The 240803-nt window shown below is 40.3% G+C and overlaps 5 protein-coding genes, 1 long non-coding RNA gene and 3 pseudogenes across 18 annotated transcripts; 1 reads left to right on the forward strand and 8 right to left on the reverse strand.

Moving 5' to 3' along the window:
• Nucleotides 1–3807: 3807 nt before the first annotated feature.
• Nucleotides 3808–34217, reverse strand: SKIL (SKI like proto-oncogene). Of its 3 annotated transcripts, none has more exons than XM_078389667.1 (7): nucleotides 34073–34217; nucleotides 23980–25820; nucleotides 16451–16548; nucleotides 14300–14547; nucleotides 13959–14197; nucleotides 10331–10555; nucleotides 3808–8212 (listed from the first exon to the last, which is right to left on the reverse strand). In XM_078389667.1, the coding sequence occupies exons 2-7, from the start codon at nucleotides 25081–25083 to the stop codon at nucleotides 8051–8053; spliced, it is 2076 nt and encodes a 691-aa protein (XP_078245793.1). In that variant the 5' UTR covers nucleotides 25084–25820; nucleotides 34073–34217; the 3' UTR covers nucleotides 3808–8050. The 3 variants fall into 3 exon arrangements, with proteins under 3 accessions (XP_078245793.1, XP_078245794.1, XP_078245795.1); XM_078389668.1 differs by lacking the exon at nucleotides 34073–34217 and adding an exon at nucleotides 30748–30887; XM_078389669.1 differs by having other exon boundaries at nucleotides 5898–8212; nucleotides 10400–10555.
• Nucleotides 6897–6998, reverse strand: LOC140706227 (U2 spliceosomal RNA; annotated as a pseudogene).
• Nucleotides 34218–54848: 20631 nt separating the features above from the next.
• PRKCI (protein kinase C iota) lies at nucleotides 54849–111544 on the reverse strand. Its single transcript, XM_020793818.3, has 18 exons — nucleotides 111268–111544; nucleotides 92930–93051; nucleotides 82016–82105; nucleotides 78654–78704; nucleotides 74488–74573; nucleotides 72756–72896; nucleotides 71480–71525; nucleotides 70605–70663; nucleotides 70224–70394; nucleotides 69337–69434; nucleotides 66699–66785; nucleotides 65729–65864; nucleotides 63962–64049; nucleotides 61771–61896; nucleotides 60687–60766; nucleotides 59870–59959; nucleotides 58959–59074; nucleotides 54849–57385 (listed from the first exon to the last, which is right to left on the reverse strand). The coding sequence occupies exons 1-18, from the start codon at nucleotides 111432–111434 to the stop codon at nucleotides 57298–57300; spliced, it is 1842 nt and encodes a 613-aa protein (XP_020649477.3). The 5' UTR covers nucleotides 111435–111544; the 3' UTR covers nucleotides 54849–57297.
• LOC144588512 (U1 spliceosomal RNA) lies at nucleotides 104753–104906 on the reverse strand (annotated as a pseudogene).
• A 2863-nt stretch (nucleotides 111545–114407) lies between the features above and the next one.
• Nucleotides 114408–173642, forward strand: PHC3 (polyhomeotic homolog 3). Of its 9 annotated transcripts, none has more exons than XM_020793797.3 (15): nucleotides 114408–114497; nucleotides 116412–116562; nucleotides 120242–120400; nucleotides 121831–121908; nucleotides 123058–123216; nucleotides 126713–126811; nucleotides 152289–152529; nucleotides 158186–159045; nucleotides 160242–160392; nucleotides 162612–162865; nucleotides 164372–164528; nucleotides 167289–167403; nucleotides 169566–169716; nucleotides 169812–170043; nucleotides 171575–173642. In XM_020793797.3, the coding sequence occupies exons 2-15, from the start codon at nucleotides 116434–116436 to the stop codon at nucleotides 171727–171729; spliced, it is 2940 nt and encodes a 979-aa protein (XP_020649456.2). In that variant the 5' UTR covers nucleotides 114408–114497; nucleotides 116412–116433; the 3' UTR covers nucleotides 171730–173642. The 9 variants fall into 9 exon arrangements, 8 of the variants coding, with proteins under 8 accessions (XP_020649456.2, XP_078245788.1, XP_078245790.1 ...); XM_078389662.1 differs by having other exon boundaries at nucleotides 114411–114497; nucleotides 123091–123216; XM_020793796.3 differs by lacking the exon at nucleotides 114408–114497 and adding an exon at nucleotides 115324–115359 and having other exon boundaries at nucleotides 123091–123216.
• LOC110079047 (A-kinase anchor protein 4 pseudogene) lies at nucleotides 127106–131951 on the reverse strand (annotated as a pseudogene). Its single transcript, XR_013543204.1, has one exon. The product of XR_013543204.1 is annotated as an A-kinase anchor protein 4 pseudogene (transcript).
• Nucleotides 139716–145668, reverse strand: LOC110079048 (A-kinase anchor protein 4). Its single transcript, XM_020793800.3, has one exon. The coding sequence runs from the start codon at nucleotides 143315–143317 to the stop codon at nucleotides 141266–141268; it is 2052 nt and encodes a 683-aa protein (XP_020649459.1). The 5' UTR covers nucleotides 143318–145668; the 3' UTR covers nucleotides 139716–141265.
• An 8495-nt stretch (nucleotides 173643–182137) lies between the features above and the next one.
• GPR160 (G protein-coupled receptor 160) lies at nucleotides 182138–201187 on the reverse strand. The gene is made up of 2 exons (XM_020793832.3): nucleotides 201048–201187; nucleotides 182138–183418 (listed from the first exon to the last, which is right to left on the reverse strand). Exon 2 carries the CDS (start codon nucleotides 183380–183382, stop codon nucleotides 182360–182362), a length of 1023 nt encoding a protein of 340 aa, XP_020649491.3. The 5' UTR covers nucleotides 183383–183418; nucleotides 201048–201187; the 3' UTR covers nucleotides 182138–182359.
• A 16274-nt stretch (nucleotides 201188–217461) lies between these two features.
• Nucleotides 217462–230864, reverse strand: LOC140706066 (uncharacterized). 2 transcript variants are annotated; one of them, XR_013543205.1, is made up of 4 exons: nucleotides 226620–230864; nucleotides 225441–225542; nucleotides 222845–222993; nucleotides 217462–221618 (listed from the first exon to the last, which is right to left on the reverse strand). It is a non-coding gene; the product is annotated as an uncharacterized LOC140706066 (long non-coding RNA). The 2 variants fall into 2 exon arrangements; XR_012085789.2 differs by having other exon boundaries at nucleotides 225441–230864.
• Nucleotides 230865–240803: the final 9939 nt, after the last annotated feature.

Raw genomic sequence — 240803 nt, forward strand, 5'->3', positions numbered from 1 at the left:
TGATTTTCTGAATAATTTGGTCCTGTCATCGTAAAAAGGCAGAGCGTGTCTTACGTCAAGTGTATGGAGCATGTGCTCGAGGGGTGTTGACAGAAACACATCAAAATAAAGAATGATCTTATCTGGATGGAATTGAAGAAAGGGTGGATGGGATTGGAGGGGTACAAGTTCACTAGCCCACTTAGCAGATGTTATTGCCACGAGGAAAGATGCTTTCAAGGAAAGTAGTTAAAGATCACCGGTAGCCATCAGTTCAAAGGGTGGTCGAGTAAGTGTATTAAGGACAAGTTATAATGATCACTAAAGGACAGGAAGTTGACGTGGGGGACGAATATTGTTGAGTCCCTTGAGAAATTTTTTCAAAGTTGGATGAGAAAAGAGTCTGGCCAATTCAGAATTAGGAGGTTGATGAGTTACATTAGCAGAGATACAAACTTTCAAGGTGGAATGAGATAGTGCAAAATTGAAGAGAAGAAGGAGAAAGGTAAGTAAAGTCTTCAAAGAGACTGGTGTTGCAAATAATTTCTGAGAATCAGTAAAGGAAAGAAATGCTTTCCATTTGTTTTGGTATAGGAGCCGGGTAGAGGGCTTTCAAGCTCGATCAAGTACATCCTTTATGGTGGGAATATCCTCCACGCTGTCAGGTTCAGAGAGGGTATGTCTGGATGGTAAATCATCCCATCGTCTTGAGTAAGAAGGTTGGGGATCGGCAGGAGTCGGAATGAGTCGGTTGACATCGACCTCAGGTGGGTGAACCATGGTTGTCTCGGTCACCATGGGGTGAGAAGGATTGCATCCAACTGGAACTGTCGAAGTCGAATGAGGGTTCTTTGTAGGAGCAGTATTGTAGGGAATAGACAGAGGAGGTCCTTGTCCCATTCTCTCATGAAGACATATCCGATCGACTTGTCAATACCTGCTCGAGAGCAGTAATGTTGGCACTTGGCATTTGCTCGAGAACCAAAGATGTCGATGGAAGGGGTGCCCCAACGGTTGCAGAGGAGATAGAAGATTGTGTCATTTAGGGACCATTCGTGTGTCCACATGAGGCAACTGAGATAGTCCACGAGGGAGTTTTCGTCTGTGGCTATGTGGGCTGCTACTGGAAAGATGTGATGTAGGTCAATGGTTCTTAATCTTGGGTCACTCAGGTATTTTTGAACTGCAACTCCCAGAAACCCCAACCAGCACAGCTGGTGGTGAAGGCTTCTGGGAGTTGCAGTCCAAAAACACCTGAGTAACCCAAGGTTAAGAACCAATGATGTAGGTAACACCTTTCCCGGAGCATCCAGGATGGAAGATGGAAGAGTTGGCTGTGAGGGGTCAAGCTAAGTGGACTTTGAAGATTTTTTTTCAATTTCTTAGAGGTCATCTTGTCTTTTTTCTTCTAAGAACAGTCTAGAGACCGAGATGAGGCCTTTGATGTTGACACAGATTTTGAAGTGGACTTTGACTTCTTATGATGGGGAGGAGGAGTCACTGGGCTGGAAGCAGGCATGGGTGGATTTTGCCGATCTGGTTGAGGGTCTGGAGATCGTGCAGAGTCCATAGTGGCTGGAGGTGAATTCAGAGATTTTCCCCAGAGGTAAGACCTCAATCTTTGTAAACGCAGTTTTAGCGCTGGTTTAGTTAGCCTTTTACACTCGGAGCAGGAGTGTGTAGGATGTTGTTCCCAAAGACAGAAAAGGCAACGGCCGTGGCCGTTGGAGAGTGGGATTTTATTTGCACACTGAACGCACCCCTTGAAAGACCTGGGGGGGCGGCGATGAAAGATCAGGGAAAACAGAAGGGAAAAAATGGTCTTGTGGGGGAGAATCGGCAAAACGCAGGCAGAGAAAAAATGGAATAAACTCACAGGGGAAACGTCCAATAAAGAAAGATGCTTGAATAGAATTTGAAGTAAAAAACTGATGATTCAATGGGAAGTATTAATTCAATAAATTGGTCTAGTCTCCAAAACAGGTCTAGCCAACATGACGGAAAAAAGGACCTTTTTTCCGTTATGGACGGAAGGATCAGTGATGGGCGGAGCATGCGCTCCACCAGGAAATGTCCCACTAATCATGTGTCTCTAAGCTCTGGAAACCTCTGAGAGGTTCAGCGCAGGCTCAAAACAACCCAACTGTGTGCATTCACAGAGCCCACAAAGAAGAAAGTAAAATTAAGAGACCAAGCTGCCTATGCAGGTATTTTACAGCTGCAGCATAAATTGCAATAACTGAAGTATAGGATTACAATTGTTTAAAACTATTTGTCTGCATTGTATTATCAGTTTTCTTTGAGAAAAATAATGATATTTCCTTGTGGGCAGAAATAAAAATAAAAACTTTGGGAAGCTGACTTGGCATTTTGAGGCCAGCTACAGTCCTATGGAAACAGCTGTAAAGTGACACAGTTCTTACAACTAAACATTATTCATTTTTAAAATGAAGCCAAGGGAAATGTGAAAGCATAGTCAATAGTGTTCCAAGAAGGTGGGACTAAACAGCATGGAAGAGAGGTTGTTTTGTACTAATACTCCCCACAGCAGAGCCTACTGCATTATGGACTATGTACAAATCATTTTACAACTACCAATATATTAAATATATAATAAAATTAATCCAAGAATGTAACCTATACGCCGTAGCTACCATATTTATATCAAATATTCATGCTAGGTGATGCAGTTCCTACCAAAATAGATAAGTACAATTTGCCTGAAACACATTTTAAAATTTTGCTAAAGCTTTTAGCGTTAAAACATTTATCTCCTTACGGCGGTCACAATCTAATAGTTCACTTTTCAATTTTTTTGTGAAGTCTATTGTACTCTGTATAAAACAGGCTGAATTCAGGCCCTACACTGGCATAAGTAGTTGTTTTAAAGGGTAGTTTCAGCCTACTCAATCCCTATCATTTTCGGATCACAATGCCTTCTAGTTGTTTTCCTTTACCAAAAACAAGTTTAAAAATTAATGAGGAGTCTTAGAACATCTTAAAAGACTAACAATTTTATTATGGCACAAAATGTTGTGGATTACAATCCATTTCATCAAGTATATCTGATAAGTTGGCATCCATTACATGAAAGCATATGCCATAATAAATGTGTTATATCAAACTCACCTAATTTCTCTGAAAGTGAGAACATTCAATTTCACAAGAGTACTATATCTGTAAAATGTCTAGAACGTTTTCTAAAAAAAAGATTAGAAAACATTACAAATTTTACAAATAAGTAACTTTTCAACATATTGCATATATGTGTGTGATGTATCTTCTGAATAGTATTTCTATTCAGCCTATGCTTGTCTTTTTTTTGGACTGAGCACATTTCTAGTTGTTCATGCTTTCAGCACATTGTATCAGTCTGAATCATAGTAGTGACCTCATTGAAGGGAGAATACGTTGAAGGACCTTTCTTCTTGAATTTCACCCCTCGCAAAACCTCAGTAATTCATGTTGATGTCAAGAAGCAATTTTCATTTTTCAAAGCATGTTCTTAGCAGACTCTCTCTTAGGCACTTCTTGACCAGTTTCAAAAGACCCTTCCTCAGTGGAGGACAATTTAGAGAATAATTTTGCTATCTAAAATATCAGATTATAAATGATATTTTTCTTTTTAATAAGTCTTCTCTATTAACTGATACACCATGTGAGCATGCTAATGCTAAAAGAGCAAATTCAAATGGGCAGGATCATTTGCTATAGATCTCTGTAAATAGGGATACAAAGTCTTGTATACCATTCAAGCTATTTAGGTAGTGGAGTTAATCACAATAAAGTACACTATGTCAAGATATCAACATAAGAAACTACCAGATGTGAAACATAGAATATTTACAATTTACTAGAAAACTATTTCTTGGTGACTATAGACATCTATAGCACAGTTTTACATATTAATTACATATTAATGAAATTCTTGTATAAAGGAAGCTGAAATGAATTGTTTTATAAAAAAGCTACAATACTTAATTAAAAGTGGTGTGGGTTTTAGTTTTACAAATGTTCGAAAATAATAAATAATCTGGAAGTGGCATCTTCTGGCATACCAACTCATTATTACTACAAGTAATTTTCCCCCAATTTATCAAAGGTGCCACCACTGGTTCAGTTTGAATATGTGCAGTAAATCTAGGGACACTTACGACAAATTCTGATATTTACTATACTATGCATAAACAAAAACATGACACACTGATTACTGGTTCTGACTAAATTCTAAAATATGAAACCATTCCTCCATAACCAACAGGGGAAAATTGGAGGAGAAAGAATCATACCATTGTACTGCAGTCACACTGAAAAATGATTCTCTGTTCAAACACTTTCAAACACTGCGGAAGCTCAACAACTTCTGGATTTTGCCTGGACTTGTGCACAGGCAAGTAGATACTTGCTGACAGTTGAGATCATATCTACCAAATGTTTACTACTCTTTACACATTCTTATGTTCAAACACTGCATTTATTATTCTTCATGAAAGCTCAGGCCCACTTCCAAAATCACAGGAGCATTTTCTCAGCTGCTGCAACCAATGATTGCTGCTGGCCAAAAAAGCAGCATCTTTTTGCTTCCCATCTCAGTGCCCCTGGATAACTACAATGATTTGTATGAGAAATAAAATGTGATGTTTTAATTGACTTCCAGCTTCTAGGCAAAGAATTAGACTTCCTACTACCAGGATAAAATATTCAAACTCAGAATCAAATGGTACTTTCTGTCTCTAACATCCAGTTAAAAACCAGTAATAACAATGCACTACCACTAGAGGTGTTTAAAAACTCACAGATTTCAATAGCTTTGACCATGTCAAGCCCAACTGCATTTTCCTACAAAATAACAGTTTGTAGTTCTTAGGGCAAGGTATGTGCATGTGATGAACACAAACAATCCACATTCAATTTTTTTGATGGTTTCAGTGTTTTAGTTATATGCCTAAGCAACTCATCAGTAATACTCTCCCTGTTTCTGTTTACATGATTCCAGATACCAGCATAAAAGCAAGAAGTGAGCAAAGAACTCATTCTACTCTCAATTCATCTTATCAGAGATTTCAGAGTGATAGTGTAAAACTGTCCGGTATGTTTTAAATAGGAAAACCAATTTAAAATGTAAACAAACATTTCCAGAACAGGTATTTTTTTCATACCCAATTCTCTGTCAAATGAAATCTGCATATTGCCTGCCAAGTTTAAAAAGAATGGTGAACAAACTGTATCAGCAGGTTTTGGGCTCTATCCACAAACTTCAGCAGTTAAGTTGTAGAGTCCCATTAATTTCCATTCTTCTTCCCATGCTGTTTAACACACACATGAAACAGGTGGGAATATCTCCCAGGGCTTTGTGGTAAAGTGCCATCAATGACACTCAGTTGTACTTTTTTTACATCAGATCTGGGTGTAGTGATTAGTGATTCCATGAAGACTGAATAAACAAACTCAATCCAGATAAAATGGTTGCTATCGCTGGAAAGCTGATCAGCCAGAAATCTGTCTTTGTAGTGGTCAGACTTTCCCACAAACATGAAGATTAAAAGCCTGAAAATGTTTCTGGATCTAAATGTGAAGAACAATTTTAATGCAAAAATGCTGTTAACCAGCTGCATTCCTTTCTGGACAATAAGGACATTGGCAACATTTTGCATGGACAATGTCATCGAAGCTACCAACATGAATTTGACCAACCTCCGGGAGGCAGTGGAAGACAGGAGGGCCTGGTGTGCTCTGGTCCATGGGGTCATGAAGAGTTGGACACGACTAAACAACAACTACAAATGAAGAGCTGTCCTTGAAGAAAACTTATACATCTAAAAAGTAGAGACTCGGGTAGTTTAATTGTTTGAGATCACAAATATGTGACAAACTACATTACTGTGGTTCTGAAAAGAATCCACTAGCTTCCACTGACATCCTAGCCAAAGTAATATTGCCCACTTTGTCATCAAAACCCGAAGTGTCCTGAAACCAGTGTAAATGGAGGAACGTCTCCTGTGCAAATCATAATATGACACCAAAATCAAGCATCACGTGCTGTGTTAGAAGAACATGCCAATATCTACAGAAATAGCTGGTAGCTCTTGATTGTGGAATTCCCTACCGGAGACTCTCAGCAGATTCTATGTTCTTAGTCCTTTTGTCAGAACAGTCAACTATTTTTTATTTTTCTAAGTCCTTCCATTGTTTTAGTACTTGTATATTTTATAAATTTTATTATTTGATTTTTCTATTACACAGATGTAAGACACTATGCGGACTGGAGAACAGAAGAGAATCATATATAACTGGCAGTAACTGATGTATTTTAAAAACAGATTTGCTTCTTTGAAATGTGCTAACACAACAGTGAAAATTATTAAGTGCTCCATGTCCACATATAAAGCAAGCTTCCACAACAAGGCAATCAGAGAAGAGTATGAATGCTTACACAATGAGTATGCAGAGGAGCATTACCATCTGCATCGTAAGTTATCTGTGGATATGCACTTTTCTATCCACATTGCAAAGTTTAAATTCCCATACCATGCAACATGTCTAGAGCCAGCAGGGCAAAGTTAGGTATTTTGTGTGAAATATATGGGCCAAATTGCTATTTAGTGATCTGAACAGGTGACCTGCCTTTGGGAAGCAATATTTTTTCTCCTTTCCTCACCTCTAGTTGCTAGCATATATTTAATATGGTAATGCTCAGTGATTAAACCACTGTCTATCTGTATTAAAATAATAAATTACAAGTAACCTTTTTTCTATCTGTATAATTATAACTGCTTTCTTCTTCCCTGATAAACAGCACTAGAGAACCAAAATTCTACAGTTTTTTTCTATATGTCACCTGTTTTACTTCTGATGAGTAAAAACTCTGGAACCGAACTGCTTGTTAAGAAGTACAAGAATATTACCATACTAACATTTTTATGTCCCAATACAAACCTTAGCATTTTAAAACAAGTTCAGTATTAAACTGGCAAGTACAGATACTACACTTGATCTTAGCCAAAAGGCCAAGAAATAAGTATTTAATAACAGTGCTTAAAAAAATAAGCATCACTTCCACAATGTCAGACTCCATTTGTTCCCCATTAACTATCCAATACTTCAAAATGCCAAGATTACTCACTTCCATGCACTCAAAGAAACTCCCTGCATGAAAACCTTATTGCTATTGAAGAAGCTCACCTGCCTGATGGTTAAAATAGTCACTACAAAATAAGCCTGACATTTTAAAACTATTAGTGTTTCAGAATGCTCAAAGAACTATGTTAAATATGAAATTTCTGTCTCCTAGTTACACAAAGGAATTAAGAATGCGTAAACACTTTTGAAACATAAAGTGTCTCAGATTGCTTCCTCAACTCCTTTTCTTATCAGCAATCAACAGGCTACCAAAAGAATTGGCACTTGGTATTTAAAAATTAGTAACTGGCATTTAAAAGTTGTCAGTTAACAGTGTGAAAATCTGCATTTAGGAAAAAGGTTTCCTTGCCTAATAATGTCCAATTAGCAGTTCACTCTGATGCAACATTAACTATCAAATTAAATATCACAGTAAAGCAATATCAGGGACTAAACTCTCTGCAATATTTTTTCTGTATTAAATTCTTGGAACTACAGCACTATTTTATGTAAATGAATGCATGCAAATGAAAGAAAGTATGTGGATGCTGCATATTTTGAATAAAGTTGCATTCAGTAAAAGGTAGAGAGCCCTCGAGACAGATTGTAAAAAGAATATACATTGAGCACTATAAAAACAGAAGGTTGCAACATTGCTTTTAACTGTAAAAAAAGCAGCACAAATACAGATTTTGTCAGTCTGGAAGTTGTACACTTGTATATCATTACAGATTTATATGCATACATTGGGCACAGTCCTCTGAGAACTCATCTTGTGCAAATATCATTGATATCATTGGGAAATGGAAAACTCTGCTTCACTGATGCTGCTTGCATAAGAGAAGTTCCCCAAGATGTCCCAAATACCTTTGCTTCTCCATGGCTTTGCTTCTCCTTGACAGGTAATGTGTTAGCCCTGCTAGAAAAATGCAGATACATTCCTTTTGGCACTTTATTTCCCTTTGCTGTTTTTTGAAGACTTCTGAATCTGAAGCTTTAGTTCCTTGATCATCATCTCCAACTTTTGTCTTGCTTCTCTTTCCTGTCTCAATTCATCTTGAAGTTCTTGCCTATCAGCTTCTGCATGATCCAGCCTCTGTCTCAGCTCTGCCAACTGCAAATTTTTAATGGAACATTAAAACATTTGAATCTATCCACCCAACCATACAACTCCAGAAGTAAGCTGTTTCATTCTGTAACAATATTATGTGAGGAATTCACAATAATCACTGTGTTCTCTTATTCTCACTACTTTCAATTTGTATGAGAGGGATATCACCATGGCTACATAGACTGGAAAAACTATGTGCAAATATGTATGGAAAAGTTATTAAACATTTAGAACATAAATTCTGGATGCTTTTCCTTTTGGTGCTTTTATTGATAAACTAATATCTAGAGGTGGGGAGAAACTCTTTCCCTTTTTGTGTGCTGCACAAAGGTTTCTGCATCTATGATTCTCAGACTGAATGTGCTGAGACACCACAGTCTAACAGGCCATTAAGGTCATACTTCAGCTACTGTAGCTTTGTCAAAAATGAACAGCAAATATATTAAGGATAACTCCAAAGGATGATGGAACAAATGTAAAGAACCAGATGTGCCTATATCCCGATCCCAGCTGCAGTGACTCAACAGCAATTTTTTTACTGTTAAAGGCTTCTCACCTGTCCCAAGGCTCTGAAAGACTTCCCCAGCACAAGAGAGAGCTCTAGCCTGCCTCAGAACCAGAAATGCATTTAAATTAAAGATTATGATGTCATCTGTCTTGCATTACATAGCTTTAAGAGGATTTTATCTACTATTAAACTGTGTTTTAAAATTATCCTCCCCACCCTTCTGAAATCTTCTTCCATTATGCCAGAAATGATAAAATGGTTCATCTTAGCAGTTGCCAGCCAGATATCGTGACAGAGGCCTTGTTTCAATTTCCTATGTGAGACACACTTTTAATCAAAACAAATGCTTCCAAGATAACTTATAAAAACAGGAAGTCCGCTGTAATTTTCCCTGAGTATGAAACTCACAGCAGATAATGGTGTAGCCATAATAACACGGCTGAAATCCTGCTGCTTAGCATTGTAACTCTCATTAAGAGCAGGCCCACTAAATCAGTGAAGATTTCTCCATTAGTTTCATTGATTTAAATAGGTTTACTGTAGTTATCATGTGCTCTACTAAAGTAAGCTGTAACTAAAATAAGCCAATTTGACTCAATAGAGTTTACGAAACAGCTGAGTCACCAGATCCCTACTGATTCAATGGGCTTATGCTAGTGTGACTTACTATGCTAAGCAACAGGATTTCAATCAGTGAATAAGTAAAATACTGTATCTACTAATCATATCAAAACTATGATTCTTTTGATCTGACAACTTGAATTGCAGTAAATCTTCAAGGTGATTAATCAGTATCCAAGACTGACAAATACACCCAGCTGGACAACAATATTTCTGATCAATTTATTAGAAACATAACAGAGGTATTTTGCATAAACAGATTAGCAGTTTGGTTTGAAAGCACTTAATTGCAATTCTGTATGCCATTTTTTCAGAAGACTATCGGTCCCAGTTCAGTTACATAAGAGATGAGTGTAAAGGATTAATGAAGTAAGGATTGTAAAGTTTCTTCAAGAGTGAATGAGCTATATGAGGAAGTAATAAATGAAAAGATAATTAGATTAATGGAAGAGGAGGAAATGCATTTAGTTGGAAGTTCCAAAAATTAAGATTTCTGCTTCTGAATCAACAATCCAGATTTACCCAAGAGTCAACCCTAAAGGGGCACATGGAAATATGAGTAAAGATTCATTGGATTGTGGTGGGGGAACATTTAGAGCAGACTTCCTGAGGTGGAGGGATGGGGAAGTCTAATTGTAGAAATGTGCTTACTTTCATGACTTTAAGATGTAGTCAGCTTTATACAAGTTGGCTACCATTTGTACAGAATTCTTGTCATATATAATTCAGACTTTGAAAATTTATGGCTGGAATCCTACCAGTCACCAGGCATGTGACCAAGTTGTGCTCTAGCATCTTGGCAATTAGCCATACCAAGTTATGAAAATCTTATGTGAACACTAATAAGATTCTGTCCTATGTCTTCAAATATATGTTTTCTAGTTTGGTTTAGCAATACAGTACTGTAGTTTACAAATGTTGCCCTATATTTTAGCCACAATTCATGGGAAATTAATCAGGAAAGACATTCCGTTACTCAGTGTTCTGCTCACCTGGGCTGCATACTCTGCTTCTTTGTCCTTTTCCAAGTTAGAATCACAGGTACATTTTTGCTTTATTACCTGCTCTAACTTTTTCTCCAGGTCTCTCTGCTCAATGTAAAACTCTTGCATTCTCTGAGCATGTTCAGTTTGCAAAGATTCAAGTTCTTTTTGTAAATTCTGTTGCTCTTCTGTCAACTCCTTCATGGCCTTTGAACTACTTAACATTTCTACTTCCTGTAAACAAAACGACAATAATGCACATTGTGTCCAAATTCACAAAAGTGCCAACAAGCTATCTTTACTTGGTAAACTTTATTATTACTATGATTTTTTAATATAAATATACCCCCACACTCCAAAAGTATATATAGCACAAATTCCATACACATAGTAAATCAAAGGTTGCCTTATTTTAGAAAAATGTGAGAACTATCAGGCTTTTCCAGTCTCAATAGTTGTGTTCAGTTTTTGTATGCCGAAATCTTTGTAAGACATATGCGCACAACTATATATGTTTTGGTTCTGTGGACCATTTCATTTTATTTATTTATTTATTTATTTGATTTATACCCCGCCTATCTGGACTTCAGAAACACAGACAAAAAATACTACTTCAGCTAACTTTGCATTCTTGTTGAATTAATATAAACTGCACATCACTTCATGAACTTGGCAGGTATCAAATTATTACTGGATTTCAGCCAGTTTGCAAGTCACAATTAAAGCAGGCCCATTAAATCAATGGAATTTATATACTGACTCAACAAATCCCCATTAATTCAATGGGCGTACTCTGGTTGTGATTTAGATTTCAGCCACTATGTTCCATTATTGTTTGCCAATACAGTACAATAATTAAGTCTTCAAAGCCCCTGGCATATGTGTTTTGAAATCTGGAATACTGAGGTGGGACCCCTTTATTTATCCCAAAGAGTCCCACTTTCTAATCCTTTGGAAACTTTGTTATTTTTAAACTTACTTCTGTAACATTAATTCATTTATTTTGAAGTATTATGATTCTATTCTCTAATAAAAATACTTCAGAGTATCTTGCAGATTAATTTTAAAACTCTGAATTCAACTTTACCTTCAGAAAGACATATAAAGACACAAATGGTAAAGAGAATAGAAGGAAGATGACAAAAACATATAACAGTTCTTAAAATTATAATTCTTGTACCTACCAACTAGGAAATAGTTAATGCAACCCGATGAAACGCCTGCTGCCCATTAACAGATCAGGAGAATGATGAACACATTAAATCTTAGCAATAACAAGGTACACAAGAGTGCTTGAGCAATGAAGCTAGAGTAAGCAAGGGTTACTCTAGCTTTTTTCAGTAGCTAATTTATTTGCCAAATGACAACCCAGTCCTTGTTATCATGATCATCAAATCCAAGGCATAAGAGTGAAATGAAAAATTTTACAGGCTTTGCAAGTATAGCAATTTGCAGTATGACACATGCATTTAGCCCTGAAGAGTTTTCAGATGCATGTATACATGTGAGTGCATACATATGCATGTATTATTTTACAATAAATCCAAGAGTGATATACTAATATTATATGAGTGGGGTTTTTTTATTTTATTCTTTACCTATTCACACTCAGTGCCAAACTGTGTTACAAGGAGCAAACCTTAATGCTCTCAATGCTCTCCTTCCTGATATACAGAAATTACAATTTCCAATGCCAGCTCTCCAGTATTTATTCTTGCAGTGCCAAGCAATAATTTGGTACCACTGCTGACACACCATCCGAAAATACATTCTGGGAAGCAACTGCAAAGCAGCCAAAGATATATATCTGTGTAATAATGTTCGGATGCAATAAATGCAGAAAACCCTACTGGATTCCAGTTTACAAATATATGTATTCCTGGCTATTTTCCGGTGACTTTCCAACATGTTTTCAAAAATCTAGGAAAAGTATCAACATTTGAAGGAGCCCTAAAGGAACAGTCACTCTGACTTCATCCAAGTCTTCCTCACAATCTTCTTTCACTCAGTTATTGCATGCCCTCTTGGGTGCCTAATATTATTTATACAGCCACATCTATCTTGCACTACAAAAAAGGTTCAAAGCTATATTCTATTATGTACAATTGGGGAACTACAGCTTAATCTCAGGACTGTCAGTTTCTAAGTATATAGCATATTGTTATCTGTGCATTTTAAAATATGCATGAAATTTCTGGTTAAGGTATCTAGAATTTTGGTGATGGGTCTCATGCCTGAACAAATGCTGAGGTTGCTCTTCATGCTTCTCTGGATCACAGTACATGATATATTAATTTTTTATGCATAGATAGTTCTCTCGTTCGAGGCATATTCTAAAATCATAATTTAGCTTTCGTTTTTCATACTTGGCATTGATTATATTTACTATTATTTGAGTGAAGCTTCTCACAAATGTCAGCACACAAATCTAGAAATACTTAGCAAATTTCTAGAAAGAAAGCATCATCTTCAGTAGACAATCAAGCAGTCTAAGGGCCCTTTTGTTTATGATTTCATACTAAAAGTAAAAACAAATGTTGACAGAGAGCTTATAGGGCACTAATTAAGCCCTTCATCTTTTGCAGAACAGTGAATTTCATCCTCATATAACATACTAACGTGGCACATTAACCAAAAAAAATGAGAAAACACTAACAGATCTCACTCTTCTTCCTGAAATCCCTTTTATTGCAGTTTTCCTGGATCATCTGTACAGTCTCACCTATACCCAACTGTTTACTCTTTACCTATTTATTCAACCAAGGAAAACTTTCATTACTTTTCAGTATGCTTTCAAATATTCCACCACTTCTCTTATCAAGATTGCAAATCCATTCTTCTAATTTTGGACAAGGCTGCAAGTCAAGTTATTAGACAGAAGCAGAATACAGTACTATATGAAATGATGGCAGATTCTCCCACAGAGTAATAAACTCCATTACAATTTAAAATTAAAATGGAGGGTTTCACATTAAGATTAACAGCTTGACAACTTGAAGGTAATCAGCCTTGTAAAACAAGTCAGCAATATAAATTTACAATAATTTACTCAAGTACGCTTGTTAGTTGTTTTGTGGCCCAAAGTGGAGTGTGGCCAGGAGTTCTAAATTTCTCTTTCTGATTTCCTATAGACAATTCCTAGTTGCTATCACACAGTCCAAGTTAGACAGCTGACAATATCCTAAGTACTTTTCTTCTAGGTTTTCAATCCTTTTTTACATCTTGTAAGGAATTCTGAAAAAAATCAGGTGTGAACTTCTGGACAGCAATTTGTACCCGAAACACAATTTCTCTCCATTTGTACTCTAGCACAGACATAGCAAACATCACTGCAATGTAAGAATGTATAATTAAGCAGTCTTTGCATTTAGGAATCTAAGAATAAAATAATGCAGCACTACACTATGAGTTTCTACACTGAAAATAACTTCAGTAGTATCTGAAGCTTGCCAGGCAAGCCAACAATTCAGGATAGTATCCATTTATGATACACTACGAGAACATAGTGTAAAATGCAAAATCAAACACCTCTACTTATTCTGCTCATCTCTGTATTATTTCTAGTAAGAATACATATCTATTTAGATTCAGAACCATTATGAATAGTTGTGTGAAAAGAAGCTTTTGGAAGACATACCATTTGAAGATGCTGCTTCTTTTGCAAAATTGTATGGAGCTTTTCTTGCTGTTTTATGTATGTTTTCATGACTGCTTCCATCATTTTTCCTTTGTCATCATCACAAGCAGTACCACCAACAGGAACATAGGAAGAGGATTGTGTACCACTGCTGACTGCTTCATTATCTTCCATAGTCACTTTGGAAGGGACCTGTTCAGTTTTCCTTCTGTTTGCAGACTTAATGGATACAGATTGCTCTACAAGGGTTTTTTAAAAATAGGAAAATAATATTGGTTCAAGTTATACACATAAAGCAACTAGAAGGATACAAAATTAAGAAGTTTCACATTCCTACTCACCTATACTAGCACATACTTCTGTGTTAAATTTTAAATCAACATTTTTTTGCACATCAAGTGAGATATCAGGGTAGAGAACAGCTTTTTTGCGTTTGCCACTGCTATGTTGTTTCACCAACTGCCCAGGTAGAGATTTAATAACTTCTGAGATTTTCTCTACCGATTTGGTGCTTTCTTTACACTGTGGTACTGAAGAGGTAAGGGACACATTGGGTGCAACCATTTTATCACACATATAAAAGTAGTAGCTGAGGGAAAAAACAAAATTGAAAGATTAACAGAAATTTAAATAAAATCAACTGACAGTATATGAAACATGAACTAACATGTCTTAAGCTTCCAATCCTGTGAAATTGAATTAATTTGAGTTCAGTTACACAAGAATAGATTTAAAAGGGGAAAATTGCCTCCCTAATCCTCAGACTGACTTAAAGCACTTGTGCATATTCATTATTTAGTGTAATGTAAGAACCAGCAAATTAACTAGGGTAAGCATAGAAAGCCTAGATACTATCAAGAGACTTGAGTGTCTTACTGGCAAGGATTATTAAACAGACCAGTTGTTACTCTAAAGTCTATAATCTTACTGAAACTTTTAACCTTGAAGATGTATGTCAATGACTTTTTGAAAGCCGCTGGTTTTACCTTATCATTTTAAGGTTGTTTTTATTTTACTGTTTCATAACGCAAATATCACTACAGTTATAAAGTCTGAATGCTCAAATTGTACAAGAGATGGATCAAATTTTATACATAATTTGCATTGCAGTAATTACAGGTTAGCTCTCCCATAATCTTAGTATCAACAGCAGCTTGTAATTACAATAATGAGTTAGTTTAAAGGCAAAGAAAAAAATGCAATTTAATTCACTGCAAAACCAGTTCCTCCCCTAATTAAGCATGGAAGAACTCCACTTATGATTCCTATGGGGACTGTATATTTTGTCAGGTACCAACGGCTCCAAAGGTATTTTTCTGTCCCAGTACTTATATCTATAAACCATTCTCTTGTGTATTTGAGGTGTATTCACTAGACCTAGAGACTGACAATTTACTAACTGTGCCTTGAAACTGAAGAATGGGACAAAAATATTTTAAATACATGAATGGCCACAGCAAGATCTTGAAGAACTCTGTCAGCACAACTGGAAGAACATTGTCAGCAGTGGTAAACTGTTCCTAACTAGTATTCCTTTTTTATTTCAGGATGTGAACAATTTTGTATACACACCAAAAAATGGGAGGGGAAAAAAGGAGTTCTTTATTTAGTAGCAATCTCCCATTGCTGGTAACATCAAACTTGCAATGCCAGCGGTGCTCTGCAATAAGATATTGGCCAAAAAAATTCTTTTTTGAATGTAGATGAGATACATTTTGAAAGCTATTGTACACAGTTGGGATGGTTGGGGCAGGAGAGTTTGTGTGCTTGGTAAATGTAAAGCAACCACTTCCACAGTAAGGCAATGTGCTCAGTTTGTGAAATTAGCTGAGGAATAGCACAAGTGATAATTCAACTGCTACATCAGCATTAAAGGGGCACGCCATCAGCACAGCAAGCCTCACATGTTTTCACTGAGCTGTAAAACGTGTCAACTCCCTTCACAAGGTTGAAAGAACGCTGCATTTTCAGTTGCGATGCTGACAGACAACTACATTTTACCATGCAAATGCCAAATTATGTTGCTTTTTTCAATGCAGAAATATCTACAATCGGAATCAGCAACCAAATCCAGCCCTCCCCAAAAGGCTACTACTTGATTCCTTGACAGATGTCATCCCTCAGAGTTCTAAAAATCTGCTGCTCAGAAGTATAACTATTGTTGCTGTAATATTTATTTTAAGCTTTATACTGGTCTTTTGTATTATGAAGGCAGCCCTGAGAGACAGAAAACTAAGGAATCTATGTTACAAGCAAGTGGGGAACCATAGACTCTCCTGTGGGAATAGTGTCCTTTCAGTAGTTCTTTTCAGATAGTTATATGGATACACAACAAATTTCTAAAATCAAAGATAATATGGTACCAAAACACAGAAAATCTGATTATGTTTATATGCATAGCGTGAAATACAATTCAAAACATCAGCTAATAGAAGAACAATAAAAATGAAGTTGCAAGATCACTGATCACATTTCTGGACAGCCTTTATTACCTGGGATGCATGAATGAATGTGTCTGATTAACAGAGTCTGTTTCTTGCTTTATAACTGGATACCACTGTTGAAGTTCTAGGTTATACGGAGAATCTTCCTGAGAAGGGAAAACAGTGTTTATGTATTGTTATACATCATTCTAAACTGGAAAAGACCTATTCTGAAGGATATCAATATTCTCCTCCATTCTTACTAAATTCCATAGGGGAACAGAATAAATGACAAGGTAACAAAACAGAAACAACAGCAGAAAAGCAGTATTACTTCAGTTTTGCCCATATTAACAAAACAGAAACAACAGACAGCTTTCTTGAAGACTGCTCATCTTCCCACGTTTTCACTGAAGTAAATTATGATGGTACATATAGTTTGTAAACAGATCAACAGGATAATACAGCATCATTATACCACACTCAGGATCTTCTTTACTTGGGTAGCATTTTATACAGTTATAATGTATATTTAATCTACCCTAAAGCAAGAGGGACATGGTGGCGCTGCGGGTTAAATCGCAGAAGCCTCTGTGCTGTAAGGTCTGTAGATCTTTAGCTGTAAGATCGAATCCACGTGACGGAGTGAGCGCCAGTTGCTTGTCCCATCTCCCGCCAACCTAGCGGTTCGAAAGCATGCAAATGCAAGTAGATAAATAGGGACCACCTCGATGGGAAGGCAACAGCGTTCCATGTCTAAGTCACACTGGCCATGTGACTATGGAAGATTGTCTTTGGACAAACACTGGTTCTATGGCTTGGAAACCCTAGAGTCGAACAAGACTGGACAAAAATTGTCAAGGGGAACCTTTACCTTTAAAGGAAGTTATCAATTAATGCTTCTAGACCAGGGGTGTCCAACCTTTCACCTTCCCTGGGCCACATTAGAGGATGAAAATTTGGTCTGGGCTGCACATAAATTTGGTTTGGGCCGCATGGAGGGGGGAAGCCCTACCCATCCTCTACAGCCCTGCTCCAAGCTCGCTTACCGGCAGCTGCGATCTCAGACAGCAGAGGCTGCTAGCTTCAACTCCAGTGGCATTATGGGGCCGGGAGGGGATCCACCTACTGACGGGGACTGCGCAATGCAGTCACGCAACTCCCTTCCCGCTCCTTCCTTCCTTCCCTCTCCCCCCCACTGTTGTGACGTGCCCCAGCCGCATTCCGGCTGCAAGTGCCGGCAGTGTAACTTGAAACTTTGAAATTTCTTTTAAAATATACAATTGCACTGGGCCGCATTATGGGCCGACCTGGACCACATGCGGCCCTCGGGCCGCAGATTGGACAAGCCTGTTCTAGACTGTGATTCATTCAACCCCATGGGCACACCCTGGATACTTCATCCAAATATAGAACTAAATATGGTGTATGCATAATTCGGTAGATGCACATATGCATTTACTGTTTGGAAGGAAAGAATGAAGGGCAATAACTCAGTCCACAGAGTATGAGGCAGTACCCTGTTTCCCCGAAAATAAGACCTAACCTGAAAAGAAGCCCTAGTAGGATTTTTCAGGATGCTCGTAAAATAATCCCTACCCCAAAAACTAAGTCCCAGTTAAGTGAAACCCCACCCTCTACCATTGTGCAGCATTGTGCAACAACTAGAAGATGACATGACTGTAAAACATCCACTGAAAATAAGCGTTTTTTGGAGAATGCGTTTTTTGGAGAGAAAATTAATTTCCTGTCTTATTTTCAGGGAAACACAGTAGAGATGCACAAATGTTGGGAGGGTGCATGAATCTCTATATATGGTTTGGAATTAGCATTCTAGCAATGCACAAGAGATCCAGGTGCTTGCAAATAGGCTATCAGGGACTCTCTTTTTAGACTGACTCCTTATGACTGGGTTTTTTACTGAAGTATTATAAGCACATTCACAAACTATCCTGCTACAGAGGTATTAGCTCATATTCCCACTCTGGCAGGAGTAGAATGAACCTCGCCCCATGGCCAGCACAGAGACTAAACAAGGTAAAGGGGAACATATCACTTTGCACTTCGGCAGTCCACTCACTATTAGATTGCATTTATTGTCATCTAAGGCAACTTGGTAAATTCTTAAATGACCTTGTTTTTTTAAATCACATTGTTAAAATGTTTTTCGTTAGAATGTAACATCCACTTTGATAATCAGGCAAGCTAAGCAGGCTAACATTAAAATAAAATAAATTCCAAAATAGATTTCAGATTATTATTATCATTATCTTTTATTATTATCATTATCATTATCATTATCATTATCATTATCATTATCATTATCATTATTATTATTATTAAAAATGGAGAAAACATGCAAAATAATTGACAAGCCTTTATATTTTGCATGCTTCTAAAATCCATATGGCTTTGCCGTTCCAAATGGCCTTACAGAGGTGTATGTCTAAATTAAGGATGTAATGAGTACAGTAGTTTCAAGTGTTCTTCACCAAATAAAAGATGCCTCAACACATTAAGATATCATCAACCAAAAAAAGTCATAGAATCATAGAATAATTTAAAAGAACCCATCAAGTCCAACCCCCTGCTCAATGCAGAAATCAAAATCAAAGTAGATTTGTCAGATGATTGTCCAATTTTCTTTTGAATGGCTCAGCATTGGAGCACTCACTATTTCCCAAGGTTACTGCTTTCATTGTCATACTGTTCTAACAGTGAAGATATTTTTCCTGATATTTAACCTAAATCTGGCTTCCTGTAACTTGACTCCACTATTAAACACCCTGTACTCTGGGAGGATCGAGAATAGATCCTGCCCCTCTTGAAAGGTAGTCATATTTTCTTTCAGTCTTCTCTTCTCAAGGCTAAACATGTCCAGTTCTTTCAGTCTTTCTTCATAGGGTTTGAATTCCAGTCTCCTGATCATCCTTGTTGCCTTCCTCTGAATTTGCTTCCGTTTGCTGGCATCCTTGTTAAACTGTGGTGTCCAGAACCTGACACAGCACTCTAGATGAAGCCTAACCAGTGCTGAAAAGAGGAGAACTAGTCCCTCACAAGATTTGGAGACTATACTAGTGTTAATACATCCAAAATAGCATTTGGCTTTTTTTCCAGCCACATCGTGCTGTTGGCTCATATTCAGCTTTTGGTCTATAACAACTCCAAGATCCTTCTCACTTGTAATATTACTGAGCCAAGTATCCCCTATCTACAATCCCAATTTTACTGAAAAATACAATCTTAGTCCTCAAGGTTTCTGAGAAGCAGCAATTCACCCTTTTTTGCTAGGAAAACTTTTTTTGTGTGTGGATAAGGATGTCTGTTTTATCAGGGGTCCATAAAAACACCCTTGGCAGGAATGCACACAGTCTCAGGACCACATTTTGCCCAACTGCTACATATAAAGGAAGTCAACAAACAACATAAGACCTAATACAGAAGATACAGAAATCTACCAGAAGACCTATGAAGAGTAGCTCCTTATTAAAATTATATATTTTCAAAAACATTTGTTTCTTCCTAACACAATGACACAGCTCTAAGAGATGAAGGAGAATGTGACCACTATAATGAGGTTACTAAAAATGATGACTCATCAAAATTCCATATAATCAACGATTTATGACCTTCTGAGACACCACTGTGTATCCTGGTTTGTTGTATACGATCGTCTTTTAAATCCCTTGAAATTAAAAACAAAACAAAACTTAAAAGCTATCCTGACACATCTAGGCACTTTATGAACACCAAATAAATATTCATCACAGAATCAAGAATTTAGAATGGTGCAAATACAAGTTTTAGCAGCATTCCTATTTTAAGTTAATATTTCTCTAGTTCTCAGTCACATTTTCCTTCTCATTTTTAAAATGCACGGCTTCCCCCATTCTTGCCTCCTAAGCTGCTACACTGTATTTACTGTTATCTTCCTTCCTTCCTTAAATTATGTGAACAGCTTCTAGCTTTGAAAGCTAGAAGGTGTTCACATGATTTAGAAGGGCATTCATCCTCTACTCTACCTCCCTCACTAAACAGCCTGGTTTGTTTCTTTCTGTTCTTAAAAATGTGAAGGTGCCTACAATCTCTGTGCATTTTAATTAAATGTGCTGCTTCACTTTTCACATCTCTGAAGTGTTAAAAGCTTTGCTTAAGCAGCAGAGAGTTTGTGCGATTTTCTATTAATGCAGGTATCAGGGATGCTCGTCTTCATGTGCATATATTTTCCTTGCAAAGACTTTAAGGAGTATTTTACATTCTATTTATAGATCCTCTTTAGTTGTTGGAGAAGAAAGGAATCTTACAGACAGGATACAGAGTAACATACAAAAGATGAGCATTTATTATTTTAATGAAACTAGTGCTGGGGAGGTAATCTTGTGGGGTTAAGAGTTTTATACTCTTTACCCAGATTCACAATCACTAGTGAGAGAATAACATTGTCTTATATAGTGGTGCCCTGCTTAACGATTACCCCGTTTAACGATGAAATTGCTTCACGATGTGTTTTTTGCTATCGCTCTTGCAATCGCAAAACGATGACTGAATGGGTTTTTTTAGTTTCATGATGATCAGTTCCCTGCTTCGGGAACCGATTTTTCACTTTACAACAATCAGAAAACAGCTGATCATTGGGTTTCAAAATGGCCACCTGCTGTTCAAAATGGCTCCCCGCTGTGCTTAGAACGGATTTCTCGCATTACAGGCACCAGAAAATGGCCGCCCTATGGAGGATCTTTGCTGGACACTGAGGTATTTCATCCACTGGAACACACTGAGCGGTTTTCAATGCGTTTCAATGGGCTTTTTACTTTCACTTGACGACAATTTCATTCTACAGCGATTTCGCTGGAACGGATAAACGTCATCAAGCGAGCCACCACTGTATTTTACAGAGGGCATCTTGTCTAAGTCCAGTGGTTGCCTATGCAAAAAGGGGAGATCACCTCGATTCATGCACAAATGCTGTCATCAGAGACTCCTCCTTGCTGTCATCAAAGACTCCTCAGAAACAAGATCACTTTATATAAAATGCTAATCCTACTGTTACCTCTCTCCCCTATTTTTTAATTGCATAGTTTATTTTATGATTGTTTCATCAGAAACACATCCACTAACTTTCCTACCTCCTGTATCAAGCAGGAAGACAGACAGATGAATAAACATGACCTTTCAAGGGATCTATGGTGAGCCCAGGACACTGAGAGATAAGACTCTTAACTTTACATTACTGCTTTATTTTGAGGTCATTACCACTTACAAACCAAGTACCATTCAACGCTTAAAATGACATGTGTGTAATTTCCTGTAATGTAATTTAATATACTAATGATGAAACAGCAGAAACTCCTTAGGTATTCAAGTAAAAACTCTTAAAATACTGAATAACTAATATTAGCGCATCACCAAAACTGGCCTTATAACAGATTCTCTGTCCTTATCTAAATGTCCTCTCTTCCTGAAAATTCACTCATTAAAACTCCCATTCTGCAGTCTTCTGAAAAGGTCATCTGTATTTGTTCAGCAATATAAAAAATGCAGTACAATATCTGATAGTACATAGCCCTTCATGTGCCATATCACAAGACTGAAACAGAATGATAATAATGTTGTTTAAAAGCCTTAGGCGACAATATAACTATTATTTTCATCAAAGGAAGATAAAATATATATTGTTTATTGGTATACACTCCAACAGCTACATTACCTTAACCAAGTAATACACTGTAGCTCAGTGAACAGCAGGAGAATTGACATCATTAATGAGTAAAAAAAAACTTGATGAAACTGGGGAATTTTGTTTCAGCTACTCTTAACAAGATTAGCTTCCTCCTGTACTGTTTACGTATAGCTGAACAGGCGAGCTCCCAATTTGTGGTCAAACACTAATTTAAAATCATATTATTGCAAATCAATAGGCAATCAATGGTTGGAACTGTTTATGTATTCAAGAACCCATGAACTCTTCTTACTGGTTTCTTACATTCCACTGCTCCCACTGAGTAGACAGAGTAAGAAACAGGTTGTATAGGTTATTTTATAAAAGGCAGAGAAGTTGATTCACCAAAAAGGTTACTACTTTACATTTTGCATCACTGGTAGAAAACGGTGATTTATAGACAATACTGTATACCGTATTTTTCCATGTATATGACCCCCCCAAATGTATAGGATGACCCCCAATTTTTACCCTTGCTGGAGGTGAAGCAGCAGTCAATGAGCAGCCACAAAGAGCGGCCCAGCACGGCTGCTCCTCTGCCTCCCTCTCCTGCTGCCTTCGCTGCCCGACTGCCCCTCCAGTGCAACTGCCGGGGCTTACCTCCAGCTCATGTCACCGCCTTGTCCCCTGCCTGACAGAGACAATCGCTGGAGGAGGCGATCCGGAGGTGGCACTCAATGGGCCCCAATTAGAGGTGGCCGAGCATGGCTGCTCCTTTACCTCAGTCTCCGCCTCCCGCTGCTGCCTTCCATTTATAAAACAACCCTCAATTTTTCCTCTAAATTTTTTAGGAAAAAGTGTTGTTTAATACACGGAAAAATATGATACACAGAGAAAGGAATTATTAGTTAGCTACACTACACCAAATGTTGCCTCTCAAATAATATAATCTTTTAAATGAAAAAAGGTGGAGACAGAGCTGAGTTATATCTCTGCAATAGTGGCCAATTATAAATTTGGAATCACTATCCTCAGCACCCTATGAGTTCCAAAAAGCAGTACATAACCACATGTGCCCCTGGAAGGAAGAGGCAGAATACAGTATGATCAGGGCTCATGGGGTGGGGTGAGCTTTTAAATCTCTATGGAAATCTCTTCAGTTATTAAAGATAGAGAAAATAAATTCTATGTTTCTATAATTAGTGGTGATATTAATGTATCATTAGTTTTTATAATTAGTAGTGATATTAATATACCAGGAAAGACAACATTTACTGTGTTTTAATACTTTACAGTTCAATAGTATCATAATACACTAAAACTTTACCACTCTTTCTACTATTTCTTATTCATTTAGGCTCTTCTCTCAAAACAATAATACAATTTCTGTTCTTTATCTCAATCCACATTTTAACAATTCTCCCCCACCTATCTTTCTCATGACTCACTAAACTATACTTGAGAATTGCCTCTATACATCTATTTTGCTCAAGGACTCTGTGACAAGAGTCCTTTCCTTCTTTTCTTTCGCAAATATCGACCAGGATCAAGGGGTAATGTGTGTACAACTGTGCCACTCTCAATGGAAAATTGCCATTAATTAACACAGTACCATTTCCATTCCTGATTGCATGCCTGTTCATTACTGGCAATTTGCTACTTCAAGTTGCACAATTTCACTTATAAATCTATAACTCACCAATAGGATTCTTGTCTTTGTTTCATGTGATATACAGGACAACCATGGTTACATTTTTACTTTCAATACACTGGCTAGTTATTTATGGGTATTTAAATATTGCATATTTAAAAGAAAGAAAATCAAACGGGCATATTCTTTACAAACAATCCTGCTCAACAGTGTTAGTTGATGTGCCATAGTTATGTCAGTTAGGAAAAAAAGAAATAAGGCTTATTTTATAAGCATAAACAAACTTACTTTAGATTGGGTTATTTTCTGATTTTTCACACTAAACTTTTCTTTCATTTCTTCCAAAAGATGTTTCAAATCTCTCTCTTCTGGGGTTCCTAGATATTTTTGGTTAATATGCAGATAACAATGCCATTTGGCTGATTCAAAGCCCCAATGACATGTTCTCTTGTCAGGAGAGCGATGAGAATGCATCACAAATGTTTGGGGTGAAAACATCCCATAGCATTCTGAACACTGAATACATTGGGAATCTGGCTGAAGATAAAAATGTGGAGCAAATAAACCCTGACACTTGCCCAAACATTCATGCTCTACTTCAAAGGCACCACCAATTTCCTTTAGTTGATCCAGTGAACCTTTAGCATGACGTATGCTACCATTCTGAGGAAAAGTACGAGGGCGCAGCAGAGCATTGCACAGTCTCTGAGCATCTGTCAGTGTGATCAGCCCACAAGATGGAGCATTAAATGGAAGGATTCCCAAAACCTTTAAAATATGAAGCTGGTCAGAAGTGCATCTAGAACAGTAGATGTAAAGTTCATCACAAACTGTGTTAATCTGCTGCAGAGAAAAGTCACGGAGCACAGAATTCAAGACTTGAGGCAGACAGAGTCTCTTTTCTCCTCCGACTTTAAAGCAAGATATACTCTCTCCCTCCAATAAAGTCTGAGTCAGCTCTGTAGAGCTATCTGAAGGAACAAGCAGTGGGCCAGGAAGGATCTGAGGTGATGGGAGAGGTATGAAGACAGAAGACGTGCTTTCTTGGGAATGGCGAGCAGAAAATGCTGCTGGTCCACCCAGTGAACTCTGGCTGCTTAAATGGAACTGTGCCAGTGTATGTTTCAACCCAGGATTTAAGTTCAAAGGCTCAGGCATTGCAGCAATGTTTGGTCTGGCACCTTCCTGTCTGTCCTCCAAAACATTTTCTTCACATTCATCCAAGTGTTCCTTTTTAATTGTCGACAATTTATTTACCATTGTTTGTATTTTATCTTTTACATGTACTTCTGTCATTGCTTTTTTTGTTGGAGGACTGCCATCTTCTTGTGCTACAGTCCCCTTTTGTTTTGACTGATGACCTAAGGAGAATTTTTTTTGTGCAGCTTCCATAACTTAATTTTAAACGGAAGAAAGTGAAATGTGATTACTGATAGTTCTTTCAAATCTCAATTTCTTGGTTTGTCAGCTGCACATCTAGCATGTCTGTTTTCATCACAGTAAACATTTAATAACACACTAAACTGGCATTTTAAACAATTTGCATTTAGTATAGCCTCTAAAATTGAAGGAACAATCTAAGAATTTATGTTATTTCAAAACGGTTTTTCAGTTTGACTAATATAAAATGCACAACTGCTCAAACTGCTGTCAGTGGTCTTTAAAGCAAATGAATGTTTTAATCCAACAGAAAACTGATTTAGTACAAAGTCTAATTCTGAATGAGACTTTCATTTTTACAGATATATAGGCTCTTCATTTTTCCCTTCTAATTGAACATAAAGACACACAGTTGCTGATATATCCACAACCTGAGACATGCTGATTTGAAAATGACTGTTCTAGATATTAGAGGGAGTAGTTTCATGTAGAGGATTCTTGCTATTCCCAGTATTAGAGACGCAGTTCCAGATTTATTGTGCAACAATCTTTTCCACATTCAGTTGCATCAGTGTTAGTTTGCCAACAAACCCACAGCTGGATCCTAGGGTGCTGGTTGCAAGTATATGTAGACAGATGAACATTGTGGATGCAAATTTTCCAGTCATGAGATTTAATAATGAAACCAGGTTCCCAGACATCAGGAAAATTAACTTCTTTGGAAATTCACATATACGTCCATCCTTAATCTAAAAAGAGGGGAGAAAAACAGACAAATGTTTTACAGTCAGAAGTGTACTAAATTAAGCTGTTTCAGGTTAGCCTCATACAATCTAAAGGGAAATGTTGCCATACTGATACAGAGATTAAAATACACAACATACTTAAAAGGGCAATATTGTTCACAGGACTGAAACCTCTTGGCTGATGAAAAATGGTTTTAGGCTTTATCTTGCTGAAATATTTTGGGTGTTATTTGCAGGTAGTGTTAATTGAGAACAATCTACTAAAATATGTGGCCCTCTCTATTTTGTCTCAAACTAATCATTATGCAAGAGATACATTATTTGATCTCTCTACTTGTTATTTCTTTTGAGTTGAACAGCATCCACATGAATTTTCATGGAAGAAGCAGTTTTAATTCTTTGCCACATGCTATTTTCCCATGCTGAAATCAACTCTCCTTCCAGTTAGTATTAGTCCCACAGGAAGGAAAAACATGTTTCATTACATTTTTCCTATCTTCTCTATACTATACTCTATATTGATCCACCAGTATTTGTACAAAAATGAAGACAATGTACATTCCTGATGTCTTGGTATTTTCTATGTGTTCTCCAACTGTTCAGGTTTAATACAGAATGACAGTTTGACTAACATGCAATTGTTCCTAGGTTTAGCTGGGTGTTGCATGTGACATGGGGATTCTCTTCAGCTTTTCTTCTCACTGCACATGCTGACACTGGAGTCAATAATTATCCTGTCCTAAATACCTACTTTGAAGACAAACAGTATATGAGGGGAACATGACCATTCTACAGTGGTGCCCCGCTTGACGATTACCCCATTAGACACGGAAATCGCTTGACGATGATCGCAATACAATGTCTGTATGGGTTTTTTCGCGTAATGACGATTGGTTCCCTGCTTCGGGAACTGATTTTTCGCTTAACGACGATTTTAAAACAGCTGATCGGCAGCTCTCAAAATGGCTCCCCGCTGTTTTGCTGACCTCATTTCGTAAGACAGGGAGTGGAAAATGACCGCCCTTTGGAGGATCTTCGCTGCACGATCAGGTATTCCCCCACTGGACCGCATCGACCGGTTTTCCCCCCGCTTGACGACGATTTCGCTTAACAGTGATTTTGCTGGAACGCATTATCGGCCTCAAGCGGGGCACCACTGTACTCAGTTTTACTCCACCAGTCAGTGCCACTGCCTGCAGATAGCTTTCAACTGTCTTTCTTGATCTAAGAATTCTCCACACATATTAGTGGCCCCACATTTTTGCCTCACTGCCTTTTCTAAAAGGATCTAAAACATAACAAAAAAAGCTAATATAGTGGTGCCTTGACTTACAAACGCCCTGACCTACGAACAATTTGACTTACAAACAGCTCCAGCCGCAAAATTTTACTTTAATTTGCATCCGGAGCTTTTACTTACAAATGGAAAAAGACAGGGGGAAAAGGCAGGAAATTCAAACTGTTCGTGACAAAGATATTGCAGGCTAAAGCAGGCGGTTAGAGCAGGCAGTTAGGGAACATTTTTACTCCTGGGGCGCAGGAGGAGGAAGGAGAGGCGGGGCAGCTCCAGATCGCCGCTGGGTGCGGGAAGCCGGTGCGCTCCCTGCCCATCCCTGGCATGGGTCTACTCACAAGTAAGCGCCGCTGAAGCCATGGGGCTACTCGTGAGTAAGCACCACCAACAGTGTGGTCCACTCATGAGTAAGCGCCACCGAAGCGGCGGGTCGGAGGGGTTTTGTGGACGGGGCATGTGGCAGTGGCACAGGCGGAGGAAAGAGAAGTGGCCGGGTGCTGGTGCTTCGGAAGCCTGCGAAGCCTCCGCAGAGGCTTCGAACTGGTAAGGGGCTGCTTTTTCCTTTTAAAAAAGTTGTTCTGGGTGGGTTTTGGAGGGTAGGTTTGGGCTGGGGGGGGGATTACATTTCTGTGTTTTGTTTTTTGGTGATTTTTGTTGGCAGTCCCACCATGGACTTGTTTCAGTGTTTATTTTTGGATTTGTTTGTTTTTTGTTTCTTTGCACTCCCAGCATGGGACTTGCAGTGTTTTAGTTTTTATTTTTATTGGTATTTTTTTTCCTTCGGCCAGAATGGATTAATCCGCTTTCAATGCATTCCTATGGGAAATGGTGCTTTGACTTACAAACATTTTGACTTACAGCCACCGTTCCAATACGGATTAAATCAAGGCACCACTGTAATGCATTTAAGTGCCCAACTCCACAACTGTACAATTATTTGATCCACCTTCCTGCATAATCACTGGAGACCCACTTCTGTCTTGGAACTCAATAGATCTGCATATGGTGTAGTCTGGTTGAAAACATGGGGGAATGTCTATTGCTTATGAAAATAAATACTTTCATATATAAGTAATATTCTTGGAACCTGTATGGTCAAAAAGTCAAACTTGTCTCCAATATATGGCAAATTCAGACTAGAACAGAGGAAAGACTAACCATACTTATTTTATGATCTGTTTCTGTTTCTTATGATCAACACAGAACTGAAATCAGATGAGACTTCATTTATGGAAGCCCTATTCCTATACCAGCTGCTAAAAAACCAACAATATCCGTGTTCTTTTGTACAGTACAAAGCACTACCAAAACCAAACCTTTTCGTACAATACACGTATTGCCTATTTTTCTTCCCTTCTGTGTTCTATTAACATATTTCTGGATACATTTTCAGCATTAGAGTTTCTCTCTTACCAACAAAGGTGGAGAGGAAAATGTGCTACCTATATGCTGCCCTGTAGCGCGTAAAGTACACTGGGGAGTTTACACTTTAAATACGGAGGCTACACTTCCCACCCCCACCCCCACGAGCTGGGTACTCAATTTGCCAACCTCAGAAGGATGGAAAGTTGAGTCAATCTTGAGCCAACTATCTGAATCCATTGAGATTGAACATGGGTCATGAGCAAAATATTTGACTGCAGTACTGCAGTTCACCACTGTACCACAAGTTTAGTCATGCGGTCTTGTAAAGCACTGGTTCTTAACCTTGGGTTACTCAGGAGTTTTGGACTGCAACTCCCAGAAGCCTTCACCACCAGCTGTCCTGACTGGAGTTTCTGGGAGTTGCAGTTCAAAAGCATCCGAGTAACAAAGGTTAAGAACCACTGTTGTAAAGTAAGACCCCCATATCCACCATGAACCCATTGTAGGAGCTACTGAGAATACCTGTAACTGCAGATAGCAGTGAACTCTATACACAGCATAGAAGGAGCTTGTACAAAAGCCACAATGGGGCAAGATAAAGCCCACAAGGCCCCATGTATGTTGTATACAGTGCTGTGATAAACTGTGGACAACTGAAACTGAAGATACTATCCTGTGGATTTGGGGGTCTTACTGTACATGCTCCAAACACCTGAGTTAGTGATCTGTATGTCAGACTATTAAAAATAATAAATAAATGCTAGCTTTCAGCCCATACAGGCCTTCATCAGGTGGGGCACTAATTTATGCATGGTGCTGGAAAAATAGAAGTGTTCCAAAAATTATGGCTAGATGTCTGTGCTAGTTTCAAAATGAGGGATGCAAAGTCAATCCAGGACTGCTGGTTTTAAATTTTACCTCTGGTAATGTTGACTGAATTGTCTCAAACTCATCAGAAAGAAAGCTGCCAGCCACTTGGCATCACCCAACCACCCATACTTTACATTTAAACAAAAGTGTTCCTTTTCTTTGGCTGAGGAGTGGGATGACAAAGAAATGCAGCAAATGTCTTATTGGAGAACTTGGGATAAAATTTAGTTTACTACTAGTTAAGCCAAATTAATTCTATTAAATAATGGTTGGAGAAAAAGTTGTCTTGTCTAAGAGAAGGGGGAGTGATTTGTGAGCCACAACACACTTGTACATTTTACTTGTGTGAGTGCACATATGCTCTAAGCCTATTCATAATACTGTACTTAAAAGCCTTAAGACAGTGAGAGGGTAATTCTCAGAACCCGGGATCTGACAGTAATAATGAAGAATGTAAGAAATATTGTGGACTCCAACGAAGATTTGTTTGAAGTGGGAGATTTTAAAAATAAATAAAGACAAAGACAGCAAAAACATGAACAAACACAGTACTGTACTCAATAATGTATCAGGTATTGACATCTTTGCAAGTCTTCCCAGGAAAGGAGACCCAGAGCTCTACAATGATCTCAATCTTGAAAATACAGGCAAACACAGTGAAGATAACAGCAAAGAGGTCTTCACATACTATCTTTGACTAGGAAGGAGAAAGTGAAACGGCTACCCTTGATTAGGATTGGAGGGGTTCTACAGGGGTCTAGATGGGTCATTTCATTTTTCACATTGTTTTCAACATCTTTTTTTAATTTCAGGTAACACAAAGTGTTGTTTGCATACCTTGAATAATAATTGGTTTTTAATCGATTTTTAAAGAAGTGCATATTTCACATATGAAAAATTAAATAGTTTAGGAGAACAGACCTAGTTCAATGTTTGTATTAAAATAACTATGTTTATGGTTTTGGGGGGTTGCCCCTCAGTGACGCCTATGCTCCTAAAAAATTAATGATTTTTGTAAGTGGTCGTTCGACTAGATAGGTGGGGTATAAATAAATAAATAAATAAATAAATAAATAAATAAATAAATAAATAAATAAATGCAGCTTATTAACCAACTTCTATTTCTCATTACTAAACCTTTGAACGTTCAACATATTCTTTCACCAAACGTATCAAAACCACATTCTACATTATGCTCCAAAGATAACCTGAATTTTTCAATTCCCACTATCATGTCTTCTAAAACTATCCTAACCTGTGAAAAATCAGGGGGAATGATTTCCACTAAAAACTATAGACGCCCTCAACATACTAATACCCACTCGAATTCCAATTATGTAGTAGTTCCAATGCAATAGACATCACAAAATTCCTTCTCAAACCTCATTTCACTGTAATTACCTTACACGAAACCGGGCCTTCTCGGCGGTGATTCCTCGCCTCTGGAACAATCTCCCTCCTGAGATTTGCGCGGCCCCCAATCTGGGCACTTTTAAAAGTCAATTTAAAACATGGCTCTATATTCAGGCCTTCCCTCCAGCTAATATCTGATTTTTATTTTAATTTTTCCTTTACTTATTTTCTATTCTATCTTTGTATTGTATCTGCTATAGTATGCTTTATGTAATATTTTGTATTATTTTATTGTTTTATTATATTGGAAGCCGCCTAGAGTGGTCTTATAGGCCAGATGGGCAGAGTATAAATAAATAAAATAAATAAATAATTCGCCTTTGGAACGTTTAAATAAATACATATGAGTGTGTGTAGTGTGCCATCAAGTCAAACTGACTTACAGTGACCCCAATAGGGCTTTCAACATAAATGAGATATTCAAAAAATGGTTTTACCAGTTCCAACCCCACAGTGAGTTTCCACGGCCAAGTGGGGATCTGAACCCTGTTTTCCAGAGTCCAACCTTTTTAACACTGCGGACCGGTTTGGGGAAGGCTGGGCACCCCCTGGCACTCACGTGCATGCGCAAAGGGTGCTCGGAGGCACTCATGCGCATGTGCGAAGGGGTGGGGGTGCTGGCGCAGGCACTCATGCACATGCACAAAGGGGCTGTGCGGGGGGGAGATCTGTCTCCACGGCCCGGTCTGACCCAAGCCACAGACCTGCACCAGGCTGCGGAGTGGGGACCCCTGCACTACACCACACTGGATATATGCATAACAATATAAAAATTCCTAATTTAAGGTTTCCTGTGACAGTCTGCTTTTCAAACTATTCTCTTAATGCAGTGATTCTGAAACTATTTCAGGGAATTCTGAAACATATAAGGAGATCCTCAATTAGAAGGCAGCAGACACAGTGCCATAAATCTCAACAAAACCAATTTTTCTTTGTATAACATAATCAGAGGTCTAATATACTCAAAGGTTCACTCATTTGAGGATATTGCTGCACTATCAGCAAGACCACTTGGGAATGATTTGACCATTCACACAGAAATTGATCCTGCCAATACATTAGTGAAGTGGCTAAATAAGCAAGTAACTTCAGTATACTACCAAATTAATCACTTCCCCTACTTCACAGGGGGCAGGGGAATTAAGAACATTTTTAAAAATTGGATATAGACTATTGCTGATATGCTGCATCAGTTATTTAATAAATACCAAAAATCTTTTCTTTGCCTTCTCTTAAAGGGAAAGACTACCTGCAGCCAAAGCCACAGCTGTGGATTTGACTGTGGGAGGTTTCTCGAGGAGTCTTTTAGGGGGGGGGGGGAGACAAAGAAAAATATTTTAATTTTTTTAAAAATATGACTATTGTAGTGCATCAGTGATAATCTACATACAATCTACATAAACTTTTCTTTTTTTCTTCTTTCTTTTACTTCCCCTCTGCCAAGCAAGGGAAGTGATTAATTTGCCGGTACCCTGAAGTGGCTTTCTTATTAAGTTGCTTCACGATGCTGGCAAATTGAAAGAGGAAGGCTTGCTTTGGGTCAGTTCCAGCAATCATGCAGTGGAACTGATCCAAACCAAAGCAATCCTATCTGCACCAGAAAAGCAGACACCCCTAACCGGGGCCATAAAAGTGCAGGCAGGAATGCTGTGGGGGTAAAGCTGGTGCACTCTAGCAAAACTGTTGTCTGATTACTGTCTTTACGAACACACCAGCCAGTCCCTGCAGCACTCCAAACAACGGGCAAAACAGCCTGTGTAGTCAGCCTCACAGCTTACCACAAAACAAAATCAAGGCCCAACAAACTGCACAAATCATACATGTAATCCAGAATATTTCCTAGAATTTTCTGTCAAATACAAGAATAACAAGGCTATGTTACCAGAGTTCTTTATGAAACAATTTGTTACTAAAAAGAGTTCCTTGAAGTTAGTTTTAAAGCCACAGTCTAAGGCTTCCTTGTCTATGAACTCTTGAAGCCTCCCAAACCTCAGAAGAAAACAATTTAAAAACCATAGCCAAAGAAGCCAAAACAAAATTAAAAAGCAAAATACAAAAACATGGTGGTGCCTTCAAGACTAATTTTCATACTCCAGTGTGAGCTTCTGTAGATTCATCCACTTCATCAGACTCCCTAATATGTCTGACTAAGTGGATTAAGTCATAAAAGCTTACACTGGAAAACAGAAGTTAGTCTTTAAGGTAATCACTACATTTTGCATTTTTAAAACGCTGTTTTGGTTTCGTCTGGTTATGCTTACACAGATCAACACGGCTACTACCATTTTAAAAGCCGCTTTGCATACCGTGGTTTAAAACAAGGGGATTCAGCCTGCTTTTGACCCACTGGTTAGGGCTACGAGCACCCCCAAATTATATCTAGCAATCCCTATGAACAGGAGACTCCTCTGTCTTGGAAACTACTGGGAATCTTCTCTTCTCTCCTTCTGGCAGCTGAAGCCCCAGAACTCAAGGAACCTTCCTCTTCTTCCTCCTCCTCTGGTGGAATTTCCCTTCTTTGCCAAGTCCTCCTTTCTCTTTCCCTTCCAGCCTCAGACTAACCTGCTGTTACAGACATTCCTCCCCCAAAGGAGGGGAAGAAGGTTAAGTCTAGCAGCGGGGGGGGTGAGGGGGGAGAGAGGGAAGGGAGACAGACAGACAGGCAGGCAGACAGACAGGGAAGGTTAGGCCCTGTGTGGGGCGGGGAGTCTCCAAAGCCTGACTATAGACGACCGCAGACCGACCGATCAACCCCCCCCCTCTCCTCCTCCTGACTGCTTCCTCTCCTCATGCATATTTATTTCTCTACAGACCTACAGCTCTTATTTTTCTAAAGCTGTTACAGATTTCGTAAAAAGGAACCCGCCGCCTTCCGCCGCCACGGATTATTATTCTCACTCACAGCCACACGCAGGCGATTCCTCCCCTCCCCCCTCCCAACCCCGCGCAAAGAGACAGCAAGTTACAATACAGCCACTCGCCCGTCTGCCCGCCGCCGCCTCCCCCCCCACAACCGCGTTCCCATCCTCCACCCGGACAGGACACCTCTTTTCCCTTCGAATAATCTCACACAGACACGCGTACACACCACAGATCTCGGCTAACCCACAGCTATTCCCTTCCTTCCCCCCCCCCCGAGTCCCTGGGACTATTCCCTTTCTCTCTCCCTGCCCCCACCGGATTACCTCAGAATAACCCTCTTTCATTCCCTTCCCTTCCCCTCCCCTCCCTTCTGGCTTTTCCTCTCTGGGGTCGAGGGTGTCCCTTAGGCCTCCCCCCAGGCGGCTTTCCACAGGAAACGTCCTTTGCTTACCGTGCATCCCAGTCAGTCTCTCTCTCTCTCTTTCTCTCTCTTTCCTTCCCCGGCTGTCCCCAGCCGAAGAGCAGGAGCCGCCGCCGTCGCCGCCGCCGCTGACGCACCGCCCACCCGTGACCTCACTGCAGAGACTGAGCCGGAGGAGGAGGAGGACGACGACGTGATGGTGGAGAAACCACCACCGTGACTGAGAAGGAGACGGCGGCGGCGGCGGCGGCGACAGTGGCGGCGGCGCGCGGGCACGAACCCGCCAGGAGCGCGCGCCCCGCCAAGCCCCGCCCACTGTCTGGGCCGGCTGCCGGCTGGCGCTGCTGGCTCGGAGGGAGGGAGAGGGAGAATGTCTGTGTACTCGAGGCGAGGAGACTCGTGAGGCAGTTAGCTCCCTGTCTGTTGGCGGCGGGAAAACCAGACGGCCTCCGACGCGTCGCCTGACAACAGAGGCGCAGGGCTGAGCTGGTTCTCTCCCTCACAGAATGAACCAACTGTTCCGCTCTGCCACGACCGTATTTAGATTCCCCTTCGCCCGCCTTTCCTCATCTTTTCACGACCATACTTATGGGGTCGCCTCAGCTATACTCCCCTCTCCCTGCCGCATGTTTTCCTCGTTTTTCTTTTTTTTTTTCCGCACGGCGTTCCCTCACAGCCCGCGTGCCAAAATCCTCTTTTTTTTTTACTCAGGGCCAGGCTATCCGAAGACTTACTGTAAAAGACCTTTTCCGGCCTCTTGCCCTTCACTTCCCTCTGCTTCTCTTATCGAATGCCTGCTCTAGTTCCCCTCAGGGCTGCTTCGCACATGACACAGAAACAATCCAAAGTTTGCCAGGGTGCACGGACGGTAAGAAGCCTAAGGTAGCCTCTGCTCCCTGTCGAAATTTGACTGACGTGTTGCCACATTCACACTGAAAGTACGGTTCCTTTAACCTAACTTGCACATGCAGTATATAAAACGTCACTGGCAGCTTTGCGGTAGAACGGGCCAGATCCTAAGTCATTTATATTAATTTTTGTTAGTTTTTCGCTTGGCTCATTTACTGCCACTCCTGACTTTATTAAGACTAGCATTCCCAAAACCACGTTGGTGCCTGAAACACAATTTGGAATTGTGTCCTCCAAGCAAGAATGCGCCTCAGAACACCAGACGCCCCAGTGCCTTGTAACTGTGACTCTGGACTTTGCTGACTGTGGGGACCACCTCAGGGGTAGAACTGCCTCTTCCTGTTTACTCTCAGCTGTCTACCACATATTATACCACTCTTCCTTCAATTCACTTCAGCTACTGGGACTTATTACTTCAACTTTTCTCTCCAAATTCCATTTTCACTCCATAATTAGTGTGCACAGCTCTATATAAAGTCTTGTGGTGCATGAGTTAATTACAGATATGGGGGGGGGATACCGTGTCAAAGAAAATGCCTACCTTTGTTTGGCACCTGTGTACATGCATACTTTTCCATAAACAACAACCAGATGTAATCAAGACAAATGTGCACACTGCCCAAGAAATTGCTCTTAATGCACGTTTGCATCTCCAAAGTAAGCCACATATTGGCAGCCACATGCATAGCACTTTGTCATAGCACCATCAACATGCATAACACTTTACAGACGACAACACCAAGAGAAGCTGCTTGCTACGATGATCATCTTACCATCTAAAATTTGACATGATGAAACAGAGGGAAGGGCATGGAAGCAAATTCAAATCCAATTAAGTATTTTTACATTTAATGTAACTTCATTTCAGCTGAAGTAAGGATTAAGGGCTCATGTTTCACTGAAAAGATGAGTTGCAAGGCGAGGTTTAAAGAAAAAACGGAGGGTTGCAAATATATTATACAGTATTTAGAAAATGTATTACAGTATGAAGTTCTGTTTTTAATAGGGCAGCCCTGTCATTGAAGACAACTACCACTGCCATTTTAAAAATACATAACTCTTGGAAACCAGTCTTGAAACATGTTTTAGAACAAGTTAAAACAAGCACCTCTATAACTGCTTGACTTTGGCAGTTCATTGCTTTCAGAGAGCGTGAACAGAAAAACACCTTATTAATTCAAATATGCAAATATTTTTCAATGTATGCTTACCTTCCAAGCTTTTGCTAAACAAGCTTTTAGAATACTTCCTAACTTGCATTCAGCCTCCTAATTAATACATGAACGGTAACATATGTATATTAACAAAAGCCCAAAGCAGAAGTGATAGAATTCAATAATTTGGAAACAGGCTAGCTAGCCATATAAAGAATGTAAAATGTTTATTCATATATTTTAAATTACTGTAATAGCTCTCTGGATAGAGCAGCAAATTAGGTACTGTATCTTGTTCAACTCAACACTGTGCCTCCCAAAACAGCTAGCCTGTGTTGCCTTTGGCAAGCTGCACAGTCCCAGGGCGCCCAAAGAAGAAGGGAATGGTAAACCTGAGTATTCTCTGCCTAGAAAACTCTGGAAAGGGTCACCGTAAGTCAGTATTGATTTGGCGGCACACAGTTAAAAAGGGAGGGCAACATATTATACATCTGCTCCAATGCTAGAGGCGTTGAAGATAAAAGTGGACAACCATCTCTCAGATCTGTATTGAGCAGAGGGCTGGACTTTATGGCCTTAGAAGGCCCCTTCCAGTTATTCTGTGATTCTATGATAAAGCACAGCAAAGGTAGAAGCTAGCCTAGGGAAAGGGAAACATATTGACAAGCAATTTAGTATAAGTTATTTTACAGTTGCTACACTGGAAAAGTTCAAGCTCCATGTCCTAAATATTCATGCTAAGAATATTGGTTTAAACATTCAAGATAGGGAACAGGCAGAGAAAAACCTGGAGAACACACAAGATGCTGAAGCAGCACATGCTATACAGTCAGCATTGAAAAGTGCATCTTTGATTGTGACCAATAATAACTGACCCTTATACCTGCAGCAACGTTCTAAAATATCAGATATTTCCCTTTTAATGTAAAATGGAATTAACACTGCAAATTCTTCTAAGGGCTTTAAACGTGGAACATGATTTAAAAAAACTCCATAGGGCAATTTTAAGATCTCGTTATAGCTCACCTTTCACATCTTTTAATGTACTTTCTGATAGGTGATGTCTCTCTCACCCACACATGAAAGGAGAAGCGAGACAACTGATCTGCATTTTTAATGCACAAGTGAAAATTGCCATTCCAAATTACTTCATGTTAAGAGAGAGGTGTTGACTAGTGTTGTATGAAAACTTAAAAATAACTTTTCTGTCAAGCTGGTTAGCATATATACACCAAACTTGTTTCTCAGACTGCTAAGATGTATACAGAATTTTGTCACACTGTTCTATGAATTAATTCACATATTTCATTGTGAAAGGGAGGCCGTCAGTCTGTGATAAAGGTTGAGGTTGAGGCATCCCGCAACCCCCCTCAAGTGTCAGTCTGAGAGAGAACTATGTGTGGCAGCCTTTGTGCAGGCATTACCTGAAATGGGGCAAGTCCTCAATGGGGGCAGCTTCCAAGGTTGCACAGAGCCCAAGTGGAAAAATTGAAGAATATTTGGGAATGGAAGGAAGGAACAGTATAAAAAGGGAAGAGGCAAGTGCTGAAGGAGAAGAAGAGGGGGAAGACATTTGGGCCAATTCTCCAGAGTGGCAGGAGGATTCCTAGTGCCCAGTACTACTCCTATTATGGATACATTGGCCTCACTATGGAGGATTGGAGATGGGCACTTTAAAAATTAATTGCAAAAATCACCAATTTGTATATATACAAAGTGATACCCCAAATCAGCAAGACTCACGATCAGAGAAAAGTGGAGGAATTTGCCCAAGCGCTTGAGGAAACCCTTTCAGCCTGAAGAAAACACAAGTCATGGGCCAGGGCTTGGGCTCACCTCCCTCTATTACCATCTCCACGCAAGAATTGGAGGTTGTTCATGACTTTGTGTACCTTAGCTCAATGATCTCTGACACCCTCTCTCTAGATGTTGAGCTAAACGCATTGGCAAAGCAACTACCATCTTCTCTAGACTCACAAAGAGAGTATGGCTTAATAAGAAGCTGATGGCATATACCAAGATCCAGGTCTATAGAGCCTGTGTCCTGAGCACACTCCTGTACTGCAGTGTGTCCTGGACCCTTTGTGCACAGCAGGAGAGGAAGCTGAACACATTCCATATCCGTTGTCTCCAATGCGTTTTTGGTATCACCTGGCAGGACAAAGTTCCAAATAGAGTAGTCCTAGAACGAGCTGGAATTTTTAGCATGTATACATTACTGAAACAGTGATTTCTCCGTTGGCTCGGGCATGTCGTGAGAATGGCTGGCAGTCGGATTCCAAAAGATATCCTGTATGGAGAATTAGTGCAGGGAAAGCGCCCCAGAGGGAGATCACAGCTGCGATACAAGGATATCTGCAAGCGGGATCTGAAGGCCTTAGGAATGGACCTCAACAGGTGGGAAACCTTGACATCTGAGCATTCAGTCTGAAGGCAGGTGGTGCACCATGGCCTCTCCCATTTTGAAGAGACCCTTGTCCAACAGGCCGAGGCAAAGAGGCAGTCCCGAAACTGCAAATTCAGGGAGCTTGACAGGGGACAGATTGTATTTGTCTTCAGTGTGGAAGGGATTGTCACTCTCGAATTGGCCTTCTCAGCCACATTAGACATTGTTCCAAGTCCTCCATTCAGAGCACGTTACCATGGTCTCTCGAGACTGAAGAATATCTTACCAATTTGTTCTCCTGTTTTTCTCTCAAAAGAGGGACTCAAAGTTTCATGAGCTCAGCAATTATGCAAACTTATTTTTTAGTATTCGCACAGACAAATGTGATGAGGGAGCCCACACACCACCTTCCCTACCACACTAGGTTTGTTAGTTCCCATTGCATATGCCTCCATATTGCCTATATTTATGTGTGTAGGCATATGTAAAGTTATACCACAAAGCTAGATGATGTCACATCTGGTGCCTGTAATATTTAATTTAAATGGATTCAAAGCTTCCTATTTTCCCATTTCAGGTTCTGAGGCTCCTCGGGCTTCCTTTTGCTCTAAAGAAGCCTTTGTCATCTGCCATGATTTTTGGCATGTTTTTTCTGCACTATTTATAATATATTGTTGTTCAGCCTCATGAAGACTTGAATGAGTTGAAAGTTAGCTTATTTTTCCTTAGTGGTCTAATAAAGGTATCATCTGCCCTTGCTTTTGGATTGTGTATGGACCTATAGCTTTGTGTATGTGTGGGGGGGTGTGCTTTAATGGTCAAAGACTTTATTGTAAAGCATAAACTGATTTTTTTCCCCAAAAGCCTTTTTTGTCTGTTCTACTAGCCAATCTATATTTGCAATATGATCTCTAGTGCTTCTTTTTCTTAATCTAGCTTGAATATGGCATTTCTCATTCTATATATGATAAGAGATCTTTGTTGCAAAATCTTGAGCATCACTTTAATTGCATGGGAAATTAAGGCAATGGTCCTCTAGTTACTGCAATACAGTATTCTAGGTTGCAGTTTACAGTTAAATTTCCTTGATTTGAAATTGGAAAATATTAAATATTTCCAGTCTGTGAACCTTATTTGTTTTTCATATTTGCTGGGATATTTTTGTTAGGATTTTGATAGATTGTCTCTGTAGCTTGAAAAACTGTGTTGGTGTAGTACTAGTATCCCATCTCCATATACAATATATTTACATATAATTTGCTTTGAGAGCAAATTCGGTATCTCTTTTTTAAATTATAGGAATTCTGCAACTGAATCTGTCATCCTTGCTTCTCTTCTGTATACTTCTTTAGTAAATTGTTTCCATCTTATTTTATCTTAATCAGATAATTTATTCTGTTGTTGATTGATCAGCATCCCTAGTAGTAGGCATCCTTCAGTCTCGAGAGACTATGGTATTGTGCCCTGGAACAGTGTCTAGTGTGGCTGAGAAGGCCAATTCGAGAGTGACAATCTCTTCGACATTGAAGACAAATCCAGTCTGTCCCCTGTCCAGCTCCCTGGTTTTGCTGCTTTTGTGACTTCCTCTTTGCCTCGGCCTGCTGGACAAGGGACTCTTCAGCATCCCTAATCTAGATTTAAATTGCCCTTTGATTTCTGGATGTTATGGAAATATTTTGTTTTTCCTTTTCTTGCTCTGTTTTTCTACACAGAGATTATACATTAGTTCTTTCCATCCTCAAATTCATGTTACTAAAAACATGCCTGGAGGATTCTGAACCAAAGGGAAATAAAGAAAATACTTGACCATTCAAGTAAATATTTATGTTAAATCTGAAGATGTACAAAGCTGTTATTCTATCCTTTCTACTTTATGGAGCAGAGATGTGGACTGTCTGTCAATGCCATGCAAGAAAGCTCAGTCATATTCATCTTGCTGGCTTTTAGAGAATTCTCAATATCAAATGGCAGGATAAAGTCCCTGACATTTAAATCTTGGAGAAAACACAGATGACAGGCCTTTTTACAATTTGAAAACAATGACAACTTCAGTGAGCTGGCCATACCATCAGGATATTGGATGATTGTCTCCTAAGATATATATTCTATGGAGAGCTTGTTGCAGGTGCTCGTTGTGTGGTGGACAAAACAAATGATTCAAGAATACACTGAAGATAACACTGAAATAATTTAATATCGACCATATCAGTTGGGAAGCCCGCACTCAAAACTGAATCACTATGAAACAAGGGGCTAAATCTGAACTTTTTAAAAAAATCAAGGATGCAGAAAGGAAGACAGAAGTGAGAAAGCAAGGATGTAGCATCTCGACAACTAAACAAGACCTGGATCCACAGCCCCACTGCTTCTGCATCTCCCGGGCTCATATTGAGCTAATTAGTCCCCTTTCTGTCCATTAGCATGCCATTGCTCAACCTTAACTGTGCATTTGTTTTTCAATAAATGCTGAATTTGAATCTGATGGAGATGGTCTTCTTCTAAAACAAAGGCTGAACTAACTGGCTATTGGCAGTAGCTTCCTAAGATTTCATACACAAGTCTCTTCCCACTCTGGAGATGTTTCCAGGTTCAGACCTAGAACTTTTTGCCTGGAAAGCATGTATTTTATCAGTAGACAATGACCATTCTTCCACTGGTTGGCTGTGAATTACAGCAGTATTTAATAAAACAGTTCAAGATTCAGCAATGGTGATATATTAGCATATTGATACAGCAATTATATAAAATTATACTGAAGATTGTATATATATTGCATGTATATTGGAAGCCCAGACTTTTATGCTGCTGGAGACAATTGCTGTCAAAGCAATATTCAAAATGGTAGTCTTGCTAAATTAGATCCTTGGTGACTATTTGGTAGCAGAATTCCCCCTAGGTTTCTAATGGAAGACTGTGCATAGTTTTAAACAAAACATTATTTTGCTACTAAGGGGAAGTTCCGTATTTAATCTAGAATTATCTGCATGGTTACTAAGAAACAGTGTCAGTTGTTTTAGGTAAGGGGGAGGCATACAGATACAGCAAACATACAGTGTATCAGTTATTTCAATATTGTACAATTAGTATCTTTTGGATATAGAAGACATACATTATAGGGGTGTGTGTGTGTGTGTGTGTGTGTTGTGTGTGTGTGGTGTGTGTGTGTGTGTGTGTGTGTGTGTGTGTGTGTGTGTGTGTGTGTGAGAGAGAGAGAGAGAGAGAGAGAATTACTGTATTCTGAAACAGATCACCTTCCATTCCTCCAGTATTTCAACTCTCCTGTTAAGATTTTAGACTTCCATCTCTCCTCTATGAGTGTTCCAAAAGATTACATTTATACTGCAAAAGTGACAGTAATGGCAATTAGTGAGTGAAGTGATGGGCTAGGAGCTTTTTTTAAAAAAAAATCTCTTGCACATCTATAACCTCCTGTTATAGAACTCAGAAAAAAATGCTTTTAAATATGTGCAGAGTGTCATATTCTTCCTACTAAGAAGAAACTATTCTTTACACATCAACGGCTTTGAGAAAAGCTTCCATGTAGGACGCTAAGAATATAATTCTTAGAGATAATCTTTAAATTCCAAATATAATATGCACTCATACATATGTTTACACAGATTTTGTTTCTTAAATACATACTCTGAAAACAACACCTCTCACTTATAAATATGGATTCCTGAATGCTTTTTAGGGGAATATTGTTGTTGCTTAGTCGTTTAGTTGTGTCTGACTCTTCATGTCCCCATGGACCAGAGCACGCCAGACCCTCCTGTCTTCCACTGCCTCCTGGAGTTGGGTCAGATTCATGTTCTTGGCTTCAATGACATTGTCCAACCATCTCATCCTCTGTCATCCCCTTCTCCTCTTTCCTTCAAACCTTCCCAACATCAGGGTCTTTTCCAGGGAGTCTTCTCTTGTCATGAGATGGCCAAAGTACTGGAGCCTCAGCTTCAGGATCTGTCCTTCCAGTGAGCATTCAGGGTTGATTTCCTTTAGAATGGATAAGTTTGATCTCCTTGCAGTCCAGGGGACTCTCAAGAGCCTCCTCCATCACCACAATTCAAAGGCATCAGTTCCTCAGCAGTCTGCTTTCTTTATGGTCCAGTTCTCACTTCCATACATCACGACAGGAAAAACCATAGCTTTGACTATTCGGACTTTTGTTGACAAGGCCATGTCTCTGCTTTTTCAGACACTGTCAAGGTTTGTCATCGCTTTCCTCCCAAGAAGCAGGCGTCTTTTAATTTCGGGGCTGCTGTCAACATCTGCAGTGATAATGGAGCCCAGGAAAGTAAAATCTGTCACTGCCTCCATATCTTTCCCTTCTTTTTGCCAGGAGGTGATGGGACCAGTGGCCATGATCTTAGTTTTTTTGATGTTGAGTTTCAGACCATTTTTTGCGCTCTCCTCTTTCACCCTCATTAAGAGTTCTTTAATTCCTCCTCACTTTCTGCCATCAGAGTGGTATCATCTGCATATCAGAGGTTGTTGATATTTCTTCCAGCATTCTTGATTCTGGCTTGGGATTCCTTTAGTCCAGCATTTCACATGATGTATTCTGCATATAAATTAAATAATCTGGGGGACAATATACAGCCTTGATGTACTCCTTTCCCAATTTTGAATCAATCAGTTGTTCATATCCAGTTCTGTTGCTTCCTGTCCCACGTATAGGTTTCTCTGGAGATAGATAAGGTGGTCAGGCACTCCCACTTCGTTAATAACTTGCCATAGTTTGCTGTGGTCCAGACAGTCAAAGGCTTTTGCATAGTCAATGAAGCAGAAATAGATGTTTTTCTGGAATTCTCTGGCTTTCCCCACAATCCAGCGCATGTTAGCAATTTGATCTCTAGTTCCTCTGCCCCTTCGAAATCCAGCTTCTACTTCTGGGAGTTCTCGGTCCACATACTGCTGAAGCCTGCCTTGGAGGATTTTGAGCATAACCTTGCTAGTGTGTGAAATGAGAGCAATTGTGCGGTAGTTGGAGCCTTTCTTTGGGATTGGGATGTAGACTGATTTTTTCCAGTCCTCTGGACACTGTTGAGTTTTCCAAAATTGCTGACATATTGAATGTAGCACCTTAACAGCATCATCTTTTAAGATTTTAAATAGTTCAGCTGGAATGTCATCACCTCCACTGGCCTTATTTGAGCATAACCTTACTAGCGTGTGAAATGAGTGCAATTGTGCGGTAGTTGGAGCATTCTTTGGCACTGCCTTTCTTTGGGATTGGGATGTAAACTGATCTTTTCCAATCCTCTGGCCACTGTTGAGTTTTCCAAACTTGCTGGCATATTGAATGTAGCACCTTAATAGCGTCATATTTTAAGATTTTAAATAGTTCAACTGGAATGCCATCACCTTCACTGGCCTTATTTTTAGCCAAGCTTTCTAAGGCCCACTTGACTTCACTTTCCAGGATGTCTGGCTCAAGGTCTGCAACCACACTTTCTGGGTTGTCTGGGATATCCAAATCTTTCTGGTGTAATTCCTCTGTGTATTCTTGCCATCTCTTCTTGATGTCTTCTGCTTCTGTGAGGTCCCTCCCATTTTTGCCCTTTATCATGTCTATCTTTGCACAAAATGTTCCTTTAATATCTCCAATTTTCCTGAACAGATCTCTGGTTTTTCCCTTTCTATTATTTTCCTCCATTTCTTTGATTTGTTCTTTGATTTAAGAAGGTCCTTTTGTCTCTCCTTGCTATTCTTTGAAAGTCTGCATTCAGTTTTCTGTAACTTTCCCTATCTCCCTTACATTTTGTTTCTCTTCTCTGCTATTTGTAAGGCCTCATTGGACAGCCAATTTGCTTTCTTGCATTTCCCTTTCCTTGGGATGTTTTTTGTTGCTGCCTCCTGTACAATGTTACGAGCCCCTATCCAAAGTTCTTCAGGCACTCTGTCCACCAAATCTAGTTCCTTAAATCTGTTCTTTACTTCCACTGTGTATTCATAAGGCATTTGGTTTAGATTATACCTGACTAGCCCGGTCGTTTTTCCTTTCTTTAGTTTAAGTTTGAATTTTGCTGAAGCTGATGATCAGAGCCACAATCAGCTCCAGGTCTTTTTTTTGCTGACTGTATAGAGCTTCTCCATCTTTGGCTGCGGAGAATAAAATCAATCTGATTTCGGTATTGCCCATCTGGTGATTTCTATGTGTAGAGTCGCCTCTTGTGTTGTTGGAAAAAGAGTGTTTGTGATGACCAGCTTGTTCTCTTGACAAAACTCTATTAGCCTTTGCCCTGCTTCGTTTTGAACTCCAAGACCAAACGTACCTGTTGTTCCTTTTAACTCTTGATTCCCATCTTTAACATTCCAGTCCCCTAAGAAGAACATCTTTCTTTTGTGTCAGTTATAGAAGGTGTTGTAAGTCTTCATAGAATTGGTCAATTTCAGCCTCTTCAGCATTAGTGGTTGGTGCATAAACTTGGATTACTGTGATGTTGAAAGTGATGTTGAAAGTGATTTTACTGTGATGTTGGATTCCTATTGAAATCATTCTATCATTTTTGAGATTATATCCCATTACAGCTTTTCCCACTCTTTTGTTGACTATGAGGGCTATTCAATTTCTTCTACGAGATTCATGCCCACAATAGTAGTGATAATCGTCTGAACTGAATTCACCCATTCCCGTCCACTTTAGTTCACTGACGCCCAGGGTGCCAAATGTTTATTCTTGCCATCTCCTGTTTGACTACCTCCAGCTTACCAAGGTTCATAGATCTTACACTCTAGGTTCCTATGCAGTATTTTTCTTCGCAGCATCAGACTTTCCTTTACTTCCAGGCACGTCCACGGCTGAGCGTCCTTTCAGCTTTGGCCCAACCACTTCATTAGCTACGGAGCTACTTATACCTGTCCTCTGCTCTTCCTCAGTAACATGTTGGACGCCTTCCAACCTGAGGGGCCCATCTTCCAGTGCCATATCTTTTAGCTTTTTGTTTCTGTTCATGGGGTTTTCTTGGCAAAGATACTGGAGTGGCTTGCCAATTCCTACTCCAAGTGGATCACGTTTAGTCAGAACTGTCCACTATGACCTTTCCGTCTTGGGTGTCCCTGCATGGCATATCCCATAGCTTCTCTGAATTACTCAAGCCCCTCCGCCATGACAAGGCAGCAATCCGTGAAGGGGTTAGGGGAATATACACACAGCCAAATTCTTCAAGTACAAACCTTTTAAAAAACCAGGCAGTCTTTTTCCTAGGAACCAAATTCTGAGAAACCTAACCCCTTCCTTAATATCAGTTTTTATAGATAAATATAATAATGTACCCCAGAGACCACCAGAGTTTGTACATACTAGAATTCCCTGTGTATGACCTGTAAGCAATTTTTAAGGGTAAGAGTGGTAACATTGTTGCTTTCTAAAAGTAATGAATAGCAACAATACTGCATTTTTAGTAAATTTTATTTCATTATGACAAGTTATATTCCTCTGTCATTTAGATGAAACTTTGAGCTCTTTTATGTTTAAATGCTTTAAGTAATAAATAAAAATAATATATTAAAATATAATATGTTAAAATAATATACTAAAAAAGGGTTGTCACACCAGTCATTTACAAATTTACAAGAAAGCTATGTAAAGCCAAGCAAGATGCACAGTTGCCACAGAACTTTAGCTTGTACCACACCCTCATGCATTAGCATTACCATCATCATTATTGCACAGACTATAAAGCAAAGCATGATTAAGAGTAGCAAAGTTCACACACTGTGGTGAGGGGGTGAATGTGCCAGGGAGCCAGCATGCTCACGGTGGATTGGTGGGTTGTCAGGCCCCTTTAAGATAGAGGAGGGAAAGGCTGAAGCACAAGGAAAGAGGGAGGGAAGACAGCTGGGGAAAGTATAGCAAGTTAAGGAGGAACACCTGCCCCCAGGCAGCAAGACGCCAGATAAAGGGAAGGGGAAAGGGGCTATAGGAGGTTGCTGGTAAGCAGAGGAAAAAGAAAAGGTCTGAGTCAATGACCTGGAGGAGCAGATACTGCCTAAGGAAGCTGGAAGAGCAGTGTGGCTTCTCTCCATCTGAAGGGCAACTGTCCACTGAAGGCGGAGCCTCACCCAGTGTGGAGGAGAGAAGGCCAGTGTGCCGTCCTCCACAGAGCAGAAGCCGGAGGAAAGTCAAGGCTGCATAGAGGGAGTATTCGTGGATATAGATCAGGGGAGCGAGGGATGGAAAGGGTCACTGGAGTTGTGCCTGGCTGAGGAGAAGGGGGGGGGAGCTGGACTTGATTGTTTGGGAGGAGGTTATAAATGATGGGAGGAATGTGCGCGAGTTTAGAATTGTAACAGGCAGAGAGCAGCCTGAGAAAAAAGACCATCCGGTGCAGACCGAGTTGAGCGGCGGGCCTGGGGAATGGCATGGGCTCTTAAAGGACTTCCCAAATCTTCAGCTCGGTGGTGGACTGCTGCCAGACCCCAAGGATTACCGTGCGAGAGGTGACGACCTGGAACCTATAGAATGGACCATGGTTGCGTACCCACGCAATCAGCGTGGGGGGAGGAGGGTGATCCATCCCAGTCCCTCTTTACCCCATCAACCGCGCGAGGGGGACTGGGCGAGACACCCCTGTTGTGGGACAGCCTGTGCCATGAGGAGCACCCCGCTGAGGCCGATGACAGACCTAGTTCTAGAGTAAGACTTCACCTGGCAGACTAGAACTAGGGGGGTCCCTCAGTGAAGTTCACTGAAAACCTCACTGAGGGAGAGAGTGTCCAAAGATGGGTGAGTGCCTCTCAACCCACATCCCCCAAGAGTGCAGGAATTCTGCAGCGGGATGTATGACAACTGTCCATAAAGCTCCTACCTACATGTTTAACCCTGAATCCGAACCCATGGAATTTGTGTCAGGGAACCCAGCCGTTGCCACCTCTGTAGCGCCGAAGGCTGTCCCGCACTCACAACTGGTCACTCTGTAAAAATATGTAATTTGCCAGTATTCAAGAATCCACAAAAACACCAGATAGAGAAGGTATCAGAAAATGTTCAAGTCAATATTTTGTAGGACTTTTGGATTGAAACAGACAGATACCTTGAACATAATACACCAGACATGAGAGGTATAGAATGAAGAATAGAGATGGGATGTTTGTATTTGTCTCCTGGGGGATACAAATATGAATATCGCCACCAGAGGTGGCTGGGCCTGTTTAACCCTCCCCCCTAGAATGGAGCCGTTCACTTACTATTTGCGGCGCGGCGCATGTGGCCGTTCTAGTTCGTGCTGTGCTGGTCACAGAAGTAGCCCACCTGGAACTTCCCTGCCTCCCTCTGCTGCTGACCATGAAGATGGGAGCACACGCTCTGCCACAAGGAGTAAGTGAACGGCCCAGTTTGGGAAGGGGGGGTCAAACTGGCCCAGCCACCTGTGGTGGTGATATTCATATTTGTCTCCCCTAGGAGACAAGTACAAATATCCTGTCACTAATGTAGAACGGTCTGGATAATTGGCATTGCAATTCCAGAGAATGCCAGAATTGAAAAAAAAAATTGGAAAAATTAACAAAATACAGAGACTTGGCAATAGGGATAAGTAGTTTGTGGATGAAACACATTTCAGTAGTCCCTATAGTCATCAGGGCATTGGGAATAATGCTGCAGAACGCTATAAAATATTATAACCAGCTGCACATCTCTGAGATGATACCAGCAGAGCTGCAAATACCGGCAGTATTGGGAACAGCATACATACTACATGGATATTTAACTGATACTTAGGTTTTTGGTTAAAATGTCTATCTTTTATAGAATACCAGTCAATGTTTTTATTATTTTGTCTGTTTTTGTGTGTTTCATATTTTCAAATATGGCAGTGGTCCAAGAAGAATTAACCAATTTATAAGTAAAAATACTTTGGTTGCTCACCACTCCCTACACCTAACACCTATGGCTCCAAGGTGAACAGATAAGTTTTCAAACCTTGTCTAAATTTGCCCAACTCTGTTTCCATACAAATGTGCCGAGGGAGAGAATTCCACAGCTTTGGAACCAAATGGGAAAATGTCCAAAGCCTGAAATGTTCCACTTTAGTCCAAGGGGCCAACACAACTCCAGAATCTGTGGACCAAGTTATTTTAAGAGGAATATGCGATGCCACCACCACTGCTAAATAATTAGGACAAGAAATACATAGGGGTTTAAATGTCAAGACAAGGACTTTAAAATCTCCTTGATCTGATAGGCATCCAGTGCAATGCCCTACAATGAAGGGAAATATGGAAACAACATGGTGAATTTAAAACCACTTGCATTATTCTGTACCAGGGTAAGAGGACAGAGTGAAAAAGGAAGACCCGCTAAAAGGCTGTTAAAGTAATCCAGGTGTGAAACCACCAGTGCATGGGGAAAAAAAACCTTTGTAGTCTCAGGAGTCAGCAAGTGATGGATCTGGTTGATATTAGCAAGGTAGAAATTACATACCTTGGCTGTTGCATTCACGAATTAAGTGACAACCAGTCATCCACTAAAACACTGAGAATGGTGGCCTCCAAAACATGGGTCCCCAACAACCCTGGAGGAAGAGAGAAGAAACAGGCAAGGAGCAGGCAAGACAGTCCAGATGAACGCCCAAGATTTCAGTCTTATTCACAGTCAGTTTAAAATTATGAGAGATGTTTATGACAACATAAGTAGGCAGCTCATCAAGTCCAGACCTCATCACTAAGCTCAAGATAAAACTTGGGTATCACCAGCATAAATATGAGAATGAAAACCCGAACTAGAAATTAAAGCACCAAAGGGAAGCATATGTTGAGAGAACTGGGCCCAGCACTGAACCTGGTAGAACACCAACAGTAATAAGTAATAAGAAGAAAAACAAGAACTAGCATTTCCAGAGACATTCAAAGAAGCCAGTCCTGCCAGAAAAATCTGATGGTCAAGTGTGTCAAATGCTGCTAACAAGTCAATCAACACCAACACTGATGAACAAGGTTGAACCTTGGCCACTAGGATATTATTAAAAACTTGAGAGACTGCTGTCTCAGTTGAATGTCCAGCCTGAAATCCAGGTGGGAATAGATCAATGGCATTTTGATGGGATAAATAAGAGGCCAGTCAGCTAAGTCTTTTATTTTTTCTTTCTCTCTTCTTATTCTATTTTGCTAACTTTTAATCCAATTGTACTAATATATTAATTGTATTTTATGATTATTTATATTTTATACTGTCCTATTTTATGTTGTAAGCCACCCTGAGTAGACATGGAGGGGTATAAATAAATAAATAAATAAATAAATAAATAAATAAATAAATAAATAAATAAATAAATAAATAAATAAATAAATAAATGAATGAATGAATGAATGAATGAATAAATAAATAAATAAATAAATAAATAAATAAATAAAGTTGAGAAAGGGCTACTCTCTCCAACACTTTAGACAAAAAAGGATGAGGAGAAATTAGTCAATAATTGACACAAACAGAAGGATCAAGGGAAGTTTTGTTTCAACAAAGGACAGACAAAAGTATGCTTATAGGAACTTGGAAATTTGCTACTAGGAAGCAAACAGTTTACCAAGCTGGTCAAAAAAGGCAAGACATGTATAGTGGAACAAAGAAAAGAAGGGAAAGGATAACTAGCAACAGTAGTTAGTGGGGAAGTAGATAAAATGCAGAAACCTGCTCCTCTGACACCCACGAAAACTCAAACTGTGCCTGAATCGATAAAAAGCCTGATTAGCTTCATATAAATTTTAAAAAAACTTTCTTAAGGCAGATTTTAAAGGTGACAGGAATGCTCTTCAAGCTTCCATTGTTATTTGAAACAACAAAGAAAAAAAAAGGCAGCTTATTTTTAAGCTGGAGTCAGCCAAGGGTGAGCAGGGCGAACAGCTCTCTCCCAACAAACAGAAGGGGCTAATTGCTTGAGAGCAGCACTAGTTGGTTTGGAAAGCAGCCACCAATTCATTTACTGAGCTGACCTGTAAACCATCAATTAAGCTACAAACACAATGGCCCCGACCACTTTAAGGTCTTCTGATTCAGGGCTGATGTAAAATTGCTAGAAGAAACTTTAGACAAGTTCCTTGTAATCATGTGAACAGGCAGAATAAGAGGAAGTGTAAAAAAAAAGCTATGCAAGAAAAAAAGTATCAGAAAGGATACAATTTAAATAAATCGTAGCTAGAGGAAATTCTCACCCTTTTCAAATAAACAAATCCAAAGGTTTACCCCTAATGTGAGAGGGGGAGATGACAATACAGTCAGATTATGCATGTGCAACACAGAAGTCCATCCATCATTTAGGTTCCTGATGGATGTTAAAAGTCCCCAGCAATTATACAAGGCAGCCTTATATCCAAAGAAGCTAGATAACCAGGTGGAATATTTCTCCAGAAGTCAATTTCCAAAGCTGAATTTGGAGGACAATAAATTCATGCCAATCTCACTACAGGATATACTAAAACAACAGAATAAAGGAGGTAGACATAACAGTTCCTATCTGAGTGATTGGCTTGCTAGCAAATGTTGACTTGAATACTACTGCAATCCCTCCCCTCATGCTATGCTAGGTGAGGAGGATAGGAGAAGATGTAGCCTCCTGTAGAAAAGGTAGCTAAAGCCGCACATTCATCCTGAACAAACCAAGTCTCTGAAATAAAAGTGACTGAAATAAATTTATCAATTGATCAACTGAATAGTGTAAATTACCAAACAAAATTCTCACCAATTGCCCTGAAACACTCTGAAATTTAGTAAAGGCTGATGAACCTGATACCAGTACATACTTCTCAATAAACTGATGAGCTATTCAGCCCAGCACACTAAAAGTGTACACTATAATGCTCCTATTGCTAGAAGACTATTGCTTTTTCTGCAGAATTAACATGGGTACCCTCTGGGAATTCAACTTGAAGAAAGGAAGTTCTGGTGGAACAGAAAGAAAGAGGAATAAACTCCATGTCGATTATGAGATACACCAAATCCAAGTAAATGGGGTTTTTTATAAGCAGTATCTGAGGGTGCCTCCCCTCTTGTCAAATGAATGCAGGAAACCAACTATTTCTTGAGTTTCATCCCATACATATGCAACAAGCTATCTTCCCTGAATAAAACAAGGCAACCATTATTTCATCTTATAAAGATGAAGTAGACATAGGGAATATACAGCTGGAATTTCAGCACTGAACAGGAGCAAGTATTAGTAAGCATTTGGCATGATTTAGTTAGGAAGAGTCGGTACCATCATGTCAGAGACTTGTCTGGGTGTAGTTCTAGTATTTGTGTGTGTATTTATAGATGTATATTTCTTTTTAGCCATGTTTTTCATAATAATTTATGATGAAAAAAAAGAACATACACATTCAGATAATTATATATATTCATAAACTAGTTCAAGCAAAGCAAAGTGAAAGCAGCATAAAGTATTCAACAGAAATAAAGCAAAGTTACACCTGGAAAGATTCAAAGGCCTGAGAAAATACAAGGGCTCTTACTTGGCAATAAAATGGCTCTAACAAGCATTCAGGAAGCTTTACAGGGTAGGATCACATCCAGTGCAAGACACTGCTACTGAAAATATATCTTTCCAAAGAACCACTTACATCACTCAGAGAAAGGTCTCAGAATATGGGATCTGATTAATATTAAGGGGTTTTCTAACCGTTTTGTACCTCTAACAGTATGAGATGAAGTACTCTGAACATTATCTGCAAACCCTATACATTATTTGGAGGCAGCTACAGCCTTCTAGAGTCTAGACAATCAGAAGACTACAGTTGACCCTCGACTTACAGACGGCTCGACTTACAGACTTTTCGAGTTACAGACTTCTCTGGCTGCAAAATTTAGATTCGACTTGCAGCCAGAGAATCGACTTACAGACCAGAAAAAAACCAAAATGGAATAAAAATAGAATAAAAACCACTGGTTATGGGATTAATCGGTTTTCAGTGCATTGTAGGTCAATGGAGATTCGACTTACAGACTTTTTGACTTGCAGCCACCATTCCAGTATGGATTAATTCCTTAAGTAGAGGGTCCACTGTAAAGCCTGTATACTTATATGAGTCACTATTCTTACTGCCCATCTGCAGGCTTGAGATGTTTTTGACTTTCCAAGCGAGGAGGGTGATTAGGGTATTGTTAGTTGTACAGTATTTCTTCTCTCATTCTTTTAAACCCATGATGCTAGAGGCAATCCTACTTGAAGCTTCCAACTAGCACTTGCATTCAGTATTTTTCTACAGACATCAGAGGTAGCATTTCACTGGTAGAATCTAGTGGAATCGGGCATATGCGGGTTTCTGAGAGATCTCCTCCCCCTTCCATACTGCAACTTCTGCTACCCTTCCAGATGTCATTTGGGGATGGCAAATCTTCCTGACCCAATTTCTAGCAGAAAGTAGAATTGAAATGAGAAGGGAAGAAATTTTACTGAAACTGCCCTATGTATCATTTTGTGACATCAGATGCAAAATTCAGTATCCTGTACACCACATTCTTCACAGGTCTGAATGTATACATATACAACCTGGAGAAAAAACAGAAAGGAGAGCAAAAGCAGGATTTCTAGTAGTCAAAGTGGGCGTTTAGTACCGAGCAATGTTTTGCCCTTCTTTAATGATTAACAGGTGTAGAATTCTGTGAATTTAATAAGCTAAAGAATCCAGCTTTCTTATTGTAAATATTGCTGAAATATTTAGTCCAGAATACAGAACATTTTGCCAAAATTTTAATGTGTCTCTGCATGGTATTTTCTCTCACTCACAGTTAAACTATTCACTATTACGGTAACTGGGAGCTTATACTTTAAAGAATAATTGATAAAGAATAATAAGTCAGGTAAACTATTTTTTTTTTTTTTTGTGGGACGTGGTGGCACTGTGGGCTAAACCGCAGAAGCCTGTGCTGCAGGGTCAGAAGACCAAGCAGTCGTAAGATCGAATCCACACGACGGAGTGAGCTCCCGTCGCTTGTCACAGCTCCTGCCAACCTAGCGGTTTGAAGGCATGCAAATGCAAGTAGATAAATAGGGACCACCTCGGTGGGAAGGTAACAGCGTTCCGTGTCTAAGTCGCACTGGCCATGTGACCACGGAAGATTGTCTTCGGACAAAATGCTGGCTCTATGGCTTGGAAACGGGGATGAGCACCGCCCCCTAGAGTCAAACACGACTGGACAAAAATTGTCAAGGGGAACCTTTACTTTTACCTTTAAACTAAATTTTCCCCATTTACCCACAAGTAATCTAGTTAAAATAATTATATAAATGAGCATAGGTTTCAAAGGTATTTTCATCAAGTCTGAAGGCTGAAAACAAAACATGTCATTTATACCTGTTTTATGATGTACCGTTTTTTTTACCCCTGCATGTAGAGGAGATACCAGCTTAGAGAGTCCATTAATACATTAGAATTTTGAAGTTAATTTTCAGTTAAAGGCAATTCTGTGTTAACTGGTCTGCTATTTTATAAGCTCTTTGGTAGTATTTGTGAAGAGTCTCACTCATTCAGGTGTGGCTATCTGGAAGGTGAGTCATGGCAACTTGACTTCTTTCTTGTTAGACTGAAATGTTTCACTACTCATCCAAGTAGCTTCTTCAGTCTGAGGAGAGTTGGTAGGAGATCCCTGATACATCCTCCACGTTGGTTTCACTTCCCTCTGGTCTGAATAGGCTCATTAGATGGACAGAGGAGGAGGGGCAAGGGATAATCTCATTTCTGCAGTCCTTCTCCATCTATTGTCATGGGCAGAGATGGGGGTACTCATATACGAATACCCCCACACAGCTGGACATAATGCTCTGGAACTTGCGTTCAACTATCCACTCCTAGCAGGAGAGAAGACGAGTCTCCCTGCCAGGCTGACGAGTGGATAGCCGATTGTGAGCTCTGGAGTGACTGGAAGGCACAACAGAGCTGGCGGCAGCAGCAGATGCATGAGTGGCTGCGTCTGCTGCCGCTGGCCCCTCGTTACATCAAGCTGTGAGGAATACAAATACCCCCATTTCTAGTCCTGGAATGTTAATAGTGGTCTTTCTGGTGAGTGTGGTCCTGATCTTCCTTGGGACGTATGAAAGGGCAGTATGATAAATAGGAGACAGATTGTATCTAAGGCCTTCACCCCTGTCGACTGCAGAAATGGTAATATCCTTCACCCCCACTTCTTTGTCCATCTAACAAGTCTATTCAGATATGGGGAAGTGAAACCAACATGGAGGGATCTCCTGCCAACTCTCCTCAGACTGAAGAGGCTACTTGGATGAGTAGCAAAACATTTCAACCTAACAAGAAAGAAGTCCAGTTGTCATGATTCCATACTCTCTGGTAGTAGCACAGTACAACGTAAAGAAATCAATTAAATTGGAAGAATACTTGAGTGAAGAGAACAAAAAAGTGCAACAAAGAATTTAAACAAAAAGCCCTGTTTTATTTTAAAACTAAATATGGACAATGTGTAGAAACATAGGAGATGATTACACAGTATAACATCCAAGACCACAAAATGAAAGTAACACACAGTATGAGAATACAAGATGGCTTGAAGTATCCACCACTTCCATTTTTGTACTAAAAGATTACTTTTCATCATACTGCATCAGCTGTCCATGTTCAAATTCCCTGTTTAATATTTTAAGACAGCCTCTACATATTCAACAAAATTATTTTAAAAATGAACAATATCATGGCACTTATTGGGGGGAAAAAGAATAGAGAAATCTGACATGCCCTTTAAATCAGTCACTCAGATCTGTATTAAAGTGATAGGAGAACATGAAGCATACTGTATACATGTATACAGGACAAAGAATGTGCGCATATTGTAATAACTATACATTCATCCCTTTTGTGCTTGGAATCGGAAAAATAATGGATATTAGAAATTCACTCACTCTACCAGAGTGAGAGTCAGGATTTGTACCTCTGACATAAAGCCATTTCATACCATGCAGATTACATAGTGGAAGCATGACTAGTAATCTCTTTTCACTTACTTTAGAAAAAAAATTGAAAGAATGGTTGGAGCCAAGCAGTTAAATTATACCACACAGATATCTTTGCCCGCCATAAAAACATATAAACAACAATTACAAAATTTGTCTAAAACGTAACAGTTAGTGTTTACAGATGTACCCTGTAACTGACATCAAACTTGGTCAAGTACCTAGATGGATTTATTCCTCCTCTTCAACATGTCATTATTTTAAAGAATATTTTGAAGTCAATTCACAAGGCTCAAATATGCATTTTTCCTTAATATATAAATGTACCATAACGTTCACAATGAAAGAGAGAAGTCACATCACAGAAGGCTAACTATGATGTGTCTGGTTTTCAATTGTTACCTGTTTAGATCATCCAAACTGTTTTCGTGTTTAGACCTTTTTACATTGAAAAATCCACAAAATACCCAGCTGATATCTCCAGCCAGCAGTTCCTTGATTTTTCAAATGTAGTATGAAAATTTTATTGGATACATCATCACACACAGACATTTCAACTTGTACCTTTAGTTACCTAGATTTTTGAAAATTAATTCTTGTACTGTGTTGACATGTGTGCCTCCATTCAGAAAATGCCTGCAGTCATCTTACAGCTGAATGTATAGGACCATGAGAGAATCTGAGGTGTAACCGCACTTTTCTAGTCACATTAGCAGAGGGATCCTTTCGCAGTATTTTAATGTTTGCAAGAGTTGTAGCTGCAGTATAAGACTATTAGTTGCATATAAATATATTGTGAAATAATTTTTGTTCCACCTCAACAGAAGCTACAAGTTTGGTATTATGCCATTTGTCAATAATAGCTGCCTATTTGTGCTAAAGTTTATCTTTCTTTTGAAAAAATGGAGTTTCTAATTCGAGCTAACATTATACCTGTTCTCGTTCTTTCTGAAACAACAAGCTCAGGAAGGCACTCATTAAAAAATAAGTGTACCAAAAACCTTCAGTTAACATTCATAAGTTGGGGGTAAAATCTACTGCATGTTGCTTGACAGCAAAATCTTCTTTTACAAGAGACCCATGATCCTCATTTCTAACAAAGCACCTTTTGTCCTTGGCTCTGTGATGGTAAAGGTAAGTACGGCGCTACTTTAAAAATTTAGGCTTCAGAAAGAATCCTGAGGAAATGGATAAAAATAAGTAGGAAGGAGAGCAGAAATTGCAGGTATTAACAGCACAATGCTATGCATATTGACTAGGAAGCAAGTTTCACCATTTTCAATGGGCTCTCTCACAGGTATGCATAGAACTGCAATTCAAAATTGTAAATTGGAAGACAAAAACCTATGTCCAGTTCACATCAAATGTTGAACCAAGATTAACAGAATGGAATATGCTGTGGCATTACATAAACTTCTCCTGCCAACCTGAGTGCAAAACAATTACCACCGTAAGTTTATGTTCACTTAATTAGATGCCATATGTTCATTTTCTTCTGCATTGGCAATAATTACGGGTAAGGCTGAAAAACAGATGGACAGGATACACAGCCCAGCAATTCAATCACAAAACTGTTTTCAGTTTTAAGAGTGAACAAGGCTGTATATATGGCTTGCTAAACTTCACTTTATGCAACGGGGACTCCAGCTGAAACAGAGAGCAACGCTACATTATAGGAAAGAGCTGGCAATATCATCTTTAGGTAACCAATGGACAGGCAATTGCCTCAGTGTTTTTGTACTTCAACTTTGGCAAGATCTGTTTAATATTTTGGATATTCTTACATTTTGTTACAAGCAATCAGCTCATGAAGAGTGTATAATAGATGGCAAGTGACAAACCTAAACAAATTTGATGTTCATCCATGCAAGAAAACATAACCAGCAACAAATGGCACAGGTCAGAAATGGGAGATCAAACACATTCCTCAGCAGACATCAGAAGAGGATTGATATATTCAAAGCCTTCAAATTCTGACTGGTCAATCTTCTTCACAACATCACTGAAAATAAAATTTGTAAGTGTTAACAATACAATCACGGGAGAGAAAAAGATACAATTTAGACTGAGAAAAAGAAAAACAACACTATTTATTTAAGATATTTATATCCTGTGTTTCTTCTCAAGAGGACCCAAGGTGATTTACAGAAGTAAAGCAATATAAACAGCTTAGGTTAAAACCAAACCCACAAAACAGCCACCCCGTTTTAAAGATCCCCCCCTTAGGCTGCAAGATACTGAAAAAAAAGCCTGCCTGAAGAGAAAGGGGGGTGGGAAGCCTGCTTCCAGAAGGAAAGCAAAGAGGGGGGCAGTCTGGCCTCCCATGGGTGGGAGTTCCATAGCCCAAGATAATGACAGAGAAAGTGGTCTCTTGCGTCCTCAGCAAATGCATCTGCGAAGATGGTGGGACCAAGAGAAAGGTCTCCTCGCCTTATTTTAAAAGCTGGGCAGTCTTGTAAAGGGAGATGCAGTCTTTCATGGATTCACTATAAACAATGAGTCCAATAAGAGCTCTAATGCACTGAAACAAGAACTTATCTGTCTCATACTAGATGATCTGGCATCTTTTGCTGCAGGATACACTGGCAGTTTTGATTTGTGAAGGTGTTAAAGATTTCCTTACATTCCTATCCTATTTATTGCTACACTAAAATTCAATGAATATCAAGCAGAAGCAACAAACATTAAATTTTCAGGGCAGTCAGACCAAGAATGTCACTTTTTAACTTACTACACTTGTCCCTATCAATTTTTTGTAGACTGCTTCTTTTGGATAACCAAATTCAAGATACATCAAGCCTAAGTCAATTCAGCTCTACCATCACTCAACTAGCTTCCAAAATGGAAATCACCTGTTACTGGGCAGAAAAGCAGTGATACCAATCTTGAGTTATATTTTTACACTCTGTACATTTCTGGCATGAAGAACTGCACATTTTTACCATAAGCAAATATTTGCTTTCCAAAACTGGGAGTATCTCCACATTTGCCCTCCAGTAGTTGGAGACAGAACAAATGCTTAACGAGAACTCTTGGTTCAAACCACAGCATCTTCGATTGGGATGATCAGGTAGCAAGTGAGAAGAAAGACCAGTCCATAATACCCTGAAGAATCAATGCCAAAGAACTGGGGACTGATGAGCATGTCTGACTTGGTATAAGACAGCTTCTTATATTAAACTGTCTATAAAGGGTGGCATAATCCTAGACTCACTGCACAGATCTTAAAATAACCTCAGCAGCCAATTACCCAGAGCATGTTGTGCAATCTGCCAACTGGCCTTCTATTCATCACATTGGGATAGCTGCTATTGGTCTCATAAAGGTAAAATGTTCTATCAGACCCAGGCTCCATCTAGACCAAATGCAGTTTCCAACAAATGGTTAGTCAGATGCGTTTAAGAGGCTCACAAGGCATGATGCCCACAGACTTCTTTGTGTGAGTACACTCACAGCACTTGGCAGTCAGAATTATATTGTTACCAGCTGCCACACTCACTTGATTCTGAGAGCTGCTATGTTTACAGAAGAACATTTCTTAACCTATGTCTGAACTTATGAAATCATTTACTTACTCATCATCAGGAGTGAGTTGAACAGGCTCGTTGGTGAACTGAGAATCAAAGTTGTCTAGGCCAAATTCTCCAGATATGTTTGGTTTAAATGGAGGAACCACCTGCTTTTGTTCCATCTAGAAATAAGTTCACACAACATAAAGGTGTAACTTAAAAAAAAAGTATAGAACTGTGATAATTATAGAAGCTAGATATTAGAATTAGTTCATATTTCTCTTTAGAAAAAAATACAGACAACAGTGTTATCTAAGGTCAGATTTTACCATTTATTTAATAATTTCACCACCAACTCAGGTCCATTTTGAAGCTTCCAAAACCATTACACTGCAGTACTTGTTAAACACACCTTCCCATGCCAAAGATCTGTATAAGCTCTTACTATATACTGGGCAAAATCCTTTTGTGATCATTTATGCTGGCAGAAGCTGGATCAGGTGCCAGAAATATTTAATTTAAATTAATCGAAAACTTCCTATTTTTCTCTCAGATTCTGAGGCTGTCTACCCTTTTGCCTTGGGGAATCCTTTTGCGAGCCTCATTGGGGGTGCTTTCACAGATGAAAATCACACTGGATCACTGCCACTAGGTAGCATTGTTGGTAGCATTTTTTTTTTTTAACTATTAAAGGCTTACCCTGCTTCCCAAGGCTAGCTCAGGACAAAAGGGAGCCTTAGGGAGCCTCGGAACCAGAAGTGTTTAATTAATATTTCCAGTGCCATTATTATGCTGGTATAATATTTCCATTTTATACCAGCATAACTTGCCACAACAGAATGCTGCCCTACAAGTGATACAAATGAAAGATATAAAAGCCTATTGGGAAAATCTAAAAATACAAATCTTTGTTAGAAGAATTTTCATTCACCAGATTTCAGAAATTTACTATATATAAAACTCTTCAAAGCACTTACCAGATCCCAATCAACATTACGAAAAAAGGGGTGTCCCTGAATATCCGCAAATCCTGTTTGAGGATGGCACCCTAAACGCTCTTTTGGATCCTGTGGTATCAAAAGAATAAAAATAAATATAAACTTAAAATAAATAAAAGTAGAAATACATAAATAAATAAAACCCCAACTGCAATTGAGCCAGAGATTAGTGTGAACTGATTGTACCTCTATATCAGTTTACCCAAGTTCTGTGAAATTACTGAAACAGGTACCTATATCTTACTGTATTCTCTGATGGGAGCTAAGATGATTGATATACAGAAAGCTCTGACACATCTTCTCATTCAGGTACTGACTAGATCTAAACTTGCTCAATGGAAGGTTTAGCTGACAGAATGCTATCCCAGTCACACAGTTAGTTATCTTTATTTCACAATAGAATAATAGAGGCTGCTAACAAAGGTTTATACTGCCCTTTGCTTTTAAATGGTTTCCTCAAAAATCAGATTTTATGACTAACTCTCATCAGTCATAGTCAGAATGGCAAATCATAAGGGAATCTGGGAGGAGTGCTTCAAAAATACCGGTATCTGGAAGGCTACAAGTCCTCTTCCCCTGCCCCCCCCCTTGCATAGATGGCACAGGTCTCAGTGTAACTATGACTGAGTTTTTTCCCAGATTTCAAACTGTTCTTGATTTTGTCTGTCCAATTTTGTATCTGTAAAATATTCAAATGTGCAAGATATAACGAATGTACATCTGACCGTCTGACCATTTTATATCTATGCAATCCATTAACAACAGAGGTTGAAACAAGTATGGCAAAAGCTCTTACCTTGTTAAGAAAACTTTTCAGAACACTTGCTGCCTTCACCGAAAGAGAGCGTGGGATTCGGATTTGCTTTTCTAGAATAACTGGGGGGGGTGGGAAATGAGTACTGTATTCAATTCCATGAATTGTTTCAGAAACTGAAGGATGTGCTGGGCCAGGGCTAAATGGCTAAATCTTTTAAATTAGTCTTAAAGGTCTGATTAATTTAGAAGCTCACTTTTAAAGCCATATAATACCCTTGTAAAAAATTCACAGCATTTGGTACTTTGTTGTTGTTGTTTAGTTGTTAAGTCGTGTACGACTCTTCATGACCCCAGGTACTTTACCTGTTATTAATTTATTAAAAAGACTTACTTCAAATGTTTTAATTTTAGCAAGATGACTGCATATTGGTCATGTTCTGTTTTTTTTGTAATCCCCAGATATACAGATTATATGTATCATTTATACAACTGCAAACACATACCGTGTTTCCCCCAAAATAAGACAGGATCTTATATTAATATAAGGGCATTAGGGCTTATTTTCAGGGAATGTTTTATTTTTTTCATATACAACACTACATTTATTCAAATACAGTCATGTTTTCTTCTTCTGGTTGTTGCACAATGGTGGGTGGTGGGATTTCACTTAACTGGGGCTTATTTTTGGGGAAGGACTCACATTACGAGCATCCTAAAAAATCATACTAGCGCTTATTATCAGGTTAGGTCTTGTTTTCAGGGAAACAGTATAAATTATGCATACATAATACATATTGTGAAAAAGATACCCATAACTCAGAACTGACTTGACAGCACATTATCATTATTATACACATCACAAAGCAACACACACACACAAATACTCTCTCAAACACACATTTGCATGTGTTTGCAGAGTCATCTCAATTGAAGCATGTCTTCAGGATAATACAGTATTTGTTCAAGTAACATAAATTATTAAATTTGGAAATGTTCAGGAAAACATTCTTTGCTTTATATTTCACCATTTCATTGCTATCTAGTGACATTCTCAAAGTCTGCATTATTTACTAGTCATAAAACTGGTAAATGACATCACCATTTGGCCATTCGGAATTACTCACCTTGGAAAAGGTAGTCTTCTGTGTTTTGATCAGGATTATCAGAACTTCCAACAATATCAAACGGTGATCTTCCTGCCATCATTTCAAACATCAGCACTCCTAAAGCCCACCAGTCCACACTAAATCCTATGATTCAAAATAAGAGTACAACTAATCAAAGGATTTGATAGGATCATTCTGTTTATTGGACAAAGCCTTTCAAGACGCAATAAAAAGTAACAAGTAGAGCACGAAGATGAACAGTGCTTCCAGAAGTTACATAATAAAGGATTTGGTGGTAATCTACATGAACAAGAAATTGCAGCCTTTTTTCAATCTCTTCATGAATACTATGGCCACTCAAACTTTCAAACTGGCAGATGAGATAGTAATACTATGTATTTCTTTTTTCCAGAAAAAGATCTCTATATAAAACTTATTTTGTGCATGCAGAATCAAGCAGGTGGGGAGGTTCACATATTTTTATTTTTGTGTGAAGGCAAATTGCAGGAGTTTCACCTGAAGCTTGAAGTAGTGCAACAGACAGCAGGTATATACCAATTTTTTCTTGAAAGTGGATGTAACTATGTTCTTCTTTGTACCTGCTGCAGAGCTTATAGGTCAGGTGTTGCATTACCATTGTAGCACCTCTGAAAAATGGTTGGAGAATTTCTCCTTCACGTGGAGACTGTTGGTGAAGCTCTCTCCCCAATTTCTCTGTATATGTGTGTAAGGCATATAATTTCTAAAAGCAATTTACGCACAAATATTGCGTGGGTAGTTGTGCTAGAATGGAACTCTCTATCTAAAATGAAGTATGTTCTCTTAGTCAGCTTCATTTCAACCAAGATGTAAATACATTCTACTATGCATTATGTAACAGGTTTCTCCCTACTGCTGAATGAAGCCCTTTGTAAGGAGATTAAACTAAGGAGAATTTGTCAGTGCAAAATTATTTGACATCTGGATCCAATTCCAGGTGTTAAGAGCATTAAAATTTGACCGCAGAACAGGAAATCAACACCAAAGAGAAATGATATAAGATTGCAGCTTGTGAACTTTAAATCAGAATGACATGCCTTCTATTTGTGGTACAATCATTTTCTTAAAAGAACATAAATATACATAGACTGTGCCAATCACTACCTTTAGATAAATGTTCAGTGGGACATCTGTGGTATTGTGTTCTAGAAAAGCATCAAGAAGTCCTTAAGTTCTCTTTATGCTTTTAGCCCACTATTTCAAATGCAAATGAAGAAATGGACTATAGTACATGGAAGCAAAATATTGTAGCATTTTGTGTGAGTTTTTGTGGATCAAAATCCATATAAAGAGCACATTTCTTATGTCTGAAGAAATGGATTTTTACCTATGAAAGCTCACTCACTCTCTGAAGCTAATATTTAACATACAATATTTTGCTTTCTTTGCCTTTTGTTTTCCCCCTTTAATTTTGGCAACATGTTGAGACATACTAACAGGGCTACTTCCTTGGATGTCCACGACAGTTTATTCCAAATAAAACAGAACTAAAAAGGTGCCATAAGACTCTTTGTTTTTTTGCCTTTAGATTGGGAAAATTAGAGTGTCGACTACTGAAATTGTACAGTTCAACCTGCCTTTAATACAGATTAATTCTTCACTACCACTAAAGTTTGCACTTGAGATCTGACATGTTAAATTCCCATGTCATCATGCAAAATGGAGCCAAGGAGGAAAAGCAAATATACTCGTCTGTAAGGTAAGAGTTGGTCCCTGCTGTCTATTTGCAAAAAGTGCTGTTTGGTTTCATCAATGATGACAATTCAAATTTAAATTATGGGTTCTACTAGAGATGGGAATGAACCCCTGGTTCGGCAGTGTTTGTTTCCTGGCTAAACAGTTTGGCATCCTGCCCCCTCCAGAGGGCATCCCACTCAGCAGCAGTGCCCAGAAGGGCCTGGGCAGGGTGCTGCTGCCAAGTAGGTGCCTGTTGGAGGAGGCAGGGCACCCAACTGCAGATCAGCTGTTCGGCCAGGAAATGAACACTGCTGAATTGCTGAACCAGTGGTTTGTGCCCATCTCTATGTTCTACATGCTGAATGCCAATTAGTGATAACAGGGAAAGAGAAAAATAAGTGACTGAAGTCCACACTGTTTTGATGGGTGAATTCCAAGCAGTTTCGCGTATTAACTGCTAATTCAATTTGGCACCAATAGGACTGAGATTTACCATAGTCTTCTCCTCGTAAGATCTCGGGAGCAATGTAATTGGGAGTCCCACAGAAAGTGCTGGTTGTGTCTCCAGGTCTTAATCCTTCCTTTTAAAAACAGAAACAAGCAGGAAGATATCTTACATCATTCAATAATTTCTTCTAATTCCCATCAGTCACAAACCAACTAACTTGGTAACACTTGAACTTACTCTCTTAACAGATAAGATCAAGATTGAGAAGCCTCCAGAGATGTGAGGGCAACACTCCCACACACCTCTAAACCTTGGAGGGCCACACCCACTCCCACAACCTCATTTTATTTTACAAACTGACTTTTTTAAAAATGGGGGGGGGGGACACACGGGACTTTACCCTCTAAAAGTATTTTAAAAACATTTAAAAATCATGGGGTGGTGGGGCCCAAGTATACTGGGCAGCTCTCAAAAGATGATAAGCTTTCATTCCAAGCTGTCAAAGGGTACAATGAGTTTTGGGGTGCTGGGGCCCACATTTGGGCCACCTGGCGAGGTGCATGCTTTTTACCTTGATTTAAGAATATGGACATATTGGCTGTTCTTTCATATATGAAATAGCAGAAGAAGAGTAAAGTTCATGCTCTATTTCACTAGAATTGTTTTTATTTCACTTCCTGGCTGGAAACATATCTCATTCAGGACAGACATAAGATATCGCAAAGCATGTCTGATACTATCCTATTTTCGTCTTGTTGTCTGTTATGAAGTAGAAATCGCTGTAGAACAAAAATGTTGTAATGTGAAATTAAAAAGCCCATAGAAACGCATTAAAACCCGATTAATGCGTTCCCAGGGGCTTGAAACTCACTGTCCAGTGAAGATCCTCCATAGTGTGGCCATTTTCGCTGCCTGTGCAGCGAGGAATCCGTCCCAGAAAAGAGCGGGGAGCCATGTTTTTTACCCGGTGGCCATTTTGAAACCGCCGATCAGCTGGCCAAAAATTATTGCTTTGCGAGAATCGGTTCCCGAAGCAGGGAACCGATCATCACAAAGCAAAATTCCCCCATAGGAAACATCATTTTACAATTGCAAAACCTTCAACGTAAAGCCATTTCGTTGTAAAACGGAGCGCTCATAATGCAAGGCACCACTGTACTTCAATCACCTAAAAAGGCAAAGAGTGCTTCACTTTGAGGCTTAGAGGTCTGGGATGGCAGACTGCAGAAAACAAAGATTATCTGGGTTCACATGCCACAAATTGTAACCAGGGCACTAGCTCCTGCTGCCTAAACAAGCCATGAAACTTTCATACATGCTTTGTTTAGTACAATGGTTTCCCAACCTTATTCTCGGACTTAAACTCCCAGAAGCCTTTACCACTAGCTGTGTTGGACAGGATTTCTGGAAGTTGTAATCTAAGAACATGTGGGGACCCACGGTTGAGAACCACTGGTTTAATGTAATAACCAAAACGCAACAGGCTCTCTGGCTTGTCTGTCCAACATGAAGTCAAAGACATAACCTTACAACAAAATATTGTGAGGAGAAAGACAAACTAGAAACCTGGACTTGGTTCAGATGAAATGTCATAACAAATATATCACTGAAAAAAGTGCATTGTTTGCTGAACCCCCCACCCCCACCCCCCAATGCGGGAAAAGACTCGGCAGCAGGAACAAGCAAATTGACTCATCCACAATAATGTAGCTAATTTGACCACAATCTACCACACTTCTTTTTTTTTTTAAGGCATCCAATTAAGAATATCAAACTGGAAGCCTTGTTCAATGCTCAAAGCTCGTCTCTCACCTTGCACATGCCATAGTCAGTTAGTTTGATATGCCCCTCAGAGTCAAGCAGCACATTATCCAGTTTCAAGTCCCTATAAATTATTCCTCGTTCGTGAAGATAGTTCAGTGCTAAACTGATTTCTGCAGAGTAAAACCTAAAATGAAATTAAAATATCAGGACTCTGAATTGGAGTGTGGCAGCCACTGTGAATTATAGCAACCCAATACTTAGCATTTTCCAAGCACTGGCATATTAATGGCAGGAAGACTACTTTTTCTGCTTTGAATTGCAAAGAAAGAAAGAAAGAAAGAAAGAAAGAAAGAAAGAAAGAAAGAAAGAAAGAAAGAAAGAAAGAAAGAAAGAAAGAAAGAAAGAAAGAAAGAAAGAAAGAAAGAAAGAAAGAAAGAAAGAAAGAAAGAAAGAAAGAAAGAAAGAAAGAAAGAAAGAAAGAAAGAAAGAAAGAAAGAAAGAAAGAAAGAAAGAAAGAAAGAAAGAAAGAACTTCAACAGCTGACTTTCAGTCTTTGAGCAGTTTGGGAAGCTTTCTGAGGTAGAATCTAATCAAATGTGCTAGTGGAGATCAAACTATGTATGGGTCCTGGGAAATGTAAGGGCGCCTTCTAGAAAGTTTGAGAAAATAAATCTGAAAATAAATGCACACAGAAGCAAAGCAGTCTCTAGTCTTTGCCTTTCTGGAACAGAATGAGCAGAGAAGGCAGATTCAGAAAATGCAGCAGTGGTAACAATTCTGGATTCATGCTTGAGTTCAGAGCAAGAAAAATGGATCTGGACACATTTTTAGCATCTCTGAAACAAGATCAGAAATACCAAAATGCAATTCCTTTTTAAGGGAAAGCTGGTGGGAGAACTAGATTAAAAAATAGTAAGTCTAAACTTCAAGAAACAAAAAACAGGAATTTCTAGTAATGAGACACCTTTGTTTGTCAACCCACAACAGCATGCAAATATATCACACTAGAAAAACATACCTGGCATGCTCTTCTGGCAGTTTCCTTTGGCGCTGCATATGAAACATGAGATCCCCTCCATTTACATACTCAATAACAAAAAACAATCTGAAACACAAAATTATGCAAAAAAGTTAATTCTCATTATATCAGATTTCTGATCATAGCCCACTATCATGCAATCTGTATATTCACATAAGGATACATATTTTTCCTGGATATTTATCGATCCGCTTTATTAAGGCTAGGAGCGTGAGAAGTTTGCTAGATACTTTGAGGAGAAAATCACTCACATTTGCCCAGAATGTGATGTCACAAATTTTCCCGTGTCTAGGGAGGTGTACAGTACACTATCCAGTTTGGCTTTCTGGAATCAGTTTCAATTGTTGAGGACTGGTGAGGACAAAATGCTTGAACTGGTCCCCACACATATATTTGATTCATGTTCATTGTGGCTGATAAGATCTAGCAGGGATGGATTAACTGGGCTGGTTCAGGCAGACCCATAGTGATTGAGCTGTGGGGTACTGCAGGGTTCCATGCTCCCATGCTGTTCAAGACCTATATGAAGCCGCTGGGAGAGATCATCAGGGGTTTTGGTACTGTCAATATGCTGATGATACACAGCTCTGCTTCTCCCTGTCATAGGAGTTGGTTGGGACTGTGCAAGTGCTGGACTTATGTCTGGAGGCTGCAATGGGCTGGATGGGGGCCGATAAACTGAAGCTTAATCCCAACAAGATGGAGCTTCTGTGATTCCCAGGTCTGGGAATTGGGCAGGAGACCTAATTTGAATAGAGTTACACTCCCCCTAAAGGAGCAATTGCATAGTTTGAGGAGTAATTATTTGTTCATATGATTCCTACTCCTAGAGTCATCTTTGTCATTGGAAGCTTGTGTGAACTCAGTGGCTCAGAGTGCCTCGAATCAGCTTCAATTGCCCCACTATGTACGGCCACTTCTCTATACATCTTCAGCTTAATGGAAAGATCAATTCCACGCAGAGGATCAAAGTCGTCAGAAAGCAACACTGGCTTTATTGATTTGTGAAGTCACTTCATTGGCAATGATAATGCAATAGGAGACAGTAATTCCAGGGTATGTGAACTGCAGAAAGGGGGTGCTCTTATACCTTCAGAACTGGTTCCTCATAAAGTTCCTGAAACAGTTTGGGGCATAATCACTGTCTTATTAGTACTGATATTCAAGGTGAAATTGTTATTGATGGAGGAAAATAAATTAAGACTTCTTTGCCTATCCAGAGAGCTCATCTTCAGCAAATGATATCCAGTGTGGTGTAGTGGATAGAGAGACGGACTAGGATTAAAGAAGCTTGGGTTTGAATACCCACTCAGCAAAGTGAAGCTCTGGATTTTACAACAAAGGCTTCTACCATGTTTGCAGAACAAATTACTGATGTTCAAGCTGGATTCAGGATGGGGGGGGGGAAGGAACACTAGAAATCATCTTGAAAATATACCCTGACTACTAGATGCCTATGAAAGAATTCCAAAATAAAATTAGTTGCACAATTTCCGTTGACAGTATCTCTAGTTTCAATTCACAGTTCTGGTTCTCTAGTATGTCCCTGAAAATCCATATTTCCTTTTAGTAAACATTTCCTTCTGATCATCTTATGAGATTCGCGCTGCAACCTCGCTGGGTACTTTTAAGAACCAACTAAAAACATGGATGTATAGGCAGGCCTTCCCTTCCAGTTAATTCCTGTCCTCTTTCCTTTTTTTCCTCTTTATTTGATTTATTTTTATTTTTCCCATCTTATAGAATCATTTAATTAATTAATTGTTATAAATTTTTTAAGAACTTGTTATCCTTATGTTGTAAGCCGCCTAGTGTGGTGGAAATAATTAGATAAGCGGGGTATAAATACAATAAATAAATATAAATAAATAAATAAATAAATCTTCCTAAGAAGAACCCAATCTTTTTCTGATGAAGCTGCATAACACAATAGTGTTATAAGTAGGGTTATAATTTATAATTTAGAATATAAAAATGAATTGCGATATTCAACAAATATTGCTGGTTTGTCAGATATTCGTTGCTTTGTGTTCTTGAGGTCCAGAGACCCCAACAAATACGAAGTAATGAATATAACCCTTTTATATTTATCCTGTTGTCTATCAGGCTTTTCCCCTCTTTCCAGTCCCAAGTGGGCATAGAAAAAGAACAGAAGGGGGACCCAAGAATTTCCCCCACTTCCACTCTCTTTACGAAGACAGTGTGGCTGGGCAACCGCTTTGATCCTTTCCCTCATCTTCCTATGACCCTGTGGGCATAGGAAGGGGAGAGAAGGGATCAAAGCATACCCCCAGTCCCACTGTCTTTGCAAAGGCAGTGGGGCTGGGGAATTGTTTGGTTCCAACTTTCCTCCTCTTCCTATGCCCGTGCAGCATAGGAAAGCTGTGGGGGGCATTTTTTTTTTTAAAAGATAGCACCACAGGCTGTCTAAAAATACATATGACCCAACGGAACCAATGAATTGATTTGTGGTTCCTCAGGCAACTGGGGGCAATTTGTGGGTTGCGGGTCATCAGGAACAAAACATCTCTAGTTACAATGTACTGATTACATTTTGTACTGGATTTTTTAAAAGGCATGTTACTCTTAGAAGAAATAAGCGTCACTATACAATTACCTGCTCTCTGTCTGGAAACAAGAATGGAGACCAACAAGGAAAGGATGATTTGAAGCCTGCTCAAAAACGTGTTTTTCTGTCTGCACCCAATCAATATCCTAATAGAGAACATACAAAATTATAATACTAGTATCTGTAAAAGTTTTAGTAAATAATCCGCAGCAGGAAGGACTCAGTGGGGTAATTTACTAAGTGTGGTAAACCAAGATTTAATATAAAAATGAGAAACATCACTATGGTTTTCATTCCTGGCTCCTATTGCCAACAACCCCCGGACTCTACACATAATTACTCTGAAATGGGAAAGCCACATCCATTTCTAAATTTGTAAAGTCAGAAGTCAAGTGTTCTGTTCTGAGATGCAGTAATTTGTGGCAATGCCTCATGAGTCTCTCAGATATAATTGAAGGCTCGTGCTATGTTTCACACAGGACTACATTCCTCTCTGTCTTTAAATTGCCTATAAAAGCTAACTTCCTTTTAATGTATTTATACCACTAGATTGCTCACTCTATCTTGAAATGCAGAGCTATTTGAAATATCTTTTCAGTTCCTAGAGTGCATAGAGATCATTGCAAGACAAAAAGATTGGTTGGACACTTTTCTGGCTAATATTTAATAATTTTTATGAGCCAAATAGGAACTGAAGGCAGGAGAGAGCTGCCCACTTCCCATTCCACCACCTTTCATACCACTCCAAAGGGTCTTCCTCTGTGGTGTAGCTTTGGAGGCATGAAAAGAGAGGAACTCCACAATTAATGCTTGGATTCCAGATACATAAAATCGAACACGTCAATCAGGTAAAATAAAACTATGAATGTTCAGAAAGAATATGCAAAATTTAAATGTGTGTCTTAATGTGGGCGCAACACGTAAGTACTGCTTACCTCGTCATCATTGACTAGTTCTTTTTTCACAACTTTCATTGCATAAATGCGTTCTGTTTTCTTTAATCGAACTAGAAGCACTTTTGCATAACTTCCCCTGCCTATAACGCGAAGTAGATCAAAATCTTGGAGACCCAGACTGGAAGATACTTTGTCTCTAATACTTGTTGCCTGTAATTCAATGGAAACATTTAAAGTATATATTATCTGCATGGTATTAAGCTTTAAAATTTCCAAAGTTTTGTACCTCTATTATTAAGAATATGAATTGATACAACGGTATTATTTCAAGTCTCTTAGAGGTCTAAAAATGCACTAACAACTTGGCACAAACGGAAGAACAACACCTGAGTGTATCAAAATAGAAAGGAATTAAAATACCTCTTTTTCCTCACCAACATGGTCCAAGCTTTCATGACTTGAAGGATGATATGGAATCACTGTAAGTAAAAAAAGGGCAAAAACAAATCAAGTCTCTAAAATAGAATTCTTTTTGCAAGGTCTTGGTACTTTCTTTTAGACAATTCTGTTTAGGGCTGCAAAATGCAAGACTGCTGGAACTTCCTGTAAAGCAGTGGTCCAAAACCTTTTTGCAACAGTGGACCGGTTGGGGGGCAGGGTCCGTGGACACCCTCCACACTCACGAGTGGGCATGGCACGTTCGCAGATGGGCATTGTGTGCTTGTGGGTGGGCATGGTGCACTCACACACATGGGTGTGGTGCACTCGCGGGTGGAAATGCACTTGTGCACATTTGTGTGAGCATGTGTGCGCCATGCCCACCATGCGTGCGTGCAGGGGGCGGGAGATCTGTCTCCGTGGCCTGGTCCTGTGAAGCCCATGGACCGGCACCAGGCCGCGGACTGGAGGTTGAAGACCCCTGCTATAAAGGAATTAATTTTATTTGTTTTATGGGATCTCAGTGTGCCAGAAGTCACTTGTAAGAATCCACAGGGAACTGCAGGGCAAATTACATCAGATTTAATGGTAAAGTATGGTTGTGCCTCAATTCCTTGCAGTTCTCCCAACACTGTATATTTAGGATTGACAGTGTATACTCTTTTAGATACTGACATTCATGATACACAGGTGAACAATTCATTATATTAAGCAGCAAGACAAGAACTTGCCTAGTTTTTTAGTTACACTGAATGACGATTTTAAAACAAATACATAGAGGCATAATGACAAACAAAATATTATGTATTTAATATTCAATATCCCTTGAATATGAATAGAGGAAACATAGCTATTACCAGGTTCTATGTTATCAGGATGCACTGATGAATGATCCATTAGCTCCTATAAAAGGTAAAAGAGTAAGTTTTCAAGTTTTACATTTTCTTCAAAGAATTATGCAATTGATTCAATCTGAGGTTGTGGCTCTACAGACAATTACCAGGAGGCTATAATTCTCCTTCAGCTTGGTACCCTTCCTTACAAATAATGATCCACAATATCAAGCTGCACATTCCTCTGATAAGAAATCAAAATACTGTAAAAATTAAGGGCCTCACATTTTTCATGTTTCATTCAACTACTTCAGACAATCTTTTTTTAGTTAGCAAAATTAGGCAGGATAAAGTGGCATCCATAGTATTATTCAGCTGCTTGAATAGACACTACCACACATTACCAAAAGAGTTTTTAAAAACTTTCAATCATGTGACAAAGAAAGTATGCCCTCTTTGAATTCCATGGTTTTACATATCAGGGCATAATAGAAATCATCTGGTCCATAGGAGGCCTGAAAATTAGATAAGTACAACTTCAGATGAGCAACAACAGATGACATATACCGTGTCATGATTTATTTTACAAAAATAAAGCCAAAATGGAGGAGCCATGTGTGAAAAACTAAGTACACCTTTACTGCTTCCATAGGAATTAAGAGGCTAAATAGCAGCCAGATGCTGCTAAACAATTGCCATTGAGTAACTGATCATCAGCAAGTGTGACCACCTCTATAAAAATCAAAGTGTTAGCAGTTTGCTAGTCTGGAGCATTCAGGTGTGTGTTAATGCAATGCTAAGGAGGAAACACATAGCAATTATCATAAAGATGCAATTGTTGCTGCCCATCAATCTCAGAAGGGTTATAAGGCCATTTCCAAACAATTTAAAGTCCATCATGCTACAGTGAGGAAGATTATTCACATACAGAAAATATTCAAGACAGTTACCAATTTTCCCATGAGTGGACATCAAAGCAAATTCACCCCAAGGTCAGACCACGCAATGCTCAGAGAAATTGCAAAAAACCACAAAAACCCTAGAGTTACATCTCAGACTCTACAGGCCTCCATTAGCATGTTAAATGGTAAAATTTATGACAGTACAATTAGAAGAAAACTGAACAAATATGGTTTGTTTAGAAGGGTTGATAGGAGAAAGCCTTTTCTCTCTAAAAAGAACAAGGCAGCATGGCTTAGGTTTGCAAAATTGCATTTGGACAAACCACAAGACTTCTGGAACAATGTCCTTTGGACAGAAGAGACGAAAGTGAAGCTGTTTATTTATTAATATCACTTACTGGTGGTAGTGGTTGTCGATCACATTCTTTGTTGACAAGTTTATGACATTTTTTATGAACTAGAAGTTTGCAATTGATGCATTTATAACCCTGGCGCCCCAGTCCCCATATCCGGTCAGAACAGAAGGCACAGTGAGCTCTCTGAAAAACAGACAGACAATAAGCATAAACAATTAACATCCAGATATTAATTCTTAAACTATAAACTATATTGTAACTCACTGTAGCTCATCCTGTCTGTTTTGCTTGTGAAATGCTACATGTAGAAAGCCATGAAAGATACTGAAATTTATTGTATACCCTTAGGATTTTCCTCCACAAATGATTGTTTTCTTATAGTTCATAGCTTGTTGTCCTCTAGATTCCAATAGCCTCCCATTAAATGAAGATGTTTTTTAAAATTCTGTAGTTTGCATGCCCTTTTAAAAAAAGAATTACTTTGGGCATTCTCAAAGCACACTTGCTTCTTTAATTCTTTAATTAATTAACTTTGTATCTACCCATATAGTGCCTAAGCACTATTCTACATTAAAAATTTTCCTAATTAAACATCTATATCACACAGTTCTAAGCTATATACAGTATATATAGTTTAGAATATATGTAGACAGAGGATAAAGAATATATATATATTGCTCCTAGGGAAGGGAAAGCAAAACTTATTTTTCACTTCTGTTTGACAGCAAGACTCCTTGTACTCTCTATTCAGAAAGCAAGGTAACCGGTACCTGAACATTTTTAGCAATGTTATCTTCAGAACCATGAATATGGTACAGTATTAAACCTCTGGAGTAGAAAAGACGTTAAAAGACTGAATGACAAAGCAGCAAGTCACTAGCTTTAATCTCTTTGCCACAACTACACTAAGTTGTATTAGCCTATTTGACATAATGAGAAAATATTATTCTTTATTAGAAGGCTAGTGTAAATATTACAAGATACAATTCTATTAGACAAGAAACAAATCAAAATGAAATACAAGACAAAAATGTTGTAGCAACTTAAAGACTAACGGCTCTATTTTAAGTGAGTTCAATTCCTCAGAAGTCTTTAAAATGCCATAATCTCTCTCTCTCTCTCTCTCTCTCTCTCTCTCTCGTTGTTGTTTTATTTCTTATCTAATATGTTGATGTAGACCAACAGGGTCTGAGAAAACATACAACTCTGGCTCATCTCTTAGCAGGTAAAACCAGTCTCCTGTTTCTAATGGTTCAGGAAACTGGTGAATTATTGCTTATGTCACAAAAGGAATGCAAAAAGATTCAACCATATCTTAACTTGTTATGCAAACATATTATCATTTAAAGGCAGCCATTTTGTGTGAAGCACTTTGAATATCCTAAAGCAATATATGAATACTTTTAGATATCAGAAACTTTCATTTTCCACTATTACTCGCCTGATCAGCAAGCACGAGTGCAAAGCTCACTAAAAAGTAAGTATTCAAAACTTTAAAAGAACATTTCGCTGAAAATTACAGGGTTATCAGAAATAAAAAGTCTTACATATAAAGTTTTATTATATTTAAAAGTAAACAAATTCCAGGTGAAGTAGCACGTGATAGGAAAATCTGATATTTTAAGGATTCTTTTACTCACTATCAGTATTTGAATAAAGGGAATTAGTCTTTTGGTACCACAGGACAATATCTATTTTTAAAAGGCGAAAACATACACATTAGAAGAAAGCTATAGCTAAAAAAGAATTCTAGATAAAATATATTAAAACTTACTCTGTTAAATCTCTTGGCTTGAAAAGTATGACCATTTGCACAATAGAGCTTTCGCCATCGCCTTGCACCCCGACGATATATAGACTCTAAAAAAATTAAACTGGTAAATATTATGTAACTAGACAAAGCTTCATGCTCTGTCCTCAGTAATTAAATTAAAAATTACAGCTGTCAAACCTACAGTTCAATGCATTCCAATGGGGGGAAAAATTCACCAAAAATTAACGAAGACTCAGAACAAAGCCAAATTAAGTTTGCAGAGGTTTTACAAGGTGCACTAACGATTCCAAGCATTTTAAACAGTTTTTGAACATTTTAAGACACTTTAAAAATAGCGAAAACGGACCTGTCAAAACCATTGAAATGCACTGAAACCTATTCAATGCATTCCAATGGGGGAACCGCGTTTCGCTTAGCGATGTTTCCTATGGCGATTTTCGCTTAAGGACGGTAATCCGTTCCCTTTGGAACGGATTATCCGGTTTTCAATGCATTCCTATGGGAAATGGTGTTTCACTTAGCGATGTTTTCCCATAGCAATGTTTTTTTGGGAACTAATTAACATCGTTAAGCGAGGCACCACTGTACATAATATTTAACACCTCTTCCTCATTATATTGTATAAGTTTTCCCTCAGGTCTTCCACATAATTGAAGTAAATCCTAAAAGCTACCATGGAAGGATGGACTAGTAAGCCCGTATTACAAATCTGGAATGATAGCATAAATGAATGTTGGGACATGGTTTACCTCATTCACCTAGTAATCTCATGGTGTATTACCAATTCTACTACAGTTTAAAAACATCTTATCTTAAAAACATAAAAATGCTTATGAGTTAATCACCCTCTCTTTCAACAAACTCCACAGTTCCAAAGTCAAATAAATCAATTTTATTTTGAACTGAAAGACAGCAATGAGACTATTATTGACTCAATATTCCAATGACGGAGAGAGGATTAAGAATAGTGACAATATGGGCATATTCACAGATGAAGGTGACGAGAAGCGAAAGTTTTTATGTCAGCTCATTCTTTGCTGAATCACCTGGATGCATGTTTGGCAATGGATATTAATCACACCTGAAACATTTCCACAAAAACAGCAGTCATTGGAGGGAGAAAGAAACTTGCAATGAACTGCAAAATGTAACTTCCATAGACAAACTGATATCCACCAATTCCCAATTACAGTGGTGCCTCGCTTAACGATTTTAATTGGTTCCAAAAAATCACTATGTGAAAACATCGTTAAGCGAAACACCATTTCCCATAGAGATGCATTGAAAACCGGATAATCCATTCCAATTGGAACAGATTACCATCCTTAAGCGAAAATCCCCATAGGAAAAAACGTTAAGCGAAACCCATTGAAATGCATTGAAGCCTATTTCAATGGGGGGGAAAATTCACAAAAAATTCAAAAAGACTCAGAACAAAGCCAAATTAAGTTAACAAAGGTTTTATTAGGTGCACTAATGATTCCAAGCATTTTAAACATTTTTAAACATTTTAGAATATTTTAAAATTAGCAAAAACAGGGCTGTAAAAAAAAAACGTTAAGCGAAACAAGGGGACCTAAAACTGTCTTCGTTAAGCATGCTCCCGAAATCGTTAAGCAAAATCGCCCATAGGGAAAATCGTTAAGTGAAGAGCAAGATCGCTCCGAAAAAGCCATCGTTAAGTGAATTTTTCGTTGTACGAAGCAATCGTTAAGTGAGGCACCACTGTATACTGATTTGAGTTTCAATCTACATCACAAGAGTCCAAGAATTCATATAACTGTTTTCATTGAGTCTGAGGATATTAGAATTTCCAAAACCAATTTACCCCTTATTTTCACTATTTAATCACAACAGAAAACAAAGTTACAGATCTTTGAAATGATTTTATCAATTGGGATAAGCATACCTTAAAAACTAATTAACTGATTCTCAATTTCAGAGCCTGATGAAAAATACAGGAAATACTATAGATCTGGGGTGGGCTAATTCACATTTTTTTTCCTGTTGATAATATGACACAATATGAAATTGAATCACCCCAGAATCCCATATCTCCAATCTGTAGTTTTCCCTTCCCACTAGAGACCTTCTATTTTTAAAAATTCAAATCCTTTTGTTTTGCTCAAAGTGTGTGTCTGCTTCTTCTTTTTAAAAACAATACAGTGGTGCCCCGCTTGACGATTACCCTGGTAGAAGAATCCCTTTACAATGAGGTTTTTGCGATCGCTACTGCCGTTGCAAAATGATGTTTAAATGGAAGAAATCGCTTTACGATGACCGGTTCCCTGCTTCAGGAACTGATTCTTCGCTAAACAACGATTTTAAAACAGCTGATTGGCGTCTCTCAAAATGGCCGCCCACTGTGCAAAATGGCTCCCTGCTGTGTTTAGGATGGATTCCTCACTTAACAGGCACTGGAAAATGCCCGCCCTATGGAAGATCTTCGCTGCACAATGAGGTATTTCCCCCACTGGAACGCACTGAACCGGTTTTCAATGCATTTCAATGGGTTTTTTACTTTCGCTTGACGACGATTTCATTCTACAGCGATTTTGCTGGAACGGATTATCGTCGTCAAGCGAGACTGTAGTCTTTCCTTGGGCAGAGTTCCTGTTTACACACACACACACACACACACACACACAATGAGGAAATGAGTGACTGAGAAATGAAAACCTTCCAAAGGCACCTATAAGCACTTCAAATGGAATTGCAATTAGAATCCTTTTTCTCCTCCTTTCCCTCTCTCTCTCTCTCTCTCTGTGCGTGTGTAAGAGAAAGAGAGATTACTTACCTTTAACTCCAGTTCTTCAAGTGGTCATCTGTGAATTCATACTATAGGGTTTAATCTGCGCTTACACTGAGGTTTCTGGAATATTCTAGAGCTTTATCACGCGTTCGCCAGGACTGCCCCCCCTTACGCGGAGGAGACAGGTCAGCCAAAACAGATGGTGACTCCGAATCACACTCAAGAGACAGAGCAACCCATGTATTTGGGCTTGTATGTGCCGAATGTGAAATGACTGTAACCTCAGCTGATGTGTTGGCCCAGGATGGAGATTGGGCAAGAAGTGGAGAAGGTGGTTGGCCAAATGGTGGTGGCATGACATCATCACTGGAAACTTCAAGACAGATGGTTGATTGATCTTGCAAAGGAATTGTCGGTATAGCTTTATCTGCTGTTACTCGGGCAGGCTTCTTGGTATTTTATTTATTTATTTATTTGTTTATTTGTTTATTTATTCATTCATTCATTCGATTTATATCCCGTCCCCATAGACAGCGTCTAGTAGTTTGATAATCCGAAGAAGATTTCTTTGACCTTTTAGGTTTAGAATGATTCGGTACCGAAGGAGGTTTTGGTACAGGACTTGTTTGTAATCCCGGAACCTTGGATTTGGAAACAGTCTTAGATTAGGCCTTAGATGAAGTCAACCTCTGTGTTGGAGAAGTAGTGGGCACATCAGGAGACCCGTCTTGGGACTGGGAAGTCTGAGCGGTGTCCATAGTGGTCTGTGTCGGGTGGAGAGACCGTGCCCAGAGCAAGGCTCTCAAGTGTTGTTGGAGTTTAGGTGCCTGTTTTGTGAAGTTTTTACAAAGTTGACACGAAGCTGGTTGATGGGATTCCCCAAGGCAGAAAAGACAGTGGACGTGTCCATCAGAGAGGGGAATCTTGTTTGGGCAGAAAGTGCACCGTTTAAACAGAGCCACGGATGCCATAAAAGGGGAAGGGAAGGGGGAAAGGTTTCCTCTGTTATCTAACTCTTAGTAAGAAGCGAAAACAGTTGGCAAACAGAGAGCTTGTCGTGAGATGAAACCTCAGCGGCGGCAAAAAGGAACTGAGGCAATCGCCAGGACGGGCAGCCCACGTGTACTGGGGGGCAGTCCTGGCAAACACGTGATAAAGCTCTAGAATATTCTGGAAACCTCTGCGCAAGCACAGATTAAACCCTATAGTGTGCATTTACAGAGACCACGAATAAGAACCAAATGCCTCGATACAACTCCACATGAACCAATATGAATTAATTCGCATTTCCTGACTGTATAGTTGTACCCTCATGTGCAAATGCATTATGACAATATATAATTATAAATTATATTTATAAATTATAAATACCAAACACATGATGGCTCTACATATCCAAAAGTATTGTACTTACTGTCTTCCCCTGGACATGGCATTCCAGGCCTTTCAGGTACACAGGGAAACACTGCGAGAAAACCAGTGACACTAGATTAGCTATTACTTCAAGCACATTTGAGAAAATATGATAATCAACAATGCTAAACATGTTCCATAAAACAGTGCCAAACTATTTGGTTGCATAATTTATGGCAGTTTTAAGATGCGTAAAGTGCTGTTTATGGTGAAGTGCCATTTAGGTTGTATTGCATTACATACCAGGTGATATTACAAGTACAGTGGTGCCTCGCTTAACGATTACCTCGTTAAACAATGAAACAGTTTGACGATGAAGTTTTTGCAATCGCTTTTGCGATTGTAAAACAATGTTCTAATAGGGAAAAATCGCTTAACGATGATCGGTTCCCTGCTTTGGGAACCGATTTTTTGCTAGACAATGATTTTAAAACAGCTGATCGGCGGCTCTAAAATGGGCCGCCCACTGTGCAAAATGGCTCCCCCTGTGATTTAGGATGGATTCCTCGCTTTCCAGGCTATGAAAATGTCCGCCCCTATGGAGGATCTTCGCTGGACGCTGAGGTATTTAGTCCATTGGAACGCACTGAACCAGTTTCAATGCATTTCAGTCAGCTCTTTCGTTTTGCATGACGAGGATTTCGCTTAACAGCGATTTCAATGAAATGAGTTCTCGTCAAGCGAGGCACCACTGTAGCCATTTCCCAAGTACAACTCTTTTAGGATCCATGTCAGTTTAGACAGATCAGATTATCTGCTCAAAAAAAGGTGAATGACATTTACATGAAAATAAGAAAGTTACACAAAAACTGGTGTGAAAGACATTGAAGATTTTATTCAGAAGTATGAAAATGTACAATTAAATATCTTTGCTCATGAAAAAGTTAACATATCTGACTGTTCTCACAACAAAAATGTTGTTGCTTAAGTTGTGCCTCCATAAGGGTGATGACCGTACAGTGGTGCCTTGGCTTACAAACTTAATCCGTTCCAGAAGATGATTGTGACTTGAAATGGTCAAAGCACCATTTTCCATAAGAATGCATTGAAATGCAATTAATCTGTTCTGGCCAAATAAAAAAATCCCCCCAAAACCCCACAAAACACTGCAGCACCCATCGGAAACGCAATTAATCCGTTCTGGCCAAAGGGGGAGGGGAAGAAAGGCAAGAAAAGCGTGTAAGACCCATGGGAAATGCAAAAAAAGCAAAGCAGAAAGCAAGCAAATCGTGCAAGACTCATCGGAAATGGGGGTGGGGAAAAAAAACAATAAAACCTGCAAGACCCATCACAGCATAGAAACATAATCCCACCACCTACCCCAAAACCACACTGCAAAACCCACCCAAAACAATTTTTAGAAAGTAGCACCTTACCTTAACAGGCAGTCCAAAGCCTCCTCCGATCGCACTCACTCTAACCGCTGGGGTGAAAGAGCTACAAAGAAGCAGCCTCTTCGCCTACCAACGGTTAGCAATTTGAATTCCCTCCTTTTCTCCCTGTCCTTTTCTGTTTGTAACTGGAAGCTCTGGCCGCAAGTCGAAGCAAAATTTTGCGGTCGGGGCTGGTTGTAACTCGAAATAGTTGTAAGTCGGGACATTTGTAAGTCGAGGCACCACTGTACTAGCAGGGCAAGATTTTAAGTAATTAAAGAATTTAGGTTTCTGTCCTGAGGTCTCTCTGGTTTTTGTGTAACCAGTCTGATTCCATGCAAGCTGTGAAAGTCCCAGGAGAGAAGGAGGAATTCTCCTCCTCTCTCTTCTTCTCAAAACAACTCTAGGCTAGCTAAGACAATATGACTGACCAAAGGCCACCGAGTCAGCCTTACGGCTAAGTGGGGACTTATATTCGAGTGCCCAAATCCCAGTCCAACACTCTAACCAGCACACTGAATTCTTTTGAACAACATTTTTCCTCAATAAAGAATAAAACTTAGGCTAAACACATCAGGCACAACACCTTCAGCAAAATTTCTTCTTCTCCCAGTAGCCCCCATATCATACCCCATCTCACATCATTCAGGATTAGGCCTTATCCCTACAGACCAGTTTTCAAGGAGTGCAAGTGACTGTTGAGGGAAAGAAGAAACATTTATCCCATGGACTTCCTTAGCTTACTGATGTTAGGCTCCAAATCTAAGTTAGATGATTAGATTATGAAAGGTACTTTTTGTGTATACAGTGGTGCTTCACAAGACAAATGTAATTTGTTCCGCAAGTAGCACTATCTTGCGAAATTTTTGTCTTGTGAAAAGTGGTTTCCCATAGGAAACCACTTTTCCTATGGGAAACCACTTTTTAAGGAAAAGTGAGAGGCTCACTTTTAATCTTCAAATATATACCCTGTGTCTTCAATACCAGCTAGCCATTCCTCTACCTCCTCATTTTTACTTTATCATATAACTTCATGAAGCTAAGGAATGTGGAAGCCTGAAAATCATTTTGTGACCCATGGTATAACCTAATTAAAACAATGTCAATTTTTGGAATGTTTCCTACGGCCAATACAATTACCTTTCCTTTGTGTGTTGTAGCTGTAACTTAAGGAATGCAAGTACATCAGTGGAAAAGGACAAATTATTTTCTCATAGTAGCAACAGAACCTTATACAGTGGGGTCTTGACTTGAGAATTTAATCCGTATTGGAAGGCGGTTCTCAAGTCAAAAAGTTCTCAGGTCAAATCTGCATTTCCCATAGGAATGCATTGAAAACCATTTGATCCGTATCTGCTCTTTTCCGTCCATAGAAACTAATGGGAAGCTGCTATTCCGCCTTCGACCACTAGAGGGGGATATTTTGTTTCTTTTTTTTTTCTTAGGTCCAGAAAGGTTCAGGGAAGGCAGGGAAAATACAGTCCAGGCAGTACCAGGCAGTCTGAAGACTGTTTCCCAATCCACTCTCTAAACGCTGGGAGGAGTGAGGAAGCAGACAGGCACCCTTTTCACTGGCCAACAGTTAACTGAAAGTTCACATTTTGCACTTTCCCTGCCTCCCACACGGGTTTTTTTCAGTTCTTAACTCAAATCTAAGTATGTAAGTCAAGTCAATATTTTCCTGTGAGAGTGGTTCTTAAGTCAAAATGTTCTTAACTCAAGCCGTTCTTAAGTCAAGACCCCACTGTAGGCTACTGTGTCATGAGTTTCATTCCACTACTGTGCAGAATAACCAACACAAGGACTACCATGTTGTTCTGACAAGGCAGGGAGTTGACAACACTATATCCAGAGCTTATTGGGGCTAATTCAAATGCTCATTATGAAAAGTGCCTGTTGGGAAAAGGATCTCATTACTAATTTTGAACTAACTTACAGGTCTTTCTCCCTCTCACACATACACACATGTTCTTCCATTATACTAACTTACCATGTATTAGAAGTTCAGAATCCTTATTTAGCTCATATAATCGAAAAGCCTCTTCCAATTCCAGCTGAGAAGAAACAGTACATGGATCCCCTAAAAAGAAATAATGAATTTATTCAATGTCTAAACACAATAAACCATGGGTTAACTGGCCTTACATATTAAAATTATTTTACTCCCCACAAGTAATACTCTCTCTAGAGTTCCTGATTCTGCTATTTCAAAACATGACTGTTTTCCAAATTAAACAAGGAAACTTATGAACTGTTTATTTTATGTAAGCCCAGAACATAGAACCTGTTATTCAAGCTTACCTCCACACACTCTGTATAAATTAAATATTAGAGTTCGCCACCAATCAAGCTGTATAAAAATTCAATAAATAAACAAAACAAATAAATAAGTCTGCCTCTAAACACACTTCTGAATTTATTAGTATATCAAATTCTGAGTAATTTCTATGCATTTGATGAAATGAGTAGTTTACAAAAGCTAATGCCGTAACAATGTGTGTTCATCTTCCTTGTTTTTTTATGAGGACTGCTTAAGATACTTTTCTGAAAGCTATATAGTTACATATTTAAGATCTTCTTCAGGGAATACTAAAAATGTTATGTCTAGGATACTGATATATATAATTTTAAGCAGTGTCTCCCAACTTAGTTCTTGGACTGCAATTCCCAAAAGCCTTCACCACCAGCTGTGCTACCCAGGGTTTCTGGGAGCTGCAGTCTGATCGCCTGGGTCACCCAAGGTTGGGAACCACTGACTTAAAGAATCACATGGCATTTTCACTTGCCAGGGTTCTAAAAGCACTTTTGCCAACAAGAACCCATATTCTAGAGCAATGGTTCCCAACCTTGCCTAAGCCAGTTGTTCTTGGACTGCAACTCTCAGAAACCCCAGCTAGAACAGCTGGTGGTGAAGGTTTCTAGAAACTGCAGTCTAAGAAAACCTGGGTTATCCAAGGTTGAGAACCACTGCTCTAGAACAGCCATTCTCAATAGGGGCCATGTAGTCTCCTGGGGTGCCCTGGCATGTTTGAAGGGCAGCACAGAATGGAAACAACTCATACACACCCTGATAAGGTTCATTGTGCAATGTATACAATCCCGATTCAACCTTTCTTTCTTTCTTATTATGTTTATGATGTGGCAAAAAAAGGTTGAGAATGAATACTCTAGAGCAGTGGTGTCGAACTGTGGCCCTCCAGATGTTCTTGGCCTTCAACTCCCAGAAATCCTGGCCAGCAGGAGGTGGTGATGAAGGCTTCTGGGAGTTGAAGTCCAAGAACATCTGGAGGGCCACAGTTCGACACCACTGCTCTAGAGCAACTGTCTCCAAACAGCAGACGAGTATGGAAGCTAGACAACATGATACAATCATAATGCAATCATAATGCAGAATACAACCACAGAAAAGGGGGAGGAGTAAAGCTTTTACTTGCCCTTATAGTGAGCAGGTACTGATTCATGGCAAACTGATTCATGGCAAACACATACAGTACAGTTATGAGGATCTGGGCATTCCAACTTGTGCTCACTATGACAGGAGCACCAAACAGGAGATTTTTAGCAACATTTTTCCATGAGAGAAGAAGAATACCTCTTTTCTTAAATGGTACCTATCTGGCTGAGGATCTGTCAGAAGCCAACTGCATTGAGCACAGGAAAGGGTTGTCATATTTTTCAGTTCCTCCATGGGCAACTGAACTCTACAGTTTGTCAATGTTTGTCTCCTTAGAAGAATTTACAAAAGTTCATATTCTACAAATATCATAGTACAACAGATTATAGTACAACAGTCCAGACAGTTACAGATAAATGATATACAGTAAATGATGTGGAGAATTTTCCACGGAAAAATACAACATTAGGAAATTTTACAGAAATTTTCTTTAATGATGGGCAGGCATAGTTTATGCATCCACATTATTAGCACCATGAAGCAGAGCTACCATTTCAGGTAGGCCTTGTGACTGAGTAGCAGTGAATTCTGGGTGTCACACCTACCAAGCAGAAGGGATGTGACCTTCAAGAAAATTGTACACCATATCTTACAGTTTTTTTCTTATTCAGTATTCCTGCCATACAGACTTTGATCTTCCACCTGTAGCTGGAACTTTCAATTTCTCTGACATTTTCCTTGACATTGCATGCTAACAAAGGCAGTTCTCTCCTGGGTTCTGTACTCCTTCTCCTGAATCTCATGTACAGCAGGACTGTGGGACCCTCAGGATCAGTACCTACAGTTTCACTTATCTGCTGTCTGAAAATTTTAAATGAAAACCCCCTGAAATATGCATTTTCCAGGTGTATTACCAGAACTGGCCACTAGAGAAAACCAGAAATGATGCTATATAGCAGCGGTCCCCAACGTTTTTAGCCCCGCAAACTGACTTGGGAAGGTGGGGCACCCCCTGCGCTCGTGTGCATGCCCAAAGGGCAGTACAGCGCTCGTGTGCATGCCCAAAGGGCAGCACAGTGCTTGTGCACATGTGCAAAGGGCAGCACAGCACTCATCTGGGCGCTCACATGCAGCCGCAAACAGGCTGTGGGGGGAGGTTTCTCTCTGCGGCCTGGTCCGGCTCAGGCCATGGACTGGAACCGGGCCACGGACCGGGGGTTGGGGACCTCTGCTATATCGTGTTTCTATATTTGCGCTTTTTGGCATCCATGGTGAGGTGGGGCTTGGAAGTGATCCCCAGTGAATATCACAGTCCTACTATATACCAAGGGAGAATCTGTACATTTTTAGGCAAAATATAGTGCTTATTTTGTGTAACTCATATCCTCTTTTCTGTTATTACTATTGTGCCTCAAGTGGAAAGTGAGAGCCCAGTGGTTGAGTATGGCATCTTTAGAAGAAAGGAGGTGAAGAAATCTTTTCTATGAAGAAGAGGCCAGATGCAAACCCTGGTATCTCCCAGTGGGTTTGTCACTCTGAAGAGCCACAGTAGTTATTTGAATCAAAACTGAACTACAAGATCAGTAGTGTACTCAGTATATTTCTACTTCCTATATTTCCTGCTGGCTTTATCTATCTACAAAAGACCATATGCATGCTAGAGACATGCAGGTTAGTGTTATCCGGACAATTATCAGAATAGCTGACTGGCGTTATCTGTTAGTGACAGTTCAAAAATCTGCACACTTCCATGCCTACTCCACTCATTGTAGATGCCATTTTACTGGATTTATTTGATGAAGAATGCTTGTGGATTGCAGCCATTTTTAAAAGATCTTGTCAGTAACTATGTGCTCATACACAATGGAATGAGTGGTTCTCCTGCCAAAACGTGCTGCTGAGGTTCCAAGACAAGGCTGTGCAGGGACAGAAATGCCATAGGTGTGAGTCACAAAGGACATGAAGAAGAAACATAAATCTGCATACCTCAAATGCATCCCTGCTACACTCACTGTGATCCTAGGATGATTCCTGGAAGATCCTGGTGCTGGAAAATAAGCCCCAGACCATGCCCATTCCTGATGTACAGGAAGGAAGTGACTCACAGGATTCTGCACAAAGCTGGTCCTCCCACTCCCCTTCCCCTGTTATCTGAGGAAATATTCCAGAATAACTACAAAAATATTTTGCTTCTGATCATGCTGACAGCCATATACAGTGGTGCCTCGCTACACGATTGCTTCGTTTAACGATGAATTCGCTTAACAATTAGTTTTCCGGAGCGATCTTGCGCTGTTTAATGATGTTTCCTATGGGCGATTTTCGCTCTACGATGGTGGGGACCTTGCCTCGCAAGACAGTTAATTTTCGGGTCCCTGTGTTTCGCTTTACGATGGTTCTGACAGCTCAGGTTCGCTTCGCTAAACGGGTGTTTGAATGGTCACTGTTTCGTTAGACGGCTGTGTTCGCTTGGGAAACGCGTTTCGCTTAACAATGTTTCCTATGGCAATTTTTGCTTTACGATGGCAATCCGTTCCCATTGGAACCCATTGGAAACCCGCGTTTCGCTTAACGACAAAATCGCTTGACAGTGATTTTTGTGGAATGCATTAACCTCGTCTTGCGAGGCACCACTGTATTCACTTGGGAATGAATTGCCCTTGGTAATTTGAGATACAGTTTTCATCAGAAGTCCAAGGACTGTATCATCTTATGTTGTACTTCAAATATGTTGAAAAAGACCACCTAAGATGGAAGCAGAACTGCCATAGAATTGAACTCCAGACACTTAAAAGAGTGTTTTCACGCACACACATTTAGAAAACAAACCTGTTTTCTTCATCCAAGTACAAAAACAATTGCGGTACAAGTTTCAAAAGAATAAAATGAAAAATGGGCAGGTGCTCTTGAATGGGACTAAGGGGATTTACTGCCCACAATCCTTCTTGCTAAAGAGCACCAGAACTATTTACTTTCTATAACAATGCTTTTTGCTGTGCCAAGTTTAATAAGTTGCCCGCTCTGTTGCACCATCGCCACAAATTTTAGTGCTTTTGCTTTAAAAAAAAAACTTAAATTCTAACCTTCACATGTACAAAGAAATCTGACAACATGGAAACAATGGCTGCAGTGTAGGCTCATGAGTGCATGCACAAAAAAACTATGGTCAGATGGGAATTCTTTCCAAACTAGAGACGATCCCAACTTGCAACCATAGTGCTTCAATGTCATCTTAGCAATTAAAGTTGGGCCCCCATATTTGCAGTGTCGGTATCCACAGTTTCATTTATCAGTGGTTTGCTGCAGCGTTATATACAATACACAAGGGGACTCCCATGTAGTCTTTGTCCCACCCCTTATGGCCTTTGTCCTATAGGATACATCAAATCCGTGATTTCAGGCATCCACAGAAGATCATGGAAGCAATCTTACGTGGATATGGAGGTCATCCAGTACTAAAAATATGTAAACAAAAGTAAATAAAGAAAACTGAACTTAATATACATTTATAAAGTTAGAAAGCACTTTGGTTATTATCTATTCCAAAGCCCTGCTCAGTAGAGGTTCTGCAATACAGCTTCCTTCACAAATGGCAATCCAGCCTCTGCTTCTCTTAAGTGAATGAGACCTCAATGCCTCCTGGGGCACACCTCTTTTGATTAGGGAGCTTCATTTATCCTTTGTTCAAACCCGCTTCATTTTTATTTCCACATATTGGTTCTTGCTCTACCCTCTAGAAAAAATAGGGAAGCTAAAACATCTCAGATAGACGACCAACACATCTTGGTTTAAAAACCACCAATGAAATAGTACCCATCATGTAGCCCATTTAACTGCCAATCAGTTCTCATGTCAGGAAGTTCTTCCATGATATCTAACAAAAATCTTCTCTCTTATAATTTGAATCATTTGTTTGGATCCTATTCTCTGGAGCTATAGAAAATAAGCTCACTCCATCTTCCATGTGACAACTCTTTAAATGTTTGAAGATGGTATTTAGATCGCCTCAGTCTTCTCCAGAAAAAAGTATGCAGTTCCCCCAACCGTAGGTTTCCAGATGCTTCAACAACACTAGGCCCAGGATAGAACCTTATGGCATCCTACTTGTCAGGATAACAAAGAAACATTGGAAGGAAACACTTTTTTTGCCTATGTCCTATCAACCAGCTAAAAATCTATTTAACAGAGGCACTGGATAGTCCATGTTTTACCAACTTGGTCACAAGAGTATCATGGCAGATTTTGTCAAACGTTTTGCTGAAATCATAATATACTACATCCAGAGTATTCCTGATGAATGGAGAGGATGAGCATGTATGAAGTGTACAACTGCATCAAAAAAAGAGAGGCAATTTTACTATTATTATTACTATTACTATTATTATTCAAAAACACCAGGCACAGTCAAAATTATATTGACTGGCATTATATAACAGATACAGTGGTGCCCCGCATAGCGACGTTAATCCGTTCCAGGATTAACGTCGCTATGTGAAATCGTCGCTAAAGGGAACAAAAAATAACCATAGAAACGCATTAAATCCTGTTTAATGCGTTCCTATGGGGCAAAAACTCACCGTTCAGCGAAAAGCCTCCATAGGGGCGGCCATTTTTGCCACCTCGGTAAGCAAGGAATCCGTCCAGAAAACAGCGGCGGCCATTTTAGAACCACCCATCAGCTGTTAAAAAAGCATTGCTTTGCCATGATCAGTTCCCCAAGCAGGGAACCAATCATAGCACAGCACTGCCAACCAGCCAGCTAGCCAGCCCGGGAGACACCGGGCGTCCTTGGGTAGCGGGCGAGCGAGGGCTCGGGAGGAAGGCCGCCGGAACACCCGGGCCTTGCCCTGCCTCCCAGCTGTCTCCAAAGCACCCCTCACCCCCCATCTCCGCCGCCGCCACCAGGAGGAGGGCCTCCGGAACACCCGGGCCTTGCCCTGCCTCCCGGCTCTCCCCAGCCACCCCCCATCCCCTCCACCACTGCCGCCGGTCAGCTGGGGGAAGACGAAGCCGGCATTTCAGCACAGCTCCGGAGGGGGGGAATCCCTTCCCCCTCCCCTCCCAAAGCCGACGCTGAAGCCGTCATTTCAGCACAGCTCCGGAGGATGGGGAGGGGAATCCCTTCCCCCTCCCCATCCGCCCGAAGCCCCGCCCATCAGCTGTGCGAAAATGGAGCGTAGGGGGAAAATCGCAAAGCGATTTTTCCCCATTGAAAACATCGTTTTGCAATCGCTTTTGCAATCGCAAAATCTTCATCGGTATACAGATTATTCGTTAAACGGGGCACCCGTTCAGCGAGGCACCACTGTACATGTTTTAACCAAAAACATGTATCTGAATGCTTGTTTGTTTTTGCCTCTGCCCCTGCCACCAAAGGGGACAAGGTGGCAACGTGAGCTGAGCCCCTCAGTCCCACTGGAGGTGGTGATTGGGCAGGCGGGGGGGGGGGGGCAGCAGCAAGAGGCGCCCAAACACACGTGAGTGCTCCTTTGCCTTCGTCTCCGCCTGCTGCTGCTGCCTCAGCCACCAGAGGGAACAAGCCATTGAGGTGGCAGCAAGAGGTGCCCGAACGCGCGTGCGGCTACCTCCTTCCATGTATAAAACCACCCTCCGATTTTCCTCTAATTATTTTAGGAAAAAAGTAGTAGATCTTTTTCTACTACTTAGAAAAGTAGACTTTATCTAAAAGGGCGGGATAGAAATTTAATAAATACAGTGGCACTTCGCAAGATGAATGCCTCGCGGCACGAAAAACTTGCTAGACGAATGGGTCTGGCTAGGGTTTTGGTGCCTCGCAAGATAAATGTTCCTATGGCCCTGCTTTGCAAGACAAATGTCTTTTTACCTGCTGAGCAAGTCCCGGGAGACTTCTGAAAGCGGCACTTTGCCATGGTGGGGCGGGGACATGCCCGCCACCCACCCCCCGCACCAAAGCGCCGCTTCCAGAGGCTTCCTCGGGTTTTCCCAGCATGTAAAAAGGCAGTGGAAATGCACCCGGGGAAGCCTCTGAAAGCGGCGCTTTGCCGCGGGGTGGGCCTGCCTGCCACCCCAGCACCGCTTTCAGAGGTCCCCCGCCAGTCTTCCCAGCACCATCGGAAGACTGGCGGGGGACCTCTAAAAGTGGCACTGGGGTGGGGGAGTGGAGGGGGCAGGCCCGCCACCCCCCCCCCCGCAGCAAAGCACTTGCTTTCAGAGGCTTCCGCGGGCTTTCCCAGTATGTAAAAAGGCAGTGGAAAGCACCCGGGGAAGCCTCTGAAAGCGGTGCTCTGCCATGGGAGGGTGGGCCTGCCCCCCGCCCCCAGCACCGCTTTCAGAGGTCCCCCGCCAGTCTTCCCAGCACCATCGGGGGACTGGCGGGGACCAATGAAAGCGGCGCTGGGGGTGGGGGAGCGGCGGGGAGCAGGCCCGCCACCCCCCACAGCAAAGTGCCACTTTCAGAGGCTTCCCCGGGGGCAGAGGAAAAGCACAATTTTTTTAATTTCCAGCTCTTTTTCCCTGCCTTTTTTGGTGCTGGGCAAGCCTGGGGAAGGCTCTAAGACCCAGGGCCGATCAGCTGTGAGGCAGAGCGGGAGCAGAGAAGAGTAGAAAATGGCTGCCGCCTCCCTGCTGGGTCCGGCTGTCAGCTGTTCGGCGTTCTTTTTCCGGCTTTTCGGGGGCTACCAAGGCACTGTAAGGAGCCGGGCTCAGTCTACAGTACCTGGTAAGTGACTTTATTTTAAATTTTTTTTTGTTTCTGACTTTTTCCCCCCATAGGAACACATTAATTCAATTTCAATGCATTCCTATGGGAAATCGCGCTTTCCAAGACGAAATTTTCGCTAGACGGCATTAACCATGAAACGGATTAATTTTGTCTTGTGAGGCACCATTGTAAATAAATAAAGATATAAATAAAAAGTGTTGTTTTATACATGGAAAATATGGTATGTCTGACAATGGATCTCACCCAGCAAGTTTAATGAAATCATTTCTCTTAAAGTCAGCTGCCCCCTCCCCTGTACCAACAAGACATATGGACTCTCAACACCAGTAGAGCAGGACTGCAACGACTAAGCAATATCACTTTGGCTTTAATCTGACCCCAATTAGCTAAACCTAGTGAGTTTACTAAATTATCATCGCAGGTCTCAGATGGAGGACTTATGTTTTCTGTGTTACCTCCTCCCCCAGCTAAGCAGAAACATATCTGTTTCAAACAAAGGCCAAATGGAGAGATATGTGTATGCACATGGCCTGCGCTTCTTTGGAGGACTAGGTTGTTTCACTCAATCTACAGCTGCATACGTTCTAACCATAAAATAGCAACCAGAATTCTGACTTCTATTTAAGAGTGAGATGAAATCCATCTTGCCAAGAACTTTTGGACTTTAAGTTCCTCACATTGGTACAACCTGATGAAGTGGTGTTTTAATCCATGAAAGCTCATGTACTGTGCAATGATTTTTTTTAGTGGTTTATGAAGGTACTGCCTATTTATGTGCTTAAAGTCCAAGGTATGTATTGTTCTGCTATCAACTTTTCCTCCACATAACAAATCCCACAATTCAGTGGTTACTCCTATTCAAAGGTCCTATTATTTTCACATCACCGGCCAGTTCACCTTTACATCACTGGCCTTTCAAACTGGATCCAGATCCTATTTGCATTTGTGATTATCAATTGGGAAAGAAAGCACTGCACAAATAAATTTTCCTGTGCTATCAAGTGCAAAGTAAGGAGGGAAGATTACTTCCCAGGGTGTTCCATATGCATGTCTCCTTTGACATATTCCAATCTTCACTCCATTAAATCACAGTGAGGCATATAAAATTGTACTTAATCTTATTCACTTCAAGTATAACCTGTTCAGTTTCTCATGCTTTATGCATTTGTTTGTAGATGCTGGAGGTCATGGGTGTTGCAAATTTCTAGTTTCACTTCTGTATTCACCTGCAAATTACTGAGTTGCACCTCCACACTCTTGCCTGCTCATTCCTGTTCTTATCTCTAATACTTAGCTGAGTAGTTCACTCTAAGCCTTTGCTTTCTCTTCTAACATTTTTAAAGTTTCAACCAAAAGTATTCTTCCCAATCATCATAAAGTATACCTTATCATTAGCCTGGAATTCTTCATATCAATATCCTAATTTGTGAAACCTCTCCTAAGGACACTGTATGATTAGCCAACTGTTCAGATTCAATAGTCTCTGTTTCATTTTTTGAATTTATGACCTTTAAGAAACAGAATTGGTAAGAAAAGCAGAACCTCCCTCAATCCTTTTGCTTTCCAATCCATAGATTTGTACTCTGTGCAGGTCCATACAACATTTCCCTCAGCTGTATTATTTGTTTCTGCATGAAACTGCAGGAGAAAACACTAGCCATTTGGCTGATCACCTTTGATAGCATCTTCAACACATCTTCAACAGGTGCTGTAAGAAGACAGCATATATTCCTCTACTGTCAATTAGGGTGGTTACATTTAAACCAAATTCAATTTTTTTAAGAATGGGTTTTTAAATGACTTAAATAAAAACATTTTTTAAAATTTAAATTGTTATTTAAATCATGATTCAAATCAATCTGATTTTTTTAAAAAAAACACTGAATTTTATCCATCCTCCTTTCAATTCACATGATCTCCTTACTGATTTCAGTATTGTGACCTAGGATTCCTCTTTTTAATAATTTCGGAATTCTGAACTAAGACTACATACTAGGAAGTTTACACTGTGAATTATTTGTGTTGGCAGACAATGAAGAACTTGTACTGCCACTTTCCATGCCAACAACTTCATTTACATCTTTTTTCACTGTTTCATGCTTATGTACCGTAATTCTCTATCACTGAAATGTAACTGGGCCGGACATCAGCAACAGTGTAGACTAATGATTTTATTTAACATATTGGCCAGAACACGTTTTCTTCCACAATGGGTATTAAAAACCTGTGCCTCCCTCCCCCATTCTTGGTTACCCTTGACAATTAGTCTTGCTGGCTAAAGCTGATAGGAATCTGAGTTCAAAACTATCTAAAGTGCCACAGATTCCCTGCTCTTGTTATATAAGCAATCGTTAATGGCATATACATTTTAGAGTAGATTTGAAGTCTGACTCCAAAAGGCATTTCTTCAAAGCACCATGATATGCCACACTGTCATAATAAAATCACAATAAAGCTAGTATAATCAACCATGAAGCATACATAAGGTATGCATTTTTATCAGATCCACTTTTCTCATAATTTGCGGAAACATACAATTAGCTGGCCTCAGGGACAAAATACTGTAAGATGTCTAACTTCTAGCAGATGATAAATTTTTCCCTCCATATTTGCAGTTTACATTCTTCAGAAATTAGCATGACTGTAACTGACATGAAGCATACAGCAGTTCAAACGAACTAACTTGATTTGTGGTCCACTACAGAGAAGACAGAACGTTTGCCTGTTCAGTACTGAAAGGAGAAGTAGAGATGCTTGTTAGAAAATGTCAATAATTTATGAAATAGTTCTGCACTGCATCAACCTACCTTCTTCATCAATCCATTTCATGGTGAAAAGCTGTTCATTATCAAAGGCACACATGTCTCGCACTTCATTACACAGTCCCTCAAAGGAGATTGAAGGCTCAAAATAGGTTATCATAATATCCCTGGAAAAAGAATTAAGTATGAAATTAGAACCTAAATCTATTTCTATAGCATTAACTTTTACTTCTTCCATCTGTTAATACAAACACATTTGATTATCTATATTGTGAGCACCACTGTCCCCACCTAGCGCAGGACACAAAACTCCTTCAGACATGATTTCAATACTGTACCTTGTCCTGATGCATGGAACAATGCAAATTGGTGTTTATTTAATCAATACAGCATCACCCATGGATCCCTTCCTCTCTGTACGTCCTTTGGCACGCCGGGTTCTAGCCACCAGCACCTGCTCCTGCCCTGTGCTTTTAAATCCCCCAGTTAACTCCACTGGGATAGACACAGTCCATAGCTAGGGCATGGATAGTGGTCGAGGCAAACTGTGCTGCAAGCCAGCATTTTGCAGAGAAGGTCTGTGCAGCTGAACCCTCCTGAAGGTACAAATGATGTTGACGCATGGGTGAGGTTGATAAGGCACTAATTTGAAGCTCCTGCCACATCCTCTTCCATGGGGCAGATCAATTTGGACCAGCGCCCCAGTCCAAGTGTCTTCTATGTATGGACAGTCAAAAAGCCATTCAGTATATAGGGCTGGCTCCAACTCTTTTATTATATCTCTCAAAGTCACTTCATCATTGGACTGCATAATGCCACACACAGCTTCTTCCCTCTTAGTAGCCTCAAGCAAATTCTCACCTTCCTTGGCTGTCCCCAGCATCTCTCCTTCCTCAAGCTTTATTCCCTGTAGGCATCTGCAAAGACCTCCCCCTCACACAGGTGACTCTCATCATCAGGCTTCTTCTTCCCACTCTAGGCTGGCCAGCTGGCCTCAATACTTGTCACTGGAGGTGACCTCCTCACATATATATTCATCTATTAAGCAGTTTTTTCTTAATGTCATACTGAAAGAAGTATAAATTCTGCCCTCTAAGTCAGTTCTGGTAATTTATTTCAATTTTTAAGTGCCAGTACTGGAAAGCACACACATAGAAAAAAGAACCCAAGTTTTAAATACTAGCTTCAAATAATGGTTTTTTACAACACTGCTTAACAACCTCCTTAAACTCTCAATTTCCCTTCCCTTTGATTTTAAGAAGCAGTTTGATGCCTTAGCATTTTTCAGAAAGAGGGCCCTTATATACTTCGATATAAAGTGCCTTTCATCAAAACATATTCAAGACAGACAATAAACATGAAATAAAAACAATAAAAAGCAGAAGACATAACTAAAAACACAAAATTTCTGAGCATTTCCATTTTCCATTTTCTCCAGCGAAAAACCCTCCCCCCCCATTTTTTCTGGAAACAAATCGAATTTTTCAGAAATATTACATCTCTAGAGAGAACTTAAATACCATATTTTTCGCTCCATAAGATGCACCTCTCCATAAGATGCACCAAATTTTTAGGAGACGAAAACAGGAAAAAATAATGTTTTCTTCTCCTAAAAATTGGTGAGCCTTATGGAGAGGTGCATCTTATGGAGTGAAAAATATGGTATTTAAGTTCTCTCTAGAGATGTAATATTTCTGAAAAATTCGATTTGTTTCCAGAAAAAATGGGGGGGGGAGGGTTTTTCGCTGGAAAAAATGGAAAACACCTTATGGAACACACCCTAGGACCCTTTGGAGACTCACCCTGCCCCTCCAGGGGTCAGAGGGGGCAAAATAGCCAGCTTCTGGGACTCTTCTGAAGCTTCCCAAGCCTCAAAGAGTCCCAGAAGGTGGCAATTTCACCCGCACTGGCCACATGTGGGGTTGGGGGGAGTGCCGCAAGGGTCCTGCAAGGCTCACTTAGACCCTTGCGACGCTCCCCCCACCCCCGCATGGGGCTAGCGCGGGCAAAATTGCCAGCTTCTGGGAGTCTTTTGAGGCTTGGGAAGCTTCAGAAGACCCAGAAACTGGCGATTTTGCCCGCGCCACCCCATGGGGGGGTGGGGGGGGAGTGTCACAAGGGTCCTGGAAGGCTCACTCGGACCCTTGCAACGCTCCCCCCACTGCCCCACACGAGGTCAGCGGGGCGAAATCACCCTGGAAGCTGGTAATTTCGCCTGCGCTAGCCCCGTGGTGGGGTGGAGGGAGCGTCGCAAGGGTCCGAGTGAGCCTTCCAGGACCCTTGTGACACTCCCCCCACCTGGAAGCTGGAGCGTTCGCCCGCGCTGGCCCCGTGGGGGGTGGGGGGGAGCGTCGCAAGGGTCCTGGAAGGCTCACCACGGGGCCAGCGGGGACGAAATTGCTGCCTTCACTCCATAAGACGCAGACTCCCCCCCACATTTTTTGGGGGGAGTGCCTCTTATGGAGCAAAAAATATGGTACATGAAGCTCAGAAGTCTTTCATTAAAGTCTTCATGTTATATAGTGTGAATACCATGTCACAGACATATTATTTATCATTGTAAAAGAACATATTAACACAACATATTTTCCCCCCTTTTCCAGAGAAAAACAAAACAAAAAATAGCTTTGAAAAAAAAAGCCCTGTTTCCCCCCCCCCCATTTTTCCAGTTTTTTTCTAGGCCTTCCCATCTCTAGGACTGAATACGTAGTTAAAAATGCCCAGCAAACAAAAAAGGCTGGGTTGCTGTGGGTTTTCTGGGCATTTTGATCTCATGCCAAAATGATTAAGAAGTCAGCAGCAGTTAAACCTCCATGGGGAGAACCATAGGGGAGAAAGGTGAAATAAAAATCAAATCAATCGATATTCCACAGACAAAGCACTACATCAATGAATATTCTTTCTTTACCTGACCTGCAGAACGATTTCATAAGGCACCGTAAAAGGTGCCTCCCCTGCAGCTCTTAAAACAGGGCAGGATCATAAAGGGAGAGGTACTCCTTCAGGTATTGGGTCCTGAGAAATTTAGGGCATTATAGGTAAGTAGCAACAATTCAAATATGCCTGGAAGCAAACAGACAACCAGTGCAGCCACCTTAACAATATTCTAATATAAAGGCTCTCAATATACTACAAGGCCCATTCTGTTCTAATGGAAGCTTCTAGGTAATTTTCAGGCCCAGCCCATTCTACAGCATTAAAGTATGAGTAAATTACGAACATGAACCACTGTGAGCAATCTGTTTCTTTCCAGAACTGTCACAGCAGAAAAATTAGAGAAACTGATTTTACTCTGGGCCTCTGTCAAACCAGACATAAGGATATATTCCTTGTTGACAGATTTTCTCAAGATCTACAAACTCTGCATTTTCAAGTTAGATTTCAATTTTTGAGAGCACAAAACTGACTTGGAGGTTACATGCAACTACTGAGCTGTAGGATGCCCAACACTGCATTAAAAGTGGAAGATATGAGGTGCAAAAGATAGTTTACATTTTCATAGTTATGGCATATCAAAAGCTCCACAAAGTAAAACTGAAAGTAATTTCTTCAGTTTTGCATTAACTAATCTATAGAAACTGACCATACAGTTTTGTTAAAATTCAGATTTAGGATTTTGGACTAATCTAATGGTTAGTCCCAAGTAGAGTACACCCAATGAATCTACTTATATAAATGATGATTGATCATATTCCCATTTATTCTATACCAGGAATTCAATTGAATACTAGTATAAATTTCAGTAACAAATTGCTCCCACTTAGGAAGTCAGTGTTGTATTTCCTGGTGAGCACTAAGGCATGCAGCTTTATGCGAAAGGAAATATAAACTCCAACTTCTTACCCAATGGCAATCCATAACTCAGATTTACAACAATGGAGTTATGCTGGCAAGTGTAAGGAATAAGATTCTGACCTGATGCATCACCAATATTCTCACCAATTCTACCTGGGACTAACAATTGAATTTAAGCTACAACAGACATGAAGTGAAAGAAAAAGAATTAAAAAAGGAGTGATGCATTAAATGAAAAACATTAATGGAAACTATTTTAAAGGATCAGAAACAGCATATAGGTAAAATATATAAAATACAGTGGTGCCTCGCTTAACGGGCGCCCCGTTTAATGATGAATCCGCATAGTGATGGCTTTTTTGCTATCGCATTGCGATGTTGCCTATGGGGAAAAATTGCTTTGCGATTTTTCCCCATAGCCCCATTTTCCACCAGCTGACTGGCGGGGGCTTGGGAAGGACTGCAGGACAGCCCTCCCCCACAGTCCTCGCAAAGCCCTAGCCGGCATTTTCCCCCAGCTGAGCAGCGGGAGCTTCCGAAGCCACCGCTGCTCAGCTGGGCGGAAATGCCGGCGGTGGCTTTGGAAGGACCGCAGGGGAGGGTTCTCTCCCCCGCAGTCCTCCCAAAGACCCCATTTCCCCCCAGCTGACCGGCAGGGGCTTGGGAAGGACCGCACGGGAGCCCTCCTCGCAAAGCCCTAGCCGGCATTTTCCCCAGCTAAGCGGCGGGAGCTTCGAAAGCCACCGCTGCTCAGCTGGGCGAAAATGCCGGCGGTGGCTTCGGAAGGACCGCGGGGGAGGATTCTCTCCTCCGTGGTCCTCCCAAAGACCCCATTTTCGCACAGCTGATCAGTGGTTCCAAAATGGCCGCCCACTGTGTTGCCTTGCTTTAGAGGCACCGAAAATGGCCGCCCCTATGGAGGATCTTTGCATAACGGTGAGTTTTTCCCCCATAGGAACGCATGAAACAGGGTTTAATGCATTCCTATGGGTTTTTTTGCCCCGTATAGTGATGAATCCAGATAGCGACGATTTATCCAGAACAGATTATTGTTGCTACGCGGGGCACCACTGTAAATTTGAGTGGATAACCAAAAAATATTAAAGAAGAGAATAAACAGAAAGTTGCTGTAACAGCACATTATTTTGTTAATAAAGGAATACATACGGTGTTTTATAATAACACCAAATAAAATTAATTTTAAAAGTAAATTATCTTTGCAATTTGTTGATTTGGTTATTTTTCCACACAAAACTGAGTGAAGTGTATTAAGCCATGCTCTGTGGCATGCAAAAGAGTTCAGATTCAATTCCTGCTATTTTCATTAGGGCTAGAGAAGACAGAAATGGAGGGCCTCCTAGCTCGCTGGAAGGCAACTTCCTATGCTTTCAGCCAGCGTTTAAAAAATAATACAGAAATGAAGTTTCTCCTCTTAAGGCATAAAAACTCTCATTCACCTGTCGGTACACAGAATAATGATCAAGAAAGGCAAGAAGAGTCAACCAACAGGTAAAGATCAATCAACAGAACTGATCATAACTATGTGCAGATCCTAAGGAATTACCGTTTCACTTCTGGAATCCACGAAACAACAGATGATGTTAGCCACTGTCTGGAAGGTCTTGACAGAATCAAGGAAGAAAGATAATCCAATGGCTCTTAGCCTTCATAATGAAATAGAATCTCAATTTTCAGAGTGAAAATATCTTTGACTACTAGGAGTAAAAATACAGAATAGGATAGTGGGTTTCTTTTCAAAGTTCAGGAGGAACTTGGAGACACATAGGGCATCAGGGTGTCATATACAGCCTACACTTTGCCCATATCTAACCTAGATATACATCCTCACTAGGATGCAGTATTACTCTGGGTGGGTGGGGGGACATGCTCATTTCTTTGAGTGTAATAACTTTACTTACTGGTGAAAGAAGATCTATTTCTTCTATGCAGGTGCTTACAAACATGTTAATTTCATATCCCCATCTTCCACCTCAGCAAAGTACTCCAGTTAAGAATTCACAAGGTACTGTACAAGCATAATTTGAAATGAACTGCAGTAAGAAGGATGTGCTCAGGAGTAAAATGTGTATCCACCTATATGCAAATCTCTCTGCCCTGATCACGAACCCTCAGTCCTCTGGGAACTAGAAACCTTAATCTATTAATGTCAGATCCATCCATCTGGAAAATCTTCCCAAGTATCTAAATTTCATCAATGCTGGTATTCCCTACAGTTCCTTGTCCTTCTTATTAACCACACACTGCTTAACATATTCCTGCTTACAAAGACACAAGGTCACATTAACGTCCAAGACATCTTAGCAGTATTCTTCAATTTTTGTTACAAATGTGGCATAAATTTATTTATTTATTGCATTTATACCCTACCCATCTAGTCAACTGATTACTCTGGGCGGCTAACAGCATATATATAAAGCAGTTTTTCCAGTCAAGTTTGTATTTGAGCTCACTGAATAGGATTTTTTTCAAATCCAAGTGTTTCCAAACTACTACACAATTCTGTCCCAGAATTCTGTGCAATTTGTAATCCAAATTATGACAAGGAACTAACTTCTCATTGTGATTCCCAGCACTGTGAAAGGTACAAGGAGGCACGTTTGTTTCAAATCTAGGGATACTGGCTATGCTAGCTGGACTGACTGGATCCAAAAATATCTGAAGGACCGCAGATCTTCCATCTTTGCTCTAATTATAGGAAGGAATTATAACAAAGTTCAAACTTAGTTTAAGAATTTTGGGGGGGAGCCTCCTGAACTTCAGTTAAAGAACTGGAAAAGATAGAAAGGACAGCATGAATTTAACATCTGACTACTGTATTGCATATTCCATGTTTGTTCTTACATGCTAGTTCAAGTTTACTTCCTCATCCTCTTCCCTCCCCACTGAAATTCGCTGACACAGTTAATCAGAATAATCCTTCTCTTAGCTTAACTTCTTCAGTATCAATCTCTCCTTATTCCTTTACCCGTAAGAAAACAATCACTCACCCATCCCTTCTATACAACAAAAGATAGTGGAATGTAACTGTACAATTATTAAAAACTTGTTCAATAAAGTGCAGATGGACCTATCATTTTTGCTTCCTTGGCTATTTTTGTAGCAGCATAAATTTCAACTGTTGTAAACACTTATGCAAGTACGCAGAATACTGATCTGCTGAGGGAGGCCGACGGGGCAAAATGTCTTTGTTGGTACTCCTCGATATCTCAGCTGCCTTCGATACCATCGATCATGGTATCCTCCTGGGGAGGCTCTCCGAGTTGGAAATCAGTGGTCTGGCACTTGCCTGGCTCCGATCCTTCTTGGAGGACCGTCCTCAGAGAGTACAGCTTGAGGAGAGTGTTTCGGCCCCATGGAGCCTCAATTGTGGGGTTCCACAGGGCTTTATTATCTCCCCAAAGCTGTTTAATATCTACATGATGCCGCTGGGTGGGGTCATCAGGGGATGTGGGGCTTCATGCCATCAGTATGCTGATGACACCCAGCTCTACATCTCCTTTTCTCCAACCACAGTGGATGTCGTTCTGTCCCTTCAGCATTGCCTGGAGGCTGTACTGCAATGGATGCAGGAGAATGGGCTGAGGCTGAACCCAGGCAAGACGGAGGTCCTGAGGGTGGGTGGCCCCTCCATTGGTGGTTTGGGAAACTCCCTCTCTTTTGACACTCACAGCAAAGAGTGAGGTTTGCAGCTTAGGGGTCCATCTGGATCTGGCGCTCACCATGGAAACCCAGATGGCATCAGTGGTCCGCTCCGCTTATTTCCATCTGTGGCGGATTGCCCAGCTGCATCCCTATCTTGATGTTGGGGCGCTCACCACTCTGGTCCATGCACTTGTAGTCTCAAGATTAGACTACTGTAATGAGCTCTATGTGGGGCTATCTTTGAGATTGATGCGGAAGCTTCAAACAGTGCAGAATGTGGCGGCCAGACTTCTTACTGGAGTGAGAAAACATCAACGTATCTCCCCCACTCTGCCTGCCTTGCATTGGCTGCCCGTTTGTTTCCGCATTGATCTCAAAGTGTTAATGATGACATATAAAGCCCTAAATGGTTTAGGACCTCGATATCTAGCGGAAAGCCTCCTCCCACCTAGATCTACCCGAATCACTCGTTCTAGCCAGGAAGAGCGGCTGAGGGGCCTAATGTCGAGGGAGGCCCAGAGAGAAAGAACAGGAAACTGGGCAGTGGCCACTCGCCTTTGGAACAGTCTGCCCCCAGATATCTGTCTGGTTCCCTTGCTGGGTGTTTTCAAGAACAGACTTAAGACCTGGCTCTTTAGGCAGGCTTTTCCTCCTGTCATCACTTGAATATTTTCCCCATCTTCAGCTATATTACTACTGTTGTCTTTTCTTTTATTATATTGTTTTATTTTATTTATTATTGCTAGCCGTCCAGAGTAGACCGGTCTAGATGGGCGGGGTATAAATTTAATAAATAAGAATGGTGGGAACAAATAACTTACTGCACAGCAGAACGAACAGGACAATAAATCAACATTTTAAGAAACTGAAAAACATCTGACCTGTTAAGAGCTTCCATGGCAGTAGTGAAGCACCACCAAGCCCTTCACTGAGAAAAGTGAAGCAGAAGTTTTTATTATACCACAATGAAAGACTAACCAATCCACCCTGTTTTGCTGGGATTAAAATCTCCTGAGACACATTCTCACTGCGCTGAATCTTCTGTTCTCTGTGCACCTTTTTCTTTTGCCTAGATCTGTATCTTCCCAGAGTGTCCCAGCCAGCATAATTCCTGATTAATGAACTTTTGGAGCCCTCCCATCCATAAAGATTATAGGACAACAGAAGTCAAAAGAAGTAAATTTCTGAACTCAATTTGTCAAAATGCTTCAAATAATTTGGCATACAATTCTGTAGGCAACAACAACAAAAAGTGTGTGTGGGTTGTCCTGAAAGTGATTTTTATGTATAGCACATATTGTTCATTTTAAGTTGTAACACCCAAAGAAACCTTGTAAAAATCCATTTGGCTGTTTAAGACAAAATGCTTTTAATTGTCCCCCAAGGTGATTTTCATGTATGACAATTAACCTGTATGTCAAGTCAGAACATCCTAAACCTAACCTTCTAAAATCCATAAAACTGATTTGTGTGTACACTATATAGCTTACAGTACAATGCAGTCAAGACTCTGCTTACAACCTGAGTTCAATCCCAACAGACTCGGCTGGCCGGCTCAGAACTGACTCAACCTTCCATCTTTCTGAGGTCAGGAAAATGAAAATCCAAGCTCACTGGGGGGAGGGGGGATGTGTTACCAGCTTAATTAAAAAAATTATAAACCACACAGAGAATGCTTTAAGTACTATGAGGCGGTATACAAGCAGCACACATCTTTTACATCACAGCATTCCAAGTCTCCTCTCCAAATGTGGTGAAAATCTGTCCAGCCATTTTTGTATGATAGAGTAACAAACAGGCAGACAGAATAATAATCGTGTACCATCAAGTCAATTCCGACTTAGAGCAGCCCAATTCAGCATTTTTCAGGTAGAGATGCTCAGAAGCGGTTTTCCATTCCCCCTTCTGGGAGCATTCTGTGACTATGCAGCTTGCTCCAGGCTACAAAGGCTGGCTCTTTTGGGATACACAGTGTGGAACTGAATTATCAACCTCTGGCCAGATTCCTAACTTCACTGAGCTATCCAGGCAGTAAACAGACAGAAGTCTAGTTTTATTTTACAGGCAGGAATCTTACTGGTGTTCATGTAAGAACTGTGTAAGCTGCCATAGCTAATTGTGGCTAACTGAAGTGGAGCTGAAGTACACCTTGGTTGTGCAATCCAGCACATGATGCAACATACCCCAGCACCCACAATTTGTGACAACTGTTATGTGCCCTCACTCTAATTTTCACTTCAAAATGTTTCCTCCAAGCTAGCTTAAAAATAAATTCTGCAATACTTCAGAACCATGACATCATGCTATAAAACTTCTATGTGCAAAAGAATACCATATTTTCTATTCAGTAACTTGTTCTAACCAGCCTGAAATCTACTGTTGCACTTCATGACAAGATCTCATGATTATTATTGTAATACAGTATTTAAGATTAATCTGCTTGATAGAGTAGACATTTGTTCTTAAGATGGAGAGGGCCACTATTCCAAATATACATTTTATAACCTGACTAAAATTTTATATTGATCTCTTTCTCTTCCAAGTTTAGTGTCTTGCAGACTGTTACAAAATCATGGAATTGTCTTTATTTTTTTTGTATTTTTCAATGGAAAAGCATATTACAAATACAATTAGTCTCAGTTAAGGAATTGAATTTCTGTTAGATTTACTCCCCAGCACCCTTCATACTAGAGGCTTGGAATGGGTTGAAAATTAAAAGCATAGAATTAAAATATTTGTTGTACTACAGTAGTACAGCATGTTTTATCTTGGTGATTAAACTGGATTCATCACTAGAAGGAGCAAATATGTGCTAAGTGCTATTGTTGACATGTGATATGAAATTCTTTTGAACTTTTGTTAAATACAAAGAGAAACGTATCAGAAATACTCAAAAAAGAACAAAGAAGAAACAAAGGAAGGATGAAAGGAGAAGTGGGAATAGGGGTGGAAAATGTAAAGATAAAGGAATGTATTATACAATAGAAAAAATAGAATACTTCCGTCATGACTAATTCCATTTAACTAACCTGTTTATGTCAAGATCATAAGACAACTCCATCTTTGACTCATTTTAGCTCTAGATGTAGCAATGAATTACAGACTGCCTTAAGACTTTCACATAAACATTAACAGAACGCAAGAGAAACAGCATTTCCCATGTACTACATAGCACAGTGAAAACATTCAGTTCTTCTCCATTTGCAACTGATATCATGCTTTTGTGCCAGTGTTCATGCATAGATTCCAAATTATCTACATTTAAAAATTAAGAGTGGCATTAAGATGTATTAAATACTGTTTATTTTTCAAATCTTTATACAGGAAAAAAAGAAATGTACTACTTCATTCTGACTTTCAAAATCTAACCCACATACAAAATTACACAATTTAAACAAGCCTCAATTAAGAAATGTCCAAATATGGAAATGACAAAACATGAACATCCTAAATGTTGCTTAGAAGGCTGCTTTGAACCTTCTCTGCTTGTTTTTTTTAACTTGACAAGATTGTTCATGCAATTGTTTCATAAGTTTTTTTAAGTTAATGATTTGTAAATTTCACTTTTAAAATAATTTTTATTTATTCTTTTTTTCAATAGCATCAATAATAGCATTCTTATTTAGTATTCAATAGCATTCTTATTATAGCAAAACAATATTCTAAGATGTTAACTATTATTAGAAGAAAAACAGTCCTATTATGATAACAGAACTAATAATAGTTCTATTATAATTTCTATTATTATTGAATAGTTAAATATCAACAAGAAACAGGATTTTTAAAATCATAAGCCTGCTATAAAAGGCAGACAATTCTAGGTTAGTGGAAAGTAACTGTCAAAGCTTATTACACATACTGAGGAATAACTTGAGTTAAATGACTGTCCAGATACAGTAATATCTGTTTAAACTTCAGTTACATTAACAGCAATAGCTTCATCTTAGAGCTGACATAGTATTTTAGTTCCTGTGTCACTTTATTCTTTAGCAATGTCATAATAAGACACATTAACATGAACAGCAACCAGCAACTAAAAGGTCACTATACACAGTAGAATCCATAACCATGAGGCATTTTATTTGAAACGATTACCGTATTTTTTGCTCAATAAGACACACTTTTTTCCTCCAAAAAGGTGGGGGCAAAAGTAGGTGCGTCTTATGGAGTGAATACAGTAAAAAAAGGGTTCAGCCACCACCATCCAGAAGCCTCCCACTGCCATGCTGGGAGGCCTCTGAGCTGCCAGCAAAGACTGCTTGCTGTTTAGACCTCACCATTCTGCACTGCTGGCTTTCCAAGATCTGCTTCCTGCAGAGTACCTGGAAAACCAGCAAGGCAAACAGGCCTATGGCAGCAAGCAATGCAAACAGCCTAAGACCAAAGGGGAAAAAGTGATTCTAGAAAAACCAGGGGAAACCAGAAACACAGTCCCCCACTTAGGCAGTTGATTTTCCCACATTGGGGAAATCACAGGGGTCAGCTCATCTGAAGTGCAATAGATGAGCCTTACCCTGGGAAAAGCACTCTTATAAGAATGGTATCTCCCCTGCCAGGTATGAGTTTGAATGGCTCCTGAACCTCCTGGCCCTTTGTTTGCCCTGCCCTCCAAAGGCATGGTGACTCCCCGGCTGTACCTCCTGATCAGAACATGGCTGCACAGCCCCAGTCCCAAAAGAGGCCAGGAGAGCTCCTCAGTGTTTTGGGGTGCCCCACAGGACCCCTATCAGGGGCTGGATGTTCCTCCCACAATCCTCCAGTGCACAGATATTAGCATACCTAATAGGCGGGGAAGGCGGGGAAAGCAGGGGAAATCCAAGCTTTCAGTTAGTGAAGAGGCTGCTTGTCTGCTTCCTTGCTAGCAGTTAGAGAGCTGGGAGAAAAACCTAGGACTGCCTGGTATTGTCGTTTTAAAATGTAAAATTTAGTTTAAAAGCTGCTGTTCTGGGTGAGTACACTACAGTATGTTTTTACTGTACTTTACTGTACAGGATTTTTTGCAGCTTGTTGGTGGGGGGGTAGGGCTAGCTGGGGGGTGGTTTCTGAGTTCTGATGGCTCTTGCTGGGTAGATTTTACAGTTTTAAAATGTATGCATGCTTCCTAGAAACTTTCCTTGCTGTGTGGTATCTCTCTCTCTCTCTGTGTGTGTGTGTGTGTGTGTGTGTGTGTGTGTGTGTGTGTGTGTGTGTGTGTGTGTGTGTGTGTGTGTGTGTGTGTGTGTGTGTGTGTGTGTGTGTGTGTGTGTGTGTGTGTGTGTGTGTGTGTGTGTTTGTTTTCTGAATCTGTCCGGATAAAATGTGCACCCAGAGGGCATTTTTGCAATGGAGGCATGGGTCTTGCTGGGTAGATTTTACAGTTTTAAAATGTATGCAAGCTTCCTAGAAACTTTCCTTGCTGTGTGCATCTCTCTCTCTCTCTCTCTCTCTCTCTCTCTCTCTCTCTCTCTCTCTCTCTTTCTCTCTCTGTGCGCGCGCGTGCGTGTGCATGTGTGTGTGTGTGTGTGTTCTGAGCTATGTCTTTCTTTGTGCTGAGGAATTCTGTTGGGAAGAAAGCTTGCTTGCAAGCAGGGTAAAAATGGAGTTCAGAGCCATGTCTCTCTTTGTGCTGAGGAGTGTTTTTCAAGGTGTTCTGTTGTCTGAAAGGTGCTTGTTCCCTCTCTCATTTGCTGCCCCCCCCCGAAAAGGTGCTTGTCTTGGCTGAAAATTTGCTTTTCAAGGTGTTCTGTTGAAAAGGTGTCTGTTCCTTCCTTCCCTCCCTCTTTTCTTTCCTTTTTTAAAAACCTAAATCATCTTAGGTTAAAAGGGAAAAAAGAAAAAAATTGGAATAATGGCTTCTGTGTCTCGACAAAAATGATCATATTTGAAGCAAAACGCATTTCTATAGAGAAAGGTATTCAGGATTTTACAGGATCATCATCATGGTGCTACAGATTTATGAGGCGATGTGGTCTTACTATGTGGACCAAAACTAGAATTGCACAAAAAATGCCAGAAGAATATGAATCTAAAATTCTATCCTTTCATAAATTTGTTATTGATGCTAGGAAGAAAAATGGCTTTGAAATTGGCCAGATTGGGAATATGGATGAAGTCCCGCTAACCTTTGATGTGCCATCTAATAGGACTGTAGATCTGAAGGGTGCCAAAGCCATCAGTGTGAAAACTTCAGGGCATGAGAAGACCCATTACACAACTGTGTTATCCTGCTGTGCCGATGGCACCAAATTGCCACCCATGTTGATTTTCAAAAGGAAAACATTTCCAAAAGAAGTGATTCTGCGAGGAGTTGTTGTACATGTACATGAGAAAGGATGGATGGATGAAAATGGAATGAGAATATGGGTTGAAAAGGTCTGGTCCAAACGTCCTGGAGGACTTCTGAAAAAACCTGCCTTATTAGTGCTTGACCATTTTAGAGCACATATTAGCGAACCAATAAAAAAATGTTTCAAAGAAGTGAAGACTCATCTAGCTGTAATTCCCGGAGGTCTTACCAGCCAGTTGCAACCTCTTGATGTTTCCATCAACAAGCCATTTAAGGTCTTAATGAGAGAAGAGTGGAACAAATGGATGACTGCTGGTAATCATGATCTGACACCTACTGGACGAATGAAGAGGCCCACCATCACTCAAGTTTGTGAATGGGTGAAAACATCTTGGGACTCAGTGAAGGAGGAGATTGTTGTACAGTCATTCAAAAAATGTGGCATTAGCAATGCCTTAGATGGAACTGAGGACGATATCTTATATGAAGACAGCGAAGAAAGTGATGTCAGTGATTGTGAGCAAATGAGCTTCCTAAATTCTGACTCTAGTGATGGTGTTCTTGGGGTTTCCAGAAAACTAGAGTACACAAAGCTTTAAGTCTCTCCATTTATTAATGACAGTGGTAATGGTTCTTAATGCCACTGTTGAATGCTGTTCACTTTACATGGTTCAAATGTTATTCTGTTATAGTTTATTAAATATTTTATTACAATATTTGGTTCAGAAAATTTTTTTCCAGTTTCCCTCCTCTAAAAATTAGGTGCGTCTTAAGTTCCGGAGCGTCTTATGGAGCGAAAAATACGGTATACACTATACTACAACCTTGATTCTCAAGCCAAGTTTAAAAAGCGCATTCTGCATTAAGGGAGTTAACTTCAACTAATATACAGCAACTAAACTGGAATACAAATAACTTTGTGAGATTAATGAGGCTTTTTGAAACACAGTCTTTTAGGCTGCAAATTTATTAGGAGTTAAGTCCTAATAAATTTGGCCCTTCAGTCTGAGCAGATATGTGACATAGACTGCACTGTTTGGTTAACAGTTGAGCACAGGTAAATGATCTAGGAAATCCAGCACAGTGTAGTAGATAGTGTTTGCTGGACTAGGTTTCAAATCCCCTCTCAGTCATGGAATTTCACTGGAGACTGGCAACAATAAACAATTCCTTGAACATCTCACGTAGCCTTTTAGGGCTGCCATAATTTCGAGAAGACTTGACAATACATAACTACAACATACAATCACAGAATCATGAAATTGGAAGGGATCTAAAAGCCTCTGAGCCCAAACCCCCGCTCAATGCATTACAATTATGATTTGTAATATACAGTCACTGAGGACATGGGTAGCCTTACTGTTTAGGTTCACAGCACAGAACAAAGACGATCCTGCTGTTGGGAGATGTGGACACTATCTTTATTTGAATTCCACAGACCTCCTAAACAGCTGGAAAGCAACAGTTATTTTCAAATTATCTGATTCTACTTTGGGAATGGAAGAAAAAAAATCTAATAAATAAATAAATGAATAAAGGGAAATGCTGTAGATAAATGCCTATTTAGTGAGTAAGCTTAGCTGACCAGAAATCCACAGGACATGCAGATCTTTGTCTCTTGCCTGCATCATCTCACCAGCTGTGCAGTGAAACCTGACACGCTGGGAGAGGTTCACTGAGCTGAATCTCCAGGTGCCACTGTTTGCTCAAGGAAAAACATGATATCCTTTTCAAAAACAGCTGGTGCAAGCAGGATTGAATTTTCTCCCATATAGATAACACATTTTTCTTCCAAAAAAATGTAATTAAGCAAAACATCAATATTTAAAGCACAGTTTCCTAGAATGCAATATCTAGTCACCATCATCATTATTAAAAAGTGACCCTTATTTAGATGCCAGTTTTTTTTAATGGAAATTGTTCTTAATCCAAGTACTAGAAAAACTCAAGACAGCAGGCATTTTCTTACGGGATTCTGTCTCTGTCAGTGAAGAGACTAAGATCAAGAGAAAAGGGGATTTGCTACTTACCAGACATTTTTCTTAGCAAATTTTAGACTAAAGTATCAATTCAACACAATCTACACAGCTGACTATCTAATATGATGTTCTGAAGGACACTGCCAAAGACAGTTATAAAAGATATCAGTTCAATGTAACGTGTTGTTGGAAACCAACAGCCACTCTGCATATTGTGCTGAGGGAAAGACCCTTCTAACTACTGAACCATGGCTGGCCATTAGAGACAGGCATGAACCTTGAGTCAAAGATTTCTGCCAGTCTGTACATCAGGCAATAATAAAATCAATAGTAGAGCCCCTTCAATCTAAATAAAATGTATGTTAAGGAATGACTATCAGGAATCAATTCTAAAGGAAATCAATCCTGAGTGCTCACTGGAAGGACATATCCTGAAGCTCTGAGGCTCCAAGACTTTGGTCATCTCATGAGAACAGAAGACTCCCTGGAAAAGACCCCGATGTTGGGAAAGTGTGAAGGCAAGAGGAGAAGGGGACGACCGAGGACGAGATGGTTGGACAGTGTCATCGAAGCTACCAGCATGAATTTGACCGAACTCCGGGAGGTAGTGGAAGACAGGAGGGCCTGGCGTGCTCTGGTCCATGGGGTCATGAAGATTCGGACACGACTTAACAACAACAATCAGGAATGTGCTAGTAAGGATTTCTGGCATTGGCAGTAAATGGACTATATGACCCTCAGAGTCTGCAATTCTATGATTTCATGACATAAGAACTGAATTATTGACCAAGGATGCAGTTCTGCGGATGGCAGATGTGACCACACATTACTTGGGAGGGAAAATGTGATTACGTCACACTCTTGCTTGGCACAGATTTGTGTTTTGATAGTATTTACACCTAAGGAGGAAAGAAAGGAGGAGAGATTTGATGCTTACTTTGAAAATAATTGACTTGTCTGTTCTTGTTAAAGCAAAGAGTTCATATGTTGTAACTTGCTGTTTCTTTTTTAACTGACTCACTGTCTCTATTATAGGCAGTGCAGAAGATACAAACAGCAGTTAGGGAAGGACATTACGAAAGCATTTTCTTCAAGAGCCTGCTCACATATTCCCCTCAATCATACAATTCTTAATACTGATCAACATCCATAATCCAAAGAACTACCCTTATTCAATTTCATCTACATGAATTCAATATGCCTTTGTATATCTTCCTCACACCGATTTTCAAGAAACGCGTGAATTACCTTACATGCTTTACTGCAGACAAGTAACTATACCAAAAGCAGACAACAAAAATCAGGATCAGCATTTATTTCCTGCCCAGGTATGTATAATGCAATGAATCAATACAAACACAACTGATTTGAACCATAAGCAAAGATTCTCAAGGTAATGCACCACACACAGATTGGTAATTCAGTCTTTGCATACTTCAGTCTATATATCATTCAATTTGCAAAATTATTTTTTTCAAGCAGTAGCTCAGCTTCCGTCTTTCTATACTTTCATGAGAATTAAATGAATATACACACCCACAGCGTCACTGTGATTCACTTTTAAAATTGTGATCTTGAGCATGCTTCTCATCCTATGAACAAGATACCTACACATGGATACCAGTCTCCACCCAGGTAGAAATACACAATTCCTGTGACAATCTGCATCCAGATATTTTCTTCCTTACAGTTCATGTCATCATTACTTGCCTCAATATGAAACTGACTAAATTCTCACTCGAAAAGACCACCAGTTAATCTCCAAACTGGAATTCAGCCCCCACTTCTCCCTCTTACCTGATGCCTTCCATTCCTCTTTTTATGGTTAAACCTATACTGCCCATCCCATGTCTCTATGAGTTCCCATGAACAGGCAGTGTCCTGCCATCCAACCCTCCGTCGCAACCCCAAGGAAAAACTCATCATACTGGTATCTCTGTCAGCTGCACCTTCAACCTGTGCTCCCAAGCCCAATAAACCCAACATTTCCCTCATTAGGACTTCACCACACAGTATCCCTCCAGGCTTTCTTGCAATACAAGTAGCCTTTAAAATCATTATTCCATAATACTGGGCGAACAAGACCCTGCATGAGAAATATCTCTACCACCTCAAAGAAAAGCTTCAAGGTCTGAAGACACACAATTCCCACACTCTTTCCTAGACATACAAGGCGAAGAGCGCGCTTGAACCCTACCAAGGATCTCCCTAGTGCAGCATCTTGCTTCCAATGACAGCCAACCCAATGCCTCCCAAACCGGGCACGACAGCCACAGCTTCTCTCCCCAGTGCCTCCCACCGCAATACTGTACTCAAGAGAGAACAATGCCTCTGAGCACGGAGATCCCATTGTAGCCATCAGAGTGGGTAGCTCCTACCAGGAAACTTGACTGAGAGCAGGTTTAATCCTTTTTAAAGCGAGCTCTGGGCTCCCATCTCTTCCTGTGGCAGGGCGTTCCACAAGCTAACAAGCCCTAGTGAATCCAAACCTCATTTATTTTGGGTCTGAGCCGATCCGAGTCCCAGAATCCCACCGCAGAGAAGGCGACACCCTCTCTCGACTTCGCCCGTCTCCCTTCTCCAGCAAGGGTCCATTATTTCTCTCCATCCCCTCAGGATCCCACCCACCCGCTAGCCCACAGCCGCTCCCGTCCTCCTTTCCCGCCAACCGGGCTACTTACCCCTTATAGTAAGCCTTGACGCGGACCTGCTCGGCCGTGTCTCCACCGGGGCCGCCGAGACCCCCAGTGCTGCCTCCTCCTCCTCCGCCGCCGCCGCCCCCGAGGCCCGGGTGAGACATGGTGCTGTTGGCGCCGCTGTTACTGCCGCTCTCGCGCTGAGTCGGCATCGCCCCCTTGCCTTGCCTGGCCCGGCTCCGCCCGCCCGCCCACCTCACCCCACCCACGGGGAGCGAGCGGCACGGACTCGCCCCTTCACGCGCTCTTTCACCCAACGGCCCCCCCCGGCCCCCCCGCCTCACGCGCTAATGGACGCTCGGCTCGGCTCGAGCTACGCCGCTCGGAGGAGCGCCTGGCCCCCTCACCCCTCCCTCTCCCCTGAGCGCGAGAAGACCATCGAGCCTTCCTCGCCCCCGCCCGCCCGCTCGCTCCCACTCACTGAATGGACTGCACTCCGGGAGCGGAAACGGGATGTAGGGAGGAGACACGGAGGGAATATGGAACAAACCACTCTACAGGCTATATAGGGGGACATGCGAGAAAGAACCACTTTGGTACGGGGTGTGGAGAGGTTCCCCGTAGAACTCCGCGGAGCCCAAAGACCAAGAGACATCCATCTCTTATGCCGGAGCGAGATGACGTTATTCCTTTAGCCCAGGCATCAAACTGTTACCTGGTCGCCATTCGATCAGCCACCCCCTTTTCCAGCTCCATTTTGTAGCTGACGGGTGGACTGTACCACAGAGAGATCTGGAGGGACCATACATCCCCCTTGCTTTTGAGGCAGTTTTGCAAACGATTTGAGCAGAAGGCGCTTCGGTCTGGTCGTCTTCCGTTTTCCCGCGTTCCCTTATGTCAAAATAGACGTTAAGCAGAACCTCTGCCTCTGTTTTGGTATTGGCCACGGTGCTGTCCACGGAGCGGAAATACTACAAGTCCCAGAAAGCCGTGCCACGCAGAATTTTTGGGGCGTCTCTTCCACACGGTGCAAGCGGGTTGCAGAAACAGGCGGCTCTCGCAGTCAGCTGAAAATTGCGGTGCTTGGCCGCAGATGGATTTTCTTCAGGAGATACGTAGTCAGTTTAATCGGGAACAGTGATTTTAAAACCTTAAGTGGGAATGGAGCCCATGTGTATAAAGGCGTTGAGACTTGCTCCGGAGTCACTGGACGTCTATTGAACAGGTCGACACTGCACCTGAAAAGAATGAAGCCTTGCTTTATGGGGATGCTCTTGAGTAGGGATGGGCACTGCGGACAGAACTTCTACTGGAAGGAACATGTAGGAGCTCCGCATCATATGAGATAAAGCCCTACCTGAATAATCTCGCTGCATTTCTTCTTGTTCCCACTCACAATCACCAAGGGGAAGCTAGTTACAGTAATCTAATCCTGTGCACACTTTCCTGAGTCAGAGCCGCAGAACACATTTGGATTTACGTCAGAACAAGCCTACAGAGGATTCCTGTAGAAATCGAAGAATGCTTAAGAAACAAACCAGTGTGTTTGCAAATCAGACGACAAAGGAGTCTGCTGTAGTACAAGTGCCTGGCATGGGGAGGCGGAGGTGAGCGGTGACTCCAGATTCAAGCCTCTTATGCCTAATTTTGAGGGCGAGGTTGCTGGAACCAGTTGTATTGGCTCTTGCCTTTCCATTGGACCATTTCAGCAACATGGAGAGGGGGGATTTGCTGCTTGGGTAACAGCCTATCCTCCATACTACTTTACCCAGGCTTCATGCTCTGGAGAGGACACTTCTCGATACAAAGCATGTTACCATAGTCTCTCGAGACTGAAGGATGCCTATGAATGAATGAAGTTTCGTTGTACATAAATAATATCGATAACACAGCTTAAGTGTGTCCGTCCACTGCTTGTGGCTGCGGGAAGCACAGACCCATGTGGTAATTATTGCATAATACAATAGACTTTTATCCCAGCTATAAATGTGTGCAGAATTTTAATAATGAATTTTCACACTTATGAATTGGTTTTAAAGAACAGTTAGATTATATGAGAAGAGGTAAACGGATGAAACCAGACTGCATCCTTTTTCCCAATGTGATCACACAGTGCCCATACAAAGCCGACCAAATACAGTTGGTCTCGAAAACAAGCCATGGCCAATACCCGGTGATTAACTTTTCCATGAAACCCTCGTCCACTTCTATCCACTTCTAACGGCGTATACATTAGAGAGCAAGAGTGAGTGGTACCTGTAGTAGGCCACTAAAAAAAAAATCAGTAAACCATCAACTCCATATAGGTCTCTTCATCAAGCTGGGCACCGCAGAGCTGCGGATGAAAAAAAAAGTACATAAAAAGTTTTTTAAAAATCATGGCCAGATGCGGATGCTAGATTCATTCGTGGAAAATAAGCTTCAGAAAAAGAGCTATAGGCTGAAGCCAGAGGTGTAGGCTCCAGATTTCTGCATCATTCGCACGTTTCTGGTGCCCAGGTTTATGAAGACCTGAACGGGGTCAAAAGCCTAGCTTATATTTGTGCTTTTCTTAGTCGCTTAATATCAACCACTGTTGCCTTCGGAGTGTGCAAGAGAACGACACGGCGTGGTTTTTTTTGTTTTTGTTTTGGCCGAATTTGAGAGTACCACATCTGTCGGCGACTTTTCCAAAGTGAAATTGAGCGTGTGAAGTACCGTAACTCCTTTCGTCTGTCTTGCAGCTCCTGCAGATCAGTTCTTTTCTGGTTTGCTCGCTTTTCATTCGATTTCCTTGAGTACAAGAGGAAAAAGAAAAACATATCCATTCCTTTTCCATACTGTGCCTTGTTGTGTAGACCTGTGTATGTAGCGTCCTCCACCGTCTGCCGCCTTCTCGTTGGACGTCAAGAAGCTTCGATCGTTTCCCTCCACTTTCTTTTTTTGCTACCGCTATTGCTTCCCCTCCTCCTTTCGGCCAGTGCAAAAAGGAGTATACAGTACACGGAGAACGAGAGTCCCTGTTAACGCTCAAAACACGCGTCTCTCTCTCTCTCTAGGATCCCTCTGGGCTCCCAGGGATTCGCTCTTAACGCGTCGAAGGCGAAGCGTCTGCGCGCGCGACCGCCAGGAAGGAGAGCGAACACGAGAAGGCTTGATTCCTACGTGACCTCTCCCGGGGAGGTCGAGCCCGATCTCCCGTCGGCGGTGCGCGTGCGCGTTGCCTCCCTGTGAGGGAGGCGAGAACATGGCGGAAGCGGAGTGAAGGGCTCGTACGCCAAGCGGGCGGGCAGCAGGTGAGCCCCGAGCGCAGCACTTAAAAGAGGGGCGGTGAGGGGGACGGAACCGCCAGCTGGGCAGGAGCAGGATTTCGCCAGGCCGTGAGGCGCCGCTCGTGAACGGCGGTTTACCTCAGGCGGGCGCCGGTCAGAGCCAGCGTCCCCGTTATGGGGGGTGGGAGGGAGGCTGTACCAAAACACAGAGGAGAGAGAGAGGCGGATCGGGACCCCTGCTGGCTTTTTTTTTTTACTCGCTACTGTCTGAGGTGACACGTCGCGCTACTGCTGGGTTAGCTGAGAAGACGCCGCCCCTCACCGACCCCCTGACGGCTGCAGAAGCGGGCCCCCCCCTCGCCCGGGCAGCGGCGCCAACTCGGCCTATCCTTGCTGTTTTGCTGCTTGCCTTGTAGCCACGCTGGGCTCGACTGAGCGTTACTGAGGGAGCGCGAAGGCGCCGCGCCCCCTCCCCCGTGCTTCAGTGCTGTCCTCCCTGCCGCCTGGCCCGCTCGCTGACTGCCCTCCTCTGCCCCAGAGACAGAGAAGGCGCGAGAGCGTGAAGGAGCCCCGTCCGCGACTCTCCTCTTCCCCCTGGTGACAGCCCCCCCCCCCCATATCTCCCCGGTCTTGCAACGGTTTTGTGTTGCTCTCGCACCAGGCTGCGCTTGCGCCCTCGGCCCCTTTGTAGCCAAGCTCCTGGCAAGGAGAAGGGCAGGGGGGGGGTTGTACCTGCGTGTGGGACTAGCCGGCGTTCTTCCTGTGAAGGAGGAGTACCAACCACCTCGGTGGAAAATGACAGGACGGCCGGGATGGTGGATGCTGCCCAGTAAAATGTCAAGCCCCCCCCCCCCGAAATTCAGAATCCGATGTCACAGCAGATCAAGTGGGTACACAGCAAAAAAGTAACATTGGTTTTTGAATGGACGATGTCTTACTGTTTGGGTAGAAGCGTGGTGTCTTGCTAAAAACTCCTCTCAACAAGCGAGAAGGTACAAGATGCACTTAGCTTCTGCCTTTAAGGGACTCCTGAGTTTCTGCTTTGGTGATTCTCACTTTTCCTCCCAACAGCCCCTGAAGGAATCAGCCGCCATTCTCTTAAATTTAACAAACAGTCGTCTCTACTGCTGGATTTTTTTATTATTTCTTTTCTAGCTGAAGCCCATTTTGCAATTCAGATAGTCTGGTTGCCATTTCACCCCTTTTTTTCTAATTCATCATCTGTACAGACCAAACAGTTCTGATTCTTTTCATGTTTCACATCTCTCCTTGTTTTCAATGTGGATATAATTTTTTTAAAGAACTGGATAAAAGTAAATGGCAGTGCAAGAATTGAAAGAACAAGTTGTAAGAAAATAAATTAGACAAAATGTTGTACAACTTTTCACCTGATGCAACTCCCATCAGGCACAGGAAACGTGTCATATGCACTAATTAAAAGCTTCCTATCTCCCTGAGGCTCCCTCAGGCTCCTCCCTAGGAAAGGCTTTGGAAGGCCTTTAAAATTACTATATACAGTATATATAACTTTTATATGTAACATTTAAATAACCAATTTTAATTGCAGCTACTCAGAAGCAAGTCCTACTGAGCTCAAACAGTTTTATCCCAGCTAAGTGAGTGTAGCAGGGGTGAGTGACCTCCAGCCTTCCATAAGTTGTTGGGCTGTACATTCTATCATCCTTGGCCATTGGCTGAGGCTAATAGGATATGGAGACTTGTGAGACAGACAGTTACACCTGTTCTTCAAATACTGAATTCTAAGTGAGATATTTCAACTTACATTCTTGGCCTGGGATTTGAATTTGTATTTTTAAAACAAAGTTCAATGTCATTTTTGCGTAGTTTACCACCTGTTTGTTTTCACATTTTAAACATTAATGTGGTGCATGTGTTTGAGTCATTTCTGTGATGGTTTGTTCTATTTTTTAATGTCAGGTGGAAGACACATTTCACAGCTATGGAGAGTGAACCAAATACAACAACTTCTTCTACATGCACGACAACCATAGCCACCACATCTTCCCCATCACGTACGCAGCCACCTCAAATATCTGTTTATAGTGGCTCAGATCGACATGCTGTGCAGGTATTTGATAACTGATCTACAGCTAATACGTATTCATGTTTGAAAATACATTGTGAAAGTAGAGGAAATTGCATATGTAACACTTTTAAGTTCTTTGGCACTATTTGCTTACTTAGATAGCTATTGATGAAGCTTACAAACGCAGTCTCTTCTTATTCAGAGTTACATAACAGACAACATGAGCAATTATAATAACAACAAAATGCTATAATTTGTGCACCCAAGGCCTAGGCAACAGCACCAATACAGAAGTTGCTTGTAGAATTGCAAAGTTCAATTGTCCCTCTGAATTCAATTCAGATAAACATTCAAGATACCTTCCTCAGCTAGATTAGGTATCTAATAAACAGAAGTATCAGCTCCACATCTAGAACCTTCGAAACTCTAAAATAAAATATCAGTTCAATTGTATTAAATTCATAAATTCACTATGTGGAGTCACTCCTCCAAGACAAGCATATATAAATTATACCTAGACTAAGTTGACAAAGGCCTTAGTGTAAGAGGCAACAGCAGCTCTAGCCTCTTCAGTTCTCCTTCTCTTACTGATCCAAATGTCTTACAGCCCTACTCTTAGTCCTACACCTCTGGGTTTAATGAATATTTCATAGGGGTTACACATATATGTAGTAGGCATCCTTCAGTCTTGAGAGACTATGGTAGCGTGCTCTGAATAGAGGTCTTGGAACAGCGTCTACATCATTGGTCCCCAGCCCCTGGTCACGTGGAGTGGGCCAGACCAGGCTGCCGAGAGAGACCTCCCCCTGCTGCCCCCACATGCACTCATCCCCATGCTGCCCATTTTCACCTGTGTGCACACTCCAGCATGCCCGCATGAGCGCTGCACTGCCCTGCCACTTGTCCATGCGCATGGGCATGTGGGGGCATGCATGAGTATGCACTGCTGTTTGTGCATGCGCATGGGCACGTGCATGCACAAATGACGGTGCTCGCTTGTGCGGGGACCACACATGTCTGTGCATGCACAAATGGCAGCGCATGCACCCGTGCAAAGAGTGCACACATGCGCGCTTGCTTGCGCATGCACATAGTGCAGGGGTGCCCCGCCTTCCCCAGCCGGTCCGCGGACCGGAAAAGGTTGGGGAATGCTGGTCTACATGGCATGTAGCAGTAATTACACTATACTTAGATACTGTATACTATATCAGATATTATATGCTTAGTATTTGAAGGAGGGTAAACTTTTCTGCATGAAAATATTGTCATCCATACTTATATCCATACTTACTGTACATGAGTAAGAGCCTCGTGGCGCAGTGGTTAAAACGCTGTACTGCAGCTAAAACTGTGCTCACGACCTGGGGTTCAAATCCCAGGTAGCCGGCTCAAGGTTGACTCAGCCTTCCATCCTTCCGAGGTCGGTAAAATGAGTACCCAGCTTGCTGGGGAGGCAATGTGTAGCCTGTATAATTAAAATTGTAAACCGCCCGGAGAGTGCTTGTAGCGCTATGGGGCGGTATATAAGTCAAATAAATAAATAAATAAATAAATAAATAAATAAATAAATAAATAAATAAATAAGTATGTCATCCATACTTACTTACTCACTGCAAAGTGATTTAGTTCTGGTTGCATTTCCAATTTTTAAGTCGAGGAAACTGGTGAAAGAAGTGAATACAGTACTTAGCTGCCTGTTTCTGTGTCCCTCTGTCATCTTCCATAGTTCATTTATTGTCTCCCATCTCTTGCTTTTTAAATTCTGTGTTTTGTCTACTCCTATGTCATTTCTTCTCAGCTTTCTAAGGTTTATGGTTTATTGAAGCCAGGATCCAAATGTTGGCACTATTTATCAGCTAGTGAACATAATCTGCCATCCTCCACAGACTTTTCTGTTTCTTCCTAAGTTAGCTACAATTCTCATAGCTTGAGGAAAAAATTATATTCTCATCATTAATACAGTGTGCTGTCAACATGTACAGGTGACAAGAAGCTGTGGTAAACTTTGAAGTCCAGAGGACATACAGATATGATAAGTACAACAAGGGCACCACTGCTTTTCAGTTTGTGTTCTGAGAAGGTTTTTTAAGAGAAATGCATGCTGATTCAAGTGACAGTAACATTGTCAGTGGAGAGATTATGAACATCAGCCGATAAGACAAACAATAATAATAATCTTAGAGCCAGAAGAAACCCTATGGATCATCGAGCGCAGCATTTGTCAAGGAGACACAGTGGGGAATCAAACTCCCAACCTCTGGCTCCACAGCCAGATACCTAAACCACTGAGCTGGGTAGCAACCTACATGGCATGTAGAAGTTACTTGATAAAGTAAGTGAAGTAAATGCTGAACACAGTCTGAAAATGAATGTTAACAAAATCAAGTTTATGGTAGTGGTTAAAACAGAAGCAGCCCAAGAAAGATGCAAAGTGGAAGTGTAGAACATGTTGGCAAATATTAATATTTTTGGAATTTGGTGGAATGAAGCATACTACTAATGTAAATAGAAGTTTAGTAGAAGTGGCCCAGAGCACCTTTCTTACGAAGGAGAGTGCAGTGCACAGCAGAACCTTAACATTGGCTTTAATAATGTGCATTGTATGGTGCTATGTATTTTTGGTTCTACTGTATAACATGGGATTGCGGATTGTAAAAAGAGAAGTATTTGAAATGCAGGTTTATGACAGGATGTCAAGAATTTCCCCAATTGATATGGCAACTAACCAGGAGATATTAAGGCAAAGAGATAAAGACAATGTATAGAATCTTTTTGCTTTGGCTTTTTTTCACAGCTTGCACTGTGGCCCTGTAGGAGCAGTTGGGCTTTTACAGAGTTTGCACAAGGCAGTGTTCATTTCAGTGCTCTGCTGCATTAAATGGGATAATCTACTTGTGCTTTGACAATCTGGAGATGATGCATGAACTCAGCAGATGAGGAGTTGTGCACTTCTGGTGTTGGTAGCAATATGTGCTGCTGCAGTTCAGTATTTGTGCAGATGTATGCATTCAGGTAAATGTCTCTCTTTTAAGCAGATTAACTGCAGAAACAGACATAGATCAGTACAGTTGCCTGCATTTTATAGCTCTCATTGAAGGTGTGGCTATGGCAGTGCTATGATAGATGCCTGCACTTCAAAATTTACCAACGCACCACTATTTTGCTTCCTTCTGGATCCTCCTTTTACTATACAGTATTTATCTAGACATTCATTCCACACAACCAATTATTCTTTTTTGATTCTACCTCTGCTGCTTGTACTTTGTTTCCTATCAAATGTTTGGGGTCATGTGGACTGTTGGCACAGTTAGAACTGTGGCACAGTTGGAACTGCATGAAAACTATGCAATGCAGTTTTGGTAAAGGAAGCAATATATATGGACTTTTAAGAGCTAGACTAATTTTGTGTATCGTAAGCATTTTGAAGAGAGCCTGGTACTATTTTCCAGACCATTTTGTGTTATCATGACTACATCTTTATATATGCATTTCCTCATTAAATTCCCACATTAGATAAGTCATTCATGGAGGTGGCAACAGACAAAAGATTTTCTATAAGGTACTAATTATTGTGGCCAGAGCAACTAGATTGGTAACAGCAATTTAGCTGGGGCTGTGGGTTGTAGCTCCTTGAAAATGCAGGCTATGACAGTCCCTGAATGGCTGGTGGGTAGCATTCCCAAAGCTTCTATTTTTGCCACTATCATGGTCTTTCCCACAGGTTATTCAGCAGGCGTTGCACCGGCCCCCGAGCTCAGCAGCTCAGTACCTTCAGCAAATGTATGCAGCACAACAGCAGCATCTAATGTTACAAACAGCTGCTTTGCAACAGCAGCATTTGAGTAGCGCCCAGTTCCAGAGTCTGGCCAGTGTTCCACAGGTGAGTCTGGGATTAGAAACTAGTCATCTCTAAATTAACCTGAAATTCCACCAAGCATAATAGTACAGTGGTTTTTTGGGGCTTAATGTAGTTTCCAACTTTTTTTGCCTAATGTACTACCCAGTATGTTGTTGTGTGAAAGGATATGTATACTTTTAAAAGACTTGTCAATGAAGTAATGTAATAGTTTCTTGACGTAAAGCATAATAAATAATTTTCAGTTAGGAAGTACAAGACAGTCAGTTAATCTTTCCTTTGGACTTAATCAGATTAATACCTTGAAATCATCAACAATGGGCAAAAGCCTCTTCCATAAAGTTATATCACACAAGCTGGATACTGTCTTCATCTGGTGCCAGTAATATTTAATTTCAATGCATCAAAAGCTTCCTATGCCCACTGTTTCACATTTGGAGGTTTCCCGGGGCTCCCTTTTGAGAGGAAGCCTTTGGAAGCCTTGGCACTTGGAGAGGATAGCATTTAATAGTAAATATCAAAATCAAAACTATAGAAGTAGGAAAGCAGATAAACCCATAGTTAGAGGTCAAATTGCATTTTTTTACACAGATGAAAATATTTACTCCACTTCTTTACATCATTCAATGCAATTTGTAAAAATGAAAATATTAGAACAGTGATATCAAACTAAATGTAATAAAGACATGTGATACATACAGTTTGTAAACATGATCTATATGATAAGTTCACTGCTCATTAGAATAAGAACTGGATTACTGTTGGTAGTTTTATATATTAGTTTATGGGTAATATATATGATTGCAGAAATGTTATTGTTTTAAAAACCAGGGTCAATTTTTTTTCTGTTGTCCAGACCCATACGTGGAAATAAAATGAGAGGGAGGAGTACTAGAATATTGTTGGGGAACAGAGAAATACATGTATTTGTTTGTCATATTCAAAGAGATAATCAAAAGTTGGAAGATAATCAGTAACATAGTCAATGTCTCCCAAATGACTTGACTTATATAGATGGGCCAAGACCATAAAAAAGAGTAGTAAAAGTGGCATCTGTTATGGGAGGATCTAATTTTATAGAGGAAATGCCATGATCTGTGTTTGATGGAAGCTCTAAATCAATAATGTTCTGGGAAATTCACTACATGTGTAAGTAGGTAATTTAATCAGGATAGCAGCCTCTTTATCAAAAGGGTAACAAAACCCATAAATAGGAATGAGGTGGTCAGCCAACATGGCTGTAGGCCCTGCTGGCTGAGGGATTCTGGGAACTGCAACTTCTCCAAGCATTATGTAGTAGTTTGAAGGCCAAAAACATAGCCATTAGGAGTTTTATGTGGCCATTGGGTTACCTGACAAAACTGACACAAACATTGATTTATTACAGCATTAGTCATACCCTTTTAAAAAAATGCAGTGTAAATGAGATGTTAATAAGTGCGCTTGGTATTTAGGCAAACCTCTCAGGTGGGAGGCAATGTCCGTCCCCCAGTGGCAATGGCAGTCAGCAGTCAAGCATGTCAGAAACCTCGGTAAGTATGTAAACAAAAGTACTTTCTCCTAATCCACCCTTTACCAGTGCTAGCTTTCTCTGAAAGCAAGGAATGCATTGATCACATTTTAATGCAAAGAACTGGAGGAGCAGAAACGATTTTTTAACCCCCAGTATCATTCATAATGCATCTATATTTCCCACAGTAATTAATCTCCTTCTGACTCTAAATGTTTTGTAATGGCTGAAATCCTGTAGCATGACATTATGCTGCACAACAATAATGACATCAGCAGCTACAGCCAAGTTGTTGTCATTTGGGGCAATAAAATCTTCCTAGAATTCCAGCCCAGATTTTGGGAGACACTTAAGGATCCCCTTACTCTGGACAGCCTTTGAGAGCCCACAGCACAGGACAGAGAACAATTTAAAACTGAAAAATTGCTGCTACTGGTCCCAATAGAGAAGTGACACCAGCAGTTATCTGGCTTTACATTGTTCCACCTCCTGTTCCACAGCTCCCAAAGGCCACCCCAGAATTAAGAGATCCCTAGCAATCCCTGAAACCTGGGGCTACAGGTTTAGGAGGTTTTTTCTCCCTGCAGCATGGCTGATGGCATCATCCTCGTTACACAGTACAGCTCTGCCAACAGAATTCCAGGCACTGATTGCAATTTAATGAAAATATAATTATGTTTCCAAGACTGCAAATATTTTGTAAAGTTGCTAAACATTCTACAGCTGTCTAAATGTGAAGACTTCAAAATTAAAATGAAGCACCTACTTCATTTTACATATTATACGTCTAAGTACATTAGAAGTACTTGCAAACATCTGCTGTATCACATTTGATTATTTGACTTGTATTGTTAAGCTTAAAACATTTCATAATATATGTCAGAGGTGTTTAAAAATGCAAGTGTATGTCTAGCAATCTTCTTCAAGGCAGGCTTTAAAAATATTTGAGAAAATGTGGATTTGGAAGATATGTCTCTAAGAAGCTGGCATAAACAGATGCTATGCTATGGAGTGCAACTGCCAGTCAGTCAGATTAGAAGGGAATCCTATTCCAAGCCGGTCCTGCTGTTTTCAGTAGGACTCACAAGTGTTTAGAATTGTGTAGCCTTCTGCTTGTTCTAAAATTGTGGGGTGAAGTTAGTTAATACAAGAAATTCTTTTGCTTCCTTAGATTAATCTCTCTGCTTCTCCTACACCTGCGCAGCTAATAAGCCGTTCGCAGACCTCCAACACTAGTAGCAGCAGTCTCACCCAGCAGACCATGTTGTTAGGCAGCACTTCTCCAACTCTGACTGCAAGCCAGGCTCAGATGTATCTCCGAGCTCAAATGGTAAGTCTTGCAAGATTATCTTAGGTTTTAATGTTTTAAATAGGATTCATTCCCGGTCATTTTTGTAGTTCACAGTTGTTTCGTGTGATATTTAGCTATTTGGAGCCATTTCTATCCTCTAACTTTATTTAGGTCTGCAAGGGACCTTTTTTTAAAAAAAAACTTAAGGATTGGCCATTTGATGCAAAAATAAAGTTTTCTAAAATTAATTTTGTAGTTGGAGGCTGCGCTTTGCCTACCTTGGGTAGAGTGGGTGAGATTAAAGTACATGGGTTATATTTAGTGGTGGTTTTATGTTGGCAGTAATTGCTTGCACAGTTTAGGACATCTGATTTTGAATGGGAGAAAAGGTTTCAATGTACTGTGGGTATTCATGAAGTATTGAGTGTCCTGAAGCAGCTGGGCAGAAGTGCTTTCTGGTAAGGCAAACTGGATACAATCCCAATCAGGCATTTTGGAAGGTTGTACAATCAAGCCATTCAGAAGATTCTGCAACTGTTTGTCACTTAGCCATGGAATATGCATAAGGTACAGTTACAGTATATCAATGTATTTGCGAAGGCCGGGATCTAATGGATCTAATCCAACGAACACCAACAGAGCATGGACAAAGTTCCTACTCCAGTCCTCTGAAGATGCCGGCCACAGAGACTGGTGAAACATCAGGAAGAACAACCTTCAGAACACGGCCAAAGAGCCCAAAAAACCCACAACAACCATTACAGTTATATCAGTTACCATATTTTAGTACCACAAAGAATTGTTTTTTATAAAATTTTATTATTGAGACAGAGAAGGTCTCTGGACTTGATGTTTTTTTTAAATAACAGTTGGCCTGCAACTTCATTATGATTTACATACCTGTGTACATGCATATGGAATGCAAGATCTTCATACGTATATACTATTGTGAGAAATTAACATTTCAGTACTGAAATTGATGCAGAAAGCAGTAGACAAAGTTTCCTCTAGTTTGTTGTAAGTATAAAGTTCACTGTAGGCAAAAATTTGTGGCTGATTTGTTTAGTAAATTATGGGTGCATGAGATCCAATGTAGCACGGTTGTCATGCTATAATGAACATACCCCTGAATTTGTAGAATCTCATGTGTGTCTGTAGGTTTATATACCCTCTCTTGGCATATTTATGAGAGATGCATCTCCTTACCAGTAGTGTCTCAAATAGCAATGGGAAAGTACTGCCAATTGCTGTATTTAAGATTGTTGGACCACTCTTTGAAAAATCATGCTTGTCAGAGGCCCTCTGGAACACACATCTGCCTCCCTCAGTCATTCTTTTTATGATCTTTTCTCTATGGGAGCCTCAGAGTCTCAGCTTGGGCTTTTGCCAACCTAATGATGTGCTGAGAGCATCAACCTTTCATATTTAATTGCCATATGTTTTTAGTCTGTTCCTAAATGTTCTTCAACTTAGTTACTTTAATTTAATAGACTTTGAAAGCCTTTAAGAACACACACTTTGATTATGTTATGTTTTTGTGTTATTGTCATTGTTGTGAACTGCTCAGAGTTCACTGGTCAGACGCACGATTTAGAAATCAAATAAATAAATAATTTAAAAAAATCTTGACAAATCTTTGTGATCTAGCTGGGTGCCATGCCGTTCAGGGGATATGAGCATTGCCTGCTAATCTGCTTCTGATAAGAATAGTAATGATACTGTAGAATAGTGATAAAATAAAAGAGTAAAAAAAATCCAGTGATCTTATCTCATTTCAGAAGTATGATCAGATTGCTTGTCTTCTTATTTCATGAGTCCATCAAGTCAAATAGTACTTTCCTATGAGAGGGGATTATTTCATTGGGCATAATAGCAAAAGGCAAAGCATTCAATGAAAAGCATGCTCTTTGCACTTGCAATGTACTCTTTCCACCTCGAGTAGTCTTGGATATTGCTTCTGTTTTCCCCTTGGGTTGCTGTGTTTATTGTTCTAAGTGTACATAGATTGTGTTCATGTGTAATGTGCAATTTGGTGCATAGTTGGACTTTGAAGCTAAGGGATGAGACTGATCTTCAGAGCATAACTTTATGATAGAATGTTTAGTAAACTTTAAGCAAATAGACAGTGGTGCTGATTTAGTGTTTTAACACAGAGCCAATCTATCATTACAATCAAGATTTCTGAGAATGTCTGTTTGTCACAGCATAAGATGTACATACCACCTATACAGTATTTTGAAAAATAGTTTGTTTTATTTTGTGATTGGTCATACATTAGTAAATACGGGAGGATGCAACTCTGACTGCTTAGTGATAAAGGTCTGCTTAATGACATTTCTAGAACACTGATAAATTTTAGATTTTAGAGTTACAGCAACATGTAATTTAGCTTTTAATTGAAGTAGAAAGATGAATTGCATATGGGAGGTAGGATTGGAATTAAGAACAGCTTGATCCTGTGGAGTAACTGTTGTTTGTAGTAAGGAGGTTGACTGCATCTACAAGTAGCCGTAGGATGGAATGAGGGCAGATTAGAATCATGGAGCACCATGGTCTGTTTCAGAGTTTGGTATGAATGTTTGGACTACCAACTTCCAGAACCAGTCAGTGGGTATGCTACCTTAGGTGATCTTAAGACTTGTAATCCAAAAATGTAACCTTTCTGAACCTCCAATACATTTCCCAACTATGATTTTTTTTCATTTTTTGCTTCCAAAGTCTCTGGAACAGGTTTGCTTGCTATTTTCCCTTGGGGAAGTAAGAAGTGTATCTCACAATTTTTAGTCTTGATAAACATTCATCTACCTGTAGCAGCTTTAGAACTTTTATAAATACAGCATATAAAACCTACTCTGCTAGTGCAGAGTGAAAAGCCCACTCCTGAACATTCTCTGCTACACAGCTATAAAACACAAGAAATCCCAGTCTATACTCCAATCAACAGCATTGACAGTCTTGCTCAGCAGACAGTGCTACGGTAGTACTGGACGAATGTTAAGTAACAGTGGCTGAAATCCAGTATTAAGTTGCAACAAATCAAATCCAGTAGTAAGTTGCAACGAGAATCAGTGGGACTTATATAGGCCTTCTACTGATTCCGTGGACTCACTTTAGTTGCACCTTATTACTGGAAGCCAGCAATTATTTTGTAAGAGTCACCTTTTCTCAAACTGATAAAATTAGAATGTCTTGCTTTCAGTGTTGATTATCTGGCTGTAATGATGTAGCAGTAATTAATTCCCTGTCAATTTTTGAGTTAGCTTTGCTGTATGTTTGTCCTCATTGTTCCTTTCAAATATAAATCTAGAGGAGCGCTTAATTTAGTTGTTCTTCAGGAAAATGATTTGTGAAAAATGAAGTAGTTGAGCTAGTAAGAGAAGTGGTTAAAAGCTCTTTTGGGATATTTCATGAATATCTGAAGCTTTTTGAAAAAGCTGAGCTAAACAGAAACATATTTTAATATTTATCTAACTGTCTGTGTTTATGCATCCATGGCATATTATGCCTTTCAATTTTCCTTTTAATGCTTTCACAGCTGATTTTTACACCTGCTACCACTGTGGCGGCTGTCCAGTCTGACATTCCTGTTGTGTCATCATCATCTTCGTTTCCCTGTCAGTCTGCAGCTACTCAGGTGAGCTTGCTTGGATTGCATGTTTCTGTATGTATCCATTTCACTGAACCATGGTGAGGAATCAGTATGCATTTCTACTCCTTTTGCTTTGTTTTTCTTCAGTGTTATCATATAAGAATTTTTGTCTGTGCAACAGGAAAAAACATTTTCTACAGGAAACCAGATGTTCTTATTTTAAAACCTTGCCAAAGTGCTAAGCTACAGTGGAACCCCTGGTGGTAATACATTCCAGAATACAAGGCTGTCTTAGGGATAGCATCTTACAAGCAGGCATAATAGTAACTGGGAGAAAAGTGCTCTATATATTAAATAAACAAACAAATAACTGGAATTGCCATTGTACAAGAAACATTTATTGGCTTATAAGTCACTGTACAGTTTTCTAATCACCTTAAATGAAAATCTGTATTTGCATTTTATTACAATTTTTAGAAAATATAATTTTTTCATAAACAGTACAGCTGGATAACTTTAAGCCTGAGAGGTGAACTTTGAAAGAAGCAGGTATTCTTTAGAACAGGGCTAGGTTCCAGCAGTGTGCTTCTGCCAGTGCTGTTGATCTTTCTTCCTCCTCCCAGCTTCCTAGAAAGCTCCTATAGAGGGCTGGGAAGCCCTCAGGAGCAGGTTTCTGGTGCCACAAAGCTGCAGCAGGAAGAGAAGAAAGCCCTCATTCCACTGGCATTGGATATGTGTGCCATTGAATATAGAGGTACATCACTGAATCTTAGCGCTATCAGAAAGTTCACTCAGAAGCAGTAGTAGGAAAGAGAGCTGCAGGGTGAATACTGTTATATGTATGAATCCCACACTCTGGACAACCTTGATGAACATCCCATCCAAATATATATAGTATGCTACTTCAAAGGCAATATATGGTGTGCAGATAATGAGACAAAAAAAAAGGTTTTTGCGTTATTCGGTTCTGTTTTACCAAGTCATACAGAGGTTTAGGCAATCCCATTAAAATATCTATTTTTGCTTCTTTTTCTTGTGCATCAACTTACTTATTTATACAAGCACCAGCTCAGCTTTGGCAGAACCAATTGCAATAGCCATTCAGTAAATCTATGAGCAAATAGGAAGAGGGCTTTCATGGCCTTTAAGGTGTATCAGCTTTTCAAAAAGTCATGTTTACAAAAATAGTCAATATCAATGTGAAATTATGGACAGTATTTTTTAGAAAACACAGTATTGGTACATTTTTAGGAGAATCAATTTCACTGATCATTTTAAGTAAAATAAACGGGAAAGAAGTTTTTCAAGGAGAAGCACTGACTGGCTAACAAACCTTAGGGACTGTTTTAGAGGCAGCACATCAGTATTTACAGCTTCCACTTCCAAGCCAGTACAGCCGTGAATTTCATTCTTAATAATTATGTTATTAAATCAGTTAAATTAATGTTTCTTAATAGGAAATGAGAACTAGATGTGTGAAGATAAATATTTCTTAATAGCATAGACCTAATCAGCATTTTGAGTAAGTTCCTACAGTTGGTGAAGGGAGGATGGGAAGAAGGGGGAAAGCAAGAAGAAATGGGCATGTCTAATGCCTTCTTGTGAGAAGCACAATGTCAGAAGTCAAATCACAGGGACTATGGACTATGTTCATAGCAATTCAGTCTCATCTATTTCACCTATAGAAGAATTAATAAACAAATCAATAAATTGACATTTGTATGTTTTTATTGGTGATTTTTGCCCAGCTAGTGTGTGACAGCCTGTGGAATTTGATGAACTGTTGTCTATTGAAAATGAGCTGTATTGTTATTCCATCTGGTAATTAAGATGGCACTTTGCTGGGTGGAAGTAAAGAGAGGGAGGTGTTGGCACTTGTCTACAGATTAGCGAGCAACCAGTCAAGAAGTCCGCAACGAGGCATGTTTCCCACGGCGGCATCAACTTGTTGTTTTTCGAAATATTTCATCACCTCCTGCAAAATATCCCCCACACTGGCACCCTTCTTGGCTGCTTTTTCAGCCACTTGAGGAAGCTTCTTCAATTCCTCATCATTTTCATTCATGAAAGTGAGATTGGGCACTTGGAAGTGGGAGGCAGCCATCCACTGGAGGACAGCTTGAAGCTCCCTGTTCTGAGAGCTCGTATTGGAAGTCTGATTGTTCACTATCACCTCAGAACCAGCAGGAACAAGTGGCTTTCCAATGTTAGAGGGTCGTGAAGGTTTCTGGCATGTCATTGAATCCGGAGTTGATACACCTTTGTTTCTTGCAGTAAAGCATGTACCTTGTTCATCAGAGTAATCTTCAACAACAAAATCAGGGCTTTTAGTCATGTACATACACAGCTTCATCACCGATTCCATCAGCTGATCAATGAATTTCTTGTTTATTTGATCCATGTTTTCAGAGTCTACATCTGAAGTGTATTGCTTAGGTGAGGACTTTCTGTTAGGCCTCTCATCAGATGAGCTCTGTTTGAAATTTCTGGTCACTTCACACTCATCTACATTGAAACCAGCTTCTTGAAGGACCTTCTGGATTATTGATAAGAGAGCACTTTGTATTTCTCCTCTCTGATATTCTTGTTGTTGTGGATCACCCTTGTAGCTATGAGATTTAGAGCCATGTTTGCCTCCCTTTTCAAAGTACCCAAAAGAAGATGTGTTTGACTCAGAGGTTGGTTCTTTATACTGAGTTAATAGATGTTGTTGTATCAGCATTAATGCTGTCAAAATGAGGTCCTTTGCAAGAAACTCAGTTGTGGAGTTACTCTTTTCTGGCTTCTTCTCATGAGATCCCCTCTCAATATGAACCCTGTCTGAACATTTGCCTCCCGTTTTTGATCGCAGCATGCTAATTCCATCCTTAATGATTGACTCGCCTACTTTCTGGGCTGATGTATGTGCCGTATCTTGCTTAACCTTTTCTCTCGTATGCAATCCTCCTTTCAGAGATGCAAAGTGCATATTTGGACCATTGGGGTCTAATGAACATCCTGTTTTTAGTAAAGAGTATACAAGACTATGCCCTTTCTCCTTAGTTTCTGACATCAAAGCGTTATACATCCTTAGTACCATTGCTTCTAAAATCTCAGTTGACTTCTGGGTTCCTGCATTGAAGAGATTTTTCTTCACTGTGGTGACAAAGTCTGAGTCTGTCATGAGGACCCCAGTGACATTATGTAGATTTTTCATAGTAGAATCTATTAAATCTGATATGACATCCTTTGTATGTTTGAGAAATACTCTTTTCAAAACCACACAAGCTGGAAGTGGTTGCCTCTTATGAATTTTTGTTGCATTCACAAATGAGAATGTCATATCCTTAGCATTTTTGTTTGCATAAACCATTAGCCCTTTGTTAAATGAATTACCATCACTGCGACCTGATTGTCTTCTTGGATGTATCAAATGGGCACATGGGGGAGCCTTTCCTTCGTCTTCTGCCATAGATTCACTTTGATTGGAACATACTTCACCATAAAAGAGAGATGTTTTCTTTGGGCTACCTTTCCCCTCATCTTTCTTGCATGAAATGTTATCTTGAGATGTTTTACAACTGGGTTCCTGGGCATTTTCCATAGCCTCATTCACCATTTTAGATGCAATTTTACTTACACAACCAGGGTTGGTGATTGCCTTTCCATCTTTAGTGGCATAAATTGCCTGGCGTATACATTTACTTGCTGCATCTTCCAGATTTTCAGAAATTTCTTTACTTGCCATTTGCATAACCAAGGAACAGAGTTTTTGCACTGTGCTTGCTACTTCATCTGCAGATCCTTTCTGACTTTCTGACGACTGGAAGGCTGTATTGTTGTTGTTCTGCTGAGACACTTTGTCAGCTGATGGCTTTTGTTGACGAGGGCTAGGTGAAGGTGTAAGTGCATGTTGGAAACCACATGCATATTTTTGCAGGTCGTCAAAGAGCCAGGTCACAACATTGAGTTCCTCAGTTGATCCTTGTTTGAACAGACAGACTGCTCCTTCAGTTTTAGACTGTTCCGGTGTCTCGCTGTCCTTTATTACAATAACCTCTTTGTCCTGCATTTTCCCCAGATCAAGTCCGGTGGCAGATTCACTGCTTTTAGACTGGCCAGTAGCATCTTTGCCTGTATCGTCTGTATTCTTTATGTTCAGGCTTGCAACATCAACAAAACAAATCACTTTGCGGTCCTGGTCTTTCCCTCCATCAGGATTGTAGAGATCTACCTTACACACACCTGCTTGGCTGTGTAACCAATCAACTTCCTGAGACATCTTTTTGAGGTTTGGAAGTGGAATTGTACCGAGGCCTGTATGGGATGTTTTTTATCAGTTGAGCTGCTTTGATGACCTTGCCAGACTGAAGATGTTGCCTCCTCTCTCAACTTTCCATGCTCTTCTGCTGCCAGATGTCATTTTCACTTGTGTGCACACATGGTTTCTATGGCAGCAGTGACATCACAAAGAAGCTGCACTGCCACCCACTAGAGATCTGGCTTCAGTTATTTAACAAGGAACTGATATATGACCTTTTCCCCTGTTCAGTCTATTCATCTTATAAGAAATTTGTCATTTATAGGAGGAGCATAGTAGTACATTCACAAAAGTAAAACTGTAGAATTGCATATGGTTAATTTTTGTTTTTATTTAAAGATTTCTAGCCACAAAGGCAATATTATAACTTAGAAACAAAAATGGTAGGCAATTATTCTCAAGGTATTTATTGTGCTGTTCTTTGTGTGCAGGGATCATTTTCAGGTACCATTCTTGTGAGTAGGTCTATTGATATTGAAGCTTTTTGCTTTCCAGCAGCCATTTTATTCACAATTTATTGACAAATAACCACTGAATATCTTTTTGTTTTTGTACTATGAGTTGTAATCCTATCTGTGTTTTTTATAAGGTTTGTAAAACTTGCTATGGTTAATTGCAGTGAATTGATGAGATGCCAGGACACATCTCAGTTACACAGTTTGGCATGTGACCAGGCATATGATTGATACGTGATTGGCTGCAATTAGTTATAGCAAGTTAATTAGCAGTTACACAAATATCAGTAAAGATCCTGGCTGTAGACAACATATATGCAAAACCCAATAAAACTGAAGCAAGAAGATGCACATTAAAATTTTTGCTACTCTAACATGGCAAGAAAGCAATTTTAGACACCTTGGCTAATAATCAGACTTATTTCCCATGAACTCTTTAATAGAGCTGCATATTAGTGTATACTGTACATTAAAGAAGTGGTGTTAACTAACAATTCAGGATGAAATCCAATGCACACACACCTGCACAGACATGTATAGGAGTCTGTTAGTGTAAAGTTACATTTAGCTTTTATTTATTTCTTAATATAATGATACTCAAAGTACTATACAGTTTCTCTGCCATAACTTGGTTCTTATAGGTGATTTCAGTATGACTACTTAGTCTGGCTTACTCTCTGGAGCAAACACAGAAAATAATATTCTGTACCAGATATAGTGATGTTAACTTTATGCAAACAAAACAGGTAAATCTGTTAACAATATATGGGGTATGCAATTTGCTTACTTCAAAATCTTCCTGGAAGATGATGTTTAAATTTCATCACATCTAACCTTACAGTTCTGATGGATTTGGAAACGACTTAAAAACAAATCCCCTGTTTCTAAGATGCCATTTTTGGAAGAGACTACTACCCTGTTATATCAGCCCTAAGATTCTGAAAACAGAATGACACCTTGCAAGTACCTAGATTAATTTGTAATCCCTGTGTATTCACAAGAGCAGAAGCAACTGATAGTTACTTTATGTGCTATAGAATAGGGATTAAAACAATAGCTGCTTTAAGACACACACATACAAAAATAGAAAAAATAAACAAAAATTGTAAAAGAGGGCATATATTCTTTGGGAGGCTGAATTGTTTACTGAATGTGTACAGTTATTGTGTTCATTATTCAATTCTGTTTGCAATGACCTCTATATAAAAACAAGTTAAAATCTTTTTTTGCCTCATATCTTACTTGTACACAAAATTAAAAATCAGAATTTCTAAGGCTCTCATTTAATTCAACATCATGCTTCTGACCTCTAAGCTATCATGAATCTCTGCATTACCTCTTACTCCTTTTCTTTGGTGGTTCTTTATAGTCATAGCTGTGCATTATGCCATATAGTTATGGAGCTAACTATAGTGAGAGCAAATCACAATTTTAGGGCACTGATTTGGAATGAGTTTGCACATTGTGGGCTTGAAGCAAGTCTGGGTAGGTATCACCTGTCATAATTATGTTCACTACAGACAATGCCTAATATGGCTATAGACAACCATGGTAGGAAAAAGTGCGGCATATGATGCAACAACATGTTACCTTAGAAGATTTAAGATATAAGAACAAAACTGAGCCTCTCCCACAATTAAGATTTTTCCTAGTGGTGTTTTTCAACACAAACTGTAGACAAGGTCCCTTCTTCTGGTGGTAGTATCATGAATGCCAAATATTGTTTCTTTAAAATACATTTCTAGGATCTGGTGCTTGTGGTTCTTTTTAATGTAATCAAAAGAGAATGTTTGATCTGTGGCATTGAGGTCTCTCTTATTGTGAGGTGTACTTAAACTAAGAGAAGGTCGAGTAGAGGCCAGGGAACATGGGGAAATAACCAGGTAATAGGTCACAAATTCATCCTTTAGCTGTATTTAAATAGTTAGCATTTGAAAATTTGAATTGGCCTCAGGAAAAGTTTCGTGGCTTCTGAATTCTCATTCCTTTATTGGAATCATAGTGTATTTTTTGTCAGCAAATCAAACAATAATCTTTTTTTTTTATTCTTCCACTCTACACATTACATCAGGATGAGTAGGGGAAAACTGTATGTTTTCTTATGGAGAAGTCTCAGCTGAACCTCTTTCTAGTATATGCTAGCTTTATTGATTTTTCAGCTGTTTGCATGGTTGTTCTGTAATATGCATTGTGACTCAGTAAAAGCCAGGACCTCTTTCTGCATTGGTGAATTCATACTTTACAGTATTGCAATAGTCTACTGCTGAAAGCACTTCAATACTGTACAGTATCTATGAGCAGTAGGTCATACTACACCAGCTTTCTCCTATTGAATATATAGTAGTGGCAATTCATTTTCTCACTGTACCAGTTCTTTCCCATCAAATATTAAGTAGCTAGAATTAATGTATATCACAACTCTTGACCTAGAGACATCTTCTGCCAGCTATCAGCAGTCTTTAGGAGCAAAATAGACTTTTTTTGAAAATTAAAAGCATGGGGAAAGGCTATATGTGCTTATTATGCCACCACTTAAGGTGTTGGTTTAGAGCAGTGGTTCTTAACCTTTGTTACTCAGGTGTTTTTGAACTGCAACTCCCAGAAACCTCAACCAGCAGAGCTGATGGTGAAGGCTTCTGGGAGATGCAGTCCAAAAACATCTGAGTAACAAAGGTTAAGAACCAGTGGTTTAGAGTGTCTGAAGCTGAGCCCTTGCATAGAAGGATGCATGTCATCACTGTAGTGAATTTATTATTTATAAAAGTATCTAATATGTACTAACTGTACATATATCGACAGCAAGGTTCTGCCTACAAGCCCCCAATCTAGAGACAAAAGAAGTTGGAGGAAAGAGGAAGAACTAACTGGCAAAGAGTAAAAGAAAAGGGAAAAGATTTAGAAGTAAAAATAATTACCTTCTATGGTCATTGTATCTTGAAAACTTAAGTGGTCCGCTTTAGAATGTTCCTAATGTGGGAGAAGATGACACAGAACTCACTTGCATTTTCACTACATTAAGTTGTTTAGAACAAATCTTTTTGTTAAGAAGGATAGTACTGTAGAGGTATTTGCATGTATTTCTACAGGAGTAGACTGGTTAAGATTGCTCAAGGTTAGTAATAGGATCATTAAGCTCTCATGGAAAAAGTGAAGCCCCACCCTTGATGGCGTCCTGCCCCAATCAGAAGTCACACACTCTTGTTGAGAGAACAGAAGACGTGTAGGGGACAACCATATTAGCAAAAATGTGGGAAATATGACAGGTTTAGAGCAAGCTGATTTGCATTTTTTCATGTGTTCACATGACACAAAGGGAAATGCAATCTCCCCATCCATAGTTTTTCCCCTCCACCAGGGAAGCCTCTACATTCTTTTACATTGGTTCAGGCACATGATTGCTTGGATCAATGCAGAAACGGGTTTATACCTGGCTGAAACAGTGACCACAAACTTAATAAATGAGTGGATACCACCCATAGTCTCTTCCACTTTTTTCTTCACTGGTACTCCTGTTCTGTCTTGCAGCTCAATTGTCTTCCAAATAGCTTGCTATTAGTCTTTAAAGGACTTCAAGATGATACTTTATCTACTGTTGTCATATAATTCATAATTTCTGTTATCTTCTAAAGATTTGTTAATCTGTGTAGGCAAGTGACTTATGTCATGTGACATGCATTTTCTAAATGAGTTACATATTGTGTGAAACACACTTTGGGTCTGAATCTACATATTATTTCCTGGAATGATGAGAAGGTAAGGAGGAGAGAAAATCTCTAGCCATTCTCTCATATGTAATTTTCTAGTCCACCTCTTATTTTTATTAATATAACCTGTTTCTAAGCCTCCATATTACCTTTTTTCTAAAGTAAAAACACCAAGTGTTTTAACTGTTCCTCAGAAAAAGTGTTCCACAGCTATTTGATCAATTATTTACTTCATCTTTGACTGGTCAGAGGACACCAAATAAACAGGCAGAGTGGGGACCCTAGTCTGAAATGTGTTAGTCATGCACCTGAATGTTGAACAGTAAGAGTTGAGATCCCATTTTATATTTGAATAAACACTATTTATTTAAACTTTCCATACATGTTCTGAGAGGGGCTGCTTCAAGATCATTGTCAGAGGAAAATGCTAATGCCTTTTCCATCCCCCTACAGTCCTGACCATCATGACTACTTCCATACTTTTGATGCATGGAAGTAAGAATTGATGCATGTCCAACTCTTCATGACCCCATGGACCAGAGCACGCCAAGCCTTCCTGTCTTCCACTGCTTCCCGGAGTTTGGTCAAATTCATGTTGGTACCTTCGATGACACTGTCCAACCATCTCGTCCTCTGTCATCCCCTTCTCCTCTTGCCTTCAAACTTTCCCAACATCAGGGTCTTTTCCAGGGAGTCTTCTCTTCTCATGAGAGGGCCAAAGTACTGGAGCCTCAGCTTCAAGATCTGTCCTTCCAGTGAGCACTCAGGGTTGATTTCCTTCAGAAGGGATAGGTTTGTTCTCTTTGTAGTCCAGGGGACTCTCAAGAGTCTCCTCGAACACAACAATTCAAAAGCATCAATTCTTCAGCGATCAGCCTTCTTTATAGACCAGCTCTCACTTCCATACATCACTAAAGGAAAAACCATAGCTTTGACTATGCGGACCTTTGTTGGCAAGGTGATGTCTCTGCTTGTTAAGATGCTGTCAAGGTTTGTCATCACTTTCCTCCCAAGAAGCAGGCGTCTTTTAATTTCATGGCTGCTGTCACCATCTGCAGCGATCATGGAGCACAAAAAGGTAAAATCTGTCACTGCCTCCATATCTTCCCCTTCTATTTCCCAGGAGGTGATGGGATCAGTGGCCATGATCTTAGTTTTTTTGATGTTGAGCTTCAGACCATTTTTGACGCTCTCTTTCACTCTCATCAAGAGTTCTTTAATTCATCCTCTCTTTCTGCCATCAGAGTGGTATCATCTGCATATCTGAGGCTGTTGATATTTCTTCCGGCAATCTTAATTCCAGTTTGGGATTCCTCCAGTCCAGCCTTTCACATGATGTATTCTGCATATAAGTTCAATAAGCAGGGGGACAATATACAGCCTTGTCATAGTCCTTTCCCAATTTTGAACCAATCAGTTGTTCCATATCCAGTTCTGTTGCTTCCTGTCCCACATATAGATTTCTTAGGAGATAGATAAGGTGGTCAAGCACTCCCATATTTTTAAGGACTTGCCATAGTTTGTTGTGGTCCACACAGTCAAAGGCTTTTGCGTAGTTAATGAAGCAGAAGTAGATGTTCTTCATCGTGGTCTTCTGTGAATGCACACAAAAGGGTTAACCTAGCGCCTTTTGTGTGAATTCACAGATGACCACTTGAAGAACCATGGTTACAGGTAAGTAACCTCTCTTTTTTCTGGAACTCTCTGGCTTTCTCCATAATCCAGCACATGTTAGCAATTTGGTCTCTAGTTCCTCTGCCCCTTCGGAATCCAGCTTGTACTTCTGGGAGTTCTTGGTCCACATACTGCTGAAGCCTGCCTTGAAGGATTTTGACCATAATCTTGCTAGCCTCTGAAATGAGTGCAATTGTACGGTAGTTGGAGCATTCTTTGGCACTGCCCTTCTTTGGAATTGGGATGTAGACTGATCTTTTCCAATCCTCTGGCCACTGCTGAGTTTTCCAAACTTGCTGGCATATTGAGTGTAGCACCTTAACAGCATCATCTTAGGTAAGATGACAATGTTAAGGTGTAAGTAAGAATACTGCCTACTAAAAGGGGGTAGGATTAGGAGACTTTAGCTTCCTCCTGTCCATTAACATTAACTGGCGGGTTTTGTGCCATTGTTAGCAGCATGGGAGCAGCATTGTTGCCTGCTTCTAGGTAATTGTCTCATTTTTTTCCGTTTTGAAATCTGAAATTCAATAATTATGGAACAGGTACAACATGGTGGCTCAGAGGTTAGAGTCAGATGCAACATGGTACCTAAGGGAGCATAGTCAATTATCTGTTGAACCCCATAAAACTTAAACTGAGATGGTTTGTCCCTATAAGTACTGGTCTACATATGACATGCTCATATCCTGATTCAGGGGAGGATCAGTCTGAGAATACAAAGCCTGGAGAGTGTACAAATAGAACCAACCTATAGGAGAGGCATGTCTTAAGATGTGGTATAATGCTGTTTATTTCTAAAATGCCTGCCACATTTCAGTCTATTAATGTTTTAAGGACTTGTTCATGGGATTAGAGTCTGCAGAAGTTTCTCTTGGAGGAATCTACTTCAGTTTACAGCCAATAGAAGTTACTAATCAATACTAAATTCAGTTGGAGAAAATTTCAACGGTAACTTCTGTAGACTGTTCAGATGGTTTTAAGATTTCAACAGGCCAAAAATGGTAGGCATTTTAGAAATAAACATCACTTTACAGCATCTTGAGATTTATGTCACCTATATATTGGCTCAGACGTCAACCTCCTAGGCTTGACTCTGCTTTTTTTTAGAATTGCAAACTCTACCAACTGGAGCCATGTACAAAGTAGAGGGTTCAAGAAGAGGGGCAGGTAGAGGCTTAGAATTAAAGAACAAAGTACAGTGGTGCCCCACATAGCGACGTTAATCCGTTCCGGATTAATCGTCGCTATCCGGAAACATCGCTATACGGATGGAAAAACCCCTATGGGGGGAAAACTTACCGCTAAGCAGGAATCCCCCATCCGGCCGCCATTTTCGCTGCCTCGGTAAGCGAGGAAATCGCGCGAAAATGCTTGCGGCGGCCATTTTATGCGCCCGGCGGCCATTTTGGAACCACCGATCAGCTGTTCTAAAAACATCACAATGTGAAAATCGGTAAGCGAAATGCTTACTGATCATCACAATGCGGTTTTGCCTATCAAAACATCGCAATGCGATCGCATTAGCGATCGCAAAAAACAGATCGCTATGCAGATTCGTCGTTAAACGGTGCACTCGTTATGCAAGGCACCACTGTATCTGAATCATCTGAGCCTAGAGATTGGTTTTCAGTACTGGAATTGAGCTCAGAGTTACTTTACACAAAACCCGATTTCTCTTCTCCCTCCAAACCTAGTTGCAACAAGGCAATTTCAGGGTGAATGTACTTTTGTTAAACATTTAAGCCAAAAAAACACTTAGGTTGGGGGAAAAAACTGTCCGTAGAATGGTAATTGCACAAGTGGCTTCCTCTTCATTGGGGCAATGTTTTTTGTAACTACTGTACTGTCTTCAGCTGTTTCGTGAGTAGCATTGGCTGAGATTTGGCGTGCCTGAGGTTGGGATTACCTAGACCAGTGGTCCCCAACCTTTTCTGAACCACAGACTGGTTGGGGGGGCTTTGAGGTCCCATGGATGGGTGGGGCTTGCACCCATGTGTAGATGGGTGGGGTGTGCTCACACACATGCGTGGAGGATGCACGAAGGGGAGGGATGCGTTTGTGCACCTGCACAGAGGGGAGGTGTGTGCTTACACATGTGGAGGGGACGACCGCACTCACGGAGGGGTGGGGCATGTCATGGGTGGGTGGGGCACCCGTGCATGTGGGTGGCGGGCCATGCGTGTGTGGGGAGTGCGTGGGGGGGGAGAGCTGTCTCCGGTGACGGTCTGTGGTCATGGCAGGACCGGGCTGCAGACCAGGGGTTGGGGACCTCTGACCTAGACCAGAAGTGGATTTTTTGTTAAAGCCAAAAAAAGAGAGACACCCTAGAGCAGAAAATGGATCATGTTGCCAGTTTCATTGCATTTTTAAAATTTCCTGGTACACAGAGTTCTAATGTCATCATTAATTATGTGGCTTTTAACGCTTGCTTTTTAAAAACTTTTCTGTTTGCCCTTCAGTTAAATGTTACTAGGGAAACTTATAGTAGTTAGTACAGTAGTTCAGTGGTTATGCAGTATTGAGGGAGGAAAGCCACGGTCACCCATTTTGATACAGTGATAATTTTTGATGGGGTAAAAATATGATGATAAATTATGTAAGTAATAAAATATAGTTGGATCCTTAAGTAGTATTCAGGTATGATGTCTCTTTTTTTCTTTATTCATAATAAGGTATTGCACAATTTAAAATTATGGACTTATATGAAATATAGGTAAAATTTAAAATAGATTAAAATGTTAACATAATTAGACTATTTTCAACGAGAAGTCAGATATTTCAATAGTGTTATCTTGGCCCTTTGATAGGTCTTGTTTGCACTTGAAGAGGCATAAATTGCAAGCACATAAGTGCTGCACTGATTGAATTTCAGTTTCCACATTCACAGAAAATTTGACCTGTATCCAGGTAGTTCCATTTTACTTGATTATTTTTTTATCTTCCAATTTTTTTCAGGCTGTTGGAATGACACAGAGTGAAAAAAAAATCCTTGGTGTACCAGGCTCTTGGACCATCATGCCTAGTAAAAAGGATTGTTGACATATTGAGGGAAGGTGTGGACATCTGAGAGGATTATAAATATAGTAGGGAGATAGGAGACATGCATATAAATATGTTGCATGTTGCACAAACCAGATACCAAAAACAATCATCATGGATTTTCCTCTGTAGATGCAAACTGGCACAAGGCTGGTTTGGCTGGGTGAGAACATTATTTAATATTTTTTCTGTATGTGTTATCACAAGAGGAATTAGTAATTTATGTGTGTTTGTGTGTTATCACAAAATGAATTAGTTGAGTTATTCCTTGGGAAGGAAGATGTCATAAAATAAACTTAAACAGGAACAAAATTGGAAAAGCATGAACATAGTCTCTTAACATGCTGCTTTTGTAGTTTATAGATAGATGACAGTAGAACAGAAAAGTTCTAAAACATCTATCTACCAAACAGAGCTAAGCTAAAATATCTTTAAAATGTAACACAGTGTGCTTTGTGGACAGTTGCCACAACTCATACCTTCTCACCTAATCAGTTCAAAAAATAAGAGATTTTTTTGAAGGAAGACAAAAACATTGTGGCACCTTAAGGACGAACTGCGATATTTCAATGTGAGCTTTCGTTTACAAATCCACTTTCTCAGATGTAAGAGTGAGACTGCATGCCAAATATTTATACATTTATACATGGCCCCAAACCAAAGAGACTATTTCCTGGGCACAAGTTGATGACAGTGCGGCATTTCACACCTGGCAATGACCTGTAAAACCCCTGTTGGTATTCAGATCCCCTCCCAGAAAGGACTGTTCTGAGATAGGAACAGTGACAATGACTGGTGCCTAAATTAACCCCGGGCTACAGGTAATGTTGCAGGAACAACAGGGTAATGAATTCCTCCAAGTACCAACCATAGTAGCTTGTCACTTATCTGCTAGCACAGACACATCTACCTCTTCTAACTCCTCAGTTAATGTATATAGTCTAGTATTGCTTTGAAAACCTTGTGCAGTCACCCCACCCCCTTCTGTTCCCAGCCTCTTTTGCTAGAGCTTTTTCTGAACATTTTACAGAGGCAAAGTAACCACACCCTGCATTTTCCGGTATTTGTGTTGATTATGTATCATGTGTAACTCATTAGGATTAAAATTTTGTATAGCCTGTCTGGACATGATCAATAAAACAGCTTTTCTCCCCTCTCATTTTTTTTATTCTTTTTTTATTGATGAGCTTGCCCAGCCACCTCAGTTCAGTACCATTTTTGCTTGCAGTGGGGCTGCAGTGATGGTATTTGCTGCGCCAGTAAAGAGTAGTTTGGGCGCTTAGGCTGGGCACTTGAGTGTAACATGAGAGGGAAGACTTGATTCTTACAGGTTAGCAAGCAGATAATCGACCAGTCCACACCGAGGCATGCGTCCTGCCATGGCATCCATCTGCTGTTTCTCATAGTACCTCATTACCTCCTGAACAATGTCTCCTACACTGTAGCCCTTTTTGGCTGCTTTATCAGCCAGCTGAGGCAGCCTGGACAATTCTCCATCTTGCTCATTCATGAATGTCAGGTTTGGCACATTGAATTGTGAAGCAACTAGCCACTGGAGCACAGCTTGGAGTTCTTTGTTTTGTGCACTGTTGTTGCAATTCTGGTTGTTGACAATCACTTCAGAACCTGAACCTAATGGTCTCCCATATCTTCCTTCTGAGTCACTGCCTTTAGCCATTAACATGCACAACTTCATCACAGATTCAACCAGCTGGTCAATGAATTGTTTGTTTATCTGTTCCATGTTGTCATACATTTCAGGACCCCCTTTTGGTAAGGCTCTTTGTGGTCTACTGTCAACAAATGGAGGCTGTTTATAGCCCTTGTCAGAGGTAGTCTCATCCGCAAAACCAGCTTCTCTAAGTACTTTCTGGATGATTGACAACAGAATACTTGAAATATCACCTTTTTGTGATTCCAGATTATCCTGCCTGCCCCCTCCTGGCCTTGAACCATATTTTGAGCCACCAGTTCTGTCATGAACATAGCCAAATGATGTGGTGTTTGTCTCACGGAAACCTTGGTCCTTGTTTTTTTCTAAGAGGTGTTGCTGTATCAGCATCAGTGCTGTTACAATCAGGTCTTTAGCATATACATCCATTGAGCAGTGCTTATCTGAACCTTTGCTTCCACTTGGAAGAGGCCTCACTTGGCCATTTCCTCTGCCTCCTCCATGACCACCATGCATTTCACTTTTAAGTGTTGCAAACTGCAGTCCTTGAGTTCTGGAGTCTGTGTGAGTACCTGCTTTCAATGCTGTGAATGCTAGGCTTTGAGATTTCTTATCATCCCCTGCTAATGCTTTGAATAAGCGTTTCACCATTGCTTCCAGAATCTCAGTTGACTTCTGTGTTCCTGTGTTGAAAAGGTTCTTCTTCACTGTGTTAACGAAGTCTGAGTCTGTCATGAGTGCACCTGTCACATTGTGTAGATTTTTCATGGTGGAGTCAATTAAGTCAGATATGACATCTCTGGTGTGTTTGAGTAGTACTTTTTTTAACACTACACAAGCTGGTGGAGGATGCTTTCCTTTTTGGACTTTCATAGTTTTCATGAATGAGAACATCATATCTGAAGCTACCTGATTAGCATATACCATTAGCCCTTTGCTTACAGATCCATCATCTTGTCCTGATTGTTTCCGTTCTGACATTTGTCTGTCTGATCCCTGCCTGTAGCCATTCTGATTACTTTGATTAGACATCTCTCCATAAAAGAGTGAAGCTTTTCTGGGATCATCATGAGATGACTTGGGAGATAGTTTGCCATAGTCATCGGCCTTGCCGTTAGGTCCACGGGAATTAATTGATTGCCGAATGCACCTACCACTGCTTTCCAGTTTATCCTTCATTTCTTTATGAGCCATTTGAACCACTAAGGAACAGAGCTTGTTAACATAATAAGATAGATCATCTCCTCTCTGGCCACCAGAGCCTCTGAAGGAAGTGTCACTGCTTTGGGACATCTTGTCAAATGCAGGTGAATCGTATGCTGATTTACGAGAGCCAGAGGGGGTTAGTGCATGCTGGAATCCAACTGCGTATTTCTGAAGGTCGTTGCTCAGCCAGCTAACAACGTTGACTTCTTCAGAGGAACCTTGCTTAAAAAGGCAGACTGCTCCCTCAGTATTGGTGTGGTGATCCCTTTCGTTGTCCTTTATGACGATGACTTCCTTTTCTTCAAGGTTACGCAGATCAAGGGAGGGGTCACCTAAGCTATTACCTCTCTTCTGTTTCTCTTTGTTCTTTAAATTAAGGCTGGCAACATCAACAAAACAGATGACTTTGCGGTCTTGATCACTTGTTCCGTCTGGACTATAAAGATCTACTTTGCATAGGCCGGCTTGACTGTGTAACCAGTCAATCTCCTGAGCCATACTACTCGTCCGCAAATAGAATTGTACCCCTGGTCATGGAGCGTTCTTCTTCCAGTTTTTGCTGACCTTGCCCCACTTAAGATGTTGCCTCCTCTCTCAGCTTTCCATGCTCTTGTACTGGCTGGTGGCATTTTCATTTGTGTGCACACATGGTTTCTATGACAGCAGTGACATCATAAAGCATGAGTATCATCCACCAACCACTGATGCCCTGACCATGCTTAATAGAAGATTGCTCTGCTTACTAAATGTGTATCTTAAGGATTAAAGGGACATGTTGAGAATCAGGTTAAAAAGTGTGATAATATACTGCTTTGCTTCCTAAATAAGCCCCCATTGGAGCAAAATCAAAGAAGCAAGAAACAGTACTGAGATAGCATCATTTTCCTACAAATAGATCTATTCTGTTGCACTTGCACAAAGTTCAGTATATTAAAAAAAAATTGAACATTTATGGGAGGACTTTGGGGCAGTCTCTTTTTACATAAGGTCTTTTATTTCAGGACTTCCAGTGACCTCACACAGAAAAGATCTTGCTGTGTCAGTGTCCCCTATTTTTTTAAAAAGCTTTCTGCTTTTTCCTGAGTCTCCTTTTCCCTATTTCCTTCATACTTATTTACAGTTTCATTTCCAATTCCCTTTCATTCATTCTCTGAAGCTTTTTCACTATATTCTTCATAACAGAGAAGCATCAGGAAACTAGTTATTGTCATTCTGTTTTAAAATAAAATGATAGGGGATAAAAGAACCACTTACTAGATTTCCATTTTGTTGACAGATTCGTTTGTGCTCAAAAGATTGCACATGCATTTATTTTCATGACAGATTGAAAAATAAATGTAAAATATGTGTATGAAAATTTAACTGAAAGATTGACATCTGCTTTTGTCACTAAAAGTTTGTTGGATAAAAGCTAGCACAGCAGGAGCAGCAGGCACAGAGAAAGAATTTACAGTTTTGAAAGTCTTACTTTCACTCATGTTAATAGGGGAGGGAGTTCCATGACTGGGAAGCAGCTGTCGTGCACTTCTCTTTGTGTCTCAGCCATCATAACTTGTGCTTTAATTTCAAAGGCTGTAGGGGCCTGCTGACAAGGAAGTAAAGTTTTCAGAATTGGATTATTGGCTCTGCGGCTTCAAACTGAATACTACTTGTTGTACTGTTTAAGGCAGACTGATATTTGTATGTCCCAGGTGTTGTTTGGGGATATTGGATGTCAGAGTTAAAATCAATGCGTCACAAACTGGTGGAACAAACTTTTCTTCCCTACTCCCTCTTCATTCCTTCACACACCTGCAAACTTCTTCCATTAGTAGTCCTCTGATATTCTTGTCTCTTTTTTAGATTTAGTCACATATCCTCATATTGTTTTGTTTGCCTTAGTTTCTTACATTGACTTTTCTGTTTCTGTCCAATTATCAGTTTAGTGTCATAAAGTTTTGCTTTCTTCATTGTGTTTGCCATTTCTGGGAGAAAACCCTTTTACAGCACTGCATATGTTCATTTTAGTGTTCTAGGACAGTCACAACATTGCCATGAACCCAAAAAGGTACCTCAGTGATGTAACCATCCTTACTCTCTGTAATTAGAGAAATGTTTGACATTGATATAATTGGACTATCCTTCTATTTGCATCTTTTCCTTATTTGTATCAAGTGTTGCAAAATTTTAAATTATTGATGTATATGAAGTATAGATAAAATTCAAACAAATTTAAAATGCTAAAAATGATTGGACTGTTTTTGACCAGAAACAGGCTACTTCTATAACATTATCTTGATTATTTGCTGGATCTTCTTTAGTACACATGGTGGGGCATATATTGCACGCACATACAGTAAATGCTACATTGATCAAATGTCTCCACAGTCCCAGAAGATTAGTCCTTTATCTAAGTAGCCCCATTTTACTTATTATTCCTTAATCTTCCTATTTCGCTTCCAAGTCTATTAAGTGAATTTGTGAAGGCTTTCACGGCTGGGATCTAATGGTTGTTGTGGGTTTTTCGGGCTCTTTGGCCGTGTTCTGAAGGTTGTTCTTCCTAACGTTTCGCCAGTCTCTGTGGCCGGCATCTTCAGAGGACTGCACTCTGTGTTCTGGGCATCTTCAGAGCACAGAGTGCTGTCCTTTGAAGATGCCGGCCACAAAGACTGGAGAAACGTTAGGAAAAACAACCTTCAGAACACAGCTAAAGAGCCCGAAAAACCCACAACAACCATCTGTTAAGTGACTTCCAGATGATCCAGCCAGAGCCCTTCTGGTGGGGGACACTTTTCAGCATTCATCCACTCAGCAAGGTGTGTTGTTTTTGTTCTCCATAGGTTTAGCGTAGCCTCTCCTGATTTAATATTTAGAGCTTGAGATGTGTGCAGAAATTTTTTCTTGATTTTAGCCATCATCTTTGATGTTGGTATGCATGAAGTTGATCAGCTTGATGCTCTATTACTTTATTCATTACTTTCTACCTTCTCTCAACATACTTCCAGAGGAGCAATACCAACCAAATAACAAAGGTGGTGGAAATAGGTTTCAGGCATGATTCATTAAGAGTTATGTCCACTTGTTTGGCATTTGCTGATTTATACCAGATGACACTAGCAAAATCTGCTAGGGAGTAGCATAGGGACAAAGCTGTTTTTATTGTTTTTGGGTGTGCACCCCAGTCTGAACCTAGCTAGTTTCCTAAGTATGTTATTTCTGGTGGCAACTTTCTGTTTGGTGTTTAGACAATCCTTTTTGTAGGTTAGGGTTCAATCCAGAGTGACACCCAAATATTTTGGGGTAGGGCAGTGCTTTCCCAGAGCTTCCTCTCTATTTCCCTCTTCTTTAAGTGGAAGGCATGGACTTGTGTTTTAAAGAGTTTTGTTTCAGCTGGTTGTGGTGCCTCGGTTAACGAGCGCCCCGTTTAACGACGAATCCGCATAGCGATTTGTTTTTGCGATCGCAAAAGCGATCGCATTACGATGTTTTGAATGGTAAAATATCGCTTTGCGATGATCGGTAAGCTGTTTCACTTACCAATTTCCACATAGTGATGTTTTAAAAACAGCTGACCGGTGGTTCCAAAATGGCCGCCGGAAAAAAACTGGCCACCCACTGTGTTTTCGCGTCCATTCCTTGCTTACCGGGCAGCGAAAATGGTGGCCGTATGGAGGATTTTCGCATAACGGTGAGTTTTTACCAATAGGAACGCATTAAATGGGTTTTAAAGCATTCCTATGGGCTTTTTTATTTTGCATAGCGACGAATCCGGATAGCGACGATTTTTCCGGAATGGATTATCGTCGCTATGCGGGGCACCACTGTATAAGGAAAGATCTTCTTCTTCTTTTTTTTTTTTTTTTTTTTTTTTTTTGCTTTCTTATTCTTTCTTTCATTCTTTTTTTTTTAATTTTTTATTTATTTATAACTATAACAAAAACAAATCATATACATAAAACATATACACTTACAACACAATAACAGTGTTCCCCACCACCATATACGTCGGGACCTCTTGCCATATTCTTCTTTTTCTTCTTCTTCTCATTCTTCTTCTTCTATTGTCCTCCTCTCCAGAACTGCATAGATTCTTGATTTGGAGCTCTCCCTTTTCCCCTTATTAACACATATTCCAAAAATTTGCCCCATATTACATAAAAATTATTCTTTTTCAACTCTCCTTTCTTCATCTTTAAATTACAAGTTAATTTATCATTTAATGCTATATTCCATATTTCTTTATACCATTCTTCAATTTGTAATTCAGTCTTTAATTTCCACTGTCTAGCAATAATCAATCTAGCTGCTGTTATTAGATTAGTTATCAATTCTTTAATCATTTTGTCATATTCCACGTTCTCATATATTGATAACAAAGCAATCTCAGCCTTACATTCTATATCTTTTCCACAGATACAACTTAATTCTTTAAAAATTTGTTTCCAAAAACTTTGTACCTTTTCACATTCCCACCACATATGAAAGTATGTACCAACTTCTTTCTCACATTTCCAACAGACATTCGGATGACTGGTGTTAATTTTGTTTAATTTTACCGGTGTTAAATACCATCTTAAACTAAGTTTAAAAAATTTTTCCTTTATTCTTACTGACATCAATCTTAAAATCCTCATTTTCCATATCCTCCTCCATTCTTCTTCATTTATTCTTTTCCCAATATCTTGTTCCCACACCAATTTCAATCCTTCTTTCTCACTTTCTTCTTCCTCTAAATTAAGAAGTGAATAAATTTTACTCACTGTACCTTTTACTGAGTCAGTCATCTGAATGTCCTCATATGAGAGTAAAAATTGCTCAAATTTTGTATGTTCTCTACCTTTATTATATTTATTTGCCCATTCCTTAGTCCATCTTTCCAGTTGTACATAGTTCAACCATGAAATAGTCTTGTTTTGAAATACTTGTTTCATTTGATCTATCGATCTCATTTTATACAGCCAATCTTTCAGTCTAATCACTTTTTCTTCTTTAAATAAATCCATATACACCTTCATATTGGTAGGAAAATCTTCTATTTCTGTCACTAATCCAAATGGAGAGTATGATGAACATAAATTCTTTTTATACTTATACCATATATTTAACAGTGTCTTTAAAAAAGGATTATTAACTTGACTTATTTTGTCTTTCTTACCTTTAGCAAATAAATATTTTTCTATATTTCCTTGTAATTCTGATGATTCCATTTCCCACCAAATTAACCTTTCCGGATTATATATAATTTCACCAATAAACCTCAGTTGGTTAGCTAAATAATAGTTTCTTATATTTGGCAAACCTATACCACCTTTTTTTGTTGTTTTATACCAATACTTTTTATTTATTCTAGATTTCTTTCCTTCATTACAATATTTGTTAACTATTCCTTGCCAATATTTCAACTCATCCTCTGTTAACTGCATTGGTAACATTCTGAATAGAAAATTAATTTTTGGTAAAATTTTCATTTTTACCAATGCAATCTTTCCAAACCAAGATAATTTGAACTTATCATATTCTTGTAGTTTCTTATTAATTACTTCCTTTAGTTTATTATAATTATAATCCTTTATCTTTTGAATATTTTTCGCTAAATCTATTCCTAAGTATTTAATTGTTTTACATATTTTAAAATCATGTTTTTCAGTAAACTTTTCTTGTTCTATTCTACTATAATTAAACAACATTAAGTCAGATTTTTGCCAGTTTATGTTTAATCCGGTTATTTTTCCAAATTTTTCTAAGTGTGTTTTAATTTTATAGGAAAGATCTTCTAATGCAGAAATTAGCTGGTGCACAGTGGAGTCAAAGGTTTTCCCCTGGACTGTCAAGGCAAGATCATCAACATAGATGAAACTCCTAGAGCATGGGAACATTGTCTGATCATTTGTGTAAATGTTAAAAAGTAATGATGCCAAGATGTTATGCTGTTGGAAACTTTTCCTTTGATTTCTCCATCACCCATGTCTCCCTTCAGCAAATAATATTTGGTTTCGAAATAGAATGGCAACCATTTTTGTTAGTTCATAGCTCTTTAATAAGATAGAGCTTTTTGAGCTGACAGACAGTATCATATGCACACTGTAAGGTTGACAAATGCTCCTCCAGTTACTTTATGTGTTTCAAAACCATCTTCTATATGTTGGATTAGATTTAAGATTTGAGCCGTACAGCTCTTGCCCGGTCTAAAGCCTGCCTGTTCTGAAATTAGAAGATGTTCAATTTTAATGGCTAAACAGTTCTAGAACTGAGAGTTCTCCGTGAGGGGAGATCATACCAGGAGGCAAAAAATGCAGCAACCGGCAGAAGGCTTGGGATTCCACGATGGACAGTAGACGTCCGAGCAGGGTGACAAGACAAGTGGCTGCCTGCTGGACTTTGTCCTTTGGCCGCCGGCTGAAGGTCATGGCGGATCCAAAGGGTGCCATTTCGTGGAGCGTGGCCTGCCTCATGCCCCTGGCCCCAGAAACCACTGTGGCTGCCCTCCTCCTGCCTCCCCTGGAGCTGCTCTTTTCCCTCTCCCAGATGGCATGGACAAAGTGCCTTCTCTGGACAGGGGCCTTGTGTGGTGCCTCTCCAGATGTTGGCGGAGGGCAGTGGAGGACAGATACCTGGTGTCTGACCCCCTCTGGACCACCCCAAGGCAGGTATTGCAGCATGCCCGCCGTGAGTCATTGCTGAGCACCATGAAATGATCCCACATGACGTTTGCACATGCCCCTCTGCCATGTTTGCCCAAATGAGGACCCACTGCCTGCCCCTGACTGCTGGACTGGGAAGAACTCTGTGTTCCGGGGGTGCTGCTGGTCTGGGGGGAGGGAACAGATGACTCTGGGGACAAGTGGGGGAGGCTGTGAAGCCTGCCCTGCCATTACTGATTCCAAATCAGACTGGGGATCTTTGGAAACCAGTAAATCCTCATCTTCCTCTAGGAAGAGGTGCAAGAGTTCTTTTGGCACCTTTGGAAGATTTGGTTCTGTGCTTGCCTGCAAGGCCACCAGAGGAGGGACAGTGCCACTGGTTATCATAGATGTGGTTGTGCATGTGGTGGTCATGATGACGGTGCTGCTACCTAGCCTGTGTAGCTGCACAGCCTTCTTCCCCTTGGATTGCCCCTGAAGAAATCCCTTCATTTTCTACTGCCTGCCTAACAAACCAGCTAAACAAATAAAGCAGTGGAGATTGAGGAAGGAAACTAATAGAGGGTCAGAGAGTGTGCATAAATTTTATTTTTAGAATGATGGTGGTGTAATTCTTTTACTAAAATGTGACCTGCCTGCCTAAACAAAGCCCCCCTCAGTATAAAGAAATTATGAACCCCCCCCTCCGACCCACTGTGGCAGAGAAGCCAAAAAAAATCCAAAAAGAAAAGCCCTGGCAGCTAAGTCTCTCTCTCTCTCTCTCTCTCTCTCTCTCTCTCTCTCACACACACACACACACACACACACACACACACACACACAGATGGATCTAGCCACCCACCAAATTCCCTGAGAGACACAAGCCTCTCTAAAATGAACTTTTGAAAACTGAATATAAAGGAAAAGAGATTCCACAGTCACACGACCACAGTTCCCCTCCCCAGACCACCCACCCACCCACCCACACACACACACACACACACACACACACACACCCACACCCACACACACACACCCCCACACACACACCCACACACACACCCACCCACACACACACACACACACACACACACACACACACACACACACACACACACACACACACACACACACACACCCCTCCAGGGAAAAAAGGTTTGATTGATTTGAATTTGAAATTAATTTAAGCCCTTTGGAAGAAGTAGCCTAAGCCAACTGAAATCCCTCCCCAAATTCCCAGTAAAGATGATGATGATTGATGAATGATGATGAAAAAGAAAAATATAAGTCTTTGCTTTGCTGCCACAAAAGTGAAACCGCAAGAGCACCAGCAAGCCAGCGAGCAGCAACTGTTCTCAATCTGGGGAACACGAACAGAAGTGGGGAATGGCTGGACGGGAAAAGCTTATATGCAGCACCTGTAAAAGTACAGTAGATACACCTTTCAGCAGCGCTATTGGCTGTTGGACAGGGTCTTATATTATTTTTTGCTCCAAAAACCGCATTAGGGCTTATTTTCAGGGGATTTTTTTTTCATGTACAACAATCTACATTTATTCAAATACAGTCATGTCATCTTCTGATTGCTGCACAATGGTGGAGGGCTGGGTTTCACTTAACTAGGGCTTATTCTTGGGGTAGGGCTTATATTACGAGCATCCTGAAAAATCATACTAGGGCTTATTTTCAGGTTAGGTCTTATTTTCGGGGAAACAGGGTAGGTATCTTCATGATAAGGCCTGAGTACAGTGGGGTCTCTACTTAAGAACTTAATCCGTATTGGAAGGTGGTTCTCAAGTTGAAAAGTACTTATGTTGAATCTGCATTTCCCATAGGAATGCATTGAAAACCATTTAATCCGTATCTGCTCTTTTCCGTCCATAGAAACTACAGTGGAACCTTTACTTAAGAACTTAATCCATTTTGGAATGGTGTTCTTAAGTTGAAACGTTCTTAAGTTGAAGCAAAATTTCCCATAGGAATGGACTGAAAACCAATTAATCCGTTCTGGCTGTTTTTTTCTTATGTAGAGGTGCGTTCGTACATTGAAGCATTAGTTCCCATAGGAACTAACGCAAAGCTGGTTAATACGTACTCTACCACTAGGGGGAGAATTTTTTTAAGCTAAAATGACCTAAGGTTAAAAAAAGAGCAGGAAAGGTTTTTTTTCCTGTTCTTATCTTGGATTTCTGTTCTCAAGTAGAAGCAAAATTTAGCAAATGGAGCTGTTCTTAAGTTGGATTGTTCTTAAGTAGAGACGTTCTTAAGTAGAGACCCCACTGTAAACAGTATCAGAAGTGTCTGCCTTCTTACCCTCTTTTGGAGTTCCTGGCATCACTTTCCTTACAAGAGCTGCATGTACTCTAGCGCACTGGTTCTTAACCTTGGGTTACTCAGGAATTTTGGACTGCAACTCCCAGAAGCCTTCACCACCAGCTGTCCTGACTGGGGTTTCTGGGAGTTGCAGTTCAAAAGCATCCGAGTAACAAAGGTTAAGAACCACTGCTCTAGCGCTCGTATATCAGACAGGGCAAAGTGGACTTTGGGAAGATCTGCCCACTACCTGTTTCAAATGTCTGTCTTACTCTCATTTAGATTGGAGTATTCCTTTCCAACCATTGTTGCCTTTGGTATTCTTTCTAGTGCTTGACATGCTACTGACATTGTATTTATGTTGAATGCCTGTAGTAAATATCACAGTGCTGAGTCTGAACTACAGCTCCATGAGGACATATATGTTAGGCTCAGATAGAGTGAATACAGTATGTGCCTTTCTCATCTTGATAACATCAGCTTAAAAGCTTCCTATTATGATAGTTTTTGCTAAACCTTTTTGCTCTGTTTTCAAAATTTTGTATAACTTTTTCCAGGTCCAGAACTTGACACTGCGCGGCCAGAAGTTGGGTGTATTATCTAGTTCCCAGAATGGTTCTCCAAAAAGCAGTAGTCAAGCTCAGACACTAGCTGTGTGTCCTAATAAACCAGTAACCAGTACCAAAGCCAGCCAATCAGATCCTTCAGAAGGCAAAAGGAAAGGAGACAGTCCGACTGCAGAGCCTCGAAGTCCAGCTGTTACGCGTACATCAAGTATCCATCAACTCATAGCACCAGGTAAGGGAGAGAGATAATATTTTAAAAGGATCCCCATTTTAGGTACAAGAGGTTTGATTCGCATCCAGCATGGTGAGTCTCCTCTCTCCAACCAGTCAGTTATTGTGTGGAATATACCACTCAATCTGGTGTTCCATGAGACTCCAAGAAACTCTAAAATTATTTTGATCTAAAAAGAGATACTTGGGAAAGGGCAAGCATACCCTCCCAGTCTTACACCTATGTAATCTCTTACTCCAGGCCATCTGAGCCTTCCTGTGATACTAAAAGCAGTGATGTGCATTTTAACAAACCTGAAACAACTATTTATTTATTTATTTATTTATTTTATTAGATTTGTATTTCACCCATCTAGAACACGGCTACTCTGGGCAGCTTACAGTAAAAACATGAAAAACAACATATAAACAATTAAAATGACAATTTAAATCAATAATATTAGTGGCATTCAAGATGGAAAAGCAAAATGGAAGTTAAGATAGAAAAGAAAATCAAGTAGTGATTGGAGGGAAGGCCTGCCTAAAGAGCCAGGTCTTAAGTTGGCTCTTAGAAACAACCAGCAAGGGTGCCAAGCAAATTTCTGATGGAAGTTTATTCCAAAGTCGAGTGATATAAAGTGATATAAAAATTTTGTATCACTTTAAATTTTATCAGTGATATAAAATTGCCATAATAAATTTTATCAGTGATATTAAATTGGCATGATAAGGTAAAGGTTCCCCTTGACATTTTAATCAGTCGTGTTCGACTCTAGGGGGCAGTGCTCATCCCCGTTTCCAAGCCGTAGAGCCAGCATTTGTCCGAAGACAGTTTCCGTTGTCACGTGGCCAGCGCGGCTATACACGGAACGCTGTTTACCTTCCCACCGAGATGATACCTATTTATCTACTCGCATTTATATGCTTTTGAACTGCTAGGTTGGTGAGGAGCTGGGACAAAGCGACGGGAGCTCACTCCGTCGCATGGATTTGATCTTACAACTGCTGGTCTTCTGACCCTGCAGCACACAAAGGCTTCTGTGGTTTAGCCCGCAGCGCCACCATGTCCCTCAGACAATGTTGTTATGTCAATTTTATAACACTGATAAATTACCTGCACATTTCCCCCTCAATAACTTAATAAACCCATAACCAGCACCAAAGCCAGCCAGAACTTCCAAAAGGCAAAAGGAAAGGAGACAGACAAACTGCAGAGGTTCAAAGTTCAGCTGATGAAGTGGGCAGGGGAAATTTTGTAACATGAAGTTAGGGTGGTTATTTTTCTGTTTGAATGTATACTGTCTGTGTATGCTATATTGGTACATATGTGGGCTGCCCTCTGTTCATTCATACAATGCACATCTCTTTTTATTGGCAAGCAAAGTTGTAGTAGGAAGCAAGTGGGCAGCATCTTTTTTTTTCTCCCATGGAATGCGGCCAGTAGTTGTTGGGCTTCTAGTTCATTCCAAGGCTTAAATCAAAACCTTCCTTGTGGCTTTGTCCTCTTTCTCTGACAACTGTCCCTTCTCCCTGGGCTGTCCTGTTACAATTTTGCTTTAAACGCTCTTCAGAAGTTTTAGCTTTATTAAGTAGGAAGGCATTCTTGATTGTGTGGTTCGATGTGGGAGAACTGTATTTTTCCTTGTCACAATTACTGTCTGTGTTGTTTGCACAGCTGCCTCTCTTAATTTACACCACAACTTGTTTGCAGGCATAGGAGGCATTGGGTTGGAACAGTATTGTACAATTTCCAGAAATACTGAAACCATGGAAAAATAATGGCATTTTCCATGTCCTCCCCCCCCCGGGGGGGAGAACAAATGGGTGTGTGTTTTGAAATGTATGTAGTATTTATTTTCATATCAACCAAAATTTATTTTAGTGTTTCAGCAACATAAAATGCTTACTCTGTTATTTATTTTGCATATAAAAGTATGTTACTAAGAAATACAGAAGTATTACCAGGAAAATTGATGTTATACGTCATATGAAGAGAGGAGTATAGACTGCTTTTTCCTGTGCTAGCTCAGAATGTATGTCTTAGTTTTTGCCATCTGAAAATTAGAGGTGGGGAAATGAAAACAGAAACCATATATTTGCAATAAATAAAATAAAGTGTGTTGTGTGAAGAGAAACTGTTGTCTGTTCTGAATGTCTCCACCAAACACAACAAAAATCACCAGAAGAAGGCAAGCTGTATTATTAGTTTTTTATTATTATTATTAGTTCTATTTATATGCCATATTTCTCCCAATAAGGCTCATAATATTTAAAAAATGCACACAATTTAAAAACATAATAAATTAAACATTAAAAGATAATATGGGGCTCATAAATAAGAACAATGAGTCTGCTTATAGAAAAGAGTACAAGGGTTGATACTTTGGTGTAAAGAAAATCATCTCACACTTAACATCAAAAAAACTAAAGAACTCATAATTGATTTTAGGAGGAAGAGAAATGTACATTTACCACTGTACATAAATGGCGAGGAAGTGGAGAGAGTTGGTAGTTTTAAATTTCTGGGCACTTACATCTCAGAGGACCTCTCATGGAATATAAATGCCAACATGCTAGTGAAGAAGGCACAGAAGAGGCTGTATTTCCTGAGAATGCTCAGCAAGTTAAATTTATCTCGGCATTTACTTCTGTCATACTATCATAGCACCATTGAGAGTGTCCTAACCTATGGCATTCTGGCATGGTTTGGGAGTATCTCTGTAGCAGACAAAAAAGTTCTACAGAGAACCATTGAAATTGCCCAGAATATCATCGGGCTCCAGCTACCAACCCTGGATGACATCTTCACATCCCGCTGTCTGAGGAAGTCGCACAGCATCCTGAGAGACTCTTCCCATCCTGCTTATAACTTTTTTGAACTGTTGCCGTCTGGCAGAAGATATAGAACAATTAAGACTCGGACCACACGTTTTCTGAATAGTTTTTATCCCATAGCTATAATTGCACTTAATAATGAACTTAAAGACCACCAGTAGTGAATAGTTAGTTGGACTGTGTTACTTGGCCTGCGGTGTAGATGTTTGTATTTTTAGTGGGGACTTTCAGTGGGTGGGGAGTGTTGGGGGATTTTTTAGTGAGTGGGGAGTGTTTGGGGAATTTTATGTGTGTGCATACGTCTGGTCTCTGGGTGTCTGTGAAATTCATTGTATGGGTATACTGTGTATATACTTACAATGACAATTGATTGATTGATTGATTGATTAAACAATATATGATTTAAAAATTAAATTAAAAGATTAAAACATGGAAAATACTGTATTAAAATTATTTGCTGAAATGGTTTAGAGATTCAGTTGAAATTGTTAAAAGCCTGCCTGAAGAGATGGACCTTTAGCTTTTTTCGGAAGGATAACAGGGAAGGGGCCATCCTGATCTCCTGAGGGAGAGCGTTCCATAGCCTGGGAGCTGCCACAGAGAAGGCTCTCTCCCGGGTCCCCATCAGCTGTGCGTGTGCTGGCAATGGGACTGAGAGGAGGGTCTCCTGTGCTGATCTTAATTGCCGAGAAGACACATATAGGGAGATACAGTACCTCAGGCAGCCTGGACCCAAGCTGTATAGGGCTTTATAGGTAATGACCAGCACTTTGAATTGGGCCTGGAAACAGACTGGTAGCCAGTGCAGTTCTTGTAACAGGTGCATTATATGCTCCCTGTAACCGGCACCAGTCAGTAGTCTGGCTGCAGAGTTTTGCACCAGCTGAAGCTTCCAAACCTTCTTCAAAGGCAGCCCCACATAGAGCGCATTACAGTAATCCAAATGGGATGTAACTAAGGCATGTGTCACTGTAGCCAGATCTGACATCTCAAGGAACGGGCACAGCTGGTGTACCAGCTTTAGCTGCACAAATTCACTCCTGGCCACTGCCAAGACCTGGGCATCCAAGTTTAGGGATGAATCTAGGAGTACACCCAAGCTGCGGCCTGAGTTTTCAGGGGGAGTGTAACCCCATCCAACACAGGTAGTATCCCTATTCCCTCATCTACCTGCCGACTAACCAGGAACACCTCTGTCTTGTCTGGATTAGATTTCAGTTTGTTTGCCCCCATTCAGCCCATTACTGATGCCAGGCACTGTTAGAGTCAAGTCATGCTATACTCCATAAGCAGAGAAGGCCTCCAATATGCCTCTCTCATGCTGAGGCTGTCTGCACTTGCTAGGTGTAGAAATGCATCTGGGACCTGAGCATAGATGTCTGAAGCAGAGGTGGGCTGCTTTTTCAGCACTTGACGAAATCTCATGGATTACTCACATCTTTTCCTCCATATTATAAAGTGCAGCCACTTCCAGTTTTAAAAAATGAAACCACAGTACTATACAGACAAGTACATGTGGACCCCCATATCAACAGAACTGTTATTTGTGGTTTTCACTTATCTACATTCCAAAAATAGGAAAAATATTGAAAGAATAATCCCAGAAATATGTATTTTCACAGTATAGTTACCAGAACTGGCCACTAGAGGGAGGCAAAGACTATACTATGTACAGTATAGCAGTTGCTATTATCTGCAGTTTTAGGCATGGGGGTTGGCCTTGGAACCAATCACCTGCAGATACAAGGGTCCTACTGCAATTATGGATAAAACATAATTGTGAGAAGCTGGACATTATACTTCTGGTTAAGCAACAAAAAACCATACAAGTTGGAGCTCCTTCAAAAGAAATTCTCAAAAGTACAGAAATCAGAATCATTGCAAAGTACCAAACATTAAAGCAAGAAATTAAACATTTATGAAAGCTAGATCAAGTCTTCCCACCACCACCCTCCCAATGCTAATTTCAGCAACCAGGATTGTTCCGAAGTCTTTGGTTACCAGTTTAAAACAATTGCAAGGTAAAGGTAAAGGTTCCCCTTGACAATTTTTGTCCAGTCGTGTTCGACTCTAGGGGGCGGTGCTTATCCCCGTTTCCAAGCCATAGAGCCAGCATTTTGTCCGAAGACAATCTTCCGTGGTCACATGGCCAGTGCGACTTAGACACGGAACGCTGTTACCTTCTCACCAAGGTGGTCCCTATTTATCTAGTTGCATTTGCATGCTTTCGAACCACTAGGTTGGCGGGAGCTGGGACAAGCGACGGGAGCTCACTCCGTTGTGTGGATTTGATCTTACGATTGTTGGTCTTCTGACCCTGCAGCACAGGCTTCTGTGGTTTAACCCGCAGCGCCACCACGTCCCTAATTAAATACCTGCTAATTTGCTTTCAAAAATTTAAAAAGCAATGATTTTTGCAAACATATCATCTCACTTGCAGATTTTTAGGACCTGATTCCTAATTTTAAGCTTGATCCTTTTGTTTGTTCCCATTTATCAGCAATGCTGAGAATTATTAGTAGTAACAACAATCTAAAGTCATTTATAACATACATACACCTGTGAACACATTGTGCATGTGTTTGTACCTGTACTACTGAGTTTTCATTTCCTTATTCACAGATATGCTTCTCTGAATATTTATCAATTCAGAGCATTATTTTTCATAAATTGGCTATTGGTCTTCTTAAATAAATGGCTATTGCTCTTGGTTTGGCCTAATACTGGGTGAACACTCTGAAAGTTTATCAGAAAATACGTATGTTTTTCTGGAATGTTGATGGTCTTCTTCATTTCTTGAAGAAATGAATATTAATTCTTATTTTCCCCTTTTCATTGTGCAGCTTCTTATTCTCCGATCCAACCTCATTCTCTATTGAAGCATCAACAGTCCCCTCTTCATTCTCCGCCTTCAAAAATTTCCCACCATCAGCTGATCTTCCAGCAGCAGCAAGTTCAACCAATCACACTCCAGCTTCCTCCCAGTCAGGAACCATCTCCATCTCAACACTGTGCACCACTCCAGAGCCATGCCCTCCCTCCACCTCCCAGCAGTACCCCATCACAGCACTGTACGTCTGTTCACATCCATCCCCCTCCACTTTCTCCAACTCCATCACAATCCTCACAGCAATCCGTGGTGGTATCTCCCCCGCCACCTCCTTCCCCCAGCCAATCGCCAACTATTATTATTCATCCCCAAAATCTTATTCAGTCACAGTCACATCCATTAGTATCATCAGCACTTCACCCAGAGCATACCCCAGCTCAGAGTGATGATAGGCCTACAGAACCAATATCACAACCTGCTAATCTTCCACCTCAGCTGCCGCCTTCCCCAGCAGGACACATTGGGTCATCAGAGTCACCTTCTGTGATGTCTACAGGGCAACAGATAACTTCTCCAACACCTCATTCACAGTATGCAACTTTGCAGCCTACACCAGTTCCGGTTGCCACCTCCCCGAAGATCTCGACATCTCCGACCCACAATCAGCCACTCCCCCTTCCTCCTGTGCAGTCTTTACAAGTGCAGCCTGACATTTTGTCTCAAGGTCAGGTTTTGGTACAAAATACATTGGTTTCTGAAGAGGAACTTCCTGCTGCTGAAGCATTGGTCCAGTTGCCATTTCAGACACTTCCTCCACCCCAGACAGTTGCAGTAAACCTTCAAGTACAACAAGTACCTGTTGAGACACCAGTGGTAAGCTTCTGACAACTTATTTGCAGCCATAAAGCTCGCACATCAACTCAAGTTATCTTAGATGTCAGTTGTTTTTCTTATAATGAATATTATAAGATTGTGAATAAAGGCTTGGATCTTGTAGTGGAAAACAGTAAGGGCAGTCACACAAGTGTTTTTTGCTTCTTTTTTCTGGTGGGATCCTGCTGAATTATGGGACTGGGAGTTTTATTTTGTCCACAGGTCCCATCCCTAACAACCCCTTACCTGACAGTCATAGAAATATCTTAACTTGTAGGGACAATTCTCTGTGGATTGTGCTAGAAAATATGACTTTGGGGAACTAAAACATCCTACCTTCAGACACGACAGTTAAAGTACTATACATTTAGATAAAATGTAGTATTACAGTCTTGAGAGCCAGTGTGGTGTACTTGGTAGAATGTTGGCCTAGAACGTAGAAGACCTGGGTTCATATCCTCACTTGGCTATGGAAGCTCACTGGGGCGGGGAGGGGCAATGATAAACTAGCTTTTGAATATCTTACATGTCTTGAAAACCTCTTAGGGTGACCATAAATCAGATGTGATATGACGGCACAGGACGAGTTATATATACCGTATTTTTCCGTGTATAAGACCATCATGTATAAGAACCCCCATTTTCTAACCCAAAATTTCTTTCTTTAAAAGAAAGTGGAGGGGGAAAGCGATTCCTGCTTTCCCCCTACATTTTCGTTGCAAAAAGCAGCTTTTCCCCTCCACGTTTGTGCAAAGAAAATGGAGGGGGAAAGTGATTTCAGCTTACCACTTACATTTTTGTTGCAAAAAACAGCTTTTCCCCTACACGTTTTGCAAAGAAAATGGAGGGGGAAAGCGATTTCTGCTTTCCCCCTACATTTTCGTTGCAAATGTTTTGCAATGAAAATTTGGGCGGAAAGCAAAAATCGCTTTCCTTCTCCATTTTCTTTGCAAAATGTGGAGAGGGAAAGCAGGGATCAAAGCGCTTTAATCCTTCCCCCCCCCCCACTTCTGAGTATAAAATGACCCTCAATTTTTCCTTTAATTATTTTAGGAAAAAGTGTTGTTTTATACACGGAAAAATAAGGTATTTAATCTGTTTATTTTGCTTTTGGGGGGGGTTGAGAACAGACAAAACCTAGTCTTTTAAAGTATCAACAGGACTTGCTTCTAAAACTGATGATTTCGTCAATACAGATTTATCAAGTTGAGGACATGTGTGAGGAAGAAATTCCAGAGGACTCAGAATGTCTCCGTATGGCTCAGACACCTACTCCACCCACACTGTCACCACCAGCTATAACCTTAAGAAATAGAGAAGAGCTTGCCTTTGAGGAATCTTTTTCAGGTAAGGTGTGTTAGAGGTGCATCATTGTTTAGAGCAGCTTCTGGTTCCTGTGCTTCTTTCTTCATGTAACAGGTAAAGCCTAATGGTTGTGCTCTACATAAAAGAAAGAGACTCTCATCCAATTTCCTGAGTATTCTGGGTATCAGGCAAGAAAAATAAAACATAAAGACAAAAGCATTGTGGCACTTTAAAAACTGCTATATCTTAATATGAGCTTTCATGGACAAGTCCCCTCGATATGTGGATTCTTTCTTGGATACAACAATTTGCTGTAGCCATTTTGTTGGTTTGTGGACCAGCACAACAGGAAAAAGAGCACCTCAAGTCTCCACAGAATACATTGCATTCTAATTTCCTTCTGAGGCCATAGATCCCCTTGATTTGGTGAACAATATACTGTAGTTATATATGTAAGTCAAATAGACCACTAGAATAAAAAGGCATTTATTTGACTGCATGCATTTCTTAACTGGGTTTCCATTTAAGGAGAGAAATGACACAAACATAGTTAATGATAAATGATGTTAACCTTTGCTAAGACACTTTAAAAGAGAATAAGAATATCAGTAATTATCATACTTAGGCTAATAATTATTTTTAAACTATATGGGTGGGGATGAGTAATATATAGCAGGGAACATGGTCGCCTTCCTGATGTTTGACAGAAACTCCCAAAATTCCTTGCCATCAGGTTTGCTGGCAAGAGTTAGTGAGAACTGTGGTTTAATAACATCTGGATGGCACACATTCCCCACCTCTGGACTAAAAAGTGTGGACTAAAGCAGAAGAAAAGCAACGTGTGCTGCTTATATATCACCCCATAGTGCTTCAAGCACTCTCTGGGTGGTTTACAAGTTAATTATGCAAGCTACACATTCCAAGCTGGGTGCTCATTTTACTGCCCTTGGAAGGATAGAAGGCTTAGTCAACCTTGAGCCAGCTACCTGGGATTGAACCACAGGTCATGAGCACAGTTTTGGCTGCAGTACAGTTTAACCACTGCGCCACAACTAAATGGACTGTTGTGCTAAGCTTCAAAATTAGAAGCAGTACATGGAGTGAAAAGGTTTAGAAGAGATAAGCTTGTTCCTTTTTCTTTAGTTTATTTATTTATTTTATTTATACCCCGCCTATCTGGTCATTACGACCATTCTAGGCATTAAAGACATACAAATAACTTACAATATGTAATTTATCTTTTGTATATTGAAAGTGAAGAAATTGTAAAGCCTGATAACTATGATGGTAATATTTAAGTTAACATAAGAAGAGCCCTGCTGGATCAGGCCAGGGGCCCATGTAGTCCAGTCTCCTGTATCTCACAGAGGCCCCATCAGATGTTCTGGGAGCACATGAGACAACCAGGTACCTGTCTCCTGATACCACTCCCCTGCATCTGGCATTTTGAAGTACCTTCCTTTTAAGCTTGGAGAGTATACATCCCCATCATGGCGTCTTACCTGCAATGGACTTTTCCAAGTTAAATGGATTCATTGAACTGGGTCAAGTTCAAGGTTTTAGTGCTCACCTATAAAGCTCTCCACTCTTTGGGGCCATGTTACTTGCTAGAGCATCTTTCCCCAAGATCATGCACCTGTCCCACCAGATCCTCTGAGGCCATACTCCTCCAGGTGGCCACACCAAAGGAGGCCAGTAAAACATCCACTAGAAGTCAGGCCTTCTTGGCTATGGCTGAGAAACCAGCTCCCAGCTCAACTGTACCTGGTCCCCTCCCTCCCTACATTCAAGAGGTTGCTTAAGATACAGCTCTTCAGTGAGGCTTTTGACATCAACCCTATATGAATTTGCCCCTTGCCCTGCCTGCCTTATTATTGGTAAAGTTTGCACTGTCTTTGTGATGTTGGGTTGTCTTAACTGGTATGATTTGCTTTGAATTTATTACTCTTTAATTGATTTACTGTTACTTCTGTTCTGTTTGATTTGATCTGATTTGGGAACCATCCAGAATGCTGCCTCATACTAATGGGACAACATAGAAATCTATGAAATAAATAAATAAATTTCAGGCAGGAAATCAACTTGATTGTGGGATACAATAGACTTGTGACGTATTGTCCTCTTCTCACCAACAAATGCCATGGTAGTGAAACCAAGCATCTTCATTAACTCTAAAAAAAACATGCTTACACAACTTAAGTATGAAAACATTTGAGCTTACCCCCCCCAAAAAAAAGTACATTATCTTCTTTTTTTTCCAGAACACGAAGGACATCCTTCAGTAGCCTCATCAGTCAGCGCTTCTGTAATAAAATCACCATCTGATCCTTCTCACACCTCTGTTCCACAACCACCTCTTTTACTTCCAGCAATCACCACAAGGAGTAATGGCTCATCATTATCTAATAGGAATCCTAACACAGAAAACAAACTTCCACAAGCCATTGTTAAACCACAAATCCTAACGCATGTTATTGAAGGCTTTGTGATCCAAGAAGGCTTAGAACCATTTCCTGTAAGTGTGAAATGTACCACTGAACTGTGTATGTTTGCTTTGTTTGTGTATAAACATCTTGTAGATGTTTTGGGGCTGTTGCTTAACTGGAACTTTTTACTCTCAATTACTATAACAAATTGAGCTTATTGCGAGTATTAGCTGTTCAGTAAACAATATATTAGAAAATATATTGTCAAAGTCAGAGGTAAAGCTGTTCAGTGGTTTAAATTTGTTTCCTGCTTTCACCTTGAGACTCAGTAGCAGGGCTGAGAATGACCCCAAAGAACCGCAACATATCACTTTGGCCTTAATCCTGTTGTTCAGTTTGACACACTGTAGCTTCTCAGTATTAATTAACGAGTTCCTGCTTGGATTTTTTAGTAGGTACCATGGCTGAAAATTGAAGCAGAAACTTGTTAACTACTCGTTGAAAGCTACTGTGTGTTATAACATTTGCCTTGCACAGGCATAAGTGCTCAATAGGATTTTGGTAGTGAGATAGAACAATGATCAGAGGTTGTATAGAACAGGGGTCTCCAACCCCCGGTCCGTGGCCCGGTGACGGTCCATGGCCTTAACTGGACCAGGCTGCAGAGACAGACCTCCCACCACACCGCTGCACACACTCCCCCCCGCACAGCTCCTTTGCACCTGTCCCCGCACGAGTGCTACTATGCCCCTTGCACATGTGCACAAGTGTGCGCCTATGTGCCCAAGCACCCTCCCACTCATTTGTGCATGCGCGTGAGCACAGGGGGTGCCCCGCCTTCCCCAACCAGTCCGTGGGGTTAAAAGGGTTGGGTAGCACTGGTATAGAAGATAAGATGGCACTCGACGCAGACAAAGAGGATCATTCTAGGGTAGAGAGAGGATAATTTCTCAGGCCAGCAGATAAATAAAAACCCATCTATAATAGTTTAATGATGGAACAAGTATACATTTTGAATACAAAGCACAAGATGTAAAACAGGACAAATTAAATGCCACTGAAACAATACTCATAAGATTTAATTATTATATTAGAACTAAAATAGGCAATGAAAGATTGCAGCCTCCTGTGAAAGCCATGGAAAAATGTCATTGAGGTAATGATTCAAAATGACTTGGGCATATTTTTTTTAAAATCCTATGTATATAGTATATCTGTTTTCCCATAGTGTCATTTTTGCCCTTTTTTCTATCACATTTAAAAGCCACAAACTGAGATCTGAAATAAGGAAGTACATCTTTAGAATGAAAGCCAGATTCTTCACCTTTGCTGTTCTCATTTCCCCATCCTTATGTCAGCTTTTATCATTATGTTGGGTCTGAATATTGAATTCAAACCTCTGCAATGAGGTTTGATGTTTGAAACTGGTGTACACCAGTTCTGTGCCTCTGGATGCACTTTTGTAGCAGTAGTCAGGCTCATGAAAGCATTAGCTAAGTTTGCTCAGCCATGAGGGCCAAAGTCTGTAAGGTTACCAATGTTAGATAATGTGTATTGTTTCTTTTTAATGTGATTTGGACTTTCTTTTGTAACAGGTAAGTTGTTCATCTCTTATGGTTGAGCAGCCTGCAAAAAAGAGACTCCTAGTGGAGGGCCAGGTAATGAATGTTAGGTGTGTTGAGCCCGAAGTACAGAACAATGCAAAACATGCTGACAATTCCTCAGACACAGAAATGGAGGACATTACTGAAGGTTTGTGCATCTTATTTATTATATGCTTAGTATTCAGTATGTCTTGGGATGCTGGACTTGTAAGAATGTTTCATTTTTCCACTGTGAAATGTCTTCAGATAGAAAGGTTCCCAATAATTATCATTCACAGCTCTCATATGCAGATACTGAAGACATAAGGAGATGTTCTAGCTATAGTCACATTTTCTGGTGCTTGCTGTGATAGGCCTAAATAGAGATGTGTATTCCATCAGATGCATTCATGTTAACTGAATGTGGTTGACATCTGCCTGTGCTTGATGCTAGATCAGACAGCTGTGTTTTAAGGTACCTATTGTCTTGCGTGAAATATCTGTGATATATAAGGTGCAAAGTTAGGCTCCTTGAATGTGTAATTCAGTGTGATTACACTATGTGGACATGTTTCTCACAGTGATGAGTTGGTGTTGACTCTCTAGAGAGTCTTACTGTACAAACAGCTATTCATTGCTGGAGTCCCAGAAGATATGGCAAGCTTGGAAAAGAGGAATTTCAGATTTATATATTAGAATTGTGGTGCTGGAGGAGACTCTTGAGAATCCCCTGGACTGCAAGGAGAACAAACCTATCAATTCTAAAGGAAATCAACCCTCAGTGCTCACTGGAAGGACAGATCCTGAAGCTGAGGCTCCAGTACTTTGGCCATCTGATGAGAAGAAAAGACTCCCTGGAAAAGACCCTGATGTTGGGAAAGTGTGATGGCAAGAGGAGAAGGGGACGACCGAGGATGAGATGGCTGGACAGTGTCTGCGAAGCAACCAACATGAAATTGATAGAACTCCGGGAGGCAGTGGAAGATAGGAGGGCCTGGCGTGCTCTGGTCCATGGGGTCACGAAGAGTCGGACAGGACTAAACGAAACGAAATTCTGCCTCTAGACATTGTTGGACTGCAGCTCCCAGCCATCATAGCCAGTAGTAAAGGATGATGGGAACTGTATTCTAACAAGATCTGAAATGCCTCATGTTCCCCATCTCTGCTCTGACAGTGGTCTGCCTGTTCTTCTGTGCTGCCTCAGTTTTGCATTTTTGGCTTACACATATATTCTGAAAGACAATAATTGCTTGAGAATCCAGGCAATTGGTCTTCATTCTTCATGTGTGGGTATCCATTGTGGGGATGCATCTGAGCTATAGAAACAAAAGCAGAAATGTGTTTTCTTTTGACACCAGGCTCATGTTTTCTGGGCTAAAGTTTTACTTGCACTTTCCCATTGAATTGTTTTGTTGTTTTATTTTATGAAGAGATACCATACAGAGGGAGTGCTTTACCAACTCTGATAAAGAGTTCACAAGCATGTCTTGGGCATATAGCCTTCTCATCCTCTATTCCAGTGCTTCCCTAATACCGTCACCTCCTTATTTGGCAAACAACTTCCTAAAATATCACTAAGAAATTATATGCTGACTCACATATTTAGGATGTATATATAGGAATCAAGATGTTTTTCATTTTCGTGCAAATCTGCATACTTGTGTTTTTTAGAACAAAAACCTGGACAAAAAAATAAAAGTACCATATTTTCCGTGTATAAGATGATACTTTTGTCTAAAATATTTAGATTAAAAATTTAGGGTTGTCATATACATGGAAGTAAGGAGGGGAGAAGGGATCAGAGCGCTTTGATCCCTGCCTTCCCCCTCCACTTTCTTCACAAGAAAGTGGAGGGGGAAGGCAGGGATCAAAGCACTTTGATTCCTGCTTTCCCCCTCCACTGGCTAAGCGGGCTTAACAAAAAAGGGGAAAGCAGGGATCAAAGTGATCCTGCAGTGCTTTGATCCCTGCTTTCCCCCTCCATTTACTAAGCCCCGCTTAGATTTCTCAGTTTTGGGTTAGAAAAGGGGGTGGCATCTTATACATGGAAAAATATGGTATAAGCCTTTGGATTTGAAGCAATTTAAGCATGTATGTTCATGCTGATTATTTCTCAATTTAGAAGTGGCTTTTTGAATTAAAAATGTAATGCAAAATCTGTTGTATACATAGTCATATAGGTTAAATCGCCCTGGGGGCCTGTTTTGCTCATTATCCATGTCCACAGTTTCATGTCATGCAATGTGAGAAAGAACATGGAGCAACAAACCTTTACTCAATACTAGGATAATGTGTTATTGTGATTGGCTATACAAGAAGTTGGAGGGCTACAGCTAACAGGCATATATTTTGATTTGTACTTCATAGTCAACAGTAAACTTTAATAGTCTGCCTTTTATGTACTAACTTAATTAGGTACTTAAACCATAATAACGCTCACTGACTAATGTGAGAGGTAAGCACATGCTGAGATCTCTAGGACTTAAGGGTGTTTAATTCAATATGGAGTTGCAGAAAAAAAGGGGACTGCTGGTGTTCAGTGCCCACTGTAGCCATTTGCTCCTGTATGTGATTGCATGAGGTAGGTCCTGCTTCTTTTCTCAGTATATCCAGTTCTTTATCAGGCAAAGTAGACCCTTTTTGCTCTAGGCCTTTTTCACAATTTGAGCTTCCTCTATTTGTTCTGTACATTATGCAAAATAAACATATATACAGAGAAAAATGCTTTATTTACATAGTTTATGCAGGTCACCAAATTTCAGCTTTCCTTGGCAGAAGACTTGGATTATATTGTTGTATACTTAGATCTGGGGTGTAACATATCCCAATACTAGTTCATGATAAATTCTGCAAGAAATGTTTCATTTAAAAGATGAGTTATGTTATCATGAATGGTTCTTCTGATCTAATTTATATTTTTCCCTTTTAGAAGGACTAGATGAGATGGAAACTGATCTCCTTAAGTGTGAGTTCTGTGGGAAAATGGGATATGCAAACAAGTTTTTGCGATCTAAGCGGTTCTGCACCATGTCGTGTGCTAAGAGGTATTTTGCATTAGTTATAATTTCAGAGATTAAGGGACAGTAGTGTAACGCCTCTGGAGGATACAGTATAGGGTTTTGTAAGACTGAACTGAATTTAATGCAGAATGTTTAAGTTAATTCTGAATGTTTAAAACATGTGTATTATTTCAGTGAATTTCGATGCGTGTTTGTTACAGGAAGTCTGAAGCTTGAACTTTCTAAGAGCCTTATTACAGACCTCTAGGAAAAATCCTATACCTGTGTTTGTCACAGCAGGTATTACCCCTTTTAGGGTTTCTTTCAGAATGAGCCAGATTAATATCTATGGATATTTGAAATAGTAACTATAAAAACTATAATATATGATTTTTCAAAAGTGTAGCTTATGAAAAATTAATAAAATGTTTCAAAAGGAAGTACGTAATAAGAATTCAGAATGATTATAAAAATATAGTAACTAACTTAAAAAAACCTCTAAATTAAGTCTTATCTATATTTGTATCTTAATTGCTAAAGCATAAGCAGTTATATAATCACATCAAGCATATTTCTATCTTGTTATTGGTATAGCTCCCCTTCTCTCCCTGGCAGAGTATCTTCCCCTCTACAGGTGCTCTCCTCTCAGCCTGTGCTCCTTCCCTAAGCTTGATTTATGACTATTTTTATACCCTTTTGAAATGTTTATTTACCTCTCTAACTGTCAACAATTTGGCTTACTAGGGTAGTAAGCCCATGTAATACATCTTGAGAAGTTTTAATGAGAATTTACATTGCCTTTCCTGATCTAGCCACCCCGTGATTCTTGCAAATTATGAAGATGGCAAAATATTGTTGATGTTATGACTAAACTTTCTCAGACACCTGCAACAGTACCAAAATGCCAGGTGTCCAAAATGTGGATGTACCTACTCACTGATCCAGCAATATGTTACAGTGGTGCCTTGACTTACGACCATAAGCCACTGGCAATGGTGCGGCTAAAAAATATTGTAAATAAAAAATATTGTAAAATAATCTGTTCCAGAAGATGGACGTAACTCGAAATAGTCGTAAGTCGAAGCACCATTTCCTATAGAAATGCATTCAAATGCAATTAATCCATTCTGGCTGAAGAAAAAAAATCACAAAAAAATCACTGCAAGACTCATTGGAAATGTGATTAATCCCTTCTGGCTGAAGAGGGGGAAGAAAAGCAAAAAAGTGTGCAAGACCCATTCGAAATGCACAGAAAACAAACGGAGCAGATCAGAAATGCACAGAGAACAAAGGGGGCATGTCGGAAATTCAAAGAAAACAAAGGAAAAAGCAATGGAAGCATGCAGGACCCATCGGAAATGGGGAGAAAACCCAAAAAAAGCAACCAAACCCCCCAAGACCCATCAGAAATGGGGGGGGGAGCCAAAAAATAAACAAACCTACCAAGACCCATCGGAAATGGGGAGAAAAAACCCAAAAAACAAACCCCAAAGACCCATCAGAAATGGGAAAAAACACTCCAAAAAGCAACAAAAAACCCCAAGTCCCATCAGAAATAGGGGGGGAACCAAAAAACAAACAACCCCCCCAAGACCCATGACAGCACAGAAACATAACCTTCCCCAGCTGAAAACCACAGTGCAAAACACCCAGGACAGTTTTAAAAAGCAGAAAACAGCACTTTACCTTACCAGGCAGCCCGAAGCCTCCCTGCAAACACACACACGCTCACTCAGAAGCAAAAGGAGGCAGTCCAAAGCCTCCTCTGACGCAGACTCTCTTAACTGCTGGGGCAAAAGAGCTATAAAGAAGCAGCCTCAACGCCACCTACAGTTAGAAATTTGAATTTCCCACCTTTTCCCCCTGCCTTTTTCTGTTTGTAAGTGAAAGCCCCGGTCGCAAGTAGAAGCAAAATTTTATGGCCGGAGCTGGCCGCAACTCGAAATGGTCGTAAGTCGAGGCACCACTGTATGTAAACAGAGTGCCATCTAGTGGACTTTCTAATACATTGTAACATTTCATACACTAATTAACTAATGAACATACTGTATATCTCAGTGCTTTTACCCATGCAATCTTTGCAACCTTGACAATTACATTTACATCTTTGCTCTTGCATGATGGCATTAAACGCTCTACTCCTCATTGTCATTTACTCAAGCAAAGTCTAGAAGCTATGCATTTTTGTTTTCTTTGTTAATCCTTAGGTACAACGTCAGTTGCAGTAAGAAATATGGGTTATATGCATCTGACAAGGCTAGTCGTTGGAACCGGAGCCAAGAAAGTCAGAACCTGGGACGACGCGGGCGTCGGCCAAGCAGCTGTGATGGAGCTCCTCGAGAACACTTCCTTAGACAGGTCTGTGGAATGCTAACTGAATACCACAGTGTCCTTTTGTAAGAGTTGTAATGGAAAATGGTTATACTGTGGTTTATCTGTACTGCATTTTCCAGCTTCCAATTACTTATCCATCTGCAGAAGAAGACTTGGCTTCTCAAGAAGATAATGTGCCGGTTGCCATGACCACTCGTTTGCGAAGGCAAAGTGAAAGGGAAAGAGAGCGTGAACTTAGGGAACTGAGAATTAGGAAGACGTCGGACAACATAGATTTGTTACCCCCTGTGCAATCTGACCCATCCGTATGGACTGTTGAAGATGTGTGGGCCTTCATACACTCTTTACCTGGTATGCAACTCAAATTTATGTGCCTTTTCTTGGAATGCTCGAGGAGAAAGAAGGGGCATGTGACAATGCAGTTGTTATCAAAGAAATGGGATAATGTTGAGTTTCTTACTGATTTATATTTCTTTTATTTTTTCTAGAGTTCACTTTCATTATAGTCTGAGATGGCTAATTCTTATTTTAGGATTCTATCCTTGAGCCGATTATCAAGGTGACTTACAAATCAAAATCACAGTAAAAACATTGTAAAGCTTACAGTAGAAGCACTGTAAAATCTAAAACAATTTAGAAGACAAGCATAAAATCTGGCAAGTGGCATAAAACAAATCTAAAGCATCATAGAAACACATTTGTAGAAGTGGAGCATATTATCTTTGTACCTTATGAAAACAGAGAGGTCTTTATCTGGTGCCAAACTTATATCAAGATATGTGCTTGGCAGTTCTCTCTTGGGACACTGTGTGTTCATAGAGAACCTCCACCAAGGGGAGTCCTTTGCCCAGTAGCCATCATCACATCTCAGATAATAGCATACATAACATTAGGCTCAGAACCACTCAGTGTGGCACTACTCCCCTTTCATTTGCTAGATGAAAGCACAACTAATGTTTCTGAACAATCTTTCTCTCTGAAATATTCTGAAACTGAACATTAGCCTTTCTCAACCTTGGAAGCATAAATATTTAAATCACTGAAATTCAGCTAGTGGAGTATGGCCACTCTGAGAGGACATACTAAGATATCAAGGGAAGGGCAGATAGTCTGAAAAACACAATATTGTAATTTTTCCATTAGGAGACTGGGGAAAAACAAATTATTCTTATTGCTTTTAGTACCCAGGCCATTGCATTGTCCTATGCCATACAGTACAGGAGTGTACCTGTTTAACTATCTTTAGGGCTGATTTACACTGTAACGTAAACTACTTGCGGAAGGGTAGTGCTTTGATTCATTTTTAGTTGTAGTAGTTCAGAATTCAGATGAAATTATTGGTGTACACAGGTTTGAAGGGAGGGGTGAGAATGTTATGTTTATTCAAAGACAGCATGATTTGAAAGGAGTTTAAATATTTTGCTTCCGAGCAGGAAGAGGAATGAAAGAACAGGACATGCCAGACACTGTCGTGGTCTATTCCACTGGTTCTTAACCTTTGTTACTCAGATGTTTTTGGACTGCAACTCCCAGAAGCCTTCACCACCAACTGTGCTGGCTGGGGTTTCTGGGAGTTGCAGTTCAAAAACATCCGAGTAACAAAGGTTAAGAACCACTGGTCTATTCTGTATGCAGCATCACTGTGTTTGCATCAGAACTTTAATGATTCCATGGCAAAAGAAGGCAGCCTTAGTGGGACAGAGGACTAAAACCTTTGTGAAAATGCTCCTTCCCACAAACATGGAGCAAAGCAAGATTGAAATGTAGTCCAGGTTCCTATAAGTTTATCTGTCCTTTATGCACTGGAAGTAATAATTCAGCTGAGCTTTAAACAAAATCCTGATTTCTAATACCCTAAGTAATATTTGTTATTGCCTTGCAGGTTGTCAAGATATTGCTGATGAATTTCGAGCTCAGGAAATTGATGGGCAGGCTCTTCTCTTATTAAAAGAAGATCATCTCATGAGTGCAATGAATATTAAGCTAGGACCTGCACTGAAAATCTGTGCACGGATCAATTCTTTAAAGGAATCATAGTGGAAAAACTAAGGCTCTAAGGCACAGAAAACAGCAATTGCAAACCTGTAAAATAAGCCAACATCTAAATGTTTGATGTGATTATTACAGCTGTGTTTGCTACACATATTTTTCACATACCAACTACTGGAGGAGCATATTTAGTGTAATCTTCCAAACCTTCTAGTAGTTATCCAGCTTATCAAGAAGCATAAGCTGTGCTGGCAAATTGTATTCAAACGCAGGATGAGGTTGATTCAGTCGAAAGCTCTGTGAAGTGTATGTAATATGTTGTGGGTGATGCTTATTCCAAAAAGGCAATTATTTACCATACAGGATTTAAGCTTTTTAAAAAATATATACAGTATAACCTTGATTACAGTTTTAAATTGTGTTTCTATACACTTTTTTCCTTTGTAGAAAGCTTTTTAAGAATACGGCTTAACAGAAGAGTCCACAGAGTCTGTGGAAGCATAGATTATGGTAAAATGCTATGCATTAAATTGCGCTCTTTGAGTTTCAATTAATCTTAAGCGCATAGGTCGAAGGGAACTTGCAACTGACCTCTTTTTCTCTCCTAACCTTACAGATCACCCACCACTGTAGTATTTTCTATGAGTGCAGAAGCCTTTTTCTAAGTAGGTCAAACGTTTTGTGAATGCAGCAAATATTCATTATCACAATATCTGTCATCTGCATTCTCCATGTCCTTCGTGTCGGCATACATAGCACCCCAGTGTACACAAATTCATTAATGTTGGGTTTTCTAATGGCGGGAGGGGAGGCATCTTTGGGAATGTTGTATGGTTAGTTTGATGCACAAAATGGAAACTCGGTTAAGAGCTGGAATAGCATAGCATCCTTGATAGAGAGTACTGAAAAAGCACATCATTCCTTTATGCTGCTGTGCCCTGAAGTGGGCATTATGTTGGTATTCCAGGTTTTCTTGCTGCTGCTTAACATAGACCAAAGGAGTAAATGCACATCTGTCCCCTTAGTGGCTGGATGGCTCCAAGATATTGAATCGTTCTGAAGGACAAGTTGGGTCAGTAGACATATCTGGACTCTCTTTTACTTCTGTGGTTCTCTTGTTTGTCTGCGTCCTTGTTTACCCTAGGAGATACTCTGGTAGGGATCCTGTTCTTCCCTCCACATTTGCAGTAAGCAAATCCTGAAATTACAGTGGTCTCAGCTCTTAACATTTACTCTCAGCACAGTATTATCCCTAAAACTTATTAGACCTACAGTAAGGATCTCTAAAGCAGTGGCACAAAACTATTAGGAATTTATATTCATGTGTTTGCCCTTGAAGATTTTTGTTTTCTTTTTTTACTTTGCCTCATATGCCAAAAGATCCTGGAGCTGCCACTGTTCAGCTAGTGAGGTTGAATGAAAAGGAGTCTAACTCCCTAAGAATGTTCATGAGCATAATGCAGTCACAGAAGACCTATACATTTCTCTTCATTTTAATGAAGCATGTAAAAAAGAAATGTATGAAGATTTTGTTTACTGTATAACTGAAAGTGAATCTTCCAGAAGAGATTGTCTGTTTTCAGACATACATAAGCTTCAGTAATAATGCTAACCTCTTAAGACTGAGATTTACTTCTCAGAAATTATTAACAAAACAACTAGTAGCTAAAAAGGTTTAGTGTCCTTCTGGTAATGGGACACATCCTTCAGTAGAACCAGGAGGGAGATATTTTTGGCATTCCTCCTCCCAGGAGCAGTCCCGCACACACTGCCAGACAGAGTCAACCCAATATAAAAATGCTAATAAATAGTAAGCAATACAGTTACAATTCTTTCTCTTTGCTTTGAGTGGAAACAAGAGGAAAGCCCCTCCCCCCACAAATGAATTGGTTTTTGGTCCTGCTAAGAATGTTTTTGTTTCATGTACTGTATTTTTTCCGTGTAGAAGACGCCCCCATGTATACGATACCCCCACTTTTCTAATCCAAAATTAAGAAATCTAAGTGGGGCTTAGCAAGTGTAAGGGGAAAGGGATCAAAGCGCTGCAGGATCGCTTTGATCCCTGCTTTCCCCTCCACTTGTTATTGTTCTCTCCTCAGCTTCCGTGTATAAGACGACCCTCAATTTTTAGTGTAAAGATTTTAGACAAAAGTATAGTCTTATACATGGAAAAAATATGGCATATGTTAGCACCGTGGTCTTTTTAATTAAGGAAAGTTTAGAATGATCAAAAGCACTTAGGTATGAATGGTGCTCTACTGGTTGTTTGAACCTGAGATGGAAATTTGCTTTAAGAGAATTGTTTCAAACTTTTATAGTTATTAGCAGATTAATAGTAAAATACATTACAGAATTTTGAAGTAATGTTGCTCCTCAAAGTGCTAAGGAGAGTCATCAAACATTTACAAGTGTGTGCACTGTGTGTGTGTTTGTGTGTACAAGCTGTCATTATGAACTAATTTTTAATCCAGGAAAAAAAAATTGGCATTTAAATCCAAACAAAGAAAAGGAAATCTTTGAAAAGCACAATTGGAGGAATTTAAAATTAAAAGTATATTTTTGCCACTTTTTGAAAAGTAAAGGAAAATTAATCGTTGAGTCCAATCTGTATGGAATTTAAGCCTGAATCGTGTTGGGGAATTGCAGTGTGAGGGTAATTAAGTAAGCATTTCCCCTTCTCCAGCAGGCTGTCCTTCACATGCTTGGTTACACACTGGTTACAAAACTGGATGTGTGACCAGTCATATCTAATCATACAAAACACAGCCCACTGGAGATGGGCAACCATGTGAAAATGCCCTGATGTTTATCGCTTTTTGCAGTCAGATTTTGGCCAAACAGTGTAAACTAATAGTGTTCTATTCAACAAGATTATCAGTGCGAATTGAAGTAGGCCCCATCTAAATGTTCAGTAAAGGCATATTGGGCTGTACATAATTGAAAACAAAATATTTCAGTTTAAATGAATTCTACATAAGACTAATTATGTTTCATAAATGGCCCTTCCTAAAATGTCCATTCTTTAAGGATCTGGGAACTAGAACAATCTTCCATCTCTTCTGTTACAAACTGAGCACAAGTTCTTACCTATAATAGAGTGATAAACATTATATAAATCATTATTATATAAAACATACAAACATTTCATTAGATGCACAATGTATAGGTTTACAGTGATCTTCTGTAGATGATTGCAGTATTATTATTGTCATGTCATTACTATTATTATTATTATTATTCAACATATTCAGGTATTGCACCCTTGAGGATAAACAATAAGAACAGAAGCACAAATTATTCTGCCCCAGATAAACATATCAGTGGTGACAACATTTTCTCCCAAGAAACCCGTTTAACATAGGAGAGATATGAGTCTCTAATTAGCTGCTCAATGGCATTCAGGCATTCTGAGTATTCTAGCCAGTTGGCGTAATATATGTACACATTTCTTTTTCTGGTCATTTAGGCTGTGGCAATGGTTTGGTAACAACCAAACACTGGACCAAAGAAGGCTTGTGTTGTGCCCAGTTACAGTGCATCATGAAGCTCTTTCCAGCTTCCTTTTGCACAGAAGCAGCCAAATGCAGTTTCAAGGCACTGCCTACACACTGGATTGTTGGTAGGGCTCTAGAGCTAAGCTGCATGTAGAGAAGGAGTTTCTCTATGGTGCAGAGGCAGATTGGGTTTAGCCAAAGGACAGTGCCTGCTGCCCTCAGCATAGGCAAACTTCCTGAAGTACTGAATTTAAGGTGCATCAAGGAGAAGAAATATATAATTTCCTTTTCCCTCACCCCTGCAGCCCAGTTTGTCCCTTGATGGCTATAACCATACTTCTAAGAGAATCTGTCAAGGAATACCTCTGTTATCCCTCTTCCAATGTGTACATTTCCTTGCTGTGTGCAAGGAAATGCCTTTGTGGAAATGTGGCATAATACATAGCTTAGTGTGATGTTCACACATAAAAGTGAATAATGGTTGTTAGGACATACTTGCAATTATATGTTCCATTTGTATCTAAGCATTATCCAGGATGACCGTCACTATGAATTTGTGTTCATTAAGGTGGTAGGTTTGTAAGGGAGCAAATGTATTGATTGGTATGCAACTCCACACAGTGTTTTCGCAGAGCAAGCTGTCGAACTGCATGGTCTTAAGTTCCTGTTCTATAAAATATAGCACTTATCATTGCTGGTTCCTTTTGTACTAGTGGTGAAAAATTAGGAGATGCACATAAGTAATTGTACAAGGCTTGCAAAAACCTTGTGCATCCTTTTTGCTACCTTAGCAATTTTCCTTCAGTTTTCTTCCTAGAATCTCAGGGCTGATTCTTTGCATTTTGTACCCAATTGTAGCTACCAAAGTACAAAATGTAAAGTGAGAAGCTGTTCATGTCTTGTTGTTACCTTTAGTGTATGCACAGCATCCTGTACTCTTAATGATGTCCAGATGTGATGCAGCGTGACAACCAGCTCTGAATTGTTGATACTCACTAAGCAAATGGGTATTCTACTGTCTAAATAGGGAGAATTGCTATTGAATCTCTCCACTAGAAGCAGTTATGACCATGTAGATTATTCATTTATTATAGTCTGAAATGGGATATTTTTAAATCACATGTTGATTTTAGTGAAGCCAGTTGTGAGGGATGATGGGAACTGCTGTCCAGTGATATCTGGGAATTTACAAGTTTCCTCACTATTACTTTACACTAAAGGAAGCAGTATTGGGATGGGAACAGATTTGCCAGCTCATGTAGGTACTTGTCATGCTTGCTGTCACCTGACTGACAGATCTGCCTTGTGGCTGTCCAGAATCAGCACAAAAAACAGACACATGCTGATATGAATTAGAGACATAGATTGGGCCTCAAAACTTTCTTCTGGAAAACTTTGGTTTTACATAATATGGCTGTCTTCCATATGTCAAGCTATAAACAAACTAGGTAAGAAAAATGCAGTTGAAAGCAGTATTGGTTGTGTCCACCTCCTTTGTGTTATATATAATATAAAGGCATTTAATGGTATTTAGCTTTTTTTTTTTAAATCATGGGAGCTAAAGACATGATGAAAAGTTTGTAAACATTTATAGGAGCTCAGCAATGGCAATTACTACTTCCAAAAAGGGTACAATGTAAACAAAAGTCTGTAGGCATCAAATGTATATAATGTTGGAATGTACAGGAAAAGGTCACTGTGTAGTCAGTCTCAAATGCCATCTCCTACTTGTTTCTCTGTTTAAAATAAAACCATGAGCATGAGTCAGAGTAAGCAACGTTGAAGTAAAGGTATTTGAATGTGTAATTGAGTATCTTTTGTTACAGTGGCTTCAGTGGAATTAGGGGCACTTTTTCTGGATTATGCCTAAAACAATCAAGAATAAGAAATACATATGAATTTTCTTTGCCTTCTGCTGCATACATCTGCTGTTCTGAATGCTTATTATGTAAACAGGCTCTGATTAATATGATTTGTCAGCATTATCTCCTCATATGTAAGTGCAATAGCAATAGAGTTTTCAAAACATTGTTAACTCCATGTACCTTTCACCATGTTTGACAATTAAGATTTTCCATCATGTTCAGCAGTTGACATACCCAGGGCTTCAAAGCTGGCATCTGTATCTTACGATACAATCCTGAGAGCGTGGATATAAGATGAATCCAATCACAGTTCTAACAAAGCATGACTAAAGTACTTGCAAATGGAGAAAGTTAAGGTTAATGTTGGCTTAGACTGCCATTCTCCATGATGGAGAAAACACCAAAGAAATAAATTGAGCACATTCCAGGTATGAAATACAGGCAGTGGGGACATAGTACCAGTTGCTTACCACCTTCGTTTTCTCAAACAGGATCATCCAGTGTATCCTTTATATAGTGCAGTGCATTTTCTACATTAAAAGGTTTATATAAAACAGCAGATTATATGAGCCGGTGCTGCCAGTGTTATTTCTTCAAACAGACCTGTTACGAATTTACTCTCCCAAAATGCAAATCTGACAGTCTTCCCAAACATTTTCCCTTTTTGTAGATTTCCACATAATTGTACCTTCCTCTAAAACATACTGTCATAGTATTGCTATCAATGGTTGCTAGGGAAATCCTAGTGTGTTACTGATTTGAAAATTACCCAGATCTTTAATTTTCAGAAATAACTCCATAAAAATCCAGATTATTATTGATAGAAAGAAAAGTCCCTAATTCATTTAAAGTATAGTACTTGTTTGCAGTAGCATATAAGAGGCTGCATTACATTTTAAACCTAGAATTTGTCATGTAGCAGCTAAAATGGCATGTCAGAGACTTGTTGCAGAGATCAGTCTTTTGGAAAGAAGCTGAACTCAATGTTTTGTGAATTGTCTCCTGTTAATTTTTGCTCCAAAAAACACATTAGGGCTTATTTTCAGGGGATGTTTTATTTTACAGTCATGTTGTCTTCTCCTGGTTGCTGCACAATGCTGCAAAATGGTGGAGGGTGGGGTTTCACTTAACTGGAGCTTATTTTGGGGTTAGGGCTTATATTACGAGCTTCCTGAAAAATCACGCTAAGGCTTATTTTCAAGTTAGGTCTTATTTTCAGGGAAACAGGGTATCGTTTTGGATACTGATTGCTAAACCATTATTAAAGTACAGGTCCCCGTTTAAGATGAAACAAGAATAACCCTGATTTAAAGAAACCAATTAAAATTCTAAAATTGGCACCCAATGGGGAAAAGCATGTGAGTGCAGTATTAAGCTTAGCTTAATAACCTATATTTTATAATGTTTATTAAGCCCAGATCACTGCATCTAAACTATCCCATAAAGGACTAGAAAATTAAGAACCTTAATTTTGCAAGAGAACTTGGAATCAAGACATTCGAGCAAAGCCAAATAAGAATGGCAATAGTTTGTATGAGATGCTATCATCCACATACTTTTGGTTAACCTCATTTTTTACAAATGTCTGATGCTACAGTACTTTACAGACATGAGTTGGTAAATATTTTTACAAGTCATTTTGGACAGTTGTCTAATTAGATCAGTTGAAAAATTAGCCCTCAAAATGACAAAGTGCAAGGCTTGCTTGGGGCTCAAAATATTTTAAAGGCATCTTGGATTCTGTAAAAGCATTTTATACTTATCAGTTTTGACGGGATGCTTCCATGTTACATATACTAACCAATGGTTACAAACTATGATCTTAACTTTAATGCCCCTTTATTGCACTTTTGTTTTGAAGTTGTTCTCTTATCACATAGTATTTAACTACACTTTGTTTTTAAGCTAAATTTCTTTAATACATCAGAAACTGTTTTGTATTTATTTGGGGTGATTTCTCCCTCTTTCGTATCTGAAGCCAATAAAGAGGGAAGATCTGTGCGAGAATGAGAGATAACTGACATTTATTATAAACTAGTGTAAGATTTATCTATCAAGATATCTATGTATGTATGTGTTTGTATCATGGAATGGTAGTTGGATTTTCCTGAACAAGTGGTTTTAACATAGCATCAATTTGGCATTGGATTGTTTGCCACGAAAGTTATTCTAAAAAATAAAACAAAACCTTCCCCCAATGAAGCTAAATCATTTTTTACATTTAAAATGTAACCCCCACAGTGATTTAGATAAAATTTGATCTATATGTATTCTTTTTATATTAAAAGCACTTTCATATTTAATATAGCATGTGGATGACTTTTAGATTCTCATATTTGTTATGGTCTATAGAAGTGATGTAAAATTTACTTGTTATTTCATCTGTCTCTTGGTAATCAGATAATACAAATGAAGAATCAAAGCACCTTATACTATTGCTGCTTCTATTTGCTTGTAATTGCACCTTTTGTTATTGGCACTCTTCTTTTTGTATCAAGCATATTTATGTGGTAATATTTGCTTCCTGTGGATTACATATTTGACTTACAGCATCACAGACATGGTTTATATTTCAACTTTACATTAAAATTGTGAATACAGTGCTTCAGAAATAAAAGCTACTTCCATTTGTCTACTTTGTATTTTTAATTTTTTAATTATATATTTTATATTTTTTAAAAAGGGAGTGACAGCTCGTATTATGTATTTCTCAGCTCAGATATATGCCCCACTTTATGGCCCAAAATGGACCCTCTAAAGGAAATTCTGAGGGCTCACAGGAATATGTAGGAGGGCGATCATGTTTCCCAGTTTACTGATGGAAGCATCCTGTTAGATCTTGGCTGAAGTCTGGATCCAACCCAATATACGTAATATACCATCTCAAGATAAACACCAGTCATGTATTGTCAAGGACTGGATGTCAACTAGATGGTTTCGGAAAATAAAAAGCTTTTATCCATCTCTTCAAATCCTTTTCTATATGTAATCCTAGCAGTCTCTCCCAGGTAGCAGTATTACACCTTCTGGTATTTGCTGATCACATGGAGGGTAATGGCTATCAGCAGTTACCAGTCATGGTGATACGTATATGAACTTCAATATCAGAGGAAATGTTCGCTACCAGGAAACATTCGATCTGCTACTGCACTTGAATCTGGATTGTTCTCATAGATCTCTTGGTTAGCTAGTACAGTATTTGCTATTACTACTACTGTACTATTATTATTATTTTAGAAATGTTATTATTATTATATTACGTTTATACCCCATCTTTCAACCAAAAATTAGCACACGGGAGAGCTTACAAACTTCTTACAATGAAGAAAGGACTTGAAGCTGGGCCTCACCTGAAGCCCCATTGGTATGGTTTGGCTCAAACCAAATTGTGTTGTCCACACCTGTTTCTACTTAGATTGATCCATCCTGCCCCTTTAAGAGCTGACCCACTCCTTTCTGGCACAGAACTAGGAGCATCTGGAGGTTTTTTGGCATGAGACAAGTATAACTTGTGTGGGTGGCTGGTTTGCGCCCAAGTGTAGCTTGGGGGGCATTAGCTGAGGTGACAACCCTGTAACATATTAGGTGGCCTACAACATTAAGAGGGAAAATGGAGAAATCCCCTCTATTTTTGTCTTATTTTTTCATATATTTCCCTAACTGACCCAGTACAATTCCAGTACTGTGCCAAGTTCACACATTGCTCTTTCAACATTTCACTTGCTTTATTTAATAGCAACAACAAAATGAAAGTCACCATAGCTTGCCATGGGAAATGAGGCTATGTCAACTGCATGGGCAGCAGAGCCCCAGCTGAAGAGAAATACAGGATTACCTCCCTTCCAACTCTCCATGTATTTCTCTTGAGCAAGTAGCCTGCAACTGCTGTTCTCCACTACTGCTTCCTTACTTGTGAGTAACCTGAGTAAATCTTAGAAGTAAATCAAATACACATAGAGTAAACTGGTGATCCAAAGATTTTAGCGGACCCTTCTCGCGGGAGACTAATCTCCAGTGTTAATGGAAGGATCACTCAAGTGGGGAAAAAATAGATCACATGGAAAACCTTTTAAGTACAAACCAGACTGCTCCTAATTTCCCCATCTGGACAAGCCCGCATGAGGATTCCATAGATAAACAAATACCTAAGGACACCCATTCACTCCATGTAGCTCCATGGCATATTTTCATTTTTCTGCTATTTTGGAGTGAAATTTTAATAGGAATTTTATCCTTAGCTATCACTAGAGTCCATGAACAAGGATATCAAGGAAAAATTAGTTAAATTTGTTATTTGATTTATATTCCAATTTCTGCCACATCCCTAGGTAGCTCTAGAATTAAATCATGATTAGAACAAGTGCACTGAAATCAATAGGATAAGGCAATTGTGACTAACCTTGGCTCTGTTGATTTCAGTAGTCCTCTTTAAGCACCTCAAAAGTCTCAATTCAAGCTAGTGTGGGCTGACCAGCATCTCGGTAAGGAACAGTAGAGTCTTTTTGTGAAAGAAATGCAGGTGTGGGAAATGAGTTACGTTTTTTCAACAGGAAAGAGTATATTCACATTTAGAACACACTCTTGTGGTGTGGGAAGTTATCTTTTGGTGCTGTTCTATATGTTGGCATGTTTCTACTCTCCTCATTTCTAGCTCACTAAGCCAGGCACAAAAGTAAATCATAACATGCATTTGGAAAGGACAGGTTCTAATTTTTTTCCTTGTATCTATAAACTGATGGATCCTACTTCCTAGATTTGCTATAGTTGCACTTCAGCTTTGTTTAGATTATTTTGCACATTTAAAGCTTGGTATAACCACAGGACAGAAAGGCAAGATAATTAGTTATACTAAGGGTCTTCTAAAAATGTTGCTATGGCACATGGTGATATTTTCTCCTAATTTCATTTTCCCCACTAATTTGTTTCCCTATTAGAGAAAGTGTTTTCAGGTGCACAATTACCTGTAAATGGGCATACATATGTTCCACTGAATCATTTTGGACTTTTGCATCATTGCCCCTTTGATTCTAGTGAAGCCAATTTGTTGGATTTTGCTCTTAGTTACTGTAAGAAAACTTAGTTATTGCTAACCCTGTATTAAGGTTTCATTACTTTATTTTGAAATAATACCCGTACTGGAAACCACCTTACAATTAGCACATTACAATGCAAACACACCAAAACCATATACTGGTGGAACACTTTTTTGTGTTGTTTGTGTAATATTTCTTCCTTCATATAAGTTCACAAGCAAAGCAAAAAAAAGAGTATGCACTATCCCAGTATATTGATTCAACTTCTTTCTCCCGCAGCAATTTGCTAATAGACTACAATTTTAGTAATGGGCTTTTGAGCTTCATCTACATCTTGATAGCTGAAAGGAACAAAGCAGTATTTCCAGCTGACAAATGGATCCACATCCCAAGACTCCTCTGTCAGTTCCATGTGCTGTCGCCTTAACCAACATGTGATTGCGATAAGAAAGCTGTTAATAAAATAAAGCCAAGGAACATTCATTTCTATGAAAGCAGGAATCTGAGCACCCAGTAAGATGATGAGCGTTTGGAGGAATAGAAATGGTGCCCAGGTGCCCATAAAGCATATTAGGAGTCTTGTCAAGAGGTGCTTTGCACAGGATCTTCGGCTGCACTCAGGAACATAAGGGAAGAAAAACACAGATTCTGTTCTGATGGATGTTATTTTAACTGACTGTACCGTATTCATCACTTCTGACCAACAAGATACAAGAACCAGGCATGTGATGAACAGCATGCCTAATGAGAGCCAGTAGGTCTGGCTACTGATGTAGAAAGGGCATTGGTGTGCAGCACTGTAGTAGTTTACATCAAGCCCTATCGTGTTCCCTGGAAGATTCAGAACATAACAGAGAACGGAAATCCACAAGAAGGTTACCACAAAAACATATAGGGAACTGCAGCGCACGCTTGAGTTCTTTGAAGTGTGGGTTATTGTAAGGTAATAATCCAAACCAGTTGCAATAAAAACTGGGTAGTGTAAAAGCCCATAGGTCAAGGCCATGATCTGAGCCAAAAGACAGATGTGATACTTGGTGAAGTAGACACCCAAAAGCATAATGTTCTGAAAGTAGGAGATAAAAGACATTGTGACCAGAAGCACCAAGTCAAAGAAAGCTAGTGAAATGCAAAAGTAGCCCATAAAACTGTCACGGACAGTCTGTCTTCTGGCTCGCAAAAGATACAAATTGAAAGAGACCTTCCCCAACATGATGAGCAGAAGAGCGCCGCTGGCTTCAGAAGGCTGGAGAAAACACCCAGGCTGAAGACACAGAAAGGTGCAATTCTCACAGAGGACGGTAGCCATTATTTCAGGGAGGTGAGAACCAGTTCCTGTTCATACCTAGAAAAAAAACCACAAGGCACTGTTAGTAGATCACTGATTACCAGAATGAAAGAGGAAGCATCATGGAATAGGGAACAGGGAAATTCCTATGTTTCATACAGCCCAATATCTTTGGGATACACAATCAAACATAAATAAAGCAGCTCATAGATTTATTAGCATTGATAGAGACAGCAACCACAGACTTGCAGCAAGAAGATGATCAAGAGCTCCTGCTAAATGGGGTGAACTCTGGCTTGAGGGATGAGGGGGAAAAGATTCCTCTCAAGTCCAGGCCTTCCATAGGTGAAGCACGGATCCTGGATCCAATCCATTATGTTTGGTATTTATATAGCACCATTTATGAAAAACAAACGTTTTCAAGAACAAGTATGTCTTGCCAAAGCAGCTTAAAAAAGACAAGTATGTGCAAACTATAGGATAGCCCACATCTTGATAATAGACTATTTGGTTTTGCATGCATGAAATCCAATATTCAATCCCTACTATCTCCACTTATTAGATCTTCAATACCAGTGCTGATGAAGGCCACTGCTTGAGACATTCAAGAATGCCCACTCATCAAAACGTACTGTACTTGATAAGATGGAGCAAAGATCTATTGCAGTTGTTGGGCAGCTTCACTGACTCATAAGCATTCTTTGAGGAAAGACTTGCCAACAAAAATGGAAAATCCTGACATCAGTATACCAGATGCTCTTTGGAATAACTTGAATAAATCACTTCATAAATACACAGAAATGTCTGTTTTGGCTCATATGAATGCAGCCAGAGGAGTGTAGTCCAGATATTCTCACATGCAGATAGTGAAGTAAGAGAACTATTGAGCGAAGGGTACCTTAACAGCAGGGACAATGCTGGAGCTTAAATGAAGTAATGGACAATGTTGAGCCGTTTCAATGGATAAAACAACTTATGTTCTTTAGTAACAAAAGGCTGTATCTCGTGGTGGCTCTGCCATAGTGCAATGTTTCCCAGCCTGGGGTTGTGAACCCCCAAGGGGGCCACAAAGTATTTTCTTGAGAGGTTACGGGTCGCTTATATAGAGAGCAGCCCTTGTAAAATAATTTCTTCCTTAACTTTTCATAGCCTGACATCAGAGTTAGCATGTATATGTATAAGAAACAGGCCCTTTCAGAGAGAAAGAAGCCTTTACTTTCTGAAAAGGGATGACTTTACCCTATTAAAAATTGCATTTTTATGCAAATACGGCGGAGGGGTGTCACAAGTTACTGGGCTATTACAGAAGGGGACCACACTCCAAAAAGGTTTGGAACCACTGTTTATGTGCAAGTATGAGAAATGTGGGGCCCTCCACATATAGCTGGACTGCAGTTCCTCTTATTTGTTCCCACTGACTATGCTGGCTATGATAGATGGAGGTTTTGCACTTGGAAGGCTGATTCTTGACCTCACCTTGCTCTATAGTTCGCTTAGTGTAAGGGGAGGCACTTTTGGCAACTCTGGCAGCCAATTTCACCACCATGCACTCCAGAGCCCTTGTGGGCCACACACTATATTACCAAATTTCAGCAGGAAATCACAAAAATACCTTTCCCAGCAGGAAATACTTGTTAAGTGGCTTTTAGTGATTTGCAACAGCAGACGTAATGAAATTTTGGCAGCAAACTCTTTGATACTGCCTAAGAGCAACATAAGTCAAAACCTATTGGTGTTCGCATAACATTTGCACAATTTGCTGTAGTCAATTGCAGCTAAATGACAGTGGCGGGGTGTTTCTTCATAGCATGCCTGGTCCTCCAACTTTGCATCTTACCACCTTGCCAATTAGCTACAATTAGCTGCAGCAAGTTACGCAAACCTTATACTGTACAAACATCAGTATGATTTTAGTTATTCTCACTACAGGCAGGAGCGAGAAGGCAATGTATAGCAAGACTGCGCTCATAAACCACAGTTCTTAAGGATCCCAGGTTTATCATGTCAACTGGTCCAGTGTGCTTAGGACTGCAGGTTTAAGAAAATAAAGCAGAAGAAGATACTAACAACTTCTAAGATACTAATATTCCTGACATTTTATGACATCAATATGGACGTGGTGGCGCTGCGGGCTAAACCGCAGAAGCCTTTGTGTGCTGCAGGGTCAGAAGACTAGCAGTCATAAGATCGAATCCACGCGACGGAGTGAGCTCCCGTCGTTTTGTCCCAGCTTGTTGCCAACCTAGCAGTTCGAAAGCATGTAAATGCGAGTAGATAAATAGGTACCACCTCGGTGGGAAGGTAAACAGCGTTCTGGGTCGAAGTTGCACTGGCCACGTGACAACGGAAACTGTCTTCAGACAAACGCTGGGTCTACGGCTTGGAAACAGGGATGAGCACCACCCCCTAGAGTCGAACACGACTGACTAAAATGTCAAGGGGAACCTTTACCTTACCTTAAGTACAATTACCTTACAAAAAGGTTATTTCAGGACTGATTTTAGATTTGACTAATATTGCATTTATTCTAACTGTCCATTTTAACTTGCACTATGTTCCTCATTATAGTTATGTGCCATCAAGTTGGAACCAACCTATAGTGATGCTTACAGGGCTTTCAAGGTGAGACATTTAAGAAATGATTTTACCAGTTTCACTCTCCCACTGAGTTTTCACAGCCAAGTGGGGATTTGGACCTTAGGTCTTCAGAGTCCTTGTCCATCACACTATTCACTATACTACACTGGGTACATCTTTCATTATAATGCTAATTTCAGTGAACAATGCATTTTTAAGAATATGATTTTGCAGAAAAGATGGAGAAGTGGAGCATTTCCACATTGTATCACCCACAGCTGAAACAATGCTTAAGTATGAGCAACTGCACTGTTGGCACTTTTCCTGTTTCCTCTGTCTGCCTTCTCTTCAGTGCCAACTACTGTATTGTTCCTTCCCACATTGCCACAATTCAGACTGTAAGCACCTCAGGGTTGGGAAATTTCTTTTTCCCCTTGGTTTGTTGATTTGCAAAGCACAATAGTTAATTCATTCTCAAGGTGGGGATGCTTATGTAGACAAAATATCACCAACCACATACAGGGGAAACAAAGAATGAACAGCTTCAGGTACCCCAAGAAGCTTTTAACCCAGGACCAAATGGCCATTTAAAAAAAAAGTCTGTTATTTATTGCCTTCAAAAAATTAATTGATCTGTTTTATTTTTCATTTAACTGAAAATGCAAACAATACTTCTTAAGTAGCAAGGGCTGCTAAGGCTCTGCAGGGTAATGGCTGATTAAAAGATGTTGTAATTGTAAACATTGCTATTCCAGAAGGTAGATCATATGTGGTTCTGTGTATATCCCACAACCAACTTTTTTTCCCTATTAAAAAAACTGACTCATAACTTTTGGATCAAGATTACCCCATAGAGTTAATGTAACACATGCATACTGGTTGAACTGTAATTGCTAAGAAATCATAGGCCAAGTCAGCATGCCTCCTGAAAATACGTATAGCAGGGAAAATGTCTTTGACTGCTAATCAGAGGTCCAGGGGAAACAATTGCTTGAAATAGATTGATTACATAGCTGCCTATGAAGAGTAAGTTGAATTAGAGTGCATTTGCCAATTATCTGTTCCTGCTAAAAGTTATGTCTTATGACAAAGACTCAAAATTGGAAAATTGAATTCCCCTTCCTAAATTGGCAACTCCATCTTAAGTGGAAAGCAGGGACATAAAGCCACTGATATAATTTTCTTGAATTCAGTTTTATTTTTCTGAAAATCACTTTGGAGAATATACAGTAGAACAGCATGATGACCAAATGGTGTCTGTGGTAATACAGTCATTTTAAGTGTATTCCCTTTACATCAGATAGTTAATTTAAGTGATGCCCATCTATCCAAATCAGGAGAGATTTCATTTTCAGTCAACAATACCAATAAACTCATCATAATAATTTGAGTAGTAGATCAAGAAACCAAAACACCTAAATATCTGATAGCTTTTGGACACCAACAAATTTGGCAGCTGACAAATGATGTAGCTGGGGTAGTAACCCCAACAGGTACACTCTGAGTAGTTTAAAAATGTCTATTAGAAAGCACTCAATTTGACGTTAATGAAATGAGAATGGAGTGGGACAAAGAACTTGATTATTCTGTGCAAATTCACCTATGGAAATCTAGTTCGATATTTTAAACTGTCTTTAGATCTAAAGCTAAATAAATAAATAAAGTTTAAGCCCTTTTCCTGCAGAGAAAGCAGAGGAAGGGGAAGCAGAAGGTGAGCTGTGTCTGGGAGGACATTTTATTTGGTATGGTATTTTTTTTCTAGTCTTGTGGATTTTTAGGCTTGCAAGGTGTTCTTGCTCTGGCCTTTGTTCTCCCTGACTGCATGGTCTGAGGGGGCAAGGTTCTAGCTTTAAATAAGTGGTACCAGAAGCTCTTGTTCACATTTGGCAAGAAGACCAAAAAGACAGCAGACTGGTTCAAAGCCCATTCGGAGGAGTTGATGCCAGCCATCAAGGATAAGAGGAGAGCTCGAGCAGCATACAAAGCCTGTCCTAGTGAATACAACTTATAGCTCTTCGAGTTGCTCGTAGCCAAGTCCAACAGGTTGTCAGGAGATGTTTTAAGACGTATTAGCTTCAGCTCTGCTCTCAGATACAGAGAGTAGCGGACACAGGTAACATCAAGGGAATGTATGACGGTATCAAGCAGGATTTAGGTCCAATACAGAAGAAATCTGCTCCCTTGATGTCTGCTGCAGGCATGATCCAGCACAGCAGATGGACCACTGGGTGCAGCACTACTCTGAGCTAGATTCCAGAGAGAATGTAGTAACCGAAGAGGCATTAAATAACATTGAATGCCTGCCTGTCTTAGAAGAGTTGGACAGGGAACCAACTTTAGCAGAAACAAAAGCAGCCTTGGATTCCCTCACCTCCGGCAAGGCACCTGGGAAGGATAACATACCGGTACATCCCTGTTGAAGTGCTGAAGTGCTGTAAAGAGATCATCATCACTGAGCTGTATGAAATTTGTCTTTGCTAGATAGAAGGTGGGGTGCCACAGGAGATGCAAACACCTTCACATTGTATAGGAACAAAGGTGACAGGGGCGACTGCAATAACTACCGTGGCATCTCTCTCCTCAGCGTTGTAGGGAAGCTGCTCACCCGTGTTGTGCTGAAAAGACTCCAGGTGCTTGCAGACAGAGTCTATCCAGAATCACAGTGTGGATTTTGAGCTAATAGATCCACGACCGACATGATATTTTCCTTCAGACAGTTGCAGGAGAAATGTAGGGAACAATGACAGCCACTCTTTGTGGCTTCATAGATCTCACAAAGGCCTTTGATTTGATTAGCAGGGATGGCCTTTTTAAAATACTTCCCAAGATTGGATGTCCACCTCGACTCCTCAACATCATCAGGTCCTTTCATGAGGGAATGAAGGGCACCGTAGTTTTTGATGGCTCAACCAACATCAGATCCCTTTGACATCCGAAGTGGAGTGAAACAGGGTTATGTCCTCGTTTGGGATCCTTTTTGCTGCCATGCTGAATCACGCCTTTGGAACTGCAACATAAGGTGTCTATCTCCGGACTAGGTCAGATAGAAAGCTCTTTAATCTCTCTAGATTCAGGGCGAAGACCAAAGTCCAGCTAAAATGCATGTGGGACTTCCTCTTCATCGATGATGCAGCTGTTGTTGCCCACTCTGCTGAAGACCTTCAACAACTCATCAATTGTTTTAGCAAGGCCTGTCAAGACTTTGGACTAACAATTGGTCTGAAGAAAACACAAGCCATGGGGCAGGGCGTGGACAATTCTTGTGTGAAGAATTGGAAGTTGTTCATGACTTTGTGTACCTTGGCTCAACGATCTCTGACACTCCCTTCCTAGATGTCAAGCTGGATAATCGCATTGGCAAAGCAACTACCATATTCTCTAGACTCACAAAGAGAGTACGGCTTAATAAGAAGCTGACAGCATATTCCAAGATCCATTTCTATAGAGCCTGTTTCTTGAGTACACTCCTGTACTACAGTGAGTCTTGGACCCTTTATGCACGGCAGGAGAGGAAGCTGAACATGTTCCATACTCGTTGTCTACTGCTTTCAAACAAACTTTTAAGATGAAACACATTTTGGTATCACCTGGCAAGACAAAGTTCCAAATAGTGTAGTTCTGGAACGAGCTGGAATTTTTAGCATGTATACATTACTGAAACAGCAATGTCTATGTTGGCTTGGGCATGTTGTGAGAATGGCTGACAATTGGATTCCAAAAGACCTCCTGTATGGAGAATTAGTGCAGGAAAGGCACCCCAGAGGGAGACCACAGCTGCAATACAAGGAGATCTGCAAGCGGGATCTGAAGGCCTTAGGAATGAACATCAAAAGATAGGAAACTTTGACATCTAAGCATTCAGCCTGGAAGCAGACGGTGCATCATGGCCTCTCCCAATTTGAAGAGACCCTTGTCCAGCAGGCCAAGGCAAAGAGGCAGTTCCGAAACCAGCCAAATCAGGGAGCTGGACAGGGGACGGACTGTATTTGTCTTCAGTGTGGAAGGGATTGTCTCTCGAATTGGCCTTCTCAGCCACACTAGATGCTGTTCCAAGTCCTCTATTCAGAGTATGTTACCATAGTCTGTCGAGACTGAAGGATGCCTAATCCAAAGTCTTGAAGAGGCTATAAGGCCCTGAGGAATTTTTGCCCTCCCCCAATAACATTATCTTGGTGAGACAGACGTGAAACAAATCAACTTATCATTACTTTCATGCCAAAACATTAATAGGAATGAGACCATAACTCCAGTTCAATAAAAATGCAAAATTTTCCCTAGAATATGGTTTGTTTGTGTCCCACTACCATATGATTTATGTACGTACTCTACTGCTTTCAGACAAACTTTTAAGATGAAACACATTTTTGGAACTTTTCTTACCAAAATAATTAGAAACTTACTTTTAAAAAGTAAAGGAAAAAAACCACCTATGATCTCAGAGGCAGCAATTTTCTGTAGACAGATTGAGTACAGAGTACAAAGCCTCAGTACAGTTAGCCCTAAAGTCAGTATTACGAACAGCACAAACCTTTTAGGCTGGGTTATGACATTCTGAACTATGGAGGGTGAGTATCATGATAGAAGGGGGGGGGGGGTTATAATAGAAATGCTGACACAAGATAGCTGAAAACAACTGTTTGAGCCTGAGGTGATTGGAATCAGGTCTTTAAATGTATAAAAGCTGCATTATTCAAGAGTTAATGCCACTGTGCTCATTCTTGCTGACTGGTTTGATTAGTTAAGGCTGCTCCCACTCAAATCAGTGACTTGGTTGAACACTGGGTTCATCACAATGTTCTCCTAACCTGTGGGATCTGCATTACAAATAATTTTAGCTGGATAATGCAGGAGAGCTCTACCAGTGCTGTGCTTGTGATTCCTAAGTTAAGCAGTTAATACAAGAACTACATATTTATTAGATCACCAGCAATTTTAGTCTGGCATCCTGACCACATGCTTTCTAGAATGTGTATATGCACAGCATAGAAACAGTAAATGTTCCTGGGCTGTCCATCCTTAACATCTGGCATTACAAAAAAAAAATCCTTCTTTCAAATATATAAAAAATATAAAAAGAGAAGTATTATGGCTGCTTAAAGACTGATTTATTCAGTATTAACTTCTGTAGATTACAATCCACATCTTCAGACAACATGCCGTGAAGTATTTAGCCACAGGGTTGTTCTGTATAAGTGAGTCTGTGCATTGTAGTGGATAGAGTGTCATACTGGGAACCAGGAAACCTGAGTTAAAATCCCCACTTAGGCATGGAAAATCACTTCGGGGATTAGCACTGGTTAAAACAAAAACATGCTTTGGATACTTAGTTGGAGTTGCCACAAATCAACTGTGACTTGTCAGTACAAAATTATTATTATTACTATTACATATAAGTTTACGTTGAGAAAGCTGTTTGGATAGCTCAGCGAGATAGAGTACATGATTGCAAAGCTAGGAGTCAGGAATTCAGCTCCCCACTCTTCTAGGAGAAGGGCTAATGTGTGTGGTCTTGAGAAAGATATGCAGTCCCAGATCATGCCCAAGAAAAAAAAAAAAGAAAGATAAATAACCTCTAAATATTCTATACCAAGAAAACTTTGCAAAGGGTCACCATAACTCAGAATCAACAACACAAAATTAAATTAATATCCTGGGAGGGAGAAACCATGAAGAGCACAAAGGTACAGAAAGTAGAATTTCAATGAGACATAATAATTATTAATATCAGTAACAAACTTTGAGAGAGTTGAGTACCAAACACCCCGGCCATTGTTAGGAGTGATTTACTGCTTACCAGGTAAGCATATGCTTGTCTCTGAAGAGCAATGACATTGATTCTTTTTTCTGAATCAGTTTCTATAACTGTTACTGTGCAACTTTACAGTAATTTTTGTCTATAAAGAAGATTGTAAAGAAAATCAGATGTCCCAAAACAGAACTACCTCTTTGAAAACTCTTTCCTAAGACGTAAGTCTAGGTGGCTATGCTAACAAATAGCCTCTTACAGGCCTATTCTTCAAAAATATAACTTATGGACAACTGTTTGAACTAGAGGTAGCATTTAAACCTATATCAAAACCTGGAAATATTATCTTTTTAACTTATATTCCTGGAAATTTCCAGAAACATCCATCAGTAGGTTCTGAGAGATATATTCCAAAAAGTAACTTTTTCAAGCTGTGACCTCAGCTGTAGAAGTACCTTAATCTATTTAAAACCTAACACATCACACTGTTTACACTGAACTGTAAACTTTTGTCATTTGAAATATTCATACCCTTCCTTGACAGTCTTTCAAAACATCCTGCAAATTCAAGATTTCACATTTTAAATGGCACTTCTATTGTACTATTCAGTGTCTCACAATTTTAGCTTCTACAGAATCCATGAGCTTCTACAGAACTCACAGATAACTTTTTTTTTGCATCTAAGAGCTCTTTCTGATGCATGTTCTGCTTCTGCAGTTGGGAATTCAAGTTCTCAATTCCCATTGTGTTTTTCAAGGATTACCATTTGCATGTTGTTATTGTGACCTTATGGCAACCCTATGAATGGGTGATCTCCAAAATGTCCTGTTATCAACTGCCTTGCTCAGCTCTGATAAACTAAAGGTTGTAGCCTAAATATTGCTTCTGTTTCAAGACTTCATTTCTTTTCTGTTAGGCTTCATATTTGACCCAATGTAGTTCCCATACTCCAATTCAGTCCCAGGATGACTTTCAATACAAGACGAAAGTCAGCATTAACACATCTTCATGGTGCACTGGTTAAGCTGCAATACTGCAGCCCAAACTCTGCTCATGACCCTGTCCAGTCCCAAGTGGCTAGCTCACATTTCACACAACCTTCCATCCTTTCCAGGTCAATAAACTGAGTGCCCAGCTTGCTGGGGAGGCAAGGTGTACCCTGAATACTTAAATTATAAACCACCCTGAAAGTGCTTTAAGCACTACAGGGTGGTACATACCATAAGCTTGGGACTCTGAATCACATTCATTCACATTCACATCCATGCTCACATCAAGATGCTTTTTCAGTTCACTTTTTTCTCATGTAATTTTTACTTTTGCAGATTTTGGCTGCTCTGGGGCCTTTAGGCCTTAGATTGTGTTGATTTTGAGAGAGGTCTCAGCTTTTACAATGGGGTAGACTTTCTTCTAAGAGATTCTACACTTTCGTCACACACACTCTCTCTCTCTCTCTCTCTCTCTCTCTCTCTCTCTCTCTCTCTCACACACACACACACACACACACACACACACACACACACACACACACACACACACACACACACACACACACACACACACACACACACACACACACACATTCTGATTTTCCCATCTGTATTCTCATGGATCAATTCTCCTGCACATTCCTGTGAATTTTCACAAACATGTTGTCATATGCCTTTCTTCCTCATTCTTTAGGCCAAACAGATAGAACATAGGGAGCTTCAACTAGAGGATTGGTGGAAGGTTAGAGGTGAATATAGTTTATAAAGGGCTAACTTTGCATTTAACCATTTCATTGTACTGTAAAGGTAAAGGTTCCCCTTGACAATTTTTGCCCATTCGTGTTTGACTCTAGGGGGTGGTGCTCATTCCCGTTTCCAAGCCATAGAGCCAGCGTTTTGTCCGAAGACAATCTTCCGTGGTCACATGGCCAGTGTGACTTAGACACGGAACGCTGTTACCTTCCCACAGAGGTGGTCCCTATTTATCTACTTGCATTTGCATGCTTTCAAACCGCTAGGTGGGCGGGAGCTGGGACAAGCGACGGGTACTCACTCCATCGCGTGGATTCGATCTTACGACTGCTTGGTCTTCTGACCCTGCAGCACAAGCTTCTGCGGTTTAGCCCGCAGCGCCACCACATCCCTCACATTGTACTGTACTGTGTTAGAAATTCCATAGATTTTCCTTTGATTTTTTTTATATTGTGCCTTCATTTTATTGATCTTATTCCCTGTTTATCTGCTGTGATTTAAATAAATCTTCAAATTAATTGCACCTATGGATAACATCAGATCATCTATAGGAACCCTTTCTGCCCACTGGGGCAAAGAAAGCACCTCATTTTCAGTCACTAAAAATCATGTCCCTGCACCAGTCATTCATAAAGACTTTCTTGCCTCATTGTTCACTTTCAGCAAGCCTGTGCACTGATTCTTTGCTTATGTTATGTTTCCCAAAAAATAAGACCTAACCTGAAAACAAGCCCTAGTATGATTTTTAAGGATGCTCGTAACATAAGCCCTACCCCTAGTTAAGTGGAACGTCGCCCTCCACCAGAAGATGACATGACTGTATTTGAATAAATATAGTTTGTTGTACCTGAAAAAAAAAACATCTGAAAATAAGCTGTACTGCAGGAAACACAGTAGGCTTCTTTGCTCTCCTGCAAGGTTGGGACGAGGCAATGCTTGATTAATTATGTTGATATTATATCACTTCCAGATGACATAGAATGGGCCTCCCTGAAAAATGTGAACACTGTTGGGCATCCCCCGAGCAATGACAGCCCTTTGTTGGCTGGTCTTTTCACTTCAAAAGCACCATTGGATTGTTTCTGACATGAACGAAGAATTAGGTATCATCTTCATCAAATCTACCAACTTGAGTTAAGGACTCAGCTAAAACTTTGTAGAAAGGTTTGTTGAGGAGGAACATAGCTAATTTTTACCATTCAGAATCTACTATTTTGGCTCTAAAGCTGGTCTAAAGCGGCCACTGTGGAGAAATTAAAGCCCAGTAGATTTTTAGATAGATTTGGACTTGGCATCTCTTTAGCATAAATAATAATAATAATGTGCCATCAAGTCAATTCTGACTCATGGCAACCCTTTTCAGGGTTTTCCAAGTAGAGAATACTCAGAAGCGGTTCACCATTCAATTATTTTGGGGGTGCCTTGGGACTGTGCAGCTTGCCCAAAGGCCTCACAGGCCGTCTGTACTGACCGGAGACACAGTGGGCAACCAAACTCCCAGCCTCGGCCAGATACCTAAACCACTGGGGTTTCCAGCCAGCTTCAGCATAAACAATTTACTGCAAATAAGGGAGGTGGATTCCATGCTTATACACCAGGCTTTCCTTAAATGACCCAACGACAACTGAGATCTATTAGTTATTTAGATTCTGATGTAAGTAACATGATATCATTGTGGTCACTGGAGGCAGAGCTGAAAATCTTTAAAAGTTAATCTCCAGTATTCTACAGTTGTCTTTAGGGTATGCTTTGCATTCCTATAGTTGAAAAGCCCATGGCAATGAAAACTTTCTCTTTTCTCATTTGCATCTTGCTTCTTAGTGTGACTCATGATCTTTATTACCCTTTTCTATTTATTCTTCTTTTTGTACTCAATAGTTTTTACTCAGTTTTACTTTGTTTTAGCTGCACCTATGTCCTCTAATCATTCTGGTTAGTGGAAGAGCTACGTATATAACAGAGGCTCGTCTTATTTCATATGCAGCTCAAGTGCTTATTATCCAACCATCATATCTCAAATGTCATAGAATGGTGCATCTCAACACTAATCCAATGTATCTTAAATACAAATTTTTCTACCATGTCTTTGGTTTAACTATGCACATTTATTTTTATATTTTTACTCTTCTAATGAAGATGTTGAAATACAAATGCAAAATACTGTATGTCTGTAGCACAAAATGTAGGTACAATGACCTCCTGGGAATGGAACATTTGAACGGACTGGAAAAAATGCTGAACCCTCAAGATTAATAATTTGTACTGTACTGAATAAACATTTCTCAGAAGACACTTTTCTGAGAAGTATACTGAGATGTTTCTTACTTGTTCCCCTAGACATAGGTCACGTTGCAGAATTATTTCCCTGTTTTTCTACTATTTCTTGGTAGATGGTTTCCTGCCACCTCTTCCATCACAATGTCCTACAGTCGCATTAGGCAGAGGCCACTGTGGAAGAAGCAAAATGGTATCCATGCTACCAACACAACTGCTGTTGCAACATAACTTGTATTGGAAGTGCAAAAATATATATATTCTTTAAGGAAAAAAGCACAAAGCAGTGCTATAGAGCCCCACCTTTGAGAAATTGCTGGAGAATTTCCCAATCTAGTGGTGAAACTTTTACTGTATAGATTTTCCTGAAATTTCTCCCCCACAAAAAAGGTACGATTTTGAAAGGCTATTTGTGCACAATTATAATCTCGATATATCACAAATGTTGATCTTTTTGTAAACATGTTGCTTTTATGTAAAGCTTTTAATCTTTCGGTAAATCTTATGCCCGGATCCTTCCTTAATCCACAACCAGTCTACAGGCAGACTTTTTTAAAAAGTAAATACAAGTTTAAGAGAGAGAAATCTACTTATGCTACACATAACACACCCTCACATTCCACAATCAAAAATAAACATTGAATTTCAAATTAAAAGCTGACAAAAGGCAGCAGACTTTTTGAAAATAATCAAGTAATGAGAGAAAATAAAAATTAGATTTTTTTATTTTACAATATACGGCAACAAAAACAAAGCAAAAGCAAATGTTTTATGGCACTTTATAGTTTGACAGATTTATTGCAGTGTGAGTTTCATGAATTATAATCCACTTCCTCAGGCACCTGTGGCTAAATAATGTATATTTCACCCCATGAATCTGAAGAAATGTATTTGTGATGTCCTTCTGCCCCCATTTCCCCGAATGTGACATCTCAATGCAAAGATGAAACTGCCATGTCTACATTTTCTGATAAAACATACTTATTGTTTAACACAGTTTCATGAGTTTTTCAGCCATAACATCTTTGATTTTACAGAAACGGCGCCATATTTGTCTTCTTTAAACAACAATAACTTCTCCTTAGTGAAGGGTGATGAATTCAAAACCGCTTTATAACTGTCAAACTCAGACAACAAGTCCCCCGGAGGTGTTGCCTTTTGCTTCAGGGTGAGGGATGGAAGATCCAGCCCACCTGTGGTTCCCAAACCTTCTTGCCCAGTGTAGGTCTCAAATTGGGACGAAATGGACTGGCCCCACGGGGTCTCCCACCTCTCTCTATATTCTGCTTGGGTTTTTTTTTCCACTGAGCCTCCCTCTATATCCATGCTTTATATCTCTTTCTCTCTTCCGTCTCACCCCAGTAGGGTGGCTTCCTATATATCTGCCTTTTTCACTCCTTTTCTGAATACTCTCGAGGAACTCTAAATTCCACCCATTCCTCTGTCCAGGGGTCTTCTTAAACCAAATCTAGTAAATCCTCCTTTTCCTCTCCCTTCTCCATCCAGCATGCTTCCTTTCCTCCATCCTCCTCCAACTGCTCCCCTCCCCTTCCTCCTTCCTTTTTCTCCTCTTTTCCTGCCAAAATGGTGCCCCCTATTGTTTCTGTCCCTATGTCTAGCCCTTGTAAGTCTTTCATTATGTCTGCCAGCTGTCCCATGGTACACTTCTCACGCCACCTCTGAGGTTGGTCTCAGCCTCACAGTATTGTAACCCAGAGGTCCCCAACCCCCCAGTCCGTGGCCCAGTGCCGGTCCGCAGCCTGAGTCAGACTGGGCCGCCGAGACAGACCTCCCGCCCCCCTGCATTCACTTGCCCCTGCACAGCCCGTTTGCACCTGCATGTGCGCTCCAGAACACCGATGTAAGCGTCGTGCCGCCGTTTGGCATGCGCATGAACACGCACACTTGTTCAGCATGTGCACGAGTGCAGGGGGTGCCCCGCCTTCCCCAGGAGGTCCGCGGACTGAAAAAGGTTGGGGACCACTGTTGTAACCCATTAAACCTCACACTGGTAGAATTTTCTGCAAACATTCATGTATTATTATCCAATAGTTTTTTGCTTCTCTACATATCCACCACATATAAAGTTCCCTCTTGTAATTTATATTCCCAGCATACATCTGATGTACCTTTATGCACTTTTGATAACTTGTCTGGTGTCATGTACCATCTGTAGAACATTTTGTACCATATATGTTTTCTTTAAAACTTAATGATTTTGTAATTTTTATATTAATTTTCCATATTTTTCCTAGTCATCAATTTCAATATTATGCCCTATATTTTGCTCCCATTTCATCATATGATCTTTTACCACTTCATCTTCCATCTTAATTTCTAATAACACTTCATACATTTTTAAAAATAAATTTATCATCTGTTTCTAATAGTATTTTATCCAGGAGTATTTGCTCTACATAAAAACCCTCCTTTTTATCTTTTACTTATCTAGATTCCAATTGTATTCTAGCCCACCAATCTATATATATGTCTTGGTTTTTTGTCTTTTGTTTTTAATTCGCAATTTCCTTTTAGTACTAATTCTTTGTATCTGAGTAATCTGTTTACGGACGTAAGGTTGGGTTCTGTAAAAGCTTCTAATGGAGATATCCACTCTGGTATCTTTCGGTAGCAAAGAAGCAAAGAAAATCCCAGTTAAAATAGTGTGAACTGAATGATCTATCCTGAAGCCAGTTCCTCATAATCTTAGCTTAATTCCTACTTTAGGGAGAAAAATGACAGAAGCCAGAATTTCACAGAAATAGATATAAAAACAGGGTTTTTTAAGTGTAGGGAAATTCTACTCCTTCCTCTTATTCTTCCATCATCAGATAAAGAATTTCTTTCCTGCAGGCTTTTAAGCAATAAGTGGAAAAGCTATATTTTTCTCGGGAAAGCTATACTTATTAAATTTAGAGAATTTTAAACTGCTTTTTAAAACATTTTCAAAATCATCTATAATCTTCGTTTCAATATTGACAATCTTTGGGTTCCTCTAAGGGGAAAATAGTTTACAGGTAATAGTTTTTTTAAATATAATTTTTAATGGTACTTTTAAAAACATGAGCATTATACTGTTTCAATTGTTGTGAGTCACCTTGGGTCCCCTATCAGGAGAAAAATGGCATACAGGTAATTAATTAATTAACAGTACAATCCTAAATCAACAATGTGCTAGCCATAAGGAAGTTTGAATGGGAAAAGCCTTTTAGGCCAGCACAATTAGTCTGCACTCCTGGCTGACTGCAAAGACCTGCTGTGTTTGGCGTGGAGCAGATGGCACAAAAGCAAAACAAGGAATAGAGGAGTGATGGAGTGAAGAAGCAGCTGAAGTCTATCCAGACCTAAACCCTCATCAGCCCACAAACACAACCACCATGCCTGCATAAAGCTCAGCCAATGCCAAGACAGCCTTAAGTAATTTCTAGGCTGGGGGTGGGGTGGGGTGGGGTGGGAATTTGGATTCAACACAGCTTCACCTCGTTTTCAGCCATAATGGCTAGTGAGGATTGCATTTCTACAGTAACTGGATTGCTTATTATATGGTACTTCAAGGGTAGTGGGATACTCCTTCATAGGAGGCTTTTAAACCAGAGGTCAAATTACCCTCTTGCAGGGATGCTTTAGCTATATATTTTGTGCTTTGGCCAGGAGGCAGATTTGATAACGCTTTATGGTCCTTTTCCAGCTCTTGAGATCTATGATTATAATTGTGGTAAGGGCATGCAGTTCTTCATTAAGTTGTCTTCAGTATGCTGCATTAGCATGAGGGAAAAATAAACCAAAGACGTTGAGCAATGAGAAAGATCATTTCTCATAAATGTGCTTAGTACTCATGTCAAAAGCCCAACTACAGAGTTCTGGGAAACAAAATCAGAGTTTACTGCTTTAAAGGGGCCAAATTCCCACTGTTTCTCAACAGTTACAACTAGGACTACAGGTATGTTTTAGATACTAAAGCCGAATGCCATTTTTTTACATTTTCCAAACCATGCACTTTGCATGCAGTTTTGTCGTTCCAGATTAAGAATGGCGTGAATATATACACGTATGATTATTGGGCACCCAGCAGGTTGCAAACAATTTCAACAGGGACAGGGGAGAGAGAAGTAATTGCCTAGAAGAAGTTCTTTGAAATCACCTAGCTGGTTTCAGTAGTGAATGCATTCAGTAGAAACATGCATCTATCAGATTAAGAGAAAGGAAAAATTGTGGTGAGTGACTGCAAAGTGAGGAAGTGGTAAAAACGATTTTCCGCTACCAAGATGGGAAGATTTACTGTAAGGACACATCTCAAATCAGGTAGAAGATGTGTTGCAACACAATATTGGCTAGAGAAGGGTCCCCTCCCACCAAGAACAGATCTTTGTGATGATAAAGGAGCCTACATAATATTGATCAAAGGTCTAGTTTCCACATGGGGTTGCAAGTAAGGATTTGCACGAGTGGATGTTTCTCCATAAAAATTAAACCTCTGCACCAACAGTGCTACTGCCCAGGGCAAAAAACAAATCTAGCAGTGGGCACAGCCAGGAGCAATGTGGATATTAATGCATGTACAACTTCTATGGCATAAACATGCACAAAGGCAGGCAAACACAAGTGTAAAGGTAATCTGTCTCTGATAAGCAGGCAGCTAGAGGAAGGATGATTGGGGGTACCATGTACCTCATTATGGGGCAGCCACCCACTTGTCCTAATGGACAAGCTACCACTGCCCTCCACCTAGAAATCTGTGTATTTCAATCCCATCAGTCAGAAACATAGGCAAGCCCATGAGTCAAGCAAGATGTTTATTCAACCTGAAATTCTGGAGTGATACCTTGCTTGGATCATGAGCAGTCATGATCTCAAGGGATTGAAGTTTACATGCAGTTCTATCACTTCAGGGAAGAACATACGGTAGATGTTAAGACAGCTGCATGTAACCCTCTGTACAAAAAGGTGGCAGGCTTGAAGGGACCACAGTTTTTCTGCTAAAAAACAAAATACCACACTGAAAAAAGCAGTTGCATAAGGAAACTGTGATTTTGACACTGGGCAAAGTAAAACACAGCAGCCTTTCACTTGAAATACGGCCCATAGAACCTTTCTACATCAAATAATATTTGAATGTATTGAATCTAAATTATTCTTGAACTATTTGAGCATCTTGAATTATTTGAATGTAACCAAATAACTATTTATTTCATCATTGTTTTCACAGCTGTCCTTTTGCTTCCAGAGGTGACGACCCACGTTCAACCGTTTCCTAAGAGGCAGAAATCAATTTAATGTTGAGCTTCACCTATGGCGTTTCTGCCTGCTCCACGGCGGATCGCAGGGTGGCTAATGCAACAAACTCACCTGCCTGGATTAGGCACGCTTCATCCTGTCAACGAGACGCCGCCGGGAACGAGTAGTTTGGACCGAAACGAGAGAAGAGTTTCCCAGCCCATCAAGCCTTTTCCTGGAACGCGAAAGGTCCCGATTCCTGACTTCACCCGTGTTGGGGTCGACTCCTCATCGGGACGGCGAATGCATGCTCAGAGGCACTCTTTTCTCTTCACCAATTCCCAGTCATTCGGTATAATATGAGCCTTTATCCTGTCAGCGTTGATAGGAACAGACTTCTCTCTCACACACACAGGGGGGGGGGAGCGCACGTATACACACAACCAGCTAGTGTGGCTAATGCCTCACTGAGGCGAGGAAGGCAGGCGAAGGAGCACTTCGTGCGGCTCTTGATCCGCCGCCACCCAGCCCAAGCCTTCTCGTCTCTTCTCTCGACCGTTCAGAGCAAAAGCGAGGTTGGGTTGCTCATTTGCCTGAGGAAAAAAAGGCGCCCGTGCATACCCGGCCACTCCCAGAGGCGGCCTCGGGCGGGGCATCATTAGGATCTGGTCGCCGGGCGAAACCGGTCCGCCGCCCCGATGGGTGCGTGCTGAGAGGAACCGAAACTTCGCCCTGTCAGGACCACCACCACCACCACCACCTCTTCTTCCCCAGAAGCCTTTAGAAACGGTTGGCTATTATTGACTGTTGCCTCTCTCCCCCCCCCCCCCCCATTTTTAGCATTTATTCCCACACACAGATATTGAGGCGTGGTAAATAAAATGTCGGACCAGGTCGTGGGAGAGCTGGGTTCAAGCCCTTGCTCTGTCATGGAAGTGCGAGGCGGAGGGATGGGGTGTAATAAGCCGCTTTTGAACCTCTCTTCTGCCTTGAAAACCCCATGAGGCAGAGGCGACTTGAACATCAGAGAACACCCCTGGAAAGGAAAAGCGAGAGGGGCTGGTAGAAGTGCGTCGTGCCTCGGCTAGGAGAGTGTAGCCTTCGACGCGCCCCTAGTTTGATGCCACAAGTGTGGGTCGAAGTTGGGGCTCCCGGCCGGTGCCCGTCCTTTGATTTTGCACCCCTCTCAGGAGTCGCCCCTGTGGCAATTATTTTCATATCTGCCGAGACGAGTCATAATCATGCGAAGTACTCGCAGTGGTAGGAGAAGCGAGGGACCTCGAATGCACACTTGTTTTTATTTGCATCTTATATTCTCTTATACTGTACTGTCAAATATTTAGGCGACCTGCCCTTTGTGACTTGCCTATACGGAAAAGTCGGGCAAAAATACATTAAATAAGCCTCTTTTGTTGCTTACTTCTAAAGCAAACTAGCTTACCGAAAAGGGTAGAAGGAGAAAAGAAGTAAATATCCTCCCACTTCTTTTGATATTGATGTTCTGTAAAGGTGTGGTTATAAATCACTTGCTGAATTCAAGCAGTTCTGATTTGTTGACTTAAAGCTTGGGGTGTTGAAGCACCCAGTTGGATTATCTCTGTACCACTTCCTGGTTCATAATGGCTCTTACTCATCTTTTATGGTGATATCTTTCAGCCCTCCTGTCTTACACAGAAGACGAAAACAATGTTTTCTCATCATGTCCCACCCCATTGCTTATGTTTTTGCCCTGCCAATTCTGCTGTTTGGCAAATGTGTTTCCACATCCCGAGTAAAAATAAACACCATAAGGTTGTTTCGACAGTGTTTGGGGATTGGAGAGCAAATGTGTTTTGCTGTACACTAGCAGAAGCAGTGCTCTAGCAACAAGAGTAAAGAGTGTGGCCCTAAACCACTTTGTTGTTTGCTGCCTAGTGCTAACTTCATTGTAAATATTTTTTAAAAACCCAAAAATTTAAAAGATGTATTCCTATTTGGACTTCAGGCAATAAGCTTGGTGGGAGGCAAGAGTGCTCAGACACTCCCACATCTTGTGTCATTGAAGACCACATAACTTACATGCCCATTATAGGCCTCCTGACAATTCAGTCAGTGCAAAATAGCTCTACACTCTGCTGTCCTTCCGAAACAAAACAATACACACAGCAGACTGAACAAAAAAGAACCAAAATATTGCAGAAAAAAATTACCTGTTATCAGTATAAGCAAAACATCATCCCAATATCAGAGAAAATAGCAATATGATGCATGCAAGATGTGGAGCTTTAAGTAGGACAAAGCTCATTCTGGGCAAGACTGCACTGGCATCGCATTAGAGAATGAGGTGATGCGTGAGGACTCATCCAGACTAGTGTCTACCCTGCTTTGAACTGTAAGCTACAGGTCCCATGGGCATTGCTTTGCAACTTTCTCTGACAGCAGTAGAGTTGCTCTTTCCAGTCCTGCCTGCTTGCTAAGGCCTGTTCAAATGCTAAAGGCACCACTAATTTTCAATAGCAGGATCCCAAAAGCTGGATTGTTGTATAGACAAAAGATGAGCACGATCCGTAGAGGCATAGCCAACATTTTTATTTGAGAGTAATGTGACTACCATGAGTTAGACATGTGCAGTCCCTGACTTTAGATTGGTAATTTTAGTTAACTTGTCATTTTAACTGTGGGATTTCCTTAGATGTCAGAAGAATTTGACCACCATGGGTCACCCCATTCAGAAATACTGTGTACATGACAACAATTGTGCCACAGTTTTTCTATTCCATCAGCCCTGCCCAGGTCACATGACTCATGTGACAGGATGCAAAAAAGGAAGCTTGATAGAGCAAAGTAACTGTGCATCTAATTGTTTTTTTTTTAAAGCAATGTGGTTCCTCAGTAGGATTCTTACCTGTGTACTTTAACTGAAGGGCAACAGGATTTACTGTTCCACTTCAAGGACCAAAACATCTCAGGTTGGCTCTGACAGAAAGATGTAGAAAGTCAATGACCGGAGCCCATGGAACAGATCTGTGGTAGAAATTGGCTCAAGTCTGAGAGTTTGAAGATAGCACTATGACAGCACTTTTTAAATACTTGAAAGGTAGTCATACAGAGGAGAGGTAGGGTCTGTTCTTAATCATCCCAGAGTACAGGACATGTAATAATGAGCTCAAGCTATAGGAAGCCAGATTTAGGTTGACTATCAGGAAAAACTGTTAGAGCAGTACGACAATGGAACCCATTACCTTGGGAGGTGGTGAGTGCTCCAACACTGGAGGCATTCAAGAGAAATTTAGACAACTACTGGGCAGATCTGCTTTGATTTGGAATTCTGCATTGAGCAAGAGGTTGGTCTCGATGGACTTACAGGTCCCTTCAAACCCAATTATTCTATGATTTTTAGATGCAAAAACTGCATTCACACAGCTACACTCCACATATTAAAGGATAATGTTTATATACAATGTTCTCCTAAGGAGGGGGAAAGAGTTATTTCATCTCAGAAAATTAATTGGGACAAGGAAGTACCTGCAGTTAGTCATAGGGAGAATTAAGATGCTTGCAGGGCACATAAGATTCACCCCTGACTGCTAGAAATCTTATTCATCAATTCCTTTGTTTTCTGAGATTAATGAACTCTTTTTCCATACACATCTTCTCCCTTCCCATATGGCAGACTTGGAGTTACAGCAGCAGGGGAGAAGTGCAGATGAGAGAGAAGGGATGCATTAAGGTGGCTAGGAAAAGCTGTGTGTCCACACATTCAGTGTATGATTTCAACATCTAATCCATCCATGAAATCACAATTCAAAAATTAAGAACATACTAAATACCCGGTGTTGTGTAGTGGATAGAGGGACAGACCAGAACTCTGGAGACCAGGGTTCAAAGCCCTGCTTAGCCATGGAAAGTCACTGAAGGTTTGAAACTGGCAAAGCCACTCCTTAAATATCTCAAGTTACCTTAAAAGCCCATTTAGGGGTCACCACGTCATTTCCAACTTGGCAACACATAACGGCAAGAACAAGAACAAAAAGAGAACTAGGGTGGTGTTATGGATAGAATGTCAGACTACGGCTCAGGCGACATGGGTTCAGATCTCCCTGCTCAGCCATGTAAACCTATGGAGAAGGCAATAGTAAGCAATTCCTTTAACATTTCATACACTTGAAAAACTCTATTAGTGTTGCCATACACCAAAAGACACCTGACAGAAATAAGGAAGAGAAGAGAGATACAGTATATTAATACATGGGAAGGAGCTAATAAAAAATGGTATACTTTAAGTCATTCTAAGATTTATGGTGAATAACTCGTAAGGCAATTTTAGCAAGGCAAAACAATCTGTTCCAGACAGCACATAACAACCTTCAGACAAAAGAAGAAGAAGAAAGAAAGACAGAAAAGAAAAGAAACGGAAAGAAAAGCGCTGTTTTAAGCATAAGGAGCAGGAGGCTAATGCCAAACAGAAAAGCAGGGAAAATACTGGACTGTATCAGATTAATCTTTCAGTTAAGGAAATAAAAGGACATTTCCTGTACCTGAAAAATGGAATGGAGTGATTCTCCAGTGCTGCTTCTTTTATTGATTTTGGAATATAAAGGGCTACTGTGCAGAGGGAAATCTTACTTTGTCCGGTAAGGCGTTGTTATATTATGTGCCGTCAAGTCAGAACCAATTTATAGCAACCCTAATAGGGCTTTTAAGGTAATGGAGATATTTAAGATGTGGTTTTACCAGCTCTACAACTGCAGTGGGTTTGTGGCTGAGCAGGATTCAAACTCAGACCTCCTGTCCTAGTCCCTCACTCTGTACCCCACACCACACTGGGTTTCTCCTGTAAAGCTTCTTGCCCAGTTAACTATGCACAGAATTTCAGCCCAAGTCTATATATGTTCATTGCAAGTTCCAGAGAGATCAGTGAGACACACACCACAGTAAGTGTATTTGGTCTGCAGCATTAAACATCCAGGACCTTGAGAGTATACAGCTGTGAACAAGAATGCTAAAATCAGGAGTGCTGGTGTTATTTTCCTCGGAGCGTTTACAAATATGCTTTTAAATAATTAACATCTTTGCAAGTTATCTGTACAAAAATGAATGTGTGCTCTTCTCTGTGTTGAAGATCTCAACTAGTTGAGGGCCACATGAGTATAAGGGAAGAACTTGAGACCAGTGGTGTGCATTGAGGCACATTGTTAAGGGACAGTGCAAAGTGTTCTCAACAAGCATGCTTGGGTTGAAAAGAGCAAACATGGATTTAAATCCTTACTCAGTTAAGGTCACTGTGAAGTCATGGGCAAGCTCTTACCTATCAAGCTAATTTACTTCACAGGGCTACAAAAGAGAGAGCCAAGCAATTTTGTTTGCTGCATAAGGGCTACAGAAGATTGCTTTGCATACTTCTGCAAAAATCATGCCATACACATACAACATAATTTTATGACTAGTGTCCTACACGTTCTTTTCCTAGTACCTTCGTCTCTTCCTAGCATTACTGTGTTTTCCAATTAATATTCTCCTGACATTAATACTCAGACTTCCCTCAGTTAGTTATGTGCTGTCAAGTTGATTTTTGTGGTGCTCCTTCCAGGCTTTTCTAAGAATAAAGAATTCAGAAGGACATTAACAGTTCTTCCTTCAGCTGGTATTCTGGGATCATGCAACTTGTCTAAGGCTACATAGGTGGCAGGATGTATAATTCCCATCAACCACACAGGACCCAGGTAATCTCAGCAGGTTCCTCTTCCCAGGAGGCGCAGTAGAGATTCATGGTTCTTGGGTTCTCAGCCAGGCTTTCCAACCCACTTAAACAAATTTTCCCTTGTAGAAATGTAGAACATTTGGCTGCTTCTTCCTCAATGACATGTAAGGATATTTACCCACAGACTTACTTTACTACTTGTGTCTGTCCAGTCCCTCCTATTGTTTTTCCCTTATGTACCTGAGATTGTGCCTTTGAAAGCAAGGGGTCTTCTCTCTATCACCTCTGTAACAAGTTATGGCAGAATGTAAACTGTATGAATGAATTAACGAGCAAACAATAACTTGTTTTTCTTGTGAAATGTTTGTATCTTTAACATCTGAGACAGGTAGAAATACAGCAGCTGAAATTAGCTCACTGGAGAAGGAAGCCCAGGAAGCAATTCAGGCATTTTAGATCCTTACTTTCCTAAACCAGCTTAAGAATTAGAAGAGTGTATAGTAGAAAAAAACTGTAATGACTTTATCCTGCCATGCATTTTTGTATTAAATGCATCAGACAAGGGTGCATTCTATCTCCTTATCTGCTCCGTCTGCACTCAGAACATATCATATGGATACCTTGATTTGATATATTGATTAGATTCACATGAAGGTAGAATGAAAACTGAAGGAGGATATTTTAGAGTTTTGAATTTATGGTAAAATCCATTTGCTACACAGTAGAAGTACAGAAACTTACAGAGGAGAATAGGTACATGTTTCCCAGAGTTCACCCCTTTCTCATTAACTGGTGCTTAAGGTCTTAATAACTCATCAATCTGAGATATTTGTAGGAAAAAGAGTAAAAAAATGTTTATACTGTAGTTACTTGAAGTTACAGACGCGTGTATATTGCTTTCTTTACTGCACTCATACTTAGGCAGCCAACTGAAGAGATCAACAGCAAACAAACAACTGCCACCAACAGACTAAAGAGAGGGAAAAGACACTCAGCAAGTCGATGGAGTTTTCTTCAAAATCAAAAGCTGCCAGTCAAACAAACTACCGGCAACATGTGAGGTTGTAAATAAAACTCCAACAGAAGAAGCATAAATAAGATAAACAGAAGGCACCATATTATTGACAGAAAGCAAAATGACATGAAGTAACTTCAGATGAAAATGAAAGAAGAAAGTGCCACAGCAGGACTGTAGTAAAACATGAAAAAGAGAAAAATGATGACTACAGAAACAGGGGGGCACTGACAAGTATTGAGCCTTAACCAGAAAAAAAAAAATGAGCCAGGAAGCTATAGATTGCAGGGTGTATTGTCTGTATTCAATGGTGCCTTCTACCACCAAGATCTACCCGTGTCACTTGCGCGAGCCAGGAGGTGAGGCTGAGGAGCCTAACGCCGAGGGAGGCCCGGAAAGAAAAGACAAGAAATTGGGCCTTCTCGGCGGTGGCTCCTCGCCTCTGGAATAACCTTCCCCCTGATATTCGCACGGCCCCCTCACTGGGTATTTTCAAAAAGCAACTAAAAACATTGATGTTTCGGCAGGCCTTCCTCCCCCCAGTTAATTCCTGACTCCTCTTTCCTTCTCTTTCTTAGTGTTTTATCCAATTGTTGAAAGTTTTCCTCTTTGTAAAATGGTTTTTATTATTGTTGTTCCCTTTGTTGTGAGCCGCCTAGAGTGGTCTATCGACTAGATAGGTGGGATATAAATAAAATAAATGAATGAATGAATGAATGAATGAATGAATGAATGAATGAATGAATGAATGAATGATCATGGAGGACCACCGAAATCAGCCAAAAGTATTGCTATATATCTGAGAATATCACGTGAGGGAGTTGGTGCCATTATCTACAATGACTTGGAAATGAGAAAGCTGGTAACAAAGTGGATCCCCAAACTTTGACAACTAACAAAAAAGGAAACATGTGGAGTCATCAGTGGCTGTTTTGGAACATTTTGCAAGAAATGAGTCAGATTTCTTGGGCAAACTGGTAACTGTTGATGAGACATGGATCTACTGTTATGATCCTGAGACAAAGGAACAGTCTAAGGAATGGAGGCACAGTGGTTCCTCCAGGCCAAACAAGTTCTGAGTGCAAGGGTCAGTGCAGAAGCAAATGACAACAGTTTTTTTGGGGAGGACAAGAAGGGATTTCTGCTGGTGGACTACCTCCAACAGGGTTCACTCATCAATATAAAATATTACTGTGCTTTATTGATGAAGTTGAGGCAAAACATCAAGGAAAAACATCAAAGAAAGCTCCCCAAAGGTGTCATCCTGTTGCATGACAATACCTCGTCACATACTGCAGGTGAAACAATGACAAAACTGACTTCCTTAAACTTTCAAGTGATGCCCCATCCATCCTATTCTCCTGACCTGGCTCCTTCTGACTATAATCTGTTCCCCAAACTCCAAAAACACCTAAAGGGACAATGATTTGGGAGTGTTCTGGAGGCAACTAATGCCTCAAATGAGTGGTTACACCAGCAGTCGGAAGAATTTTATTTGCAGGGACTTAAGAAGCTGCAGGGACTTAAGAAGCTGGGACGTGGTCGCACTATGGGTTAAACCGCAGAAGCCTCTGTGCCGGAAGGTCAGAAGACCAGCAGTCATAAGATCGAATCCTTGCAACAGAATGAGCTCCCATCACGTGTCCCAGCTCTTGCCAACCTAGCAGTTCAAAAGCATGTAAAAATGTGAGTAGATAAATAGGTACCACCTCGGTGGGAAGGAAACGGCGTTCCGTATCTAGTCGCACTGGCCACATGACCACATAAAACTGTCTTTGGACAAACGCTGGCTCTATGGCTTGGAAACGGGGATGAGCACCGTGCCCTAGAGTCAGACACGATTGGACTAAATGTCAAGGGGAACATTTACCTTTACCTGAGAAGCTGCAGGACAGATGTCGCAAGTGCATTAACTTCCTGGGAGAATATGTAGAATAATGTGGCAGTTACAGCTTCCTAGCTCAATTTTGTTCTGGGTAAGGCTCAATATTTGTTAGCACCCCCTCGTAATGCTGATAATGAAGAAACTAAAGTTGCTAAAGATGTTTATACTCAGGTTAATCATCAATCCAAACTGAGATTGCAGCCAACAAATCAGAAGAATCCTGAGATTCAGAAGGGCAGCAATGAAAGAACTATAAAAAATTATTAGGCATAACAAAGTGTTACTGAAAGCCAAGGTCATCCACACTCCTGTATTCCTGATTGCTCTGTAGAAGTGTGAAAGTTGGACAATTAAAAAAATCTGACAGGGAAAAAATATTGGTTCATTTGAAATGTGGTGCTGGAGAAGAGCTTTGCAGATACCCTGGACAGCCAGAAAGATGAACAAGTGAGTCCTAGTTAAAATTGAGGCTGATGAATCTTAGTCTGTAGTACTTTGGGCACATTGTGAGAAGACAGGATTCTCTAGAAAAATGATGTGTGATTAGGTTCATCATATATCTGGAGCAGTTCCTCTTTTTTTGGCGGGATATAACAATGGGAGTCTCTGTTTGAACACTAACAGATTTATTGGTTTTAACTTTTGGAGAATCAACCATCACTTCTACTGGTTCAAATAAACGAATATCAGGCAACTGTCCATACTGAGGAGACAACAATTCTGTCTTTGAACTAACAGGGGCTGGAGGGGCTGGTCCAAACCGTTCGTGATCGGTGGGCTTCCTCATGGGTGTACTCCTTAGCGCACAGATGGTCCCCCAACAGGGGTGTCCGGTCCAGTCACCCTCCGATGGTGGGTTGTTGAAAGAAGAGTCCGGCCGGATCACCTTCTTCCAGTGACCTTGTCCTCGTGGATATACTACTACTATCCATTCCAGGGAATCCACTTGTGTCTCTTTTCCTTTGGAGATGTCCGGATTAGGCAACAACCCTCCTATCTTCAGATTGGGAAAATCTTCTAACAATCCTCTCATTGCGGTAGGGAGGGTGATCCACAGCCGAGGGGCCACTGCCGAGAAGGCCCGGTTTCTTGTTTTTTCCTTCCGGGCCTCCCTCGGCATCAGACCCCTCAGCCATCCCTGCTGGCTATGTTGGGTGATTTGGGTAGATCTGGGCGGGAGAAGGCGATCTACCAGATATTGAGGTCCCAAACGGTTTAGGGCTTTATAGGTAATCATTAGCACTTTGAAGTCAACGCGGAAACGGATGGGCAACCAGTGCAGAGCAGCCAGAGTGGGGGAAATATGTTGATGTTTTCTCACCCCACTAAGAGGCCTGGCTGCCGATTCTGGACCATCTGAAGTTTCTGCGTCAGCCTCAAAGGTAGCCCCACGCAGAGTGCATTACAATGGTCTAATATCGAGATTACGAGCACATGGACTAGAGTAGTGAGGAGAGATCCATAAGGATGAGTAAGATTGTCAATGGACCAATGGGAAATCCTTACTAACTCCTGTTAGGAATGAGTGTAGCCTGCAGATCAAGCTGTACAGGAGCCAGTAAGAGGAGTTACTATCCATAATGCAGCTTTGTATCATAAAATGTTAGCAGGAGTTAGACCTAGGGCAGTCCTACACATTTGAAACTGTATCTCAACTTGCAAATTTTAATTAGCTTCTATGTTATTTCATTAACAGAAAACACTCTTCCCAATGCCTTTTTGAAGGAAATGGATCAGAGTTGTTTTTTGTTTCTATCATTGGCAGCATTTCTTAATTTATATAAACAGAAAGTGAACCATATACCAACTGACTAGATGTGGCTGTTCTATACACACAGATCTTAACCTTCACCTATTTTACTAGGATTACAGGGAAATTTACAAAGGATCAAGCTACAAGATTTATGTACAGATGTAAGAGGTCTTTGTTTATTTTAGAAACAAACGAGGGAGGGAACTGTTGAGACTAGGACTGTGGCACATATGGGGGAATTAATTCTCACTACCTACATGATGTGGTCTGAGTGAAATATCCATTCTCCCAGGAGACAAGATGCTGAAACCAAGTTACACTGGTACCTGGGCCACGTAAGTAGCTAATTGCAGCTAACTGATGAGATGCCATGATGTACCCCAGTTGTGCAGTCAGGCCCATAGCCAGGTGCATGACCAAGATATGCCTTGGCACCACATTAATTAGCCTAATTTAACTGCAGCAATTTATGCAAAACTTACCAATAGGACTCTGACCATTTATTTGTTTGAAAATTTATAAATATTTATAAACCACTCCCAAATCCAACTATTTCAAAGCAGTGTACAAGAGCAGCATATAATATAAATAAACAATTGTTTGCTATCAGGTCAATTGCACCTCATGATGTGTCTTTCCAGAATTTTTTAGATATAGAATATTCAAAAGTGAATTTTTCTGGGATGTTCTGGTACTGTGTAGCTTTCCCAAGACTATATAAGCTGGCTCTTCTTCTAGGATGCACAGTGGGCAATTGATCTACCAACTCACTGCGCTATCCAGGCACGTTACACAGCATTAAAATGCAGCATTTACTGTGGAAAATAGGTGGTAGGCTGGACTACACAAGGAAAACTTGCATAAACAGGTCAGTTTTTAACATGCTATCAAAAACAAAACTTTACATCAAATTTAAAAAAATGTTCTATAACACTCAAAATAGCCTATCACAAATAAATTTACTTTAAAATAATATATCATAACAAACTCATGCAGGGCTGTTCTCCAAAACAGACAGAAATTTATTTTAAGATGTGATCACAAATGGTACAATGCTCCTCATATCCAATCTGAGCAAAGGCAGAAATTTATAGAAACAGACACATTATATACAGTACCTTACTTTTCTTTATCCTAAAGTAACCCTGGTCAGAACATGTTTAGATTTGGTACCCTGTTTGTTCCAGGGTATTAGAACAATTGTAGGGGGTATAGGAATCATCCTAAAACTGCTCCAAAGTCTAGTACTTTTAGTTCTATGGTATGGAAACATTGTTTACTACAATCCAGCCCAGCAAGCAGTTCTTTGGCAATCTCCTGTTTTGGTCCCCAATACAAGAGATATGAGAATAGTAAATACTGGCAGCTAATGTCAGTATACAGCAAATTAAACATATATCCTATAATAATAAAAACAATAAACTATCCCAGACATAAATCATAACCCAAAAGATATAAATATATAAGTAGTTTCTCACACCACAACAAAAGAAAACAGTTAGAAGCAGCAGCAGCTGTGACATCCAATATAAGGAAGCAACTCTAGAAAACCAACAATGTGATTTCCTCCTTAGACTGCAATACGTTGTTTAGAAACATTTAGAAATGTTGTTTTTCTGTGTGTCTTAATATGCTTAGAACTAAGTAATGCTTCTATGATTTTATTCTTAAGAATTTCAGTGTATTGTAGAGATGTATCCTCCGCCTTTATAGGCTATAAACTCCTTTATGTTTAAGAATGTCATTTAAAACATTATTTAATTGATGTGCCTACAGGTTCTTATTACTGTAAGGATGATTTTTGCAAGATGAAATGATTTGTGGTTGTGACTTCTCATTCTGGTATTAACCCTTTATGGAGAAAAGTATCAGCTATAACAAACATAGAAAACTTTTGGCAGCTATAAAAGCATAGGCTTCTGTGATTCGCTCTGTAGGTATGCTTTTAAGTTCGCCTGTAAGGGAGATTATATAGAGTGCCCCCGAGCAGCGTTTGGCAATGTTATTAATTCTAAAATGGGACTTTTCTAAGTTGTACCATGTTTTTAGACAGTACATTTTGAAGTTTAACATCTGGTCAAGTTCCTCTTTTCCCACAGTCTTACACAAAAGCACCTACGATTCAAGTATATGCCAGACTTCAATGCCTACCACTATGCCTGTGGTTCAAAAGTTTTAACTTTATATGGGAGATGAAACTACTATACCTGTTATTAATGCATTTCTTAATACGGTTAATAACAATTATTTTCTCACAAGCCTACTCAAAATGATGGTCTAGTCCAGTGGTTCTTAACCTTTGTTATTCAGGTATTTTTGAACTGCAACTCCCAGAAACCCCAGCAGAGCTGATGGTGAAGGCTTCTGGGAGTTGCAGTCCAAAAACATCTGAGTAACAAAGGTTAAGAACCAGTGGTCTAGTCCAGTGGTCCTCAACCTTGGGCCTCCAGGTGTTCTTGGACTTCAACTCCCAGAAATCCTGGCCAGCAGTGGTGGTGGTGAAGGCTTCTGGGAGTTGTAGTCCAAGAACATCTGGAGGCCCAAGGTTGGGGACCACTGGTCTAGTCAACCTCAGTGTCTTGTGACACTAGTAGACAGGCCTCTCCAGATGATCTCTGGAACCAAATGAAAATAAAAGAGAGAAGGCAGTCTTTCAGATAACCAGAGATATTGTATCCTTCTATCACCAGGCTATTGCATTATTTTTATATTCTAATGTTCATGTATCTAGATCTGTGGAAACATCTGCACATTATTTAGCCAATGTGTGTACAAATTCTGTAGGGATGTGGGGAGTTAATCTACCCTACAATATAGTTCCTAAAATTGCACCCCTTCCTGCTTATACGCAGTGTTAGAACTGGCAGGGCAGAAAGGGTGGTTTGCAAAACAGCAAACAAGGAGAAATCAGTCTGAATCAAATTGGTGATTTGGACAATATTTACACATCCTCCTTTGACCTAGTCCTTCTTCCCTATAAGCGTCCATTACCTCCACATTAGACTTAAAAAGCAAACATGGCCATAACTGACTAGTAACTACACAAGGAGAGTAAAGGTGTATCCAAAGACTGTAAATGTGTAAAAACAGTGGTTAAACAACCCAAGTTAATGGAGAAACGGAGCCTTCATAGCAGTTATATCAGTATATTATTTGTAAGAGCAAATAATACCATTGATAAGGAAACTGAGTTTTCTTCCATTGATTAAAGAGTTTTGAAGCAGTTGTCATGGCTACAGTTTACGTCACAGTACCCTTCCATAAGGTAGTTTATTAAGTCTTTCTCATAAGAATCAGCTTGTTTTTGGCTCCCGGTTTGGCCTCTGAAATAGAAGTCAGCAGCACTGGCAACACCTTTCACATTTCAAGCTTTTCTAGGCTTTCCCTTCGATCAAAGTAGAGGAAAACGTTGTGTCGCAGCTGTTAATAGTACAGAACACTGAGCTGTTAACACTGAGGAGTATAATCTTATCACTGATATACCATTAATGCAATGGTTATCAGACATAAAAATAATTGCTATGTCTAGAAGTAAGCACTTTAAGCTTTTACTTACTGTTACAATTATATCCTGCTTTCCCAAAAGCTCAAGGCAGTAACTTTAGGAACAATAGATTACATTTTAGTAAATATGTACAGATAAACTGATGTGAACAGACACAGATAGAATCAAAGTAAGTACAGTATTTTACCTTTATTGCTGGACTCAAGTCTCTGAACTGGGAATAGGTGCAGATACTTTTATTTTTATTTATTATTTATTTGTTCCATTTTTACCCCACTCATCTAGATTTCGGGAATCTACTCTGGGCGGCTTACAAAATATAAAGATAAAAACAGTATTCAAATAACATTTGTTAATAAGAACAATTAAAAATTAATAAAGAAAACAGGATCAAGATGGGAAAAGGAAGCTATGTAATGGGAGGGGGGAAGGCCTGCTAGAAGAACCAAGTCTTCATCTTGTTTTTAAAAATTCCCAGCAAGGGTGCCAATCGGATCTTTGGGGGTAAGGTGGGGCCACCGCCGAGAAGGCCAGGTTTCTTGTTCTCTCCTTCTGGGCCTCCCTCGGGGTTAAGCCCATGAGCCGCCCAGTCTTGCTTGATCAAGTGACACGAGTCGAGCTAAGTGGAGACAGGCGCTCTTATCATTTGCTCATTCTCACATATTTTCAGTGGAGTCTGCCTGCAGTTAAAGTACTTTCATCTGTGCTCTTATGCTATGAGCAATTTGCTAGACTGAATTTCTAATATATTAATAGCCTTCACTTCTGTACCCTTACCACAGTGTGTGAAAATTCCACATTAGCCTTAAAAGTATCTGCCAAGACATACAATACAAAAGAATTAGAACGAGGAAATGGGGAGGGTGGGGAGAGACAGTGCAATTATCAGCTAAATGCAGATACTTTATGCACGCTGGCATTCATTGCTCTGATTATAATGATGTAAAAGGAAGCAGCAAATTGCAAGAAGGCTGGAATAATAAAGAAAAGACATTTTTCTTTCCCATTAATGGTTCATAGAATGAGCATCTCTTTGAGATAGAGAGAGCAAGCCTTCAATATCCTTCTGTGTGTGTGTGTGTGTGCATGTGTGTGTGTGTGCGAGTGTGTGTGTGCGCACGTGTGCATGTGTTTGCCTCAATTAAATGTTATTAAATTGTACTGCAGTACAAAGATGTACAATGCAAAATGTGTCTAGGTAGTGAAAACAGCAACAACCACTACAACCATTCTCCATGAGCTGAAAATGGAGCTAGATATTTGAAAATGCAAATAAAACACTATCAACCCAGAGTGTAGTAATGGGTTGAAAATGTGAGGAAAAAAGAGGTATTTTTGTGGTAATTCATAAAATACCTTCCCAGAATTTAAGCTGCTCATGAGGCACTCTGATGTACAGTAGGATTAGTATTAATGAATGTGAAGAAAACATACCAGGTTTCCATAAATCAGTATTTCTTTTCTATTATTTTTGCAACTCGGATTTTACATGTCAGTCTTTCACAGCTGTCCACACCTGACCCATCCAGGGGTTCACAGATCCATCCGCTTTGGTTTAGCTATGTGGCTGCAGAGCCAGAGGATGAGGGTTTGATTCCTCACTGTGCCTCCTGCGAGGAGAACCAATCTGTGTGGCTTTGGCCAAGCTGCACAGAACCTAGGATAAGGGAATGGTAAACCACTTCTAAGTATACTCTATCTGGAAAACCCTGTAAAGGGTCACTGTAAGTCAGAATTGAGTTCAGGGCACATTATTATTATTATTATTATTATTATTATTATTATTATTATTATTATTATTATTATTATTATTATTATTATTATTATTATTATTATTGCTTGTGAAATATGTAAGGAGTGATTTTACCAGTTTCACTTCCCCAGTGGCCAAGTGGGGATTCTGGTGTCCAGAGACTTAGTCAGTCAGTCAGTCAGTCAGTCAGTCAGTCTGTCTGTCTGTCTGTCTGTCTGTCTGTCTGTCTGTCTGTCTGTCTGTCCGTATTTATTTATTTATTTATTTATTTATTTATTTATTTATTTATTTATTTATTTATTTGCTTCCTTTTTCCTGATAAAGGGACTGTGAAAGAGAGAAAGGGAGTGAGCCGTCCTCCGCAGTCAAAGGAGCGGAAGGAGGCGCAGAGTGTGTGGAAGGGATATAAGTGGATGTGGAACAAGATGACAGGGAGGTGCAACAGCATAGAGAACTGTGTTTGGCTGATGAGAGAGGGGAGGAGCTTGATCTGATCGTATGGGAAGATATACAGTAAATGAGGGTGAAAAGGCGGAAAGATTTAGAGTGGTAAAGCGTGAACCAGCAGACAAGAAAGACCAGTCTGTCCAGACAGAATGGAGTATGGGCCAGGAGAGTTTTCTAAAGCTACTTAAAGATTTCCCGAATCTACAAGTTGATGGAGGATTACTGCCTGGATCTCCCGAGTTCATCGTACGTGTTCAAGAAGTAGATCCCCTGGAATGGACTGTGGTTGTTTACCCACGCAATCAGCGTGAGGGGAGGTTGGTGATCTGTCCCAGTCCCTCTTTGATACAGAGTTAGCGGGCGGGGGATTGGGCGAGACACCCATGTTGTGGGACGGTCTGCGCGGTACGGACCACACCGATCCGTCCTATGACAGACAGGGAACGATTTGGGACAGTCCCCCAGTAAGAAGAAAAGACACAGAAATGACTACTCGAGTTCGAAGTTATAAGTTGTTACCAGAGTTGAGTTTAATGGACCCTTTTGAGCCAGCCAAATTGAGTTTGTTGACAAATAAATCTGATTCTGTTAGAAAAGAAGAACAGCCTCCTGTCCTTATTCCCGTGCTGTCAACAGAACCGCTCATAGCTGAACCAACACGCATTCACAGGGACTCAAGTCAGTTCACAGTGTTAAAAAAGTAGAATAAAAAACACAATAAATTATCCACTACAAACAATTCAATTTACAGTAGCAATTAAAATTGGTGATGGGGCATTGTATTCTTATATGAGTATGAAACCCACTGGCATAGGTGGCTGGCCCGATAAACACCCACCCCCGGAACCTGCCTGAAACGAATATGACACACTCATCTCTAATCAAAATACATTGAATGATAAAAACATTTAAAAGTTCAAAAACTCAACAAAAAAAAGGCATTCAGGGACTCAGTTCTGATTCTTAAAAGCCTGCCTGAAGAGGTGGGCCTTCAGCCGTCGGCAGAAGGATAAAAAGAAGGGGGTTGTTGTGGGTTTTTCGGGCTCTTTGGCTGTGTTCTGAAGGTTGTTCTTCCTAACGTTTCGCCAGTCTCTGTGGCCGGCATCTTCAGAGGACAGCACTCTGTGCTCTGGTGTAGTTGGCTAGGGAGTGCAGTATTTATGGCTGTGAGATAAGCTTTTGTCTTTTTCTGTAGATGGGTGATTAGTGTGTCTTGTTGTGGGTGTATTGTTGTGCTAAGGAGAACAGATTATTTGTCGCTGTGGTTGATGGGTGTTGTTAGCTGGTCTTTTGTGTGTAGTCCTTGTGGGTGGGTAGAGTTCGTTGACTTTTTGCACGCTGTATTTTTGATAGCTGGGAGCCAAGTTTTGTTGAGCTTCATACTTTCCTCTTTTTTGTTGAAACAGTGCTTGTGCTTGTGGATTTCAATGGCTTCCCTGTGCAGTCTGACATAATGATTGCTGGTGTTGTCCAGGATTTTAAGTATTTTGAAATAGAATTTCATGTCCAGTTTGTTTTAGGGAATGTTCAGCTACTGCAGATTTTTCTGGTTGTTCTAGTCTGCAGTGTCTCTCATGTTCTTTGATTCTGGTGTAGCTGCTTCATTTTATGGTTCCAATATATACCTGGCCACAACTGCAAAGTAGCCGGTATACTCCTGCGGTGGTGAGGGAGTCCCTTCTGTCCTTTGCTGACCGTAACATTTGTTGTATTTTTGTGGTGGGCTTGTATACAATTTGTAGGTTGTGTTTTTTCAAAAGTTTCCCCAGGCGGTCCGTGACCACTTTGATGTATGGCAGAAATACTTTATTTGTGGGTGGCTGTTTTTCTTCTTCAGTTCAGTGTTGTTTTCTTGGTTTGATGGCACTTGTGATTTCATTTTTGGAGTAGCCATTTGCCTGTAGAGCCCAATTCAGATGGTTGAGTTCAGTGCTGAGAAACTGAGCTTCACAGTTCCGATCCGCACGGTCTACCAGTGTTTTGATTATGCCTCTTTTTTGCTGTGGGTGGTGGTTGGAGTTTTTGTGTAGGTACCGGTCTGTGTGGGTGGGTTTTCTGTAGACCTTGTGTCCCAGTCGGAGGTCAGTTTTTCGTAGGACCATGACATCTAAGAACGGGAGTTGGCCCTCTATTTCTTTTTCCATGGGGAATTGTATATTTGAGTGGATGCTGTTGAGATGATTGAGAAATTCTTCCAATTTTTCTTCACTGTGACTCCAAATTGCAAAGGTGTCATCCACATATCGGAACCAGACTGTGGGTGCGAGGGGTGCCGAAGCCAGGGCAAGTTTTTCAAAATGCTCCATGTTGAAGTTTGCTATAACCAGGCTAAGGGGGCTGCTCATGGCCTCCATCTGTCTGTTCATAGAATTCATTATCCCACTGGAAATAGCACGGCCAAAGAGCCTGAAAAACCCACAACAACCATTATATCCCAGCCGTGAAAGCCTTCGCGAATAAAAAGAAGGGGGCTAACCTAACCTCCGAAGGGAGAACATTCCACAACTTGGGAGCTGCCACTGAGAAGGCCCTCTTTAAGGTTCTCATCAAACGTGCCTGCAATGGCCATGGGACTGAGAGAAGGGCCTCCTCTGATGATCGCAAAGTTTGCAAAATCAGACATCTGAAGAAACAGGTGCAGCTGGCACATCACTACACCACATTTTCATTCTAGCTGCAGCTAAAACCTGTTGCTGAAGTAGCAAAACAGAATATTGTGGCTGGTTTTGACTTCCTGTTGGCATCCTTCAGTCTCGAGAGACTATGGTAACGTGCTCTGAATAGAGAGGTCTTGGAACAAGCTGGTGGCTTGTTTTGACTTCCATATTCCATATTAATCCATAGAGTTATGCTGCCATTTGTTATTACCTGCACTAATCATTTTATCTGGAAAGCTTCAAAATATAGCTGAAGGTTGGGGACTGCCAGTCCCCTCCAGATGTGGAAGAGTATGTAATTTTCTCAGAAAAGCTATTTCTCTCTCTCCAGCCACAACATTCTCTATGTTGAACTGAGTATTGCCTAGTTCAAAAGAGATTGTTGATGTATTGAAGAAGCTACTTGGATGAGAAGCGAAACATTTCAACCAAATAAGAAAAAAGTCCAGTTGCCATGACTCAGCTTCCAGATAACCTCACCTGGATGACTGAGAATCTTCACAGACATATTCAACAGAGATTGTTTGGAATTTTAAAATAAGTATCAACAGTATACACATTTTGACAATGGCAATTCTGCCAAGCAGTGAGAATCAGAGAGCTCTTTATAATCCCAATACTGTATGTTTTTAATCCAGTTGTCTGTAATTTCTACAAAGTAGTTGATTTGTAGGAATACCTGTTAAGGTGTAGTGGACAGACTGACGGACTACAATTATGGAGACCAGGGTTTGAATTTCCATCCAGCCAAGGAAACTCACTGGGGACTGGAAATGGTAAAACCACTCCTTAAATTTCTCAATAACCTGAAAGCCCTATTAGAGTCACTGTAAGTCTGTTCTGATTTGATGGCACAGAACAACAGTTGATTTATATCATTAGTCAAGGTTGTAAATAATAACTGTGCCCTCAAGTCAATTCTGGCTTATGCCAACCCTTTTCAGGGTTTTATAGGTACTGTACATTAATCTCTCTTATATGCTTGATTTTTCAATACTACTTTTAAGCATGGTTGTGAGGTATGTTAATATCCACACAATACTGGCTTTTAGAAAAATGTTTGATCTGCTCTTAAAGAATGTTTTTTTAAAAAAAAAAATTAAAATGTTTTCGTTTGTTTTTAACAATTTTAATATATTCTAAATCACTCTGGGAGCTGTGTTCATCAGAAAGTCAATAAACAGATGCTTTGAACAAATAAAACATTTTTTAAAGAAAAAATCTCCTAGTATTTCTCATTCATTTTTCTGTTTCAGTTTAAGAAGTACTTGCTTCCCAGAGGCTTCATAATGCTTTCTATTTGAAAAGAAAGCGACCCCTGTAACCTTGCCCTGACAGTTTTACAAATTAGAGAAGAGGGAAATGGGTAAGGTCAGTGAGAAAACTGGTTTTTAACAGGTTTGACTTGTTATGCAAGTTTGGGGGCCTGATGCAAACTGAAGATATGTGTTTCTACTTTTTTACAGATTTCTATTGTTTTTAGTGGTCTGATCCCCCATGGTTCTTCTGCACATTGAACATGAATGTGTAGGAGACACTCTGGAGTGGAGATGTGCAGGTGTGCAGGTGGAGATGTGCAGGTCATCCCACCCCTACAACTCCAAGTTTGCTTCCAGTAGAGCTGACCCAATCCATGCAAGGAAGCAGCAGCAGCGGATCCATAAATCAGTATTGGGAACATGGTGGTGGAGAGGAGAAACACAGAGAAAGAACTGTGTGCTTGGGTGGGAGACAGTGCGTACAATGGGTAAATGTGTTCTAAATGTCTGGTCCTTAGCCACCCAGATATTTTGGATACCACTTTCCTTGGTTATGCTGCCTTGAGCATCTGGTAGTTGGAAGTCCTAATATTTGGTAAGCAAAACATTGGAAACCCAGTGCTCTGGATGTTTAATTCCTTTTTACTTTATATACTTTACCTTATATATTTTTTTAATTTATATACCTCAGTGACCAGGTTAGCCTTCTTCCCAAAGTTATTGGCTTCGCACTGGTTTTAAGTTGTCTTCTGTGCTTCAAACAGTGGGAGCAAAAGAGGGGAAAAAAAGAAAAGGGGGCAGTCAAGAATCAATTTACTGTAGTGGTTTAGGATATTAGTTGCTGTCTCTTTTGCTAGCCAAATTCTTGGTTGGGAAAAGACAAAGTGTATTGAGCCTTCCATAGGGTGGTACCCTGCAGACATTTTATTAATTTATTTCATTTTAATGCTGCCTTTCACCCACTGAAGGGACTCAAAGCGGCTCAGATGGGATTAAATGTTATTTATTTATTTAGTTATTCATTTATTTAAAACATTTTGCTCCACATTTCTCCTTTAAAAAGACCCTAAATGTTATATATTTATTTATTTATTAAATTTATACCCCACACATCTAGACCGAAGTCTACTCTTAAAACAAGTAGGAATTTAAAGCAAAATAAATTACCCCTAACAAGGAATGAAACATTAAAACATTCATCTGAAAACAATTTTCTAATTTAAAAAATTAAAAAGAATATAATGCAGCAACTATAGGGCATTTAATTTAGATGCTAAAAGTCTAAACAACAACCTGGCTGCAACATTTTGTAGCAGCTAAAATTTCCAAACTGTCTTCAAAGGTCGCCCCCACACAGAGTGTGTTGCAGTAACCCAGGAGTAGACAGTAATTGTCATTTAGTTTTCCTGAAGGGCATCGCATTTGAGAAGGTTGCCCATAGAGAAACAATGGTCAGGTATGAAGGGAGTAAGGGATGAAAATGAAGACATGGAAAAAGCAGGTGGGCTAGAAAACTAAGATTGGAAGGCACCTTGAGAGGGGTGACACCCCTTAGATGGCACCATACAGACTCTCCTATGAAGAAATGGTGTGATATTTGGAATGGTTTAGCCAGGGGAAAAGGCAATTAACAGGAAATATGAGAGAAATATGCAAAATTACAGAGAAAATACATAAGGAAGTGCTTTTCTCCCTTTATCATAAAACTGGAACTCAGCAATGTGATAGGGTACCATGCTCCTGCTTTTACATTTGTTTTCTTTACTAACTACAGTATTACATTTATATCTTGTCTATCTCCCTTGCAGGATTCAGGACAGCTTAGAATCTTTCTTCGTTTCCTAACTCATCTGAAATTAGGAGCCTCTCAGTCCTCCTCTTCAGACTCTGCATTTGATTAGCCAGGAATAAGTTGCTTCTTTTTAGTATTATTAGTTTATAGAGAAGAAATTAGTTTGGGCACATATTTACCTACATGTACTTGTTGAAAGAGTGGGCAGCACAGGTAGGTAAAAAGCAAATTGCATAGTGGAAGTGGAAGCTGAGATGTATCTTTGTTACAGATGAACGAAGTGGTGGGTGGACCTGGATCGAGTAATTCTGATTTTGTCTCCTTCTTCCTCCCTAATTACAAAGACAACATTTAAGAGTTATGGTACAATTTCTTAACATTTTGCTTAAAAGAGCAGTTTTTCCTTGATTCTGCAGGAACTTTATTATGTCATATTTCTTCCCTGTTCTATTACCATTTCACAGATGTTGAAACTGGGGTTTCTGCTGTTTTATAAGGGCAGATGGCAATTGCCTCAGGCAGGTATCCCTATGGCATAGCCACAGCCCGATTGCAGGTAAGATTGCACACCCCAGTGGGAAGTCTGCTCCTGCAACCCTCTGATCAATCACTATAAAGAGGACAGATTGCCTTGGTAATGGAGGATAGAGACCAAATGAAGCAACACAGCTGCTTTGATGATGTACGCAATCCACATGCAGAGGCATGTTTGTCAGCAGATATCTTGCCTGCTTCTAGTGGTATCTCAGTGATCTACTCATTCCATTAGAGATAAGTCTGTTCATCCTTCACTTATTGAGTTTGTGAAGCTCCGTGAATTGCAGAAAGAGGTTATTAGGGAAATGAGTCACTATAGGAACTGTTGCCCCCATTGTGGTATGAAGATACTAAGGCCTTGTATTTTTATGCTTTTATGGCTATCTGTGCTATTTGAACAGTTGCAAAACTCTTTATAACCAGCAGTTGACAAAACAAACCTTTACTTTACTTGCCCTAATCCAGCTTTAGAACTTCGACCATAATAGTGATGCACTGGAAACCAAAGAGGTGTGCCAACACTCCTATTCCCAGCACATAGGATTCCTCCAAATTCTGATGCCAGAACAATAAATGCTGTAGCAGAATAGGGCTTAGCAATTAACCCTTGGGAAGGGAGGAGAATTAGGAAATATTTATTGTTTCACAGGTCATTTCTATGAACTGTGAGATGTTTCAGGGGACAGTACCTACCAGAGTTTGCTTCCCCTGGAGGAGGTCTCAGGAGGCTTATAGCAGTACTCTGTAATATTTTATTTATCTACAAATATACATATACCCAGCAAGCGTGGTAGGGAAAGGAGAAAAGACATATCCCTTTTCCAGAGCTTGAAAAAGTTACTTTTGGACTACAACCTCCAGAATCCCCTAGACTGGATGTCAGGTGTCAGCACTGTTTGGGAAGTTTGGGGAATTCTGGTACAAAAAAGAAACTTTTCCAAGTGCTGACTCTTTCCAACATGCACCTCCTGCTAATTTCCAAGCATTCTGGGCAGCTTTCCTGCCAATTACAGGACAAATGCAGCAATCTTACCAGTTCCATTAACCCTCTCTTGGTTAACAACGTTGTGTACATGAGCATTAGTTGTAACAAGGGACACATCCGTGTGTCTGTGTCTTTGGCACAGTTCCATATGTCTCCAGTGACCATAATCCTCAGTTCAAATGCTTTGACCACAACCAGCCTTGTTTCAACCCCGGATGGTTATTTTTTTGGTGGCCGATCGCTTTCCGCTTCAAAAGAACAGGTGTATGCATCCTTCAGAGTTTGAGGACAATGGAACTGGAACATTTTTGGACAATCTGTGCTTTTTGGACTATAGGCAAGAAAGCCCACTGGATTTTCCTTTAGATTGGCTTTGCTCCTTCCTTTATATTGGCTATGCTCCAGTTAGAGAGATGGGAAAGGTCTTTGGCTGCCAGGCATAGACTCTTCCCTCAAACAGCTGCCCAGTTTACAGTGTTCAGCTAAGAATCAGCCCACTGTAGCAACCTCTTTTTTTTTTTTTAAAGAAAAGGGAGCAGCAGTAACCCTTCTAAAGACTGGATTCCTGTCAGGGAATGCTAAGCTCCCAGTTCTATAGTACAATGAATATATGTGTCATGCTTTGTCAGCCATACAAGCTAGTACATAGACCCATTTAATTACAGGTCTATAATGGGGTATAGTGAAAAATACAAGAACATCTACAGCAAAACAAAAAACTTTACAAGACTGAAATACAAGGGAAAGAACAGCTTCTTGAATGACTCCTTGAAGAGGAACACCCAACTCTGTTCTGTAAGGTGAGCTGACTGTCATGATTGCCCAGATTGGTCCACAGTTAAATTCAATCCTATCATTACTCAGTTGGCAATTACCCCCAACAGCTCAAACTGACCAGGCTAAGAGAATTGGACCAGTTTCACCCATGTTTCCCTTATTTTATTTTTTTAATTATTTTTTACTATAAGCATCAAAAGCGTTGAGCCTCCATAGGCACTGGAGGAGAAAATATCACTGAAATTACTGTGCTTTCCATAATCTTCTCAAAGATCAAAGATCAGGAAAGTTGTTTTCTTCCACTGGTTAATCCTGGCTAATCTTCCACTGGCCATGCTCACTAGGGGTTGACAGCAGCTGTGCTACTAAAATTTACTTTTTCAAATTCTGGCAAAGATATTGTGATGGTAAGGGAATGGCCCTGCAGTTGATGGTTATAGTTTTAAAAAGAAGTAGAAAAACTGGATAAGGAATTCTTACCTGTTATTGAGTTGCTGGGTAGTTCAGTGGTTTAGTTATCTGGCTGTGGAACCAGAGTTTGGGAGTTTGATTCCTCACTGTGCCTCCTTGACATGGGCTGGACTGAGGGAGAAAATATAAGCTAAAATAGTACTTAATACAGAACCTAAGTGTTTACAGAGATAAGGGTCAGTTGTGTGGTCCAAACAAAATTAAAGTACAAATGCAAAAACAAGCAACACTTTCAGGCCACTAAAAATCATCCTACAATTCATGAGGTTTCATGGCTTAAAACACTACCTCATCAGGTTTGTACCAGAACTTCAAGTTCTTCACACTGGTACAAACCTGATGAAGTGGTGTTTTAATCCACATGAATTGTACAATGATTTTAGTGGTCTATAAAGTGGTCTATAAAGGTATTGGCTATTTTTGCATTTGTATGATGTTCACAGGTAGCCAGTAGTGTAGTTGTGCCACCTCACCAGGGTGGGTGGGGTTCGAGTCCCCAGCACTTTTCTTTTGCCAGGATCCTCTTGTGTCACTCTCTGTTGGGTCGGTCAGATCCCTCCCTATATCCTCTGCCCTCAGAAAGCTGCTGACTCACCTCTTTTAGGATTGTCCTTCCTTGAACACCATCCTCCCTTTGCGCCTCATAGAGGTGGTGCAGTCATAGAGATATATACATACATTTCTCCTCAACACACACTTCAGATCACTTTCCCCTTTGGGTGGGGGAGGAATCCAGTCCTGCCTTGTGTTGCCCTTCCCTCCTCATGGAACCCTGCCCACCATTCCTGCGCCCAGCCCTGGCATATAACAACTAAGTCATAATTTAGAGTGTGTGACTGTGTATACATGGATGTTCAGGAAAGAAAGAACAGAGGGTGTGTGTGTGTGTGTGTGTGTGTGTGTGTGTGTGTGTGTGTGTGTGTGTGTGTGTGTGTGTGTGTGTGTGTGTGTGTGTGTGTGTGTGTGTGTGTGTGTGTGTGTGTGTGTGTGTGTGTGTGTGTGTGTGTGTGTGTGTGTGTGTGAGAGAGAGAGAGAGAGAGAGAGAGAGAGAGAGAGAGAGAGAGAGAGAGAGAGAGAGAGAGAGAGAGAGATGGAGGGATTCTGCACCATTGAACTTGTAACTGTACTCCTGCAGGTGACACAAAGTGCAGCAAAGTTTGTGTTTGAAGGGTGGAATTGTAAGCTCACCTTTTTCTTTGGCTCCCAACTAATCAAAATATTGAACAAAAGTGCCTTTAAAGTTTCCATTTGTTTTCTGCTGAGGGAAGAAACACTGGGAAGAACGGTTTAAATGCCCTCATATGTGAACTCTGGCTTAGCTTCACCCTTTCTGCCAAGCACGTTTTTTTTCCTAGTAACCTTTCTTTTCAACCCAGGAACAAATGCTTTTGTTGGACTTGTGTAGCTCTGAAACAATGATTTCTATTTATTCAGCTCATCTTCCCCACCCCATCTACTAAGAAGCTGGACTAGACTAAACAATATTATTTGCTAGACTGCCACATTCTGTTCCACCCTCTGTGAGTAGGATCACTCTTTTTTGGTCCCTTTCCAGCAAACGTGATCACTGGAAATAAACCAAAAGCCTTCCTTCTTTGATTTGGCAATATAATGAAGTGATATTAATAAAGTTAAATTAATAAAGGCTGCAACAGGGTCTTGACCAAATCTTTAAGAGGAGTGTATTAGGTCTGTGTATACACATACTAAGTACATTTCCCTTCAAGATCACTTGTAATGCACATACCTAATACACATACACATACACATACAGGTTCCAAAGTCACCAAAACCTGTTGTCTCTGGTGGTGGACCAATCCCCATTACTTCATAAGCCCCCCCCCCTACTCACTACTTTGACTAAACAATGCAATGTTCTTCAGATGATATGCCATTATATTTGGAAAACCTGGCTTCTGTGCTAGTTTTGGAAGTCAGATCGCAATTCTCCTGGGCAGATAGCAGCCTGTCCTCCAGCTGCATAGAACTTGGGTCAGAAAAGAAAATGCTTTTCCTGTATATTTTGACAGGCCCTAAATAATGAGCCACATATGTTCCAGGCCTTATCTGATGAGGGGCGGGGGCTCACCTCAGCCAAAGGTGAATGACTTTCATGGATTGTACAAATAACTTTTTTCACACACCGTTCTTTAGATTAAAATATGTTTACCCCCATTTGCCAAACAATGAGGGGGGCTCACAATGTGAAATGGCCCAGGCCTTGTCTGAACTCTCAGAGGGCCTGCATTTTTAGCTAGAGTCCTCCCAAACATTTATCTTCTTGGATGGCTTATTCCTTGAATTTGAAGTAATTGTCAAATAGCTTCTAAAAAGACAAATGCTATTTCAGGATGTATGAATAGAAGTGTAGTCTTCAAATCCTGTGAGGTAATAGTTCCCCTTTATTCACCACTGCTTAGGCCTCATCTGGAGTACTGTGTCCAGTTCTGGACATCATACTTTAAGAAGGATGCCAACAAACTGGAGCAAGTTCAGAGGAGGGCAACAAGGATGATCAGAGGACTAGAAACCAAGCCCTATGAGGAAAGACTGAAAGAACCGGTATGTTTAGCTTTGAGAAAAGAAGGGTATGGGGAGATATGAGAACACTTTTCAAATACCTGAAAGACCTTTATACAGAGGAGGGCAGGATCTGTTTTCAGTCATTCCAGAGTGAAGGACACATAATAATGGACTCAAGTTACAGGAAGCCAAATTTAAGCTGAATATCAGGAAAGACGTCATAACTGTTAAAGCAGGACAACAATGGAATCAATTACCTTGGGAGGAGGTGAGTGCTCCAATGCTGGACACATTCAAGAGAAAATTAGAAAAACATCAGTCAAATCTGCTTTGATATAAGCCCTTCCAGCCCAATCATTCTATGATTCTATGACAGAGACAACTATTCTGAGCAAGTGTGGAAACAGTAAAACATTCCTATATCTTTACAGCCCTTACTCCTTGAAAATCGCGGATAGTGCTAATCCCACAAATTTGAAACAATGAGGATATTCCTTTTTTAAAAAAGAAATAGAATATAGAAGAGACTCTCAAAGGAAAAGTCTTAACTCAGCAGCACATGAAAAGAAGAACAAACTATTATCTGAGATCAAAATATTGATTATATCCAGGTAGTCATCCCACAGGCAGGACCTACAGCCAAAATCCAAACAAGAAAAACTGTGGTGGTTGTAGGTTTTTCGGGCTGGTAGGCTGTCCTCGTCATGTTCAGTTGTGCAACTTCTCACAGGCTTTAAGTTGCAACTAGCACACAATCAGATGTATGAAGGAGAGCCTGCTGGAGTCAAAGGAGGGAACACATTCATGACTGTCCTTATACAATTGCATAGGTGCCATTGAGTTTAACAGTAGGTGGGAGGAGTCCAAATGGGGCAGCTCGAATCTGAAGAACTTGGAGAAACATCCATGCAAAGAAGGTAGCTGAACATCCAAAGCAAATAGTAAGTACCCTGTTTCCCCAAACATTAGATGTAACCTGAAAATAAGCCCTAGTATGATTTTTCAGGATGCTCGTAATATAAGCCCTACCCCAAAAATAAGCCCCAGTCAAGTGAAACCCAGCCCTCCACCATTGTGCAGCAACCAGAAGATGACATGACTGTATTTGAATAAATATAGATTGTTGTACATGAAAAAAAAATCCCCTGAAAAATAAGACCTGGTGCATTTTTGGAGCAAAAATTAATATAAGACCCTGTCTTATTTTCGGGAAAACGCGGTAGCTATGTTCTCCAGATGCACATATTTGGGAAAAAAAAGGGGTAAAGAAATGGATGTTGAACAGTTACTTTGCTAAGTGTTCTCTTGGTACTTAGGATGCTAACTTGGAACTATACTGTAAAATTAGGAAGTATAACCTCATAAGTCCTGCTGCAACATGTCTGAAAAATCCATTATTTTAAGGGATCTTCCTGAGGACTCTATTTGGAACTGAAAAATGCTTCAGAAGTCATATCTGCCTGTTGCTGAGACAGTTTCTTCCCTTTGTCTTATGCTGCTCCCCAGGGTTCAGCTGCTTTCAAATCTCCACTAGAATTCACAGTAGGTTTTCCCCCCTATGGTTGTGTAAGCATGTGACAAGGAGAAATTCAGCAGGCAAAGCTTTTCAGTGCAGGCATGGACTTTAGCTACTGAATTTGTCTGCTTGCAAAAAGGAAGCTGCTTAGGGAAGGACAACTTAGAACAGAAAAACCTCTGGTGGGAAAAACATGAAGAAGCTGTTCTCTGTTCAACAAGACCTCTGCAAAAAAATGCTAGCAACGCTGATTCCTACCCACCCAATTGCAAAACAAATGCTTTAATTGTTAACATGTGCAAACTAGGGCCAAATAAAAAGGTATTATTTGTTTACGGAAATATTCCTAACCCGCCTTACATAAATGGATCTCACAGTATGGTACAATCAAGAAAACAATGAAAGTGAAACAACAATAAGTCAAACATCTGCAAATGTTTAAAATTCTGCAGCTATTAAAAAAAATTCCTCCCCCCTCCTGCTTGCAAGACGTGCGTATTGTTACCACACATATGTTAACATGTATTTGTCAACCTGATTGTGTACAGGGCTCACAACAGATACAGGAATAAAGGAAATCTCACCAGAAGGAAGTTGTATACCACATGTTTAAATACTGTACTTCAGCAAAGTGGGGAAGGTGTGTTATGTGCCACCAAGTCACAACCGACCGATATTGTTTATTTATTCATTTAAAATATTTATATCCCACCTTTCTCCTAAAAGGACTCAAAAGCATCTTACATGGATTAAGAGACACTATTGAAAAGTTTAAAAGAGTAAGCATACAAATATTAAAAAGAATTAAGCAAGTGTTATATTAAAAATGGTAAATAAAATCAATACTAAAAATATACTTATAGGGTCCCTAATCTTCTTTTCATGGTAAGTGAACTGTTTAAGGAGCAGTTTTACCAGTGCCAACGCCCGCCCCCAAGTTTCCATGGTCAAGTAGGAATTTGAATTCAGATCTCCTAAAATCTTGCCCTTCACTGTATTTACACTGGGTACTTAAAGCAGAGAACAGCTACACCAAAAGTGAAAAGGAATTGTTCAAACAATAATTAACGTCCAAAGTTACCCGCTTGCTTTAACACATATATTAGAATCATAGATTCATGAAACTGGAAGGGGCCTATTAAGGTAGTCAAGTCCAACCCCACTGCTCGATAAAAGAATCCGAATCAAAGGATATCTGCCAGGTGGTTGTCTAAATTTCTCTTGAATGTCTCCAGTGTTGGAGCACCCACCACCCCTCAAGGTACAATTAGTTCCATTGTTGCACTGCTCTAACAGTTAAGATATTTTTTCTGATATTCAACCTAAATCTAGCTTCCTGTAACTTAAGCCCATTGCTGTATGCCCTGCAGTTTGGGATGATCGAGAACAGATTCTGCCCCTCCTCTGTATGACAGCCTTTCAAGTATTTGAAAAATGCGATCATATCTTCCCCTCAGTCTTCTCCTCTCAAGGCTAAACACACCCAGTTCTTTCAGTCTTTCCTCATAAGCTTGGTTTCCAGCCCCCCAACCATCGTTGTTGCCCTCTTCCTCTGAACTTGTTCCAATTTGCTGACAAACAGCAAAATCAAAAAGTGGCTTGGTTAGCAGATCAACCGTCTAGCTGGAGGAATGGGCAATCCTGGCTGATGGCCCATTCTCCCAGCACCAACAGACCCAGAAGTTTGGGAGACTGCACATCTTACAAAAGCTGTGCAGTTTACATTCAGCAGCAAAGCAGATAAAGCTGTTTTGAAAGGCAGGAAATGAGGTTTTCAAGGTACTTCTCCTAGTTTGCCACTGAAGTGCTGCATTTCTTCATGTCAAGCATTTCCGTCATGCTTCAACACTTAGAGCAGCAGACTGTGGAAACTTAGCAGGGCAATTTGCCAACATGTTGTATACCAGCACAGCTTCAGGGGATGCCTTGCAGGCCTGTGCACAGTCCCCAGGTTGCACGTGGACCACATCTGCTATCTCAGCACATAGACTAGTACATGAATTTTAGTTGGCCTTGAGGAGAGATGTGAAAAGACAGAGATGGAGGAACAGTTGTGTAAGGAAATCAGGGCTCTTGAGGTTAAAATCCTGGGAATTTTCTAAAGAACAGAGATGATCATGATATCATCTGCTACCTATATCCCAGGTTTTCTTGTTCCCCCAGAGTTTAGCTGGAATCCTCACCACTGCTGGGGGGGGGAAGTTGATTTCCCAGGCGCAGGACACCCCTGTTGTGATGAGGGTGTTTAGTTCTTGAATGGACAATTAAAAGCCGTTAATGCTACAAAAGGCCTGTTTTGTTAATGTGGACCAATCCAGCTGCCCACATTTTTTGAATCTTCTCAGGGTTGGGTAAACAATATAGTCCCCACACTTCCAAATCTACAACTGTTGGATAAGATATCATTTGCCAAAGAAAGAGTGGGAGGAATTGCTATGAAGGTAGCCAAGTCTCAGAATGCTGGCTGAAGCCTCAGGGTCTTCTCAAGTCTCCAGGTGAAGAGGAAAATTTCAGGGCAAGTGGCACTGCAGGAGCAAAAGGTTTGTTTGTTTTTCTTTATGATGTGGCATTAAAGCATGGGCATCTATCCACATTCATGCCCAGCTGACTTCAAGGCTAACGGGTTCAGTGTGAATATGCTTTAAGTGGGTTGCATGTGTCAGGATAGGTCTCGAACAACTCAATGTGCATCCTGGGTGCTGTAGGGATGGAAGCCTGAGTGGGAATGACTGGAAACTCCTGTGAGTGCTAAATTAATTTGTCCTCTGGTGGTTCCAGCCTCATCTGAACTCTTTCCACTTTTGACTCATCCCTGTTTCATCACAACAACCCGCCCTCATTGTCAGGTTTTGGCTCTGAAGTTTCAGGGAAGGGATGTTGTAACACTAGCAACCCAATAGTGTGTGTGTGTGTGTGTGTGTGTGTGTGTGTGTGTGTGTGTGTGTGTGTGAGAGAGAGAGAGAGAGAGAGAGAAAGAGAGAGAGAGAGAGATTGATTGCAATTACCCTGTTTTCAGATAAAGACATCCTAAAGGAATATGGTGGAGCTGTGGGTTAAACCGCTGAAGCCTCTGTGCTGCAAGGTCAGAAGATCTGCAGTTGTAAGATCGAATCCACGCGATGAAGTGAGCTTGTCCCAGCTCCCGCCAATGTAGCGGTTCGAAAGCAAGCAAAATGCAAAAATGCGAGTAGATAAATAGGTACCACCTTGGTGGGAAGGTAAATGGTGTTCCGTGTCTAGTCACGCTGGCCACGTGACCACGGAGGATTTTCTGCAGACAAAATGCTAGCTCTGTGGGTTGGAAACAGTCGGACACGACTGGACAAATTGTCAAGGGGAACCTTTACCTCTTTAAAGGAATTCACTTCCTGATGATTACTGATAGGTAGGAACACACCATATGCATAGCTGTTCTTCCAGATTTCATGTATGAATTCAAAACGGGGGAGTTGCCCTAGGCAGATTAAGAAGAATGCTAAGCCAAGTGTGGAGACCCAATAGAGACTAAGCCACTCGGGAGTGGGTGGGAAGGAGGGGAGGACAGAGCCACTATAAACTATCAAGAAGAAAGAAAACATGGGTGCCCAAAGAGGAGAGCAGCTACAGGCCTAAGAATGATGAGTGCAGAAGGCTCAGTGACTCTAAGGATGCACTGCAGATGATACTGAAGAAAGGAATCAAAAGTTTGGCTCTGTAGAATGAATCAACAACTCAGGAAGATTTGTGGGTTCCTGGCACAGTTGAATTAGGAACTGAACACAGGAAGAATCACACTGAGGAAGACAATTGGGTGAAAAGAGAAGGCATTGCAAGGAACATGAATGCTCAGCAGCAAGAAATAAGACGTTCACTTTTCGTTTTGGAAAGGAACAAGTTGTTAGTCCTTACGTTTGCAAGTACCCATCACAAATGTCCAGAAGCAGCTCTGAAGATTTCAGGGAAGATTTCTTCCTAGCCTTACCTAGAGATGCTGGGGATTGAACCCAGGATTGTGCCTTTACCATGGACATATTGCCCTTCTGAGTGTACGTACCAGTATTCTCGTGTAGTCTCCCAATCAAGTACAAATCTCTGCTTAGCTTTTGAAAGAAACCAGGCAACTCAGTCATGTTCAGAGCAATATGGTGGGAAAACCATGAATGCTCCAGTACTGGGCCATATATTCTGGCAAAGCTTTCCCCAAGGTACAGGTAATCTTACATCAAGCTAGTTGGGTGGTGACTTGGCAATAAGACAGGCATTTCCGTTTTTCTGTACGTCCGCGAAAACAATTGCCAGTAAACTAATCAGTGGGGAACACGTATATATAATTATTCCAGCCCGTCTGCTAATTATCCGGACATTCTTCTACTCCTGGCAAGCTTCCAAGCTTCTGGCTCTGCCACTTTTTCCAGAGCCACCTCCTTCTGGAAGTAAGGTGACAAAATTAATGGCAAATGTTGCACATCTACAGGCTGACAGCAGGTCTGTAACTATACTTTGCAACTAGATTCTTGTTGAGTCAAGACCTGTATTTCAACGGTGAATGTGTATCACACAAACACAGTGCTCACTCCCACATGGCTAGCTAATGCACATGCTAATTGTTGGGCAGAACCAAGACCCATAAAGATCAAGGATGAATTCTGGCAGCAGAGGCTGTGCTAACATTTACACACAGAGAAGGCAACACTTTTGTACTTAGTGAAAAGAGCCACGAAGGGAAAAAACACGAGAGAGTAGTAAACCCTTTAGTGGAATCAGTGTAATGAAGTACAGGCTTGGCCAAAACCTCTGAGAACACAGCTGCATTACATAAATGCACAACTTCTAGTGTTCCTTCTGAAATAATGCTGGGGTTTATAGTTTGGTGAAACACTTAGGATTCTCTGCTATAGTTCAGGGGAAGGCACAAGAGTCCTCCAGCTAGCAGACAATTGTAAACCCTTTATAAAACTACATATCATACCATTCTGTAGGATGGAGGCATGGCAGTTAACGCTGGAGAAAATTGCTGCGACTATACTATACAGCTACACTGATGCTTTTCCTCCTGGAATGGACAAGGTGAAAAACCCCTTGGCCAATGTCTCAAACGGTGACTACACTGGCAAGTCAAATCAGAGTCTATTTTACACTTCTGTTCAGATTAGGTGATCACATAGACTGTGGATTGTTTTGATGTCCATGGCCATACTGGCCCATCAGTCTGATGTGATTTGATGCACATCACAGCACACCATTCCCTTTCCTTTGATTGTGTCCTCTGCTGATTCCCGGCTCTCCGTTCATGGTTCACTGTAAAGTCGCAAAGCTATTTAAAGTGTTGTACAGTGATAGGAAAAATGGACAGTTTTCCAAAGTTCCCCACAATGTACAAACACATACACACATATCAAGGAAACTCAGTACAATAGTCTGCTGTAGTTTGTCAGCAGTTGTTTCTATTTCATATTGACTTTTATTTCTTTCCTTCTTGTACAGAGGTGATCTAGCACTAAACTACTATATCAATTCAGTGATAAGGTGATCTAGCACTAAGCTTGATAGTTCATTAAAAAAAATCAGTATGACTATGAGAAAAGATAGCAGGGGTTAGTGTTCCTACTGCCCAAAATATTATGCCCAGTTAGTACGTCACCAGGATATCACCCATTGTCTTGCTCCCGCTCCTTTTGGAGAATAGGACAAATGATCACATTCGAATCATCCTGGCTTTAAAAACGTATAAGCTCATAGCAGCAGAAGAAAAAAAATCTGCTTTGGCAGCAAAAAAAGACAGGACTGATTTGGATTAGCCTTTGTGTCATGTGATTAGTTTTAAAAAAGAGTGAATCCATCCATTTTACACTTGCAGCAAATCAATATTAAACTATGTGGCCGTAGCCTCAGTTTCTGCAAAAACTCAGAGCCAAAATTACCAATAGTCTTAATGGTTCTCCCTCTTAAAATTAGGCTGCTGCCTAAAATCACACAGCTTACAGCATTCAAAACAGTGACGCATGCTTGTCAGTTTGTTGTTTGCAAAGGAGAAAGCAGATTGCTTATGATGCTGGACATACTAAATACCTCCTGCAAGACACACCCAGGGAGCCAAGCCAGAGTTTACAGGTGAAGAAAGTTACGTGATAAAGAAGTTCCAGGATCTTGATGAAATTATCTGTTCTAGTTAAAGTAATTAGTCGAGTCTGTGCTTGTACAAGAATGCTAGCCTCTGAATCACCCCATAGGAAATATTTCTAGGCCTCATTCTGTGGAAGACCAAAATGGGACATTCTTAGAAATGGGTTTGCTCACCCTCACCCTGCCCCCAGGATTTTTTCTATTTGGTAGTTCCTGGAACAAATATGGGATTTTCAAAGCACCGCCAGGACTGAAGCTTGTGTCATCCTAAGGAAACATCATGCCACAACTTTTTGTACCTCACATAATTTGCAAAATTACTTTGGCTTGTTTGGGATTGGTCTTCAGGATTTAAGCCATAATTCCGGGGGTTCCAGATTGTGAGAATGACCAAGAATAGACTTCATTGCAACTGAGAAACCAACAAAGACAGGAATACTGTCCTTACTTCCCTTTGGGTTGAGTTCTTTGCACTAGCCTCCCCAGGGAATGTCCTTTCAAGAGAGTCCCCTGTTAAAGCCACAGAGTGCCCTGAAAATCCTGGTCTCTGAAAGGAGGAGGGGAGGATGAGTGGAGACTTTTCAAGGATGGCTGGCAGAGCCAAGAGGGAGGGTGCGGGTGCCCACTCCTCTGCCACTCCTGGACCCTCCTCTGTCGCTCGCTCTGGTGTTTTTGTTGCCAGTGCCATAGCTGGGTTGGACTGGGCACTGTGGCTCTTGTTGTATGATGAAGGCACCAAGGTCATGTTGGAGATCCAGTAGACTCCTGGAATTCTGGTACTTTATACAACAGGTGAGGTTCAGGGACTTTAGCCAAGGGTTTCTCTTCCCAGTCCACCTCAGCTGAGGGACAGAACTGGAAAACCCAAGCCTTGACAGCCTCTTCCCTTGTCTCCTCCTCCTCTGAAGTCACTGTTTCTCCCTCCATTTTCCTGAAGGAAGTCCTGCAGTCTTCCTGGTCTTCCTTTATGCTGGCCTCTGCCTTATGCTGTTCTGCTCACAGGTGGCCCTCGTCAGCCGGCTCCCTCACTGGCATCTGGCATCCCTCCCCCTTGCCTACTAGGGCCTCAAGACGGTCTGCCCCCACCCAGGATGCCAGCAGCAACTCTTTCACTCTTTCAGCTCTGACTGAACGACACATAACAACCACCATGACAACTATGGATCATCATTTGCTTCTGTCCTCGCTTTGTTGTCCCAAGAGATTGCACTACACGATAGGAAGGAAGTGACCTTTCTACAAAATGCCTCACAGAATCGGGACAGTGATGCAGTTTCAGTACTTTAAGGCTCTGGTTGCGATAGTTTTGGAGACTTTCCCCCTTCCTTTAGATCAAGGGGGGATGTTTTTCAGCCTCAAGAGCTAAATTCAGTTTCAGAGAAGTCCTTAGGGGTTACAGTCAGTAAAAGGTAAAAGGAGAGATAAAAATGGCAACACACTTTACCTTACAGCTCTTACTACCAATAACTAAGTTTAAGTGAGGCACGTCAATCTTTGAGAATGGGGAAATAAGGAAGAAAATCTGGGAAACCACATATTTGTAACATAGGAACAGGGTGCGGCCATCAGGGAACTAAGCCTCAGCTTTAAATGGTAAATTGTATTAGTTCAAAATATGTTTGCTTGGTGAATAATGTCCCATTCCCTGAGATTTTGTAGCCAAGGGAGCAAGCCTTGCGATATTAACAGCTGGACCCTTGTGAAACAATAGCAAAACTCTCTCTCTCTCTCTCTCTCTCTCTCTCTCTCTCTCTCTCTGTGTGTGTGTGTGTGTGTGTGAGAGAGAGAGAGAGAGAGAGAGAGAGAGAAACAACCCATTCAGACATTCCACAAAGGGTTAATTTGAAAATGTGAGTGTGTACAGGATTTTAGCCCCAGCCCTCTTGCTGTCCAATACCCCCTACGGAGAGAGTACTCTCTGAAGAAGAAAACATCTGCCACACAGTGTCTCCCTGCAACTGAACCCGCCCCCCCAAAAAAAAACAGTTGCTGGCTCATGGCTGAGCAGACCAGCCACCCCTGGCCATCTGAACTACCTACAAAGAATATAGTATACCATTCCTTTTGGAAGAAAAAGGCCACAACTTTATTGGTTGCCGCAACAGTCCCTGGCCAGCATTGGGGAACTGGATGCAGGGCATCGAAAGGCCCAAGTGCCCTCCTGATGTTCACTACCATTTGCTTCAATAGTCGCTGAAGGTTCCACCAGAAGCAACTATCTTCTGGAGACCACACAGGCATACCCTACTCCATGAATCCCTGCCACCTGAGAGCAGGTCTAGGCTTTAGAGAGAGTTCATACTTGATTGAACCTAGTACCCATTTGTATTCTCAAAGGCTTTCACGGCCAGGATCCGACGGTTGTTGTAGGTTTTTCAGGCTGTTTGTCCGTGTTCTGGAGATTTTCCTTCCTAACGTTTCACCAGTCTCTGTGGCTGGTATCTTCAGAGGACAGAAGTTAGAACTCTGTCTGTGTTCTGGTGTAGGATAGGAGAGTATTTGTAGCTGCGGGATCAGGTTTTTGTCCTTTTCAGGAGATTGGGTGATTATGGTGATCAGGGTGTTTGTTGTTATGGGTGTATTTTTGTGATAAGGGGGGAGAGATGGTCTGTGATTGATGGGTGTCATTAGCTAGTCTTTTGCGTGCAGTGATCACCGGTCCTTGTGGCTGGGTAGAGTTTGTTGATCTTTTGCAGGCTGCATTTTTCAGTGCTGGGAACCAGGCTTTGTTGAGTTTCAGATGTTCTTCTTTTTTGTTGAATCTCTGCTGGTGTTTATGGATTTCAATGGCTTCCCTGTGTAGTCTAACCCAATCTCCTGAAAAGGACAAAAGGACAAAAAGCAGATCGCACAGCTACAAATACTCAACTATCCTACACCAGAACACAGATAGAGTTCTAACTCCTGTCCTCTGAAGATACCAGCCACAGACACTGGCGAAACATTAGGAAGAAAAACCTTCAGAACATGGACAAACAGCCTGAAAAACCTACAACAACCATCTAATACCCATTTATTTGTATTTCTGGCAGTCTGTGGTATCCACAAAACTCTCCTCCAATAACATATTTTGAATGAATAAATTTGTTGCCTGTCCACCTTTGAAAGCCATACATAGCAATCAGGAACATCATGGTAGCCCATTCCAAATACTCACTCTTAAGTCTGCAAACCAAATTTAAAACCAACTATATGTTGTGATTTTTTAAGATAGCTTGTTATGCATTACTGCTTCGACTGGATTTTTAGTACTACTGTACTTGTGTTTTCCATTTTTATGTTTACCATTTCTCAAAGTGACATTTTTAAAATGTTTGTATACTTACCGATCTTTGCCTCAATATTGCCTGTTAATGATGTAAAATGCCTTCTTATTCATTGTTTGTTTTTTAAATATTGTCTCTTAATGATGTTAACCATCATTGTACACTCATTGTTTTCAACTTTAAATATTGTCTCTCGTAAGCTGCCTTGGGTCTTTTTCAAGGAGAAAGGCAGGATTAAAATATTTTTAATTAATAATAAGCAATAAACGTAGGCTATTGTTCAGCTTTTACCATTTTTTGATGTGAAGAAGCCAACAGATGAAAAAGTTCACAATGTAGGTATAAAGAAATTGTTTCTGAATGTCTGCAGATCAATGGGTTGTGAAAGACTCAATCGCACACGTTGTGGTAAACTTGGTGACTCAATTTATACCATGTTGCTACTTGGAATCAGGAAGCATAGTGTTAGCTGTATTTATCAATCCATCAATCTCTCCAGGTCTGGTTCTAAGGTCTGGTTCTACAGGTTTCAAATTAAATGTTAAATTAATGAATAAAATCGTCTGTGTACATAAAAAATGGAACTGTAAGTGCCCAGTGGATCCTGCTGCAGAACAAGAGGAAGTAGGAAGTATCTTACCTGTTGCTACAGTACAAATAAAATAATCAATAAATAATTATTTTAAAAGGGTTCACGAGAGGCAATAGCTTTATTAGACCACTTAACTCAAACATTCAGTGCAAACTTTCGTGATTAAAAAGCAATTCTTCAGGCTTGCAAAATCTTGTGGAGAGTGCAGAAAAATTATCAGTAAATGTCCCAAAATGTCATGGCAGAAAAGTCTTGAGGTCATGAAAGCTTGCTCTGAATGTTTAATTTTAATGATCTAATAAAGGTATCACCTCTCCCAAACTCTTATTGTTTATTGATTATTATCTTACCACAGCTCGCTCGCTCTGACTTTAAAAAGAGTTATCAGGCTATTGAGCCAGGCATTACCAGGCAGTCTGTTTAGATTACAGTGGAAATCTCTACAACTGCCGAGTGCAAGGATTCATTTGTTTGACAGGACATTGTTATCAGCACCCACTCCACGGTCTCCTTCTACAAAGCAGAAAACAACTGTTGTTAGTATTTGAAGCAGCTTTATGCCCTGGCAGAGTGCTCTGCTTGGAAAGGCTTTCACACAAACCCTTTGATGAACTGCTGTAGTGTACAGATTTATCCACATTATAAGCTGCTTAAGCAGCAGTTTGGGAGTGTCATGAAAAGGCAAGCATTTTTGTTATTTAATTTATATAATGCTGCTGCTAACAGCAGTACTCTCTGAGGGACAAACTACTCTGTCATCTTTTGTCAATAATCTTGAACATCTGTACTTCTGGTGAAGCAGAGTCCTGCTTTTTCAGCTTCACAGAAAGGCCTGCAATGGATTCAAGGTTCAGCAAATAATCTCTCCAAATCGAGTATATCAACCAGTGTTGTAGTAGTGAATTTGGAAGTGCAAGAACTCATCATGACAGTTCTTCTACCCACCCACTTCCTACAAGTAAAGTCCAGAAATGCAGGCACATGGATGGGTCCCTATCAACTAACAAAGAGCAGATTCTTTTGTAAGTTAACACCTCTTAATTGGCCGTCCAAAACAATTCACCCTCCAATGTTTTGTTTTCATTACAGTCAGGAGAATTTCTAACAATATACTGCTCCTGGAGAGCTCACATTTCTTCTAGGTAGTGGGAGCATTTGCAGCTAAACTTCAGAGGGAAACAAGACAATATTTGGAGGCTGGATGATGACCTAGCTCATTACTCAGAAAGTTGCTGGGCTCTGATGCTGTGAGCCTTAGCTTCATTACATCACTAGCTATCCCAACTAAATGTGGCCAAATTTGGAAACAGCCAGTACAGTTGTGTCTTTAGCAGATGTCCTTGTAGGTGAGAATAGTTATTTCCATGTTGTGA

The sequence above is a fragment of the Pogona vitticeps genome, chromosome 3, assembly GCF_051106095.1.
Source record: "Pogona vitticeps strain Pit_001003342236 chromosome 3, PviZW2.1, whole genome shotgun sequence".
Classification (NCBI taxonomy): domain Eukaryota; kingdom Metazoa; phylum Chordata; class Lepidosauria; order Squamata; family Agamidae; genus Pogona; species Pogona vitticeps.

Excerpts from the sequence above, each read along its gene's own strand:
- SKIL (XM_078389667.1), bottom strand. The coding sequence starts at position 25,083 with ATGGAAGCTGCACAAAAAAAATTCTCCTTAGGTCATCAGTCAAAACAA. Across the intron at positions 16,549-23,979 it reads AGAAAATAACCCAATCTAAA|GAAGATTCTCCGTATAACCT; the intron begins GTAAGTTTGTTT and ends TTCCCTTCTCAG. Across the intron at positions 8,213-10,330 it reads AAGCAGAGTATGCAGCCCAG|TTGGCAGAGCTGAGACAGAG; the intron begins GTGAGCAGAACA and ends AAAAATTTGCAG.
- PRKCI (XM_020793818.3), bottom strand. The coding sequence starts at position 111,434 with ATGCCGACTCAGCGCGAGAGCGGCAGTAACAGCGGCGCCAACAGCACC. Across the intron at positions 93,052-111,267 it reads GTCAAGGCTTACTATAAGGG|GGATATTATGATAACCTATT; the intron begins GTAAGTAGCCCG and ends TTCTTTTTCCAG. Across the intron at positions 61,897-63,961 it reads CTTACGAGGAGAAGACTATG|GATTTAGTGTGGACTGGTGG; the intron begins GTAAATCTCAGT and ends TTTGAATCATAG.
- LOC110079048 (XM_020793800.3), bottom strand. The coding sequence starts at position 143,317 with ATGGCTCAGGAGATTGACTGGTTACACAGTCAAGCCGGCCTATGCAAA.
- PHC3 (XM_020793795.3), top strand. Across the intron at positions 159,046-160,241 it reads TACCTGTTGAGACACCAGTG|ATTTATCAAGTTGAGGACAT; the intron begins GTAAGCTTCTGA and ends TCGTCAATACAG. Across the intron at positions 167,404-169,565 it reads ACCATGTCGTGTGCTAAGAG|GTACAACGTCAGTTGCAGTA; the intron begins GTATTTTGCATT and ends GTTAATCCTTAG.
- GPR160 (XM_020793832.3), bottom strand. The coding sequence starts at position 183,382 with ATGGCTACCGTCCTCTGTGAGAATTGCACCTTTCTGTGTCTTCAGCCT.